We start from the raw sequence: 237,610 nt of genomic DNA on the forward strand, positions 1-237,610 counted from the left end.
AAATTCATCATTACCGTACAATCCAAAGTCCAATTGAATAAAAATCTGTCATTGTCAATCCAACGCAAAAGAAAAAAGAAGACATCAAATAATTTTTTGGCTTGGACCTAACACAAGAGCTAACGTTCCTCTTTTAACATGGCTTACTGAGAAAACCTGACAAGACCTTATTACGTAAAGATGTGACGAAAGATGATGAAGCAAATTGATCCTCTTGCATAAAGTCCGTTGGATCAAGCATTCTACTTTTGATGAACTATCGCAAGTTTACGTTAGTTACGTTCGACGGCACTATAGATATTACATCATTGTGATTGATGGATATGATGGTCCTAGCACGAAATCAAATGAGCATGAAACGAACAGGTGCTGGAAAACGATGCCTCAATGTTCATGTTGTCGGTTTTAACAAAGTACCTTTTAACCAAGAGAGCTTTCTCAGTAACAAAGATAAAAAAAACATGTTTCATCAGGCATATCAGCATAAAACTTTAGCAAGACGGGCAACCAGTGAAGGTTTGTTAAGGTGATTCTGATACAATAGTCGTCGCAACAGCACTAAAAGAAGCCGAAACAAACCAAAAAGCCGTTGTAGCAGTTGTCGATAATACAGATGTCGCAATGATGCTTTAATACCATTGGTAAGAACATAATGGAGATATTTACTTCTTTCAAGAGAGGTTAAATAATTCCTGAAACATGAAAGTTCTCTGTCAGAAATGGAATCCCATCCGAGAGCATATTCTTCTTGTACAAACGTATTGGGGTTGTGATGCAACATTTTGGAAAGGGAAAAAATAACTTGCTGTCATTGGTCACAAAGAACAAAACATTGCAGATTGTCTCAGACACAATAGGCGATGTTTGGGCAGATAACAGAGATGTCGAAGAATCTGCTATCAAAGTGTTTCAAATCGTTTATGGTGTTAACGACTTGACTAAATTATACAAACTTAGGTGAGTTTCTTACTATATATATATAATATAACATTTGTTAACAGTATAAAGAGGTTCTCTTCATTTAGTATAATCTCAAAGCATGAAAATAAGGTTTTGATCAGAGCAGACTTTGAATACAGACAGTACCACCAATATTTCCTTATCATATTGCAGATACCGAAAATATTGAAAAATTGGTCCTGAAAAAATACTTCTATTCTACACGGTGTTCGAGTTCATCTACAGATAATGAATTGACAGATATTAGAGGAAGAAGAAGTATAAATTTTTAATCACACAAGTGTCCAAGCAATGTCAGTTAAAGTAGCAATTTCTCAACAATCTTTTGACTTATAGCTCAAGCAAATTGATCTAAGCAAGTGATGCCAATAAAGACAGATGAACAAGTCGTCCCCATTTGATGCATCTTGATTTTACATATTTATATACTAATTTTTACTTTTTTATGATGAAAACTATTAAACCAGGACTTTAAAAATAATTATTTTGAAAGTTGGTGTGATAATACTTTTTGTTCTAAATTGACTGGTTTTCGAATTGACCAATTTTCGTTTTCTCGAAAATTTGGAAATCCACCATTTTTAAAAATGGCACATATCTCACTTTCTACAAATGCTATCGACGGGGCTTTTTTCTGGTAATCTACATATTTAAAGGAGTCAGTGTGCCAAATTTCAGTTCTATATAATTTTTTCCAGGTCAGTGTGCTCTTTTTCACTTGAACGACTGGACCGTTACGTCATTGATACAGATGGCGATTCCTCCGATTAATCTAATTGATTTTGATGAATGATAGGATGAAAGTGGTTGTTGAATAGTCATCCATGGTGTTCATGTGAACAGCTGATGTTGCGAAACCTCTGCAAGCACGGCCCAACACATGAAAACCATCAGCATCAAGGAGAAGATAGAACAGGGTATCATCAACTCATCCATCAATATTGACGTGTCAACTAATGTCGTAAAAGCAAGTCTACCTTTCACAGCTGATCAAACTTCAGGGCTATCCAACAGCAAATACAAAGCCTACAATTAGTAACTAAACAAACTCAACAACCCATGCAACCTGAAGGATAAAGAAAACATCATCAGATCAGAAGCCAAGTTACAACAGCTTAATTTTTTCGACTATTTTAGAAACCTTCCCCCTAATCTTCAATCAATGCTTCAAAAACAAATTGAACATTACATCCCATGGCGGGCAGTGTAGAAGGGAAATTCTGTGAGCGCTCGCTGTCGTATTGTGTTTGATGCATCCCACGCAACTGCTTCCGGTTTTAGTCTGAATGATCTACTTGCGAAGGGCAGAAACAACCTCAACAAACAGCAGAAATTGTCATTCGTTCGTTAATTAGATATGTTGCTCTTCACACTGACATTAAAAAGTTGTACAATACAATCAAACTTAAGGAAGAGGACTGGTGCTACCAACGATACTTGTGGCAAGAAGATTTAAACCCAAGCAATCAACAAGAAAAGAAGATCATCAAAACTCTAATATATGGAGTAAAATCATCAGGCAACCAAGCTGAACACGCACTTCGTCAAATTACCAACCTTTCAAGTGAAGAGTATCCGCAAGTTAATACAATTGTCAGGAAGGATGTTTACATAGACGATTGCATCTCCGGTGAAGCTAACAAAGAAGAAGCCCATCAACGTGCGGATCAACTGGAATTGGTTCTCAAACGCGGAGGCTTCCAACTGAAAGGATATTGGCATTCTCAGAAGAAAAACCACCAGACGCACTTAGTGATGACGAAAAAACCATACATGTTGCAGGGATGAAGTGGCATGTGGAGTCAGATGAACTATGACTAAACATCGGTGATGGTAACTTTGGCAAGAAGTCTCGGGGCAAAAAACCAACTCAGCTAATCAATGTTGTACCATCCAAATTGATAAGAAGACATTGGGCATCAAAGGTGGCTGAGATATTTGACCTTAATGGAAAAGTAGCTCCCATCGTTGCTTCGCTGAAAATTGACTTCCTAGACCTTGTTAAACACAAACTGGATTGTGACGATGCCATAGTTGACAAATTTTGAGATGGTGAAGGAGATTAAAAGTCTCAGATACAATCGTGCTGTCATCCCGGGAGACGCAGTGAACATGGATCTTAATACTATCGATTTCGGTGATGCCAATCATTCCATGATTTGTGTAACCATCTACGTCAGATTCCTAAGAAGAAATGGAATGTACTCAAGCCAACTCATGCTAGTAGGAACAAGAGTTGTTCCAAAGGACCTTAGTATGCCAAGAGCCGAACTTTATGCAGCCCTCTCATACTGGAGAAACTGTGCGTCGATCACTCATACAATGACACAAATTATCAATGAAGTTAACGGATAGCCAGATATTTCTTCACTGGGTCGACAACGAAGACAAGGCACTAAAGAAATGGGCTCGTAGTCGAGTAATTGAAATCAACCGATATCACCATCAAAAGCCAATGGTTTTACATTGACAATAGCAACATGCTTGCTGACGTTGGCACGAGAAGAGAAGCAACGTTAGAAGAAGTTAATGGCCAATCCAAGTGGATCAATGGACACGATTGGATGCAGCTTGACACATCTAAATTTCCAGCTAAAACCGCTCAGGAATTGAAACTCAACGAGTCAGAAGTTTCGGAATTCCAGAAGGAATGTGATTATCAAATTCACTACGTTACAACTAATATTCCTAGTGATGTTTAAGAAAGATATGACTTCTCCAAATTATTTGCTTTTTATTTGAATACATTTTTTCATTGGGAAATTTATTTATTGCAGACTATTTTTCTGCAAACTATATTTTTTCTCATAAATAGAACACACATTTTTGATTGAGGTCAGTCATGATTTGAATGTCAAAGAGCAAACATCAACATTAGCTCAAAACCTAACTTTTGTAACTTTCATTGCTCATTCATTACAATGTGTGTACTTCACCGTGGTTTCACTCACACCACTTGGTAGGGTTTGTTTCTTTCCTTTTGCTTTTGTTTGTCAGCCATTTTGTTTTAAGGTGTGTCCAAATCACTTAGCATAGATTTTGACTTAAACCTTTTAACTTGTATCAGTATTGTTTATATTTATTATTTAATAGTTCATCGGTTAAATTAGTTCCGTATATTTCATTTTTAGTTTGAACATACATCAATGTTACAATCAATTGTCTTATTGAGTCTCTAACCACCCTGTGCACAACCAAGTTTTCACTTTCGCCGATATAGATCACCTCCACTTCTGAAAATTGTATAATGTATATATGCCTTGTACTGTATTCTACTACTGTTGTTCACAAAATATAATTAACATAAAACTATGCATATATTTATTTGTCCTCTGTTTCTTCTTAACCCTAACCTTCTTCAACATTGCCACTCTCTGTATCATCAGGTCCCGCTAAAGATCCGTCAACAGAAATCTCTGTCACTTTTCCATCCTTATTATATTTCTTCATTTTCTTCATCAATATCCTAAATTTATATAAAAAATTGCGTTTACTGTCAAAACCTATTGTGTTTACTTTGTGAGCTCATGTGAAGAACAGAACGACATGGAAAACTATCAGAAAATAAAAAGTCAAATGAGACAGTGCTACACTCTGCATTTGTGTAGCACGTGACCAAACTTACCAATAATATTTTGCCACATTGATGCCATAGACTCCTGGGGTCTTTAACTAAGGATATCTGACCAATTTCGACCTAAAATACAAAACTATCCTTGTAAAACATACGGCGATAAAAAACGCGCATCTACAATCTACAATCTTTGATTATTTGAAAGAATTTTTTAACCGTTGCAAAGATTTTATACCTTGACTTGTTCTTTCGATTTAACGCCTGGACCTCCTCCAAGATACATTTGTCCAAATATATCCATATTGTCGAAAATATTTTCAACTAAAGTAGAGGCGTACACTTCTCCGCAGTCGATTTTAATTTTAATTTCGTCACCACTAAGATGTATAGCGAAAGTGTACCACATATCACTGGTGAAAGGATGCTGAAAGGAGTGCTCCCGTGGCAAGTTTACGGTTGATTCTGCCCTTTTACCCTGGATAAAGTTTATATCGTAGGGGGAAAGTTTTACGCCAAATATAAGATGATCATTTGCATTATAAACACTGTAAACATATTGGGGCTCCTTCACTGGTCCTTTAAATGAAACATGCAAAACCAAATCTTTTGGAGAACTGTCTTGAAATAACATGTGTGTAGGAACTTTTAATACCAAACGCTGCTCTATGTCATTTGCAAATTTCTCTCCTGGTAGTTTCCATGATAACATGTTTTCGTCCTGTCGATGTTCCAAGATGAAAGGTAGTATGTTTATCGTGTCTAAATGCAAAAGAAAAAAAAAGAAAAAAATTGCTGTGAAATCGTTTTTCAAAGATTTTTATCTTTTTCTATCTTTTTTTTGTTGTTGTTAAAAATATGCAAGATTGCTAAGAAGAAAAAAATTATTTTGGAATGTAATGTCAAATTAATGATGCTGACAACAACTTTAATGTCTAACAAAAAGCTAAGAATGGATAAGAATTATGGTAGCATAATTTCATTAGATTTATATCAATTATTTATTTTACACACCTGAGCAATCGAATGTATTACACTCTCTGGCTTGTTCACGCGGACCATGACTAGGTTCTTCTATGCTGCATTCTCTTGTTCTTCGTTGTGTACCAACACCACAAAATTTGTTACATTTCGACCAATTACTCCATTCCTCCCAGCCTAGCTTATAAAAGTTACAAATTTAAGTATAGCTAAACTACCTACTAGCCAGCTGAAAGAGCCGCCGTTGCTGGCAGCTACCATTTTGGCAGACAAACAGATGATAATCATTGGACAAGTAATGTTTATGTGCAGAAGGAGACGAATATTTTACTGATTTATTATTCCCAACCTATTACGTCAAAAATGGCGGGAAATCTGTTAGTGAAGACAGTTTTTAAATTAGTTTTTTAACACGTGAAAAAAACTTTGTGTTAAGGAATATGTTTCTGAAAATCGTCTTTTTTGACTTGTGTATCATATTTACACGCTTATGTTTGTACTAATCTTTCTGTTTCATGATGCGGAAATATTTTTATCATTGGATTATTACAAACTACAATATAATTATAGAATAAAGAAAAATACTAACAAAAAACTTTTGGCACCATCTAATTTATTGTAGCGTATTTCTCAAGGTCGTGTTAATACGCATTAAGTCTCATTTGCTTTCGTGTGGCGGGAATTTTATATTAACGAGATAAAAAGTATGCGTAAATTAATAAGGATAACATCTTCTGCAGAGATAAAGCACTTATCGAAGTTAATATAAACTAGATAAGAATAATAATAATTACGACAGTTAAGTCAAGAAGGATTTTCTTATATGTACAAAACGTTTATATTGATTTAGTATAAATATAACTGCCAATTAAAAACTATAAGTTAAATATAAAACATATTTATTTCATTGTGTTTACTTCTGTTTGAGATCGCTCTGGAATACACACAAAACTTTTCTACCCCCAAAATTAAATTTTTAATATTGCAATTCAGGCAACCAAAGTAAGTCTAGGGAAGTCGAATCTAACTGTCGGCACTTTTTTTCACTGATCCTAGCGATAACTTTTTATAAGAACAAGTGCATTAAAATCTATGTTGGTTCCTTTACTTTCTCTTTAAGAGACTCGAGTTTCTCCCCACAAAAGTCAACTGAGTATGTCTGGAAGATTTAAAAGATAGCCGATTTCATTGTTACTCCGGAAATTCTATAAGTCTGTTACTGATTATTCGTAGGATTTTACCTAAGCAAGACTTCGTTTCTCCACCTGATAACAGATTTGATATTTGTCTCCAAACCAGGAAATGAAGGATAATACGAAATTAAAAAGAAAACACCTCACAGTTGACAGTTTTGAAAATAAAAAATAAATCTGAACAATTTAGATTTAGGTTCTGTCCAAATATAAAAAAACCTTACAAGCCCTTGGTATGCTAACATAATTTGCACATATTTGTTTTTTTTCCTTTGTGTTAAACATTGACGCGCCATTTCCTTTTTTCTACATTTCAGCAGACAACTGTCGTCGCGATTCACGAACTAATCTAACAACGACTACAAAAATATATATTTAACAATCTTTGTCTTTGCCAACTTCTATCTTTCTTCCTTTAGCTGTATTGTTAACATTTATGTGTAGGCAGACAGCCAGCAGGGGTTGTTTTTCCACTGGATTAAGTTCTAATTATAGAGAAGAAAGCACTCTATTGTCGCACTAAACTATTGACTGTAATGTGATATGTTTATGTTTTGAAAGGACATTCAGAACATTAAGTAATGAAGTCGTGTACGTGTCTTACTCTTGTTTATAGTGTATTAGAGACTGTCTGTCCGGTTAGTACAATCTTATTAAACTATTTAAAACATGAGAATGTGATGGCTTATCTCTGTTTCCTTTAAAGGGTTGACAAATTAAACGTTGGCCCCAGACCACAGTGCAACCACACATTTTGACAAATCGCATTCCTCCCAACTGAGTGACATTATATTTCTTTAGCGGAAAGAAAAAAATTAGAATAGAGAAACATCAGAATGCTGAGAAAATGTATATGAGTACTTTAGAAAGATGGTTTTTCTAAAAAACGTTTGAACATAACTTGCCTTTAGCGCTTCTGTCACTTTCTTGATCTATCAGAGTTTAAAGGTGACAAAGGACTCCGGGAAGAGGTTGCGGGTCTTTGATAAGCCAGTAACAAACGCAGAAAACAGATTTTATTTTATTAATTTTGACATAGTTAAATGTTTTTTTCATTTGCGCCAACACTTCTTATCCACGAAAACTCTTTCTTACCCACAACCCCCTTTGTGCGACAAAAGTTATCATTCTACATGATAGATAAATTTACTCTGTGAAATATTTTTGTTAATTGCATAGATAGTAAGCGCGATTGACTTTGCGTAATTGGAATAGCTAACTTATGCGTAACAAAAGTTTTGTAGCAAACAATGTATTGTATACTTCCTTCTAGTTGCTACACAAATTAAAACTGCTTCCCTTTTAAAACAGCCCACCCAAGCTAAGCAACATTTTTGACATTTCCTACATGGTCGCACTCACTTTCCTACCTAATTATGTTAATTATCTTAATTATTCTAATCAAGTTGTTGCTACACCAATGCTTTTATATAATCTTTGTGTGGTGCTTTCTTACTGACTAACTCCTAAATCTTTTTCTTTCTTTATACCATCTGTTTTTCTTACATCATTATAAAAAATATTGATTCATTTTTTAAACAATAAAATTGTCTGGTGAAATGACAAATTAGTTTTCTTTATAAGAACCAAATGATAAGAACATATGGTTTAAATAGGGAAGGGGGGCTTAGAACGAGGACAAGCAGTGTCAACAGTATACGTAGAAGAAATCAACCCGCCTATATTATATTTTTTATCAGTATAGCTAATAACACAACGTATATCTTTGATGGCGGAGAATTTAGTACAAGTTATAACAAAAAGTATTTAAATTTTTATTTTTTATTTTTTATCTTAACTATCTCTAGTCATCCATTTTAATAGTCTTTTTAAAACTTGACAACATCAAAAGTGTTTTCTAATAATTTTTACACAACGTTTTAGCGTCATGGAACGGAATCACAAAAATTGCGTACAATGTGGTTATTTGTTTTGTGGTCGTATTTTAGGTAAAAATTTATCTCTACAGTAGACGTCCGTTAATTCGAATGCTGCTTAATTCGAAATTTCAGTTATTTCGAACAAATTGCTAAGTCCCTTGAGTTTGGTTTAATAAAGTCTTATATTTTGAGCTGCTTAATTCGAACTCCGCTAATTCGAACATTTCGCTAATTTGAAAGTCCCAAGGCTGCATTATGCTCGTTAATTCGAAATTTTGTGTATTGATTAATAAAATGTTATGGGAAAATAAAAAAAAAACGTTTTTATTTTTTTTATTGCATCAATTGTGGCAAAATTTCTTTCAATTCATCAATTAAATTAGCATTTCCAATAAAATGAAGTTTACAAGGAATTTGGAGGCCTTTTCATCGCCAAGCAAACCACGTTAAAAGATTTTTATAAAAAGTTGTAGTAAAGTTATAATAAAGTTATATTAGCATAACATCTTTAAACGTTTATTAAAATTCTTGTTTTTTCTGAACTTCAGATATTCCGAACATTCGTTAATTCGAACAAATAATTTAGTCCCTTGCGTGTTCGAATTAACGGATGCTACTGTATGTGTAAAACGGAAGTCGTTCCCGACATAAATTGGGAAGTATTTTTTAAAAATTTCTTTGCCCGCACGAACCCTTGACTTAATTTTTGTTTTTTCTTTAATGTTTAATTTTATTCTTCTCGTTGTAAAGATATATTTTCCTCCTTTCTTTATTTCTTACATTTTTTAGTGAGGCCATGTATAATTCGTTTACTTCCGTCTTTATGTTTGAAAAATTCGATTATTGATCCACGCTCTGAATATTGACAAAATAAAAAAGACATTGAATTTTTGAAACCCATTGCATAACGAGAATATATTCACCACGATGTGATCGTTTGGAGTCATTCGTTCAAAAGCATTCTCTGCATAGTTTAATATATGACGTCAAATAAAATATTTTGATTTAAAAATGGATTTTTGTTTTGACGATTATAGCTCCCTTGTTAGTTATATAGCACATTTATATTTCAAACCAAAGGTTGTAATTTTAGCTCAAGAATTTATTCAGCCATTTATTTACTCATTCAATCACTCGGCGGCTAATTGGCTCTTTTTTTATTTTTCCGTTTTTGCATTTGTTTGACATATTTATGTGGCTTTCAGTAGCTAAGGTAAACATCCCATTTTTACAACGAGACAATTTCGCATGACAGTTCGTTCATCATTAAACTAAAATCCCATTTCCTGGAACAATTTAAACTTGAATTTGAGAAGGGTATATTCACCATATTCATAATAATAAAAAAAGTTCTATCTGAAACTTCAGCTCGTATATTCAGTGTTTATAAATTTTAAAAACTTTAAATCCGTGTTAAGATAACGGTATCAACTACTCGTGCTCGCATTTTAAACTGAATATTTAATATGTATTATAATAATTATAATCGAATTAATTACAATATATAAGATAAATAAAAATAAGAAAATTAAATAAATAAGAAATTAAACACTTACCTAAAGATTGTAGTATGTTTCTTTCTGTATCCTCGTAAAGAAGTTCAGCAGCGCCAAAATAGTCATCATATCTTGCTACTAGCTCTGTAGTTTCTCTTTTATGTCCAAGAAGCAGTACATAGGATTCGTCCACTTCAACATAAGAATAACAGGATCGTCTACCAGCGAACCCTTTAGCAGATACAACGAGTTTTGAACCCATACTAACAATGGACAGACTTTTACGCTTATGTAAACACTTCAATAATTCCCAGCCTTTTAAGACGTTCATCACTTCAAAAGTTGCTGCGTGGAAGATATTTTGTCCAGGTATTGGAGTAGTGAATAAAATTCTAGCAGATAATACAACATTTGCGTGTTTCGTACGTTCCTCTAAAGACATGGGGTTCCATTTTCGATTTATCAAGTAAATGCATGCCAGATTGGTATGAAGTATGGTTGAAAACTGCAGTATGGTCAGTAGATTTGATAAAATTGTATTTCGGTACATTGTCTTTTATTGGTTCACTATAAAATTTGAAAATTAATGTAAAACCACACACGACTGTTCTGCGAAAGTTTATAAACAAATAAATAACAACGCTAGTAAACAATAACAACAACAACAACAACAACAACAACAACAACAACAACAACAGCAACAAACAGGTACAACAACAATCAATCAAAGAATTAATAATGACAACAACAACAAAAATCACCAGCAAAGACAACTGTAAGATAAGGAGACCGTTATTATAAATACTTTTTTCCAAAAGTCTTATTAACTCCGATTAAAATCGCAAAAATGAAAAAAATAGCATTCAATTCAACGTACAGTCATTTGTTTTTTTCTTTTTCGAATGATAACAGAAGATATATTTAAAATAGGAATTGCCTATAGAAAGAATATGACTTATCTCTTGATGTCATTTATTAGGTGATTGACTTTTTTTGCCAACGCAAAGCTATCAAGGCTGGATATTGACATCACCTTCCTTTAATTATTTGAGAACGTTCAATGATGGCGCTTTTGTTCAAAAAGCATTGCAATACATTTTCTTGGTGAATTTTCCAGATTATTTCCTTGAGTTATATTTTATTACCAACGGAAATTTTCACAGGGAACAACATATTTTTTAGTATAGTCAACTAGAGTTAGCCCGTGAAAACATCCACAGGATTCGCCTGTCACTATTTACAGCTAACACCTGACAGACGGAAAGTCGAGTATCATATCGTAGACTAGACGTTAGTCCGTTGCGTCCAACGCCAAAGATTCGCCCATCGAACATATCTACCATGTGCTATTTTTTACATAAGTATTTTGCATGTCTTTAGCATAGATACAGACGATCAAAATACAGGTATTTTTATGTTACTTTCATTTAGTTTCTTTGTTATGCACACTAAACTTTGTTACATCATGGGGTACCTACTACATTTTTCGTTGACGTGCAGAGTGGTCTTGAGTTTTTTATGCTTTAATAGCATATCTAGGTTTAGTTATTTAGGACCAGATAGTATCGTCAATAAATGTAAAAAAGGCTAAATGACGACCCATCCATATTGAACAGTATGACGAAACGATTTGTAAGCATAGGAATACATTTTGTATAATGTTAGGAAACTTGATGTCACATTTGAAAGACCAATTCTCTTTTTGGAAAAACGAATGTCCTCCCTCTTTCCTTATTACTGAAGGTAAAAACGCAGGTTTCACAATTCATATTTAGCTACTTCCCTGTGATCTTTATTGAGCGTGTTTATGTCTGAAATAAGCCTAGCTATGATCTTTGTTTACTCAACCCTCGCATTGCGTCAGTGTATTGAGAAGAAATTCATATCTGGACTATGCTTTGCATCATAGTTTATAAAAGACGCCGTTGAAACTCACTCAAAAATGATTAAAAAGTACAAAATGATTGTTGATGGAATACAAGTCAAGTACCAAAATAAATGCGTGTCGGTGAAGAAATACAGAAAAAAAAATGTGGAAATGGAAAGATATATAAATGTCATCTTTTGCAACTTGTGCGGTCAGCTCACCTAGCTATCATACAGTGTCACCGCAAATTGCAATTTCACTTTCTAGCGAACTGACTGTTTGACGGCTATGTTTCCGATGACAAATCGTAGTTCTTAGACAACAACAAACAAAGAAAAGAGAGGTGATTTAGTCTAAGATTATTTCTGTCTTTGCGCACAGCAGTTGGATAGTAATAAAAGGAAATTACAAAAAATAACCATCACTTGATAGTTTTGTTGAGTAATACACAAGCACTGTAAAAAATTATTGTGAAATAATATTTTGTCGCTGGCGTTTGAGTAGAATAAATCATTTTAAGATAACTCTACAATTACAAACGATTTTCACTAAGCAACACTAACCTTATTATCACTCTCAGGCTCAATTTAAACAATCTAAATCATTCGAAATATAGAAAATCAGTTTTTTCATTACATTGAAACAAAAAAACGTTTAGGGTCGGAGGATGAGTAGTATAGCTATTTACTTACCTTTATTTTAGAAAAAAGTACATATCTCAAATCGGCAAATTGGTTATATATAATTTTTTATATAAAATTTTAGGCTGAAATGTAACACATGTCTAGCTGTGATCTGAAATTATGAAAACGTTGGAATAATACCTTTCATGGGACCTTCCCACATTAAAAGCATGACACACTGCTTCACAGAATTAAAGGCAAGACAATCATTGCCAAAGGAGCAAATGCATCAAGAACTCTTGACTTTAAAACGGATAATAAAAAACCAAACAATCCCGCGAAATTAAGTTGTCATTAAGAAAATCGTGTTTTTGTTTATTTCCATGACATTACTGAATGTTATAGCTTGCTTTCATTGCGGGAGGTAATGCCTCCTGTCACTAGTTAAGTTAATATAGTGCTAACACAAGCCAAACTTTTTTTGCACGAGGCAGAGACACGTGGGTTCATTGTACCGCATCCAAGTTGCATTTTTGTTACACAAGTAGCTATTTTGCTGGAACTCTTTTAATACCTAGCAGCCCCAGTAAGTACAGATGAATCAGTATAACTAAATTTGTTTTCGTGACCTCGTTTTAAACAATAAAGATGATTAAGCGGTGACTGGTTTTCTCCACCACAAACGATTTCATGAAATGAAAAGGTTATATTCATGTATACAAATCTCCGGATAAAAAAGGTTATATTTTTGTATACAAACGTACGTAGCGTTACTTTTTAAAGATTTTACTGTTTGTGAAATTATAATTGATTTGTTTGATTTAATTTTAATAGAAAAATGATATCATTTCCGTCATAAAAGATGTTTCACGTGCGCAAAGCACAAAATATACTTACAAATCTTGCCTGGATCTTTCTATTCCTCAACGTATCGTACAAATACATGGCACAACTTTAATGTATCGCTTTATTCTTTACTGTTCAGCTTGATTGCACTCCTGTCATGTATAATTACTTACCGTGCACAAACATTTCGAGTCACAATTTAGAGCATCAATCAAGCTGAAGAAAAGTTGATAGGGGCAAAGTACAGTGGAATTTCTCTATCTCAACTACTCTCCATCTCACACTTCACTCTATCTCGAACTAAAGTCTCGGTCCCTTTAGAGATAGAGAAATGTTCGTTCTGGCACAGTCGACGTCGACCAAAGGGAAATTCCCAATAATGTTAGTAATCAACACAAAATAATATTAAATAATATTATTACATGATGTCATCTACCAATCACCAACACATAATAATATTAATCATTAAATACTAACACATAATAATATAAACGAAGTCATATGACGTCATGCGCAATAGTATATATTCATATTATACAGAATATGAGTAAAAATTATTATGACCGTGCCAGAAAAATTGCTGATTGAAAAAAATATATATAATAATGTCCAATAATGATTATCTCATAATACCTGATCGAATAGTCCGTGCTAATTCATGGACATTAATGCTAGTACCCGATCATTTAAAGACACAGGAAATGTGTGACCAAGCAGTTCGCGAATATCCTTATATCATCGAATATGTTCCGGATCGTTTCAGAGCCATGGTTAAAAAATAAAGCATGACGATTGAGTATTGTGATGAATGTAGAATTATTCTCGATAAATATGACAGATGCGAGAAGTGTGGACGGAGGCTAATTATTTATGGAAAAATGCTGTGTTGGCAACACTATATCATGTGGCTCACCTACAACGGAGGAATATGTCCTTGTAAAAAGCCCTAGTTGAACTCCAATTTCCATAAATAAATGTTCAAATTCGGTAATGAGAATGTTAACTCAAGAGACTTTTATGCCAAAGCGACTCCACTAAATATTGAAGATGTAAATATTGAAAATATCGTGCTAAGCGATCCTATTCCAGCAAAAAGGCAGAGATGAACGCTTCGTCATTGGTTATAAAAATAGTGACAACAAGCTATCACCTCTATTGATCAAAACACCCAAAAAGCTCTATTCCAATGGTGCCTCGCGTTATAATGAGGGCTGCTCTCTTACCATGTCATTCGATATAAATAACCATCCCGAGTGGCTAGAGAAGTATGAGAGTATCCTGACCAAGGTAGAGTCCTTGGAGGGTCATTGCTTCACCACCCCACCTGTGAAAAAAGGTAAATACTTCACTACTAAAGTGAAGGAGTGGGAGGGTAAAGTCAAAACCGATTTTTATTCCAAAAAAGTACCACTAAAACAAATCTGCGAGTGCAGCGCCATAATCAAGCTATCTGGCATCTACAGGCAAGGTTCAAATTACTACATGCAAACCTACTTGGAGGAGTGCAAGTATAAGGTTGTCGAGTTTTATGGCACCCGACATATTATCGATTCAGATGATGACGATGAAGAACCATTCATTGTGGTATAGTAAAAACTCGATAGATTTTGTATGCAATGTTGCATACAAAATAAACATGAACGAGCTTAAAAAAGAGGCAAAGAAACTAGGTATACGTGGATATTCAACTATGAAAAAGGGTGAAATTATAGCCGCAATTAACAAGATAAAATATAAAGATATTGCAACACAAACACTTGGGCCTTATTGCAAGCCATGCTTGGATATCGCGGCTATAAAAATACTCGATGAGTACATAAGAGGCCTCGAAGCGAGACAGAAACGAAATATCATCTATGACGGTGATTTTATGATCGATAAAGATCCCGGTGAAGTGCTTGGTGTAATTTAATGTTTTATACAAAATATTAAAATCATGAATACGCTGGCGGTTTGCGCAAACTGTAAGTTTTTTAACAATTCTACTCTCGCCTCATCGCGGCCTTTGGCTATTAATTGTTGCCTTTCTTGGTTATTAATCGTTTCCACGGTCTTTTTTGTACGTTGTCTTATTTGTTCTTTCAGCATAAGATATTTTTGCTTCTCTTGCATTATCAGGATAAATTCATAATCGCTTATCACTCCATTCTCAATAGCCCTTGATATAAGATCAACTATTGAATTCAGCTTCGTTTCCGCCAATAATCTTATGCTATCGTGTTTTTTGCGTTTGTAATTCAGCTTTTTACCCCCTTGTTTTAAGGCCGTCTGCCCCAATCCAACGGCAATGCTGACCCCACCCATTGCTACGGTGAGTGGTACACCGATTCCCGATAACATACTCGCAATACCAACACCGCTCGTGATCACACTTATTGCGAGTAATCCATGTAGTGTACCCAAGTCCCATGCATTCCAAATTTTTTCGACAGCTTTTCACGTTGTTTTACCTCATTTCGTAGAAACTGTTCTATTTCCTCTATTTTCTTTAATCGATACACATGCCCCTCATTTTCATGATCTGGAGCACTCGGTGGTAATGAAGGATATAGCTTCATAACATCATCATTTATTCTATGAGCAAGTGTATTGTAATTCCTACAAATGATACGTTCTTATCATGATGATAAGGAGTGTCAAAAGTCCATGTCAACATATCTCCCCATGTATTTTCTTTTGTTGGAAGTACGGCTAGAATTTTTGATTTTTTACCGTCCATCAGTCAGTCATTCTCATCTGGCTGAGGACAAACAAGCCTCAGTCGTTGATAAACATCAGTTTTGTAGAAAAAATCGTAATCACCGGCGGTGTAGTATTTTTTCGCAGGATCGTAGGGTAGACCCAAGAGCTCTTGCAGTTCTCTATGAATCACTACCGTATATCCATTACTGACACGGAGCCGACATAATCCATTTTTTATGACAAACAGCTTAATCTTGCCCTCTGCCTGACTGTTGACGATGGCCGCGATATCTTCAATCTTATACAGGCCGTTCATGATTTCAATTCTAGTAACCGTTTGATCAGGCCCTGCCTTACGGATAGTAAAATCGTAATTGCTATAGATGTTCAACCAAGTAAGTCGAATGCTGATGGATTTCAGGACTATCCTCGTGTCATGCCTAAGGTAGTCTTCTAAAATCGTAGGTTTCTCTATATCAGTAATATACAGTAGTCGCATCTTTCTTTAAGAAAGAATGAATATTTAAAGCTATAACCGAAAAGGCAAAGTACAAGTCCAATAGATGCGAACGGAATCTCGGTATAAATAACTTGGAGCATCAGGACCTTTACGTGTCTACGAATCAGCACATTTCTGTGGCATTCCCACAGTTTACCAAGTATCCCATCAAAGTTCCCACTAAACTGTTGAACAATCCCGTGAGTGTAAATTGGCTTGGTACCCCTCGTTAACTCGATCTTTAAATTTCACGTGTACTACCACATGAGACGTATTCTCGCGAGGATGAAAGTGCCAATGCCATACGAAGGAGAATTTTCTCAGTACGATAACCCATACTCTACCTCGGGGTACGCGCGAGTATGTCGCGAGTATGTCGCGGATCCCAACGCTTTGTACAAATTCAAAGGAATCATGTCGTCGTTAACAAACGGTCGCTGGTGGCCGCAGGTCGATGGTGATTGGGCCAAGTTTATCATCCCCACTAGCCAGGGTCTAACATCGGAAGGTATAACAAAGCTAAGTGAAAGTATCCGGGTTTACGTGGTCCTATTGCTAGAGTCTCAAGCGAATGCAAAGGCCTCGATTCTAGGCTCTAATGCCGATAACAATACAGCGAGGCAAATCTTATTGCAGAAATTCGAGGCTATGGTCCAACGTGAGGAAAATTTAGGTCAAGACATTGATGAGTATCAAAAGGTATTACAGTACGCACGGACTCCAGTAAACTTCGCCGTGATGTCCAGCGTGTACACGCTCCCCTCCAACATGGACCTCCGCATTGGAAAGATTGTGGGGTATAACAATAATGTTCTGATCGCATCCTCTGGCATAGGTGTAGGTGTGGAGCTAGAACTGAATACCAAAGCTGTCAAACATAAGGCATCCTTCACCACACCTCCTAGGCAACATATAAATTCGCCTGATACCAAGGAAGCTGCTGTTCACGAGGATACCAAAGCCACGCTGGTTACGGTAGGAGTAGGACTTATCCTCGCTTTCATTTGGATGAAGAAATAGGTCTAATGTGTTGAACAACATACTAGACTCTTCATCGACTCTTACGCCTCCTGTTACTTACATAAGCAACAACAATATCCACGGCGGCAGCCAAGGCCATAACAAGTGCTTTGTTGCGAATTCGACAACTCTCGCTGCAACTCTGAAAAAGAACGATACGATGGTACCGATGATCCCTGGAAGGACAGCTCCCGCTTTTCCAGCAAGGTACTTTAAAAATTTCCCTAGTCTCTCCAATTGTTTTTGCACACACCCTTTGCTACCACCACCTCCGCCCGCACTTGATGCTGCCCCACTACCTCCTGTGAGCGCTATGACCGGGGTTGATATCAGTAAGCCTGTTCTTTGAAGAGAATGGTTAGCTTCTCCCTTAGCGATGTGTCGTCCTCGGCTATCTTCATGAGTGTCTCTTTAATCGCCTTGAGCTGGGTATTGATTCCAGAGAGACCATGTTCTTCTATTATCGCCTTTTGATCATCTTTTAGCTTTTTTGATCTTCTTTTGCCTTATCGAGGTCCTTATCCCAATTTTTTGGCTGCTCCTCTGATACGTCGGACCCAGCCTTCTTCGCCTCAAGCCTGTTGATCTTGTCCTCTGCCTTGGAAACCTCGCTATCATAGTAGATCATCTTACTTTTCACGTTATTCAAGTCGTCCTGGAGCGTTTTAAAATAGAAATGAAGCTTTCTTCTTTCACGTTCGTCGAAGGTTTCAGTAAAGGAAGTATCTTCCATCAGACTCTTCGTTTCATCTAGAACATTCTCGAGCAATGGCAGCATCTCGATGTCATCAAGGTTGTCCTCGATAGTATCAATATTATTCAGGAGTTCCTGCGCCATCTTTTTACTACCCTTGTTGGGTGTAGTATAGTCTGTAAAGCCCAGAGCTCGCAACCTACCAACGCCTAGATCCCTCACTATCGCGGAAGCTTTCCTAATTTCACCATTTTGTTTCGTGAGCTCTACGGCATCATATAAAAGGCTGTTCCCATTCATTTCAAAATCATCATGATGTCTAGCGAGTGGTTGACCGAGCTCCTCACTAAGAGCTTCGTAGAGGCTATCAACCTTAGATATCAGTATTTCCCGCCTTACCGTATCAGTGAGGCTACCTCGTGTTGCGCATGTAGTGGGCGTAGTGCTTGTTCCTTAAATATCCTCGGGTCGAAGGATCTCACTCTCAGTGCTGAACTCCTCAGCCTCCTTTTGAATATCTTCCTTTGGCGTAAAGTCATCCTCATATCCTGGATTATCCATAGTTTATTTTAACTCTGCTATAAATAAACATGTCTAACATATTCGGAAATAAGCTAAATCCATACAAGGAAGTCTAAACTATGCTCGGCATGAAAGGGAAAGAACAAAGAGTCAAGATCTCTCACGTGCCATCAACGATTAATCAGAATGAGGATCTCTATGTGGAAATACCAAACATGGGACAGAATGATGTAATTTTCCCAGGCTCTCTCAAGCTCCTCTTTGACTTAGAATTGACTGGTACCAATACCAAATTCACCATCGTCAGCAACATCGGCAAGGCCCTGGTTCAAAACCTTCGCATCAACTTGAATGGTAATGAAATACAAAACATACAAGACTACAACGTGCTATCAGTGTATCGGGATCTGTGGATCCCAAAGTTCTCGCGTGGGAACAACCTGATTCTCGAAGGCATCAATTCCAACGACGGCACCATCAGAGCTCTGCAAGTAAAAGCCAGTGATTATGTAGGAAATAACGAGGAAAAAGCTAATGCTGAGGCCTACGGCAACACGTTCTGCATACCGATAGGCAAGATGTTCTCGTTGACACGAGACTTGCCTTTCCACCAACATGGCCTCCACGAAAGGCTACAGTTTGTGATCCATTTTGCATCAGATGCTGGGACCCCAGCCTCAGGGTCTACAGCGGCAAAGGCAGCTGATGCCGCGTACAAAATCACCAACATTTCGCTCGAATTTGATAAAATGATCAACGAAGAATTAGCGAGTGCCATGATATTGAGATATTCCCGTTTCGCGTTGCCCTATAGTAGAGAGAGTATTGAGGAGTAAAGTGGTGACTATGAAGAAAAGTGATACATCCTACAATCTCCAAGTCGATACCCTTGGTTGGCATATTACTATTATTCCAGGACCCCGCTGTCGTGAAACCCTATGCTGGTAATAACGTCGACGGAGAGGGAGAACTAAATGAATTGTATAGCCACGCGATGCTTCCCAAGGACCACCTAGAGCAAGTCGCTGGACTCATGGGATCCCACGATTCTATCGTAACGATAGGACAGTTTTTCACCGAGAGGTATGGATTATTCATAAGTTTCAGGGCAACACCTGGAGGGGACCTCCACGGTTCAGGTAGACATTTGCAGAGATTATCAGACGGGATCACCTTACATATGACAAAAACAGCTAACAGTACAGGAGACATCCGCTGCTACGTGTACTTGTTAATGGATGCTCAATTGAATATCCTAGGGAGTAGGTTTCATTCAGTCGAATATTAAGACCAAATATTCAGCATCACGCGTTATTATATGGTAATACTATAGAATAAACATGGCTAGTCTCGCGATTATGGCGGAGGAGCGTCAATTAACGCTCTAGCATTCTCAGGCTCAAACTACTTATTCTCAAAATTGAGTTTGCATAGCGACGCAGAACGTAAAACACACAATCTAGCGGTTAAAAAACTACAAGCTGCTCAAGCCCAATGGGTGCGCGATAGACAAGCAAAGATCGATTGGTAAAACCAGCAGCGAGAGCTTAAGCGCCAAGCTGGAGAGAGTTTGAGAGAGTTAGACGAAGACATGCGAGATTACTATATCGCGCCGATTGATAAGGCCCCGAAATTGTCAAACTACTATATACCCAGCAAACAGCAACAAGATTCTAGGCTCCTTGCCCCTCCTCGGTTTTGCGGTATATAAGTGGGCGTAATCGTTTTCGATATGTAATAAACATGTCGAAAACGAAGCGTATTGTTACTAAGGAAGAGGCTGAAAAGCTCATATTATATTACCAACCAGAACATCTATGGATCGGGAGAAAGGCCATTAAGATACTCGCTGAAAAATCTGATCTTTCCAAAAAGAAAGTCATACATTGGCTATCTCGTCAGTTGCATATCAAGACATATCAAGGGTCCGAAAAAGATCAATTACCCGCATTCCGCCATTACAAAGTCTAATCAAACGCACCGATTTGATCTCTTGTACATGCCTTATGACAAGCTGTATGGTAATACATACAAGTATATACTAACAGGTATCGATGTTGCTTCGCGGTATAAGGTGGCGAGGCCCCTGAGAACAAAAAAGGCTAGTGAAGTTGCGGATATGCTCAAGGATATTTATAAAGCCGGACCTCATGATATCCTCAGCTTTTCTCTTTGAAAACGGTTCTGAATTCAAGTCAAATGTCAACGGGCTACTGGAGGATAAGGGGGTTGAAATTAAGAGGGCCACCACCAAATACCATCATACATTCACGACTTTTGTTGAAAGCTACAACAAGGTTACTCGCGGAAAGATTGTTCAAGCCTCAAGATGCGCAAGAGCTACTAACTGATAAAACAAGCAGTACATGGGTTAAGCATCTATACACTATTGTGAAAACTATGAATAATACCAAGACTGTCATGATTGGTATGAAACCTTCGAAAGCCATAAAGCTCGATTACGTACCACTCGCGAAAAGCTAGGACTATCCCGATAAAAAGCCGTTACCCGACGACGGGCTCTACCTCTACCTCTTGCAACCTGGTGAGGAACATGGAGATGCAAGGAGACGTGCGACAGGCTCGACCGTATCGTGACAGGTACCTGTCTCCTATATTATCTTGATGGAGGTCCTGATCGATCTTTCGTATCAGAGGAATTGATGCTAATACCAGAGGATGTTCAGGTACCTCCGGAGCATGTGAAAAAATGGTAAATTTCTCGTTTTTGTGTGTTATGAACACACAAAAACTTATGCCTAATCTTCTAATGCTGGATCACCCAGGTCGTATAAGTCGTCGCGAGTAAGATCAATAAGCTTGAAGTGGCAAATGTAGCGCTCCATATGACCCTCTTCCTCGAATCGATTAAACGCATGCATGCCATTGGCGTTATCAATAACAACGATCTCTTCAGACTCAGGAAATTGAAGCCTGATCCATCGTCTTTTCTTTAAAATACCACGGCGTTGAAGGCGTGCACAATAGTACGGAAGATGATGATACTTATCATCTTCCGGTATTGTATGTTACCGAAAAATCATAATTACATTATCCTTCCCTGGATTATACGCATGTGGTACATATCTTTGACGGAGTCCCGCAATTTCCAATGTTCTGAGACAAGCTGGTGTTCTCTCTCCTGAAGATCTTCCTCAAGGTTTGCAATAATTACGTCCCTTTCCTGAAGATCATCGCTGAGTATTGCCAGGGCTTGATGATGCTCTTCGATGGCCTCCTCTAATTTTGAAATACTTTTAGAGCCAGCCATTTCATGACCTCAAATTCACTAATTTTTCCGGTTCTCAGAAGATAAATGACGTTTTGAATTTAACGGGGATATGGAATCAAATAATTTATCGATGGGTCTATTTTCCATAAATCTTACAAAGATAATGTTTAACGAAGTTAGGTGATCGAGTGTTTTGGCGCTCGGACGTCTTTTTCCCACCAGCACATCACACTTTCCTATGCGGAGAAATGTAAAACATGCTTTTTTAATGTTTTCAATCGTACTTCTTCGTAGCCATAGGTGATGAATTCCTGCGGATCCATCCTCAAATACTTTTGCACCTTCCCTTGCACGTCATTCGTTAGTCTTGGCACTACGATTTATTGCCTATCCAAAATTTCTTTTTTTTTATTGTAAAACTTCCCCTTTACAGCTGACGTGGTTGGTTTTGCTCTTTTTGCAGCAACGGCTTTTCGAAAAGCTTTAAAATCAGTCATTCTGAATATAAGAAGCATAAAAATTTTCATAATATAGTAGAAACCGGTGTTTTGAAAAAAGGGTTTCACACTCTACGCAACTCCCATGGGTGGTTTTTTCCGACATACACTAGACAATGGACAGGTTATTTGTGTCTCTATATAAAACAAGCAGATAGTAGAAAGATTAAAACCTGTAATAGCAGCTGAAAAGAACAATAGGAAGCAAGTTGTTATATTATAAAAGAACTCATTCATTTGTAGCGTCTTCTCTATAATAATAGCCGTCTTCTGTCTGTCTTTGCGCGGACTCCCCGCTGAGTTAGAAAATGATGTTACGGAAACACGCATGTCAAAGCGATATATTTTCATCCACTTTGTTGCGACGGGTAAATATAAAGGACAGGTAAACCCGTGGATTTTTCCACGGGCAACGACTCTTTAATAATAGCCGTATTTTGTCTGTCTGCTCGCGAAAACCGCGTCCTGTTACAGAAACACAAAATGCCATATATAGAGGACGGGCGACCCCGTAGATTTTTCCACGGGTTAACGGCTAGTCTCTTTAATAACAGCCGTCGTCTGTCTGTGTGTCCGCGAAAGCGGCGTCCCGTAACGGAAACAAGAAAATTTTAAAATGCGCACGAATATCAAATGCAATATATTTTTATCAACTTTGTTGAGACGTCTGTCTGTCTGTCTGTCTGTCTGTCTGTCTGTCTGTCTGTCTGTCTGTCTGTCTGTCTGTCTGTCTGTCTGTCTGTCTGTCTGTCTGTCTGTCTGTCTGTCTGTCTGTCTGTCTGTCTGTCTGTCTGTCTGTCTGTCTGTCTGTCTGTCTGTCTGTCTGTCTGTCTGTCTGTCTGTCTGTCTGTCTGTCTGTCTGTCTGTCTGTCTGTCTGTCTGTCTGTCTGTCTGTCTGTCTGTCTGTCTGTCTGTCTGTCTGTCTGTCTGTCTGTCTGTCTGTCTGTCTGTCTGTCTGTCTGTCTGTCTGTCTGTCTGTCTGTCTGTCTGTCTGTCTGTCTGTCTGTCTGTCTGTCTGTCTGTCTGTCTGTCTGTCTGTCTGTCTGTCTGTCTGTCTGTCTGTCTGTCTGTCTGTCTGTCTGTCTGTCTGTCTGTCTGTCTGTCTGTCTGTCTGTCTGTCTGTCTGTCTGTCTGTCTGTCTGTCTGTCTGTCTGTCTGTCTGTCTGTCTGTCTGTCTGTCTGTCTGTCTGTCTGTCTGTCTGTCTGTCTGTCTGTCTGTCTGTCTGTCTGTCTGTCTGTCTGTCTGTCTGTCTGTCTGTCTGTCTGTCTGTCTGTCTGTCTGTCTGTCTGTCTGTCTGTCTGTCTGTCTGTCTGTCTGTCTGTCTGTCTGTCTGTCTGTCTGTCTGTCTGTCTGTCTGTCTGTCTGTCTGTCTGTCTGTCTGTCTGTCTGTCTGTCTGTCTGTCTGTCTGTCTGTCTGTCTGTCTGTCTGTCTGTCTGTCTGTCTGTCTGTCTGCAAAGCTGCAACGGGCGAACCCGTGGATTTTCCACGGGCTAACGACTAGTCTTTATAATAATAGCCGTCGTCTGTCTGTCTCTGCGCGGACCCCCTCTGAGTTAGAAAATGATGTTACGGAAACACGAAGAGAAGAATTTGTAACATATTAGTATAAAAGTAGCTCACCAAAAACCAAATTTTCGTTTCAGTTCACATAAACAATGATTCGAATTTGTTTTGTGAACTTACAAAGTTTAAAATCGAACGATCTTGAATTCCAAAAGTATAAAATCGAAAATGCGTTTTATATTCCTTGGTAGCAAGTATAGCTTTGTTGTTTTCTGTTCACAAAGGAATATATATTTCTAGATAGGATACAGTCCGGTAATAAAACGGAAACTGACCGGTTTTAATGTTTTACTGTAAAACACAAAGCCCCTAGTCAAGGGCTTTGTGAAAAATACAAACCTCGCAAGCTCGGTTTGTATGTTTGAACTCGGGCTTTGTATTTTAAAGTACCACATCAAAACTGATCAGTATCCGTTTATTAATACACGTTTTTCAAGTTAAGGACATTTTGAGACTTCACATTGAAAAAGTTAAGAGCATTTTAAGGCTTTTTCAAGTTAAGTTTTCTTGTAAAGAAAGTGCAATTCATTGTTCTCGTTTTAAATGTTTGACCAATGAAATCCTTACATGTTCTAATGAAAAGGAGGAAATCTGAACCTTAATTCACCTGGTGCTTACCCAAACTACGCATTTCATGTACTGTCATAAAATAGATTTAACTTGGATTGTTTAAGGCTGGGGCAAACCATTGCAACATTTCATCCAACATCTTTTTCCTATGTTGGATAAAATGTTGGATGAAAAAATACATGTTGGATGAAGCAAAATTTTAGGTTTGTGGGACTGGTTTTAAAAACATTCGAACGATAAAGAGTTCATTCATTCCTGAAAAACAAAATGGTGGACGAAAGGAATTCTGCAGTGCTGCTTATGTTGCTGAACGAACTCGTCGATTCAGACGATGAAAAATCAACCCGCCGAAAATCAAAAGAGTGGATGAAGATAAGGGAATAAAATGAATATTTTAGTAATATCATTAAAGAATTGAAGTTATCGGATTTAGGCAAATGTTTTAGATGGATGTGGGCGATTTCGATTTCCTCCTTAATGAATTATCCCATCTGATATTAAACTAAAAACATTTTCTAAACTCGCGGGATTTTTATATGTTGGATGAAAAGTACCACCAAATCAATCCCACATGAAAATTCTCGTAACTTAGATAGAGAATTCCTTTGATCTTGCCGAAAATGTTGGATGAATTATTTGACGGCGATCAAACTTTAACCAACATTGTCCAGCAAGATTTTTTCCTTCTTTTTAAAAATTTCAAATTTTTTCAAAATTCTGAAGTGACTCAAACTGTTGGATGAAATGTTGGACTGGTTTGCCCCCGCCTTTATTCTTTTTGTTGCGTCTTGCTTCTTGAGTTACTATTTTGAATTAGCTTCTCCGTGCGCCCGTGTTGTAAACTTTACTACTGGACTGGTTTCTATCCCCTTTCAAAATTTTATCACTTAGCGCACGTGTTAATGTAAGCGAAATGCATTGTGGTATACTATGGGAGCTCTCGGCCAAGCGACAAATAGATTTTAAAGATAACAAGAAGCCCTGCTGCTTTAAGATTTCCGTCATTAGCCTAAAGGATTTTGAAATATAATGTAGACCTTGAAAACGGACAATTATGGGGTAAACAAATCACAAGTGTCACAATTCTCAACTATTTTTGTAACTAACCTGCAATGTTAAAATGCAACTCAATAAATAAAAAATAAAATTTTTTACATAGCTATATAAAGTATTCTAAAATAACAGTTCAAACTTTAACTGGATATTTTTAAAAGTGATCAGGAAAATTCTGGAAATTCCAGAATACAAATCTTGCTATGTAGAAACTTTCCGATTCGAATATAATAACTTCTAAACGAGCTCAATTTGAATGATGAAGTAGTTCATTGTTTATTAATTCAGTAATAAATGCATATTAGCATTTGATTATTTCAGTATTTAGGCCTTCAAAATTTACTCCTTGTTGAAAACTTTTTGAAAATGCCGATGGTACATGGTGTGATAACAGCTGATCTAAAAAACAAGTACGTTCAAAATAAGAAACAAGATTACAATTTTACCACACTGCATTAAAACCGGGTTGTTTAAATATTGTCTCTTTAACCTCTCTTTGCCTCTTTGATTTAAAAAGGGAATTTAATACAAAGATACAAATCCATGCGATGTGATGCACAGATATATTATATGTATAAATATGTATATAAATTTAATCAGGCTGGCTTTTGATATCTTTGTTAAACAAGGAACATATTAAGCAGGCGATGCATGATTTTGAAACCTGTGGACAATACAGGATTTATTTTGTTGAAATTGATTAATTGAATTTAACTGATTGTTCATTATTCTTTTTTGATTCATTTTTTTCCGAAAGGTATATTACAAAGAAATATTTCAGCAAGACTCATTCTGGAAGAAACATGACCAAGGCTGGAGAAGATAAAAATTCTAGATATATCTATATGTTCGAGTCTGTATATTACATACATGCCGGAAAAATAGCTATTTTTGTTTTTCGCCGCCTCCAGCTCGACTTTCGTGTAAGTCACTAAAGTCGGAAATCAACAGCCGTTCCGTAGCCCCTTTAAATACTCTAGGACTCCCTATCTAAGCTATGGCCTTTCCTGGAAATAATAAACAGGATTTGTAAGGCTTGCCATATAAAATATACGGACATTCTATTTATGCAGAATAATTACATATACGGTGTGTCTCTATAATAATAGCCGTCGTCTGTCTGTTCGTGCGTCAAAAGCGACTTGTGTTAACCACACACGAAATACAAAATACGCAGGGACGAGAAACCTGTCGGGCCCCCACCGGCTCAGGGACAATTGCCGCTAAAATAAAGGTCCAATCAGGAGCGGAGTTTTATATAAATGACCAATCAGAAACTAAAGCTCTTTATATTTCTTAGCAACGATTTTTACGTTATCGGTCCGAAATTTGGCAAGCAGATTGAACCAACTCATTGCTGGAGAAAGAAAAGTTTCTTAACTGTTTGCTTTAATTTTTCTTTCTGATACTTCTATTTGTATTCTAACAAGATTGCAGTTTCTTTTACTTTCCGGTATTTGCCCAATTTTCATTGGAAAGGACAGATAAGACGCCGACACAAGCACAAGCATCGACGCAAAGACACTATACAGAATCAATATAACAAATGCAGATTTTCATGTAATAAAAATAGTTTATTTATTTATTTATGCATTTACTTGTTTATGTATTTATTAGTTTTGTATTTATTTATATACTTAGTTTGTGTAAATATGTCTTTTTTACTCTCGGTGCAGGATAATATACAACCTGAGTATCCCCCCTTCACTTTCCTCCCCTTCAATTTCTTTTGTGCAATAAAAGTCTGAATGACTTATTTTTTTGTTGGTTATCCCATCCGTTTTGACTAATCATATTACATATGCCTTTTTTGTAAGAACAATTTTTTAAGAACACAATGCACCTAAAACTTTAAAGCCAAATAACTTAAAAACAAGGTGGTGACGTCAGTCTTTTTCACCGCGGGGGTGACTAGGGACCACCTGGGACCAATTTGGGTAAGTTTCTCAAACCTTGGTCCCCGAATCCGTCTCGGAATGGACCGGTTGATGACGTCATAAAAATTCTTTAATCCCTGGAACTATTTGTGAAAGATGCATGATCATATACATTTTCTTGATCAGCGTTTCAAGATCTATACGATGAAAGGCAATGGGTATGCAAATTTCTTAAATAAATTTTTTTGTAGTTTGGAGGTCCTTGCTGACGTTAGCAAAAATTAAAAACCCTTTTATGTCCTTATGCGTTCGTCGAAACATATGATTCTTTACATTATTTTGATCAGTGTGTTAATCTCTACACATTACAGGCAACAGACGAACTAAATTTCGACAATTTTTTTTGTATATGCATTGCTGACGTCAGCAAACCAAGTAACACAACCTATTTTCCATTGCCCTTCTGCCTAAGTGGATTATTCCATGGGCCCTATCGACTACCCTTACAATACTCTCTATGGTTACATAACAAATAATTACTTTTTCTGTAGAAAGGCCATAACCAACGTAACATCGCATAATATTGCATAATACCTTCATAATACTCTCTATCGTTACATAACAAATACATATTTTCTCTGTAGAAAAGCCATAGCCAACGTAATAGCGCCCAATATTGCATTTTTGTACCCGCAAAGCTCAAATTAGCGAAAGTTTCAGGGGCCCAGACCTCACTTGGGGGGGGGGGGGGCTTACAGCGCCCCCCAAGACTCCCAGTTGCTAAACGAAAAAGTCTGGATGCGCCATTGTTTTTTATGTTTGATATGGCATATCTGCAGATTAATACGGTATACGATGTTTTTTTGCAATTAACCTAGATTCCAATCAACCTTTGTAGATTTTTTATATTGCAAACTAACATAAATATGTCCGCAAACAAATTTTTTGAGATGCGTCTCTTATGACTTTGTGAGTTATGTAGCGATTATACTATTTCGTATACCGTATTTATGTGCAAATAAGCCAGAAACACAATAGCCTTATATACGCTGGCGGGCTATTACGCCAGGCGGGGAAACTGATAATACCGCATTAACAACTCCTTTGAAATCTCAACCAATTAATAAAGCAATTAAACGTCGAAACACTGAAGAACAACTGCACCATTGTTGTTAGGTTTGTTAAGTCAAAATAAGCGATAGCAAAAAATTCTAATCATAAACTATGAAGATGTTTTATTAAAAAACAAACTCGCACGATTTTTAAAGGGAAGTTTATTCCCCCAACGCTCTTTCTTTTTATCAGGGCGGAGTTGCTTGAGCCGAGGCTGTGATTGGGAGGGGAATAGTTCAAAGATATTTAAAAGTGTTATGTGGAAGCTGTTACATTGTGTTCAAGATAGTTGACATACAAAAAGGTATGAAATAATAGTAAATATACACAGCGGTAGGGAGGTGGTGTTTTCACGAAACAAGGACCAAAAAGATATAAGTTTGATTTGATTGCTAATAAAACCCGTATCTGTGTGTTCAAAATGGATTTTTCCACGGGTTAACAGCTAGTTTCGTTGCAAATACGTTACAGGATCCAGACTGAATAGTACACAGAGCTGAAATACTTATGGTCAATACAATACAATTTTTTAACTCGATATAGTATTCAACTAAATGAGGATACAAATAGTTAAATAAGCTCACTTGCGTTTTGCAAGGTTATCACCATGTCAAAATTAAGATGATTCGCTGTCCTGCATGAACAATCTCGTACCCAGGACTTTTAGTCTGTGATTAAAAAAGGATCAAAAATTAAGAAAATACGAATTTTCGAGAAGATATTAGTTTAGCTGCTTTGTCGAAATATGCGACGTAATTCGTAACATGGTTTCTTTCTACTGTCGCAAATCGTAAATGAGCAATACATTTGTTTTTGAAAAAAAAAACATTCTACGAAAATAAACAATATTGTTTTACAGAATATCTTAGCAATACGTTAGAAAATCTATTTTTCAAAATGCATGCGAAGTGCTAACAACAACAACAAAAAGGTCAAAAAAATTTAAAGAACTCCCAATTTTTAAAAATAGGAAAATTGAAATATTTATAGTTGATAGAAATATAAAAAATGGTTAGGTAAATAAATATATTCTTTACTTATTAATAATTAGTAATTAATAAGTGCTAATAATAACAATAATAACAATAATAGGTAAAATTAGCATTCAAAAATGATTGTTATAGTTACTCACAAATATCGATCCTGTTGATGTCTTTTATTGTTAACTAGAAGTAATTTGTTTAAACCACCCTAAGCATGAGGAATATTTAACCTCAGGTTGCAGGTAACAAAACAATCAGATTAGCTGCACAAAAATAGATTAGCGTCTTTTATCAATTCGCTTTCGTTTAAAATATTTCACTATATTTCACTCATAAAATACGAACTGGCTGTATTGACGTCAATGTACAAATTTTACGAAAAAAATCTTCAAGTTCTGATTGACTTGTCCGTGCAACAAGGGCTTCTTTTTCTTTATACGAATGGAAAAAATAATTTTCAGTGTCCACTCAATATTAACTCTTTATTTCACCCGTATTATTTGAAAAAGTGTGCAAAAATATACTACGAAATGAAAATAACAGAATAAACAAAACAATAAATATATATACTTAATAACAAAACGTGAGTGCAACAGAAACACAAAATTTGGCTACATGCACACCAGTCTGGTCAAAATGCCATTAGCAGAATCTCACTCCTTTTATATCGAAGTAACTTCTTTATGCATAGAGCTACTTATTGTCTTGTCGTTCGCAAATCAATATTACTCCTGCTTGATACATTACTGTGCGTTTTAGACTGTTTTGGTAATGTTTTAGAGAGTCCAAAGAGTTCGGATGGTTTTACATTACGTTCTTGCTCTTCAGACGATTGTGTCCGAATTACTTTTGTTTTTGGTTTGGTCTGAGGGGGTTCTTTAAATCCCTGCGTGCCAGTCCTCGCTCGGATTATTTCGCTCGGTCGTATAGTCACTTCGTCTTCGGAAATGTTGTAATCTCTTGGAGGAATGATTACGTTATTATTCAGTTCAGTTTGTTTTTCAGGCTGGACATGTTTGTGGTTTTTCGCGCGAACAATCTCGCTTGGTTTTATTGAGTAATCATTGGGTAGTGACTGTACGTCTCTCTGTTCTGGCACATGCGCAGTGGATATTTCATTGTCCACTGTGCTAGTCATATTTTTATTTTCCACCAACTTCTTAACAAAATGTGTTTCTTGTGAGCGTATCTCTGGTTGGCTCTCACGAACAAATCCCAATTTAAGCCCAGCCACAGTTTTCATAGTGGTAGTTTCCCTTGTCCCTGCTTCTTCAGAAACACTTCTAGTGTACGCTGAGTTATTAGCAGAAAAAGGCTTGGATTTACCTAAGGATAGACTCTCTTCTCTAAAGCTCTGTCTCTGCGGCTTCGGTTTTACGCCAGGTGCTTTGTCTCTTTCGTCGACAGACTGACTTTTCCTTAATGCAGATGCATCGTAAACATCTTTCTGAATTGGAACGCTTTTTCGAGGAGAAGGTAAGGTTTGAGTTTTTCTTGTGCCATTCTCATACGGTTTGTGTGACTGTATCGCCGCCTCGTTGGTTATTACAGGCGTGCCGTTTTCATTTATATTTCGAATGAGTCGATCCCTGGGAGATTCCATCAGTATATTATGTTTTGTAACGTTCTCAGTCTTTTCTGTGGTTGTAGTTTGTTTTACGACAGTGTTGGTTTTAGGCGGAGGCTGCCAGTTGATAACATTAGAGTGATTCTTGGGTGGTTCTCCTTTAACAGCCTTATTTTGGGAATTTTTGTTTACAATTTGTTGTTCTTTCGTAGGTTTCTTCGCTTCTAGATGCATAGTTTGCTCAAGTGGTGGCTTTTTCACAACTTTTGCATTCATAGAGAGCTCCTGTTTTTGCTTCTTTGGTTGTTCAACTTTAAATACATCATTGGAATGAGATTCTGGTCTATTTACAGTATTTTTAGAATTTTTTTCTGTCGTTTTGAGATTATATGGCAAAACTACCAATCCGTCTGGTTCAAATTTTCTTTGGTCTTTCTTTTTGTCAGACTCTGGTTTAATTTGCTTTTTCGATGGGATTTCTTTTTGGACAGTAACATATTTAACTTTATGGGAATTGTCAACTAAAGTGTCGGGATGATCTTTTAATTTCTTTGGTACAACAACCGATTCAATTGACGGCTCTATCGTAGGTGATCTGGATGAAGCAATAACAGAACTTGCACTGGCCCGAGAGGAAATCTGTTTGGTTCTTGAGTTGATAACTGAGTCCGATATTGGTACAGATGGTAAAACAGCGTCATTCGTTCTTGAAACACCACCAAAATTATTCTTACTTGATTTAATAGGAGCTACGGCTGACTCGATTAAATCTTTCCTAAACGGCTGGGATGGCACGATGTCCTTAGGTGGTTTGGATGATACAAGAACTGGCTCTAACTTTGACTTGTTTTCAACTGCTTTTGACGGTACATCGACTGATTTTGTATTTGGCATATCCACAATTAATTTCGATGGAGCAACCACTTGTTTCGAAGTTGATATGTCTCCAGTCGGTTTGGATGATACAACGACTGGCTCTGATATTAAAACGTCCTCAGTCGGCTTGGTTGATGCAGTGACAGAAATCGATTTCGACAAATCTTCAGTAGGCTTGGATAATACGACGACTTGGTCCGTTATTAAAATGTCCGCAGTAGGTTTGGGTGAGGCAGTTACAGGATTCGATTTTAAAATGTTACCTGTCGGTTTGGATGATACAACGACTGGCTCCGATATTAAAATTTCCCCAGTCGGTTTGGGTGATGCAGTGACAGGCTTCGACATTAAAATGCCCTCAGTCTGTTTGGATGATACAGTGGCAGGATCCGGTTTCGATATATCTTGAGCAGGTTTGGATGATACAACAGCTATGGCAGGCGAAGGCTGCTGCTTACTTGTTTTCGGAATTACAGAGATCGCTGGTATTGTTGCTTCAACATTATTTTTACAGGAAGTCTCCTCGAGCAATTCTGTGGTAAGGATCTCGACTTTTGGTTCAGATTTAGGCTCCAGCCTTTTCACTTCAGGAGACGTGGTGGCAAGTCTTGGTGTTGCCACACCTCCGGTTGAAGGTGTAATGTCATGGACAGTTGGTGTTACGTTTACTCGATCTACCACTGCAGAAATTTCGTTATCAGGTTTTTTATCACCATCCGTATGATCTGACAGTGGCGATTGTACACTTTGTTTTTTTAATGGTAATTCACTTGCCTTCGCAGTTGCTGCGTTTTGACTGGTTGATATACTACTGTTTGATGCAGTCTTAGCTTTCAGTTTAGCGTATAATCCACTTGGAGGTTTTTTCTGCGGAGTGGGATCTTTTGCAACTGCTGGTTTTGGTTTGGTAGGTGACCCGGTTGGTTTGTTTGCTGAGACGGAATCTTCTTTAGACGGAAGTTCTGAAGAGACTTTTGTTAGAGTGGTTTTCGGTACAGAGGGAGGCGAATAATCAGGTCTAGGCGGTATAACATCCAACAAAGGTGCTGAATGTACTACCGGAGTCGCGGCAGTCGTTACAGCAGGTGAAGCAGAAGCATTGGTATGAGCTGGCAGCAGATTCGCAGACGCTTGTGGTTGCATTGGAGGCGGTGTTGGCTGCACCATTGGATGAGGCGGTATAAATGTTGGATTTATTAGTTGCGTCGATGTATTTGATGATTGTAATGGATTAATATTTGTTCCAGGAACAGGTAAACCTAAGTGAAATAAAAGTACACTTGACATATAAAGACACAAGAGCTGGAAACAAGTTATTCCAAATTTATTTGCTATTTCCTTTGAAAAGACGCGCATCTTACAAAAAAACAACCTCGCCAAATTTTAAATGGGACAGAGTATGTATTTTTATGGTTCTGCAAAGTAGACGCCTAAAACCCTTACAAAATAGCAGATTCTCGTTCACCAAGTCACAAAGAAAAGGAGAAATCATATACCTGCTGCTGATAACATTTGCTGTTGTTGTAAGACTTGCATCTGCAACTGCAGTAGTTGTTGCAGTATTAATTGCTGTTGTTGGGAATTTTGAAGGCTTTCTGCTACCTCCAATCGTTTCTGAATGTCTACCAATTGCTCTGCAGGTGCGTTAACCACTTGTGGCGCATCTATCACTTGCGGTGCACTTTTGATTTCGACAGTCTTGGCTTTCGTCTCTGTTATCTCCTTTTTCGAATCATCCGTCAAATCCAACTTCTTTTTCTGTTTTTTCACTCGCTCAGCTTTTTGAGGAATTGGTGACGACTCCTTACTTTCCATTTTGACAACTTTATCTGCACTCTTTGTAACTACGGCTGACGCACTAGGTTTTTTGTCATCTGGTGCGTCATCTCTTTTGCTGTCATCATTATCTACCTCCTCATCATCCTTATCCTCCATACTTAACATTCTGTCCAAATCATCAAGAGCTAACTTCTCCTCGTTTTTTTCGATTTCTTTCGATAGTTGATCAATCTTCGTTTTATTAACAGAAGCGTACGCTATAAAAACGAGAAACACAAGTTACTTTATCGATACTACAACTTTATAGGTTTTAAACTAGACAACTACGTACCTGGTTCGGGAGATAGCGGGCCAACTGGTGACGAAGCGTCTTCTGGTGGCGGATCGTCCGGTGGGGGTGGAGGTACAAATATTGGGGGAGGTTTATCTTCTTTTCTCTTACCTACTGGAGATGATTTTATATTATCAGCAAAGTTTGGTACCAGTCCTGGTGCAGTTGGAGCTCTTCGCTTCCCGTTTGGAGAGGCAGTAACAGCGTTCTGAATTTCTTTGATGTCGGCGTATGCTGGTCCGCTATCATCAGCTTCCGAGATATTTGGTTTTGAACTACTAGGCGGTGGCGGAGCACGTCGCTTATTTTTCTTTCTCTCTAATGTAGATGTATCAGAGCTGGATGGAGAACCGATTAAGTTCTCCAATGACGTGGATCGAGTCATTTCAAAAGATGCAACCGGTGGTGCTTCCGGACTTGGGCTTATCATATGGACTTGACCAGCCAAAACATTTAAATCATCCGCTAGTTGAGGTGACATTTTTTGATCTATTAAGAAAAAAATTAACCGATAAAATTCTAATTACATGCTTACTTTAAACTAGTTGTTGGTCCGTGGATAAATCCTCCAGTTCGCCTGTTCCATATTTACCGCGGTTGCAATTTTGCGTGACAGACAGACGTACAGACGTATAATTGAAACTGTGGAGAAATATTTAATAACTCACCGTTGACTTGCCGAAGATAAGAATATCCTCCTCTCTCATAAACAAATGATTCGATAACTGAACACACGTGGGGATTAGCAAGCTCACTCTAATAACAGAGAATTCTAATAACTAAATGAGACACAAAGCAGACAACTTCTTTATATGCAAGTGGCAAACACCTAAGACAAAAATAATGTAGTTTTCAAACACAGAAAAATCCCAAGCACAGAATGGAAGCATATATTTCTCATACTGACCAGGTGTTTCAAACTTAGGCGACACCAGAGAAAACAGGAGACATGACTATGAAGACTAAATATTATACTTCTCTTTGTATAGAATACATTATTGATTCTCTTTAGAAATAACAAAACAATGTTTTGATGTTACCAAGGCAAGATAGAGTCGAAACATTTATGCTGATTTGTTGTGGGTAATTGTATAAGCAACTTCATTTTTCATTTCGGCCTCAGTTTCTGTTTTTGGGGGAAGGGAGGAAAATTTGATCCTGTGGGAGTGGAGGGGGATTTAATTCTGGGGGTGGAGGGTATATAATCCTGGGGGAGGGGGAGTATTCAATCCTGAGGGAAGGGGTATTTGATTCTGGGGGAGGGGTATTTAATCCTAGCGGAGAAAGATTTAATCCTGGGGGAAAAGAATTTAATCTTGGGGAAAGGGAGGAGGGGTCGACTGGATTTTATGCGCACGGTATTTTCGATATTGCTTACACAATAAACAATATCTCAAGTTGCGATTCGAAATATTTAAAATTTTACAAAATATCACGTTGACACTTTTTCACCACTTTTCAAATTTCAGCCTCAGATTTTAGCACCTATTTTGCTTATACGCACTTAGGGCGATAAAAACTAAATGTTGTTGTTCAAAAGTTCATTTTTACGGAAATATTTTTGATCTTCGATCAAGTAAAAGCTGTTAACTGTTTTAAAAGAAAAAAAGCGAGTCTCTTTTACTAGGTGAGGAAATACTACAAAGAAATTTAGCTACCATCAATCATTTAACATCTGATAAAGCCAATAGTTACGCAGCTCATAATTGTACGAAAAATATTTCTTTAGAGCGGTCTAAAATTCTGCACTTTCAAGGATATCAGATTTTTTTCTTAAAGTGTTGATATGAGCTGATTGTTGGTCTTTCAATCCTTTGAAACGTGCAAAACAAATTAACAAGTATATCTACAGTCAGTTATTGTTAAAAGCCGCACAAATTAAATTTAACAAAACTTGTTGGAAAGATTCCAATGAGCATAAGGATTGTGTTCATGAATTTTTATTTTTTGTAATGATAGCTTTCTTATCATGTAAAGTAATCGCTAGGAAATAAAAATCGGCTAGTCAAAATTGACGAATTTTGCACACCAAAGTTATCAACAACTTATAAATGGGATCAGCAAAATAATCCAATAAATGTGTAGGCTTCTAGGAATAATATATTTGAACTACATATTTCGTGAATACCATAGAACAAATCAATTCTTCGTTATGTTTACAATTTTTTTCACACAAATATATAAAACACTTACCACATGAAGGTTCGCTAGATCCAAAAATGCACGCCAAACAGGGTCATCGACCTGCGTGAAAAAAGCATACATAAAATCACTTTTCTGGACGTTCAAATAAACGCATTTCTTAACCGCCTTATTACCCACTCTTCCTCTTCCACTTCCTCTTAGCCTATAAGCATATTGCCACCCTTTTTGTTACATTTAGCAAAAGTAGCAGAGCAAAATAAATTATCATATAATTAGTCTTTTACATACATTAGGATAAGCTTTCATTATTATCTCATCCAGAAAACAAAGCCTCTATCATCTTGAAATTCCTTCATTAAAGTACCCAAATTTAAAAGTGTAAAATCTGGTTCTTACGACTCACATCGTCATAATAAAAAATGTTACCAAATTTAAAGAAGAAATAAATTACTCACATGAAGTCTAAGGTCTCCATTATCCTAAAAATAACGAATAAAAACTACAAGCAACAAATAATGAATAATATTAAAAGAAAAAAAGAAAACAACTAAATCCAACACTTTAGAATGAGAATGAGGAGTGCATTCCAATATTCACCCAAAAAGTTACATTAAAACTTACTTTAAAATTATCTACTGGTTTGACATCACTTTTACTTTTTGCAAACAGAGCGCTAAAACGACCCTTCTTCTCTGCCCTGTCAGGCTTTGAGGACGATTCGACACTTTTTTTACGGTCTGAAATATAAGATATGAGGAAATTTAACCAGGGAATACTTTTCCCTCAAAATAAGAGCGAAAATATAAATTGCCACAAGAAACAGCAATGATAACAAATCAAAATACTGAAAAAGACAAAAGCAAGGACAACACAAAGTAAAGAAAACATGATCGATAAAAATATTGAAGACGCAAAAACAAAAATAGGACAAAAACAAAGTATGTAAACCAAAAACAATAATATGATTTACAAAACGTGTATGTACCTTGAATCACTACCAACTTCAGATTCCTGCTTTTGAGTTCACCAACTGTCGTCGATAATGTGACTGATGAATCTTTTATGTCTGTGTACTGGAATATTCCACTATTAATTTCAAGTGCATGTATTTTGCATACTGCCTGTAGAACTTCTTTCAATGACATATCTGTAGTTGCTTTGAATTGTGTCGTATCTGTTGGTGAAATCTGAATGTTGATCACTGATACATCCTAAGAACAAACACATATATTACATATGATGATTCTGTTGAAATCAAAAAATTAACAGACAACCTCAGTGACATATGTATTTATTCATAAACACTTAGTGCTAATATAGTATTTCAATATGCAATTTTGAGGTTATTCTTGAGGAGTTCATCCTAGACAGGTAAGTAAAGCATTGCTCCAACTTTCTCAGCTACAATGGCTGGTTTAAATTCAGACTGACAGGCTGACAACGCTACAGTTATGCAGTTTGACAACACTACATTCAAGGTGTACCAGTGTGTAAATTTCCACATGCAAACATTTCATTACTAGCTACGACAAAACTACTTTAGTCAAAAACGTCACAGCTACTAGGTACTTGTAACGTTTCTTTCATAATATGCATAATACGCATAATTCAATTCATCTATTGATTTTAATATTACTTACTTAATACTTGCTCAAAATAACATAAAATATCCAAATATTCTCTTAAATAGCAACAAATTATCTATTTTGACATAAAAAAAATTTGATCGTGAATTTATATAAAATTTCCATTTTGGGTTGATCATTGAAAAAAAAGCACAAACCTTTTCAGCAGCTGGCAAACTGACAGCATCAACTGCTAGTCCTTGTTTTTCCCTTCCTTGTGAGTCCAATTCGGTCTGTTTCGTAAATGAAATCACATTAAAAAATGTTACACTAATAATAATATTCAGATTGATTGATTAATTTAATTGAGCATTTATTTTGAAAAAAATACATATTTGCATTAAAAGCCTCTATACTTTAAGAATTACTGATCAGCGTTTATGCTGTCTTGGTCAATATTAAGCCTGAGACAGAAAGGGTATTGTAATTTACAGTGAAACATCAAGTCAGGCTAGCTCCAATTTATTATCTAATGGCATCTGGTCAAGATATTACAATGGAAAATGTTATAAAGTCAATTTTTGTCTCTGTGTGCACTGTAAAAATCTTTTAGTAAAAAGTATAATGCAACGCCTTACTAACATGAGCTGTAACTATTTTAATTTTGGGATTTTTCATACCAACCTGCTTTTTAATAACCGAGTAAGGAATGACTATAAAAACAGAAAAATATTAAATTTTTTTGTAAGAAAATTACTTACCATTTTTTCTTTATTGACTTTAGCATATGGAGCAAGTTCTGTCACCAGATCTAACATTTGTTGGTTAAACTAAAATGTGTTTATAAAAGTCAACACCTGGTGATTATATGATCATATAAACTGTTCACTCTTACTTCTATACACATGTGATCTTTTATAATAAATAATTTAAAGAAGGTCAAAACATCTTTTAGAATTCACAATATAACTCTACAAATAGCTTAATATTTTTTTTCACAGTGTAGGATCTGCTGAAAAGTAAAATCTTATTTTTGATTATATTAATAAATTAAAATTCTCTTTAAACATAAACTTTATTTAATAATAAACTTTATACATATATAAGGTCTTATCCTAACCATCCTGTATTCCTTACTTGCATGAAGTTTGTGCTTTACTTTTTAGCATAACTGAACTGAACTGTTAATTATTAGTATCGCATGCAGACTTCTAAAATTTCTATTGACTTTGAAATACTAGTTACATATGGTTTTATTTTCTGTACAATTTTGTCACCTGCATGCTATCTTGTAGCTTTCAATATTTTACTAGAATATTTGTTTTAATATTAACTTAATCACCATACCTTGGATGCCATCTCTTGATTGGTGAATTTTGCTCCAATTGTTGCAAACTCATTATGCAATCTAACAAATGAATCTTTGCATTTTATTTTAGTTGATGATGACATTTTGTACTCCATGATCTAAAAATGCACAAAAGTCATTGCGATTAATGATTGGATTTGATTACAAGTTTTTTTCCAATTTTATAGAGGAGAAGATAAATAAGATCATGCTTTGCATGTGTCTTAACCCTATTCAATCCAGGGTGGGAGGGATTCTGCCCCCCCCCCCCCCCCCGCCCCCGACTTTTTATTCAATAACTCCCTGGGTCATAATTTGTCCAAAAAACCCTGGACCAAAAAGTCGTTAAACAAGTATAAGAAGAAAAAATGTCTAAAAACAGGCCTGATTTTTACACTAATTATACACTTTATTTAACTTTCATTCTCATCGCAAAAACTTCAATAATTTTTACCTATTCATATGATATTGACAAATAATATGTCAGGCACATATCAATTGGGTACTGACAAACTTCAAAACGATAGTTTTAAGGAAACTTCAGACTTTTTTGTTTGAAAATAGTACATTTACAATTACATGCAGCATGAACAACTGGACACATGTTAGCTAAATAATATAATCAAATTTGTGGCTTTTAAGAAGATGCATTGTTAGTGCAGTTTCTTATTTCAAATTAATTTTACTCTCTAGCTGTAATTATCAATGTTACAAAAATAGCTCAAATCATTTTTTAGATCAAGTAGTAGATCGAATAAAACATAATATATTACAAATCAAATTAAAGAAAGGCTATGCTCACCTAAAAAATGGTAAAAGTCAGCCTTTAACTATATAATGCACAGTTAGTTAATACTTACCTTTTTTCTTTGCCCAACAATGTCAACACTATATCTGTCCTTCAATTCCTCTCCATAATGATCAATAACAAAAATTGTCACATAGTTATTTAGCACTGGCTGCCATTTCTTGGTATTGTCCATGTTGTAAACAATGGCATTGTATGTAGAAAGAGTTTTCTGATCATTACAATCAATTTCATATGTGACACCATTTTGAATAGAACCTGGTGGTGGGGGTGCCGGTGCCTTCATATTCATAGTCTAAACGTTTAAAATAACTAAATTTACATGTTCAACTTACTTAATAATACTGTTTATAAAATAAATAAAAAGATACCACATGTTTGAAAATATTATTGTATTTGTAAGAGTAAGTTTTGTAAATAATGCGAAAAAACATGTGAGCTTTTGACATATTTAATTCTTAAGGTAAACATTAGTTGACAAGCAGTTAAAAAGATAACTAAAGCAAATAAAATGTCACATTCTACAAGAAAATATATATACATATAATTATGATAAGAAATATCAATTTAAATTATATATTTTACCTTTTAGTGCTTTAAAAACATAATGAAGTGACAAGTATAGCTAAATCTTTTTTTTCTTTACAAAACTAGCGTTAGAAAAAATATTTTGCTTCGCAAGTCCTTTATTTTTGTTATCTTTTGGTATAAAGCACAAGTATTTTCAAATCAAGCAAGCCATTCATTTGTTATTATGACTAATTGTACAGAAGCATCCACAATAACAAATTACAAGATTATATACTTTTGACAATCCCAAAAGACAATTTAATAGTGTTCAAGTAGCTGCACCCACAAAAAATAGCTGAAACTTTTCACATTATATATTTTAAACAAAATATTATTTGTTAAATGAACATAGTTTAAACATACCACATTATGACAATAATAATTCTTTCTGACATTAAAACTTTTGTGCTTTTATTCAAAAAGACATAAAACTAAAACTAAGTCAAAACACTTAATTATAAAACTTTGAATGATGCTATAGAACATAATCATTCAACTTGAACACTGGATAAGTAAGCTCATAGATTACAATGATAAAGAAATCTTCACATAAGCTAGATTTAAAAATAAAAAGTAGGTAATAACATGATGAAATAATGGAAATAAAACTATATGTCAATTTTTTTTTATACACAGGTATATATATTATACAATAACTATATACAAGATCCAGAAATCTGTCCCATAACTTATTTATGTTAGGCAAGTTTTTAAGATAGTAGGTTAGTAACAATGCAACCACAGAATGTTGAGATAACCATAACAACAATATTTAAATGAACAATCTAACTCTACACATAAACAAAGAAACAGTCAACTAAAAGCTTGATCGTTTGCAAATACTGTGTATCAAAAAAGTTTAATGTACACAAGCTACCCTGCTTGCAAAACAACTTAATAGAGCCATGGGTGCTCTATTTTCATACAGTTGGCAATTTATTTAAAACCTTTAAAAGTATTAAATTACAGGACATATTATTTAAGTGTTAATTACCTTAATGATAATCGACCAGCAGACTATCCTTTCGAGTATTCACTTCGTGATTTATTATTTCTAGAACAACAGTTACAGGATACCGCACGTGCAAAAAAGATAAATTGGATCTTCATTTTACAAAATTTAAAGTAAGCAACCAAACAATTTGCTTGCTAACTTTTTTTATGCCAATATGGCTAGCTACAGTATTGAGAGTTGAATGAAATCATTAGACATCTGCTTATATATTAAATTATAATTAAGATAGCGGCTAATTAAGTGTGGTTATGAATCGTTAATTTCATGATAGGCAGGCTAATTACTGTTTATCACAGAAATCACATATTAAAATGATATATATATATTAAAATTAAACATGATTGCAAACAGTATTTTTGCAAAGCCCTATGGAAACATTTACATGTTTCTTAATTTTACTTATCTCTTTTAAAGACCACAATAATCTGTCATCTCAATAGCTAGGTAAGAAAGAAGTGTACAAACATGTGGGGCCATATAAAATCACTGTAATAAGATCCTACTGAACCTTAGACCTCATGTAGGAATTTATTCCACAACCTTATGAACATGAATAGATGGTCAAGAGCTCTGCTTGTAGCCATGCATATGTAATTCTTAATTAGTTAGCTTTTTCATGTTTTTGTATTCCAAAATTATATAAAGCTGGTACATTACTATAATATGCTAGGTAATTGTTATTCTAGCATTCTTAACCATGCATAATACTAGATTTTACTCTCTCAGCTAAAACTTAGCAAGAAGCTTGCTAGCTAGCTATAATCAAAAGTAAAAAATAATTTCAGGATTTTTTCACTATAAAATAAAAATGTATATAAAACTCGTGTCGTTTCTCCTATAGAACAGTTCAACGCGCTGTGTGATCAATAATAAATATACTTAACAAGATTGCCACGTACTTTTAATTGTAGGTATAGCTAGTACGCTAAATGTTCGTTATACGCTCCCCACATTCATTTCTGATCCTCATTAAACTAGTCTAGCTATGTTCGGCTGTTGTCATAACCAATACATCAGCTATATTTTATAAACATGTTCACTTCTTTCAAATCAATATTTTTACATAAAATATTAAAAGCTTTTATGTTAAATATATATAAAAAATAAATGAGCTGGATTATTGCACACATTACAAAATTCCAAATCCCTTTGCGCCCAGAAGACAAATCATTTGTTGTATAAAAACAAAATACGGAATGAGGCGCGATCATCACAATATATACAAATACTTTTAAGGTCCTTGTACACTAGCCTCTCCATAAACCAACTTGCTTCCCCACGTTTTATTGCATGCACACCCTCGAGAGAAAGAGGCGTTTTACACCGTTATAAATGGAACCTCGTCTCCCGGGATGATGACCTTAAAAAAGCTTTGTGAGGATAGGGCTGTTTAAAAAAAGGAAAAGTCACTACTTCTGGTGCCTGGCGGTGCCGAAGATAGAAAAAGATAAGTTACCTTATCGGTGAATTTTTACTTGGTGACGAATATTTTTCACTGACGAATCTTTTTTATCGAAGAATAATTTTAACTGACAAATACTTTTAACCGAAGAATTAGTATTTTTTTTATCATCGATCCCTTTGATAGTGTTTCAAAGCTTTTTAGAACGCTATTTTCAATTATTTTGTCTAGGATGTTAACTGTGTTTGAATCCCTTAAATCAAATTTTCCAGGTGAAACATACGACAGGAGAGTTTTATTCAGATTCAACACAAGTTCCGGGTTTTAAACTGAATAATTATTTAGTTTGGACAAAAATTGACATTAAATCAAACCTTCATCCCAGGACCTGTAGCGTTCCATTCTTATATCATGTCAAAAAACACTAAGGGCCCTGGAATCAAGGTTGCATTAAATCGGATAATTACTGGTTAACACTGCTAATTTTTAGTTTTTAAGCAACCATTAAGCAACTTTACTATCAAATTCAAAGCAAAACTTTTAGCAACTCAAGTATTAAAGTTCAAAGTTAAATTTACTTACAAAAAAATGAGTACATTAAAATTATAGAAAAAACAACCTCGTTTTTAGGACATTTAACATTTACAATTATCTAGACGGCAACAAATTACGTTGGCCGATTCGTGATAACGACTCAGACAATAGATCCTGGAAACGAGAATGTGCAAAAAAGTGTAAATTTACTTTCTCTATTTCTCCTGCTTTTTTTCATCATTTCAACTTTCGTGCGTGTGTCGTTTTTCCTTACCCTTTCCCTATAAAGAAATAGAGAAGAATTTTCACTTTGGATTGCAAATTAAAAATGGAATCCATAGCCCCTACAACATCCACAGAACACCCATTAACCTTTCTTACTAGACTGAGAAATTTGAGGGCTCTCACTAATTTTTTTTGTGTCGCATGAACTAACCTTACAAAGCATGTTCAGACAGTGGAAGTCCACTTTATAATAATTTAAGTAAGTTAGTAAGTAACGGGAAGTTTCAACGTCCTTAGGAATTCCATCCTAATGGTTGGCTCTTCCTCCCCTCCGATTGTAACTATATTACAATACAATCAGAGATACGTATAACATTGCTTGCCTGCCACACAAGTAGGCTAGCGAACAGTAGATTGCACCAAAAGGGCTGACAACACTACATTTAAAGTGCACCGGAGTGAGGACTTCAACCTGAAACCTTATGATTACAAGCCGAATGCGCTACCACTACACCATATCTCTAATTTATAGACATTGTTTATTAAGAAAATTGCAACAGGCTTTCAGGCCAGCCGACGTTTTATTAATCTAATGACAAATCCGAAGACGGATTACTAAGTATTAACAATTAACAAAGCGTGACAAACTCTGAAGCATTCTCTTTCCTCAAGATTTATCTAAAAGAGATCTGGGGTCAAGAATGGATCGGAAGCCCTTTCGAAGAAAAACATGTTACATAATACATTTGTTCCATCTACTGACTGCTAATCGGCTTGTGTTGCAGGCAAGCACGTTAGAGCAATGCTATACGTACCTCTAGCTGTAATGTAACATAGTTCCAGTCGGAGGGAGAGGGCCTTACCTATTTACTTACTTACTCAAATTTCTTACTAAGCATAAAGGTATTGTCGAGGTATTTTTTTTTAAACACAGATAAAAGTTTAGAATAAGAAGAGACAATTTCACAAAACTGTTTATCTGATTGACAAACAACAATAACCGAACAGTTTTTGACAAATTTACTGCTTCAGATTTTAAAAGTATTCTTGCATTCTGGATGACGTTAAAAATAATAATCCCAACTTCCTGAAAAAAAAATGGACACATTTTTCGCCAATGTATTCATTAGCTAATTCAACCTCTTTTCTATGGCATTAGTTTTCTTTTTTAACATCAGGACGGCGATACGAGCATGTTCCTCTAACCGTCCTGATAAAAAAGAGATAACAGGCGCTTGGACTGAAGTTGGAGCTCATTGACAACTTACTTTTTTCACTTTTGTTATCCAACAAAATTGCATTATATATCACTTAGTATGCTATATTTAACACGCATAATTCTATCTCTATTCACAGATTTTAACTTGAACACTTAGGTGGCAGTCTGTATTGTACAACAAAATCGTATTGCGTGGGCACGTAAAAATCGAACCGTGGGGCCATGGCCTTAAGTGCTTAGGAGAAGTGTGGACAAGATATTTTAAGTTTGTCCTCATTACTGCGAGAGCTGCACAAATTGTTTTGGAATAGTCTTGAACGAAATGTTTAACTTTAGGCGTAGTATAGCTGCGACTTTAGGTGTTTTGTTTTATTTAGCTAACAGTTATTTTTAAATTCACTAAAAAATTGCTTCCACTATTATCTTTCTTTAATGTTCCAAGGTAACCGTGACTTGCAATTACTTCCATAATTGCGTTCACTACTTTTTTACTTGATGTTGTAGATCAGAGTAGATCTGAGCAAGATATTTGGAATTCCTGACTATAAACCTCGTTCATAAAACATTTTACCTTCTTGATGAAGTTTGATTATTGGCTACTTTGTAATAACTGCTCCGGGGTCACAAGACAAGGTTGCCTGTTTATTATAATTACCAAAATATTCTTATCAGTTAGAAGCGGTATTAGCATTTCTGCATAAGGTAGTTGCCATGGAGCTTATACAGGTGTTTGTGGCATAAGCTAGGTCGACAAAGTCGTTCCCAGCGCTTCTTGGGCTTTTTTCATTGGCACAAAACATATAAAGCGAGTTATTGAAGTTTCCGTATCTTCTTTGCCAACCTTTCATGAAAGATTTGGGTACTAGGTGACAAGACTACCACAGTCTTCTTCTTACTTCTTCTTTTTAAAAGGATTTCGCATTAAAAAAGATGTTTTTGTATGTTTAAGAGGATGAAAAGTTGTTTCTCAAGTCTTTTAAAATTTCAAAAAATATTTTTTTCTTCTTGAGATATTTAGCTTCGAAGATTCCCATCTGACCTTATGACATCATCTATTCATGATGTAGTAAGCATAAATTAATAATTTAAATATCTTGCAAACTTACAAAATATCCAAACTTTTTAGCCCTGTGAACCTATAAAACCTCGATCCCAGGGCTTTTTTCCTCTTTTAATATAAGGGACATCAAAATGAAAAAGAAAGCCCTGGGATCGAGGTTGTGAACTTATGCTCTTGATGATCTGAAGTTTTGTAACTTAAAAGTTTTCTCATCTTTAATTAAATGTAGAAATGTAACGTCAGCATTTTTTAGAATTTTTTTATGACATTTTTTATGACATCATAAGTTCTCAGATTTTAAATATTTAAATCTTGAATAACGAACGAAAAAACATTTTTAAAAAATTCCAAAGAACTTGATAAATATCTTTTTATCCTCTATAATATAAAATATCATTTTCAATACAGGAATCTCTTTAACTATGCTAGCTGCACCTAAGGTTATACAATCTCATATTTTCTAACTGCTTCTCAATTTTAAAAGAACTGACATGGTCCTCTGTGTAATCAACTCTTTGGCTCTTTAACGGTTTTGTGTAGTGAACTCCTGAAATATATTCGGTGGATTTCCTATCGTAGTTTAAAATTTAAATAAACCGTAAAAAATACCTATTGTTCAAGCGTGTAGCGGGAGCATAAATGTGCAACGAAGTTTTGTCAGTCAGGCTGGTGCGCCAATTGAAATCAAACTTTTAATCATGTTTGTCATCGCATGAAACTTACTAGAGTTTTATAACAAGGAAAGTCTTTATGACATTATAAACTGGTGTAAAAGAAGGTAAGAGTGTTCCGCCAATTAAAAAGAAAATTGTAAACTTCAAACTCGTCCACAGCGCCTTGTGTCTTTTCGCCTCGCCCTTCAGTAAAAAAAAGAGACAAAGGGCGCTGGGGATGGGCTTGAGTAAACTTATCATTTGTATGATATATGAAATGATTACAAAATGCGGTAGTTTTGGGATTATAAAGTGCCACAAAACAGGTTTAAAATTACGATAGGATTACAAAGTACGCAAAATCGGATTGCAAATTGCAATTGGATTACGAAGTGACGCATTACATACACACTTACCAATGAGTGTCTGCTTTTTGCGCGCTAGAGGTCTGAACACCATTGAGTCCGATAGGGTGTTCCGAATCCCGAAAAGTCTCCGTAGTTTTTCTATATGCGGCCCGGGTCGCAGTAACGCCGCAAAATCAAGAAATTCGCCATCTTTTTTTACCTGCATGGGTTTAGGAAAATCACCAAAAGTATTTGAAAACCTAAATAATACAGTTTAAAAAATGACGGGTAAATAACTTTATTTTAATTTCTTAAACGCGTTTATTTAATGTGTGTTAGACATGAAACTTGATTATATATAATATTTATGGTCAATTATATTTTAGACATTGAAACACAAATAAAGGAACTTCAAAACCTCAGAAAAGCAGAAAATGGAAATGACAAAGAAAATAATGACGAAGAGTCTACTGCGAAAGGAGTAAGTGATGTTTCAATAGATATTATGTTTGCAAGTATCCCATTTGTGACAATTCAGAATGATACCAAGTTGCAACACAAACGTCATTTGCATGTTATTTTTAAAACTCCTCTCTCCCACACAAAATCTGCTGTGGAACAAGTCTAAGGCAACATGTCTGAATAATGGGATAATTGATTAAAAATATATAAATACATAATTCTTGCAACTTTGACAAAACAAGAGAACTTCTAAGAACAGGTTCACACTTTCCTTGGTCAACCCGGAATTTGGCAAAAAAGCCTTTCCCTTTATTGCTGCAAAAGTGTGGAATAATCTTCCAGACCAAATGACCTGTAATAGAAGTGCGTTTCTTTTAAGTCTTCATCTCTATTGTATATAACAAATTCTAATAGAGATCACTATTTAGTTTCTGTTTTTGATTATTTTCTTTTTAATTTTCACAGATTATAAAATATGTTACTATATTTGATTGAGCTGAGGCAGTCTAAGGTTTATCATTTTTTTTCTTTGTTTTAGTGCCAGTGGAAACAATCCACTAACACTAATAGGTTTTGTGATTTTCTGGGCTAGCCAATTAAATATTTATTGTAAATATTTATTGTTTTTCCAATCTACCTTGGGTGACACAAGCCCATGTCGAGGTGCAGTAGTTGAAATATGGCATGACACGTGCTTTAATTAAAAGGTTTTTTGTGTGAGGTGTTAAACAGGAATTGTATATTGTATTAAAAGAAGTCCAGAAGTTCTGTCTCCCACACAACAGCAGGCAAAAGTCAGCCCTGCCCTCGGTTTTTCAAGAAGAGATGTTCTGCAAGACTCTAAAAATTGAGTCTCCTGTACAGTTTTGCTTATGCCCTAACTTAATAAGTTCATCTTGTAACATAAAAATACGGTTGGCAAGAACAGATGCCTTCTCTCGTCAAAGTGAAACAAAAGTTCTCTGCAAACGATTATTTTTTTAAAAAAAATTAAAATAATTCTGCATCTGTTCTCACATAGCTGAGCAATCGAATAAAAAATAAAATGTGCATGATTTTTATTTCAAAGGACTTTTATTTGAGACGAAAGTTTTTCATGATTTTTATTTCAAACGCAGGCAGTGAAATTACTGATTATTCAACATGCCACACACTTGTGTATGATTTTTTATTTCAAAAGCATATATTTTGGAAGGCAAATAAAAGTAACAAAATATAAAGGTGTAACTATAAAGCCATAAAAAGTGATGGGAAAATTTGAAGAGGGAAGGGAGAGGGGGCTCCTTCACCCCTCCCCTCTAACACGAATAGGATTAAGGGTGGTGAGACGGCACTCGGCATTTGCCGATGTAGTTAACGACATATTTTCAAAACATATACCTCAATGCCAGCAATTATTTGCTGTGGTGAAATCGCACATAAGAAGTCCCTAGGTCTTGTGCGATCAGACATGTGAAAAAAAAGCTGCAGATATAACAACGGAAAAAAGTATTTGTTTTTCCAGAGCATAGTTCAGTTGCCTCCTAAATTTACCCCCACAAGCTCTAAATCGCTCACGTAAATTAATCTGCATAGGTTACAAAAGCTCGTGCAAATTAGTTTGCATGAGTGGCCAATAAAACAAAAATTTACGAAATGCACATGTTTGTTCTGTAAAAAAAAATATAAAATAATCCAGCCGTCGCCGATCAAAAATATCAACAAACATACTAATTTGATAGCCTTTAAAATTAGTTTTTTTTACGTCGGCAATAAAACAACTTGAGATTCATTTCAACTGATTTGCTTCGGCATTGTGTCAGCAATATTTTTTTGTATTGAAATTGTTCAGTTTGCAATGTATTTTTGTCATTAACCTTTTATTAGAGCTAGGCGTCTCATATACTCAGTGTACTGATGGATGGCGAACTTTGTTTAGGTTAATAGTTCACTGCCAACTGGCTTTTAATGTTTCTAAATGAACCTATTAGGTTAGGGCATCATTAGGTTGTATATTGCAGAAGTCGCTAGTAACATGCTTCGAAAATGCTTGTCACAGTTTAACATGAAGCAAAACTGTACAGGAGACTTATTGCCTGCTGTGTTGTGTGGAGAAAGAACTTCTGGACTTCTTTTTAATACAATGTATACATTTTTTTATTAGTAGTATGAATCAAATAGCATCACAGTATTTCTGTAGCCTGAATTATTTTAGTTAGTGATAAGGCTGAATTTAAAGTATTTGTGGTTGCCTTCGCCTGAATGTGTCAGTAACATAGCGCGGGTTGAAATTATTTTTTTTAGGTCACTGTTACAATTTTTTTTCTTTTTGCAGATGCAGGAATGCCAGCCTTAAAACTAAACCCAAAAAAATGAATTTTGTATAACGTAAACCACAAGTGCAAAGTTGAACGTGATGATGAGTTGGCAGATTTGATATATTTTTAAAACTTTATTAAAAATGTTTTTTCTTTGGTATTACGTCACGGCACCTAACCTCTCCAATGTTCTGGTTATATTTAACTTGCATGGGTACGCACTCTTTGCGCAGTATTCTCTGTGACGATGAAGATCGGACTGACTTGTGGCAAAGTTCCAAATGGTCTTCCGTCTTTCATTCGAGTCTCAGTGTAATGCACCAGCCGAGCATGAGAGTGTCAGCATGAAGGAAAGGTGCCGACCTTAATGTTCTCTTTACCTTATGTTCTTCATAATAACACGGTCGTTCTTCATAAGCTTTGTGTTTTTGGTGGCGCTCATTTAGTAGATTCTCTTAAGATGTAAGAAAAATATCTCGTAGGATCTCTAGAAAATGCTGATAAACAGTCTCTTACGTGAGCAATAAATCGCTCCCAAAAATTTTTTGCGCATGCTGACCAGGCCTGGCAATGCACGAACAATAAACTTTTAGTGAAAATCAGTTAACACATTTTTTGCATTTCAACTGCATCATTAAAAACAGTTTGTCACCACGTGTGGTTTGATTAAATCATTGCAGAAAAGGCTAAAATATATTTAGCAAAAAATGCTGTTTTTTTCTGTGTTAACTTTAATTGCGCATTTAACTATTATTATTTTATTTTTATTTTTTTTTTCGGGTAAGAATTTTTTTTTTTTTTTAAAGGTACAGAAATTAATGAAATTGTATTAAATTAAGCCCCTTTCAGCACTCTATGCCAACAAACATTCTCAACTAAGTGTGTTTGTGATATCATTGCAGTGTATTTGCCATAATGTTGTTAGTCAGAGATATATGTAAGACTTTTGGCAATGTTTTCAATTAAAAGAAGTCTGGTGTGCGACACTACCCACGCCCGCAATTGTTTCTATGGTGTCCAGGCCTGTAATTTTAATTCTTAAAGTAATGTGTCCACAATAAAGGAGGGTATTGTGGCGAGCATATTTTTCCTTAAATTTTTGGGTTTAGCAATGCAGTTAATGTTTTTTTTGCTTTGAAAAAAAAAATTATCTGGGCAAAAAAATGTTTGGATAAGTTTGTTCTCTTATTTTGTGATTGATTTATGCAAGAAATTAACTATTTAATAGAATTAATTTTCACAGAAATTAATTTTCACACATTTTGAGTTTTTGACAATTTCACAAAAAAATTTTTCTGCAAAAGATATTGGAGAACTTGTTATTCCCGAAATAAGTGAAAGTTTATTTCCATGAAATATTTTTTTTGTGAGGCAAGTTCTCAGTTGATGTAAAAATTATTTGCTTTCATATATCCAGGAACTTTACTGTAATACAAACACCTGATTAGTAGGAGTCAGAATTTTTTTGGTTATTAGGTTGGTAATTTTACAATTGATGATGTGAGTGTGAATAACCACTATATATTAAAAAAGAAATTGATGGGCCTGAAAAAGCTAACCACTATAATGCAATCAATATTACTTTTATAGGTACCAATAAATAGTTCTATTGTCCTATATCTTATAAAATATTTTTAGATTGCTTTTGGCACAGCAGTTGAGGCTGAACTTTATGGAAATGGAGACAAGTAAGTTATGTTTTGAATATGTTGCTATATCAGTTATTAGTTTTAGCTTCCAATATTTTTAAAGAAAAAAGACACCCTTTTCCTTAGAAAGTGTGTTGTTTGCATTAGTAGTTGTTTAGCTCTAAAAACAACATAACAATTTTTACTTATTCTTACTTATTTTCTAGATACGCAGGTTATGACATGTCTATTGCAACTAATGATCAAGAAGATGTAAGCGATTTCTAATTCATGTTAGATTACTTGGTTTTTCAAAAATTGACTTTCTTAATTTATAATGTTTACCATCTCTTTTTAGGATGAGGATGACTATTCGGCAGCCTCTCTTGGAACCTCAAAACTATCATCATTTACTGCGCCTCAAGCAGTGTTAAATGATTTGGCTAAAAATGGTAGCAATGTCGATCCATTTGCTGATCACAAAAGACCAACTATTGCAGACCGACAAAACGAGTATCAACAAAGAATGCGCAATTTGCTTATATCACCTGCTCGAACTGATCCATTTGCTGATGGTAAGTTTATTTATTGTGTGTATTTTTTATGCAATTTCCGTTGTGCTGTGGCAGGGTTAGAAATAAGGCTATTTACTTTGTTGATTTGATTAAAAACAGTTTGCAAATTTGAATTTTTCAAACTATAATGCTGTCTATGAAAGTCATTTTGCACACAAAAGCATTAAATTTTCCAATTTTTAAAATGCCTATTAAGTTTGAAGTTTCTTTTGAAGTGAATAAGGTACATAGTAATGTGCAGTCAGTTAGTCTTGTATCTTGGAATAAAAAGTCGAGTTCTTTAAATTTAGTTGCTACAGTTACAGAAATAAAACTTGAAGTGACATATAGCATCAGTGAAATTAATCCAACTTTTATAGATATACTTTTCCTGTAGAGTTATGAATGAGGAAATAAGTGCTGTATATAAGTGCTTTATATTGAATGTGCATATTAGAGCAGGGTTCCTTTAGTTAAATTAATCTGCAAACCTTTTTTTTTTTGCCCATAAAGTTACATTTGAGCAAAGTTCGACGTTGTTTAAGCTGCATTCGATCAAGTTTTATGATTTTAGAAGAAAATAATGCATTTTTTAAGTTTCATCCAATCGCGTTTTGATAATTTTAGAACAAAATACTGTGTTGTTTAAGTTCTATTTGATCAAGTTTTCTTAGTTTTTAGAACAAAATATTCTGTTGTATCAATCTCGTTTTGATGTGACAAAACGAACCTTGTTCCTATTTTTTTAATGAAGATTTGTGATGTGATGTTTTTTTAAGATATTAAGTTTTGATCTGCGTATTTGATATGCAAAAGAAAAATGTCTTGCAAATCGCGATTTGCGATCCATTTATTCCAATGCTGAAGCGTTCAAAGTATTATGACGTATTAGCCACTTTGCTATTTACTCATTGTTTTTTTAGTTTTGTAACAGTTAGAATTTTATGTTAGTTAAAGTCAAGAAAAGATCAAGGAAATGTTGGCATATCCACGATGCATAAATTTAATTTACTTTGTGTTGCAATATTTCTAACCCTGCCTTTTAGCCAGCACTTATGGTCACACTGTCAAACCTAATTAGTCAGTGAAGTAATTCATTGTTAACACTACCCTTTGTTTCTTTCAGGTAGACGATATTCATACAAAAGCTGTATTTTATGTTGTCTGTGTTTTCTGTCATCAGTGTCTTGTTAGTCATAAACATAAAAATTGTGCCCCTTGCATTACTGATTAAGTCCATAAGTTTTTATGATGCAGGTAGGTTCAGAGTCAAAAATCAAAAACAACAAAACACAAAAGCTTTTACTAAACACTTAAGATGATAAAACTATCATCAAAACCCAATTGTTTTATAATAGGTTGAAATCAACAGAACTCAAGAACGGAAGATTTCATCAACGCCATAGGTGCTTAAAACGTTCAGTTTGTCATTTGTCAATAAAATTGAGTCACAGCCATTGATGCAGATTGACATTAAATTGCATATTTCTTCTTGTGTGACAATCTTATTGCAACAAACTGTTCCTTGGATGTACGAAAAATACATCTTTTTAAAAGTGTAAGCCAGCTCACCACTTGATTTTATTTGTAGCCATGTCAACACACATGAGCTGTTTCTTGTGTTAGAATCTTGTGGGAGCTAGGCTTTTTGTGCTGTATGTGAATTGTTCAGTGACATGCAATACTTTTTTTAATAGGTGGGAAAACACCTGATCCAAAGTTAAGATCATACACAGATGTTATTAAAGAACAAAGATTGATAAAGGAACAGGTATGTTGAAAGATCTTTTATGGTTTATTATTTTTTTTAAATTTGTTAACAACTAGAAGTTTGTTTTAAAGGGAACTGGAAGTATAAAGTGTTATACCTCGGGTTTGTTGGACTTATATTATAGAGCTTAAAAAGTTGATTGACAAGTCCTTTTAAATTTTTTTGAAAAAATTCTTTTGTTCTCAAGATATTCACACATACGCTCTATAATATAAGGCCGATCTTATTTTATACCTTGGGTTCCCTTTTATGCTTTTATAGTTATTTTTCAATGAAATTGAACAATTTTGGTTCTTTGTGTAAATAACATAATTCCTAATTAAACACCTCTTTCGAAAAATGCACCTGCCTGTTGGAGGTGTAATTTTCTAAGCATTAACTCTCTCTTAAATGGAGGCTTACCCTCCAATTTTAGTTAAATTGAATTTCAACATATTGATTTTCTGTTTTTATTTGCTTTTTGTTTGAATAACCTTGGGTATATGTTTTCGGATATCTTACTGTTGTGCAATAAGTTTAATAGGACCCCACTTTGATTCTCAGCTTGCTTTCAGAGTTGAAAAAAAATCCAGGGTGCTTAATTTATTATGGTATGTAATACTTATTTTGCTTCTATGTCATAACAGGGCTGAGTCTAAGGTCTTTCTTTCGCTGTTTGAAGAAGTTGTTTCCCTTGTGAGGTTATATCAGTAATTTGTTTTTTAAGGCTGCTGTTGTGAAGAAAATTCAAGAGAAAGCTAAAGCTGGGGAGCTTACTGTACAACCAGAAGGTAATATGTCTGTGTTTATATTAATTTGCTATTGCAAAAGAATTACCTACTCTAGAACAGCAAATTGTCCTTGAGCAATTGCCCCTTTGCACAGTAGAATTTGTGTAAGTAATTTTATTCTTTGCAAGTATTTCACAAGTCTTTCACTGAAACAACTTTTAAGTCTACCTTTAACTGTTGCAACGTGGATCCATATCATCATTTTTTAAAAATGTTCCATGGGCATGTACATATGACATAGATAGCTTACTTGTGTGTAATGGAAGTATTGGTAGCGTAGGTTTAAAGGAAAATGATAATGCTCAGACGACAAACATTCACTTGAGTTCTGTGCAATCACCAGCTATTCAAAGCAGGACATGGTAGTGCTCATTGTTGTGAATGATTGGCTGTTCCTTAATTAATCTTCATTCATTCATCTTTAATGTTTAGTTAAAAAGAAAAGACGACGTTGGGATCAAACAACAGGTGACGAAGTTCCAGCAAAGAAAAAGTGGGATCAGGCTGAAACTCCTTCAAATAGTAGATGGGATGAAACCCCAGGGAGAACCAAACCTACTGGAGCAGAAACACCTTCATTTGTTGGAAATGAAACACCTGGAACACTAAGAGGTGAAGAAACTCCTGGTCGCACTCCTGGAGCCACACCCAGTGCTAGGATGTGGGAAGCCACCCCAAGTTACATTCCATCTGGATCGGCAACACCTGGAGCTGCCACACCTGGTGGCACCACCCCATCTGGCCAAAGTAAGTGATTTGCCCTAGCATCAACTGAATACAGCTGATTGCATGTTGTATAGTATTTAAAGCATATAGAGCGAATGTCAAGAAAAAGGATCATAATATTATCTAGTAAATAAGGAATAAAAAATAGCATAGGATTTTATTTCTTACCATCTTACCAAAGACTGCCAATTAGCCTCAACTTCTGAATACAACAAAGCTGCAAGTCTACTTTTGCAGAATGCGTAAGTCATTTGAACAGTCTTTCAAACATCACAATTATCACATTTCTTTTATAAAATTCTCTTTTTGGGCCTGTGGAGCCATTGAAGTTTGCTAAAGGATTTATGTTGACATGTAAGCATCTGTCTGTTGTAAACATTAGTAAACATTAAACATTAACAGTTTTATTGGAATCTAATAAGAGCATTTTACACACAAAATTCCTTCTCGAATTATTTTTGTTGGTCCGAAAATGAGCCATCAATAAAGTGGACACACTTGCTATGTCAGTTTAATGACATATTTCATTATATATGTCTACAGGTTCGCGCAGGAAGAGATGGGATGAAACTCCTGGTCGCGCAACTGAAACACCTGGTCGAACACCAGGTTGGGCAGAGACACCTAAAACAGATAGAACTGGTGCTGAAACACCAGGCATGACACCCACCCCTGGTGGAAAAAGGCGTTCACGTTGGGATGAGACTCCTCAAGTGGGATCTACTCCAAGTTCAGCTACTCCTAGTTCTGCAACACCATTGGGCATGGGAACACCTGCAGGGACACCATCCATGATTACAGGTACTCCAGGTGTTACACCAGGAGGTACAGTCGCCATGCATATGCAAACACCAACACCAGGTCACCTTATATCAATGACTCCAGAGCAGATGCAAGCCTATCGCTGGGAAAAAGAAATAGATGAAAGAAACAGACCTATGACAGATGATGAGCTAAATGCTTTGATGCCTTTTGATGGATACAAGGTTAGTACTGGTGTGTTTTTTGTTAAACTTAATGTATTTTTGGTACTGATTTATGCCCCATAATTTACAATAGGTATTGCAACCTCCTGCTAACTATCAACCAATTCGTACTCCTGCTCGAAAGCTTGCTGCTACACCAACACCTCTTAATATGGGCACAGGCTTCCGTATGCAAACTGATGAACGTGGAAATGTGAAAGGTGTTATCGAGGAACAGCCACCTGGTAACTTACCAAGCTTAAAACCTGATGACTACCAATATTTTGACAAACTCTTGGTTGATGTGGACGAAACGAAACTCAGTGCTGAGGAACAGAGAGAACGAAAGATTATGAAATTGCTTTTAAAAATTAAAAATGGTACCCCACCTATGAGAAAGGTAAGTGTTTTTCATCACAATACTTGGGCCCTGCCACAATGTTTAATCAGCTGCCAGTTCTTTTAAATTTAAGTCAAAGAAAGCAAATTTTTTTTTTTAGATTTTATGGCAGTTTAGGTAAAAATTGCTGAAATTTAATCTTTTTTTTCAGCTTGTTCTTCCTAACATTCCTTTTTTTAGGCTGCCCTTAGACAAGTAACTGATAAGGCAAGAGAATTTGGAGCTGGGCCATTATTCAATCAAATTTTACCGCTACTCATGTCACCGACTTTAGAAGATCAGGAACGTCACTTGCTTGTTAAAGTTATTGATCGTATTTTGTACAAGTTGGATGATCTTGTACGACCATATGTCCACAAGGTGCGTTGTTATCAAAATTAATATTTTAGTTCTTTTATGCTGCTTAAATTTTTTTATTAACATGTCTTTCATTGTATATTCTTGTGTATTTTTCCCGAACCTTTCAATGTGGGTAAACTGATAATAATTCTGTGACATATTTGTCTACCAATTTACTCTAACTCTTCATCAATGCTATACAAACGTTAAAATACTCTAAACACACTAAGGTTTTACCCCTCCCCCCCCTCCCCCCTCTGCGCATGTTGTCTTGTCTGTGAGGTACGTGAAGTAAAGTCAAAGAATTCCCACTGTATAATGCTTAATTATTATATCTGTTGTTATTTAGATCTTGGTCGTTATTGAGCCTCTGTTAATTGATGAAGATTATTATGCACGTGTAGAAGGACGAGAAATCATTTCGAATCTTGCCAAGGCTGCCGGTCTTGCTACTATGATTTCCACAATGAGACCTGATATTGATAACATTGACGAGTATGTTCGTAACACAACCGCTCGTGCTTTCGCCGTCGTTGCGTCTGCTCTTGGTATACCTTCACTTCTGCCATTTTTAAAGGCTGTTTGTAAGAGTAAAAAATCTTGGCAAGCTCGTCATACGGGTATTAAAATCGTGCAGCAGATTGCCATTCTGATGGGATGTGCTATACTGCCGCATCTGAGAAACTTGGTGGAAATCATTGAACACGGTAATTTATTTTTGTTAGTACGTTTTCTAGAGCTATTATTGGTTGAAAGAGGCGACTTTTGATAGGCTGTTCAAATAGTATGTCATTAAAAGAACAAAATGGCAGCAGTAATATTTTCTTGTGTCACCAGTATTCCAAGCAGCCTCTAAAGCTTTAAATTTACCTAAAATACCACTATCTGGTTAAAATTTAATTTCTTTAGTTCTAGAACGAATTTTTACATTCTGTTTAAAATTTCTGGTAGCCAAATAAAAGTTAATTGACATATTTCTCGAAAATATTTTCCGGTCTTTTTTCGCGTGCTTATTTTTAGAAATATTTTTGCTAGAATCGTTTTTTTAGTTGTTTAATTTTTTGACTTGAGGTTTGGTTGATGAACAACAAAAAGTACGAACTATCACAGCTTTGGCTATTGCTGCCTTGGCTGAAGCCGCTACTCCATATGGTATTGAATCATTTGACAGTGTGTTGAAACCTTTATGGAAGGGTATTAAACAACACAGAGGAAAGGTAAATATTGCACTAGTGTTTGGGTGGTGATGAATGAGTTTAAACGTGTGTTTATAATTTTAAATGTGATTCTCTTGTGTGTAGGGTTTAGCAGCGTTCTTGAAAGCTATTGGTTACTTGATTCCACTTATGGATGCTGAGTATGCGTATCATTACACAAGAGAAGTGATGATTATCCTGATTCGTGAGTTTCAGTCTCCTGATGAAGAAATGAAAAAGATTGTGTTAAAGGTATATTTATTTTCTTCCCATGGGTTAAAAGAAGGGAATTTTAGAAATTGAATGAGTACTGTAAAAGAAGATGCTGGGTATGTAGATGCTTTGTTTGTAGATGCTTTGTTTGTAGATGCTTTGTTTGCAGAAGTTGTAAGGAAAATAAGTTTATATTGTAACGCGTTTTCATGTACTTTAAAAATGTATTGATTCTATAAGTGAAACTTCAAAATATCTTTTTTTATTCTTTTTTATTTTTTTTTTCCTTATTTTAACACGATTTTTACGAAAGGTGGTTAAACAATGTTGTGCTACTGACGGTGTCGAAGCGAATTACATCAAAGAAGAAATCCTTCCCGAGTTCTTTAAACATTTCTGGACGCATCGTATGGCGTTAGATAGACGTAACTACAGACAGCTCGTCGATACTACAGTCGAAGTGGCGAATAAAGTGGGCGCGGCGCATATCATCGGTCGCGTTGTGGACGATTTAAAAGACGAAAATGAGCAGTACAGAAAGATGGTGCTGGAAACCATCGAAAAAGTAATGGCTAACCTTGGCGCTTCGGAAGTTGATTCTCGACTTGAGGAACAGTTGATCGACGGCATCTTGTATGCGTTTCAAGAACAGACCAACGAGGTATCGAATTTATACACTACGTTTCCCATGTTTTGTTTTTGTATAAAATACCAAGTTTCTACTGAATGGGGTTTTTATAGGAATGCTAAACAAGGAAGAGAGAAACAAAATAAGGGTTAAATTTTGCTACTACACCATGTTATATTTTATCACGATTTAAAAAAGTTAATAATTCAATAAATAAATAATTCACTGGTTTTACTACGTCCTTTCTTCTACAGGATGTTGTGATGTTAAACGGATTTGGCACTGTAATCAATGCGTTTGGTCCTCGTACAAAGCCATACTTACCGCAGATATGTGGTACAATTTTATGGCGTCTAAATAACAAGTCGGCAAAAGTTCGTCAACAGGCAGCAGATTTAATTGCAAGAATTTCCTATGTTATGAAGACATGTGGAGAGGTAGGTATACACTAAACCCGAGTACCTTTTTTAGTTGTTTTAGTTATTTTTTCAAGCTGTAACAATCTGAGCACTGGATTTTAGTGTTGTATGATTTTGTTTCTCTTTCTAGGAAAAACTTATGGGTCATCTTGGCGTAGTATTGTATGAGTATCTCGGTGAAGAGTATCCTGAAGTGTTAGGAAGTATCCTTGGAGCGTTGAAGGTGAGTTGATACCTGTATCATATGCATGTATCATATGAGCACTTCCCAAATGAAATGTTTGTTTAGACAGTGTAGCAATTTCCTTTTCGGTCACATTAATTATTTAACTTATTGTGTTTCAGTTTGAGTCAATTTGAGGTCGGGTGGGACACAAATAAACTGTTGTAATAGTCTATTTATTTAAGATTTTTAGTCTATCAAAAATTTTGTGATACTTTCGGGTATTCTAACTATTCTTCGTGAAAATCTTTGAAAAAGCTGCAACACATCATCGAAAGAAATTATTAGAAAAATTTCAGCGGTCTTATTTCTGAATGCGTTGTCTTCATTTTTTTTAGTCCATCGTAAATGTTATTGGAATGAATAAAATGACTCCTCCTATCAAAGATCTGTTACCTCGTTTGACACCAATCTTGAAAAACAGGTACCTTCAATTTTGTTTGCTCGCAGGAAGTTAACCTTTCAATCCTCCTAATTGTGAACGAAAGTATGTCTCATTTCTGCCTTATAAAGTCAGATAAATTACCTCTTTGTTAACTCTTAGACACGAGAAAGTACAAGAAAATTGTATTGATCTTGTTGGAAGGATCGCTGATCGAGGTGCAGAACATGTAAGCGCGCGTGAATGGATGAGAATATGTTTCGAGCTGTTGGAGTTATTAAAAGCTCACAAGAAAGCTATTCGTCGTGCCACTGTTAATACGTTTGGTTATATTGCTAAAGCAATCGGGTAAGAAGGATCAGTTATGTCAGGGACTGTACATACACAGTATTTCTAAAAAAACAGATTTACATTTGGATAAAACCTTTCCATGTTATGGAGCATCATAAAGGTATAGTTTATTGCTAGTTACATTAGCTACTTGTAACTCCAGCTTCCGTTTACTATTTTAGGCCACAGGATGTCCTTGCAACCTTACTTAACAACCTCAAAGTACAAGAACGTCAAAATCGTGTCTGTACAACGGTTGCCATTGCTATTGTGGCTGAAACATGCTCGCCTTTCACAGTGCTGCCGGCTTTAATGAACGAATACAGAGTACCTGAACTGAACGTGCAAAACGGTGTGTTAAAGTCTCTCTCCTTTTTATTTGAGTATATTGGAGAGATGGGGAAAGATTACATTTACGCAGTCACGCCACTGTTAGAGGACGCGCTCATGGATCGGGACTTGGTGCATCGTCAAACAGCCTGCGCAGCCATCAAACACATGGCGATTGGAGTTTTTGGATTTGACTGTGAAGACTCACTTACACATCTTGTAAATTACATTTGGCCTAACATATTTGAGACGTCGCCTCACGTTATTAATGCTGTCATCGAAGCTATAGAAGGACTACGTGTTGGACTGGGTCCTCTTAAACTAATACAATACATCCTACAGGTGAGGCACTTCGAAGTATACGAAGTAGGGATTTACTAGTAACAAGTTTGCTAAATATTTTTTCCATTTTGTTTTTTAAAGGGACTGTTTCATCCAGCCCGAAAAGTGAGAGATGTGTATTGGAAGATTTACAACGGACTTTATATAGCATCCCAGGTGAGTTTAAAGTATTTTAAATTTCTTGAGTGCAGTGCGTTTTTTGAATTTTTTATTGAACAGTTTACATTGAGCTATTGAAACACGAGGCACTAGACTTTTGTTAAAAATATATTTATTTTACATGCAGGATGCTTTAGTTGCCGGCTATCCATCAGTTCCAAACGAGAAGGAAAACACTTACCTACGAAACGAACTGCATTATTTTCTCTAACTGCGAACAATCTAAAGTTTCAACCACAAACAATCCGAACTGAATATCTGTTTTTTGTAAATTTAGTGAAAAGAAAGTCTTTTACGTTATTTGTATTCTATTCGCCTGGCTTTGCATCAAATAAAAGTAGCCTAGATACGAAGCTGCTGCAATATGTATGAATTATCCCTCAGGATGCCAATTGACGTCTTAGCAAGGCCTTAACTCGTGATCACTCAATTTTGAGAGGCCTAAATGGATGAGAATTAAATATCTCATCCGGCAGGTTTACGAACGTTTAAACAAAATAATTTTGAAGTTTACAGCATAAAATTTTTCTTTCCTCCATTACATGAAACAATTCTGTTATAGTGGCAACCATAATATAAGCAGAGAAAAAATAGCTAATTATTATTAAACTTTTGTAATAGTTTCAATCTTGTCAGGGTAAGAAAACGCCATTAAAACTACTACAGAGCCTAGAATACTCAATGAAATTCAAAATCTTCCCAACTTTAAATTTTATTTTTTCGTAATAAGGAATGTAGGAGTTTACTTTTTAGTTAGTAAAAAGAAAATGGACTGGCCATTTAAACTGTTTATTTGGGCGCCATATTTACTGTTCAGAATGATAGTACTGTTCAGAGTGATAATCATAGTCAAGTGCGGCTGTAACTAGTTTGTTCAACACCATTGTTGAACAAAAAATCTTTTTCTTAAAAAAATTTGTAAATATCGACCATTGTAAATGTTGATTCAATAGTTTTGACATATCGCTTTCACAAGCATTAAAAAACAAAGTGAGGAACTATTTTCGTTACCCACTGGTGATTTTTAAACTTTCGTCACATAGGTGTAAAAAGCAACCTCGATCTTAGGCCTTTGCAAAATGAAAGAAAATTATGTCGTGTTTGCTGGATATAAGAAATTGCTTTGTTTAGCAAGGATGTACACCTTTTTATAAACAATTAATTTTTGCACTTCGCCTCATTTCTCGTCCCCAGACCTTTTGAGTTTAAAACCTCAAGGTTTATCTCAAAGAGCTCTGGGGTCCAGAATGACTTTGCCCAAAACTTTGTTTAGTCATTGTTTACCTGAGTAAGTTTTTTAGGTAAATTATTTATTGTTTAACAATTGTTTAAAATTTGACATTTTTTATGAATAAAAGAAGTGTGGTAGAAAAAAATATATATAACTGAGCACGGAGATTATAACCAGGGCGTAGGTCTACTTTTGAGATGTTCCTAAGGAGTAGCTATGATGACATTTTGACTCGACAAACACTTTTTAAAATTATTTTTTCTCAGAAAATCAGAATCCACATTAACTTGAAGTGAAGCTACTATGCACATCACAAACATACTACACTAACAACTTACAGGTAGTTGGGTTCGATCCACGGTCCCCAGAACTAAAAGCCACACACGAACTCACCACACCGCGCGCAACAATATGTTAACGATGTAGATTGAGATTTTTCATGCATGTTCGGGAAGCCTTGTTCCGAGGACATTTTGTCTTACAAAAGTGTTTCCAAAATTAATTCCGCTAAGGTATCCCTTAATAGTTCTGCTCTTTCACATAGCAAATGTACGGAAATTTTTTATCTGAAACCTTTTTTTCCCCATAAATTGGATTTGAAATCTAAACAATGAACTATCTAAATTGAGAAACAAAAGTTCTATTCAGGGAGTACTTGCTGGCTAAATTACACTATGTTAAAGTATTATGTAACTTGCAGACAAAAACAGCACAACTTCTTTTTCAACCTTTAAAGACGTTTATTGCAGTGTTACCAAGATAATTAATTTTTTTCTGTATTTTTCACTCGTGAGACAATACAATTGTCAGAGTATACATTTTCTGTTGCTGGAATATAAATTTTCTAACTACAAAAGTTCCGCCATTTTTGGCCACAGATATATTGGCCAAAAATGACTCAACGGTTGGGTGGAGAATAACCTTATCTTCATCAAAAGATTTTTCAAAAGATTTTGTCCCCTTTTTACGCTCTCGTATGTTCGTATTTCTTCTTCAACATGTTCGAATTGTTAATATTTTTGTATTTGTTTTTACTTTGCCAACAATATTTCCGACATACACCTTTCCCGAATTTATTTTTTTTTATGTGTCGCAGCTCTTTCTCAACTTTTTTAAAGAAAATGAATGTAATTTTCGAAGTCCTCACATAAAAGTTAATAAATCGTGAAATTTTCATATTCATACATCAAACAAACAACCTGCTACAACAGTTTTTTTTAATTTTGTATAACCTTTGCTCGAAGATGAGGCTTAATAGTACAAGTCGAAAATTAAGAAGGCTTTGACCGTAACAATGATGCCACCAAAACAGCACTTTCCAATGTCGGATTAAGTTGAAAATTTATACAATTTACTGATGCTGAAAATGATGTTAAGGTTAAAACATAAAAATTCCAAAATTTTAAAAAACATGTAATTCGGGAAACGTGTGTGAAAATGTTTTTCGAGAATGTTCGGCTTCCGTCATTACTCAAGTCAGGGTCAGCGCGTGCGCATATCAAATTGTCGCATCCTTCAGCTGCGTACTCTCTTTAGACGCCAAGCCAAAATGGTTGTTGCAGCTTGATAATACTAGGAAACATCTTCCAATATCACCCATTTACAAAGAAAATATATCCTGTCCAGTGAAATTATATAAAAGTAAGTAGGTGTAAAAACCGTTTCGAGATGTTATTTTTTAGTGACAGTTATTATGACCATGATGTATAATTTCAGATGACTGCTGAAGTTGAACAACCACAAACATTAACATCTCCAACTGAGGAAACAAAAAAAGAAGACCCAGGTAAACTTTTTATATCATGCTGGACTGCTTAACTACACTAACCTGTAATGATCTTGCTAGCAAGGTATTGTAAAACTAGGATTTTAAAACAACAGTCATGTCATATCAGAAATTAAGACTTAGTAGAAATGTCCATGTACAGTTATCATATGGCGGGCATAAAAGACAGTTGCAATCTGAAGTTAACTTTGCTTTGGGTAAAATAGTAAAACTTTGTGTTCACACTTTGCATTTTACAGTATATATGTCACCTTTCCAAAAACACACAACATAATTATCCTAGCTGCACAATTGTGCAACCAAGCAGCAAGAACTCATAATAAAGCAGATTTATTCAAAATACATTCAAAACGGAACCAACTCACTTCTGTAATTAAAAGTAACATTAACCAAACATATTTCTGAGGGTAGAGTTTGGTTTTTTTATAAATTAATGTATTTGTTTCCAGAAAAGAAATTATAGCCACTTGCGAATCAAGGTAAGAGTGGAAGATGTTAATCTTACTTTTTAGGGTGGTTTTGCTGGCAATGTTCTGTCCGGATTATGAATGCTGCCCGGATTATGTATGGCAGCTTGCCATGATTTTAAACAGGGCAGAAAATACATAATCAGGCATTATAATAAACTGGTTTGTATAAAAAACAGTTAAAAAATATATAAATGCAGTTACAAAACGAACTGGGGCAGGTCGGCTTATGTACAAAACTTATATCATTTCTCACTTATAGAACGAACCTAATCTGGGCAGGCCGGCTTATGTACAACAATAATATTATTTCCCACTTATAGAACGAACATTATCGGGGTAGGCTGGTTTATGTACAACACTTTATTATTTCTAACTTATAGAACAGAAACTTTCAAGAACAGTATGTGATTGGAAAAGTAATGCAAGTGATTTTCCAAAATAGAAATATAAAAGGGGCAAGTTGTATACTAAGTATGCATTAAATCGAGGAAACATTCATTTTTAAAGTTTTGTTCACTTGTTAGCTTCCCCTAGCAAGGTTTTTACCCAATCGAAAAAAACAGACTGGGTTACCAGAATACAAAAGCACCATAGCACTCAACACTGTAAGACTTTTAGTTATTTTCCACAAATATTTTAGCTGCTGTGACAGCAACCTCAGGAACAGAAAGTGACAGTGATGATGAAGATGTTCCAGAATTAGAGGAGGCCGATGACACCCCTGCACACCCAGCAGATGCATTTGCTGCAGCAGGAATACAAGAAGAACCTGTCAGTAAAGCTCGCCAAAGTAGAAGCGAAAAAAAATCGAGGAAGGCTATGTCACGTTTAGGGCTAAAAGCTATATCCGGTGTGACTAGAGTGACAATTCGAAAATCAAAAAATATATTATTTGTTATAAATAAACCAGATGTATATAAAAGTCCTGCTGGCGATACACACATAGTGTTCGGGGAAGCTAAAGTAAGTAAAACCAACCTAGTCATCTTTAATTTTAATAATGGCCTTATGATGTAAACTGACCCATTGAGCTATCAAGAGCTGTGTTTGTCTTATTCTTAATCCTGACACTATAGCGGTCTTTTGTACTTCTTCCTTTTTTTCTAGCATCTAATTTTATTATTTTGCTTTATTTCTTCCATAATAAGACAACACAGCTTGTGCTGTGATCACTAGATTATGAGAGCTGAAGGCCTATTGCCACTACCATGTAATTTTTCCCTGCATTGGAACAATTTAATTATTTGCATTTATAACATCATTTCAGATTGAAGATCTCAGTCAACAAGCACAAGTGCAGGTATATAAATTTAGTTTATACTCATTCTGGTTCTGGATAATGCTTCTTAAAATTGCTATTTTTTTCTGTTTGTTTATATTTAAATTCGCTTAAGTGTTACCCCTTTTAAAATCTTTGATCAACAATAAAAACCCATGTGATTTTGAATCGATCCAGAGTTGGTTAACGATTATTACCCAAAACCCTTAACAATAAGGATGATTGATGTAAAGGAGATTTTTTCTATCTTGTAAAAAAAATTACAAAATTAAAATTTGCAAGAATTAACTATACTTTCAGCCTGTTTCAATATAGTTTGAATGAATAAACTAATAAGATTAAACCTAAATATTTATATTGATTAATTTTCCACAAAAAATAACATAATTCTGCGATTGTGATTGTTTGTAGAATAAACTTAAAGTGCTATTTTTTTGTAGGCTGCTGAGAAATTTCGAGCACCTGAACCTGTACATCAATCAACTATATCTGAATCAAAGGCTGAACCTGCAGAAGCAGAAGAAGACGACGATGAGGAAGTAAGCCACCTAAATAGAATAACTTTAAGCTAAGTTTAATCTTTATATCATTAGTTAATTTAAATAACATGATCGGTTTCGCACATTAACTAAGACAAAAATGATTCTAGATAAATATTTGGTATTTCAAGGTTATTTTTGAGTTTAGTCTATATTGGGTACTGGAAGAGATAGTTTTATTCCCGTAGTGACGTTTCCTCAAAGAGGAAATGGCAGCTATGATAAATCGTTTTGACTAGTTAAGTTAAAATGATAATCCATACGGAATAGCTTTACTACAACTGTTAGGTACCTATTGATAGTAACTTTACAATCAAGTGTTACTATCATAATGTTACTATCATTACCTTTTTTGCAAACCAAATTTTTGTAAACAATGATGTATCATGTTTCTGTAAGATTTAAAGAGGTAACACAGTAGGATCCTTCCCCTTGATTTGACAAATATCCAGGCTTAATGTCACATTTTACCTAAAAAGCGAATCAATATCAAATTTATTTTCTAGGTTGACTCCACAGGAATTGAAGACAAAGATATTGAACTCGTTTGTCAACAGACTAGCGTTTCGAAAAAGCGAGCGATCAAGGCACTTCGTGCAAACGATAATGACATTGTCAATGCTATTATGGTGAGTTAGTTTGTGTCAAATGCATAGTATCTTATTAGATTTCTATACTGTTGGTGCTACAACCAGTCTTCCAAAAGTGGGTGATGTGTGCAGCCAATATTTGGCTTATTCGTCGAACCAACATTTGACAAGTTGCATAAAAACCCTGGGGTATATTGAATTCGACAAAATGGATCGTTTTTCATCTGCAACTTTTAAACCCAAGTTTTTTATTCAAGAAATAAAATACGACAAGATATATCTTCGTTGCCCACTTATTAAAGTAATTAAAATTATATTGGTATTTGCATTAAAGCAGGATCGTGATCTCGCCTGTTTGTTTTTGTGTTTTTTTTATATTAAAAACAAGCAGTTTTCTGGGAGTCATGTACTAATTTTAACCTTGCCTTTTCATTTTTAGGAATTGACTATGTAAATATTGGAGAAAAGAAAACATCCATCGTTTTGGGGCAAGTGGCTAGCTGCACATCTTGCTTTTTAATTCATTTTTGTATTTATTTTATACAATTCAAAACTGATCAGTCCATCTTGTTTGGTGTCTTTCTTGAAAAGCTTGCTCCTGAGGCGCCGGGATTGTACGATATGTAGTATTGGCGTTTCGATATAAATAGATTTCTTATTTGTAAATGTGGTTTATTTCCTTGTTTCATGTGCGAATAAAAGGGTGTCTAGAAAGTCAGAAATTACTACGAAAAATTTTGATTATCAGAAGTCCAAATTTAAAATCTAAATGTCAATTTTAAACAATTGCTAAATAATTCGTTTGGGCCGAATAAGTGATAATGAAAGTAAAACGAAAAAAATATTTTTAAAATACACAATTTTGCTAATAAACTTATCCAGGCAAACAATAAATAAACAAATTTTGGGCGTGTTTTTTCTCAAGTAACTAACAACGTTTTTGGCGAAGTGCAAAAATCAATTGTTCATACTGAAGTGTATAGTTTTCAGTGTTGTTTGTCATGCTGTCTTTCATGGCAGTATGTGATGTCTTTTCAACAGATAACATCTGGGCAGCTTTCATAATTCGGGCAGAACATTATAAAAGTGTTGCACGTAAGCTGGCCTGCCCCGATTATCTTTATAGTGCCAAATAATAATTTTTAACTGTCGTACCAAAAGCGGGCCAGTCCCGATTATTTGCAAAGTAAAAAATTCTCTTATGAGCACCCACACAACATGAATCAGGATCGATTTCTACCGGGTGACAATGTTCAATTTTGAAGATATAGATGAGGGAAGTTATTTGACAACCCGGAAAAAAGCCTTCGGGACTTTTTATATGAGACCGGGAAACTCGGTCCACCGAGATATCCCGCATGACCGAGATCTTAGATACTTCGAAAGAACGCTGAAAATTGAAATCGTGTTTATATGGTGCATATTCATCTCGCCCCGGTTACAACGTGAAACTCGGTCAACCGAGATCCCGGGCAAGTGAGCCGGGATCCCGGTCAAACGGGATGGATATTTGTTCATGTAAACAGAAAAACCCGCTGGCAAAGTACGGAAAAAGTGGAGGAGCAAATAATTATCATTATTAATGCATATCAATGGACATATTTGTTTTTGTATCATAGTGTATTTGTAATAAAAGACAACAAAACCATGAAACATGCTGAAAACACCAGGTTTCACTAAAATTACAATTGAGAATGATGTAAGATTAACTTTCAATCCTGTTTCAAGCGTGTGGGAGATGTTAATGAATAATATTTAAATTGGTCAGAAATGATGGAATAACTAAAATTTTTCTAAAAATTTGAGAAATAATTAATAGTGATAACAAAGTTGTTTCAAGCATCAACAGTATCGCTATCTTCTTTTTTCTGTTGTTGGAAGCCATATTTGCTTACATATTCACCCCGCCACTTTTAGTTTCCCGCTAATTTTTACTCATATAAAACTGGGATGGGAAATAACAAATTTACATATAAACCCGAGTTGATATTAGCCCGCTCTACCGGGAAACTCGATGGGCCAGTTTCCCGGTTCTCATATAAAAAGGCCCTTATTCATCTCATACAGCCACCCTTATTCCTTGAGATATTTACTGTTTTGGTGCAAGAGAAGACTTTTCGTTGAGTAATACTCGTTAATATTCCATTGCTATTTGTTTTGTCCTATAAAGGACAAGACAAATAGCAGGTGGATGTGCTTTATTCCTAATTCGAAGTTTGAAAGAAACGATTGGCTACCAATACTGAAAAGCTTCCAACTCATGGCCTGTTGCATATTTGTGATTTGTTAACGTTTTTCTTTTTATATAAAAAACTCCACAGAGCCTGGTTTTCGATATGTTAAATTGCTTTTAAGGCACGTTTTCTCGCAATACAGAGGACCACATATAATATAATTCTGTGCAACCAAGGACCAAGAGTAGCGGAAACAAACAGTCCAAATCAGAGAAATCTGTTTGAAAAAGTTTTCCATCTTAACATAATTTATTATAGATCAAATAAATTACGGCAATGTCAAGATACATTCATATTGTTTCGTCATTTTGACACATGGTAAAATCTTTGTTTCGTCTCTTCAGTAACGCACCAACCTCGTCCCCAGGGTATCTTTGATCTTTTTCTAACATTGGACGAGATATCGCTGGTTATAGAAAAGAGAAAATAGGCGCTGGCAACGAGGTTGGTAACGCACGTATTTTTATTTGTTTGTGGGCTAAACACGATATATGAGTAGCGCAAAAGAATCCACGGGCTCTCACTGAGTTTGTAGATTGTGCTCCGCTTATGACTTTGTGAGTCATGTAATCATTCTATTTTATGTATGTCCAGAAAAAATATTATATCCATTTTTTATTCCGGAATGATTTTTTCCTCCGTGTGCTGGATGTTTTTTTGCACTACAGGATTCGCGGCATTGCGAACGCCATCAAAATATAAAGCAATGTCTCACATTACTTTTACTAGCTGCTATCATTTACATTAAAATATATACTAAGGAACAAAGCATTTTTAAAAAAGTTACGAGGACACAATTTTACGTTAACTTACGTCAGTTATGACGGCCATTTCACTGGTCCCATGGTAACCGAACAAAGCTACATTTGACGTCAATTAACATAAAGTGTACAAACTGACTTTTTTTAAGTTTTGAACTGTCAAGATGTTTTTGTTAGTTGCGAAGATAGTTTTGACGTGTTTACTTACTTTTAACTCAGTGAGTAATAAAAAGACTGAAAAACAAGGTAAGGTGATTCTCCTGCTGTTCTACAAGGTCTAATAATAATGTTTGAGGACTCCTTTTAGAGGCCAATATTCTAGTTAAAAGAAACTGAAAACAAGCCGGTTTAGAAGGACAGGAACAAAAAAACGTACCTGTAATTTATCACACCTCTTATTCAACATCTGTGAATTAAATAAACTGTTGGTTTTTAGCTGTTAGCAACCCATGTAACCTGTACATTGTATAACAATGTTTTGATGCATGTTTACTGGTAATATGGATGAACAATGTTCATAAAATATATTGACATGTGAGATTCACATATTTACGTTTAGATTCATGTTGTGGAATCAATGACCTGCACCTTTTAAATGTAACTCAATCTTCGAGTTACAATGTAAATGTGTTGGATGCTGAAAATATTTACAATTCTTCAAAGAATGTCATCAACTTTGACAACTCAACTGTTCAGTTGAATATTTCAGAATCATCAGAAAATCAACCTGTGAAGAACTTGACTGAGAATCAGCAGATACATGACAGCCAGCCAGTTAGTACATCATGGCAACATGCAAAGGACAGAGCATCGTATTTTATTGATTGGATGTCAGAAGTTTCATTACTTGGTTTGTTTAACTCTCATTGTGTAATTGAAACTTACAAAAATATGAAGAACGCGGTTGTCAGATACTCCATGCTTTTCTACCAATATTTGAAAGATTGTGGAAAAGAGATATTTTACAAGGTCTCAAAGTGCTCCTTAAACATTTGTTTAACTTTTCAAAAGTTATTGGAAAAATCTTTACTTTTTTGCCGTGCAATATTAGAATTAACAACAGTTCTCTTCGATGCGTGGTGTGAATGCATGTTTGGTAATTCTGATAAAAAGATGAATCTTGCTGCGGATATTTTGGAAAGTTATTTGTTGAGTTTTCAAGAAGAAAAACAGAAGTTGAAGATAGTGATGGAAGATTATAAAGATTGTCTTGTTAGTTTTGTAAATCATTATTTCGACATCGTATCGACTGCAAATTTGGAAAAGCGTTTTGAAGAAATGAATGCATCATTGAATGAAATCCAAACGCAGATTAAAATAAATTTCGACAATTGGTATGAAAAACTCTTTGATTATTTATATACCAAGATGAATTTGGCGAAAAAAAGTTTAGGAAACATTGCTTTGACCATCTCTGAATTGTGGAAAGAGATGATGCAAAAATTGAAGGAAAAAGTTGATGATTTGCAAGAAAAGATACAGCAATACTCCAATGGTGATTTGCAGCTATGTGTCACTAGGGTAGTACGTATGATTACTGAATTAAAGGCTACTTGGAGAATCAAAGTTGCATACTTGAAGATTGTATCCAACACTTGGTATGAGAAGATTGTTGAATATGCCAATGATGATTATAATCTTGGGTTAATGGATGATATGAAAAATCTGATATCGACCTTGGATATATCATGGAAGGATCTGGCAATTATCTTCCTTTGTTGCTTGTTGTGCTACCATAATCAACAGGTTAGTTAAGATTTAATAATGGTCTTCAAGGTGTCTCAACTTTATGCAAGAAAAATGACCCTATACATCTACTGCTACTAAACAGGATTGCCCTTACTTCAACCGATGTTTAAATTGTTTGATCAAAGTGATTATAGATAATTTCCAACTCCATTTTTGATGCATTCTTTGTTTACGTTGACTTTTTGTTATTATTTTAGAACACAAAAAAACAAATCCACGTTTTGAAGGATACATATGGTACGAGTTCACCTTAATATACTTTTACCATCAAATATGACTATCAAATAACCATTCATTCATTCCTGAAAATCTCTATTTTTTAGGAAATGCAATTGGACGATTGCAAAAAAATATTTTAGTGAAGAATAAACAACTTGATATTCTTATGCGCGCTTATGAAGAACTTAAACTTCATAATATTAGGTAAGTAAAACGGACTAGTTTAAATTAAATTAATTTACTAACAGGGTTGCCTTCCAAAATCTCCTTATTTCTCCTCAATTTTGAAAATTCTCCTCAAAACTCCTTAAAACTCATCTAAAAGTAGATTTTTGAATGTATAGAAATGCTGCATTTGTACAGCAATAATTTTGTTCTTTACTCATGGCGTCACTTTTAAAATCTAATCCAATCTCCTCAATTTTTTTTATTATTTACCGTCAGCTTCTCGAAAATTCTGATCAAAAGTCCTCAAATCTCCTTAAATTTCACTCTATATAAGTTTTATGCAATAAAACCGCAGTTAATAGACTTTAAATTGGGTCTAAATAGAGTAGCTATGGGAAACAAGTTAAATTTAGATCCTTCCAACATGAACAAAATTTGCTAAGTGCTACGCAGCTATTTTTAAAACCTGAAATATTGTTTCACACTGCCACACTGGTGTATTTTGATTGGTTTTTTCACCATTATATTTCCATATTTTGGAATCTAATATATCATTTCTATTTTAGCTCCAATCAAAATATGTTTGGAGAATTAAGAGAAGTTGAGAAAGTAATGATTTCTACGCTGGAAGAAATGTAAGTCAACCCTTTCTTCTGACGCCAACAAGATGTTTTTGTTCGTCTTGTTCTCATTGTTAAATATAGATTTTGCATTGGATTGGCATATTGGGCTTTTTTGTTTTTTTATTTTGAATTTTTTTTTACTTTTATAGAAACAGAGGAGTTCCGCCACAGATTAAACAAAATTCTCAAAAACTAGACCGCTTATCAAACATGGCGGACTTAAATCGTGAGTATAAATATTGCTATGCTTTTTATTATTATTTGGTCAAAAAATGTTAACACGCTCTGTTCCCCAAATCACGACAGCTCGCAAGTAGAATGGTAACCTAACTGCTTTGTTTTTAACACATCACACGTGTTTACATCCTATGAGAGTCTCCAGGTATTCTAGCTACCAGACTCTTTCGATCCAGACCGCCATCTAAGAATAAATAAGGACTGAAAACAAATAAAGATATTTTTAAAATTTTATTTTTAACTAATAATGTTGCTCAATTTTTCTTTTCTAGGAAACACATCATCGGAAAATGTTCCAGTATCGCAAATTATTAAAATTGATGACTCAGCACTAGAAAGTGTTGATGTCTGAAAATACATTACAAATAAATTGAGCTTGTTTTTAATTATGGACTGTCTTTAACCTTTTTCTGAAATTATATACCCAGTAACTCATAACGTTTCCCTTTTAACTATTTTCAGGCTGCAACGTTCGGAACCAAATAATGACGTTATTTCTATCATGTTCTGGCGGCGCTTTTTGTTCGGAGATTAAAATTACGACGTATGAATTTGCCACCCTTTTTTAGGCGACCTAGAATAGACGTTTTCTTAATGTACGTCTCCATTTAACGAACCTAATTTTCAACTTTTTCTTTCTTTATTCTTTATGTGTAATTTTTATACAATTTAAAAAAGATTTATGTATCGCGCATTGCATTGTTTTTATGCGAAAGTTATTACTAAGCATTGTCATTTTCGACTTTATGTAAGTTTCCCATGCTAGCATGGTTTGGGTGAGGGGATATAAATGCCCTTTAACTTGATCTAGACTGTGTTCGATCTAAACTCGCAAGACTGTCATTCTTGGTCTTTGCCCAAGGAACTATTAAGTCTCTACACTTTACCTAATTCCACTTCTGAAGACATCAGTTCAACCCTTTTTTGATTACGTAATCTCGGTCGCATGAGACCTGCAATTTAACTTGAGACGACAAATATAAGCATCAGATATTCAACGATTAAAAAGTATAATTAAGATGGATTATGACTTAATAGAAAAAAATAAAAGTAGAAGAACTTAAGGATTACTTAAAAGAGTTAGAAAGATGTTTTTAAATGAAAGGAAAAAGGAACTTGTAGCACGAGTGTTTTCGACTATGAAGAATAACATACAGCCTATAAAAACTGCAGCAGAAATAGAGCATCAGCTTATTAATGAATACAAGACGAAATTAAAAATTGACGGCTTAACTATTCCTGATCCCTATAAAGTCCCACATGGGTGGTTAAATGAAGATGAAGGGATGTCATTTTGGCCAATGCTTATGTACCCAGATATTTTTCATTATCTTATGTTTTACCCAACAGAATTAGGAGGAAAAGATTTGAATGATTATAAAAATTCCAAAACATACACCTTTACAAGGGTGGTTGGCTAAAACCTTTATTATACCATGAGCTATCAGGACGCAAGTTTTGTTAATTCAAAGGAGAACGTCGCAAATCTCAGCCGATCCATGATCCTTATCATGCATTGTGGTTGGTGATTAAGAAAAAATGTCAAAATCAGAGCCTATGACTAGGACTTTTCACGTGAATACTTTGCACAACGGGGTAAGCAAAAAACGCCACTGGTGCACACAACTTAAGAAAAGTATAACCCTCTTGCCTAAACCCATATAAAGCAATTAACTTTAAATGATATTGCTGCCGCTATTGAAGATGTTGTACCAGAGAGTATTTTCCTAAACCCGAAGTTGAATTTTTTCCTGGGTCTTGTAAATACTAGCATTTTAGGTAACTTTACACTCTATTTCAAGATTCTTCTGTGAAATTTCTGCAACATTTTCTAGTTCTTAAAGTTTTGTCAGACCATGTACTAACTTTCGTCATTAGAAAAAAAGTCCACAAATTTGGGTAGAATGTAGTAATCCGGACAATGACACATTTTGTGACCACGCATACGCCAAAAAAAAACCGCAAATAATTTGTCAATTGCGCCTATCGGGAAAGTGATAAAAAGGGGTGTCTAATATTCTAGAAACCAAAAAAGTTATAAGCCATTTAACCTATAAAATATCTGATATTTGAAGAAAGTTGCTGATATTCATGACTTTTTTCTGATAGAGCAGACATCCATGTACTAAAAATGGACATATGATTCCACGATTGTAAAGGTTGCATTTTGAGGTGACACTAGAGAAAATATTTATAAAATGGCAACCATGTGCATTGAAATACGACAAAAAATAATATATCAACAGAACGTCATTTGTGTATTTCGTGATTAAATTTTGTTAAATGCGGCGATATCCATGGATTGTACGTAATCTTCGAATTTCGTGATCTCTTCTTCCAGAAAGTCTGTGCTAATCTATAACGACAAATAAACTCTTCACCAGAAACAAAATTTAATTAAGGAGTGAAAATCTATTGATTTGGTAGGAATGCTTTTTGTGTTCTTACATAGCGCTGGGGTTTTAAACTTGTTAAACAAAATTTGTCACAAAAATCCTCGAACAGAGGCATCAATTTTACATAGATTATTAGACGAAAAATGTCGGACAGAAGACAATTTTTGTATGACCAATAATTTTGGCCCTCGAATTGCGCATTGGAATGATCGCCCGAAAATTATAGTGAGTTGTTTTAAGTGTTTTCTACGTAGAAACTGAAACAACCATAAACAAATTTTCTTTAGGAATGGCTAAAAGTGACGAAATTTTCATTGGTGACGAAAACCTTGTCCGACATTTTGTTGAACATACATCGAAATTTTGTTACCTTGTCGTCTTCGATTACACAGTTGATTTGCAACTTTTTAATACCATACGCAATGGGAATATATTTAGCTGCAATAAGATAAAAATAAATAAATAAAAAAAACAATAAAGCGTAATTTTCCGCTTAAAAATCTCGCTAACAGTTAATTTCTTGTTGTACCACTGGATAGAGCTCAAAGGTGAGGATGCGTGTTTCATATTTCTCGAGAGGATGCAAAAATGGGATTATATATGTCCAATAAAATTGTAGCCTTACTAAGATTATGCATTAAGCACTGAAAACTAGTCTATAATTGACATTATGATGCTGATCTTATCATTTGATAAAGAGATGAACACCTGCTAAAAACACGGTATAGTTTTTTGTTTTATGATTTGGCGAATATGTAGAAAAACAAAGTCTGACCAATGCATTAAAAACAACTTCAACTCTGTTAAAGTATCACACACTTACCCTGTCCCCAAAGAAGTCCATCAGCTTTAATGGATCGAACACATTCTTCCATTTTCTTAACATCTAGAAAATAAATATGAAACATTGTAAAACTATGGGCTTAATGAACTACATCGTGAAGCCACGCCGACTATGCTTCCACTTTCTCCACACCAGGGGTAAACAGTTTGCAAATTATTCTCCAGTACATCATAAGCATGTTTTGTTCTTTGTGAGCTTTTCTCTTTACATTTCGAATTTTGCAAGACAACACAATATGAAAAAAATCCACTAAAATGGTAAGATAAATATATCTCAAAGCTCACCAGTTTCATCATCCCACGGTTTGACGTCAAGAAGGAGAGATGATTTTGCAACTACGGTAGGTTCTATAAAAATAAGAACGTACCAGTTAGCTGGTTACCCTGTAAAAAAATCGTTATGCCTTTACTTTATTAATGACTGCACTCTTTGTACGCAATGGTTGCACGCAACTTTTTTTTGTACCCCCACTGCTTTATGCTAGGAATACACATGCACAACTTTGTATAATTAAACCCGTATTTTGTCTGTTTGTGGCCCAAAACCATACATAAAATATCCAAACTACAAATAACAAATGCGATATATTTTTATTGAGTTTGTTGCGACAGACGAATTTCTTTTAATTTTCTATGCGTTAACATCTGTACTCATTCAAAATGGTGCCAAATCAATACCTTAAACTTTTTACTAGGAACACACGAAACAACAAAATGCAAAATATGTTTGATAGGTGAATTTGGTGCATTTTTCACTGCGTAACAATTATTCTTATTATCTTTTATGTGAAAGAAGCTCTGTGCAATGCTGAGCTATTATAAAATCAGAAAAGCCTGATACAATTCAAATTTGGACTACATATTTAGCATACATGACCTACTTTTCGATTTTTTAGCGTAATAAGCAGCCAGTCGTTCTTCCTTAACTTTCTTTTGTTCCTCGGTCTAAAAAATAAAGATCATTATCCTCGAAATCAAAAAAATTAAGTGTTGGTCCAATTTGGCGAAACGCTGAAATGGGACATTTAGATTTAAGTTATGCATCACCTTTTTTGATAAAATTTGGCAGGGGTAAAATGATAAAAAAAATAATTAAAAAAACAAAATGTAGCACAATCCTAACCATATATACAATATTCACCAATTTCACGAGATATCCAAATGTAGTCACATGACATTTGCTACTATTGATGCTTTACATATGCATCAAACATAAAAGGGACATAATAGTTCACATTCAGGTGAAAAGATTACCTCCTCTTCCTCTTCATCATCATCGTCATCATCGAACAAATCAAAATCATCATCAGCTTTTCCAGCTTGTTCGTTGCCTCTAGGACCATATTCAGTAATTGCCTTCTTTTGACCTTTAAATCTAGAAAAAACTTGTTTACTTAATTTTTTATTAAACCACAAAAAATCTAACATGTTGTTGTTTGTATTGTCAAAAAAATTCTCTTATATATAAAGAGTGCCAATGACTTTAATACAAATCTTACCCATCCCGATCTTGAGTTGAATATGACTGAAGATGTTTGTACCATCTTAAAATGTGTGCATGTGATGAGTCTGGAGCAGAAGACAGTGCTTGAAAAACTACAGCATCAGCTTGTGAGGGAGTAAATCTGAAATAAAAAAATATATTTTTATGAAAACCCGTGAAATCAGTATAGTGTCCACTTTTTGCTTACAACTTATAACATTATCTACCCCTTGGACCACTGAATGAGATCAAAGGTTAAACTATTCTTAAACAGCTCTCCGAATTTACTATTTTGTACCAAGTTTTGCAGCAATAAATTTTTACTAAGGCACATACAGCAAAATACCATAAACATTTTGCCAACTAATCTCCATAGACCAAGAAAGGTTGAAAAGGAAAATGACTTCGTGTGTGGTGAGTTGCAAGTATGATCTTTCCTACTTGAGTATGCCTACTTAGTTACTTTGGTGCCACGACTTTGACCAGCATTGACGTCCAGGTTTTTTGCTAAATTATCTGCATTATGAATATGCACAGGCTTTTTAATATACTGTGCACAAATATATTCTGTAACATGAAATGTTTATTAATGACGTTAACACCAGCCTAAACTATCCCATCTAAATCGTATGACTTCGGTCCCATTAATTGTGGCGCAGTGTGGGACAACAGGATTTTATTCCCCTTGGTGATGATTCAATATGGGCGAGTGAATGACCCAAGCCATGTGAGGAGAATTGGGAAGATAGCACACTGTGTTTGTTACATTTACATCTATCAATGTCTACACTGTGAACGTCTGTCGTCCGTCCGCCTTAATGTGGTAGCCTCACGTGACGTCCCGTACCCTATATTATATATATTCAAAAACTGTAAATAAATACAGAGTCGAACTCCTTGATGGACATGATTAAAAGCGCCGGAATTAATGATTTGGGTGGAAAAACAAACTCAAGTAAGTAATAAAAATACAGTCTTCTTGCAAATCATGACTCGTAAACACAACAGTGTTGGTCGTTTGAATGTTGAAGAGAGTAGTCTGGTGAAGCGCAGACCCTTTGTACAGTTAACACTGGATTTTGTGTTATATATGTTTACTATATGTTTGTTTGTGTTTAAGAATATGCATGTGTGTTTCATTGTCTTTTATGGTGCATTACGTAATTAACTTGTGTTTTATTGGAATAATTTGTTAATGTGTCTCAAGTGTGCTGTTTTTAAAAATAAAATTTCTTTATGTAGTTTTTTCAGGCATTTATCACAGATTTATTTTCGCTCAAGAAAGTTTAAAATCAAATTTAAAAAAAAAAGCTAAAAAAGTGTTTATTATCAAGTTACAAATAATTTGAAGACAATTTACAGAACTCAACAATTTTATTTTCAATTTAGGCGTTGTGTTTTTCTTCATATTTTCATATTTTCTATGTATTTATTTTAGCTTGAACTTGTTCAATGAAGTTACCTTTTCTCTCAGAGTTTTTTGTCACCCCAAGAAAACTAAAAATTCAAACAACTAAACACCCAAACCTTTCAAAATTCAGGAGTACCAGTCTAAACCAGAATTGATTACAAACTTTTGCACAATACAGGTAAAAAAAACCTAAGACGAATTAATAACAAACTTTTACTTTTACTTTAAAACATTAGTGTTGGATGATTCAAATTATGGCAAATAGGGCGAAATAGTACTTCTGATGCTAAAAATTAGGTCTCTGTAGCTTAAAACGAGCATTAAATACTCTAGGACTGCTCATCGAAGACATGGTCCTCCCAATTTTAAAACATTTGTTTACACAATCACGGAATTAGGGTGGCATACGCTCTCGCTAGCTATGTCGAGTACACAACTGTTGCTAGCTAGCTTTATACAATTTGTTAATCAAACAAACTAATATGTCATACCCATCTATATAACTTTTATCTGCAAGAAAGGAATTTAAGGATTTTAATCCAGCATCAGTTTTAAGATCACCAAAACCCATTTTTAGAGCCACATAAAACAGAAGCGGCGTGTAGCTTGACACAGTTAAATTTTATAGAGATAGAACTTGATCGCTGACGCACACATGTAGGCACCGCATGAGGTGCCGTTCTAACCTTTAGTGCTTTCAAATCCCAGACCTTCGGACCTTTTCCATCGACCCTTGGTAATTTTTGTCTCGTGAAACAAAGTTCTGGCCCTTCTTACAATTTTTATTCACTCACTCAAAAACTTTTCGCTTTTAAGTAAACATCATTATACATAAGATATATTTCGCAAATAAAGATAAAAATTAAAAAATTAGTTTCCTACGACATAAGATAAATCAACCTTGTCCCGCTCCAGCGCTCTTTTTACTCTTTTGACAATCTCTCGGAAAACTGTTACGAGAATTAAAATTAATTAACCTGTATATATCATCGCAAATAAGAACGTTGCTTTTTATTGGCATGGTAGAGTAGTCGACAATGAAGCGAGAATGACCATCAATGGCAATGACATGTGTAGCCCCATACATAACAAGCTTTTCATTTTGATCATAATGAATTTTATGGCTAAAGAAATCGACCCGATAAGGTATTGGGTTAACCATTCGTGCGGTGTCAGTGCGTCTTCTCTGATGGTTTTAGGGTGCAGCTTATGCTAAAGCTCTTATAACTCTATTATGGCTAACACGTATATTGTCTCAATTAGCAATATACTTGGTCATCATTTTCCTCCCATACGTTGGACTAACCTTAAATAAATAAATAAAGTTGGTCAATGTTGGTGTGATAAAATAGTGAATAACAGAGTTCGTTTAAAAAGACGCTGTTTTATTCAAAGAAATGAAAATTATATATTTTTTTCAAGAAAAAATATTTCAGCAAGAGAAAAAAATATTAATTAAGGAAAAAAGTTTTAACCTTTGTTTCTGGTATTTTTAATATACTCCAGTAAAACAAGCAAGTTCAGGAAGCAAAATTTGTAGCGCTTTCTTTAAAAAATATTTTTCTCAAGGAAGCACGCAACAAAATTTACAGCTGTTTTCTCTGCTTTACTTATATCTTAGAAGATGAGGTGGTAAATCGAGAAGAAAAGTTGCAATATAAATGTGTCATGTAGAGAAATGTAAAAATAAAAAAATCTTAGAAAAACATATTTTTCTAACGAAATGCCAAATTAGCTATTAAAAAATAACTGAAGTAAATGTAATAATGTCTTACTTCTTGAACTGCCGTTGCCACAGTCTGTTCTAAATGGGCTTGTGAAACCCTTGGCGACAATCCATTTTATTTACAATACCGTTTTATTGACTTTACGGAATAACCTCTTTCTAACCTCTTTCTCCTGGATACCGCAACTGCAAGATATTGAAAAGAAAGAAAGAATTTCTTCAGTAAAAATTTTATTCATGTCTGGTAAGACAAACAACATTTAACTGAATCCTACGAATGTTAAACAATACTTTACACTTCACGTCAATTGATCTGAAATCATTTTGAAATGAAAATTGAATGTCCCTTTTAGGTCACGGATTTATAACAATTAAGTTGAAATTTTCTTTTTGTATTGAATTAAAAAAGAAAAATTGATAAAAAAATTGAAATTTGTTTTTATTTTAAAATGAAAATTGAATGTCCCTTTTAGGTCACGGATTGTTTTGTTTTATTGTTTACTTTTGTTGTTTTCTTTTCTATTTTTTTCTAAGTGCTTCGAAATCATCTCGAAATATTTACATGTTTTAGTATGAAAATATCGTCGAGATAATGTCGGGTGTTTTCGAATACAAGATATTTAAAATAGAAAACTCACAATTTTATTGTTTAAACCTGCCACGAAGTTATTTGAATTATTGCGCGGCTAACAACATCAAGATCCTTTTTTATCAGAAATAAAACTTTTAAGAAAGGCATGTTGCGAATAATAAAAGAAAAAGCAGCAGTGTTAAACAATGCTCAACTAATAAACTCTATTCTTTTTATCCAACGAAGCGTTACATAAAACAGCGGGAAATATTTTGTTTACACGTGTAGTTCTTACAAATACATATTTTCGGAACAAATATACCAACATCTATATGTTCTAGATGGTTTTTAATTATATTTACACATCCGTGAATACATTGTAAACACAAGAAAAAAAAAAGAAAAACAACAGATTTAAATTAAAACAAACGGAGCCGCGGAGAGTTTGTGGAAACACGTTTTTAATATCGAGAAAATAAACTTGTTTTTAAACCTCACTTCACCACAAAGTAGACTCAAAAGAGAGAAATGAAAAGTTTAGCGAGAAGCAAACCTTATCGCCAGAGGTAAAAAAGTTTTGAAGAATCACAGTGGAGAAAGTAAGGTTGGTATTCTTTTATATTTATTTTTAATCTTACAAAAGTTTAAATATATTACGCTTCACAACAACATGGGAAAGAGATATTAAAAAAACCCATTTCAAAAGTTTACAAAACTTTGCGGATTTTTGTATACACGCAAACATAAAAAAGTAGAACAATATAGACTAGCAGGACCAAATGGGGATAGAATGGCTATGATTCAAAATCACACAAGATCCAAAAGGGACTGAAATTAATTTTTTAATTGTCTTTTTTTTAAAAAGAAGTTTCACCAATTCTAAGCGAATATTTCATTTTTAAACAGATTTATTTGACTTTCACGGTCTATTGTTTATATTTCTACCAACAGGAATTAATGCGCATGTTCATTGTTCTCAACGCAAAATCAAAACATTACGCGAAAGAAGGCAACCTTGACCCCAGGTCTTTTTTTTTACTTTTTGATATTAAGATAGCGTTTAAGAAAATATCATATCGTAAAAAAAGAGCCATATTGACAAGAATGCAAGGAGTGGTCTCAAAAACTCAAAAACGTTAGTTATCGTGAAGTTTAAATGATACTGAAAAGCAGGCGTAAAAATGGGGACAGCGTAGACTTAATATGGGCGTAAAAAGTTCATGAGACGTTTATCAGCATTTTGGACTTCATTCGCAACTTACAAATAAATAAATAAAAACCTTTGACGCGATGGAATTTATACCGCTGTTCCTCACCCCGACATAAACATTAAAAAGGCTGTGCACGAAGTTGTACATAAAATTAAAATGGAATCTTTTTTTAAGTATAATCAACCCTCCCAAAAAGTCCTTTTTAAGAGTGACAATATATTTTATGCGGCGCTAATACCATCTGCGTTTGAGAGCACATTTCAAAACATTGAAAGTGAGACAAATAAATAATGCTGCGTTCACACTAGTGCTCAACCTTGTTCCCAGGGCATTTTGCCTTGTTGATGAAGTTTGTAATAATGGCTCAGGGTCCACAAGACCCTGGGGACGAGGTTGATTAGTGCTATATATCTATAATATATAGCCCTAATGTGAAGAGGTTATTTTTTGCACATTTTAAAGCAAATGTCGGCAAGCATCACAGAAATAAAGCAGCTTGCTATGGGAGCGTAAAACTCACGTTCAAGATGCCCATGACAAAGATCAAACTTCTGTTATGATAAGTTTTAACATGTTAAGAAAACAAGAAGCCAAAAGGAAAAAAGGTTCTGGAAAGTGAAACCAAATAAAGCATAGACATACTGTTATGCTACTTGTAATGTCCAGTACTTCAAGCTTATTGCATCAAAATGTTAACTAAATTTGCCAGATTGAACAAAAGGAAAGCTGATTTGAAAGTATTTGGGAGGATCGCCAACAAACCGATCGACCACTGTAATGGAAAGTCGATTTCCGTATGTCATCGGATGTGTTTGAATAGCTGATGACAATCTTTACACCTCGGTTTAAAAAGCAAGACATGCGCTTTCGTACAGCAATTCCAGTACGTGTTGCTATTGCCGTATGGAGGCTTGTCACTAAAAATTTGTATCGTGCATGGAAATTTGCTATGTTGCTATGGTGACGACATTATAGAACTTTAAAATGCGACCGCACCATAAAAGATAAAGATTTTAAGCACTAAGTGTTAAAAACAAAGTGACTTATATAAAGAGTTAAATTCTCTTAAAATTGTTTTAAAAAAAAAGACACGGTAAAAAAAATATTTTTAGATAAAGATTATGTGTCTGTGTTTTAGTTGCGAGAAATGGTGGACGGATAGGATTTGGAAATCAAATTATTTCCTCTAACAGAGCGCGCGAAACAAGAAAGCCATAGCCCAGAAGCATAATTGCACAGTCTAATAAGCTTAATTTGACATTGTGTCGACCTCGTTTTGAATTCCTTTGTATATTTTGTTTTATCAGGACGGTGATACGGCAAGGGGCCTGGGTATGACGTTGATGTTATCAATAATGTGCAATTAAGAAGTTTTGGTATAGTGCATGCTGTTTTTTTTATTTCGACAGAAGTTGAACTGAATTTAACTTTTTTCTGTGATGAAAAAATAACAAAAATTAAAAACAATAAAAAATATAAATATATAAAAAATATAAAATGTCGAAATACAACCTAAAACGTGAGACTATACAATATGATCTAGAACTCCGTTAGTACTTGTTGGGAACCTATCTTGGTTCGCCATGGCAACCAACGTAGTCACTGTGCGGGTCAGCTGCACAGGTGGTTTAAGACAGGACTTTTTTGTTTGTTTGTTTTTCAATATTATTTCAGAATACTTTAACTTTAAAGTGGGAAGAAAGGGTTTTCAGCAGGCACGTTCGTGCTGACGGTGAAAGAAGAGACCACGTATTTAAAAGATTTTAATTCACCGTACATGTTTCGAGCATCTCTATTTAATATATCCATAGCACAAAGTATAGTGACTCAGCTACTATTTAGAAATTGAAGAATAGCTTAATGGTTCGGCGTTGAACGCGACGTTAAACGTGTGTGTAGGTAAACCGTTGCGCATATTGGAGTGTACCGCTTAGTACAGGTGTGTCGTATATACATATTAAAAGTAAGGTATGTTTCGCCGTTAAATTAAGAATACAAGTGCTATTAAAAGTTAAAAAGTACATTTGATGGAGCAAGTAGAAGACGCAAATCGTCTTATCATCAAGCCCTTCATACTAATATACGGATAAGTTGTCCCCAAACACACTAGCGAGCTAGAGAGCACGATTTTAAAGATTATATTTTCTTAGACACTTTTTGAAATATGTTCAAATCAAAAGAAAATTTGTTTTGACAAAATATATGTTCTTAAAAAAGGAACCTGGAATAAAAAAGTACATTATAAAATGCAGCTTAGCAAATTAAACTCACCATGTTCCCTTTTTTTGGATTTTTGATAAGAGTGCATAAAAAAGGGCAATAGCGAAGGCAGGGAATATATTTTTCTATATAAAAAGATGCATTTTATTTGCTGTAAAAAACGTGTTTTTTATTAGAATCTAGTGATTCCTATATTATTTTGACCAAAATTAAAAACAGAAGGAACATGCGAAAACCTCCTAAATTCTACTAAAACTAGTCGGTGGCCCGTGGACAAATCCACGGGTTCGCCCGTCCTTTATTTACCGCATTTCGTGGGTCTTGCTAATTTGCGTGGCAGGCAGGGGCAGATATAGATATCATGTCATATTTGATGAGGTGCTTTTTTGTCAAAAAATATATTTACAATGTAAAAACGTCTAAATTTTGGATAAGCTCAGTTTTTAATAAAATTGAGAAAAAATTTGATTTTTACGCTCCTTAACTGAACAAAATTTAAAATCGTAAAAAAATCTTAAAATAAACTTTCTAAAAGCAATTCACAGATTTTCTTTTCAAATGCAGCAAAGGGAATAGTGCTAATTATTGTTGCAAGTGGATTTATTAGAAATGGTGTAAGACAGTCCGTTGATAAACATTGCATAACAATATTTTCCACGGGGACTCTACTAAGAAAAAAGGGAAGCTTTGAATAGTTTTTAAAAACACTTAATTTAAAGAGGACATAATAAGAACAATATAATTAAATTCAGTTTCAAAATATGATAACATTCATTCATAAAAAAAAATTAAAATAGAAAAGAAAATGTACACTCTTTTACATTTTTATACATACATTTTCTTTTCTCTTATAAAATCACTTGGTCGAGTCTTCCCCTTAACTACGCCGCTGACAAATGACATCACCAAAATAAAAACGATTCATTTGAAAATTATCAAAAAACGTCACTGGCTATACGAGATGTTTTCTGTAGCGTTGAAAGTAATTTAATAAAAGCGAGATATCGCATAAAACACGTTGTGAAATAGACAAAGAAATATATTTATTGATAAAACAGAATATGTATTAAAATACACTATGGTTTCTCCTCACAATAAGGAAAAAATAATTATCACCAGTGACCACTTTCTGACAACATGTAGACCACGTTTTAAGGATACAAAAAGTCCGTGCGTGCTTTATTTTGAAATAGTCATAACACGCGCTTTTAATTTATAGTTTTAATTAGGGTAATTAGCACAATCTATTTAGTAACTTCTTCTAAAGATATATTTTAAACTTTTTTTACTGTTGAAACATCAGTGACCTGAGATGTAGGTAGTTATCGTTACATATTTCTTGTAATGTATATTTCTTATATTATATATATATACACAAAATTTTTAATCATTTTTATTATTATTAAATAAATATTAATATTGGTTTAACTTGATTAAAAACGGAAAATATCAGAAGTAAGTTTTTAATATTTTTTAATTTTAAATGCCGAATAAATTCGAACATAAGAGAATGAATGGCGTCAGAAAAAACGAACGATAACCAAAGGCTTTAACATTCAATATGATGTTCTTTTGGAGTGCCATTCTGGAGTACCAAATACCCCCAACCCACTATATTTTCGATATTTTTAACCCTTGCGTTTATTCCACTCCCCCCACCTCTCTCCTCCTCCTCCCCCCCCCCCCCCCTCATTCACCAGTTCGTTTAGATCAGCAGTTTATTGATTTAAGCGTGAAGTGACTAAAAAAATAAAAATAGAGAAAAAAAGCATTTATTTTTTCCTTCTAAAAGATTTACGATTACGATAGGAGCACCAGTCTAGCTAAGTAACACGTAAATTTGAGATTCTTAAGTAGACAGTCAACAAGCAAAGAGTAAATAACATCTATGCCAGTGAAATACAGAAATTTATGCAGCATTAAACCGCTGCCAAAATTTTGTGTTGCTTATAAAAAAGCTGTATGCCACCTAGGAAAATACACTTTTACATTCCTTGATCGGATTTAAGATTACTGCGTATTTTAAGTCAACCGTTCTGAAATTATACATTTCATATCTCTTGGATATTTTTCGCTTTAAATAGGACATGAGAATCTTTTTAAAAGAAAATAACATTTGGTCACGTCTATTTTATTATTAGCACTGCTTATCAGCCCCGTAAAAAATAACTTTTATTTTGAAACCGCGCAGTTGGTCAGTGATAAAAATAAATAATAGCGGTGAGGAAGTTTCCTGAAAAATTCTTTCACCATTATTCAAATTTTTGTTCAGAACAAATCGAAAACTGTTTTATAAGCTTCTGTTAAAGTAAAAAACAAATCAATTTTTCGCAAACTGAAACATCCGTTTTAATGCCAGCATGGATTGCACGACGTATATTAATCCAAATACCCCTAAATCGACCTCTAGGTTTTGTCCCACGAACTATTAAGTTTAAATATTTTCTTACCCAATTATCTTCCTCCATTTTTTGTAAATGTCCAAATCAACTCGATTCTCTTATCTGATTAACATTTCTAATTCTCCGTGTTGGCAAATGTCACGTTTTCCTTGCTAGCATGAGTTGTATAGGGTATATTAATGACCTTTTCCCAATCTGATCTACCTCAGTGTACCTAGATTTTATCCCAGAAACTGTCAAGTCTCTACACCTTTTTACACAAATTATTTTTTTCTATTCTTTCCAAATATCTCAACCAACTTATATTAATTTTCTTCAGAAGGATAACATTTACTCATTCATTATTTCTAAAGGTAACAAATCAATTCGCAATTCTGCTCGCACATCCGTTCTATTTTTTAGGATGTACCTCTTGATTTTGCATCTGGCAGACATAGTAAAAAAAATATTTAACCAACTTGCCTGCCATACACGCAAGTTCGTAGTCCGTCGCTGGCTGCAAAAAACATTACCGCTATTGAGTCGCTTATTATAAGTAAAAATTTAAGTGTGAAAAAATATTGAAACATTCAACACGATGGTTGTAATTTTAATAGAATAAATATTAACCGTGTTTGTTTATTCTTTTAGGTTTTAGAGTTAAAGATGGAAAATATGGAAGATTTTACGAATGTGAATTTTATGATAATGAACGTTTCAGTTTCTGCACTAGTGTTTATGAGCGCTTATTATGCCGATTTTTTTATCCGAGGATCACGAGAAGTAAAACTAAAAAACGTCATCCATGTTCCTGATTCGGTGTTACCGTCACACGAAAACAACGAAAACATTCCTTGTGATAAAACAATATTTGGTTGCCTAAAACAAAGAAGATATTTATCTTATTTTGCATGTAACATTATCTACTTTATTTTGATGTTCTACAGCGTTGTAGGAATGAAGAAATATCCTGTCGTTATGGTGATAATTCAACATATAGCTATTGTGAGCATTATATCGTTATACTTTTTACAGTTTGTTAGGCCAACCATTGCTGTACCTATATCCATTGCATATGCCGCGGTTTGGTTTCTTTCAGCTCATACGCAATACCGCTGGTTGGTCAATAACACTATCGTGATTATGTCGGTCCTACTCACAGGGTATATTCAATTTAAGAATTTCATGTACTTGCAAATATTCATGTGGCTGGCTTTTGTTTATGACGTCTACTTATTGGCTGGCTTGAAATTCTTCGGGGCTGGTTCGGAGTTATTTAGCATTGATCAGAAACTGGGCGTTGATACTCAGGGTGTAACGACGACATGTCAAACTCTACTTTGTTCTTTGTTTAATCATAACAGCAATTACGAGTTACCCACGGTTTTTTCTATCCAATTCGGGCGTTCTGAGAATTTTGTATACATCGGTACTGGAGATATCATAATTGGAGCGTTTGCAGCCAACTTTACGCTTCTGTTTTTTAAAAACATCAAACATGTTGTTTTCACTGTAGCCACGTTTGGGCTTTCTATTGCCTTGCTATCTCAAGTTACGGAAACACCGTTCCCGGCTTTATTATCTATTGTTCCGCTATGTACTGTCGGGTTATTGCTGTCTGGGTTAGCGAGCAAAAGATCGGTTGAGATGCTTTTAGATAATTGTTCAAGTTCGAAGGACAAAATCATACACCCAAGTGTCCATCAGCTTGTGTAAAAAATTCTCATGAGAAAAAACTGAAAAAAGTAATAATGGAAAAGCCGTATTGGATACTTATAAAAGTCACACTAAAATTATTAAAAGTAATTGTTTTTATGTATATACCATAAAATGGAGAAAAAAAATTTATTATTTATTTCTGTCGATATTTTTAAATGTAAAATAGATTTTTTTACATTATTTTACGATGTGTCAACCAGCTACTATATTATCTTTATATATAAGATATCTATATATATATATAAGATGGAGGAGCAGTGATTTAACTCCTTCGTATAAAGTAAAGGCGAAATTCCACTTCGATCATTTTGCTGGGTGTTTTTTTAATAACCTTTAGTGAAATTTATAGTTGTAAAATTTTATATATAATATATACAGACTTAAAGTTGTTACTTTTTATAGAATAATATTCTCAAAACTCTAGTAACTCTCTCTATTAACATCGACGGGGCATAGAGTGCCTGCTTTGTCTAAAATGTTTGCTAAGTATCCAATTTAGAGCTGAAATAAGACTTTTCTTAGCATTTAGTGGGACTTCCTAATTTTCTTTACGGCGGACATATAATGTATGTTGGTGACCAGGTGGTTACCATTGTGACGATAAGAAGATAAATTGGGTGATAGATAAGAATAAAATACAGACCGGATTGAGGATTTGTATTTGCATTAAATCTATTTTAACAGCGCTCCACTGGAAAAAAATATTTGAATAGGCTTGGTTTCTAGTATAGATAATTTAGTTCAGGCTGTGAGGTCAGCCATGCAGTATGTTAAAATTGCAACAGTTTTGTTTGCATATGACGCACAACGTGGGCATGTAATTATGCATGTCCATTTCACAATCCTGATTGGTTTATAAGTAATTTTAAGCTATTTAAGTAAAATAAGTTGAAAACTTACCTCTTCCGGGGAAGTTTGGCTTGAATGATCAGTATTAAATGCTAACGGATTCGAGAGGATATGATTTTAGAATTGGAATAAAAAGTAAAAAGTAGTATCGCATTATAGTTTACGAAGTAAGTCAATCTTGTCGCGCGATCTAGAAAAAATATAATTACTTTTCACGCGGATAAAAATAATTACCACGAGGGTGTCAAAAGCAAACTAGGTCGGAGTTTTTGCTTCTTTAAATAACGCCACCTTTTCTAATCTCAAAAAACAAAAATCCCTGGAAACAAGGGTGAGCAGATTTTTTCAAGGTTTGCTAAAAATGTTTTTGAATCTTTACCGAAAGCCTGTTACAATCTGGTTATTTTGTTTGTCTATATACAAGATGTATTGATTTATACCACATTTTTAGTTTGTTGCATCTATAATTAGCCCGGGAGGTTGGGGCGGGCAAGGAAGTGGGTTTCTTTTGATTTTAGTTGCTTTAACATACAAGCCTACATTGTCTGTTGAAAAAAACTCGGTATAAAGAGACCAGATGTTTCTGTACAAAATGACTTAAATTTTGTTGGAGTGACTAATACTATTAGCTACGAAAAAATTTTTCTGATCTTTTTTACCGGAGGTACAGTTGAATTTTTTAAAAACGTAATTGTACTGTTGCTGTTCTTGTATTATGTATGTAAATATATATTTGTATTAAAATTTTGTTGAAAATTAATTTTTAGCACTGAAGAAAAACTGGCCGAAAAATATTCCAAAAAAACCTATTTGTCATATGTCATCGCAAATGTACACAAAGAAAGAAAAAATCTTTTTAATTTACAATGTTTTTTTCAATCTTCATACATATAACTTGTTATAATAAAACTGTACAACAATATGTACAAATGATTCCACATATACACAAAGACGAATTCAATATTGTATACAAAATTATAAATTAACCAAATGTCCTATCAAATGACTATATATGTTCTGCTTATGACATCCTGCTAAATTTGAATTTGAAAAAGCGGATACGTATTCTGTTGAATAATACAAGAGAACATGTCTGTACCTTTTAAATTAAAGCATGCCACGAATTATTATCATATACTTGTTTAAAGGTTGAACATCTTTTTTGGTATTCCTGAAAAGTTGTCTTGTTGTGTTACAACCTCATTGTTGCTTGTGTAGAAAAATTTGATTTCACCCGTTTGAACTTGCACAACTGAAACTGACGAATGCTGGTGTCGTAACTAGTTTATTTTTTTCCTAAACCAACCCGTGACAATCAATCCACAAAAGCTGATGCGGATTGGTGTGGTTTACCTTTTTCTGATTTAAACTTAATTTAGGGCCAACATTTGAAGTAACCGTAGAGGTATCAGCTAACTCTGTATTCGTTGATTGAAGGGCGCGTTTGAGAATGGAGTAGCAACCATAATGGTGTCGCAGTTATTTAGATCCTACACACTCGTGTTTGCGTTAACCAGTTTTCGCCATTTATACTCGTTGAAGCCTCCCACATCTTCTTCATCTTCACTATCATTCACGTTACTTGGTGCATACGAAAGTGTCGTACCCAAACTTGCTCTGTCTGCGTTGTCCCTACCTGACGGTAATACACCTTCGTTACTTGAACTACCATTTACACTGGAAGATAAATTTTGTAAGGCTATTTCTTCAACTTGTTCGTTTTCGTTGTAAACAGAGAAAGCAATAGTTTCTATGTCAGGTTCTCTATTTCTTCGTTGTCGTTTTATGCAGGTGTATATACTAAGCGTGACGATAATAAAAAATGTAATGCATAGAAAGGGTACCATTATTAAAATTACTAGTGGAATGCGGTTTGGATTACTCTGACGAACGATATCGACATTGCTATCATTAGCTGAAAAAAAAAACACAGGAACTCTCAAACACTACAAAATGATTTTCTAATTCATCCTTTTTCTAATTTTTCCTCTGCGCTCTTTAATTTCCAACATAAAAACGACTGACTTATCGCTGCGCTAAAGATAGCAGCAGACAGCAGATCTAATTCCTATAACATTATTCCAATTGCGAAAAATATCAGTACGGGTACATTCTTAAACTCACCGTAGCAATGGCCGTTAATGTACCTCAATCCATACATGCAACCACATTTGTATGAGCCTAACGTGTCTTCACATGTTAGATTTGGTCCCGCACAATGTTTCTTTCTGTCCAAACATTCATTCACTTCTGTTTAAAACAAGAGAAATAAAATGAGATGTTAGGCGGATTTTTACTTCAACGAAATGTGCAATAGTAGGATTGTTTCCTACTTTCTGTCGATCGATTCGACCATTTTTATTCAAGTGAAAACGCGCCTTAACAGATAAAATGTCAACAACATTGCGCGTAATAAAATGTCAACAAAGAAAAAAATTAAAACCAAAAGATTTATGTGGTCAGTCCTGTAGTTGCTTATCAAAAAACCTTTTAATCCAAGATCGGATAAGCTATAATTACATTTTTGTTATTACCTTCAACAACTACATAAGTAATTTTAGACACAGGCCCAACATTGTCTGTCAGTGCCTGACATTGATAGTATCCATGTTTGGCTTGATTCATATGAAGAACACTGGATGTGTGAGTTCGGAGTAGCTATAAAATATATACTTCAGTTATAAGTATTCAAAGCTGATGTAAGCCGTGCCTTAACTATGGGATGATAGACAATCACTTCAAAGATTACAGTATTCGCTCTTAAAATTAACGTTCAGCGCGATCTAATTAAAATAGCAAGATAGTAAAGCTCTGGGAAGGAGGGTTGTAATGTTCGTTTCTTAACCGTGTCCTTAGAAATTGACACTTACCTCATTATTCCGAAACCATTTATAAGATTTCTCTCCTTCTCCAACAGCGTTGCACTCCAACGTAGCGGACATATCTGGTGCCAGTTGGGTCACGCTACTGTGCATTAAACCACTTGTGATGGAGGGTGTGAATACATCATCATTGCTATCAAGATTCTCTAATAATGAAGAAATTCATATAGTATGAGGTTGACTGCTGGAAGTATGTTCCCTTATCTCTTCTCTTTAATAATAGCCGTATTTTGTCTGTCTGTCTGCGAGAATAACGTCGTATTACGGAAACACGAAATGCGTGATATAAAGGACGGGCGACCCCGTGGATTTTTCCACGGGTAACCGGCTAGTCTCTATAATAATAGCCGTCGTCTGTCTGTCTGTTCAATTCAAAAGGGTTACTGATATTCCTTTGATCTTTCCGCGAATTTTTAGAAAACAGGGGGTTGTTTAATGGAAAACTTTATAATTAATTGAACTAAACTCAAGAAATTAATTTATTACCTTAATTAATTTAATTACTTTAATTTATTGCCATAAGTAAGAAAAGTAAATTTAGTGATAAAAATGAATGCATTATTTTAATACGCCATTTTTAATAATAATTACCCCCGTGACCTCAATCGCCGTTTTCGCTCAGAAGCTACAGAAAACAAATGGGACAGTTTACTGATAGTTTTACTGACTTTGTTTTCACCGCTCGCACATAATACACCAATCAAAACACTTGATCCAAGACTTTCGCGGCCTGGGCATGCCAACGAAGAAACATGAGGACCGAAACATGATGGCCATTTTTGTTTTTAAAGTAATGGTGGGTCAGTGCTGTTTGTAAGTCTGTTTCAATTTTTGTGTACTATAAGCTTTTTATTTTCGTAATATTGTTTTTTTGTATGTTCTAAAATGTTAAGATAAATACATTGTCACGTTTTTAGTCACGTACAGATCTTAAACGCGCCAGTTTTGGATTTTTGGCTAGGAACGAAGATTTTGGAGGCTAGCTAGCTAGAACCTTACTTATTACTATTCTGTATGGTATAACAGCTTTTATCCTACCCAACATTTATTTTTGTGTTGAGACTGTAGCCATTTAGCTAGCTCCTATCTTTGGCTAAAAAGTGAGAGTATAAAAATGCAGTTTGGCTACAACAATATTCTTAAACAAAAAGTGTTATGCTAAGTGCAGTTAGCTAGGTACCTACATCTGTTTTTATTTTTTCCTGAAAACTTTTTGTGCAAATAAAATGACTGACAGATTATTTTTGCTGAACCGGTAATGACAGGCTGTTCCCTGTGTTTTCATTAAAACCGATGTTGCAATGAAGTTTTTTTGGAAAGGGGTATTACGCGTATACGCCTGTTCAACTCTGTTTTACTATACTAAGCGGTTAGCCCAGTGTTAACAACATACTGTTGTTTTTGGTAAAGGCTGTTACGCCTATACGCATGTACAACGTGGTTTTCCTGTACTAAGGGGTCAACCCAATGTGACAATTCATTTTTAAACTTTCTCGGTAATCACGTCTGTACGGATGTGCAACAATGTTTACTTGGACTAACCGCTCAGCCCTGTTGTGTTTTTTTAAACAGAGTCTGTGAAAGTTTTTTCCAAAGGCGTATTATTCCTATACGCCTGTGCAACACGGTTTAACTGTAGTAAGCGCTTAGCCCAGTGTCACGATAAATTTTTTAACTTTCACAAAAACTTATTCCGCAAAATAAAAAAATATTGACTTATTGTTTTTGCTATGATGGGGTACCGACTGTTGTTTGCAAACTGTGTTTTTATTTCAGCTATCGTTGCGGGAAATGTTTTTTGAAAAATATGTTACAGTCGCAAGACTATAATGGTGTATGCGCTTCACTTAATTTACGACATACTGTATACCTGTACTAAAGTTTACACAGCACAGTTTACGGCTCTTATTAAGCGCTCCACAGAGTGTTCAACGTCAGGTCACACCTTGACTTTGGCCTACCCCGGCGTTTTGACACCGGGGTAAGCCAAATGCGAGACGCGTTTAAGTGGTATAAAAAGGATGGGCGGACCCGTGGATTTTTCCACGGGCCATCGACTAGTATAATAATACGCTAAGTGTGTCTGTCTGTCACTTTTGCAAAGTGGATAAAATTTCTTTGATAAAGTCTATAAAACATCGCCTATAAATTTGTTCTTTAAATTAGCAAACTTTGACGTTAAAGCAATATTGACGTCAAAGGAAAGTATATTAAGATTAGTGAAGCCATTGCATTGCACTTTTAAATTTAAGGCTTAATAACTTGGAAACGGGTGGAAATAACTGACGTCATCCCCTGCGTGGGTAACTAGGGACCACCTAGGACCAATTTGGGTAAGTTTCCCAAACCTGGGTCCCCAAATCCGTTTCGGAATGGGTGGGTTGATGACGTCATCAAAAAACCTTTAAACCCTAATATCTCTGCAACCGTTTGTCAAAAGTACATAATCCTATACATTTTCTTGATCAGCGTTTCAAGATCTATACGATGAAGGCAACAGGCATACACATTTCTGAAAAAAAAAGTTTTGTGTTCTGACATGTCTCTGCTGACGTCATCAAAATTTAAATGACGGTTATTTTTCTCTGTTATCCTGCCTAAGTGGATTTTTCCACGGGCCTTATCGACTAGTCTATATAATAATACGCCAGTTCCGTGTCTCTGTGACAGGCAAAGTTGATATCGCCATTTTCCTTTGATGTTGCCGAAATTCTCTTTGAAGTCGCCGAAAAAAATTATGTCTTCTTTGTCGTGAAAAGCTGCGAGTTTTATGTGGTTTGTTAAATGAAGTTCTAGCACAAAGTAACGGAAATTGTGTTTGCAAAAAAGATGGCTGTTCTTTTTAAGCAATTTCTACTCTTTCCTTCAAAATAAATCTTTACAAAAGCATTTAAAAAGGGGCATGGTATATAAATGAAGTATAGAAAGGTTTCTGTAAGGTTTGTTTATGTTTTTTTCAGTTTTGATGATATTATTGATGCGAGACATGTTTGTTAGCTAGCATCATAAAACCAACCACACCAACAACAACCTAATAGCTAGCTAGCTCGGACTTTATAAATATGTAGCCATGTTCTTTATACCTAGCAAAGTCTCCAGTTTATATTTAAGTGACCAGCTATTAGCTGCTGTAGCTACCTTATTTTAGCTTCAGTTTTATGTTGCTTTTTACATGTAAGCTAATCTTAGTGGTCTTTGCTAAGAATGTGACTGTAACTTATTTTAATTGACATTTTAAGCTTAAATTAACAAGCCACAACAACTTTTAAAAAAGTATTACATAATATTTAAGAAGAGTTTAAGGACTGTTTTTAAGCAAATAATGTATTTTTCACAATTTGTGTATGCAAATAATGTATTTTTCACATTTTGTGTAACTAAACTTATATACATTGGTTACATGCAATATGACGAAACGATTTTTATTTAACATGTAGTAATTCTGGTACCTTAAGTGTAGTGATTTTTGTTGTTCTAGATTTTCTGACTAAAATGTTTTTGTTTATGACATTTTGTCTTATTAAGAAAAGTTTCAGCTTTTTTGAGGGAGTACAACACCGAAAAGACTTGTGTTTTTTTTATATTTTGTATAAATTCTTACCGGGCAGGACAACATACCGAAATGACTGATCCCTCTCTATTTATAAATTTGATGCGTTCCAAATCGCAGTTTTTTGAAATTTTGAGTAATATTTAATGAGTACAAGATACAAATACTGATTTTTGTTGAATCAGAAGTATTTCCTAGAACCATTCTTTTTTTACACTTTTGTGGAGAAAAAGTGTATGCAATATCATCAGAATAACTGATTTTGTTGCAAACTGTTTTTCTTTTCCACATTTTGGATTGAAATATTGTTATAAAGGGCATATATCAATAGACATATATATACCAAAATAATTAAATTCTGCAAACTTTGATTTTGTCGTTCACCTCTCATCTTTTATATTTTGATTAAACTTTTGAGGAAAATCATAGGAATTATTTAGAATATGTATTTTGTGTTGGAAATTTAGTGCAAAAATTGACGTAAAATGAACTGTTAAATTGATTGTTGTTGTTTTAACATGAATTATGACTCAAACTTAGTTTTTGCATTTCTAATTTGACTAATTAGCCTAAAAATTTGCCAATTGGTTTTACACTCTGTTCTTTTTTATATATATTTTATGTAAACATAGAAGTACACAAGTAAAGTTAGAAGCCACAAGAAGTTAATTCAAAAGTGAAGAGTGGAGCTAGAAGTAGTAAAGAAAAGTTAGAAGTAGAAAATGAAAGCTTGGGTTTAAAGTAGATTTGGATTCACAAATAGTAAGAACTTTTTAGATATTTTTAGACGTTATGTTTTTATGTCGCTAGAGTTACGTGTCAGGCAGACTTGCATTTGCCAGGAAAAAGTCACTTAAGAGCTTCAAATTCTTTATATTTTACCGCGTTTTTTTTTACACTTTTTTGCATAATTAATGTTATCAAACAAATGTGCTAGCGAAACTTTTGGTTTGTTGAACTTATTGCAAATGTCATAATTTTTATATTGCCATTGTTTCTCTTTATATGTGTTTTACTAAGCATAAATAGCTAGCTGGCGTCTTCCCAGTTTAACTATATTTAACTGGGTATCTGTCTTATCTAATGTTACCTTCAAGCTCCATATCTAAACCTAGCTAACTGATGTTTATATCCACCTTAGTAGTCAAACTTAGGGATCTTATTTGAGCACGAATTATGATGTAACAAGCCACAAAATCTTTCAAAGACTTATTGAACTTTTAGGGTAGTGTGAGGAAAAATTTTACTTTAAGAGGAATGATTTTGTAAAACTAAAGTGTGTGCGTTAATTGGAGTAAGTTTTATTGTTTTGTTGTTGACATCCTGTTAAACTTCTGTAAGCTCGCATGTAAATTACAAGGTTATATATTTTTACAAGGGTAGTGGTTGATATTTTTACAAAGTTTGTTGACATTTTTTGGGAAATTTACCTGGGTTTTTTACATTTGTGGTTAAAATTTCTCAGCAGAGAATAGTATGGTTGCCGATTATATTGTTTGTGTTGCAAACTGCTGTTTTTTAAATGTTGTGTAAACTTTTGTGGAAAAAGACCACATGCAAAATACTGAAAGAACAATTTTTGTACAATTAGACTGTGAGCTGAAGTTGGATTTTTTTTATATTTTGTTTTATAAACTTTTTTTAAGCTTTAAACTAACTGTAAGTAATGTAATTACGGGAATAAATATTTGGTGATGATAAAAAATTACTGAATGTTCAGACTGAAACTGTTTAACTTTTGTGAGGGAGGACCATATGCAAGTATATATACTAAAAATAATAATTTGATATTTTACACTTTCCAAGTTGTATTTTTGTATGCACTTAAATGACTGCTTTTTCTGAGTTGAATTTGATGGGTTTCATATCAATTTTGTGGAAGATTAATTTTATGGGTGAAAACAATATAAAACATGCCAATTGAACTGATTTTTGTTCATATTTTGATTTGCTCCTCATAAACCTTTGTGTTCTACATTTATTGTAAACTTTTGTGAGGAAGGACCATATATATATATACAATGTTTTCAAAATAATGATTTTTGTTGATTTGAAATTTACTCCTTGCTCATTGCTTTTTCGACATTTCAATTTAAAATGTTTGGTAAAGTCAGTACGGATCACGAGACAAAAAAATTGTTTTGTTAACTGGTTAATTTTTACATTTTGTACATATTTTTGCGGGAGAGGATGGTATGCAATTGAATAAATGATTTTTCAAAGTTTAACTTTTTGTTTTTTGGTGTTTTGGGTTTGTTTAAGTTTGGCTTTTTTATGTTGTTCAGGTTGTATTGTTGTATAAGCATTTAGGGAAAAGACAATGTTTAAAATGCATAAAGAACTTATTTCATAGATCTATGCTTACTGTTGCAAGCCTTTCTTTTCGACATTTTAAAGATTAAAATATTGAAGGTTTTCAACATAATCACATAATAAGATGTATACATATTTGAGATGTGTTATTTCTGACATTATTATTATTGTTGTCGTAACTGTCTGGGTTGTGACTGTCAATGTTGTAACTTTCTACTAACTAGATTTTACACCTTGCACGCCGTTGTTTTTTCATATTTTGTCTGACGTTTTGTTGGGAGGATTTCATGCGATTTGACATTTGATATTTTGTTTTAGATTTTAAGAACTTTTTTGTTAAATTATGACTTATATACTTTCTTTTTATGCATTTTCAGATTTTTTTTAGTAAAAGGCATATTCAATATACCGAAAAATGCATGTCTAATATGTTAAATTTCTGACGTTACGGCGCGAGGTCAATAACACTACTTTAACGTCAATATCCTATATATATTAAATTAATGAAGCCGTTACAGTGCACTTAAAATTTTGAGGCCAAATAACTTGGAAACGAGGTGCTGACGTCAATGATTTTTCACCGCGTGGGTAACTAGGGACCACCTAGGATCAATTTGGGATATTTTCCCAAACCTGGGTCCCCGAATTTGTTTTGGACTGGACGGGTTGATGACGTCATCAAAAAACCTTCAAACCCCAATATCTCTGCAACCGTTTATCAAAAGTACATGATCCTATACATTTTCTTGATCAGCGTTTCAAGATCTATACGATGAAGGCAACAGGTATAGAAATTTCTAAATAAAAATTTTTGGGTTTTGACGGGCCATTGCTGACGTCAGCGAAATTTTTAAACGTTATATCTCCTTAGGCGTTTGTCGAAAACATATGATCCTACACATTATTTTGATCAGCGTTTTAACCTTTAAACATTACAGGCAACGAATAAACTAAACTTCACCAAATTTTTTTGTATCTGCACTGCTGACGTCATCAAAAAACATCTAAAACAACCTATTTTCCATTGTCCTTCTGACTAAGTGGATTTCTCCACGGGCCTTATCGACTAGTATTTTAATAATATGTACATATAATTTGTGCACTCAAGTCAGTTTCTCTTCTAGCAGATCTTTTTTGCTTTCTCATATGTGGCCAGCGCGCGAAAATGTAGCTCTAGGTTCGAAACTAAAATGAGTTATGGACGCCAATTATGTTAAAATTATATTAAAATTAACATGATTCAACTATATAAACACTAGTACGGTAACATAGCGGAACGACCGCCAAACAACTGTTCCTTTTTTTATATAGGATGAGTTGATTTTTAAAATGAATAGAAACCTACGCGTGTGTACCTCCTACACTGTGGTACTTTCTCCAATACAAACTAGCAACCAGCTTCAAGAACTCGTCCCTACGTAATGACTAATAGAGATATTCAAGTCAAACATACAGGCTCCCTCGTTCAAAGGGTACTGTTGTTTTTGCCCGCGAAAACAATAAATAAAATGGCACTGAAGCTGCGCACAAGAATTTACCTCCATACAAAAAAACCGAAAATTATTGGTGAAAAATATTGCGCCCTAACCGACTAATAGCGAGCTGTCTTCGGGCGGTTAGTAGATTACCGCAGAATACTATGTTGCGCTTTTTATTAATAAAATACATCTTACGCTTTCGTGACACAATCAATCTTCGTAACGTTTTTAGCCAAGTCAAATAACCCTACAAGAAAAGAGGTTTAGGTGTGGCTCGATTTTTAGGGCAAATTGTACTCACCTACTAGTGTGGTGCTAAATGTACTTCCACTTTGAATTTGAAATCTGTGTGCAGAATTGCTCATGACTTTTAAAGCCAAAACTGCTCCTTTTCGGAAGTAAGCTGTGTGTGCGATTGAAATGGTGAAGACGGAAGAAGCAAATTTTGAAGCAGATATAACCAATTGGTCGTTCAGAAAAACGCCAAACGAATAAAGCGAACTAAAAAAGAATAAAGAATCAATGATTCTATTTTCTCACTTTGCAATTTATTTCCAAGTTTTATTTCCACAAAATTTTCCCACCAGAAGGAAAACCGGTGACTTAATTTGATCCCCCTTTTATGTTTTTCTGCGTTACTGAACGTAATTTGGTGGCATTTGCTATTTCCAACATTTTCGCGGCTAAACTTTAGTCAAGAGACAGAAAAATGCTAGGCTAAATTTTGTTACTGTGTTTAGTAACAAGTGGTTCCAGCACCAATATTTCAGACGAAATAATCTAACTCAAGCCCTTTTACTGCCCTTTTACCGCCCTTTACAACCCTTCTACCGCCCTTTTACCACCCTTAGCTAATACAATACGCTTATTAATAATATCGCCATACCTGCGTCGTGAAGTAAAAATCAAATTAGCTGAAATGAAGAAGACTCCTGATAATTTGGTGATAATGACACTATTTCGATGATAGAAATTCTTTTTTGTGCGTTCTTCAAATGCTGTGATTAACATCCATCTGTTTGTACGTTCGCCGTACCACTTAGACCGTACAACTTCCATTACAAAGACAGGATACAATGATATATCATCTCCTAAAAATGCTACAGATACTGATGATTTCGGCAAAACTGAAGCCATCCCACCGGAGTTGATATAATATGAGACAATTGCAGTTGATTTAAAGATAACCACTCCACTTAGCAGTAATGTAAATACTTCGTTGGTTTTGGAAGAATAATTACTTGTGTACAGCTTTCCTCTTCCACTCACATTCATATCTAAACTTATCTCATTAATCGCTGATGATATTACAAAGTTAGCTGTAATAATGTATACACCTCTCTTAGCAATGCTGATGTCATCATTGGTTGCCATGGTAGCACCGACTTGCTTCCACTTTGTGATTTTCACATTTTTAGCAGAGTTTACATTTAAGGATTTTATTTTTGTGAATCTCTGATTTAATGTGTCAAATAGAGTTGGTAAATGCACATAAGTGAATGATGTTTTGTGACTTATCACTTCTCCTGGTCCAAATGTAGTAATACTGGAAATAGCTTTTGCATTTCTTGGTAAAAACAATACGCCAGTTAATGAAAGTTCGCTTGATACTTTGCTTCTAAACATAAAAGGAAATCATAAATATCTTGTGGGCACTTAGATTGGGGCTTAAATTATATTAACATCTACAACATCACGCTATGCTATGAAGAAATAATGGTCAGCATGCCATCAATTTGAGCAACATTTTATCATTTTTTTACTCAAGGAAAATTAATTGTAATCTGTAAGTGCCGGTACTAGATAAGGCAGGGGTGGGTGAGTGGAGGGTATGGAGTAAACTTCGAAATAAATGCCCAGAACGTCGATCGCTGCCATTATACCCGCATTGTTGTTGGCTTTTGATCACCCTGCGTCAGGATCATTAGTCAGTGTTGGTTAATATTTTTACTTTTTGACAAACTGTTAAAAATAGCATTGTTAGCCAAAATGTTAGTCAGATTCAAGTACATGGTTAAAAACATTAGAAGCACAATGTATAAATACATCAATAAATAACTAATTATGTTGGGGCTACTTCGGTGATGGAAAGCAGATAATAGTACTACCTCGCGACTGCAAAACTCTGTATATCTTCTGTTTCTTCTTTGTCTTCTGAACTAAGGATTATTGTGACGTTACCAAAAGGTATTTTGTAAACAACTTGTAATGAAACCATGTACCAACCGGCTGTTTTTGCAGTGAGGGTACCATCTTTAGCGTTAAAGCTGTTACTACCAGGTGAAGAAATGAGTTGGTTCCTATACCAAGGCGATAATCGTTTTGTACCTTCACTTAAATCGATGTTATCCTGCAAGAAAATGCGCACGTTATAATGAGAATGCCTTATTCGTACTAATGTTCAGCAGCGAAATAAAGTTTTTTCGCGCGTGTTAATTTTCGCGCAACGAATGCAAATTTAAATTCCCAACAAGTAAACATAAGAAAATAGTAAAATTCAGGGTTATAGACAAAATATAATCTTTCTTGGAAACCTTTTACGTGTAATTTCTGTACTAAATTTTGCGTAAAAAATGAATTTTACTGCGCGAATGTGCTAAAATTAGAACGCACAATTAGTACAATTTTATTCATACAATTTAGTACGAATAAAGTATGTATTTCTCATTACTCCTCCTGTCCCTACAAAAGGTAATTCTTTTAGGCTAACATTTTAATAAGAATAATAATTACTCTTGGGCCGTATTTTCTTGCGCCTATTGTTAACCTTTTTATTTTCGCTAATAATAAAAAAATTGGAACTTATTATTACTTTCCAATAACAACGGTATAAAGTATTAAATGTGAAACTTATCTCGCAATAAAACTTCTAAAAGCTACTGTATAAAATTAAGCTTTGAACGATTATCGTGTCTGGAACTTCGCCCTTTGAATTGGCAATGAACGAGAATTATCGAGTCACTTCAGCCTTAACCCTTATAGGACGGGTCCTAAAAATATAGGTCAAAATCGGGCAAAAACGCGTCACAGTTGGACCAGTTTTCTCATGGAATTTATTTGCATGTTTTAGAAAGAGATTATTACCAGGTATGAGCCGCCTAGGTCATGTTGTGTCTACCAAAAATAGATTCTTTTTATAAAAACTTAAGGTTTAAAGACAACGTTAAAACAAACTTATTTTTTAGCATTCGACTCCATCGACGGCATACATAAAATTTAGGATAAAACTGGCCTTTACCTTTATATGGTAACCTCCTGCTTCGTATTCCAATGGTTGATTTAGCAAAACAGCTGAAAGAAATGCTACATGTAACTTTTCCTGATGAAAATTATACAGATTGCTGCGTTCTATACCATCTGAACTGTAAAGTTTGAATATATACTTGCGGTTCTTCTCACACTTCATGATAAGAAAGCACGAAATTGACGTGATTTTAAATGGATCAGCTAATTCATCACATGTCTCGAGAAGCTCTAAATGACTTTCATCTTCAACAAATAAACCAATTTGAAAGTGTTTCTGCTTTATATTCTGCTTCAAATGGATATGAAATATCAGAATGTATAAACCAGTTGTATGAATCATAATTTTTTCATTGGCAACAAGCTCTGGGCTTTTTAAAGACGTGCCGTCAAATCTTCCATCTGTAGGATTACCCGTGGACCAGCCGAGTATTCTTGCCCATTTATCTTTTGTGTTTATGTTAAAACTAACAGATCGATGTGCTACAAAGCCATTCGCAAATTGCAGAGAACTTAACAAAACAACAGAGAAACTAGTAGCCTTATCGATTGTCCAATCATAATCTGTACGAGAAAATATTTTTAAGATCAACTCATCTGAACTTTGAAGTTTCATCGGTGCTGTTATACAAAAACTCATTGATGCTTTCCGATCAGCAGCCGCATGATTTATTTTTTCCAATCTCTTTGATAATAAAACAGAGTTTGGATGATTTTTGTAATAAAGTACAACAGTGAAGAAGGAATCGTCCGCCATTGCGTTTGCATTGCGAATGACCACATTAACTGACACAAGATATATACCTGCCATTGGAGCGGTGAAGACACCTGTTTTGAAATTAAAATTCTTTCCTGTGTTATAATAAAATTTTCTGGAAAGTTTTACTCGACTTGGATCGTAATAACCGTCCGCTGTAGAATATCCAGCTGATTTCTTTAGATCTTGTTGTAAATTGCTTTGAAATCCAATAACATTTGAAATATAACCTAGATACATTAATGATACGCTGCATTTGGCTTGAAATTCAAAACTAACTGGTACTCGAAGATAAAATCCAAATGGTTGATCAGTATCGATACGGATTGAACTTGCCAACTTAAGGGTAAATATTTGATTTATTGAGGTCTCTGTTGCAGATAGCGCTTCTTTCTTTTTGATGCTGTTGTCCTTATCAAAAATCATAGCTAGAGACAATCGGTTTTGTTTATACCCCAAAACTGTGACATAAAATGACATAAAATAAATCCCACTTTGCATAACCTTTATGACACCATTTTTAAAGTTTACCTGCCTCTCATTGTTTATCTTACAACTTTTCAAAATATTCCACGACAACGATTCACCTTGAAACTTGTGTATTTTTGCAACATTATGTTCAACATTAGATTTAACATATACGAGACTAATGCTGGAATTTTTAACTAGAATCCACGTCTCACTTGTTGGGAAATAGATATTAAATATAAGGAAATCGTGAGCTTTTACGACCATCAGAGAAGATATAGTAATCATGGCACGATAAATAGACAAGCCTGATGATGTTGATTGGACATGTGGTGTATCCTTAAGTCCAAATTGTGGCCTTCCGTTGCGTGTGATCATTACCTTTAAACCAGTCGAATTTAATGGAGCTTTGAAGTAAAATATACCAGTGACTAAAATAGTACCATCTGTCTTTATCAACAAATGATCCGACTGAATTTCATGACCTTCACTAATGTATCCCCCGGGAGAGTTCTTTTCAAAGACATTTAGTTGCATTAGCGTCCATCCCTGTGTGTGAAGGTAAGAGGAGAACTTTTCTGATTGCAATGAGTAACTTTGTTTTGAAGTTAGATATGTGAGTGAATATGTTGAATGTTTCAAAATGTCGGTGTAGAAACAAGAGGATAAGATTTGTAACCAAACGCGTCTCCCTTTTTGCAAATAAAACGACCTTGCAAAATTGATAGTGAATATTTTATGTGCGCTGAATGTTGCTTTTGTTGCCATAACAATAGAGTTTGTTAATTTGTCGATGTACATATACACGTGGTGTGTGCATTTCTCTATGAATCTATTTCGCATCATAAAATTACCCGAGACATAATATAAACCATTTGATTCTGTCACTAGGTAGCCTTCTGAAATCGTAAATAAGTTTGTATCAATAAAGTTACCAAATGATTTCAAGCTGGTCCATTTTAATCTAGAGATAGCTTTTTTGATTGCAACATCGTGAAGTAACCTTAAGGAAAATCCTTGATGATTTAAAACAGATGACAGTAATACCAAAGAAATCCTGCTTGATTTTTTTAACACATGTCCTGAGCTGTTTGATATCAAATATACCACAATAGAAGCACCACTGCTGCATTTTAATAAACCATGTACTTGAATGGTAGTTGTACCAGGAATGTCATCGTATATAGATTGTAAACTGCTGTCGGAAATCAACTCATTGTTTACATTCACCGCTAATGTTATCTTATCATCTGTCTTGACTTCAGTTATAACAGAAGTGGAGACGTGATATACACCTCCTGTTGAAATATGGAATCCACCATCAATCCCTAAAAGAAAAATCAAAGGTGAAGTGAAGGTATTGTTAATATGTGGCAATTATCGTTGATGTAAACGACATACGTTGAAGATATTATCACGTGATATAGTCTGAGCATTATTTTATCAGGAGCTTTTAAATTAAGCAGCCATATATCTATATAAATGAAATCATATACATAGAAACATATACTGAAGTTTTATTTTACCTGAGTTTTGTATGGTCTTAAAGTTTTTTAGCCTGTTTACCCTAGATAAAGTTTGATCTTCTTTTAGCATACCAATATAAATGACATCGCTGCTTCCTGGAAGAAAGTGTAATACAATAAGTGCAGAAATACATTTTTTAAAAGAACTCTGCAAAAAATATACTCTGAGTGTTAAATGAATATAACATCGAAAACACAAAAACAGGTGCTTCTATGCCAAACACACACTTCAGAAAGAAAACAAATTCATATCGCTTGGAATCTTATATGAGTATCCGTGACTGTCCTTTTTGTTATGTTGTATGATGCTTCTAAATTCACGTGTTTTGAATAGACTAAAATGTGATCCAGCCCGAGTTTTCATTAAAAATTTTTTTTCAAAATTATCTGTTTATTTGCTACATCAAATATTTGGCAAAACTATATATAAAGCAAATAAAACTGTTAGCATTAGTGATACAGAAAAGATTCTTATGGAAAAAATGCTGAAAACAAATAGAATGTATTATACAGTACCAACTGGTGTATCAGATTCTTTGACAAGCAGTGCTGATAATATAGTTGAGCATTGAATGAAAACTGATCACGCATATTCTGCATTGTCATAGTAGCAACTCTTATAAAAATGAATGAACACTTTTTTCAGTAAGACTGCATAACATTGTAAATCTGAATGAACACTTTTTTCAGTACTACACAACTTTATAAATCTTGCAGAGTTCACTGAAAAACCCACGAAAATCGTCGAACGTCAAATAAGTCTAATTGTTATAAAGTACAAAAAGCTGTAAAAATTACCTATGTGATATCAGAATTTCTTCAGAATAATGAAGAATTTTATCTCTGTGTGTACAAGCCTCAAGTGGCAACCAATATTTGATTTTTAAAAGAAGAAGAAGAAGATTAAAATAAACTAGATATCATTTTTACCTTCGACTCGTTGGAAATCATACAAAACTGAGATCACAATAAACCATAAAATCATTCTTAAAATTCTTCTTCTTCTTCACATATTAGCATTATCTCAACGTGTGCATTTCTTTTTAAAAACCATCATTAAATTTTACGTTCATAAATCTTCCGTCAAGAAGTGGCTGAATGACACTGCTTTGTTTGTTAGTCAGTGGCCACAAACATTACATTCAAGAACATTTTCTGCTTCATGTTATTTCTCAATCTTTTCTATCCTTTAACGTTGATTTATAAAGTCTTTATGAACGACGCGTGTATGCAGATTTTTCAATGTAACTCATAGATTCCTTATTGATCCATTTACCAATGTTTTAAATGATGTATGATGATACACTTTAATTCAGTAGTTATATTCATTCTTTAGCTATATTAAACAGAAACATGTATTCTATGAAAGATAAATTTAGTGTGAAGTTCTTCCTGTTCCTTTTAGCTCTGTAAAGTAAATTCAGTTATATTTTCTGTCTTCTTCTCCTTTTTTTTCTTTTTCTTCTTCTTCTATTTCTTCTCTTTCTTCGTCTTTTTTCTTTTCTTTTTTCTTCTTCTTCTTTCTTCTTTTTAAACATCAAATAATGCGCAATAGCTTAAGAGTCAGTATATTTCAATCTTCTAACATAACAGCACTCGATTAATGCAAGCGTGAAGTTTTTAAAAGTGAGAATTTCTTCACTTTCACTAGCAGTGAGAGTTATTTCAAAAGAGGGCAGGATTTTCATTCAGTAAAAGCTGTGACAGAAAAATGTATAATATTAGAAGTGTAACATTACAACACGTGCAAAAACCATATCTTCTTCTTCTTCTTCTTCTTCTTCTTCTTCTTCTTCTTCTTCTTCTTCTTCTTCTTCTTCTTCTTCTTCTTCTTCTTCTTCTTCTTCTTCTTCTTCTTCTTCTTCTTTTCTTCTTCTTCTTCTTCTTCTTCTTCTTCTTCTTCTTCTTCTTCTTCTTCTTCTTCTTCTTCTTCTTCTTCTTCTTCTTCTTCTTCTTCTTCTTCTTCTTCTTCTTCTTCTTCTTCTTCTTCTTCTTCTTCTTCTTCTTCTTCTTCTTCTTCTTCTTCTTCTTCTTCTTCTTCTTCTTCTTCTTCTTCTTCTTCTTCTTCTTCTTCTTCTTCTTCTTCTTCTTCTTCTTCTTCTTCTTCTTCTTCTTCTTCTTCTTCTTCTTCTTCTTCTTCTTCTTCTTCTTCTTCTTCTTCTTCTTCTTCTTCTTCTTCTTCTTCTTCTTCTTCTTCTTCTTCTTCTTCTTCTTCTTCTTCTTCTTCTTCTTCTTCTTCTTCTTCTTCTTCTTCTTCTTCTTCTTCTTCTTCTTCTTCTTCTTCTTCTTCTTCTTCTTCTTCTTCTTCTTCTTCTTCTTCTTCTTCTTCTTCTTCTTCTTCTTCTTCTTCTTCTTCTTCTTCTTCTTCTTCTTCTTCTTCTTTTGGTTTCTCGTTTCCCCAGTAAATACAATTTTTGCGATTCTATAAACAAACAAATAAACGATTGCGATTCAATAAACAAATTTTATTGAATCGCAACATCAACTAAAAAGATAAAATAAAAATTTAAAAAATTTATTCTTTAAAATTTTTTTAAAGTTGATTAGAAGTGACTTAAGCTTAAATGGAATTAGTTATATGCGCAGTCTAAAACAAGAGACCGAAAATGAACCCTCTTCGCATCCTGAATTCTGATATCGAAAGAAACCCGTCCGGTATTATGAACAAAGATGAAGATGAAGTTATAGATGGGGAATTCTAGTGCCTGTTGGAAAAAAAATTACGATTATGACGACACGAATGCTGTTTTCATATCCCCAGCAAAAATTTTAAATTTTTACAAACGACACCTCCTTCTAATAAGCGTCTCTTGCAATAGGCGCCGGCTAAATTTTGGGAAACCTTAATACGCGCCCGTGAGCTTTATAGAAAATATTTTATTTTTAACGGATTTATGACTTAGAATATTTGGCTATATTTAAACTCTTAAGCCGTACTATTTTTATCGATATTGTTGACACGTTAGAAAATTAAATGTTGCTTAGCAAATCTATGAATATGTAGAAGTTCCAATTGGCAGCTTCGCAGTTTCGTATTATTGGCGAGTTAATGCTCGGTACCAACATCGAAATGCAAAAAAGTTAAAGAAAGTGGTTCGGGTATCTTACCCTATATCAAGATGATGACTTTAACATCTACATTAAAGTCTAGATTTAAACATCATCCTTTACATCTAGAAAGTGGTTTAAATATCGTGTCCTTTAACAAGATGATGGTTTGAACATCGTGTTTATATGAGGATAATGGTTTGAACATTGTTCTCTACTTCAAGATGGTGATTTGAACATCGTGTTCTACATCAAGATGGTGATTTGAACATCGTGTTCTACATCAAGATGGTGGTTTGAACATCGTTTTCTACATCAAAGTGTTGGTTCAAACGTCATGCCTTACATCAAGATGGTGGTTTGAACATCGGGTTTGCTTATATAAAAAGAAATGTGCAGGCTAGCATATCATAAACACTTTATTTATGAGGCTTGTTATCATTCTTAAAAATATTATCCAGGCGACCTGATGTTGCACGCCGGGTTTACAGCCACCGGTAAATTGTACTATGGACTTCGTGTGTGTCCTTTTTAAGTTTTCACTAAATGGCCAAATACAATTAAGACGATGAATTGGACATCGCGTTTTACATCAGGGTGGTTTGGGCATCATGTGTTACGTCAAGGTCCATTGAATCAAGGAAAAAGATATTAAATATACGAGTAAATTTAGTACGGGTAAAGCCTCTTTGAAATAAGTTTTTAGAATTTTGGGGTAAAACTTGGAATATGAACAAACATGAAATACTCTTTACCCAAAGCAATGTTTTTCGTGCTGTTCCTTAAATTACACATTACATCAACCACGAGAAAAATACCTATTTTGTTTACTTGACGACTGTGTTTGTTGTTATTAGCAACGGGATACAGGCATGTAAACTTCAAGACGATTAAGATGTAAAACTAAAACAAACTTAATCTGATTTTACGAGAAACAAATTTCATTTCCATGTGAGACTATCATGTTATTGTACTCAGTTCAAAAGACATTTTTAACGAAGCCATGGTAATGAGGTATAAATTAGTAAAAAAAAAGATAAACATTAAAATCGCAGTCTGAGTCACATAAAGAAAGAGCTTAATAACAATATTTTATATTGTGCAGTCATCCTCGTCCCCAGCGTCTCTTGGTCCCGAGCTGTTTTTACTGATCAGAAGGAGAAATGCTCTGGGATCGAGGTTGTTGGACAATCTCTCTTTTAGATAAAAACTAGCCTGAGCCTGAATTTGTTCTTATTTTGTTCTTATTTTTCGGCAAATCTGAGGCTTATAAATTTCTTAAAAAATTGTTCTTATAAAGAAAGCGCGCTGTTGAAAGTGAATGTGATTTAGCTTGATATGCATTATAATCTTGATTAGGTTATAAAACACGAAAACGAGGCTGCAACGTAACTTGTAAACCAGAAATCCTGTTAAATGGGTCTTAACTCTAGACTTTTTGTGGTCCCATAACTTAAGAATACTATACACGCACGTAAAAACTCATAATTGGATTTAAATCACAATAAAGATCATATCTATGCAACCTCGTTTTAAGTGGCTTTTGCCTTTTTTGACATTGAGGCCGGCGTGAAGCAAACGCTAGCAGCTTTGACATAGGCAGCAAACCCTGGGAACGAGGTTGCATGTCTATAAATTTAAAAAATATTGACCAACAAATTAGTTGTATTGTAACCGCACAAAAACAGTAGTTATCTTCTTAACTTAGTATTTTGGAAGAATTGCTAATAGATAGCGTTTTTATAGAACTTGTTACCAACTTTGTTTAGGCCGATTTGCTTGTTAGCGGTGTCTTTTAATAAAACTAGCGAAAAAAAACATATTACGACGAACTTCTCCGTCAACTTTATTCTCACGAAGGGAATCCTAAAAAGATTTCAGAATAAAATACATAGCGAGGCAACGAGAAACCCAACAGAAACAAAGTTTAGGTTGTTGGTCTCCATTTGGACGATAAAGTACTGCATACATGTCGCCATAGAAGAATCATGTTTTTATTTTTTTACTTAATTTTACAATCAATAAATTAATTACAGGCGTTGAATAGCGGATTTTATTGAATTAAAATGACTTTTTTAGACTGTTATTATCAAAATGCTTATTCAGCATTTTCTTTTGTTGAATTTGTGTTTGATGAGCGAGTCGAAAGAAAATGTTGGAAACCGAAAGTGCGATAGGCCATCTTTAATCCAAGATGGCATACGTTTGAGGAACAAAAACAGAAAGTTACAATATTTGTCTGATATGGGAATTTTATGTCATAGGGAGATCCATAGGGCAAATGTCAATTAAATTTGGCCTTTACATGGAAACTATACTTTAAGTACTACTAATGACTGATATGCACTTTCGACATCAGCTTTCGGCGTATTTGTTATGTCATAAAAAATACATCTATGGAGGATATTTTTTTTGCTTTGATAGTCTCGTCACATTTCAGTAATGCCGCTATAGCAAAATTGGCGCCCTAAATAAAGCACAAAAATATAGTGGTGGTTTTTTTATTATTACAAAAGTTCTGGAACAGCAACAAATTCTTGTTGAACTGTTGAATTTAAACGAAAAGATTTTTTTAAGCTGAGTAAACCACTATTATTGACGATAAGACCAATTGAAGCCCATTTTCAAAATCCAAGCTTCAAAGTGGTTCGAACGGTAAAATTGCGAGTCAAGATATGCAGCATTTTCGACCCCAGAGCTCCTTGAGATAAACCTCAACTTAAAGAGCTCTGGAGTCGAGAATGAATATGCAGCATACGTGAGTTTATTTAAAACTTACTTTGGAGCATTTTAGTCCGTTGTGTGTGTTGACAGGCAATCCTCACCTGATGGTATAAAGAAGCTGTAGATTGCGCCCTTGTCATAAAGTTTAAGCCTTTGCATCAAGTTAAAGTGGTGGTCTTTGGTCTACGCTTACATTAAAAAAAACCGGGATTGAGCCTTGTAGTGGATTAAATTTATAAAAATTGAACGGCTTTAGACCATTTTTTTTATTTACTATTGCATAAGAAAGAATTATTTCTACAATGAACGTCCATCAAATTATATAATATTTTATTTATTGCACCCTCCTTCCTCCCTTCAGAATATGTTCGCTTATTGAACTTTAATGCATTTTTGTTGAAAGCAATGAGAGAGTCGCTTAAATGATGTTCGGCGCTAATCCAAATCATTACGGCATTCCAGGTTTCATCTAAAGTGTAAAATCGCCGAAAATATTCATAACAACCATATCACCACTTTCTTGAAAATTAAGATAAATATAATTTCAATAAATTTTACCGATAAATGTACTTTTTTAAAATTTCGTGGATGTGATGTGATTTAATAATCGAAACATTATTTTTACGCTAGCTAAAAACTTTAGGTCAAATTATTTTCCAGTTCAAAAAATTTTGTGCCAGTGAGTCATATTTAGCCGAAATTTTTTTTATATAAATGAATATTCCAATCAATATGTCGACTAGTAATTTTTAAACTGAACTAATAAAATGTCACAAGATACGGAACTAATTCTGTTCTTTTGAACTTTTGCGTACAAATACTGACTAACAGCTTGTCAAATAATAGAAAAATAAGTCTTTCCGTCTATTTATGTTTCGAATTAATTTCATATTTTCAAAAACATAAAACGGGAAAAAAATTACGTATGATGAATGAAATACTAAAGCGCATTTATTGTTAGCTTATATTCCGTTTTCTGCTTCGGTTTCGGCGCAGTTTACCGTCTTATGCGTCATTACAGAGTCTTATACCGCACAGGTCTGGGCACTAGCGAAGCGCTTGTAGAGACAAATTTTGATAACCCCAAAGAGCACTGTAAAAGTTAATAATTCAAGTTTCCTTCGATTCCAACATCTTATCCATCCCAATATACCACAACGAGGGTTGGCAACACAATTTTAAACTTGTTATCAAAAAGTAAAGCGTCAGTTAAAAGCAAATATTAATTGAAGAAACATCAGGTAGGATTGTGCATTTCTTCCTCTTTTCGCAACACTAACCAGAATAGCTATGAAAAACTGACCATAAAATCTATTTAAGCTCTCGAGACAAAAGAAAATAAGCCAAAAATTTATCCCTACATACAAAGCGCTTCGCTAGTGCCCAGACCCGAGAAGTATGAAACTCAGTAATAGGCTGGAAAGAAGGTCAACCTTTTTCTTTCCATCTCTGATAGTAACATGAATAGGTACCTTTGGGGTGGAACGTTTTATTAGTATTAATAAAGAAAAATCATTGTAGTCTTTGCCTTGCCTACCCAACATATGGTGGACAAAATTATAATACCATCATTTAACCCTGGGTTTCTTCCTATTTAGTTTAATAAAACCGCGGGGAATTTGTTGTGAAAGGAAAAGCTATAATTAAAACAAAGGCATGGGGTATTATTGCTTGAAAATATTGTGCTTTATTCTTACAAAAGCATGACAAGTACCCCCTGGTTTCTTTGTGGTGGCATATCATTTTAAGGGGGAGAAGATAGAAAAAAATAATTTCGAAAGATAACTTGAGGCTTATCTTTGAAAAGAAAAGAAAATCATCAGATAGTTGGCATTTATATTACGAAAAATTGAGAGATAAAATTGTTATGTTTTGATAAACACCCAATATTTCAACACCAGAAACACAATTCAATGTTTATACATATAGCCTGGATGACATTATGTGTGTATACATAGGAATGCTATGCTTATAAAACCAAACGTGTTTAACGAGCAGAAGAAAAGAGCATTGTCGATGGATAACTAGCAGTTTATTGTTGAAGATTATACATTTACTTTTTATGCACTTTAAGACTTTCAAGAAACAGTGCCGTGCAGAGGAAATAAAACAATATTTTGTTAAAGAAAAAACGCATCAAGATTTTGTTAAGCGGTATGTTAATTAGGAAAGATAAATCGGATGCTAACTGTCCTGTGTTTTTTTATTAGAACGGTATAAACAGTTATCTCAATAATAACAAGGCTTTTAATGAACAGATCTATACGATTAATGCTCGTGAGAAAATAAGGTTTTTTAAAGACACAGTTTGTGAGAAGTTCACAAAAAAGTTGCTTCATCTTGATGCAACATATAAACATTATATAAACATCTACATTTTATAGATACTTCTTTTTTGCTGGTGATTGTTCTGGCGTATATTAGTTTTGATTTTTTTGGCAGTACATGTGTTTATTGCTTTTGTTAGAGTTTTGTAAATCTTTTAAATTTGATTGGTTTGTTAAATACCGGAAAGGATAATTTACAACCCAAATACGAACAAATTAAACAAATTTGCCTAGTTTGTTTCGAAATAAAAACAAAGAACGTTGGAGAGCACAGTAAAAACTTTAAAGAAGTTACGATGTTAAATACAGGAGTATTGATGTTAACTGTGTTATTGTCGCTGTCAAAAATATACACATGTCGAAGAAATGATGTTTATACCACAGCTGTCCCAAGATGCACGCCAAAGATTATGGAAGTTGAGTTAAAATACGAAGGCTGTAAGGATACAACTGTGAAACTTTACGGCTGTGGTGGAGCTTGTCAATCGGACACTACAATGAGGCTACATTCTAAAATGTTGCAGGTGAAATGCAACTGTTGTAAGCCTTCGAGGTATGCCGCACATAAAGCATTCGCTGTCGGAATACAATGCGGGGACAAAGAAAAAGTGGTGAATTTAATGTCTGCTGTTAAATGTTCCTGTCAGTCGTGTGGGAAATATCTTATAGATGCGTTTGTTAATTAAAATAAAAAGGGAAAGAATCAAAACAAAAAAAGTCGAAAATTATCGTCACTGTGTGCTGTTGGTTGACTCAAGTGCAATGGTCAATCTCAACAACTCTTGCCCACCTATGGGGTTTAAAGCTTGGTGGTAATAAATCCAAGGGACTTGCATTGTAAAAAACTTCAATAAACTCTAATTAGTACAAATGATGGCATTAGGAAATTATGATCGTTTATATGTACTAGGTTGTGTAAAACAAACTTGTACGATGTAAATAAGCTCCTTATTGAAGCATTTTTTTTAAATGTATATTAATAGATTATAAAAGAAAACATATTAAAACTATTTTAAGCAAAGGTTTCTATTTCTGTTTTAAAATTGTTTGGCAAGTAAGGAAAATTTTCTCAGGATCAAAAGGGGATAGGCATGGTTTTAATATAGCTAGGTTTTAATTTAGATTTCTAAAACTGCGAGTAATAGTTTTTTTCTTATCTAAACAATTTAATGTTAATTTAGAAGTCAAACATGTAATTCTCCTTACATTTTGGAAGAAGTTTAGATCTGAATTAGATTCAGCTACAAAACCATGCCAACCGAACAACGAGAACAATAACAAAGTGCGTTTAACAATAAAGATGGAGACTAATCTATCAATTAGAGAGGCACTTATGTATATTAAATGTCTGGTTTTGACATATCTGTTAAATCAACAAAAGTTTACAGTGACTTATTGCTCATTCGTTGGCCATATCAAGTAGTCTTGCATCATTTCCGGAGCGATTATTGGAATGAAAGTTCGAGTGAAAAGTCACGCTTCTTAGAATATAGGTTTGAAAAGCTAGCTTTTTATTAAAAACAGCTTTTTTCAAAACGTCCTTCTACACTATCAAATAACATTTCTTAAAAGTTTCATATTTATGTAGTAATATATAATTAAGTAACAAAAACTATAGGGAATGTTTTTAAACCCTGATAACCGTAGTAAATACTCAAATTGGGATAGTCAAGTTAATAATATAACTCCAACAAAGTTGAGGCTGGAGTGTTTTCCGAAAATTTGGAGATTTTAACCTCATAAGTTGGCTTTTTTCATCTATATTTTTTAATATTGCATTAAAAGTATCAAATTTAATAAAATAATCCAACAAAGGGAATGTAACAAAATATCTTCAGTTCAGGTGAAAGTGATTGGTTTTGAAATGTGAGAAAAAGTGTCAATATGTATGTGTGTACACGAGCCAGTAAGTGAGAGCGACTGACTTCTTGAATTTAGTAAAATGTTTTGTAATTTTTGAACGAGTTTAAATCCGTTTGGATTTTACAAGTTGGTTTCCAGAGGGTGGAAAAGTTGACTATTTAACTATTCATAAATCAATTGACTTATATAAGTAAAATTTAGGTCTTTATAACGATGTGAGGTCACAAGAAATTATGATAAACATTATATGAAGCCTGTTATCTGATCAATACGTAAAAAAAGCCTACGTCAACCGAATCAAACACTCAGCTAGTCATCATAAAAACTAGACAAAGGCGCAAGTGACATTTCACGAGGTCACAGTATTTCAGGATGATTGTCAACAATGTGGCTATGGCAGCAGTGTGACGTATTCGTTGATTGAATTTCGATTTTTCTTTGTCTCTTAATCCTTAAAGTCTTAATCTCGCCCCCAGGGCTTTTTTGCGTTGCATTACAGTTAACGCATTAATAAAACAATAAACCCTAAGGATCGGAGTTTGCTAAAGCTTAATCATTCCTCAGAGATACTAGTGGAAAAACGTGACAGTTGAATAAACTCCAACTGTTTTTTGTAATTGAAGTTTACAGGCAACGATTCACCAGAATGCAAAACAATTTTTTTTTATTTTTTTTTAAATTATCACACAAAACAGTTTTGTTTGATAAATGAGATTTTAAAAATGTTCATGGCATGAAAGGTTAACACAAAAGAAGACTGTGTTTCTAGTATACAATGGAATACGCATTTTTCATAGAAAGTTTAAGAGAACATTAATACTGAGATTTGAGTTAATATGAGTCTGAAATTACAAAGAAAAAATTTATAAACATCATCTGTTTTTATTATGTGTGTTTTACCTTAGAGGAAAGAATGCTTTTCCCATAAGATAACTTTAACTCCATCTGTTTCTTCCAATCTTATAAAAACTTGATCCTCATCTTAAAATTTGGAGTGAAAAATTTGGAGTGAAAAATGGTAAAACAATAAGCACATCCACATTCACCTAAAATTTAAGACATCCTTATAAAAAAATATAAGCAGTTCTCAATGAGAAAATACCAAAGTCAATTAACTTTTTGTTTGAACTTGACCAACGGTTGTATGTAAATTAAAGCCTGCTCATTTATCAAAGATAAAATGTATAACGATTCTAGAAATATTGGAGCAAAGCTGTTTATGTTTTCCAAGATAATTCCTTACTAATGTAATGTCAACTCTTCAAAGCAGAAACCTAAATATGACAAAAGACAAAAATGACAGATCACAGCAGAACAAATTATACAAAAAACAGACAGGTAAATTTATTCCGTGATTTTAGAGAGTAAAATTGGATATATTTTTTAAAAAAAGTTGAAATAGCAAAAGATAATTTCGAAAAAGTGCGAACTATAAACAAAACATGTGCCAGTTTGAAAATAACTGGGATGTGTGCAAAGATGCAGTTTAAAATTCATGAATAGATGTTAAATCTTGATGATGTGTGATGTTGGCTAAGTAACTAAAAAGATGAAGATTAAGATTGGAACTAAAGGAGAATTTATTTTTTATCAATACGTCTTCCTTCTTTAACGTTTCTTTTAAAACAATCTCAACATCGTTTTTTGCCAGCTAACCAGTTATGTTGATGAAAATTTTCATCAATAATTGAGTACTTACGCTGAGTCTGGCCAGGATCTAATTATTATAGGCAAGAGTGTATGAAACAGCCTAAATACACTTTTCCAACAGAATTATATGTCACTTGAACTCCAAAACATTAGACTATAGAACAGATCCATGTTGGTTTACGGAACGCCTCTATTCCTGTTAAAAAAATAGAAAGAAAAATAAAATTCAGGCAACTACTCATGGCTTTTAATTGATGCATTTACGGATTAAAAAACGACTCTGTTAAAAACTAAGTTTTAAAATGGTGGCTGTTGCTGTCTTTTGGAGCTAAAAAATTAAAAATAAATATTGAAAAAAAGAATTATTTTTGTAAAAACTGTGTTCTTGATACAATTACATAATAAAATCGGTATGACAAAAAAAACAACCAAATAAAGCACGACAGAATATTTTTTTAACAAAAAATGTCATTAACTATTGGCCACCTATAGGGTTTAAAACTTTGTGGTACTAAATCACAGGAACTTGTATTGTAAAAAACTTCAACAAACTCTAATTAGTACAAGTGATGGCATTAGGAAATTATGATCGTTTATATGTACTAGGTTGTGTAAAACGAACTTGTACGATGCAAATAAGCTCTTTATTGAAGCATTTTTTTTAAATGTATATTAATAGATTATAAAAGAAAACATATTAAAATTATTTTAAGCAAAGGTTTCTATTTCTGTTTTAAAATTGGTTTCCAAGCATGGACGAGTTTCTCAAAATAAATAACTCATGAAATGAGACAACACAATGTGTTGTTATATCAGGTTGAAAAAAAAGTATGTAGGCTAGTTTAGAAAAATGACGGATATTTTGGGCAAGTTTTGGACGTGGCCAACGGTTTCTAAAGTTCAGAATTTTGTTTACGATGTCAATAGCACACCTTAGTCATTCCTCGTGAATTTGAACTTCTTCGCCCAGTATTATGAAATAAGTTTCACACTGGTGAAAAACAAAAGTTAATTTAATAATGCAAGTGCCCTAAAACTTATAAACACATTTTAAAGAGTTTTATTAGAAAAGAAACTCTACACGCTTTAACTCAACTCAAAAAAAATAGTCATGGCCGCAATTAGGGATACTTTCTGAAAAATTAAAGTAAAAAAAAGTTGAAAAATGAAAATATCATGTAACTATGAACACATAAAAATTTATAGAGAGAGCACGAATAGGGTAAAGACAAATTAAGCGACAAAAATGTTTTCTTGTTCAAGAAGTCTAAAAGAAACGCCAGGTTTAAGGCTTTTTTTTGCTCCTAGCTCCATTGAGGAGAGACCTGTTAAATTAAAGGCTCCGCGAAGGAAACATTTTTTAATGCATTTTCAGAATCTTCATTTTTTGAATTAGCATGTCATATTGTTATCAAGATGATCTATAAAACATATGCTTTAGATGCTATCTCTAAATATTGTTATTAAGGTTCAATATGAAGATCAGATCGCGTAAAAATAACAAACGCATTTGTGATTTCTAATGGAAGAAGAGTTCATTTATATTGCCAGCTATAGCTGCAAGTGTATCCTTCATTTTTACCTCCAAGCATTACTCAAGCAGATTACTTGGCGTCTTCTTAGATGAATTTGTCTTAAAAAGAACTATAGAAATGCCATTATGAAATATTAGATAATGAACATTAAAATGAAGTGTAAGATCTTTTTTTATTACATTCAAATTATTTTCTTTTCTGAGTTCAATTGGTAAACCATTATATAGTTTTGCTTTCTCAAAAATGAAACTCTTCCACTGAATTTAAGTTTAACTTCCGATGTACGCACTAGCAGACCATTATTTCGGGTGTTGTCGACGTGGTTTATTACCTCGAAATATCCTGTGTAATTTGAGCAACCTTCGTTCAACAACACTCGTTTGACAACTGTGCAACTAACTTGGACGGTTGTCAAACATTGATCGTAGCCGGTATTGATTGAGAATAAGCAATTCTAGAATGTTTAGAAGACTTTTTATACTTTTCAACTGAGTTGCAGTAAAACATAACATAACTGAGTACTGGAAGAATCATACATTTGTAAATTCTTTTCCACACAACAGGATGGATGTGGTCCCACAGTTTTTGCAGCAGCGCTACTCTTATACTAGCTTTCTTCATAGTTTTTGCAAAGTTCTCAGCCATCAATTAAGTCTGATTCAGAATTACTCCCACATATTTGAATAAAGTGGTTTCGTGGATTTTGTGATCATGATATGTAACATCAATCTGATTTGAACATTTTTTTTGCTGGTTCCAAACAACATCACCTCATTTTCCCACCAAAATTAATAATTAATTTATTTTCTTGTAAATATTTATCGATAGCATTAAGATCATCAATACTTTTTTTAATATCCTCAGTTCTTTTAGAGTTAGCATAAATTGCGGTATCATTGGAATATTTTAAGATGCGTGAGTTTTGAATATGATCAAACAATATTTTTGAAAAAGATTATGGATGGTCACGGCCATAAAACCTCCACAAATTGGTCTTTTAATGTCCTTAATATTATAAAGTTTAACAACTTATGTTCTTTCAAATAAGTAATTTGCGAACCAATCGATATTTTCTACACCATAGGATTTCAATGTAGATAGCTAATAACTGGCTGTGGCTTATAGTATTAAACGCCCTGCTCAAGTCTTTCATAGATACTCCCACAAAATTTCCACGACTGACTTTAAATCTTATATCATCAACCAATAGTGTTGAGGCATTAACTGTAGATCGATTCTGCCTATAACCGAGCTGTTTCTTATTTTAAAGACTGTTTGCCTCCAAAAAATCAAGTAATTGCGAACATACAGCTTTTTCGAGAATTTTTAGAAGTTTGGTGTTGTCCTCCATACAGTTAGGTTGCCAAGGGTACCACATTAAAATTAGATCCATCTTTCATAATCTTACACTGGTTACACCCTTGTGATTCTCATCTTCACAATAAAAATAGGAGACATCGCTGGAAGGCGCTTGCAGAATATCGCTTGAGTAGCAGGAGAATCTTGTTTGTCTGTTGTTATCAAATCTTGTTTGACTGTCTTACAATCATGTTCTGGTGTGTTGATGCTTTTAATGCACCGAACTTCCAGCCTCATCTGTTTTCTGTCATCTTCATCACAAACACTGTGTGTCTCACGGGTTTTGCTTCCTTTATCATTTTAACGGCATATTCTTAGTATTATAACGGTTCGATTTTCTCTCACGAATCAATTGGAATAAAAGAATGTATATTGTTTTGAGTTGGCATTTTTAAACAAAAAACAAGCTTGCGCTAAGGGGCTGTTTATATGAAAAACGGGACAGGACGTTTGTCAAAAACCCTTTATGTTTATATGGAAAATTTTTGTCACGAAACAATCTTGTTCCGTCCTGACTAAGCGGGATCTCGCTCGAGCTAAGTGAGATCCTGTCTTAAGCGAAGCGTTTTTTTCATATAAACACACCATCCCGTAAGGAACGGGACTGTCTGCATATTCCAATTGAAAGAAAAAAAGCATGCCGACAAACTTTTTTCCATATAAAGGCGTGACAAAATCATCTCAGCAAATGTTCCGTTTTGGCGCTTAGTCGAACTACGAGTTGTTAAATATCCAAATAATTTAAACTATTTTCCCTGCCCTCTTGTTCTCTTTCTTCTTGGTTTTCTTCGCGTTTGAATATTCTTTGTTTTGTGAATTCATTTGAACCAGCTCAAATAAATTCGCCATCTAAAGCATTTTAAACCAATAGACTGACGTAAAACGCCATTAAATTCAGAATTTAATGGAAATTTAGTTTATACCTTCTGTTTCTTCTTCTTTTATTTTGATTATTCAAGTGGTATTTTCTCGCATGTATAATAGCTTCATTTAATGTTTTTAAGTAACATATTCTTTTTACATTATTACGTGTAAAGCGTAAAGGTTAGTTCCCGCCAAAATAAAGTTAATTGCACATGAAAGAACTTGAAAGATTGTCTAGGAATTTGAATCCTTTTTTTTTAAATTCTTGATTGGTTCTTTAGAACTTGGACTAAAAAGGTTCACTAATTATGCATGATTTCATGAGGAGTTGGCTCTGAGAGGGTGTTATATTTAACATTTTTGACAAGTCATATAATGTTTTCTGGCTATTCACTTTGATACGTTTTGAACATTTTGCATAAATTTCAATATTTAGTTACCATATTTATGCTCAATGCTAACCCGTGACGTCATAGCGCAACTTTTAAGACAAATATCTCGAAAATGGTTAAAGATTTTTCAAAAAAATAAAAAGATTTCTGGAGAACTTTCGAAGGTGTTTCATATGTGCTCAATTTGATTTTTCGCAGGGGGTGAGTTTTAAGAGAATATACGAAGGTTAACAGGTGTGAACGTTATTCTTTGTGAATATTCTCGCGTAATGAGGCCTCAAAGAATAATGGTAAAGAATGTAAAACTAGTACGTAGGGAAAAAATTTTCCCCGGCAATTTTTTTCAACGAGGGCCGACGAATTGTTCGGTGCTTTGTTTATACGAAGTATCTGCGACTTAATTATTTTTAGCAACTCTGATATTTTCCCCAGCAAATAAATGTTTGTTTATATTTTCCCATTTTTCATCTTTGATATCAAAATCGAAAATGTTCTTTCTGTGTAAACGTAATATCTTTGCTTATTTTCACAGGAACAAGTAAATTATTGTGGAATAAACAACCATAAAAGAAACGAAAAAGATTTTTCAATCACAGACAGTGCGGCTGGGTAGTCAACAATAAGACGAGTAAGACTTAGTAAATTTAATATATGTTAATGATATATATTATATAATAACTTGCCGTATACATAGCCGGCTGTTGCAAGTAAATTAATGTTTAGCTATTTAGCTAAACTCTAGCTAACTTTAATCTTCGCAAAATTCTGTGAAGTTGAAATCTAGGCAGGGTGCAAGGCATAGCTAGGGTCAGAAAAAGCAGGACCACATAGAAAAAAATTGGCTAATTACCCTAATTTGCGCCATAATTTTTTTTAGCTATTCTCCTTATTTCCAAAAAAATGCAATGGTTTTGGCATAAAGTTCTTTTGTTTCACTAAGTTTCTTATATAACGGTTGTCTGTTGTTTATATTTTCTACCATTGTGCATGCGCACACTTGTACTTGTTGGATTTTAGAAGAAAAATAAGAACAACAAAATCTATATATATCTTTCAGCAAGCCTTCGCCAACGTCCATGTTGGCATGTTCACACTGTTTCTAAATTTTTACATGTTAGAGAAAAAATACTAAACATAATAGGATATAATAGAAAGAAAATAGAGCTATTATAATAAAGGTATAGATTTTACTGTTTCATTTAAAATGGGACGGTCATGCTCAATTAATAAGCTCTCCATCAGAGTAAGTTTAAAATCATTATACTTTTCTGCAAGTACTGAGAAGTTTTGAAACAATGCTGGGGAGTGATTACAAAACATCAAATGTTCGAGAACAGCACTGGCCCAGGGACCAAATTTAATGTGTTTACCTCTAAGTACAGAATACCTAAATGCTCAGACATATGAACTTTAAAATGGCGTTTTATTTTGCCATAATAGTGGCGTTGCAGTCACTACACTTAGAGCAGTAAACGAGCATAGAGCGTAACGATTCGGGCATTCTGTCTTTAAAGGCAAAGCAGCTAAGTAGCCTCCTCTTGGAAAAAAATATAAGTTTAACATCACAATGTGCCAATTTCTGCTTAAACAAACGGTGCAAACGTGTTCTAATTTGTAAGGAAATCTTTCCTAGAAAAGGTAAAACAAGGACTAACTCTTTCTTAGGAGCAAGGAACACTGGTTTCTTTGGTTCATAACTTCTGCTCTTCAAAGTTCTGAGACAGAATTCAAAAACCTTTGGAGGGTATCCAATCATTTCATGAATAGTCTTCAACTAAGATACTTCTACATGAAATTTATTAAGATCTGAACACAGATGGTAACAACGATTAAGTAAAGAAAAAATCAAGCTGTGTTTATATTCCATTGAAACTAGAAAATGAAACGTATGAAACTAGAAAAGTTGGTATATACTCCACTAAATGTTGGTTTCCTATATACGTTGGTGACAAAAGAATCACCTTCACGCATGACGCAAACGTCCAAGAATGGTAAAAACATTCTTCCTCAAACGTGAATGTAATATTCTGATGCCTAGAATTATTATATTCATAAAATTTTTGAACATGCTCACGTGATTTTATTAAAACAAAAATATCATCAACATATCACCTATATTAGATCAGGTTAAATTCAGACGGACAATTTTTAAACCAAGCGTTTTCATAATGACACATAAAAATTTTGGGCAGTGTAGGCCCTAACAGAGACCTCATGGCCACACCGTTGATTTGTTTATAGTATACGCTGTTAAAGATAAAAATAGATTCGATAGTCGCTGGAGTAAGATGTTTCAGATCTTTCTTAGGAATACCATTTATATAATTGGATTTATGTCATTGATAATAATATCAATCGTTCCATCTAATGGAATATTCGGAAAAACTAGCCATAACAGTTAGGATTCTGCTGTACAATTTCAGACGCAAAACTGAAGTCTTTTACGGTATAGTCATTGGTAGTGAGACTTACAAGCTTAGGCACAAGAAACTTTGCAAGTCTGTATGTGGGAGTACCAATAGCTGAAAGAATGGGACGAAACTTAGGTACGCCATTAACACAAGGTTTATGTATCTTGGCTAGACCATACAAAACACCAGGATTGGACCCACTGGGACAAAGTTTTTTGTACGTAGTTTCATCGATATGATTATTGTTTAATAAAAATCTATAGCAATTCCTCTGTTGTATGAGTAATAAGATGAAAAGGCAGTATATTTTAGTCTTGTTTTTATGTAGTTTTTGTCTTCGGTAGTCAGGTCGTCTTTGTTAATATCTCTCATCAAAAGTTTAAAAGGTACAAGATAGGTTGCATATTCCAACTTCTTTGGGGGGTAGTGAAATTTAGTCCCTTACAAAGCAACGATTTTTCTGGTAAATATAACTTTGTTTGGATTGTGTCCTACTTTCACATGTTCAGTTTCATTAATTCCCAACTTATGTAACTTCTTCTGTTGCGTGCCATTCTCGATCATTTGATGTTTTGTAATAACTCTCCAGCATCGTTTCACAACTTCTCAGTACTTCCAGAAGAGTCTAATGATTTTAAACTTACTCTGATGGAGAGCTTATTAATGGAGCGTGACCGTCTCATTTTAAATAACACGGTAAAATCTATGCCTTTAGAATTATTATAATAGTTCTATTTTCTTTCTATTATATCATATTATGTTTAGTATTTTATCTCTAGCATGTAAAAATTTAGAATCAGTGTGAACATGCCAACCTGGACGTTGGCAAAGGCTTGCTGAAAGATATATTTTGGATGTGTCGTAGATTTTGTCGTTCTTATTTTTTTAATATCTTAAAAACTGCTTTACCAACTTAATACTTCAAAACCTGATTATAAGAAGCATATTAAACAACGCTGTATTTTGTTCCTAAAATCATCAAAATGCTATCGTAAACGGTGTGTTTTATTCTAAAACCATCAAAACAGAAACTGAAAAAAAGTTATCTTAATTTCCCATATTACTTTTAGTTTAAACCCGGAAAAACATGTGCGTTGATCCACAACGTGACCAAATGTCAAAGCGTTATAATTATTTTTGCATTCGCAAAACTAAAGTTTGTCGTAAACTAGCAAATCATTTCCGTTTTCAACAGGAAATCCATGTATTTTGTTATAAAAAATAGAGCAATTGAAACTCTTTTTTAAATCAGATTAAAAAAGTATTGGAAGTATGTGTAAAATACCAAAAACAATATTTATAGTTCAGTATACATTTTTATAAAAATATTAAATTCCGATCTGCAAATTTTATGTTTGGTAGGTAAGTTTAATATGTGAAAAAATTAATGACTTGTTAATTTGAATGCTGGTTTTCATATTTTATGGCATTTTTCTGACCAGGTTATGGTATAACCTGGTCAGAAAATAAAAAACTATCAATGAACTTTGTAACAGTAATATGTTTTTACTGAATTTACTTGTTTTTACTGAAGAGTCTTTATTAGATCTTTTATTAGTCCTGGCGCCCTGCTTTTTTTTTTTTCAAAGTTCCCTAGAGGTGCAACAAAGTAACTTTTGACACACATTGATAATCTTGCTGTGGAATGCTAAAATGAATATATATTATATATCTCTCCATTGATATAATAAGGAGTTGATTGTTATTTTTTTGGAATTCAGCAAATTCCTATATTGTTGTTATATCATGGATCGTTTAATCCATGTTGTACATAAAAAAAACATTTTGTGAGAAAATTACAAGCTGTGAGAAAGGACAAAAACTTTGAGTTTCATTTAACTCATGAGAGCTTTCCCTTTTTTAATAAAAGAGAACTTCACTGAAGAGATTCAAAGATAATAACTAGATAGTCTTGATTCAGATTTCACTTCTTGAAATTGACTAGATTTATGATTTTGAACCATTTGTATCTTTATAATAATAGCCGTCGTCTTTCTGTTTGTGCGTTAGTTTGTCTTGGATGGGGGACCCCATGGGTTTTTTCACGGGTTACTATCTAGTCTGCTGATAAAGGAAGTCGTGGCTTGGAGATCTACAATAAAATATTTAGAAGTTTTGGGTGAAGGGTCTCCTTAAGAGACAAGAGAGGAGTTGAACGTCCTCCACCATACCTTAGTTTAAAGGACCGATTGTAGAAGTCCCATGAAATGCCACATAGTGATGGTGTCACTTTAAAAAACACCCAGTCCGGTCTGTGAACGGTTGGCGCTGTAAAACAATGCCAAAACTCTTTATTAATGGCCGTAAGAATAGTTGATCAGACAAACTGCGTAAACTGGGCTGGAACTCTAAGGAGTGAAGGTGTCGCGCACGGTAGGACAGATGTCAGGTGTAAGCATCGTCAGACCGTTACCCAGCTATCACATCAGAAGGTAGATAACACTAGGTTGAGGATGGCTAGTGTAAATGTTGGTACTCTGAGAGGTAGAGCAGGTGAAGTAGTTGAAATGTTAGAACGTAGATCTGTTGATATGTGTTGTGTTCAGGAAGTCAGGTGGAGAGGAGCTTCAGTGAGATTTGTGGAAGGTAGGAGGGCAAGGTATAAGCTTTTTTGGATTGGTAATAGTGATGGATATGGAGGAGTTGGCATATTCGTTGCAGAGAAGTGGGTAGAAAAAGTAATAGATGTTATGCGTGTTAATAGTCGTATTATAGTGATAAAGTTTTTGATAGGTAATAGGATTGTCACTTTTCTGTCAGTTTATGCTCCACAGTGTCAGTGAGGAAGATAAAGATAAGTTTTATGATGAGTTAATAGCAGTCACATCAAAGTTTGGAGACACTGAACTTGTCATGGTGGGCGGCGACTTTAATGGTCATGTTGGTCCTCTGAAGGTTATAGAGGTGTGCATGGAGGCTATGGATTTGGGAGCAGAAATAAGGAAGGGGAGAGATTGCTTGAGTTTGGAATGGCAACGGACATGGTGGTTTGCAACACATCATTCAGTAAGAGACAGAGTAGGCTGATAACATATGAGTCAGGTGGTTGTAAGACACAGATAGATTACTTCCTGGTTAGAAAGTCAGACAAGAAAGTGGTGAAGAACGTGAAAGTTATATCGGGGGAAGAGTCTGTTTCCCAGCATAGGTTGCTGGTTTGTGATATTATCTTGAAGAGTGTTAAAGAAGCCAATGGAAAGTACAGGCCCCGTCGAAAAGTCTTGAAGCTGAAGGAAGAGATTGTAGCAAGACAATTTAGTACAAAAGTTCGGCAGTTAGCCTACAATAGTCAATGTGATAGTGACAATGTTGAAAGTACTTGGACTACTTTGAAGAATTGTCTTCTAGAAGCTTCTGATGATACCTGTGGGTGGACGAAAGGACCAGCTAGACATAGACAGACCTGGTGGTGGAATAATGAGGTTGACCAGTGTATAAAGAAAAAGAGGAAACTTTGGAAAGAGTGGAAGTCAGGTGGTAGTAAAAATATTTACTTAGAAGCTAAGCGTCGCGCTCGTACAGCAGTGTATAAGGCAAAATCAGAAGCAGGGAGAAACAGATTTGCAGATGTGTTAAGAAGGGAAGACCAGCGCAATGAGGTATTCAAGATAGCAAAGCAAATGAAGAAGACTAATCAAGATATTGTAGGTGAGAAGTGTATACGTAATGATGAAGGTGTTTTGGCTAGCACAGAGGAGGAGAAAAGGGTAGCTTGGAAGAATCATTATCAGAGGTTGCTTAACACTGAGTTTGATTGGGACGAGGATAATTTGTCTGATGATGATGTTGTAGAAGGGCCAGCTATGCAGATTAAGACAGAATGGGTAGTGGAGGCTATTAGGAAATTAAAGATTGGCAAGGCTGCAGGAGTATCAGGTATTGTTGCAGAGATGGTAAAAGCAGCTGGATATATTGGAGTTGAGCTTATTACAAGTCTTGCTAACCAGATTATAAAGGATGGTGCTATTCCGAGTGAGTGGCAGTCGAGTGTAATAGTGAATTGTTTCAAGGGCAAGGGTGATGCATTAGAAAGGGGTAACTATAGAGGTTTGAAGTTGGTTGATCAAGTAATGAAAGTTATTGAAAGAGTGATTGATAAGTTATTTAGAGAAAGAATTGATATAGATAAGATGCAATTTGGTTTTGTTCCAGGGCGTGGCACTACAGATGCAATATTTTTACTCAGACAGCTTCAGGAAAAGTATTTAAGAAAGAGAAAGAATCTATATTTTTCCTTTGTAGATTTACAGAAAGCTTTTGATAGAGTGCCACGTAAAGTTATTTGGTGGGCTATGAGAAAATTAGGTGTGGATGAGTGGCTAGTTACGATGGCACAGTCTATGTACAGCAATGCTAGAAGTTGTGTCAGGATTAATGATTCACTTAGTGATGAATTTAGTGTAAATGTTGGTGTACATCAGGGTTCTGTACTTAGTCCTTTGTTGTTTATTCTAGTCTTAGAAGCGCTGTCAATGGAGTTCAGAACAGGTTGTCCATGGGAGTTATTATATGCAGATGATTTGGTTCTCGTAGCAGAGTCGATGGAAGAATTAGTTAAAAAGTTTAAAAAGTGGAAGAAAGGACTAGAAGAGAAAGGGCCATCTCGTTAGAGATAGTTGAGAACTTCTGTTACTTAGGTGATATGTTGGGCAGTGAAGGGGGTGTTGGAAGAAGTGTTACTTGCAGGATAGGTTCTGCTTGGAAAAAGTTCAGAGAGTTACTTCCTTTGTTGACTAGCAGAGTCCTGTCAATTGAGGTAAAAGGTAGGTTGTATGAGGCCTGTGTAAGAAGTGTTATGTTGTACGGTAGTGAGACATGGGCAGTGAAGCAGGAAGATCTTGACCGTTTAGAAAGGAATGATATGAGAATGGTTAGGTGGATGTGTAACGCCAGTCTGAGAGACAGAAAGAGTTCAAATGAGCTAAGAAGCAGGCTAAGTCTCCGTAGAATTAAAGATGTTATTAAGATAAGAAGATTGAACTGGCTGGGGCACTTGGAAAGAATGGAGGAGGATAATTGGGTAAGAAAGTGTAGAGACTTGATAGTTCCTGGGGCAAAGCCCAGAGGCAGACCGAGAAAGACTTGGCAGGAGGTTATAAGGACAGACTTGATACAGAGGAAGTTGAGTTTAGATCTAACACAGTCTAGATCAGATTGGAAGAAGGTCATTAATATACCCCGTCCAACCCATGCTAGCATGGAAAACGGACGTTATGCCGAGAATGAAGTTGTTTATAACATACATCTCCTCATACACTCCTCATACATATTTTCTCATTTCCTATTAGCTACATATACCTTTTTATTATAAAAGTTATTTAATTAAGCTTTTCTTGCTTCTTTCCTTCTTTTTTAACTCACTAGTTTATTAAAGTTTATACCACTTGTAATAATTTCATCCCCATGTGTTTTTATGCAGAGTAGAAAAAAATACTTTAGTCAGAGATAAAAGTCAGGAGTTCATGCAATTAATGAGGGGGAATATGTCAATATATACTTTTTGCCATAAGGATTGACATTTTATTGGTCAGCTTTATTAAAATTGTTTAATCTATATTATATATAATACCTGTGTATGTCAGTCACGCAAAATGACTGCAAGTAACTAGACTCACAGATTTTTTTTCACTGTACAGGGTAACAACAGGGTGTTACTTGTATTTCTTTTTAAACCTAAGTTGTGATTAAGGTTTTTGAAAAATGGTATTACGCCTATACTCATGGTGCAACACCGTTTACCTGTACTGAGTGCTCCCCTCGGTGCCACGATTAATTTTTAAGCTTTCGCAGAAACTTATTTCATAAAATAAAAATTGTAAAATGTGTTTTTATTTTAGCAAAAGTTGCAGTAAAGTTATTTTTTTTAAATAATATGTTACACCCGAACACTATAACACTTCATCAACAACATAGTGCATACCTTTACTAAGGTACTCCACCTGAATGTGTGACACAGTTTGTGGCTCTTATTAAGAGCTGCAGTTGGCGTTCAACTGCAGGTTGCACAGTTACACAGTTACGCCACAAGAGTTACGGCAGGTTTTGTCACGTGATCAGAAGGTTTCCTATGGAGTTCAGAAACTATTAAACACTATTAAGTATGAAAAGCTTAAAATGGAAAAATAATTTACGCCATCGCATATCTATTTCAAAATTAACAAGAAAGCTTATAGAAGCTTTAACAGTCAAATTATATCTAAAACTTACCCAATACTCTAATTTCATTAGGTCAATTTAAAACCTCCAATCTAAGGCAACAGCATCTAATTTGACTTTGTTCCAGGGTGTGGCACTATAAATGCAATATTTTTACTCAGACAGCTTCAGGAAGTATTAATAGGAAGGAGAATAAATATCTTTTTTGCCTGTAGATTCGGAGACCGATTTGGCAGAGTGCATCTAATCTACATCTATTCTTTCTTGAAGTAACTTATCAATAACACTTTCAAAAACTTACATTACTTGATCCAAAGTCACATTACTCCGAATTATTTATAGTACTATATGCGTAACTTATCTTTTCGACATGAAAATTCAAACTTTCACACATACTTTTTAAAAACACTTCCCTACGGAGAATTTATTAAACTTAACACAACAGCTAGGAAGAATTGACTACATTAAAGTTGGGCATAAGAGGGGCAAAATTGGATCTGATCATCAAAAATTATTTGGTGGGCTATATAATAAGAAAATCAGGTGTAGTTAAGTCGCTAGTGTTGATGGTACAGTCTGTGTGAAGCAGTATTAGAAGTCAAGCTAGAAATACAATTCACTTGGTGATGAATTTTGTGTAAATGTAAAAACGAGTAGCAGAAAAATGAAACAATGTATCCTTTCTATAGTGTTAGAAGTGCTGTCAATAAAATACAGAACAGGGTATCCACGGATTTACTGTGTGCAAATAAATTCTCGTGACAGAGTCACTTAAAGATTTGTTTGAAATTTTTCAGAAGTGGAAGAAAGAACTAGAAGAAAAACAGTTAAAAGAGAAAGTAGCAAAATCTAAAATCATTATTAGTAGCATTGTAGCAAAGTGTGATTTTGAGTTAAAAAGTAGCCTTCTGCGAGTTGTAGAAAATGGGTTGGTAGTATCTCAATTTTTGTAGTATTTCCAGCTTTAATAATATACAACAGTGGCTTGTAATAAGTAGTTGAGAACTTCTGTTACTTATAGGTGATATGTTGGGTAGTGGGGGGAAGAAGTGTTTCTTTTAGGATAGGTTCTACTTGAAGAAAGTCTATAGGTGCATTGAGGTAATAAGTACAGACTTGATGCATAGAAGTTTAGAATTAATACAGTGTAGATCATAATGGCAGAAGGTCAAAAAGGTCACCCCATCTAATCCATGCTAGCATGAAAAACGAATGTTAAGCCAAGAAGAATAATAAAAAAGTGTACAAAATTTTATTTTGCTGTATTATGTTTATATAAAACTGTATTACACAAAGATGTCTTTTTTAAGAACAGACCTTAAAGTGCAAAAAATACATCTTTATTCGTGTGCTAGGTCATACAGAGATTTGGAGGTTTTATGACTATGTCATGAACCTGTCAGTGCCAAAACTGATGGGTTGTACCAGCTATATATTAAACTAACTCATTTTTGGTGGTTCCTAGTTGTTAAAGAGATATATAGGATATAACCTGTTAGTGTTTATATCTTTGCTTCCCCTTTTGGTATAGAATACACCTCCACAATGTTCTATTGTCTTGAGTACTATAATAACAAAGAGAATCACAATATTAAGCATTAACATTGGCTCTGTCTTCTACAACTCAACTTTTGGTTCATCCTTTCCGGCCCTCAAAATATTAACACAATCTCTAGAACCACCTGTTCTTTTTGGTTGCCTTAATAAACTCTTGCCTGACCACCACGACCATCGCTCAGCATATAACGAATGTTATTTTCTGGCTTAGGTTTACTGTGATTGGAGTATATAATTTGAGACACGTCGCTCTTCCTCGCAAATCTAGTAGTTTTATCTCTTTCTTTTGTAACAGTGCCATCTAGCTTCTCAGCATCACCTTCACCAAGTACCTCTCTAGCACCACTTGCTACCACTTCTTCAACTTCATCATCCACATAACTTATTGTTTCACCAGAATTATCAGCATCTTTGCCTTCAATATTATTATCAACTACTTTCTCTGCTTCGTCATCATCATCAGATTCACTAACATCACTAGATTCCTTCTCATCTTTCTCTACCCTTTCCGCATTGCTATCACTATGTCTTAGAGCACGCCGAATGGTGTTACTTGATTCTGCCTTAATAAAATTTTCACGAGCTGAATGAAGAGCATTAAGATTTCGTCTCACAATTTCACTGGAAGTAGCTGATTTTAAAGCAGGAGGTAAGTCAGATTTTACCAAACGTAAATTCACGTTAGTGCCGAAAAAAAGCTGGTTTGGAGAAAATACTCCCTGATTTTGAACCGTGCATTTAACATCTTCTTTGGTTTTCATCATCATTTCATTCTCTACAATGCCGTTACTAAAAGGTGATTCACCTGGTGTTGTGCTAATCTCAACGCCTAACTTCTCACTCATCTCCATAACTGCATTACAAAATTCCCTTCCACAATCGTTATGAAACTTTCTAGGTGCTCCAAAATAAGCTATCCATAATTGAAAAATCTTGCATACCACAACTTCTTTCTTCTTTGTATTAATCAAACATGCAGCTATGTATCGAGTACCCGCATCAACAAGATGAAGGAACCACAACTTTCCTTTTTCCAGCTCTTTCAAATCCATACAGACAAAATCGTTAAATTTATCAGACACTGGCAGTCCAACAACAGGCTTAGAGTAAGGTTTTTTGTAAAGCTCACAGAACTTCAGGAAGAACAACAATCATCAATCAAACGAAAAAATTCTTTGTCATTGCACCCACTTTTCTTCAACAAGCCAACCAATTTTTCTTTTGACGCTAACATAATTGACAATGAAGTTTTATTGCCTTCTTCTTTTTGTTTTCTTTGGGTAAGGTCAACAGGTTTTCTGTATGAAAAACAACTTTGCAGTTTTCATGAGCTAACTCTCTCAATAACAAAAAGTAATGTCCTGATGAGCTACACTGAAGATCAAGCTTTTTACCATCAATCATTGCACAATCGTTTTCAAAATCAATTTTCATACACAAGGACTTCATCGCAGGTTTACTTATAAGCAATGGAATCTCATTACTCACAACATCAACTTTCAAAATTTTCCGCTTTTTACCACCAAAATTTACTGGAATCTTCACACATTTGAAGCTACGACCCTCCACAGCATCACCGAAACGAAACAGCGACTCACTTGAAACAGTACTTTGATGAATCTTTTGTCGATCTTTTTGACTCAACATGTTAACAAACTCATCAATCCACACCGATCCAGCCACACTCTTTGTGCACGCACTGTCAAGGATACCTTTTCCCAGCATTTCTAACACCATACTTCCACTACCTTTCCCAGTCACCAGTGTAATATGAACAGTCATATTACTTTCTTCCACCACTTTCTCACGATGAGGACAACTTCCAACAAAATGTTTTATCGACTCACAATGATGACATCGTAAAACATTGCCTTCAGAATCAACTGGGTTATCAGATGTATTTGCTGTGCTCCTTTTCTTTGACTTCCAGGAACTGCTTCCACGGGAAAAATTTATCCCGCCTCGTTTTCCATTACCATACTTGTCCTTGTCATAGGTATAGTAAGATTCTTCTTGCTCCACAGGAACAACCTCAGAGCTGTCTTTAAACGAGTCACCAAATACTTTCTGTAGCTTGTCTTTCATATCCATGTACTCTAACTTGGCAGTAGCTCTCGTCAGTTTCTCTAAATCAGTAGATAAATTTGCAGCTTGCAGTAAGAAAAACGCTTGCACACCCGACAGTAATTATAGCTTGTACCGCTTCACTTCTCTGTATCGTTTTTCATATTGCACAATAAAAGTTGAAAAATTCTCTCCACTACTCCTCCTATACTCTACAAACTCTTTCAATGCATGATATGCATGAGTTGTCTCGTCACTTTGAAAGACTTCATCAAGTTTTTGTAGAATCACTTGGACACCATCATCTCATTTCAAGTCATTAACTGATATGGCACGAACTGCTTCCCTAGCTTTGCCTTTCAATGACAGATATACAGCAGGTCCTTGACATTTAGGTTCTTCCTTTGTGAAGCATTGCAAAACTTCAACATTATTCTTCTATGATGCATAATCGTCGTCTTCTTCAGGCTCCAAGACTGGAGGTGATTTTATGCTACTCATTGTACACGTTTGAAGCAAGAGTCAATATAAATACTTCAGCATTCCAATTACACTTAGCCAGTGGATAACTTTGCCAGTTCTGCTATCATTTTTAAAGAGATATATAGGATATTACCTGTTGGTGTTTATTACCTGTTGGTGTTTATATCTTTGCTTCTCCTTTTGGTATAGAATACACCTCCACGATGTTCTATTGTCTTGAGTACTATAATAACAAAGAGAATCACAATATTAAGCATTAACACCAGTGATTCGTGCATCAATAATATAATTATGGTTAAGTTTTAATGTGAACCGATATTTTCATTTCTGCATTTCTGCGGCACACCATCGTTAATAACGTTTGGTGCAGCTTACTATTATTCATTATCGGCAAGGGATGATTCAAATTTTTTGTCAGACTGCGGTCTGACAAGAATTTTTACAGTTTACAATTATTTTCTGTGAGGGCAAGCTCCTCACCATCCTCTCATCCTTTTGTATCAAATTTGTATTTGTCAAGTAATTGATTTTGAGGACACATCTTAGAGAAAATATTTTTTTTATGGAAACTCATTTTTATGAAATTGATGAAAAACTTAGAACCTCATGAAAATTCATTCTCTTCATGTACTTTTAGTTTTATATCAACATTAATTACTAATTCTTTGGAGTATTATTCACTCTATTGTTGTTATTCCCCTACAGAACATAAGACCTTTATGTACTAAGGCTGATAACATTCCAACCTGAGCTTTTTCTATAAGGACATATTTTTACTGGCACTTCTCTTCCCTCCACTCTCGCAATGTGGAGAGAGAAGTGTAGGCGACAAGGTGTACTATTGCTTTTTTTACATCTAAAGAGACACATGAACATTGATCAACTTGATCATTTACTAAACCTTTCTTACTGCTATGATGAAATCTTTCAATATTTTACGAATAACAAATTGTAATGGATATTTTATTTTAACAGAAACTTCAATTTTCAATAAAATTTTTGCTATATGAATTTTATCATAATTTAGTGCTGTAAAAGCAATTTTTTTGGCGTTAAGTTAGTGTTTCCAGAAGGGCAAACAAAGGTTGTACTTGAGGGTAAGATTTTGAAAATAAGTACCTTTAGATTGCTGGAAAACACGTTGAAATTCAACAACATTGTTTTCAAGTCACCTATTTACTTTTTTTTTACTAAAGTTATTACAATATGATAAGTAAAGAAACGGCTGAATATTTGTTTGGGTACTCACATCTCAGGGATTACTGTTCTTCTGCATGTCATTTGCTCTTAGCATCTCGTTACTATTTCCTACAAAAATGTTGACATTGGAAATTATATGTAAATAATTCGTCGCAAAAACAAATTTTTTTTATCGTTGCTATGTAGTAAAAAAGCAGCAAATTCGGTGCAAATGGTTGTTATAAGAGTGGAAAAGGAAGCTATATCTTTATTTTATATTTTTTATGGCACTGCAATATTGTTATTTTGTACATATAACATCTTCAAAAAGGAAAAAACCTTTTTTGTTAATGTTTCAAGTTTAAGAATTTCAAGAAAAAATAAGAGTTTACACGACTAAAGGCTGATCATTCTTTAGTTTTCGGTAAAACAGTCAAAATTAGGAAAGAAACAATGATCTCTAACAGTACTTTGTCCACACTATAAAATGAATATATGCCAGTTTTGATAGACAACTGTTAAATTTTGGTCAAAAGTCAAAATTGTTTAATTATTTGAAAGATGTCTATGCAATATTTTTTAGAGATGACATTAGAGTGATCTGTTTGAGGCAAAGTAGACATTATTTAGTCATTGGGTTATTTGTTATGCGATATTTGGATTTGTGGTGTTTGAGGAGAATGTTAAGTTCTTTTGCTTTTAAACTTAGACAGTATTCTAGTTTTTGAAATGCTTCCTTATTGTTATTCATTGTTTGGTGTTCTTATGTATTCCTGTGGTACAGAAAAACACTTATGTAATATTTTTTACTGTTTTATTTGTATTCATGTATCCATGTTACTTTATGTAGTTTATGTTACTTCATCTGATATATTCACTTCTGTCTAAAAAATGCTGAATTTCTCATCTCTTTTCCTGTGTCTGCTCTGTAAAATGGCGAAGGAAGCATCCAAATATTGGATAGCAGCCTCCTGATTATTATTTTTTTTACGCCGGTAATGTTAATTGTCTGGCTGACATCATCAGTTTCCGAGTACCAAGGTGAATTAGGTACAGTAGATCTGAAACGATAGTCTTGCCGGTGCATTGAGTTAATGTTTCTTCTATACGTCTCTGCCGGTGCATCGAGTTAATGTTTCTTCTATACGTCTCTGGTAGAAGCACTATTCTCTCTTCTATTTTTTCTGAAAGTTGTAACCGGTAGATACTTTGATTTAAAAAATTTATTTCCTGCTAAAAGTGTCAAAAATTATTTCTAAAAAGTTTCTTCTTTACGTAATCTTTTTTTTTGTTCTGTTTGCAATTTCAATCAAATCGTTCTCATATTTTTGGCCAGTCTAATCAAACCTCCCACACATATTGTAACATAATTATATAGTTAGCAAAATTGACAAGAAGTTGTTTGTCATGCATATTTGAAGGGTTATTTGTATTATGATATTTTTGATGTTTTTTTCATGTCTGTTCTGTATTTAAAATAATTATTTTATTGTTTCATATATTTTTCATACATTCATAAATTTTTCATATATTTCTTTTGTTTTGTTTAATATTTTTATTATAATTCTGGAGAAGGAGGCGTCTCCTCATAGCGATGTATTTATTTCAGAAGAATTGATAGACTTTACACTTGCAATGTGGGTGGTTGTCGATCCGAACGCAGTTATGATAGTAACAATAAAAAACATTCCCTTCTGACTGACTGTTAGTTTGAAAATAGGTTTGTGTCATCAATTCCTGCAACGTAAATAGGGAAGTTTTACGTACGCCTTTTATCAACTACTGATTGTAGAAGGGAGTGACGAGGTTATTCTAGTGAACCCTATTTGAAGTTTTAAAAACTTGAGCTTCAAGGATACAATACGACTTTTTTTAACAATTGAACAATTGGTAGTAGAAACTGAAAAACTTATTCTTGTAAACGGTTAAACGTGCGTGCGGCGATCATTGCTAAATCATCATGCCGAAAGTGACTTATTAGGATTTCATGTTTATGTTTACATTCTTCGTCTTAAAAATAATTTTTGTTTGTTTAAGCATTTCTTGAACAAGAGCTTTTTAACTTTCATTAACGCCTGCTTCTAATTTTATTCACTCTTTCAGGTTTTAATATTTTCAGCGCATAGCAACATAACTATTTAACAACAAATCGTCGCCATTGTTTAGCAATTCTTTACAATGGCTTTAACGACGTATATTTCCAGTGTATAATACGCAATTATATGATGCTATTTAGCAGTCGACATTAATAAACGATAGAGAACATTTTTAAGTACCATTAAAGCGATTCGATATCGCTTCTTACAGGATCTGCTTTGGCTGTTAACATATGCTCATTGTCCAAAATATTTTTTCCGTTTAGAACTAGATCCTTGTATCACTTTTTTAGTATATTATTTGATTATTTTTCTGTTACTTTAGCCAAACTGGATCCGAGCACTACCGAGAATGTCGCAGGTTTGGAGGTTACGTCAAAAATGCCGGCACCGGTGGCAGAAAATTGGTGTTACACACACGTGAAAGTGATCAAGTTCTCTTACATGTGGACGATCAACAATTTTAGTTATTGTCGTGAAGAGATGGGTGAAACACTTAAAAGTTCCACTTTTTCTGCTGGTGCCAACGACAAGTTAAAATGGTAGATTTTTTACTCTCAACTAATCTTCTTATATTCTCTTTCTGTATACTTTGAAATCTTTCAGTTACGGGCAACGCTGGTTGATGGCGAGTGAACCAGTGAAAGGACAACGTCTCAAAAATCGATCCAGTGAAATACGAGTATCAGCAGCCATTTTGAATTTACTTTTGTCACATCGCAATACTATATCGTATTTCTTGTCTGTTACAGCTTAACCTTCTAGTATTGTCCATGACCCCGCTTTCCAGTAATAACAAAACTGAACTTCAGTACATCTGTTTTTTATATTTTCTTTTAGGTGTTTGCGAATAAACCCAAAGGGTTTGGATGAAGAAAGTAAAGATTATTTGTCGTTATATTTGTTGTTGTTAGCTTGTAATAAAAGTGAAGTTCGTGCCAAGTTTAAGTTTTCTATATTAAACGCCAAACGAGAAGAAACTAAAGCTATGGGTAAGTAGAATGATTGCGAGTTCTATTAATAAGTCTTTTTTGACTCAGGCGCGCCCTGTACGTATTACCTCACAACTCCATTTTTTGTTTCAGCTTTAGTTGCTTAAGTAAAAAAATTATTTCAGCCTAAATGTTTCTATGGAATTATTATGTTTAATATTAAATTTTTACAGTTCCTTGCTAAAAAACCCGTGTTGTTCAACTCTTTTCATTGTTTTTTTCACCATGATAGAAAATTTGGTGCGATATAGCATGGGTTTCTTTAGGTCAGCAACCAATGGGAATCAATTAGTTGCTTTTAAATGTTTAAGACGGTTACATGAATTCACAAACATCTTCAAGGAGACTGCGATTAATTTTTCATGTGCCCAACCTTTTTTGTGCAATAATAGCTATACTCGTAGGTGTTAGTGAGTGCAACTAAAATACAATGCTGCTTTTCCACTATTCCAATCAATCGACTTCTGTAAGCCACTATTATAATCGACAAAATTCCAGATTTGTGTAAGCCACTAATATCGGTATTTAACAGGTGGTTTCGTAGTACCGGTAAAAAAATTATTTTCCACAAATTTTCAGTGCGCATTGTGCGTTTTTGACGATCACTTGAGGGCGCTCACTTCAGCATTTACGGTCTAACAATATGCATAAACAGTACGCTGTGTACGTGACTATATTCTTTATTTTTTCAGAAAGTCAAAGAGCTTATAGGTTTGTTCAAGGGAAGGACTGGGGATTTAAAAAATTTATACGTAGAGATTTTCTAATGGATGAAGCAAATGGACTGTTACCAGAAGATAAGTTAACGATGTTTTGCGAGGTAAAAATTGTTAGATGAATTCGAGCATTTTATTGGTTTGATAAGAAGTGTTGAAATTATTCGTCCAGATCTATTACACAAACTGAGAAGTCTTAATGATATTAATATAAATTCTTATACGTTTTGTTTAATTTACTGATACAGATGTTGCAGCGATATGCTGCAACAATTTTAAAGTTAGAACTATTGATTTCTGTTTTTGACATAAAACACTTTTTAGAATGTAGTGTTCCTTTTATAAATTGTTCGATCCTTAATGACATGCTTTGTTATGAGGACGTCCTCATTTTCGACATTAGTTTATGCCAGAACTATGGTATATTTTATTCCGGTTTCGGACATCTAGATATGTTGCTATGCAACCACTTTGATGCCTTAAAAGAAGTCAGAACATGTTATTCTGAAAGGATTTAGAGATAAAAAATCAAAACTTTGACTTTTTAAGAGAGTCTTTTTAAAAACTATAATTCGAATGTTGCTTATTTTTCATTCTGTAAAGTCTTCTAACCAAAAAAACGTTTTAAATTTGTTCCGGTGATTTTCTTCATTTTCTCAAATTAGAAACCCCAGTAACATTGGGAACCTTTTTAGGTGAGTGTAGTAGCGGATTCCGTGAATGTATCTGGACAATCTCTGATGTCGAGTTTAAAAGTACCGGAATCGCAACTAGCAGAAAACATGACAAATTTATTAGACACTGGACAATTCTCAGACATGGCGTTAAAAATCGGAGACACTAAAATACCTGTACATAAAGCGATATTAGCCGCGCGCTCGCCTGTCTTCTCCGCCATGTTTCAACACGATCTGGAAGAAAACAAACAAGGCTTTGTCACGATAACTGATCTCGAACTAGACGTTTTAAACGAGATGCTGAAATTTATATATACTGGCAAAGTAACGCAGTTAGGAACAATGGCTGACACGTTGCTGGCTGCTGCAGATAAGGTAGTTGACTGTTTCTTTCACTTTGTCATCTTCTACTTAATACCTTTGCTACTTCTTTGTACTAATTTTCGCGCGTACTGATTCGCGCATATGGAACCAAAAGTATAAATTCGCGCGTATCTATATTTGAGCATTTAACTAGTGGAAATAAATCGAAAATTTCGAATTTCGGCTTCTTAATTTGAGATGAAATCCCTTTGAAAGCAATGACGCACTGTTTGCGAATTTTTTTTTTTAGATTTTTACGCAAATATGCAGAAATTTGTAGGCCTTAAATTACGAAAAAGGTCTAAAATTTGTACTAATCCTTCTCAATTTTTTTGTCTTCTTTCTACATACCACTCCGACTAAAATTGTTTTTCTCTTTATTTAGTATGCTTTGGAGCGCCTAAAAGTGATGTGCGAGGAAGCGTTAGCGTCAAACTTGAACATCGATAATGTTTGTGACGTGCTTATACTTGCTGATCTTCACAACGCACAGCAACTTAAATCTGTTGCCATAGATTTCACAAACAGGTAACTCTTGTTATGTCCATTACACTTCTGTTGAAATAATAAGTACCCTAAGGTCGCGCGGTCTCGTTGCTATTGAGACTAGGTTAGGTCAGCTTTTGGTTCTGTGGCAATGTAAATTAAACGATACTACTCAGATAATGTCGCGTGCACGACACGTTCCTATTAAGAATTGGTGAGGTCAACTTCTGATTCTGCGGCAATGTATATTAACCGGTACTACCCAGAAGAGAAGAGGAGGAAATTAAAAATTAGGGAGCGGTAGAATGGTTGTCTTTCTTGATAACTTCCATAGTGCTTTCAACACATTGTGATAAGGAATCTCTTTGCAAATCTCTTTGAATTTCATTATAAACAATGCGTTGATAGCAGTGCTAATAGGAGCTGGTACGTTATCTAGACAATATAATCATAATGACACGATTTCATAACTTGCTTAATCATCAATTCATGCATTCTAGTGCTGTGTTGATTCATGCACGCTCCCAGATCTCTTTAATATAAACCTCAGATGAGTATCAGATATGTGTGGAACGGATATAAATTTACTTTGCATATAATGCAATGTTCCAGTTCACTTTCATCAGATGCGCTGAATTATTTGTTCTTTTATTTCTCTTTTAGTCATGCACAAGAAGTGATGGACCATTCTTCATGGCAGAGACTTATAAAAAACCATGCTAATATAGTAGCTGAAGCATTTCGTGCGTTGGCTAGTGTACAAAGTTTTTCATGTTCACCGCCTCGGAAGCGTCAAAAAACTGCGCGAATAGAACCCTGTGTTTAAATATATTTTATTATATGTACTTCTTTTACCTAATCTGTGCCAGATTACATTTGCCACAAAATATTGCAGCCAATCAGGAATATGCGGCGTAATTCTTGAAGGTAGTATTGCAAGGATTTGGTTCCCAATGGGTTTCCTATTGGGAGTAAATTTTCGCGAAACGAACCAGAAAAGTCACGATTTTCTGAATTGTGAGTTGTTAGTGAAATATGCTAAAACGAAATGTATAAGGCGGGTTTCCACCCAAACAAAAAAATAGTTAATCGATCGACCAAAAAAAATACAATCTTACTTTAGAAATGTAAACATAGTAAAATTTTCTCACTGTCTATCCTTTCAGTATGAATATGAACAATGTATAAGGCAACCAACTGCCGCTACCCTTGTTTATACTGTTACTCATGTTTATAGTGGATAGAAGGTGGTGAAATAGGTATCGCCTTCTGGTTTCACTATATAATCTTTTTATATATTACCTTAAGACATCGCATATCGCGGATTATAGGAATCATCACTCCCTTCTAACAAGGCTTCTTCAAAAAAACTTTTAATTGAAAAGTTTCCCGGTACAATTCAAATAAATTTGATAGTAGCAAAAAAAGCAATTCGTGGATATTTGGGAAACCGATATCGTAGCAGAGTTTAGTTTGTTTTTTATAAAAGTTATGACTGTGTCAGGAGGTGTCTTCAGTTAGCTTTTCTTGTTTGAGTTGGCTCTTTGATAAATCTGTTTCTTCTTTTTTTTTGAGAAGGGTTGTTACTTTTTGTTTTCTATGGCGTTTAGCAACGGGGGGAACCCAAGAGATCAAAATATACTAAATATGAGAACTCAAGTGAAGTAGCTAAATTAAAACACCCAAATATTAAGGAGTGTTTAAATTTGACAGATTTACCACCCCAATTAAGGATTTGTCGTACGCTTTAAGATGAGGGGGTTGTCCATGCTACTATGCGGAAAAAGAACGAAGAGCGAAAGTTATTTCCAGTTTTTTTTTTTGATGTGATACTGTGATGTGGCGCAGAATTAATGATTACCTTATTAACATGATCGAAAAAAGCACAGAATCAGTCTCGAAGACTTCTTTAAAGTACAAAATTTCAAACCTTTTTCTTTAAATCCCCAAACTGATGTGAAAGCCCTAGACTAACTTAATATTGCATAAGAGACTAAAAATCAATTTATTATGCAGGCGTGACATACAGATGTTTGTTTTTAGCGACATTCTGAAAAAGTTGTATTTGTACATAATAAAGATGTTTGTACAAGAGATGTTATACAGACCAACTGTTGTTATATACTGCTGAGGCTAGATATCTCACCTTGTTCCTGGGGTAAAAGAAAAAAGGCGCCTATTAGGACGAGGTTGTTTAGAAATTGTTGATGAAATCAAGGTGCTTTATTACACAAGGTATGTATGTTTTTCAATCATCGGTGTAAATCTTATAAAAACGACTGGAATAAATTAAGTAATCAACTTGCGGCCAATGCACTGAACATACTAGGAACTTTGATACAGTAAAGCACGAAGGCAAAGCAAGAAAGCATGTGGACATTCCACAAATTTAAAAAAACGCGCTCATAAGTGATAAAAAAATTGATTGTTTCGAAAATAAACAAAAAAAGTTGAAAAATACCTTTTTCAGGCGTATAGAGTTATTGTCGAAACCAGTTCACTTCCATATTTAAATGAGCTTATCAAATTTAATTCCATTACTATTTAGTCTTGGGGCGGACTGTATCCCTGTCACGTTTTGTTTGACTAAATTTTCGTCCAAATATAATGATAGGATGAGATTGAAATGCCTAAGTAGAAATAACAAACCTGTTTGCATAAGCGTTTTTTCCAGCAGGTAAAAATTAGGGTCTGGCTGTGCACTTATTCTCAATTAATTTTTACGCTAGATAATTCCCCTGTGTAAATCTTAATTGAAACGTGATTTTAAAATCAACTTTGGTCCAGTTATATTTTATGTTATAAATCGTAGGCCGAATAAAGTTTTGTTAAAAATTGTAAAATTAAAGGTTTTTCTTAAACTAATATTGTGGCAGAAGAGAAAAGACCTTTAGGACTTTTTTCTTATGCGGAAGGTAAAAAAAAATTTAAGTTGACACCCTATTTTAGTGGAAATCCAAACGTTAAAATTTTTGCTTTAAAAACCTAACTTTAGGTACCAAGAATTTTTTTTGACATGTAGATAGATTTTTTGACATGTAGATGTAACAAAATGGAGAGAAAAAATTTAAAATTAAAGCTAAGAAGGAATTTTCAGCTTTTTTTTAAACTTTCTGTTTTTCGATCGTTGCGGTCTGTTGTTTATATATAATCGCCAGCATAATCGGTATCAGTTACTAAAGTCGACTATCGAATTCATACTTCGTTCATTTTTTTAACCATATTCAGGAGTTTTTATGATAATTAGTTAAAAGTCGTAGGCGCTCTTTCCGACGTTCTGCGATAAGTCGGGAACGAAATTTCTTTTTGGATTCTGCACTACAATGTAACCCGACTTTTCGGGTTAGGCGCATGCGCATGAGCATAGTATAAATGCACGTGTTGTATCCTCGGCCAAGCCTCAGTCTTTAGTCGCGTGGAAAGCATCGCAAACTTTAAACAGCATGTCGAATCCTGAAGAACTCGATACACGTATCCAACAGCTGGTGGAAGATACACTTCAACGACACCAAGAGCAAACATTGGCAGCTGCTACCTCTGTTGCTGAAGTAATTGCTTCACGTTTCTTAGACAGCAACAAGTTACTCCAATACTGTTGTTTTTTCTGTTCTAATTTTTATTAGGAAGATGTGAAAAGAATGGGAATTTTTACAACTCAGTGCATCTTTGTCCCCAGGATCTCTACCCCTGAGCCGTTACACGGAGCCATCATCCTGACCCATTACTGTTATTGTGGAAAATATGCTTCAGAATTAAAATAATGACAATAGAAAAGAAATACGTTATCATCTACGTAGTTGGTGTCTGTGCGTTGATTTTTATATTACAAATATCATTCAAGCGAACGATTGGCTAAAACAGGTCTACAATTGTGGAATGAATGTAATGAAACACTCCAAACAAAGCGGCACATGCTATACAACCCAAGACGGCAATAAAAAGTCGGGAAAGGGGGATTTGGGCAGGCGTTTTATTTTTTCCGCGATTTTGAAAAATAATATTCTTTTTAAACGGCATAAATTTTTTAATTTCCACACTATAATTTTTATCTGTTATTATTGTAACTTTGTATAAATTGAAATCAAAAAGAGTGTAATAAGTTGGCATGTTGGCAATAGTGGCATGTTTTTTTCCAAACGCAACAAATGAAAGTCAATAAAACGCACCCTTATATAGTCAAGTCATGAATGATTGACATGACTTCTCTCTATAGAGTGGAATGTGCCACACCCAAATAGGCGCGACACACCTACGTAGTTGCTTCACAACGAGTAAATATAGTACACTCAAAACAAAATATTTCATATATGGTAAAAACATTTTTACTGTGAAATGGGATACATTCTTTCATTTCTCTTTTATTTTACAAAGATTCAATATAATTATATTGCCAAAAAATAGACATATAAAAATAGATAACATGAATATACAAGAAAGAAAAAATTGTATCCTTTACATGACATACATAATGACCCAGTTATTATATCGCAGAAAAAAACCCTTTCCTTCAATATATTTTAAATTACGGATTGAAAACTAATAAAAATAATAATAATAATAACAGTAACGAAAAAAAAAAATAAAGATATAAAAGCTGAATCTCGAGTCCTTTTTTCATGACATCACGCCTCGAACAAACTCTAAAAGTAAAAACAGGGTTTGTGTTAACAGCATTGCAGATCGACATCCAAATTATATTTCCGCGTCGAGATTTTATTTTCGCGTTTATGTAAAGCTTGGTTTCTTTTAGTTGTTGTGCAACTGACGCAGAGATAACATTTGTTGTGTAACATCTCTTACAACAAGTGTTTCCAATAAGTTGTAACAGTGACTGTCGAACAATAATTGATGGACAATTTTTTTAGAAAATTATGTTGATGAATCTTGATTCATTCGCCTTTCATTTTATGGGCATCCAATTATCAAAATGTTTTGTAAATCAGACATTCAAGAAAAAGTGAATTTCGAAACGAGGCTTAAAGTAAATGTGAATTTAAAAGACCATAAAATTTCACGTGGAGTAAAAATCCGACATTTATTTTAATTCGCTTTATTTAATTCAACCTCCAGGGTCACAGAAAATCTTTCATAATTTTGTGACTTAAAAACGTTTGTTACTACGAAATCTGAGGACAACAGTATGAAGCCCTCTCCTACTATGCTTCTTTACACGTGGTCGAAGAATAGCAAGGGAAGGGTTTCCTGGCTACTAAAAATCTGGTTCATTAAAAGTATTAAGTAATTTACCTTCATAATTGACCATGCCAGAGTTATCTTCCATGCCCTGTACCAATACATCTACATCTTCAGATGACAACTTCTCACCCAGACTTGTTAATAGATGCCTTACTTCAGCCACGCTTACCATACCATTGTTTTCACGATCGAAGATGCGGAAAGCTTCAGCGAAGGCTTCCATTGAACCACCGTTTTTCTTTTTACTTTGAGCATGATATAACGGAATGAATTCCTCAAACGTGATTCGCTTTTGTCCTAGTTTTCAATACAAAATGTGGGATTTTAAATTTTTGAAAAAATTGCACTTTCAGACAAATTTTTCTTTTAATCTGCGACACACTGATTACTGGTACAAAAGAAAATATTTTAACACAAAGCCGAGCTGAGTAAAAAACGCAGCTGCAACATTAAATTGTGCGATGAAACATAATGAAATCTGAATATAAATACTCAACTAGTACAACAAAAAATTGAACTAAAAAAGCTTAAAAATTTCTTCGTTTTTTGGTTTTAAATTCCATAACAATGTCTAGGCCGGAGATAGTACGCCACATTTATACAATTGAATTATTAAAAGTGTAACTTCGAATCACAAGAAACAAGGATGCCATAGAAATTGAAAACTAATTGGACTGATGCAGAATATAAATATTTTGGACTTTGACAAATAGATGCTCCTAAAAAATCCCTAAAGATTTTTATGAGTTTTTTTAAAATATAAGGTAATTTTAGGATTTTATTAGAAGGTATGGGAACACTATCATATGTCTGACCAACACACATTTCTCACACTTGTCTCTTTGGCAGCATGAAAAAGAATTAAAGAGACTGAAATGGACTTGCCATAGCATCAAAAGTACCTAAATAAAAAATCATTTTACACGTTCATTGGTTAAAAATGTTTTGGTTGGAATAGTAAAAATAGCTTTTCACCTCTCTTGAAAAAGTATATATATACAACTATAAACTATAACATAACCTAACATCTTTTCACAGGGTAATCAGAAAAAATAAATTAAACACAGCCTTAAATTGACCATATCGCAAACACGTACATATAGAGTTGTAGTTAAAAGATCAAGACATATTTTTGTGATTATTTTTATCAGGGAGTTGAATAATGACTTTTAATACCTACCAGTTGGATCAATTTCTGCAACGATTTTTTTAACTTCAGCTTCTGTTGGGTTTAGTCCGAGTGCTCTTAACATTTCACCAAGGCTACTACATTCCACTTTTCCATCTCCTTGTTTGTCGAAAAGTGAAAAGGTGTCGCGGTATTCTAAAACAAAGACAAAAAAGTTGACTTATATACATAGTTCAAAGCGAACTGATTTTTTAATTTCTTTAATGGACAACTTTTTGTGTAAAGGAATGTCTTGATTTTACCTTGAAGACAGTGCATGTGCTTGCATTTGGGTGGGTATAAAAATAATAACAGTAATCAAAGAAATTCAAAAAACAGAAATATTTTCCTAAATAAGAAGAGGAATACATTTGCAAGAATCAATGAATTTTGCCAATACCCATTTGTGCACACTTGTCTAAGTTATTTTTTCTAGGCCATCTCTATATAAATGTTCGTTCATTATATATCAATTTATAGCTTCAAACAGCAATGCAAAATGCAGTGGACTAGTAGGTGTTTTGAAAATAGTTATTAAAGTATCAAAACATTTTGTATTTGGCTAGATTTATGTTGCTTCAACTTGATTGTATGGCATATTTTTCTCATAAATCAGCATTCTTATTTTAATTGACGAACAAACGTAGCCTGCATCACAAAAGGAGCCAATAGAATTTCATTTTAGCAAACCCTGCAATATCACTGACTAAAACTTAACTGCAACATTCGAAGATAAACAAAGATAGCCCTTTCCTAAGCTGTTTCCAGACTTATTGGTTATGAATTTTTGATTGAATGTATTGTACATACAATTTGTCGAGTAAGAAAACTACTTGATGTAACAACACAAAACTGTATTACTAGCTGTCTAAGAGAGAGATTTTCCTGATTTTTAGCTATATATATTCTAAGAAAACTATGTGATATAAACCTTGCCAATTAACACAAATGACAAACATATTTGAATTCAGCATCAAAATTTTGGAAACATGCAAATTTTCAAGTTTCAACTCTAGACAACTCATTAGTCTCCATTAGTAGTCAAACTTCTGATATTTTATAAAGAAATGACCACGCAAATAAAATGCAGTAAAAATGTTTTACTACAATTGAATACAACGGTTAAATTTAAATTACACAAGTCCTGTTCTAATACTCATATGGTATTCAAAATACCCTATCCTATATAATTTTTGCTGATAAATCGAAATATGCTACTCATTTTCCTCAAAAGTTTTTTTTTCTCTTTTTTTGGTTTTATTTATTTTAAAAACATATAGTGTATATATATATATACACAGCCAGTTAGGGTCAAGTTAAAGAAATGAAAATTATTTCTATATATATATATATATATGGAATTTTTTTTAAATGTAGAAATTATCAGATTTTTCAATCAGGATAATTTTCTGTTTTTATTAAACTTGTTTTGATTTAACAGAAAAAGGTATATATTTTAAGATTTTAAGTAAAGAGAAATAATTAAGGTTTCTAGAAATGATTATTTTACATTATTTTTCTCCAGAAAATTAAAAACTAAACTGAAATTCTTGTGTTGACAGTTACATATGAACCAGTAAGGCGGACGTCACAAATATTTGGTGTTAGAGTCCCCGAACCGACCTTAATTTTTGATCAAAATTTTTGATATACTGAGTCGGAAAAACTAGAATGACAAAAAATATTATATGCTTGTTGTCTCCACACAGCCACCAATATTGTTGTGCTTGGCTTTAAAATGCGAAAAGGGTTCTGAGAACTAGTTGAAAATGGCACGCGGAAACTCTATTTAAATAAGGTGCCAAATTTATCATTAAATATCGGTGATTTAATGGCGTGCGTTGATGGCTGGGTGGTTGGATACAACTCTACGAATTTTTGAGTTATCATTTGCCGACCGACTGACCGGCTGACTCTATTTTCGGTGCTCAAATGACTCTTAACACAACATATTTATGACGTCCGCCTAATCAGAATTTAAAATGCCTTGACAATTTTTTTTAATTTTTTTCCCTTTAGCTGTAATTTGAAATTGTTGGAGCCCTGATAGCACTGTGGAAAAAGATCAGGAATAATTTCCCCATTTAAGAATTCTGAAAATGGTTGTAGAAATAGTTTCAGTTTTTGTAACTTTATATATCTGAACTGACAATATATATCTGTATGGCATTACTTAAAATCCACAGAAATAATATAAAAAAGAAAAAAGCTTTTTGCTATTTAAAGTCTAAATTCTTTTTATAAGTGATGATAATTGCTAGATTTATAACAATACGAAAGTATTAAAAAATGACAATGCTTTGATTACATAAAGAAATCTAAACATTTTATATGCTTACCAATCATTTGATCTTCTGAAGACTATCCTCATAAAAAAGATAAAACAAAAAACAATAAATAAATTACACAATTTGTTTAGCTAAATCTTCTTTCTTTAAAAACAAACAAACTTTAAACAAAAATTTGGCTACCATTTTTAATATTTGAAATTTTACTGAGAAGACAACTCCCAACTTTGTTGTATCACTGTAAGTAGCAAGCTAGCTTTTAACAATCCAAGCTTCTTCTTGTTAATAACTACAGCTATAAAAATTAACTAGTTAGCTACACTGTGTAAAGCTATTCCTCACTGTCTTCCTACTGATTTTACTCAGATAAAAAACAAAACATAACCAATAGGGACAAGACGGTTAAGGCTAAAATATTTTCTCATAGAAAACGACTGAGTAGAAAAATAAAAACTGTTTCAAAACATATCTATAGCTATATAGTTTGCCCAGCTAATGTCCTTTTTTTAATCCTGGCACAGAGCGAATAAAGTTAGCTTAATGGCTACGCTTAATGTTTCTGTCCAGTGACTAAAGATTATACATGGTTTAAATGCATGGTTTAAATTAATTGGACCCTTACTGAGTTTCAAAATATTAAATTTGTTTACCTTCATTATCGTCGTAGGATGGCATTTTGAAATCTTTTTTTGTTGTTGTTGAGTCGACGAACCTTTTCACTTGCAACAAAATCTTATGGGAAAGTAGCGTAGTTTCGTGTCGCGGTATACGACACACTTCACTCCCCTTTCAAAGTAAAAAGCTATGAGTGTCTTTTTTTATCAACACAATAAAAACGGTAAACATTGATTGTATTTTAACAACCTTTTAATACAAAAACAAAAGAAATAGCCATAACATTATTAACAGACCGAATCTTTGTTTGAGTGTCCTCCATCGCAGATACTTTCATTCAAGAAAAACAACCTTTTAAAAGACTTTTAATTTAACTAAAAAACATATTACATAAATACACGTTAAAAAAATAATGTAATAATTTGCATATTAAAATAGGAAAAACTTTTTCCTTGAATACAATAAAATACATTTAAAAATTATAAGGAGGAGGACAAATATTTAAAGGGGAAAACGAAAAACAATCGTTACATGATTAAAAGTTCAAAGTAAAGAAACTTCCTTATATGGATATAAAGGATGTCCTTAATGATCGACAACTTCCGTATTTAAACATTCTCGTAAAAAGCTAATAATGTAATACCATATTTCCTCCAATCAGTATTTCCTCTTGGCGTTGCCTTTTAAAACATGCATTGGAGTCAAAAATTTATGGCAATAAAAACGCCACTCAGCCGAGTTTTTGCTTGTACACGAGGCTTGCACATTGAGAATTAATGTTTTTTCTACATCCTTTTGTAAAATACACTTTTTTAAAAGAACCAGTAAATTTTGGTCCTAGACTGACTATTATTATTTTTCGAGTAGCCGGACTTGTTTTATTTTGTTCTTAATATTAAGAATTTTTATTGTTTTCCACTCAAATTTCTCCAAAATGTGATGTTCATACGAATAATATGGGTGTTTGTTGCTACTTAAGCTCTATATAATTGTGTTGAACAATCAAGTCAGCGAAAAAATCGAAAAGAATTTACATCCTTAATTTTTTTTTCAGACTTAGAACACAAGATATAGGCATAAAGCATTTTTTTTAGAAAAACATAAGGTAATGTTATAAAATCGTTCTTATAAAAAAACATGTGTATTACTTCTCTACATCAAAATATGTCTTCATCACATAGAACGCCGTGGAAATTTATGGAAGAAATAGGTTGCGTAAAATTTTTATATATAAACTATATTATTTGAATATTTATTTAAAAAAAGCTTGTTCAGCCTACGATAATAACATATATTAATACTATAACAAAATAAACTAATTTATTATAAAAATAATAAACAATAATAAATAAAATAGAAAATATATGAAATAAATGAAATAAAAATATATTTATGTACTGCGTAGCGGTCAACGCGAGGTAAGAGATTTTTAGACAAGCCTGTAAATTTGGAAAAACAAGCTCTAAATAATACAAAATAACTATTAAAAAATTATAAGATGTATAAACATTAAATTGCATAAAAATTCTAAAGACCACATATTCTTACGTTCATTAAAAACCTAAAACTCAAATTTGTCGTCCTTAAGGTTTTCTTACTCCGACAAATGTGCGAATGTTTTCTCGGTCCCGTACATTTAGTAACCGTTCTTGCTTTTTCCAATTAACGATTTATCCGTTTCCTTCTTTTTATATGTACTTGATGAAGTTCTCTTTCGTTTAAAGAAACCAACCTGGAAAAGATTTATTTAAGACACGAGAGTTAAAATTTAATGTAAAAAGTTCACTTTATTACACAGTATTACAGTATATAAAAAAAAGAATTGACTAATGTTGTCACAGTTTAAAAAACTCAAATGCTCAATACTCGAACATTTTAGTTGGTCTTTAATCGGTTTTCTTTAGTCTTGAGCGATAAAAAAAACATTTGAAAATTCGAATCACAAAATACGAATATCTTAACAAGTTGAACAAGTTTTTCTAAACCTTTTTCTCTTGATAACTGAAACTTTGATTTTTTATTTTTTGGAAGTTTGGATATGGCTTCATTATTTAATCTTAATAAGGATGAAATTCAGACTTAGAGCATAAGTATAAGCTTAAATCGAGTGAAAATTCTACACAATGTGTTTCAAATAAATACAAATTCCGTACCTTATACAAAGCAAATATTAACAAGGCTAACAGTAAACAACCAGCAACTGCTGCCAAAGCTATTTGCCATTGCTTGATTCCACTATCTTTTCCTTTAGCAGCAAAGACTGGATTGATCACAGTGTAAAGCTGAAAACAAAAAGTCAACAATGAAATAAATAATCGATCGGTTATCAAACTGAATAAATGAGTGAGTGAGTGAGTGAATGTATGAATAAACGAATGAATAAATAAATGAATAAATGAATGAATGAATGAATAAGTGAATGAATGAATAAATGGAGGAGTGAGTAACGAATGAATACATAGTCGAATGAATGAATGAATGAATGAATGAATGAATGAATGAATGAATGAATAAATGAATAAATAAATGCATGAATGCACGAATAAGATATTGAATGAATACATGAACGAACGAACGCTCGAATGAAATTATTACTTACTTCGTTCTCATTATTATCTAAGTTAGGATCACTGATATAAGATACATTTGTTCCTAACTCCACCATACCATGCGATACGATAGTAAGCACATCTCCATAATAATCCTACAAAAGTAAATTAACTTTATCTCCGTTATTTCCAGAACGTCCCTAAGATAACGTCCGGTTATCGAGGCCGTCCCTTATTGGCGGCGAAATTCATGGAAGAACATAGAGATAAAAGAATTATTACATCAACCAATGCTTAAACATGACAAAAATCTCAAATTTTTTCACTTTACTTGAAAAATTCAGCAGTTGCTGAGTAAAAAGATTGATAGATCAGTAAACTTCAATTTCTTACCAAAAGTAACGAAGCTTCCCATAGTCTCGACTTAACAGTTATCGATGACGTATCTCCACTCTTCAAATTTTCTACTGTACACGTGATAGAGACACACTTAGCTTTCCCACTAGTACAATCCTGAAATATATGGTAAGATGCATCAGGTTTATTTAGAACATTTCTGCTAGACTTTTTATAAAGGCAAATAATGTCATAATGGCATTTTTTGCAAAATTTGATGAAAGAACACAGCTTCGAAAAGACTCGTTTAGTACAAAAAATTCAAACGATAGCGCCTTTACCAGGGCGTTTATTCGAGCGGGCGTTTAAATGAAGGGGCGTTCTTTACAAAAATGAAAGTCATTAAAAGATGTAAAAAACAAAAGAAACATAATTTATTTCCTTTATTATCCATATATATCTAACAAATACCTTTCACAAGATACAAATAAATTTATCGATAAAAAACATTTCCTTCTTACCAAAGTTATCCCGTCTTTCTTTCTTTCCAATACTTTGTTTTCTGAAACAACCGTGGGTGTTTCGGTAGGCACTGATGTATTGGACACATCTCTGCGCTGTCTGCTCTTTAAAAACTTTCCTTTTGCTTGTAAAAACACCGTGTTTGATTCTACTGCCTAAAGGAGATGATTAATTATATTACGTGGTTTTCTTTACATTACCCCTACTATTGGTGACCTAATTGTGCGAGTGTGGAGGGAGTTGACTTGAGTGTAGGGGGTGATGGGGCTTGAGGGTTTATATTTCCTTCTAATGAGGGTGATATTAATAACTTGAAGTAGGTGTTGAAGCAGGTGCCTTTTCACATATAGGTCTGTAAAAGAAAGCAATTAAAAATGTGTAATCAGATCTCTTTTTAAAAACAATGGGTGGTAAAATTGCTCGAAATTTCATGTTGTCTCCCTATTTTTAATTACGCTACCACGAGTAATATACCTGTGATTAGTATTAAAGAATTCTGATATATACTAATTTTAAGTTTATAGAAAATTCCTGTTTCTATATTTTACCCTGGCGATGGTTTAAATATTTTTTTCATTGCGACTCTGAGATAAAGAAGAATAAAACAAATTATTTTATGATTCACTTCGTTCTAATAAATGTAATTTGGAGAGAGATTCCTATCCCTGCAACAAGATCAATTTAAAATTCTTTTAACATAAGGAGATACACAGCGCTAACTCGAACACACAGGGGAGCAGGAAATTTGTTTAAAAACAGAGTATGATAAGGCATAGTAAGACTGGGCATTTTTTGTGGTTCAAATGACGTAATACTTACATTTGCTATCAGTTTAGAGGGTGTCGTTCTGTTTTTGCTCTAAAAATAACATAGACAGTTAACCACAAGTTTGTAGATGAAGGATTTTGGAATAATAAACTCTATCATCTTTATATGTGGGACATGTTGTATGAATAAGTGTTTTGATCTCACCTTCAAATGCAACACGTTCGTAAATTCTGGTAAAACACATTTCACGTTCGAACTTGACTAAATAATAAGAAAAACAACAATAAGAATTCAAATAAAAGGTTGGAAAGGATGAATGCCATTTTAGGGTGACCACAAGAAAAAGATGAGATTTTGAACTGATTTAGAAGTTTTATTCGCAAAAATGAAAATTTTGAAGAAAAATAGAGAATTTTAGAAGATCAATTTTCGATGTGAAGAGGAAAGTATTACTTTCAGGATAAATGATTTAAAAACGATTGAAATTAAGCTTTTGATAAAGGACGTATTGCTAACATGAAGTATAGAACTAACAGTTTATACCACTATAAAAAAAGTAAAATCTCTGTAACATAATAGTGGAACTTGTCAGTGTAACTAGAGAAGTTAAAGGGGGGATTTGGCACATTTTAACTCTTTAGAGGAAAATAGAGGACTATGGAGAAGGTTTTTCAAAAAGAAGATTTTAGAGGAGGCATGTCCGCCCAGCATTTAGTGCAAAATTATCGCTATATCGCTTAACTGTACAAAGAGTTTTTGTTTTTAGTTCCAACAAATTTCTTAAATTTTTGGTCTTCAACGGGTTTAAGTCGCAGTAACACGTTGCACTGTTGATACTTACCAAGATTGTTGATAGTATTGGCTGTTTACATTTTATCAATATAAAAAAATTCCAATATCAATTCGAACAACGTTTTTTTAATACATGATTTTGTTAAAATTTTTGTTCCACACTTGTTATCATTAGTCAATGTCGGCACACGTTGGATACCTTAAGCGAGAAATCTTCGCGGGAACTTAATTTCGTGAATTAATATTCTTCTGGCGAAAATTTCTCCCCTTAGGTGTGTTCTATTCTTTATTTTATTCTTAGTTGTCTTTTATTCTTTAGTTTTATCCCACATTCTTACATAAGTCACTCCCACCAGATACAGAAGATGCTTCCCACTTAATGTTTCAATTGGCCAGTACAATGTGACATTAGCTTTCGGCAAAATATCCGGACCATTATTTAAAACCTAAAATATGAATTTAAATTATTTAAAATGCTGAATGATGTAAATCAGACGCAACGACAATAACTACAACAAAAACAATAACAACAACAACGACGACAACGGCAACAACAACAACAACAATAACGACTACGACGACGACAACAAAAACAAAAACAACAAGAAAAGTAAACACGTACGGCATATTTATGTTCAATAGCTTGTCCAGCATCTTGCAATGATGTCATCGCATTTTCACCTTTAACTGTCCCTTCATATAGGACCTGTTGTGTTGAAATAGCCCTGTAAATATAAATAGGCATAGTAAGGCATAAAGGTTAGATAATTTTGAATAAAAAACAAATTAGAAGGAATCAACTTACGCTAAAAGTTGGATGTCAGCCACAACTTTGATATCGAAGGAGATGTCAATCTTGTTATCGAATGTTGTGTTTTTGGCTTCATCGTTGACACTAAAACATGAAGACACACATGCACACGTAAAATCTCGTTATGATCCCTATTGTTGGTGCACAATTCTTATGTTGGTAGTTGATGAACCAAATATATTCACCTTGTCACGTAAACTGAGATGTTGTTTGCGCTGTTTGGACCAAAGCTTCTTGTGTTTAAAACAACCCCAAGTTGTGTCTGTTGTTGAAAACAGAAAAAAACCGTACAAGAACACTGCAAAGAACGAACAAACAAACAGAATAAATAAATTTAAAGTAACTCACCACTTGATTCGTTTTAAATTTGTTAAATATGTTTTGACAAGCGTCTTTCTCGCATAAAACTTCGTCCTAAAGAGATGAAATGGAAATGATAAATAACCGCAAATACGCGCCCAATACTCAAATAAGCGCCCCACCCTTGCCAATATGTCAGGTACCCACCCAAAAAGTTGAAACCAGTAACAAACTCCCGGGTGCTAAAATTGGTCAGTAAGGTGAATCAACTTTTGTATATAAGAAAAAAAAGTAACGGCCAGGGAACTGACACTACAGCTTAGAATTGTGGCTAATGCAATTCCAATTGCAATATTATATTGGCTTGTTTAAACGCCCTGCGGAAAAAAGCACACGCATCAATCAAATACTCCCTAGCCACCTAAAATAGTAACAAACTAAAAATTTAAATTTAGGATGAGTTTAAATTATTTATTTAAAAAAAAAACGAACGCACAACGACCACTCCTTACGCTCAAAGAAAACATTTTCTCCAGACTTTAAGATGACAATGGCACCCATTTCAATTAAAAAAATACTAGGAAATTCTTAACAAGTCCACCAAACAACTTCAACTCACTTCATTTTCGTCAAGAACATGGCTAAGTTCTAACTTTGGTGGAAAGCTGAATTTCAGTCCAACAGAAAAGGCCGGATCTGTTCCTTTATTTTTTATAGTTACGTTAAAACGGAAGGTCTTTTCTCTGAGACGGAGGGTGCTAAACAAAAGATAATGATGTTAGAAAATTATAAAATGTTTAATGGTATCGGTTGCCACAACAACGACGGCGACGGTATTAAATTCTCGGCGACGAAAAAAATAAATTACTTACTAATTTGACGCTTTTGAATGAATTGACAGATCAGAAATGCATGTGGTACATTCTCTTTTAAACTTTAGCTACAAATAACAAAAATAAATAAATAAATAAAAGTACTACGAAACAGGCTGTATAATAATATAAACGTTTATGTCATGCTGCCAATCTTCGATTTCAGTGACTCACATAAACGTCAATTAAGTTAACGGAAACGTTCGTTCGCGTAAATTAGATAATCCACACATGGACACTGATAGCACCATGTATAGGTATTGTTTACCTTAACTTCCAGCCTGTGTTTGGACGAGGCTGAACCATCATGGAAATGTTTTGTAAGTATGGGATATTCATCCAAAGAAGGAATATATTCGCTACTGCGATTGGGTTTTGGTATTTCGTTCAGGCCATCACCATATGGAAGTTCGTGTTTCACTACAAATGTTAAATCGGGATACTCAGCAATTCCACCATCCTAAATATTGGTTAGATTTTCATATAAACATACTTTAGAGAAAAATTTTTTAAAAAATTCAAGTTTTTGTGGGATTTATTTTTATGATTTTGCATCCTAAACGCAAAATTAAGTTACGCAAAATTTCATTTTAAGGAGCAAATCGAAAAATTTCAGCAAAAAGTGGGCAAACGTTGATCAATCGTTAATTTATTATAAAAATATACAAAATTCCTAAAAACGATGAGTAAAATGAACATGTTTAAGGAATATATTTTCTTGATAATTGATTTCGATACTTTGATAAATTTTAAGTTGATTAAAAATATTTTTCCTTGCCATCATGCCAACTGCAAACTTTATTTCTGCATATTTTTTTTTCGAATCACAAAAAAATTTCTGCAATTTGCATAAAAAATGCTGTAAAATGAAAAATTTATTCCACAAAAAAATTACTTTTGGGCCTAACAAACGTTCTGCAGAGATTCTTCTCTTAAGGTAATAAAAATACCTACAAAATGATACCGTTTTATTTTGTACTGTAAAATTTACAAAAAAATATGCTTTGTATGGTGGCTTATTAGCTTTTCCATATTTCAGCCTTGACAGGTTAACTTTCAAAATTTTCATAGAGATTGGAAAATTTATTTAATAAATCCTTAAAAATTTTACCAATTGTGAGACTTTTTCTTTTAAACTTTTTCGTTCACTTTATCACTGGAAATCTGATTCTTATTTAAAACCAGTTTATTTTACTGATGCAAACAATCAACTTTGTAACAGCCGACATTACAAAAACATACCTCATTGAAGATGAGATGCATCCTCTCGATATCTTTGCATTTTGTTTGAACTGAACTTTTCACATAGAAAGAATACACGTTGTTGAATGTTTCAGCAAAATTTACTCTTGGCTTACGGATAGGATCAGCAATAATCGTGTACTTCACAGCTGAAAAAATGAATTCAACGAAGACGCATTCACTATCTTTTTAAAAGAAAACATAACAAATTACTTCGAAGATAAAGGCTAATGTATTTACTTACAGACATTTTTTTGTTTGCTATCCAAAACAAGCGATAAGTCAGAAAAATTGTAACAAAATCGTAGCTTGAAGCTATAAAAAACGTGTAAAAATCATTATTAGAAAAAGTCCTTTTCATTATATACAGGAGTATTGTGCGCATGCGTAGTGAACATTGCTGCTAACGAAATAGAAACCAGGGCCAATTTTTTAAAATTGAAATACATCCAGTACCTTCCCTACATTTTGGATTTAATTCAAGTTGATTTATGTTCGTGAAGTTTGATATGACAGGATATTACAAATGTTATATACTGGTTACATGCAAAAGGTCAAAATGAAAGGCGCTCTGCAAACAAAAGCAATGCACAGAAGCTATTGGAAAGTATATTTCCTTGATAAAGTTTATTATTTTTTTTGTTTAATGACTTTAAAAATATTTTTAACCTCAAAGCAACTGGTAGCCTTGTGGTAGAACGTTCGTTTCTGGTGCAGGAGTTCTTAGGTTTAAACCATGCTGAGACATGCCAGAGACTATAAAAGTGTAAATCTATCCTTTCTGCTTATCGTTAAGCATCAGAAAAGGATTGATATCTTAGGTGGTTTTCTAGTTAAGCAATTGCTGTGCTTGCACGATTTTCGTAGCTCGAATGGGAGTTTAAAATGCACTAGGACCTTCTATGAACACCCTCGTTGATAGTAATTCCAATAGCACTAATACAAACTGAAGAGGCTATCCTTGGTAAACTTTTCGAATAAATAAATAAATAGGGCGGCTTTGATATTGGAAGGTTGCATATAACACTTACCAGTTGGTGTACTTATTATTTACAAAACAATCTTTATCCGTGATGTTGACCTCTGTGGGACTAAATTCCATACTTGATGCAGTTCGAATTACTGGTCGAGACCTACCAATAACAGCATATATAATAGCTTCAGTAAGTTCTATCAATTACAGTTACATTAAGTATAAATTATAACTGTTTGAAATAGTTTGGAATTTCAATGCAAAACAGGACTTTGAATCAACAGAAAAAAACAGACATTTAAGCTGTTAACTGAAAAAAATTGCTTTAGTTTTCGTGTTGGCGAAACTAGGTGAATGTTAACACCACGATCAAGAGCGAGAATAAGATGCCTTAAATAGCAAAGAAAACTATCCAGGGCTTTTACAACATACTGGAGTATTATGACATGATAATGGTCCTTAATGAAACAAAAATTTTACATAATAAAAATGATTTTAGAACAAGAAAAGAGCTAGTGCATAAAAAATAAGATGAAATGTTTAGTATAGGAAATAAAGTATTAATTTGCTGTGTGTTTAATTTTAATCTCAATTCTCAACCAATTTAATCTAATATTAAAATATATAGAAAGGAAATTATACAAAAACTTTAAAATACAAATACATTTCTCAATTAATAAGAATTTTTACCATTTCTGCTTAACCACATTTTGATACATACATTTTGAGTCAAAAACTTCCATATTTTTATTCAGTCCCTTTTATTCACATTATAACAAACAAACCTTAAGAGAACAACTTGATTTGACATGAAAGCACCAACAAGCACATCTAAACAGAAGTTTACTATCGTATTCTTCTATCATATAATTTAGGGATCAAAAAAAAGCCCTTGATAAATCTTCCATTAGTTAGGTTTATGTATTATTAAGATATATAATATCTATTAATATATTTATGTAGACGTAAAAAAATCTGCCGGAATTGGAACAAAAAATCTCAAGTAATATGTGAAGATTGTTGTACCATTAAATCCATTGTTGTCCAAATCAAGACCACCAGCTAATGAACGACCAAAGCCTTTTAATCCAATGTTGTTCGTTAACCCACTATGAATAGTTGAAGCTGGGATATGCTGGAAAAGAGGTTTTTAATAGAAAATATACTAAAATAACATGGCATTTTTTTAAAGCTACTGCCAGAATTAGTAAATTCTGCTGTGTCAAGTGAAAATATTTTCCACATGCAACAAAAATATTATTGAAACCTCCCACTTTAACAAACACATCCCTCCTGATAAGTGAATCTACTTTCACTCAGGTAACAGGCTCACGTTATGCAATGAACATTACCCATTTTAACTTTATTTTTGATTTAGGTTCACAACTCCATGACTGGAGCCAATTCACTGATTTTTTTCAAGTTCTCCCTGGGTAATCAGAGTTACCTAAATTTACTGCATATTTGTTGAGCCATAAGCATCAATATTACGAAGTTCCTGCCCTTAATCATATGACTAAACTTCTAAACTTTAAAACTACATGTAGAGCCTACCTGCGATTTTTCAGTAAGAAGCCCAAGGTTAGATCCTTGAAAAACATAAACAGCACCAGCATTTCCATTCTCACGAGGTGCACCCACTACAAGATCTAAAGAGAAAAACAGAAGCATAATAGTGAAAGCATTTCGCAGTCACAAAATCTAATCATACAAAATTTTTTTGGAATAAAAAAATGTTATAAATGTTTATCTCCAAAACATACCATTGTAACCATCACGATTAAGGTCACCGGCATTTGCAACAGCATAACCAAACTGGGAATATTTTTTCTCACCAATAATTTTCTTATGTAAAACTAATTTATCCTAGAAACCAAAGAAAGTTACCAAAAAATAACCCTTTATTATCAATCCAAATCCTTTTTATCCCATCATCACATTTAAACACACGTTATGTTGATATAACAACAACAAAATCACACCTGTCCTTCTGGTTGGTGATATATGTAAACGATACCATTATCTGGACGATCTTTACTTCCTTTTGGTGCATAGAAAGGTGCTCCAATAACCAACTCGTCAACCCTAAGTAGATTTAAAGACAACTCATTTGTATTTTTAATCTGCAACACAGTAAATTGTCCGCTAGCCATGAAATAACATTAATCTTTTTTGTGTGATTTCATGTCGATTTGTTAAATAATTGTACTCGCTAATCTTTAATATTTAGGGGTACAATTGACTATTTTTGTATCAAAATACATAAACTCCAACATCGTTTTGATTTGTTGCTTTCTATGTAGGTGTATGATACACACAAAAACATTTTTGAATAACTTAAGTTCAAATTTTCAAATGCTTTGAGTGAAGTGCTCAAAACATTTGTTATATAGACTGAAAACTTATTCAGCGAGCTTACCCATCACTATTGGAATCTACAGCACACAAAGATATTCCAAATCCTGACGCTATCTGCATCTGTAGAGAACAAAACAATATTAGTTCACACAAGTGGTATAAGCTTTAGTTTATTAAGCTCTTAGTGAGTTAATATCTTAGTGATGTGAACCATAGTTTTTTAAATATATACCTAATAAGATAAAACTTGACATTCATTTAATCTATTTAGATTTATTATCTCGGTGAACATTAACTTCTTACATCAACAGATGTTTCAAAAAAAGTTGTGTGAAGTTTTTATCCACTAGTGTGAACCATAACAAACGTATAAGAAGTGTTATAAAAAAATAAATAATAATGTAAACTATGCTAACCTCTCCCCTTGAATTTTTTTCAGGTAATTGTTGGTAAAAGCCCTTTGCATTACTTCTATGAACAATAACCTACAAAGAAAGAGTTTATACTATGACTAACAACATGGATAGTTTTTGTATAATGTGATCTTTAAACGAAAATATGATGCGAAGCTTGTTATTAATTAAAATTCAAAGTTTACCGTGCCATAACTTTCATGTCTTGGTCCACCAGATGCAATATCTGAAATAAGGAAAAGTTTTCTTAAAATTGTTAGCTTTAGCAATTATAGTACATATTAAAAATTTAAATTTTGTATTTTATAAAAACAACAAGTCAGTTGCTACCTGATTTACTAGACGAAGAGTAAAATTTTCCTAATGCAACACTATATCCTAAATAAAAAGTAATATGAATATATCATATATAGTTCTTTTTTAAGATGCAATATATACAAGACATTACTTTTTCACATTTGAACAGTGCAATCAAGAAACATACCAAAATAACTATCTTGGTAATATTTATCCTCTGGTAAAGGAGTTTCATTCTGCTTTCCATCACTGTCAGCTTGAAAAAGTCGGCCTAAATTAGCAACACAGTTATATTAAATCTTTTTTTTAACATTTCATCAAGTGCCCAGGTAGCTTATTTAAAAATCCTGCCTGGGTAGCCTAATTATGTTCTTACATTATTTTCAAATCAAAGTAAGATAATATACAGAGAATCCACACCTTGCAGTTAAGTTTCCCTTATATTACACATGCAGGGTAAAATCAAGTACTTAGGTTACTTGGTATTTAAAATAGTTTCTGGTGCATTGGTTATTTTTTAATTGTTTAAGGCTAACTATTAAAACTCAGATTTTACCTGTCCAATCTTTTGCACCAACAGACCCCAAAATGACTTTAATATTACCATCGCTGTCGTACTAAAAATAGAAAACATGTTTGCCATATTAACCTGGCTAAAACGCGACTCTTTAATTAGATCCAAGATTGTTAGGCTGACAGTTAAGATAGATCAACCATACTAGTCAACACGCTGTTATCATTTTATGAAAGTTCAGAATGACATACCTTGGGATTCATGCTAAAACCAATGCCAGTTTGGCATTGACCATAACGTTCATGTCCAGGCGTGGAGGATCGATCTGTTGCAAGAATACAAAAAAACATACAACAGATGAGTATATGTTAAAGCATAAAAATAAAATTGATACTTACCATTGTTGTATGAACGACAAGGGTTGTAATAAGTTTCTTCGTATGACAAAGTTGCATCCACTTGATAGCATTGACCTTCCAGTAAACGAAACTGCCGCGATTTACCGTAATATTCATATCTATGTGCACAACTCTACAATAAAATATGTAAACAGACCTTGTCTAAAGTGCAAATTAAATATGTTTCATGATTTGATTTATACAGAGAATGTACAAAGAAGATTGCACTTCTAAAAAAGAACCAAAAAGTGCTTGCTAAAATATTTTCTTAACATAGTTTTCTCTTAGAGAGTTATATTCTTCCTCAATTGATTTCGTTATTTTTTTCATTATTTTTGTTGTTGTTGCTGTTTTCATAAAAATGCATTTTTTTAATAAAAAAGAGGGAATTTAATACTTTCCTTTGACCAAAGAAAATTCCATGTTTTAAATGGCATATACATATTTTGAGAACAGCCTGTTTCAATCAAATTTTATTATTCTTTAAAATTATATGTTAAAGCTTACTTCTTGTGACAAAAAAGTTTATGTAAATCAATTTAGATTATTGTGATGATTAAGAAAAAAACATTTATTTTGCTTACAACCTACAACTTTACCAGAACAATCCCCTTAAAGTTGTGAAATTGAGCAGCCCTACTTGTTTACAATATCGACTTGCAGAAAATGAGTTCATGCAAGTAACATAGTGGAATAATTTGTAGAAGCTTGAAGAAGTTTCTAACATGTGTTAAGAAGATTTTTTATCCCCATCAATAAAATTAAGCCATAATTAATACTTATACCATGATTTGATAATTCTGACCAATATTAGGTTATTGTTAAGACATTGATCAGAAATATTTTATCAGAACTAAGAAAAAGCAATTTTATGATTTTTGGTATAAGCACATTGGAAGATTTTGAAATGGTACAAAAAACTTTGCTGGACAAAGTTTACAAAGATCTCTATATAATAGTTTTTTCAAAAAAAAAAAAAAAAACACGAAATGGGTTTTTAGTGAGACGCATGCAGTTGCTTTCAATATTTCTACGGAGTCTCGCGTCTAAGGAGTCATACTTATTTAGTGTCTACCACAGAGGCACTTCGAATTTTGTATTGAATTTTAAAAGATCATTTTTAAATGATCAAGCCCTATTTACATGGTACTTCACAAACTTAACAACAACAAACTGCTCACCATAACACTTTTATCCCTTCCTTGACTTTCCAATGACACCCCAAGCCACTCATTAGTTTTTGATTCTGAAGATGTAGAAGCTAAAAATAAAAAATCAGAGAAAAATTAGAAACAATTGGTTTAAGGTTTGGAAATTGCAATTTTTCTCACACATGATCATTAGAATGGGGCAATAATATGGCAGGGTAAAAAATCACAAAAAATCACAAAAACCTTTTACAGCTTGGCACACTTTTGCAAAGGATATATTCCAAAAATAAAAATTAAAAATATTTTCTGGTCAACGTTTTTTCATTATCCAACTGCTGGATTATGTTTTTTGGCTTCCAAAGTAGATCTTATTTTGGTAAATGATTGACATACATGTGATAATTTTAGGGGAAAATAAGAAGTAACACAATTTTTTATGTAACCATTTATTACTATGCTATTTAAAACAGAAAAGATTAAAATTTTAGACATGTGTGCATTGTGTAAAAATTTGTTATTGTTTCTAAAAAAATGAGAGACACATTATATCATTAATAAGATAATGTTGTTCTTTAATGGTAACTTGTTTGAGAAGTATTGCATAGATAATTTATTCTTCTCATATGGAACCTCCAAATTGCGGTACGTTTATCTTTTTATGTAAACATGCAACCCACAGATGCAAGTTTAAATGCCGCACTTTCATGGTCATATATATAAATAAAAAACGGCCCTTTAAGAAACAATTTATTAAAATCAGCTTACGATTGCTATCAAACATGATTTCTTCTGTGCAGTTAAAAGATGGTTCTGAGGCATTGCATTTGAACACAGTCCCAGATGTGTTATCTTTACTCCATGAAACTTGCAGATACTTATTGACTGCTTTTGGTGCACCTGCAATAATCCTAAAAAAATCCAATGTAACCTTTTACTGAAAAAAAAATATTTAAAGTATTGGTCGCAATTACAGGTGACAAAAACAGACACATATACTTTTAAACATTGCAGTACAACTGATATAAGAAATTGATGATTAGTGATTTGGTAAAAGTCATGCTGAATGTAAAGGTGAAATCTAAATGTTTTTAATTAAATATTTGCTTAGATTTAATTTTTTGTCAAATTCTTAAAAGTTAGTTCCAACAAATTTTTTTGACAATTTCCAGGAAATTTGAATTCTTTTTCTTTTTGAAAAATGGTTAAACTATTTTTTCCTTTAAATTTAAGCATTATGTTTTAAATTGGCAAACAATCTGTCAAGAAAAAAATATATTGTAAAATTTTAGGACTTCTGTAAAAATTAGTTCCTTTAACCTTATTTTTACTGGTGGGTGAATACTACCCCCAACTCACCAACTTTTTTATTACAACTACAAGAAAAAACTGGTCCAACATGGCTAACACTTTTTGACATTTAATACTCTTCGTTTTATTTGGTAACTTTCCATTATGGAAGTTCCCATGGCAACCACATCACTATATATGGTCTCAGAAAAAATTTTCTGATTTTAACATTGTTTACTCACCTTCTGTATTGCTGAAAAAGGTATTTAATGAAGGGTAATAACATAGCAAATCATTTAACGAAAAATTTGTGTGCAAACCAATCCAATTGACTAATAATAGTCAGCATTGAAAACATGTGTTTTCAGAAAAATGATTAAGTCATAGAAAAATAGCTGATGCTCAGATTTTTTAATCCTACCAATCAATTTCTTTTATGCTATCTTGTCTTGTACTGTATTTTGTACTTTGTACTGTATTTTCAGTTTAATCAAGAACCATTAAAATTTTTTTTCAGCTGGTTAAATCCCCCAGTGTATTTTATTCCAAAATAGGCCAAAATTTAAAAATTATATATATAAATAAAAAGAATATAAAAATATGGTTTTTATTAAAGATGTATATACATTGTCAAAACTGTTCATTATTAAAAAACGGTATTATCATATCTTGAGGATACTGGAGGAGATTTTATCATTCATAAATTTCTGAATGAGAAAACTCTGCTTGTCGTGGCTCGAATTTTTAGCTATATGACGCTTTATGCAATTATGCAATTTGATTAAAAATGTGATTGATTGCATTGTATAGTTTTGTTGTACTTCCCTTTATAGAATATTGAGATCAACTTAAATCCTTGTATTCATGATTTATTCATGACATACTTTTTGGTTGTAGTAGAGCACCGTTGTTGTATCTTGGAACCCTGTTGAAATTTACTAAGTCAAAAATCAATTTATGTAAAAATTACTTTTTTATGAACAAGAATAGTGTGGGATAGACATGCATTCTCAGTGGCAGGAGCGTAGGCAGACATACAGTATCATGATCAAACCTTTATGAAACTGTTGTTGGTGTAGAGTTCTCAGTGAGTTTGTATTAGATACAATTTGCTTGCTAAATATAGTTAGCAAAGTCACACGATTCCATATACTTTTTCAATTGTCTTTTGTGTGCTAACAGAGTTAATGCACTGTTTTGTATGTCATGAATAATTTGGTCAAGTTCAGAAAAGTGCAAGAGTTATTGGCAGAAAACTATAAATTTAACTTAACAGGTCACCCAAGCTTGTCCTTACATATGTGGCATTTTCAGGGAGATAGCATCCTTATTCTATATTGTGTAAAAAATATAGGGCTAATAAGAATTGTTCATCATTTAGAGGTACATCATGATATCCTCAAGTCAGTACTATACTAATCAAATTTGTCAGTTCACCTCCCATAAAATTATCAAACCACAATTATAGTTAAAAATTAGGATTAATTAGGATATTATCAGAGTTAATTTGCCCTATTATTGTCTGGAAAATTAAAACAATTGATAGCTAAAATTGCTTCTTTTAAGTACCATTGATTTCACCTTAATGCATGCTTTAATTAATTACCATATTTAATTACATTAATTCATCAAATAAATAATTTGATGATTACTGCTTTCATTATCATACTAGCTAGCTAGCCAGGTCGAACTCACCAGTTGTTACTTCTCTCTTGATGTTCAGCTACAGAAAAACCAAATAAACTGCCTTCTGGTCCAGTCTTTAAAACAGAATATTCATAGTCCAAATTAAAGGAAAATACAAGATTTGCAAATGCAATAAAGCTTGAAAAATGCAAAGTATTGCCGATCATGTCTTTATTGCAATGTCAACTTGATCGTCCCTTTCCTCCAAGGATTGTTCTTATCGTCGTCTCGGCCTTGACTGTTTTGGTTTCAAAAAAAAGATATGTTTGTTCTGTAAAATATATAAAACAATACAAAGGAAATTAAAGGGGTAAACCACGGGCGCTGATTAGCTAACCTTGCTTTCTGTCAATTGTGGACAATAAGAACCAAACGTACGGAGAAAAAAGATAACTTGCCGAACCACACCGCCCGTATATGAGAAACAAGACTGCAAGGGCGATGTTGTAAGCTCATCAACATTTTTTGCTGATAAATTTGATAAAAGTAAAAAACTTAAAAAAGGAATTTAAAGCTCCTCAAAATGTTTTATTTTTCTCCAGATGATGTTGGGTATAATGCATTTTAGGTTCTAAATTATTTTAGTAAACAGAAAATTGCTTGTGCTATACAAGACTTTATTTTTCCGGAAACCTGGCGCACGCGCAGTAAAAACAAAACAAATCGTTTAGGAAAAGCAAATGCTGTTCGATCAGTTCAGTGTTTTTCTTCAAGCACATAAACTCAGTGTCGCACAATTATTCAAATAACATTCCCAGACTCCGAAATCATTAAATCATGGTGGGAAAATGGTGTTGGGCATATGCAACGTAAAGTATGCAGCTTCATATTTCTATTTATTACAACTCGCATTAGCAATTTGACCTCTTTTATGTTTTTTAGGAAGAAATTTTCTTTCTTTTCACATCTTCCTTATAAAAACACAAAATAAAAACACTTAGATTGATTAAATTAGTATTTCACCGGACTGTGCGTGGCATACTAGCCGGACTCTGCATTGCATTAAAAAAATATCACATATGTAGCTAGTTGTTCAAAAAAACTCATGCAACTATTATTCCAAAACTATATAGCATACAATAATACTCTTTTTTTTCTATTTTTATACACATATAAATGACAGAATTGTTATTTTTGCTTCTTGTTCTTTTTTTATAGTAGGCGTGCTGAGCCTTCTTTTCTTCTCTTTTTAGTTTCTTTCTCTCTCTGTCTCTCTTGTCATATCCTTTTAACTTAGTAGCCACATTTTTTAGTTTATCTATTAGTGGTTTATGTGGCTCCCTAACGGAAATTTAAGATATATAACTTATGTATTTATATGTTTATTTTATATTTTATTATGCTTTGTAAGAGTTGTTAGCATGAAATAAACTTTATTAATTGACTGATACTACAAAAAATATCTTCAGTTCATTTTATGACATCTATTTATGTATATTCCATTTTGCATTGTTATCATTACCCCCCTCGACCTGATACTTTTAATATCTCAACCCAAACAGGAGTGTCTTTTTCTGAAGATGGATGGATGAGGATAAGAGTTTTTATTTCTATATATTTAAATTTTTGCGATAACATTCTAAAGTTTACTAGCCTGACAGTTTTTATTCCATTTTTCAAAATTTATTTCCTATCAATAGGCTAAAGGAATTGGTTTAGCTTTACCTCAGTTTCCACAGAAGTATCATGCAGAAAATTTGTACTATTCATTATATATTATTTTACCTCCACACCCTTGGGGGATGCTTCTCATACTCATGCTACCATGCAAAACGCTCTTTGGAGGTTATTTTAAAAATCCCTGCCCCATTGCATAATGTCTACTATAACACACAAGTCAAATAAGCTATTTTTTATAGTGATTGATTACAACAATGTGATAATTCAAGCTGTAACCACCTCCTTCTTGTGATCACTGCAAATGCACCAATTTCTCTGTTTAGGTGCCTCATTGAGCAAAGTAAAGAAACAAGCAAGGCCATACTGGAGGGTTGCACCTGGAACTAATGTAGAGTATTCGGTGATTCCGTTCAGCTTTGTTGCCATAGTGATGATTTACATTTTGCTTAATTGACGAATGGCATTTGTGCTACATCCACCATTTTTAAAATTTAGCTGGGTGAAAACAAACCTATTGTGTAGGGGCAAGAATGCTAAAAAAATGTGGAAATAGAAGAATAATTAGCTAACGAAAGGTAACCACAATAAAAAACTGTCTGGAAATGATGCTTATCTATCTAGATTTTGCTCCAAAAAATTATCTTCACTCAAACTTCCTAACATTGTTCTTAAAACTCCAAAATGTGTTTAGCTCTGCATTTTCTTCACCTAAAATACAGAAAACTTTTCACCTCCAAAAAAATTAGTATGAAGTCAAACCGAATCGCCGAATATATATGCAATGGGAACGAGGTTGCAGCTGCGAAAAGAATAAACAGAAAATGTTGGTGCTGGGGTGCATGTGCAAAACATTTCAGAAAGTGTTTTAGATATTCTTTAGGTGATTTTTCTCAGACCTTTCTTTTTTGAAAGAAAAGTTTAGGACAATACTGCAATTTGTTAAGTAAACTGAGGTACACAGCTTCCATTGGCCTTATTGCAGTAATCACCACATAAAATAGAAAAGTATAAATGACAAGTAAATGTGTATAAATGATAATTTAAAAGTTTGCAACGCCACATCAGAAATGGTGAAAGAGGCTTGTGTGATACAACATAGAACATTTATACTAATTGTTTAATAAATCCATTAAAAAAAAACAAAAAATTTGCTTAAAAGAGAGTTTTTTAAACAAGAGAATTTATATATATGCAATAAGTAAAGTTTATCTGAAACAATTCAATATATCTTTGTTTGATTTTTTCATCGTCAACGTTCGTTTTCCATGCTAGTATGGGTTTAACGTAGTATATTAATAACTCACTTCCAAGTTAGATCTAAACTCAAACTCCTCTAGATAGATGTGCATATTTACATGGCTAGCCTCACAAATGCTGAGGGATATACCCTGTGTAATATTTCCAGGGAGGGGCCATGGCTTAGATGGAGAGTCCTAGAGTATTTAATGCTCATTTTGAGCTACGCAGACCTAATTAGAGCCCAGGCTCTACTAGACAACTCCAAGCAACATCCAACGGCTCACACAGTGTGCCATCTCCCCAATTTCTTGGCTTGGGTTAACCCGGGGCTATGGTAACATTCGCTCACCCATGTTGGATTGCCATCAAGAAGAATCTACCCCCGGTCTCCCGCACAGAGTACGAAAGCTATAACCGCTAATCTACGGCCTGCCACTGCATCAAGTCTGTCCTTATTACCTACTGCTAAGTCTTTTTGGTCTGCCGTGGGCTTTCCTCAAGAAACTATCAATTCTCTGCACTTTCTTACTCAATTATTTTTCTCCATTCCTTCCATTTGTCCCAACCAACTCCTTCTTATCTGGATAACATTTTTAAATGCTACGGATACCTTGCCCACTTCTTAGCTCATTTGAACTCTTTCTGTGTCTCAGACTGACATTACATATCCACCTAGTTATTATAATATCATTCTTTTTTAAACAGTCAAGATCGTCACTGTCCATGTCTCACTGCCATATAACATAACACTTCTTACACAGGCCTCATACAACCTACCTTTCACCTCAATAAACAAGACTCTGCTAGTCAACCAAGGCAGTAACTCGCTGAACTTTTTCAAAGTAGATCTAATCCTACAAATAACACTTCTTTCAACACCCCCTTTACTACCCAACATAAAACCTAAGTAACAAAAGCTCTAACCTATCTCTAACTAACCACTGTTGTGCATCATTAAAGCTGAAAATAATTCATTGTCTGTAATCTCATCTTTGCAATGCTTGCATACAAACTGAATTTCAGCTCTTAACCCTACCAATACCAGTACAAATCTTATGTACCCAATGCTAAGTCTGACAAAATATGAGTTACTACCAATCCCTTTCCTGTGAAGTTAATGATTTAACAATATGTAACTGTATTTATATATGCATAATTAGCACTTATACTCAAGATATAAGTTAAAGTTTGTCTGTTTCTTGTTTGCTTTGTATAGGTGTTTATATTTGCTGTGTATAAACGACGTAGTAAGGTTATTACGTGCCAACCAAACAAACTGTCCTCTTTCAACCCTCTTAGATTTTGCTTAAACTTTGTTTATTTGATAAGATAGTATGACAATATCTTATTTTGTTCCAGATATTTTGCTGTTAAAACTTATTCTGCCAACAACAAATTCTAAACTTGGTGGTTCAAGAAGAAAATTTTCAGAAATGATTCTAGAGTAGTTTTAAAGATATAATATCCTAAATTATGGATTATCCAAAATTTAGTATATTATATCTTTAAAACTACTCTAGAATCATTTCTGAAAGTTTTCAAAGTGAAAGTACGCCTTTGGTTAACTTCAAAATACAAAAAAATTGCATCTTTGGAAAAACATATCCTTAAAAGTGGCTTATTTTCAGAATCATATTTATAACCTAAAGGGACGGTTTTGGAGCCAGTTTTTAAAGCAGTTTTAAAGATGGCCAAAACCATCAACTCACTAAAGCTCTCTAGCTTGAGGGCTGTAGAGGTGTTACTTCTCTTGATGTGTATGGATGCTAAACAGCGTTTAGATTGTGTAGTTGCACTTGCAAACGTATGCCATAGTTGCTGATACAAGGTCATGCTGATGTCAGCAATAAGTGTTTGGATTAAACCAGATAACCTATGTTACAACTCCACTGTGAACATTGATTTTTGACAAGTTCAAATTCTGTAAATCTAATATAGTACTAGCAAAGATAACTACTAGTGGCAAAAGACTTGGGTGCATGTGGCAACTTCATATTTTCTCTTAATCTTTTAATGCAGAAAAACATTTGAAAAGAAAATATTCTAAAACATTGTAATGACATCATTAATAACCCGAAATCTGAAATGTGTATAACTTCTGTTGTATAAGCCTTTCTTCAGCTTTTATTTTGTTGATACTTACTTACTTTTAATAGTTTTTGAAGCGATGCTTTAAGATTATCATTAAAAATGATTGTCTTCATTGACCATGTATGCGACCCTATAAAACGACAAAAGGCACAAGTCTCACCCAGTCATGTTCGTTGCCTTAAAGTACAGGTTTTTGAAAATCAACAATTTTGTAGAATTTTTAACTCCATCTGTTTATTTCTGAAGGCAGCCATATTCAACTAAAACTAAAAAAGTTAGAAAAAGCCTTAACTCTGATTCACATTCTTTTTTTACCATAGACTAAGAGGTCTATCTCAATTTAAAGGTTTTTTCATAGGTTAAAGGTTTTTTGTGTAGAAAATACGTTTTTGTAATTATCTCAAAATGACACAAATATAGTTGTGTCCTTTATACTTTAAGGGAACAAATGTAAAAGTGAATTTAAATTGGCCCTTCTATTTGCAGTTAGCCTTATTATTAGGAGCTTATCTGGAATTTTAGACAGAACAATGTAAGAATCGTGCTGTTGATGAACAGTGTGTAGGTCTTATAAACAAGGCTTTATGTTAATTGTCCTGTGTCAACTTTTTTATTGATCGTATTATGTATTCTTTCCAACTTTCAATGGTTTTCCTTTTTCCCTTTGTTTCCTATTGCAGATTAATTTATATTGTGAACTAACTTTTTATAACTTTAAATTTTGAAATGCAAGTTGATAGCAACATTTGAAAGGTCTTGGACATTTACTGTCATGGCTGAACATGGCTTGATATCATAGAGTAACAAAAACATTTTTGGAAGAATTTGAGGAATTTGTATGTCATTTAAATTAGTACCTAGAATATTTTCAAAATTAGGAGTTTTAATTAGCTTTTAAGTCTTACGCAAAGTGTCTAGTGATTTACAAAAAGGGGATTTGATAATATTAGCTACTGATCTAGTATAGGAGAGTGGAATGCTGAGATATAAAATAGATTTATATCTTTAATGAACAGCCCAAGATTTTCGTAATCTATACCTTAACGAAACAAATTATTTGTGAAAGTAAAAAACAAGAAATTTAAGTTCATGAACAGAACGTAATCTTAAATTTCAATTCATTCAGAAACGATGGTGTATAACAAATACTTGTTCTTTTCTATCACTGTGTTTCTTTTGTTTTTCAAGTCATGTTTGAAGAATTTGAATCGTGAATATTTTCATTCTACCTTCCACTAGTTGCTTAGTTTTTAGTCAATATCTTGATCAAAAGTTCCTTAATGGTTTAACTAATTTTAACATTTATGTAAGAAGGGAAAAGAAGAAGTCTTATTTTTTTGGAAAAAGCAAGTTGTTAAAATAAATTGAAGTGTTCAATTAAGAGTTTTTCTAGTTTTTTTTTCTTGGAGTTTGATGTCTTGTGTTTTAAAAGCAGATGCTGTATCACCTGTCAACCACAATTGATTCTAATCATAATCAATATTAACATTTTTTTATCTCTGCAAGCGTGGTGTATCTCATTATATATATATAAATCAGGTCTCATAAGGTTGTTTTGTTATACCTGCATTTAAACAGCCAAACCAGAGTGCAGTTGTCCAATAATTGATCTTGGACTATTCTACATGTATTATTCTACCCTAAATTGTTATGTTAATGACTGTTTGAAATTTTTATTATGTTATATTACCAACTTCAGTTGATTAAATTTTTTTCTATCTATTGTCTTTAAGTATTGTTAATTCTTAAATGACTTTTTTTGTTCTGGTAAATTACTCTTACATAATATCCTATCATGTTTTATGGTCATGTTTATTATGCACTATTTCAATGTATTCGCAAGATTATCACTTAGAAATAGATTTGTTTAGATTGTTACAAATATATTTTAATTTAACTGTTACTTCAGGTAATACTGGTCTATATTCCTAATAACCTTATTATTGACTTTTCTATTAGTGCTAGATTAACAGGATCCAACAAATATAATAACATTGTGTATGGATTTAAAGTTTGATTTTAAGCCTATGCTATAGACAGGTTTCTGTGACATTTATTACTTTTTAAGATAAAAACTTATCTTCATTTATAGGTCGTAATTACATGTACTTTAAAAATTTTATGGATATAATAGGAGGGAACACGTTTCATGTAAGCCTCTACCATACCAAATAATTGGTTAATATATTAATTTGTTTGCACTGTTTTTGGTAACAACTGCCAACTTTCTTCTTTGCTATTTAATAAAATATGTGTAACATTTGTGAAAATATGAGAAAAATTTTCTTTTAATAATTATTTTATAATCTTTAATGTTGATTCCTGTAAAAAAGGATAAAAGTGTAATTAAAATGCATTATAAACCTTCGATACAAACTACAAAGAATTTTTAAAAAATTTTTAACAGAACTCAAAATTATCTAATCAAAATATTATAATATAATGTTTTTGTTTTTCAGGTGATCAATGCATCGTTTTTATAGTCTTGTTTTGCGTGATTGATTCTTCATTGTTGTCATTGTCAATTCCATGTCGTCAAGCTATCCAGTCAGAGTTTACACTGGCAGTGCTGGAAGCAAAAGTAGATTCAAGTTTAATGTAAGTATCTTTACCTTGGTTACTTGTTTATAACTTGATTCTAAACTCCTTACTTCCATATACTTTCTTTTGTGTTATTAAACTATTCAATGTTATAATTTTACAATTATATACCTATACAAAAGTGTAAGTCAGAAATATATTGGCAAACTATAGATATTCAGTCCCACATAGGATTCACCTTTAAAAAGTCTTCTTTTACTCAAGCAAAATCCACAAAATTGGTCCTGTGCTTTTAGCTTAAATTTAGTTTGCTAAATTTTTAAACCTTGATTATTTCAAAATTTTGAACCTATACTCATACACATCTTATATTTCTGCACATGTACTGGCATTACTCATAACACTTTAAGATTAAAAAGAATCAATTATGATTCAGAATTATTTCTCGTGCTTTGAGAGAGATATTATCATCACAATCCACTATGGGCTTACTTCCTTGAATCAATTAAAGAGACATGCCAATATTAAACTATTTATTCAAAGTTTATTCTGTTGGGCAAGCTGGATACTGAAATGATAACATCTGTTTTGAAGCTATTTCTTTCTTTTTAACATTTTTGATTTAAAAAGACTCAACATTGATTTACTGATAGATATAGACATTTTCTTACAAGTTTTTTTTGTGATTTTTTATATTTTTAGTCTAATTTGATGTAAAAAGTTTATTTTATTAAGGTTAATAGAGAAGGTGTCAAGTCGATGAATTCTATCTTATCAATATTTAATCACAAACATGCTTTTATTCTTTCCGTGGTTAGAATATACAAGGTGTTAAATTTTGAAGTCGTTTTTCTGACTATACAAGAACCTGTTTATTAGCAGATAAAGGATTCATGTGTTTTTTGATGAGTTTTTTTGCTTATATTCATTTTACACATTTTTAACAACCTTGTACTTATTATTAGCAAGAATATGTAATTAAAATGTTTCTAAACTTCAATGATTTTTCAAAAAGTTGTTTGACAAACACAGAGTACAGTTTAAAGTCATTTGTTGTGGAACTGAAGCATGTCATTTATTCATCAAATAAAAGAGAAAAAGTAGTTAGGTTAAGACTCCATGCGACTAAGGTTTGTAGTGAGTTAATTTATCCATATATCTATTTCTGTAATTTTATCTAGATATAATTTTACATGATCCTTTCCTTCGAAAAAAGGTTTTTACCACTACCCTGCTTGCATTAATGAAATAATTTCTTGCTGTTACTGACATTGTTTTTATTGTTTTTGTTGTCGTTGTCATTGTCGTTGTCACTGTTGTTGTTGTTGTTGAACTAATTAAGACAGTATGTTTATTGCATGATTGGAGAAGTGACACTCAGTATTTACCAAACATCAATGCTACTATCATTCATATTATCTATCAACATTGTCTAAAAAAGAAAATAGTAGCTACATCATATTAATTTAGTTCAAAACCTTAAAAATTGTGTTTTTAGCCTCAATGCTCTCTGTTAAACGTATAGCATATTGCGCAGGAAAGAAGGTGTAGCATTAAATATTTATCAGTTGTTGCTTTGGACATTTTTAAACTGTTTTTAGCTCTTTATTTATTACTTTATTTGTTTAATTGCTATAACAAAATCTTATCCCTGGCTAGTACACATATTGGTAATGTTATGATATGACTTTATTTAGGGTTTTCTGGAGGAATCAGTAACAGGTCTAATAAACAAGAAATTACCCAAAGAGTTGCTGTTAAGGTATTTTCCAAATTTTCTTTAACAGTGATTTATTCTGACCTGGGGCTAAACTTGCACTTTAGGGCAAATTTTATTAGACACAAGTCAAGATTAAACTTTACTGATAGCCTATTAAATATGATTTTTTATATGTTGATGATGACATGTTATGTCAATGAAGATGACATGTGTCAATTGTGGTAGACACATGTGCTTCCACCAGTATGGCAGATGCAAAAGATTTAATAATTTTGGTGGCAGTAATTTTAGTAGAAGCAAAATCAGTATACTGCCTAATATAGTTTTCAAAAATATTTCAAAAGGTATTTTTTAAAAGCATGTCATACAAGACACAATTTTCATACTCACTTTTGGATAATAAATTTTTTAAATTTTAGTGGAGTTGTCCACAAAAAAATCTGCAAAAAATGTCATTATTTTCCTATCTTTCATAATTTAGGAGTATAAGCTGATTGTGATACTAATACATTTTAAAATTATGACATTTAACATTATAATATCTTTTCTTTTTAGAGTATTTTCATATTTGGACATTGTCAGCTTATGTAGATGTGCTCAAGCCTCCCGGGTAAGTAAAGTGATACTGTCTCTTTGAACTGCTATGATACAAAAGATGGAATATTTTAAGAAACTTTTAATAAGATTTTCGTGCGCTGTTTACATTCGCCAATTCATTAATTACTCATATTTTCAGGTTATTATGCTTACATTTATTTGAAACGATTTATTTTTTATTACCAATGAAAGCACATGCATTTTAAAGTTCCCAAACAGTAAAAATCATTAATTTTAAAAGCAATTTCATTGGTGCTGTTTTTAAGACAAGATTTGAAATATTGAGAATTTGAAATTAGTACTTAAATATGAAGTAAGTGTCATAAGTGAGGATAAAAAATATCAGATGGCAGCTACTGCTAAAAATCATTAGTCAGCTGAAATTTTTGTTTGCCCCACAAATGCCCCTTTCCTCGTTGCAGGACCCTTATTGGTTTGCAGCACCTTTATTGACCCTCGACGTTTTTTTTATGGACCTTAGAGAGATCACGAAAAGAATAGTTGGCCTAACTGATAAAACTTGAATGTTAAACGACATTTTCAAAATCTAAATTGTTTGAACATTATAACCAATTTTAAAATTATCTACAAAATTAAAGCTTGACTTAAGCTTAGCAAAGGGTGCAATTCTTTAACTGTCATAGTTTCAAACCAGCGCCAAAATATCACAATGTGTTCGGGCCAAAAATAACGAAAAATATACAGCATATCACATTATTGTTTCGTAATTTTTCAATACATTCTTATTAGGCATGGAATATACTGGCATTGGATGGTAGCAACTGGCAACATGTGAATTTATTTGACTTCCAAAAAGATGTCAAGGTATGTATAACGATATGTCAAAACCTTCTCACAACTACTCTGTAAGTGTTGCTACTCTTCATGTTGTAAATGAACATTCATGTTTGAAGGTGGTCAAGGTGTGTATAGAAACAAAGATCCATCAAGCACAACGCTACTCTATTGTACTAATGTTTTTCATTTTAGACACATGTCATTCAAAGCTTGTCATGCAGGTGTGGTGGATTTCTCAAATACTTAAATGTTCAAGGTTGTCAAGGAATAGAGGACGTTGCATTAAAGTAAGTATCAGTTCTTATTGTGTCATATTATAGCATGTGACAATGTGTGGCATAATAATTATCATCACCAAACAATTATCTACTTAATTAACTGTATTTTCTGCACTGTATTGTTTATAGGTTTATCCTTTTATTTTTTATAAAACGATAAGCAACTTCCCTTTATTTACCACTCCTTCTGGTTACACACTTTCGTTAGAAAAAAGACTTCTATTAGAGTAAAACCTACTTAATTTTAATTCTCAAATTTCATTTCTTTAGAACGTTTTCGGATCAATGTCGGAATATTGAAACGCTGATACTTCGAGATTGCAACAAAATAACCAATAAAACATGTGATAGTTTGAGTAGCACCGCTAATCGACTCGTTCATCTAGATTTAGAATCTTGCGTTGAAATCAATGATCATGGGCTAATGAAAATTGGGTACGAATTTTTTTGGTATTGTAGTTTTCTTTAATAATTTTTTCTGCAGGTATAACCTTTTCGCAAAGGCGTAAATGCTTTACTTGTTCACATAGATACGTTTAGGCACAAAACAGCACTGGTGGATACATTGTATCCTTAATTTAACGCCCTACGCTGCTTATTTATGGGGATACCAGAATTCCTTCTACCTGTAAACATCATTGTTTTGAAAGAACCATTTATAATACGTACAAATATTTTAGTGTTTTTTATGTTATGTTCTTGAGGTCATTTGTGTGGTCTCCTATATCCGGGTCTCGATGATTAATTTTACTGTTCTTTAAAGGAGGAAATAGGATATTGTAATTACAAAAGCTGCATTAAATACCTAGAACTAACATTAAAAAAAATATTTTAGAACATATTTAAGCGATTTTGATGTATTAATACTAATTAAAATCAATCCAGCTGCCACAATAAGTTGATGTAAGGGATGAGTATGCTTTGTTTAGCAAAGGATGCAACAAATTAGAACACTTGAGCATATCCTGGTGTCGCAATGTAACATCAACTGGAGTAACGGCTATCAGCCGAGGTTGTCCTTCGCTGAAATGCTTTCTTGCTAGAGGATGTGTCAATGTAAGTCGCTTTTAAAAGCTTGATTAAAACGAAAACAATCGGTCGGTACAACGTTCCGTCATCGGTCGCTCCAATAGAAGGTCTGTCGGTCGTTTTCGTCTTAATGTTCGTCAATCATATGGAAAAGGTTACAAAGGTATAGAAGTTCGCGCTTTTCTTTTTTAAGCGTAAATATTTTCTATTCTTTATATAGTTACGGGATGAAGGTATTCAATCGCTTGCAAGCAAGTGTGTTCATTTACAAAAACTTGTTCTGCAAAGTTGCGTGGTAAGTGGTTGCTTAACGTTGTTTCGTTATCATGTGGTTCAACTACATTTGAATTGTTTAGATTTCCCTTTTTATGTAAGCATATCCCAGTACTGGTTTAAAAGTAGGTAATCCCCCTTATCTTCGCTTTGTCGACGGTTGCCTGTTATTTTAAACATTGTTTTAATGTTGTTACTCACACGGAGTTCTGTTTTGCGTAATTAAAAAATTCTTTTGACGTAGCAGTATGTCGATAAAAATGACCATTAGTGCCAATTAGGCTTCCTTTGAGAAAAATATTCCATTTGCATCATAAACTGGTCAGTTCATAGAGTGTTTTCACTAAGAAGTATCCTTACGGATTAAATATTTCATTGCAGGCGCTGACTGACAATTGTATCAAGTTGGTTGGTGACCACTGTAAGCAGCTGACATTTTTAAATGTGTCAGATGTGGAAGCCTTGACAGATCAAACATTAAAGTATATTGGAGATGGTTGTCATGAACTCAAGTATGCCTCTTGTTGCAACTTGTTTGGTAGTTCTCCATTTTGCCCAAAATTGAACCAATACATTCGTAAATGATTCGTTCTATTTTAAGTAGAATAAGGTTCTGCCAATGCTCCACTAAGTGTAACTTTTAAGGCCTTACCTAAATTTAATCATCATTGAATCTTTTTTTGCATGGCCCAATGCAAAAATTGAAATACAGTACACGGGGGAGTGGGACACTTAAGAGACTGTTAAAATTTTTCCCACTTAGCGAATGTCTCACTTAACTGAATCTCCCTGTAACTGAGACTTTTTTTAAAAAACGTTTAAAATGTCCCACTTATCGAGATTTTTTGAACTTCTTTTAAATATTTTGTATTTTTTGATAATTAGTTTAAAAAATATTTTCGTTTTTTGCCAACTTCTGACAAGGGATGGTAGAAAAGGGTCCCACTTAACGAAAGCCCCTCAGTTAAGTAACTGAGGTCTCGTTTACATTCATATGACTAACTAACTCATAATATAGACTGCGCTTTTGTTTTGAAACATGTTTACATCGTAGATTTTCGGGATATTAAAAAAGCCATGTTTTACCTTTCTTCTCTCTTCGTATAGAACTCTTGAAGCTGCACGTTGTTCACAGTTTACTGATGTCGGATTCTCCACGTTGGCTCGTGGATGTCACGAACTACAAAGACTGGACTTGGAAGAATGCATATTAGTAAGAACATATACGTCACCTGTCACGTTTCATTGGCTGATTGTTTCCTCAACTTAACGCTTGATTGGCTATCTCATTCAGCCCTGTTGGCTATGATACTGTTGTTTTATTTTAGATATCTGACAATACACTCCATTCACTTTCGTATAACTGCCCAAGGATTGTAAACTTGGTATGTTCCGTAAAAGTTATGCTTGAATAATTCTTAATAACACTGAGCGTGTATTTTAGATGATTCATGGAGGTAGAAATAAAGATTCTATTTCTAGCTTCATGGTTGATTAAATGTCTGTTAAAATGATATGTAATGATATTTCTTGTTAGAAGTTTTTGCTATTTTTTGTATGTCCCGTGCTAGGCTCCTTCCTTACCATAAATGACTTCTCTCGTTTTTACTGAGACCAAAAAAAACGTACAAGAAAAATTTATAATTACTACAGCTTATGTGTGCATGTTTTTATATTTATTAGTGCTTACCGCTTACAAAATGTTTTTTTGTTCTATTTAGACTTTATCCCACTGCGAGCAAATCACTGACGAAGGTATTCGACACATAGCTGGAGGACCATGTGCGATAGAACATTTACAAATTATAGAATTGGACAATTGTCCCTCCATCAGTGATACTTCATTAGATCATTTAATGTGAGTTTTTTGTGTTAGCGTGTTGACGGAGCAGCTCTATAACACCGATTTTATTCCACTGTTTCTTTTTTTTTTGTTATTCTTTATTTTTTTGCACAGGCATTGTCAAGCGCTACAAAGAATTGAACTGTATGATTGTCACCTGATAACCAGAAGTGGCATTAGAAGGCTGAAGGTATTGGTTTGTCCAATGTGTTTTCATTTATAACAATAAAGGGTGGTCAGCGGCTTGAAAAAGTCAGAAATTCTAAATTGATTAAAAAAATCATTTTTTTGTATATATTTCAAACTAAGTTTTACCTTGAAAATGCTTTCAACTATTTTTATTGTTTAATTGTTTTTATACAAACGAAGTTTGCTACGCAAATGTTAGGTTGCAAAATGTTATAAGCATGTTCTTCTGCGTTCTTTTGTGTAGAGTCGCCTACCTAATGTACGCGTGCAAGCGTACTTTGCTCCTGTCACTCCGCCACCAACTACGGTGACAAGCAGACGTAGAAGTTGCCGCTGTTGTTTAATTCTGTGAATCTTCGAAAGCATAAAACTTTTGATCGTTTTTTAACACATGTCAGTGTGGAATACCATAAGTGTTAACAGCCAAAAGAGATTGACGATCGCGCTAACGATTTCGTATTGTATGAAATATGCCGGAAATGTGACATGCCAGGGAGACTTTGTTGCGCTATTCGTTCTCAAGCCAAAGTGATGCTTGGAGTTTCATCGAATAATGGAAGAGAAGATATTCATTCGTTGTTATGCAAATTTATGACGAGCTTCGACGTATCCTGTGAAGCTATTGGTGCACGTGTGACTTAAATCTAAACCTGTTTTGTGGGGATTGTTTTGTGTGTGTGTATGAAGAGGCGAATCAGAAAAAACTTTATAATTGAGTCAATACCTTGTTTCGTCCCGATTAAAATAACATATGATTGGCAACAAATTCTATTAAAATTCAATTATAGTTCAAAGTCTATAGAAAAAATCGCTTATGTAATTCTAAATTTCTGAAGCATTTCTTTCTGTACATCAGTAAAAGACACAAAGTGTTGTATAAATATAAACTGTTTGTTTTTTGTTTGTTTGATTTTTTTTTAATCATCTTTTTATACATGGTTTTGTAGATAAGTATTTTCACGGCTTTTTCTCTTACCGCCATTATGGCATTGCTGATAAAAAAAACAGTTTTTTTGTGTGACCATAGATATACGGTGCGAGAAAAATCTGTTTCTGTTTTCGTTCGGACGCATCACTCGATGACGTAGATCCTGAGCACAGCTGCCATTATATTTTATGGATTAACTTTCTATTTTTTTTCCTTATACTACAGCATATGACTTTTAGTTTTTATTAACAGAATAATATAATTTTGTAAATATATGATACAGAGAGAGGGAGGGAAATAGGTGACTTGTAGTTTATTTAAATCAACGGCGCATTGTATGTATATACGCGATAAGTAAACATATGGATAGTTTGAGCTCACTAGTCACACTGTCCTTATTTATACACGCGGGCAGAACAAAAAATTCCCCACTATTTTCTTTTCCGGCTGATATTTTGCTGATATTATTTCGTGATGATTTTATATCAAGCTAAAGTGAATTCTGATGACGCTAAATTCGTTTTATGACCGCATATAACAGGATTTAACCGGATTTTATGAAGTAACAGAACCACTTAATTATGTTAAATGAAAAATTGAGTCTAAATTTTCTTGGAAATATATAAGGCAGAATGAATGTTCAGGCTGGCTTGAATATTCAAATATTGTCTTTTAATTTAATCTAAATTTTGTTCTGTCCATCAAACTTTATATGTATATAATATAACTGAGTAATCGAGTCTGAATACTCTTTAAAAATCGTATAAAAATTTATGTAGTATGTTAAATATACTTTATTTCGATTATTTGTTTTTCTTCATTTTGTAAGAAATTCAAGACCAGGGTCCTCTCCCCAACATTTTTTATCACCTTTTCTCTACATTTTGTGGCCGTTTTATAAAAAACAGACTTCTTGATTAAGTTTTTTTCGCACAATATTATGCAATGTGTTCCGGTTTTTTTACTCTTCCAAATTTCACAACCAAAACCCTGCCGAGGAGATCGACAATTTCTAACACCGTGAGGATGCTTGCGCCAAGAAATAGACCAATTTGTCCTCCAATATCACCTACAAAACAAATTTAAACTTCCATTAAATTTTGACAACCTCGACCCCGGGGTTTTTTTCATTACGAAGTGCCCTGAGATATGGGTTGGAGGTTTGCTGTAGGCAAACTGACCAATATAAGCAAATGCAAGTTTAAATTTACTAAGAAACTACAACCTCCTTTCCAGGGCTTATTTTCAAAAAATGTTGAGAAAGCAACCTTGATCCCAGGACCTGTTGTCTTTTTGCATATCGGACGGCAAGACGTCAGACCTATCAATAAGCGCAGCGCCGATGAAAGACAAAAAGCCTTTGGTAAAAGGTTGTTGAGACAGCCCTTGTGACAAGGTAAAAGCATTCTGACGTACCGAACAGACTTTCTTCATCGTATGAAGGAACTTGCTGGATAACTTGTGTACTCATCTCTTCGTAATATAAATCTAATTCCAACAAATTGTCTCTAAAATATACCTCAATGAGTGAAATAAACAAAAACAAACAATGTAATGATAAATAATAAGTTAAAATTACAACTTTTTAAGTTTTGCGATGGTTTAAGAAGTCTAATCAATTTTTGACTTGCTCTGAAATCTATGTCAGATGGTTTATTTTTTGTCTATCATACAAACTTTGTGTTTCTGATGATGGTTTCAAGAATTTCGTTGTGAAGTCCTTCTGTGAGGTTTTAATACGAAAATCAAGGGTACTTTAGTATCACCCGCCCTCCTTAATCTTAACGCCGTTTTGTGCACAACTCCATAAAAAGGAAGAGATAAGTTTTGCGATTATTATCATTTATTTATTTATTTATTTATTTATTTATTTATTATTTTTTATTACCGGTATTTAAATGTAATTGGATTGTAAAAGCTTCTGAATGTTGATGTTGTGCTAAAACACTGCTCTGGTAACAAACAGAATCAATTGCCAATGTCTTTCGCTAAGACTCTTTGGTACTACACTGTGCGTTCAAAGATATGAAGTCCGTACCGTGTAAGAATTATTGCAGGCACCTTACACTGTCAAATACACATACATAGGCCAACATTGTTCAATTGTTTCTAAGATTTTTCCATCTTGAAAAGACGCTTGAAAAGTGTGCATAAGAGGCTGTGAGATGTACATACATATTTGGTACAATAAGTAAGATTAACCCACCTAACAGAATGGAAAAAATAGTCTCATTCACTCAAAGAAATTATATGAAAACAGAAATTTTGCAAATACCTGAGAAAATGTCTCATTCTATCTTTGTCAATATGTTTCAGTTTAGCTAAAGCTTCACTGTAATGTTTGGCTGGCATTTGTGCGTATGAAAGTTGTGGTTGATATCGTATCTTTTCGCAAGGTACAGGACATTCACAATGATCAGATTCGTTCATAAACGTAGCTGAGAAAAAAACAGATAGAAATTTCTTACTTTGTATCTTTTTGAAAGAGTATAATTTTGTTATGTTTTTCTTCTGCAAGTAAGCATATAAAACTTATATCTTGTCTTACGTAAATAAAGAATGCGAACTAAACTAACCAATCGCTGTGAACAAACAAACGATATGCAAACTAAACTCGCCAATCGCTGGTCTCACACAATCTCCTATTTCGCGTGGTAAACACACCATCAATATAGTAACTAAACTCACCAATCTCTGGTCTCACGCAATCTTTTTTTTACTTTGTGAACAAACAAATGATATGCGAACTAAACTCACCAATCGCTGTTCTCACACAATCAGTTATTTCATGTGATAATTATAACGAAGATATGCTAAGGAAACTCACCAATCGCTGGCCTCACGCAATCTCTTATTTCATGTGGTAAACAAACAGGAGCAGAACCTTCGTGTTGAAAAGATCGGCAGTTGCAAATTCCAACTATAAATTCTGCCCTACATTTCATTAAACAGGCTGACTTTGTATATTTACGTTGATCTTCAGTCTTTTTATCTTCACACGCTGTCTCCCACGGTGCAGGCAGGTTGAAGATCTGTAAAAAAGTTTTTAGTCAGGTATGGGTCAAGATTCAAGAAAACGAAAGATGTCAGAAAAGCGAGATCTTTTTGCCGCCATTACGGCAACGCTTAATTAGTGCGGATAATAGATTTACCGTTGAAATTTTCGTGCCAAGGAATTGTTTTTTATTCTTTTAATGGTTTGCTACTAACGAGAGACAACTTCGACCCAGGGCGTCGTTTTCTCTTTTTGATATCGGAACGGCGAGAAAGAGAAAAATGCCTCGGGGTCGAAGTTAAAGGGAGTATGCTAGCGGACATTTACGATAAATTTTATCATGTGAATATAATGCCGCGTTAATGTTATAACGCTGCCATTTAGACCTGCATTTCGATTGTAAGCTGATTGCGCGCATACGATATCGTATTAGTTTTTTTGACTTTTCGTTATTTATGTCGTACAATAGGAATGAAGTTAACCAGGTAATGAAGCCAAATGGTCAATCTACGAAACACTGCTTTAAATTTCTTGCTATTTTTTACTAATTTACAGGAATCAGTTGCAAATGAGGCAGAGAAAATGTATGACATTATTCTGCATTTATATAAATTGGTGCAAAAACATGTGACTGGGAAGTTCATTAGTTATCTAAACATTTGAATATCAGATTTGAGAGTTTGAGTCTTAAGCAAGCTCTTTTCTTTAAAGTTGTGAGAGCTACTAAGTACATGGCTATGCACAAATTGGTTGTGTGCAACAATAAGAAATCCTGATAAATTAACCAATACCTTTGTTTTTCTAATTCCACAAAAAGTGTGCATGCCGGGATGGATAGCAAAACCAAGCTCGTTAATTAATGGCGGTTCATCTTGATCATGTATCATCACTTTAAATCCAGATGAATCTCTTAAGATTCCATAATATTGATCTTGCTGTACATTGAGCTGCAAACGCAATCCAAAATCCACACCAGCTCTGTGAACCTTCAATAGCGGATGGTCAGGGGTGCCAGGGTTAAATGTGTAACAAAGCCCGAAATCAGTTAAAACAGAGGTGAAATTTTCTGGTCCGCATTTTTGTGCTTTCCAATGGCATTTTTTGACCATGTGGTCAATCTTATGGCCATGTTTTTTAACGAAATCGGCAAAGTCGAAATTATGATCAAAATACAGATCTTCATGTTTATCTTTGCTATCTTCTTTCTTTGCAATTTTTTTTCTTTTCCATTTTAATTTCGTAAAAATCGATCTATAGTCTCTTATGTTAGCTGTGTACGGCCCCTGCTGACTTATAATCTCTTGATGCGTGCGGTTAAAGTTTTCTAAAGGCGCTAATATTGACACAACCTATAAACAAACAAATGAATTCCATTATAGTATATAGTTTTTAGCAGGCTATTTCTTGGCGTTTGGGACTGTAACATTTAGGGTGATCAGGTTGAACCCTGTAGAAACTTGAAAAACCCCAGGTGGGTCACGGAAGTATTTAGGACATGTTACTGGCATAGGAATATTCAATTGCCACTATTATTACTATTAATGACCGATTTAGCATGTGGTCAATCTATAAAGCAAAGATAATGGCCGGCTTAGGGCGAAGTAGGAATGGGCAACTTTTTGGTTATGTTGTTGTTTTTTCTGTTCACAACAAACACCACTTACCTTTTCTCCTATTGTTCCGTTAATAAGATAATGTGGAAAAAAGTTGAAGTTGCATAAAGTAACTGCAGGAAATATAATTTCATCTCTATATACCATATTTACTGTAGTAGTGATTGGACGGGTGAAATATTTTGCTAAACTTTTCTTCGCCGACACACAAACTACGAATATAGCACTTAATAAAATAATTAGCCACACCACCCGTCGGATGGTCCCCTTCTCAAAAATATGACGAAAACCATTTAAAGTGAAAGCTTGTAGGAAATTCTGCCACATTAAGTTAATTTCTTTTCTCTTGATTTCATCTTCTTCTTCTCTTTCTGCTTTTATTTTCGAGTCCGTTTCCCTACATTGACTGCTTTTATTGTTAGATAAATCTTTGAGATGTTTTAGAATTGTTAATTTTAAAACAAAGTCCATTAGTTTTTCAGATTTACGCAGTTTTTCTTGATTCTTTCCCTTTTCTTTGTTGTTCTCAAAATTAGTTGAAGAAAATTCGTTAGTAGCAACTGCATCTTCTTCTTCTCTTCCCTCAGCGGAGAAATAAAACTCCTCATGGTTATATATTCCTTGATTTCCATCAATTTTTGCAATGGTAATGGTTTCGCAGCAAAGTTTTTATTATTTGTGATTTTATTTATTTTGCAAACACACTTGTGCTGGTGTCGAACGACGCTGTTCTCTTGTTCACAGTTGAAATGTATTCCAGCTTTCATTTCCACTTGAGTGAACATAACTTTAATGCATGATTAGATACGCTTGACATGTTTTAAGAATTTCTAAAAAATTCGAAACAACATGGCCGATGAAAAAAATAACCAGATTTTATTTAGTAATCTGGTTACATACTTTTTTTACAAGAATATGCTTTATAAGACTATCAGGTTATGATTTCAGATTAAAAACAATAGGTCTATTGTTTAGAACAATAGAGAAATAAAAATAATGACCAGTCCGGGTTGTAGGTGAATCAAAAATACATTCAACGTGCGTTTTTAATAACTTGTGTAAGAAAGATATTGAGTCAACCTTAGATTTTTTGAATTTTTTTAAAATTAATAAATCTGGCAAATAATTTAGCTCATTCGCGCTATGATAAGAAAGGGCTGAAGAATAAGTGTGGATTTAAAAGCACTGTATCCTTTTATCGTTCATTAGTAGTCACGCGACTGTTTAATGAATGAAAGGATAAGATAGTGTCATTTTCATGAAAACTAAGGCTCAATTTAATGGTTCAAAAAGGGGCCAAAAATCATCCTCGATCCCAGGACCTGTTGTTTTTTTGCATATCAGACCTCAGATAAATTATAAGCGCAGCGTCAATGAGAGACAAAAAGCCCTAAGGACGACGTTGGCCAAAAATAGTAATTTGCCAGGCGAAAATCTTAAGATAAAATGTGTCAAAATTCTAACCGTTCATTGCACGAGCCGTTAACGCTATAACGTGGGAGTGTGTTAAACATTTCCACATACGTCTTTACCGTTTCTTTCCACGCAATCTTAGACAGGGAAACGAGAAACACGCATTTAAATGTTTTTTGTTGGATTTTATGAGTTGTGAAACGACTGGGAGGTGTCTGATGTCGCGAATTTGATTTATTTTGTAATTTTAGTATTTTATACATATAGAATCTTCGGCTAAGTAAATAAGAGCGCCACGGTAATATCATGTGTATAGAGAGGCGTAAAGTAGATCACTTTGCGAAAACTTAGTCACTTTGACCAGCTTCACTACATGCTGATTTTGATGTGCCAACAACTGAGATTTTTATGAAGTGTTCCCTGCTGATCCAACAAGTGAAAAAAAGCCATAGGAACGAGGTTGTTTGATAATTGCAAATACTCAAAACTATAAAACAGATCAGAGATGTGGATAGAGCAAAAACACCTCAGTTTGAATCCATATTTCCTTTGGATTTGATATAAAAAAACAAAGTGTGGATATAATATACGGCTTGTAAAAATGGGCGGAGATATGCGACTGAGGACGAAGTGCGTAATTTGTAGCCCCGTGTCCACTTTGGACTTTGTGACAGTATCTCCTTTGTTACCTCAAATTGCTCATTCAACATCAAGATCACAAATGGCATTCATAATGGTAGCCAAACCCAGATGGAACATGAAAATCGCGACTTTTGCTTTTTTTAATTTGCTTGGTTTTGTCTTACTTCTTAACTATCAAAGCAGGAATTTGAAAGAAAGGTTTGAAATGACAGATTACCTTCTTCTCAAATATAAGGGATGGAGAACTTGTATCCAATTTAGCTAGCTATAAGATTAAAAGCAACAGACACACATTGCACTATAGTAGCTACACACACAACCACACCGCATATCACCAAAGCAGACATGGCGCTATTGTAGAAAGGCACTTTTCCTAAAACAGAGATTATCTATGACAGTTTAGGCTCAACCTACAAACCAGGGATCTTGTGATCCAGGCATTTTTCCTTTTCTTAAAAAACTACAAGAGAGAGGAGAGAGGCACAATCATCATGTGCTATGTGTTATGTCTAGTCAGGAAGAACTGAACTGGTCAACACGGAATTTGGCAAAAAAGCCTTCCCATTTAGAGCTGCAAAAGAATAATCTTCCAGACCAAGTGACCTGTGATGGAAGTCTGCTTTCGTTTAAGACTTCCATCTCTAATGTATTTGGCAAATTCTAATGGAGATCACTTTTTAACTTTTTAATTTTTGTTTTTTATTCTTTTTCTTTTCAATTTTCACAGATTAAAAATGTTACTATGTTTGATTGAGCTGATGCAGTCTAAGGCTTATCATTTTTTTGTTTCTTTTTTGTTCTAGTGGCCCTCAGTGGAAACAATCCACTAACTATAGGTTTTTGTGATTTTCTGGGCTAGCCACTTTAAATATTTATTATTATTATTATTATTATTATTATTACTGATAGCTTTTACGTGGTGGTTAGCCATATAATTAGCTGCTCATACTGTTGCAATTTTTTTGCAAGCCTACCTAAAATGTGACAAAATGGCCTGATTTGATTGTGCACAATTGTTTCTTGTTCTTGTTTTTATGGTTTTCATCGAAGCAGAATATGTGGAACTATATAATCACATCATATCATATAATTATCCTACATTGCTAACTGATACACGCTAGATGTGTGAGATGTGTGATATCATATATTTTTTAGATATTAGGTTTCGATCTGTAAAATTTGTTTCATCATTCTCGGCTTAACGTTCGTTTTCCATGCTAGCATGAAAAGAGGGTGCCGATAAGCCGCAAACGCCCACATATATACAAGCGAGTTCAGGCGACTTCCCAAATAAAATTGGTGGCTGACCTCCGAAACCGCCCGCACTTTCCCGAGCTCGCCCAGAACATTCCCAAAATGTAATTCCTTGTAACAAACCATGCGAACGATAGTTGGGAAAAAGGCGCTTGAAGAGAAAGGAGTTAATAAAGTTTATATATAAGTTATTTATAAAGTAAACTTTATCAAAAACCATCAAACACATTTCTTTTAACAACTTCGCTACCACATAGTAAGTTATTTTGATTTTTATAGTGTTTTTTTTTAATCATATTATTGTTTGTTTGTTTTTTTCGGGCATTGTCCAGGCCTATGCAGGTTTTTTCAGGTGAATACTTGATTTTTTTTCAAAATGCAGAACTCGCTTGATAACGCCCGCACTTTTTACGGCGTATGTGGCTTATCAGCACCCTTGTAGCATGGGTTGGACAGGGGATATATTAATGACCCTCTTCCAATCTGATCTACACTGTGTTAGATCTAAACTCAACTTCCTCTGTATCAAGTCTGTCCGTATAACCTCTTGCCAAGTCTTTCTCTGTCTGCCTCTGGGCTTTGCCCCAGGAACTATCAAGTCATTACACTTTCTTACCCAATTATCCTCCTCCATTCTTTCCAAGTGCCCTGGCCAATTCAATCTTCCAACACCCCCTTCACTGCCCAACATATCACCTAAGTAACAGAAGCTCTCAATTATCTCTAACGAGCCACTGTTGTACATCATTAAAACTGGAAATACTTCATTCTCTATAATCTCACCTTTGCAACACTTGCATACAAACTGTATGTCAGCTCTTAACCTTCCAATAATACTACTGCACTTCTTATGTACCCAATGCTTGCAAGTCTGACAAAAAATTGAGTTACTACCAACCCCTTTCCTGCAAACTCCCCAAGGCCACTTTCCAACTACAAGGTCACACTTGGCTGCAATGCTATTAATCATGACTTTAGACTTTGCTGTGTTTACCTTTAGCACTTTCTCTTCTAGTCCTTTCTTCCACTTCTGGACAACCTGTTCTGAACTCCATCGACAGCGCTTCTAAGACTAGAATAAACAACAAAGGACTAAGTACAGAACCCTGATGTACACCAACATCAACTAAGTGAATCGTTAATCCTGACACGACTTCTAGCATTGCTGTACATAAACTGTACCATCGTAACTAGCCACTCATCCACACCTAATTTTCTCATAGCCCACCAAATAACTTTACGTGGCACTCTATCAAAAGCTTTCTCTAAATTTTACAAAGGCAAAATAGAGATTCTTTTTCTTTCATAAATACTTTTCCTGAAGCTGTCTGAGTAAAAATATTGCATCTGTAGTGCCACACCCTGGAACAAAACCAAATTGCATCTTATCTATATCAATTCTTTCTCTAAGTAACTTATCAATCACTCTTTCAATAACTTTCATTACTTGATCAACCAACTTCAAACCTCTATAGTTACCCCTTTCTAATGCATCACCCTTGCCCTTGAAACAATTCACTATTACACTCGACTGCCACTCACTCGGAATAGCACCATCCTTTATAATCTGGTTAGCAAGACTTGTAATAAGCTCAACTCCAATATACCCAGATGCTTTTACCATCTCTGCAACAAAAAATTCCTGTACCCCTTACACCGCCCAGGGGGGTTTGTTTTGGCATTGGGAACATGCGAAGAGCAAGTTCCAACAAAGTTTACAGCCAAGAATTTGAACATTGGTACAAAAAATTGTGAGTAAAGTCATTAATTAAACCTTGTAACTACTTGTGAGACAAACAATATTTAATGTAAATTAAATTACGGAAAGTTGAAGTGTAGCTAATAACGATATTTAACATTTCAATGCTAAAAATAGATCATGAAGTTCCTTACTATCATTTCGTTACTATCAAAGATTTTTTTTATTTTTTACTTATTTTTTGTTAAGTATTTTGAACTTTATTTCTTCGAAAGACGATTATAAATATATAAAGCTTGAATTATAAAATCACAAAAACGCTACTGATCGGAACATATAAATATTTGCCGTTTTTCTTTAACAAATGACACAGATAACACAAATTTAAAGTTTTTTTAAAAAAGCCAATACTTATGACCCTTCTTTTTTCTCTAATACACCATTCTGGAGATCAATTTTTCTTTTGTGTTGACTGTTATTCTAATCTATTTATATCTTTGCAATCACATTGAACACATTGAAATGATTTGTTTCTGGTAATGGAGTAGTATGGCTGATATCATTTTTAGGTGTACATGTATTTCACTAATTAGTGCACAGGACTAAATTGATAAATGCTGTTAAAAGAAAATTTAACAATGTAAAAATTTAGTTTGATGGACAGGGATGACTGAGGGTCGGGGTCCACAGGATGTTCTTGTGTTTAATTTAGCTCATTGGATGATTGTTCTATGTATGTGCAGTGCATGTTGGCTTGTTGACTAGCTATAATACGTTTATATGTTTTTTTTTTGAAGATAATTTTATTTTTCAGGGTTCCCATGTCTTCTAAAAATCCTAAAAAAATAAAATCCTTCTAAATAATGCTAGAATATCCTAAAATTTCCTGATTTTTTGCAAATACTTCTAAAAATCTCCAAATTTTTAGAGAAGAACTATTTATAAAACTGTATTTGTATAATGGATTTTTTTTATGGAATTATAAGTCAATATTTATATTCTGCGTCAGTTATTCTATATCATTTTCTCCTAAGATCTCCTAAATTTTTTAATGTCCTTTCCCCAGTTATGAACTTTTTTTTATGTGGGGGAACTAGGGGAACTATCAGTGATGATGGCTTGGTAATAGAACATCCAAAAATACAATAATAAATGTGTAATATTGACTTGTTCTCTTCCGTCAAAGCTATGTTAAATTGAACTGCTTGAAAATGTATAAGAATATAAAATTATTTTCTCCTGGACCTGTGAGACAGGCCTGGAAATTTGGCGGAAACGATAGTTATGTTTCCACGACGTTTCCGTAAATTAATAAAGACAGTAACGATAAATCGTTTTCCTTAGGCAATATTTGGTTCTCCACTTATTTACCGGTTTAAAACTAATTGTTACCGTCGTGAATGTATCATTTCTGCAAGGTCTACTTCGTGGAAATGAAAAAACGTTTTGATTGTTTCTGTCAGCTTCAAATCACGGTAACAATGGATCCAAATTTCCAGGCCTGTGAGAGAATTTTCATTAAATTCCCAATTTGGATCTCATAGTCACTATTTCAAATCTTTGAATTGCACTCTGTTCCATTTCCACCTTGACAAAGACAAACATCTCTTCAGATCTCAAATCTTTTAGTAAAGGAGGGGAGGGGTCTTCACAATTCTGTCACAAATTATTGTTTACAAACATGCACTTTTACATAAGTTAAATTTGATATACATAATCTGTGTTTTTTAAAATGCAGCACCCTTCTTTTTGCTTTTGTTTTCTTGACACCATGACACAATTTCTGCAAATACTTATCTCATCATCAATGAGAGTATATGTGTAATTCAGAGCTGAAACCATCAACTCAACATGTGTCTTTGTTATTCATTTGTTAATTTTAAATCAGTGCTCTATACAGATTTGTTATTTAGGAGCTGACATAAACTTTCTTTACTTTGTAGATAAAATATGGCAGAAATCGAAGAATTGTACAAAAATTTCGGAATTTTAGCTGATGCTGGTGAGAAAGCTGGTGATCATGTTGAGTTGTATCAAGCAATCTTGAATGCTACCAAAGGAAGTTTGCCTCAAAAAAAGTTGGCATGTCAATTCATTCCACGTTTCTTTAAATATTTTCCTGCGTTAGCTGAAAGTGCTATTGATGCACAGTTGGACCTCTGCGAAGAAGAGGAGACTCCGGTTCGAAGAATGGCTATAAAATCTCTACCTGACTTCTGTAAAACTGCTACTGAACACATTCCTAGAATTACAGATATTCTGACACAGCTCTTGCAACAAGAAGATGCATCTGAGCTTGCCATTGTGCGAAGTGGATTGGAAGCATTGATTGTAAAAGATCCAGAAGCTGCACTTGGTGGCATATTCACACAAATTTGTGTGGGTGACGACTTAGTTCGGGAGAAAGCAATTAGTTTTTTGACGCAAGCAGCTCCTGGTAATTATTACTAATAATAACTTACAATTTTAGATTTTAAAGTTTTCTTTTACTCACACTTTTAAAAGGACTTCACCTAAACAAATTTCACATTATCCATTGATTTTTTACTGTTGTATAAAATGGTGTAACTTATACCATTAATATCCTCAGGGTGTGTTAGCCTCTGTGACCTAGTTTAAAAAATATATTTTCGAAAGTATCGTAAGTAAAATTGGTGTTATTTCTTTCCAGGAAAAACATTTGCATCTGATGAGAAAGCTGGCCAGTTCCTGTTATTGGAAGTTCGAAAAGTGTTAAGTGATGTTACTGGTGACGAATTTACTGGTTTTGTGTCCATGTTGACAAAAGTCAAATCGATTGCATCAAACCCACAAAACCTTGCCGACTTGATTACTGAACAAGCCAACCTTGATAAGCAGTTTGAACCATCCGAACCAGAAAGTTTGGATCGACTCATAACGTGTACACGTCAAGCATCACCATTTTTTCTAAGGGGAGCCTCACCGGCTAAATACCTTGAATATCTGTTTAAAAATGTGTTGCCTGTTCTAGATCAAATAGTCAGCACAGATGCAGGTGATTACAAGTATGAAGTTTTGAAGCTGATTGCTGAATTGAGTGGAAATGCTACTGCAGAGAACGCCAAGGAACACATCCTTGCAGTGTACACTAAATTGCTAGAGTACATGCCCCTTCCGTCTGAAGGTAGTATCGAGGAAAGTGAAGAGGATGCCATTCAAAAATTAAACTTTTCTTTTGTTGAATGTCTTTTGTATGCTGTACATAAATTAGGTGCCAAAAATGTCGAATTCTTTACTGCTGAAGAGTCAGCAGAACGTTTAAAAGATTTTCGACAGAGGCTGCAATACTTCGGGAGGATGGTACAAGCTTACATTAAGCAGTTAAGAACTGTACTACAGGGGAAGCCTAAGGCTGAATTAGAGCAAGCAGAAAACAAAATAAAAGTAATGGCTTTGACGATATGTAACAATGCTAACAATATGATTAAGGACTTTCTTCACAACCCACCATCTTATAAAAGCCATGCAGTGTTGTCATGGAAATCGAAAACAACACCTGTGCAACCGGCTGACGAAAGTGTTGCAGAGAAAAGAAAACGTGCTGGTATCACGCCCATCAGTTTGGATAATCTACCAACAAAAAAAGATAAAAGTGGTGGTAAGGGTGGAGTTTATTCTCTGCCAACGCAAAGAAAAGGTGTGCAGATGGATGATAATTATGTTGGTAGAAGGAAGTCATGGGGTAATAATAGCAATAATAGAGGCCGATTTAATCGACGTGGCAGAGGCTCCTATCGTGGTAACCGTGGCGGTGGTGGTAGAGAAAAACATGAAAACTTCTTGTTAAGATCATAGACTTGAAATTTGCAACAAAGAAATGGCATGTGTACTGAACTTTTCTAGGCATCCTAAACTAAGACTCAACTATGTGTTCTTTGTTAATTTTTATTGTTGCTCGCCTGTGTGAACTTCCATCATTTTAAAGTTAAATATCTGTGCATATTGTAGACTAATATCCTGGAATGGATGTTTCTTTAACTTTTTATTTGTTCTATTTTAAAGAAAATAAAATGTTTTAATTTGATGTGAATTTTTTTTTCCAGGTTCGATTTTCATGTATTATTTTATTTTGATTTTAAAACGTGTTTTCTGCGACCTATATTGTTGTTTTTTCCTTTGTTTCTCCAGATGTTTTGAGAGGGTTTTTTAAGTAACAAGTGTAATATTTGCATTAAGAATACTTTATTTGAACTAATTTTCGCGTATTAGCAATATGTGCATATTCCAATAATTTTAGTGCAAGTTCAAACCCCTTCACATATATGAAGAAAAAAAGTAGAATTTAGGCTTTAGAAAAAATATCAATTTACTGCTTTTACAAAGACCTATCCTGTTTTTTGCACAAATCGCGAAAATAAGTATGGATAAACCAACCACTGTAAGAAACTTAAACATTCTTGGCTCCCTAGAAAATTTAATCTGTACCAAGAATTTTATAAATCTTGAATTAGTTCAAAAATATATTTTTTCTCTTTATCGGTAATGCTTTATTTAATTGTTTTTGGTTCATTTGCTGCTTTTTAATGTGTACCAAAGTTCTGCTTTATGCTTAAGTAAAACCGTTTCTTTTGTTTAACAAATTCTTCATCATATGTAGAAAGATAAAAAAATGACAGAGAAAGGTGAAACTAATAAATATGAAGCACTACAACAAAGCATAGAAGAGTTCATTGAAACATCTAGACAGATAGGAATCATGGTATCAGATTTTCAACCAGGTTGCCAAAACAACCTGAACACAAAAATAAATTCGTTAATTGAAAACATGCAAGAAATTGAGAAATTCAAAAGCTTTGTTGCAGATGTCGAGGTACCACCAGAAATATTTCAGTATGTTGATCAGGGGCGTAACCCGCAACTTTATACCAAGGATTGTTTACAAAAGGTAGTGACGAAAAATGAAGAGGTTAAAGGCAAAGTGGATGCATATAAGTCTTTTAAGACTGTACTAGAAGAAGAACTCACAAAAGAATTACCACAAATGATGGACAGACATGGACAGTTTAAAAGACAACAATATACACCTTAATGAACATTTTTGTTTTATAAATTTATTGTTTTTTAAACTTTTTTCCTTCCTATCCAGGATAAATATCTCTAGAGCTTTTTTTGGAGGTCTAAAAAAACCGAAATATCTGGAATTAATCAGACCACGAGCAAAGAGATGGAGCTCAAGTGGAGACATGTGAAAGTGTCTTTTTTCCGGGTTTTCTTTGTTGGGTATCTTCGAAAAAGAATATTCATGTATTACTTAAACTCCCTAAAGCAAATAAAAATTCAATATCTCTGTTTTCTAGAGACGAGTTTCTATTGTGTTTTCAAACTCAAATTTTAAATCTATGTTATTTCAAAGTCTTCTTATTATCTAACCAATTCTTGCAGCAAATACCAAGCCAAATATTTTTGGATTTTTTTTAAATAAAATCTAGGACAGTATAGAACTTTGTTAACTGTTATTTAAGTACTGGGAGTTGTATATATTTATTGATAGTAATGTTTTCATATACCTTTCCAAAATATATTTATTTATTTGGTATATCTGGAAAGTAATAATTCCGAAGAAATTATTTAGTTTTTTTGCTAGTAAAAACAACGGAAGTTAAGTCGAGAATGGTGATGATTTTTACTGTCCATCAGATGATGAATTATTAGAGTTCTAATACGCAACCGTTGCTTGTGATAATTTGTGATTGTGATTCTTTTTATTGTTGTTGTATACATGTGTTTTTTTTTGAAATTCAAAAACTATATTGATGCTATTTTTATTCTCTTGTTATGAGGTTTTAGAAATTTTATTTTGCAACTCTCAAAGGCTTCTATTAACTGGAATAAGTGAGTCTGTGTCGTATATGATGACCTCATCTTCATATATACATGGAAAACTTTAACATTCAATAGAAAATGTTGTCTCACATTGATTATGAGCTAGCTGAGTCTAGCTCATAATCAATGCTAGCTCTGAGTCTTTAACATTAAATTGTTTAGAATTTCATACATGGCATTTGATGATTTTGTAAAAAGGCAAACCATTGAAATAGCGCATATACAGTAATGCAAATGCTCGTGTTATGATTATAAAGCAGGCTAATACTTAATGTAATTCATTTTCATGATGTAAAGGGTGAGGAAAAGTAATATTGACAACTATTAAGAAATTTTACAATTGAAGGCGTATACTGTATGGCACAATAGTGTAACAAACTTGAGCATTCTTCATTTTTAAGGTAGCATAAGATGTCTGCAGGTGCGTGGAAAAGTGCCAAGAATATCAACCGAAAACTGTTTCCACAATTTGAAAGTTTAAGACAAGGACGCCTGGCAAAAGTTTTCGATTTATACAGAGACTACAAACAAGCTTTTGTTGATATATACAAACATGTGAAAGAAAAGCCAGTCAAAGTTGGACTTCAACTGTCAATGTTAGGCTTTGCAACTTATTGCCACTTACACAACCCAGACTTAGAGTCATACAAAGAACGACTACTTGCGGCATCAAACGACCACTCTTTATTGAGCGATCTAATACGAAATAAAAATTCCATATCAAGCCTAAAGACGTTGATGAAATACTACTCGGAAGATCGGTTTAAAAGAGTAAACTTCGGTGTGGCGTCAGTCATTATGTTACAACCTCATTCTCATTATTATGACAGTTATGAAAAACATTGCCCTGATACGCAGGCACGTTGGATTTATGTTCATGACTGGAAGTCGCGTATTTTGGATATAGGTGTTTTAAACAGATGGCTTTTCTTAGATAACATAATGGTAGACTACGATGTTAATCAAGAAGAGTTTGAATGATTCAATTTTTATTTCAGTCAAATTTTTAGTTATTTTATATTCACAGTTGAATTTTGTTTATCGCAGTATATATTCTTCCATTAACCTCGCTCTTAAATTTGTTATTTTTGTAATTAATCGTAACTATACAAGAACGATGATATAAACCTTTTTAAGATGGGGTGGGGGAGGGACTTTAAATCTCTCTTCATCAAATTTTTATTTTGGACATGCCTTCTTTAGGGCAAAACAGAGACCTAAAAAATTTACATGACTTAGATATACGAAGGACTTGAAACTACTGTCGATACGATGATATATGTTTTGTTGTTTATCGCGTCCTCTAAGGGTTAAAAAGTACAATGCATGCTGTATGATTGATACTGAAACGTGTTTATGTTAAATATTTTTTATCATTTCGTAGAACAATGGAGAAAGCAAAAGAAGAATTCCTTACTTTGGTACAATCCATCAACAATTTAGATGAGAAAAAATCATTTTTGAAATGGGTTGAAGATTATTCACGTGACAGCTACGAAAGCAATTGTTTTCATGAGAAAGAAGTGAAATTTGATAGGACCAAAGCGGATGTGTTGTTGTCTTGCATAAAAGCAACACTGAAAAAAAAACTCCCGTTTGACGCTGTTGTACGGAGTGAGAAAATTTCTTTTCCTACCTGCGGAGAAGATGCGAATTTGAATGCAACTAACTGCGTGCATGTAGACGCTTTCCTGTATGAAGAGGGAGAAGTTGACAAATTGGTTGATGAAGGGAAGCTTTCGAACAGTTACTGCAGAGACTGCCAGTCGAAAAATATAGCTGATATAACTTTCATAACTCACTCAGCATCAAAGAAATGTTTGGAGTTCATATTTCGGAATGCTTTGCCGAATTTGAAAGAAAAAACTGTTCTTGATGTTGGTTCTAGACTCGGTGTTGTGTTATACGCAGCTCACGTGTACTCAGAAGCTCGGGAAATAATAGGTGTTGAAATTAACAAGGAGTTTTGCGATTTGCAGAGAGAAATTTTGCAAAAATTTAAATTGAACGATCGATGCAAACTACTCGAAGGTGATATTAAGAATATGCCCAATGTTGTGAAAAAAGCTGATGTCATCATTTTGAATAATGTATTTGAATGGTTTCTATCTCCTGTAGAGCAAACGAGTGTATGGCGGTTTCTATATAAAAATATTAAAAAGGGCTGCATAATAGTGGCAGGTCCACCATTACCTTCTTCTTTGGAGCTGTTAGATACTGGAATTGATGTCGATAAGTGGGTGGAAGAGATTTGTTTTAATGATTTAAATCACGAAGAATTTATTGAAGAAATCGAGTTGAAATTTTACACAGTGTTGTAACTGATTTTCTTTTGTGAAAAGAATATTAATGTTATTTTTTTCGTTTCATTTTTTCTTACTTTTCCAGTACCATTTTTCTTTTCACTTGAATTGAGGTTTGTTTTATTCGTCCGTCATAAATTATCGGTATTGAAATTAGGCGTCAAAATAATTAAGATGAATAAGTCATTTTTCACTGTGGTACCAATCCTAGCCTGTAACGCGCGCTAAGGAAATTGACAGTAAAATTTTGTAGCATACGCCTTTCAATTTTAAAAATTTCTTATAATTTGATATTACTTTTCTTTACCGTTTACATCATAATCATATTTACCACGCCAAAGTTCACAATTATTTTACTCGCGCCCCCACGGTCAATCGTGTCGCCATTAAAAGCGCTGGAACCTAGTAATATCTTCCGATATTACTAGGTTCCGTTAGGTGCCGTTGAAGAATTTAAAGTTTTTCGTAAAAATAAGATACGAATCTTAAGCTTTTATAACGTAAATCTAGAAATATGATTGTATATGCTAAAAACGTTAGCTAAAGTGGTTAAAAAATAGCAGGAGCAAAAAAAGGCTACATAGAATATAAAGGTAAGCATTGAAGCTAAGATAATAAGGAGTTGTGTTAGATGTGTTGTACCTTGTAACTGTCCTGTGTTGTAAAAAAATAAAGATTGTCAGTGGTTAATAGTTGAATTTCCGCGCCTGAAGGCGTAGGTAATTCTTAAAACCGTCGTTTTTTTCTTTTGGAGCATTTTTTGAGAAAAAATCGACCCTGGGATTTCACGTTCCTCTGAGAGGAGGATTTGTTTTCGACAAAATTTGGCACAGTTAACAAAAAAAGTATGCTGAACATAATGGTGACATCAAAATTTTGATTTTTGTCACCTTCATTTTAGGCCAAAATTTGTCCAAAAATTAAAAGTACTTTATTTTCGACAAAAATTGGCACAATTAATAAAAAAAGTATGCTGAACATGATGGTCACATCAAAATTTTAATTTTTTGTCAACTAAATGCCGTTTAAGACCATAAACGTTTCAATGGCAAGACTTTCAACCATGAATGATAGGCTGTATTTTTTGTTAGCAATTTCTTTTAAAATGTGAGTTTATTAAGACACGTTTCGTTTTGTTTGCGTTTGTTGTAAGATATAATGTCAACTTGTGTGCTCTATCTTCAGAGCTTCATGCACCAAACCTCTTCGAATATTTGTCACGATAACACAACGAATTAGCAGGTTGTCATCAAATATTTTGGTAGCGAGCGGAAATTCTTAGAGCCAGAGCTTCTTGTTTATGTTTGAATTTGTTAGGTGATGCAATAGTTTTCATGTCGTTATCAAGAAATGTATTCCACAATTTAAGTCCTCTGCTAGTTATAGAGAACTTTGTCATTGTATAATTAATCCTAGGTTAAAAAAACGGTTAAATGAAAATCTGGATGGATATTTATGCTGTATCTTCCGAAACATGTTTTAAATACTCTTGGTAACATATTGTGCTCAAGCTTAAACATAAAAATAAAAGCTTGATAAAGTTTAGTTGGTATGCATTTAGTACATTGAGCTTTTTTAATAACTCTCTTGAGTGAGTGTATTTGTCAACATTTAAAATAATTCTGATTGCATGTTTTTGTTTATTTTGTAATTTTGTCAATTTTGTAGCGTTGTTGCTGCACCACGCAATATTTGCATAATTTAGATAGCAGTGAATGAAAGAAGAATATATGTTTCTTAAACAATCCTGATCTAGTACAAATTTTGCTTTAAAAAAGATGCTAATATTCTTTGCGACTTTTTCTTCTAAAATACTTATATGTTCTCTCCAAGTAAGATTTTCATCAAGAATAATTCCTAAAAATTTCATGGATTGTGCTCTTTTTATACTTATATTATTTATAGATAAATCAGGAAGTTTCAATGGTATATCATCTTTTTTATTTTGCCTGTGAAAAAAAGTGATGTGTACTTTGTTTTAGAAATATTAAGGGATAGTCTGTTTGCCCAACCTCGTCCTCAGGGTCTTGTGGCCTCTGAGCCGTTATTACGGAGTGGCGACAAGGCAAAATACCCTGGGAACGAGGTTGTCTGTTTGCCTTAAACCATTCTGTCAGCTTGAGAGTTTATTATTGACCGTGCGAAATAATTTTTATATATTTGGGTGCATGACACAAATTAGTATCATCTACAAATGAAATTGAATGTAAAATATTTAAAGCTTTGTTTAAATCATTTACATATGTAAGGAATAAGTGTGGTCCTAATATTGAACCTTGTGGAAGCTGCAGCGAATTTCTTTTTGAAAATTGTCACCCTAAATTTAAGTAAAATATTTTTAACTTTAAGATAAATGCAGGCTTGGCGAAGGGTACGTATGTACGTCATGTCAGATTTTTTTTATATGTGATCTGTGGGAAATCAACCTCGTCCCAGGATTTTTTTATTTCTTTTATTAATGCTCCTTTTTCGCTTGTTTTATAAAGCAGACTAGTAGCAGTGTATGGCTGTAAGGTGCAAATTCATTAGGGTCTTGTAGCCATTCTCATCCCCTGAAAATCTTTCTTCACACAAAGAATTCGAGGGATGAGGTTGCATATTGTAGTAGAGAAATGTCGTCTCCAGCAGTAGCTTCTCTTTTGTTTTTTAGCATGCGTACGCCAGTAGCTGGACACAACAAAAAAGCAAAAAAAGATGCTCTGGGGAGGAGATTGGCAATAGCTTGATAATATGGCAGGAGAGCGACCACATGCGATCCCAATTTGTAACAATTCATAAGCGTTTTCACTGACTATGTCAGCATATCTTTCCTTTGTGGGTCCCTATGTACTAGTCATGCAAATAGAACATTCTCGTCCCCAACGCTCTTTGGGATAAAACCTCGGTTTAGCTGAAAGAGGTCTGGGGACATTCTGCATTATATACTTTAATGTTCTGTATTATATTAACGCGCTCCCACGCAGGGTTTTTGAATAAAATAACCTGTTATGGTTTCAGATCGTGGAAATGCCGGAAGTAAAACAAACGTAGCTATGTGTTAAAGAATAAATTTAGTCTGTCTGTGACAGAGATGAGGTAAATTGTTAAACAACAATTATCTAACATAATTTAATACACTTAGGCGGAGCAGATTAGCTAAAAAATAAAGGTCATGGTATGGATGAGCTGCAAATGTTTACAATGTTTCCAGTGGCGCGCACTGCCAAATAAGTAAAATTAAATTATTATAGATTTAGCTAAAGGAATCGTTTTACCCTGTTAAACAAGGGGTGCCAATTTACCCCTTGTTTAACAGCTTTTCAGTATGGCACTAACTTAATAGGTTAAATCTAGGTGTGTGACCTTATTTAGAGTGTAGTAAGGTAAACTGGGGCTGCAGTAACTAATGCTAATTACTTGTGATCAGGTAATAGTAGGCTATTGAGGTGAAGGCAGAATTACTCGATCAGGTAATTAAAATTAAGGGATGTTGCACGACTCAATCGTGTAGCATACCGCTTTAGGCAAGTTCAGCATTTTAATTTTGTTTTTGTACAAATGCTGTATCTTTAAACCTTATGGAAACTTGATAAGGTGGATAAACCCTTCTTTGTTTATCAACAAAAACTAGCTCATTATTTATGTTGCCACACATAACATCGAATCGAAGTTGTTGTTATCATAACATTGACCTGTGGCAATCTAATTATGGTTTCAATTTTTACATATTGACGAGATTCTTGGGCATCTGATGTAACAAATCTGAGAATCGCAGACGTTGGGTAAAGAAAGTTAAATTATGGTTCAAAACTTCTTTGCTTTAGTTAGTAGCATTTTTTACTGTTAACCAGCCTCAACATATCCAAAACTGACAATCTCCCCTCTGGGCTGTTTATTCGCCTATGGTTTGTATTTTCAAAAAAAAATTAATTTATTTATATTGCCACAGAATAACGTTGTGGCAACACTAATATGAACATGACCCGTAAACTGCATGGGCTCAACAGAAAAATTAATTTGATTAATAGTCAGCATTAACCCTTGCATTACAATATTCCTGCACATAACTTTAACTCAAATCATAATTGCATATATAATGCTGTCAAAGGTACCAGGTTCTTTGAAAAAGAATTCCCTGAGAAACTATTTGATACAATTAACTCAATAGTTACAGTAGTTATCAACTATTCACAGATAGTTAATCAACTAACTGAAGTCACACAACTCTTGCTTAAAGTGTGTTGTCTGTTCTACAGCAAAGTCAATAAAGTGTGAGAGTTTTGAAAGACAGGCTTTTTAGGAGGGTGCTAAAAAGTCACTGTATGTATAAATATGATCGCTGGTTCAAATCCCGCTCGGTCCAAGTTTTCACTCTCGCCGATAGAGATCCCCTCCACTTCTGAAAAATGTATAATTTGTATATGCCTTGTACTGTATTCTACTACTGTTCTATAAATTGTATGATATGTTCTACTACTGTTCTATAAATTGTATAATGTATATTACTGTACCCAGAATAAATAAGTATATATATAATAATATAATTATAGTAATACTACTGTTCTATAAAATGTATAATGTATAATACTGTACCCAGAATACATAAATATATATGGGCTAATGAAGGTATTGTACCGAAACACGCGGCTTGGTAGGTGGCCGTGATTGGCGGAAGTGAAGTCTTGTCCTGGTGGGCTCGAACCACCAATGGGGCTCGATCCTGTAGTGAGAGAAAAGGCAATTGGAAACTTATCTCACTATTGGACCGATAGCTCAGTTGGCAGTTCAGATCACCTCCACTTCTGAATATTATTATAAGGGTATATATAAGTTTGAGTGACTTTTTGGCTTTTCCTCAAACTTTCCCATATTATCTTGAGATTACCCAAATTATTTCCCAACTACAAAACAGCGCCCTTCAATTCAATTGACCAGGCTACAAACCTCAACCCTTGAAGTAAACAGAGTTGTGTTATTTCATTTACTGTATAGTTATGGGAAAATTGTATCAAATATGTCTGCCATCGTGTTTTTCGCCAGAGAACTTTTACCACTAGGAAAGTCATATTTGGTTGGCGAGTTCAAGATTTTACTAGTCAAGTATACAACTCTATCATGTTAAAAGGAAAAATGTAAACTTTGCTCTTGCAATTAAATATCTTTTATGGTTTTGTATATATTTTATATATACATTTTTTACATATACATATTACATACACATCTGAGACTATAAATAACTATAAGATTTCATCAGTTAAGTGAGGCGCAAACCGGCCAACATGTTGGCCAACTTTTACAACCAACATTTCGGCCAATATGTTGGTACGTTTTACGTTGGCGTATATTTTTTAAAAAAACAAGTAGCCAACATTACGAAATGTTCATTCATTTATTTTTGACTTCCAATGAAGAAGGATGTTAGGGTCTGAACCTGCTGCTTGTTTGGCACTTGTCCTCTTGTTTGATGGCGACGACAAAAAAAGACGTGGTCCTACAGGAAAATGGGTTCGAAGAAGAAACAGCGAAGGGCTGTATACAAACTTACAGGAATTACTGGCTGAAGACACAAAAAGTTACAGGGAAATGATGAGAATGACCTATGAATCGTTTAAATAGATTCTTGCTTTCATCGAACCATACATAACACCAAAACAATCAGGTGTAATGGGAGCTCATCAAACAATCTCAGTGGCTCAAAGATTAGTGCTCGACATTCCGTTCCTTATGACAGGAGAAACTTATAAGTCTTATAAGTTTAACTTATAAGTTTCCAATTCAGAGTATCTGAAAGAACATTATCTTATATTGTTGATGAGGTTACTAAAGCGATCACAGAGTACATTGGAAAAGAGTATATTAAGATACCTTTAAGTGTATATGATTAGAACAAGATATCTGAGAAGTTTGCAACAAGATTTTTCTTCTTCTTGAGCATGTTGGCGCTTAACGCAAACAGGCCAACATTGTTGGCCAACATCTTGGTCTGTCGATGTTGGTCAAAATGTTGGCCAGCGCCCCCTTTAGGATTATATTATTAAATTCACAAAAGTGAATCAATAAGATTAGTTTTGTAACATCTACATAGCACTGATGATGGTTTTTTACCAAAAACTTTTGCTTAGCATGTATATTTTTTTAAAACTGTTGTTATCATTTCAAAATTAGTTTTATTTATTCATTTTGTTTTATACATCTCAATACATTTAAGTGTCAATTTTTATTATTTTTTGTGGACCCCCACTTATTTTCTAGATGATAATTTTTTTTAAATATATAAGTATATATATATATCTTTCAAGTATGATAAAGAAGCTGTTTTAGGGTTTTGCAATCTTTTAATTTAAGTTTAAAAATCTAATCTGACTGGTCAGTAAAAATTTTAGGTATCTGAAAAAAGTATTGCTTATTGGTTACAACAACCGATTTTCATATGTTTTAATGGAAATTACAACCTATTCCCATTAAAGTGTCTGTCTTCCAAAGAACATCTAAAGGTAGACTCTAAATAGTGAATTTGGCAACAAATTAACTGTGAAAAACTTTTTTTAATTTCTACAAGAAACAAAATAAAGTGGCAAATTTAAAATGCTGAATGTAAACGCTTATAAGTATTAAAAAACTATGCTACTGTAGAGTTGATCAGCTTGCTTTCATGTGCTACTCTTTCTAATGAAAAATGCTTTAATTTATTTGATACGAATCTCAGTCAAGGCTTCACTTGTCCTATTATTAGCTTCTTCAACATGTGCCACTGCAGGCTGCATGCAAATGTGTATGTTTTTAAAAAATCCTTTTGAAAACAACGTTTTGAATTAAACCACAAGTATGGGAAAGATAGGTGCAGTGACAAAATAATAAAAAATTTAGAATTTTCTGCAATAGCTGGTAGCAGTTATAATATATCTTTCTTGCAAAGCCGTTTTGTTTTTATTCTCCTATTGGCGCAAACATACTACAGAAAATTGTTTATATATATATATACAAAATATTTATAGGGACAGTTTGGGTACTATCTGTTCCTGTTATATACAAAAAAAGATGTAAAATTTTGACTTACTATATAGATGGCTATAGGGGAGACCACATAGGTGTGTAAAATTCACCACTAAACGGGAAAACCAATTTTTTAGAATTATGTATATATAAAATATATTTTTAAGAATTAATTATATTTAACACAGAAAGTTCTTTACAATATTTTCAGCTGTTTTAGAATTAAGAACAAAATGATAAAATGATTTGCAATATATCATATATTATATTAATTGTATTAATGTATATTTCATTTGAAAAAAAACAGGAGCCTAAAACATTGTAACAAAAGTAGAGAAAACATATTTCACAGGTCGGTAAAGTTTTTTAACTTAAATATGTATTTTGGAGAATCCTTTTTTCAGTTGTTTAAATGTCTGTAATGCAGTTCGCTCTGGTTTTAAAAGAATTGATTACCTGTTTAGCTAGGGTTATAATTTGTTTGCTTGCTTGTTCGATCGTTTGTTTGTTTCATTTTTTGATTTGTGGCATAAAAAAAATTATTTCAAAAACATTGTACCGGGAATCAGCTGAAGCATTTCGCATGATTGGGGAAAAAACATCTTCCTTTTAAGTACAATCTTGATTTGTCACCATTAATCATACTGCAAAAGCAATAAATACGTTCAGGTATACTTATATTGTACTTAAATAGATATTACTACCGTAAAACTTCTAATTTAACACGCGAGTAAAAATAATTATTTTGACGTGCATGGGTAGAAATAACAACATGTGCGGAATATTTGATGTTTTTTAATATTTAATTTTCTTTTAGAGAACAGTAACTTACATATAAATAACCCTTTTAAATGTAGATCGTAAAAAGTAAAAATGGAGTCAAGAAATTACTATGAAACTGTTTTGGTCAATTCATACTAATCCTCTCATTACTAAAAAAAATTCATAACCACAAATTAAATTCCTAATTTTTTAATATTGGTAATTTTATTAAAAAGACTTCAGACCCGTCACGGTGAATTAAAATTAGCATATCCAAATCGCATTATTTTATCAAATGACTTTTTCTCCCAATTAAAAATATACACAAAAGATTTATAAAATACAGAATAAAAGGTCTTAGGCGTCGTTAATTTATCGCATCACACAGACAGTATACGGCTATTATTAAAGAGATTTTTACCATTTAGCTAGTGTTAACGAAATCTTAAATATTGATTATTGTTATCTTAAACCAGCTAACTTACCACATTTCTCTATAATATATTTCTATCACCATATAGGTGGGAAAAAAAAGATTTTAAATGAAGTTAGCTTTCAGTTCTAGATGCTCTAGAATCACTTCACACTGAGTCACAGTCATCATTTATGAATTAGTTGCAACTGTATATCATATATGTGTAGTTTTCATGATGTATATTTTTTTATAGCATGGTGTAAACAAGGATTAAAGTTACGCTTAAACACACTCCAGAAGATGTTCGCGTGGAATAACATCCGAAAAAATCGGTTTAGTATTACGGTATTCTTTGTGCTTTCGTTGCTAACTTTCATTTTTATCAAACAAAAACAATACGAAAATGAAGAAATGATCTCCCGCATAGAGGGTGCCAAAAGTACTGTTCCACCACTGATATTCAAAAGCATAAGACTCTTAAAAGAAAAATTAATGTCATTAGAATTTGAAAACAATGTACGGACGCAGGAGCTGTTGACCTTAAGAAGAAAATTAAAGGATAGATTTGCAGATAATATGACTGAAGGGAGTTCGTTATCTCTTCCTAGTATATACAACGTGTTACCGCATTTGTTAGGACATAAAGATGCGCTATCACCAACTACGCACTTATCAAAAGGTAGGAAAAACATTACCTTGGCGTTTGGGATACCCACGGTTCGCAGACAGAAAAAATCGTATCTCCATCAAACTTTACAGTCGCTAATCAGCGGTTTGAATGAAGAGGAGAGAAAAGACGTACTACTTATTGTTTTTATCGGAGAACAGAATCCAGAATACATTCAAGAAATAGTATCCGACGTTAAGAGTAAGTTCTCTGCTGCTCTCCAGAGCGGTTTGCTGGAGGTGGTTGCGCCACCCAGAAATTATTATCCAAGCATGGATAATTTACCGAGTACCTTTAACGACCCTAAGGAGAGGGTGAAGTGGCGTGCTAAACAAAATTTAGACTATGCTTTTTTGATGATGTACGCTCAAAGCCGGTCGATATTTTATATACAAATGGAAGATGACGTCATAGCAACACCATCCTATGCCAGCACGATTAAATCGTTCGCCATGCAGCAAGCAAGCAATAATTGGTTCATGTTGGAATTCTCAGCTTTAGGCTTTATTGGTAAATTATTTCATGCGTATGACTTAAGTATTTTAGTGGACTTCTTTTTGTTGTTTTACAAAGAAAAGCCGAACGATTGGCTGCTCGATCATGTATTATGGGTAAAAGTATGCAACCCTGAGAAAGATCTAAAACATTGCAATCGCGAGAAAGCGAAACTTCGGATTAAATTCAAACCTTCACTCTTTCAACATGTTGGCAAAGAGTCCTCCCTGAAGGGAAAGAAACAAAATTTAATCGATAAAGATTTTAAGAAATTAGCGTTGTTTCAAGCGCACTTAAATCCAGCAGCAACTATCAAAACAAACTTCGAAGAATACCAAACGTTTACCGCCCGTCGTGGTTATCTAGGTCATTCGTTTTTCTGGGCGCTAGCGCCACACAAAGGCTCCGTTCTTCGCATAATATTCGATCGTCCGCAGAAATTAAAAAGGTTTTTGTTTCGGAGTGGAAATGTGGAACATCCTGGTGATAAATTAATAAACGCATCCATTGAGATACTGACACAAAACACGCAAAACCTCAGAGAAATATCTGCAACCCACGGGGAGGGTTTTAGTGCGCCATTTTTAGATCAGGATTATTTAAGGATAGGTCATTTCGACCATACTGGTTTAGGGCAAGGCATAGTTTCCGAAAACGTGGGAACTGTAACAGAGCTGCGTATTAGAGTTCTTTATGACATTAAAGACAATTGGGTCATTCTTAGTGAATTTTTTATTGAAACTCGGAAATCGGGTACAAAAACATAATATTTTATAGATTTTTTTGTTTGTTTGAGATATTTATGTCATATTTTATGAAAAAAGATTTCATCTTGCTTGCCTCCTCAGGCTGATTTTTGCCGCTTACCATGTCGAATCTGAAACATTTGTTACCTTAAAGATGTTAAGCTTCAGCTTTATTATTTCTTTAGGTTTTCATAAGATATAATTATAGAGTAGAAACGGTGGAATCTGTAATTTTTTGTGCGTGGTATGTTACCATTAGCAGTGCCGTAACCACAATTTTTAATATATTCCTTCCTTTCTTTCTTTTTTTAGTAGGAAAATTGTTTGGGGGGGGGGGGGGCGGCGGTTACGGCACTGATAAGGGGAGAAATTTTATGGCCTTAAATAAGAAATTTTTCGTGGAAAATGCGAAAAATGCGGAATTAACATTTGCGATTAGAACTTTTTATAGTATATTTTTTTTTGAAGATTAACAACAAGAAAAGGTGTTTCTGCACAACAACAACAAAAAAGTGAAAGAAATTATTTTAAGATCATCATCTTTGGTATTCGCCGTAAGAATTTCAAGTGTATTTTCGATACAATTATTTTATATTTTATGATTTTGCGATTTGCTCTAAAAATTGTAATTTTTCGCAATAATTTCTTCTTGCAGAATTTTAAGACAAATGTATTTAACAAAATATAAAATTTTGTTTGAATATATATAATGTCCAATGATGAATACCTTTATAGTTCGTTTTTATGAGACTTGAAGTGAACCTTGAGTGAACTCAAACTGGTTTGAGTTTTTCGCTTTACGATGAATCTCATAGCATTGTTTACATGGATTTCCGTCACTTCTAGTGAAGTGAAACTTACTTCGGGCAGCATTTCAATTTTGTCAAATTTACCATAGTGAAATTTTTGTGCAGACACTCTGACCCGGAGTGAAGTCCGCAAGTTTCGACCAGGGCGCTTAATCCGTCATTTACAGTAACTCGTTCGAACCCCATTCAGCGCATCGTGACATCATCAATCCCAAGGTGTGAAAACAGAATAATGTTTTAAGGAGGCGTTGTAGCCCTAAACTCCCAGGGCTTTTTTCTCTTTCCAATAAAGTGGCAGCTCACTATCCTTAATATTAAAAAGAGAAAAGAAGCCCTGGGATCGAGGTTGCTGACCCCCTCCTTATGTTTACATGTCTCTTTGTGAAGAAAGTCGTTCACCGCTAGAGAATTGGGTACAATTGCCTAATAAGTCATTTATTTGAAGTCTTCCGGCAAACACTGTCATTGTTATAATTATATTTTTTGTGTGTTTTTTCGAAACTAGTTTCTTAAAACTTTTAGTCCAGTATTTATTTTCTTATAAACGGTTTCTTATAACACAACTTACAAGGATGATTCTATTTCAGCGTTAATGCTATGCTTTGAGTAAAAAATAATTTTAACATCAGAGCTATTGGTTGAACTTTTCCGATCACTTTTCCGATAAAATACCTACAGGCTATAATTTACGCAGGTACATAATTTTGCAGGTCGTGGCGAATACTTTGCGGATACTTAATTCGCGATTTTGTCCAAAAAGCTTAGGTTAAGGAAATTTTTCGGAAAGGAAAATAATTAGAAATGTTAATGACTCTTTATTGTGATAATCAAAAAATCAATACAACATAAAAAATCAATCAATCCTAAGTAATAAAGTGTAGGAAATATTAAACTCACAATGTTATTGCTGTCACAAAAAAAACCTATTACATGATTATGCATAATATACAAACTCTATCTCTATTACGTTGGTGTTTAACATTTAGTGATGTTTCTTGAGGTGTGTTTTACCTTTTTTGGTCGTCTTGGATTTCTTGCAACACTTCTTTGGACAACTTTTGACACAGAACTTTTTGCACATGCCACAGCTTGGTTGGGCATTACCGACGCTTTGTCCACACCCAGGTGGAAGAGGTGAGCAACCAGAAGGTAGCTGAGGTACACATGCTGGTCCGCCGCTCAAACCAGAGCAGCCGCTTGGCATCACAGGTGCACATCCTGGCGCAGGTTGACATGAAGGATTTTGAGGCTGTTGAGCCCCACAACTGGGTGGTAGTGGTGCACATCCAGCTGGCATTTGTGGTACACATGAAGATCCACTGCAGCCCTTAGGAATCGTAAGGGTACATCCAGGCGGTGGTTGGCACAGAGAATTTGCTTGGGGTAATGGTGGAGAACCGCAACCAGCAGGTAAGGGAGAGCAACCAGAAGGAATCTGTGGGGTGCAAGACGATCCTGAACATCCGCTTGGCATCGCTGGTGCACATCCAGGTGCAGGCTGACATGAAGGATTAGCTTGAGGCTGTTGGGACATGCAACCAGGTGGAAGTGGTGCACATCCAGCTGGCATTTGTGGAGCACAAGACGCCTCTCCAGCACAACCAGGAGGAGGCACTGGTGCACAACCTGGTGCAGGTTGACATTCTTGTGCCATTGGATTTAATGGCATCATACCCTGTCCACACGCATCTCCCTGCTGACAATCCATCTGTGCTTGCGACTCACATGGAGATGCTCCGCAGTCAGATTGTGGACAGGGTGGGTTACATGGTGCTTTAAATGGAGCTTGCGTTGGTGGCTTTGAGCCATCACTAATAGGCGGTAGAAGACCTGAAAATAAATTAGTTGTAAACTTAAGGTTTTGTCAAAGTTTGTTATCTATTTATTTGAAATAATGTTGATGTTCTTACTCTTTAGTTTGTCTGTCTGTTCGTCTCTTGGTGTCTTTTTTAAAATTTGTTTTAAGCTTAAACATGACTTGAGAATCTCTCTCTAAATGATCTTGAACATAGGAGCAAGATTTTCTGAGAAACATTTCTTCCAAGTAGGTTTGGGTTAGGTTTTTACTAGTTCTTTTGAAATTGAAAGTTGTTAGACAGAATAGAACAATAGTTGACAATGGTTGTCCATTTTAACACAATCGAGTAAGTCGATAAAAGTGAATTAAATAAACTCCAAGTTAAGTTCATTTGCAATTAAACCATTAAAGTATATTGGTAAAGACAGAACCTTATTCTAAATAATTTTGCGGAATTTAGCTTTGCGGAAGGAAAATTTATGAGTTTCTAACGAGATTTTTATTTTGCTAGTAGAAATCTTTCCTTTAGAAACATTCATACAAGTTTCATCCGTATAAGAAATACCGTTAAAAAAACACAATACGTTGCGCTATTTTCTTAAACAGGGTTTCATCAACAAACTCAGAAAACTTCTTACGAAGTTTAAAATTTTTGGTAAATTTTCCATTCCAGTTTTCAATCTTTTCTTTTTTTAATTTGCAGATATTTTCAAGCTACTCCAACAAAAAAGTCAAGTCCTAGTATGTTTTAATAATATATTTTACACAAAAGTATAATGTTTAGAAGTAGAATACTTGCACATTATCAAGTCATATTTCTAGAAGATAAATATTTATGGAGGAGTGACAATTATTTATTTATATATAAAAAGTTCGTACTCTAAATGTTTGTGCGAATTTAAAATAAATTTTGTAGGCGCTTAAATTGCAAGGCGTGTACTATTTTATCTACTGCTTGTGATGTTTTTTGCTTTTCTTGTTAGTCCTGGATTTCTTGCAGCATTTCTTTGGGCATCCCTTTGAACAGTATCTTTTACACATTCCACATGGTGGGGGTGGTGGTGGAGCTGGAGCTGGAGGCATACACATTGGAGGAGGTGGTGGAGGAGGTGGGCATGGAGCTGGTGGTGGTGGACATGGTGGTGGTGGTGGTGGGCATGGTGGCGGTGGTGGTGGTGGCGGTGGTGGTGGTGGTGGTGGTGGAGGGGGTGGAGGGGGTGGTGGTGGAGGGGGTGGTGGTGGTGGTGGTGGTGGTGGTGGTGGTGGAGGTGGTGGCGGCAAGGGAGCCATACACATTGGTGGTGGTGGCGGTGGTGGTGGACAAGGTGCTGGTGGTGGGGGACACATTGGTGGAGGTGGACAAACTGGTGGCGGTGGTGGTGGTGGTGGGCAAGGTGGAGGACATTCCATTGGGGGTGGAGGTGGTGGTGGGCAAGGTGCAGGAGGTGGTGGACATGGTGGTGGTGGTCCACATCCAGGAGGAGGTGGAGCACATGGTGGCTGCTGAGGTGGTGGTGGTTTAGATCCATCACTGATTGGTGGCATTAATCCTACGCAAAAGAATGATATATTTTTAATATAATTTAGAAGAGTCAATAAATCAGGAAAATCAACATCAAAAAACATTGTCGTAAGCTGTGTTGAATGTATTGAATGGATGTTGTGATGTGTATGGGTTTTTATAACAATACTGGGCTTAAACTTTCTTCAAAAGTTTAAATTACACCTTGGATTTTTTTGCTTTTTTGCTTGCGTGATGTTTCTTAATTTCATGTTTCTTTTGAGGCAAGGATGCAAAAGCTTTAACTGGAACTCCTTTTTGTGTAGAATTTGTCACATTTTCAACATTTTGACTTTCATTTCCTTTTCTATTGTTATCAGTCACTGTTGCATTATTCATGCTTAATATGTTTTGTAAACCTGCCTCGGTGCTTGAGGCACCAATTTGATTCATTTTCACTGTATCGTTTGCGTTTTTATTTTCAACAGGCGCAGTTGTGTTGGTAACTTCTGTCTTTTTAGCAGCGCATGGTAACGGAGAACATGCATCTCCCGGCCCCAAGTAATTCATAGGATATTGCAGTGGCCCTGGTGTGGGTGGCATAGCTGGTTGCGGAGCATTGGTGACAGGCATCATCATTATTTGCATTGATGGTGTTGGTGCAGCAACAGATGGGTAACAGCACCAGTCATAACAAGCTGGTGCGCATGTTTGTGGACAAGGTGCGTCACAGTAACGCGGTTGAGGATTTAAATTTGGTTCTGCTGTAGGACCTGGTCTCATATGACCTCCCAAAAGCACTGGTAGACTACCTTGCGGTACTTTTGCTGGTTCTATGATGAAGAGAGCAGAAAAATGTTGCATTCTCAGTCTTTTGTTTAAATTTATGAAAGGAAAAGACGTCCAGCTAAGGGCTTCCAGAATTTTTTTAAAGGTATTCTAGAGACTTGTCGAATGCAATAACAGGAAGCCTTTTTCAGGTCTGGTTTTCTGCTCCCTTCATAACGAAGTAATAACAATGATTTTAACAATAACTAATGAAACAGAGTAGGTATATGCATTTTATGTGCAAAATTTTACATAATGGAATGCATAATGAATGGAGATTAGTTGATAAATGTGATGCAAAAAAAAAAGTTTGAAGTGTAAAGTATGGTGGTATATATTAATTGTACAAATACATGTTACGTATAAAATTACGTTAATTATATAACTAGTGATGATGCTTTTTGCCCTTCTTTGATGTCTTTGATTTCTTGCAGCATTTCTTTGGGCATCCTTTTGTGCAGAACTTCTTGCACGAGCCACAAGAGGGTGTAGCGGCGGGTTGAGGCATAGGTTGGGCGCAGCCAGGTGGTAGTGGAGCACAGCCAGCAGGTAGTTGACCCATTGGTTGTATGGGTGCACATCCGGGTTGTGGTTGACAAGAAGGAGGTGGGGGCGCTTGCATACCACAGCTAGGTGGAAGCGGAGCGCATCCAACTGGCATTTGAGGAGCACATCCCGCACCTACCCCTGGTGTACATCCCGGTGGAGGTACTGGTTGGCATCCAGGAGGAGGTTGACAACTTGGTGCCATTGGAGGTACTTGAGGCATGGCGGGGGCACATGGATCTCCTTGTTGACAGTCCATTGGAGCTTGAGGGGCAGCACAAGGTGGCTCGGCGCACGGTGGTGGAGGTGGTGGGCAAGGAGGATCGCATGGTGGTTTTGGTGGCGGTGTTTGTGGTTTTGGTGGTGGTGGTGGTGGCATTGCACCTAAAACGGTTATGGTTATAAAAGCTTAAACTAACTAAACTATACACGTAGAAATGGTAAGAAATTAATGTTTTTCTTTTTTGCTTTTTTTGTGAGTTTTAACTTTGGCCTTTTTTGAACAGCAATGTTTGCTGCACTTAGAACTGCAAACACGCTTGCAACTAGCTGGACATGCGGGTTTTTGAGAAGATTGGGACGGACATTGTGCACCTGCCGGACACGGAGAAGATGAAGCACACTTAGAGCCAGTGCATGGAGGAGTTTGTTGTGTTACTTGTTGAGCACATGTACTTCCTGTGCACCCTTGAACTTGCGGAGCCTGTTGGGCACACATTGAACCTTGGCATGGTTGTTGTTGAGGCATACAAGAAGAGCCTGTGCATGGTTGCTGTTGGGGCATGCAAGAAGAGCCTGTGCATGGTTGCTGTTGGGGCATGCAAGAAGAGCCTGTGCATGGTTGTGGTTGAGTATTACATTGAGAGGGTGGTTGACATTGTATTACTTCTACGTCAATAGGCTTGGGTTTTTCAGTGGGCTCTGGAAGATCCTCAGGCAAACAACTACCTGGCGGTAAACACTGAACGGGAGGGGGTGGTGGTGTACAACCTGGTTGTGGTTGACATCCAGGTGGGGTTATTGGTTGCGCTGGTACACACCTTACTAGCCCACTGGCACATGTTGCGGGAGCTGGAGGAGGTGTGCAAGCTGGTTGAGGAGTACACATGGGCGGGAGTGGAGGCGGTGCTACTTGCTGACTACATGGTGGTTGAGCACAAGAAGGAACTGGTGGTGCAGGCGGGGAGCAGGGAGGTTGAGCGCAGGGAGATGCCATTGACTGTGCAGGTTGTGGGCAAGGTGGTTGCGCACATGGAGATGCTACTTGAGGGGCAGGTTGAGGGCAAGGTGGCTGGGCACAGGAGGGAGCGGCAGATACAGGGGGAGCCATTGGTCCACCATTCGGTCTTCCACAGCAGGAAGGGGTATAGGATGGGGCACATGCTGGGTTGCAAGGTGTAGTTGGCATCTGTTGTTGTTCCTGATATCTTGCCATATCGGGATGGCCACTACAACAAAAATCATGGCAGGCAGGAGCACATTTTTGGTCACAATCTCCTGGACACAAACGTGGTAATGGTTTTGGGAGTTCAACGTCAACTGGTGGTGCGCCTAGCAAAGTGAAAGGAAAATTTCATCAAACGACAAAAAAATTTTCCTTTTTTGGCTAATTTATAACACGCTGTTTTGTGTTTTTTTTTCGGAAAACGTTGATGTGTCTGAAATAAGCGGTGCGTGTAAATGTCGCCTGTGGAAGGTTTATTGTTATACACGTTAGTTGTACGCGTTAGGTGTGAACATACAAATTGTAGCAATAAAAGATAATGCGATTTGATAGAATTAGTAGCTAACACAGTAAAGCAGCCGATGGGCGCACCTAGTGTACCAGGGACTGCTTCACTTGTCATTTAGTCTGTAAAAAATTCCATCTATAACTTCTTTTTGAAAAACAATTGGGATATCTACAAAATGAACTTGTTCCAATGAAGGTTTTGATTCTACCCAGTTTAAAAGCGCTGGTGCAATCCCTTTGTATAAAAATCGCATTATCTTATCGTTATTGTTAAAGTATAAATGTATTAAAGAACTTAGCTTACCGCTGGCGCTTCCTTCCTCTTCTTCTGGTCCTGGAGCTGGAGGTGCTTGCTGTTGTTGTTGAAGTCTGTCATCAATTCCATCGCCGTTGGCGTCGTTATTTTGTTGTTGTTCTAATTGATCATCAACACCATTGCCGTTAGCATCGTTGTTGGGTTGAGGAGCAGCATTTGGAGCAGCATCATCCTCACCAGCATCGTCAGAACTGGGTGATGGGGCTGGTGCATCTCCTGCATTATCGTCACCGCCAGCTGCGTCGTCAGTGTTGGCGTCAGCAGGAGTATCAGCGGGAGCAGGAGCATCAGCAGGAGCGGGAGCGTCACCTGCTCCACCAGGAGCGGCGGCATCATCAGGAGCTGTAATAAGATAAAAATAATTAATTAATTTTTGTGCTCGTTAAAGAACGATTTTCATTATAGGAAATAAATATTCCATTAATTTTTCTTGAAATATTTCTATCATCAGATAAAGACGTAGACTTACTGTCCGCTTTTTTCGCGTGTTTCACATGGTGTTTTTTGCCATGTTTCTTGTGTTTGCCAAGAGATTTGGCATCGATTAAAGTAACTGCGATGCACGCCACAAGGGCTAACACCAATAAACCACGAATGTTCATCTAAATAACAGACGTGGAATATTATTTCAAATTGGAGAACTTTTTAAAATTATCAGAGTTGTGGATGAATTGCTTCGTCTTTGAACTATATGATGAATTTATTACTATTATTACCATTACTATTTATGGGTTTATTTATTTAATTCTTTATTCACAGCGTTGATCAACGAGATACATGTTGTTCCTTGCAATACCATTATTTTAAAATTTAAAAGGAAAGAGCTACCGCTTCACACAAATCGATAGTTATTGTTTGTTGGTAAGGGACTTAGACCGTTTCTGTTTTTTTGAAAATAGTAGTTACAAAAGGAATTCATTTTGTAGAAAATTGTACATAGAACATAAATAAAATGTAGTTACATATTTTTACTGCGAATTTATTGTAGGATTTCAGATACATGCCTAATTAGAATCCTATTTTAATATTAAAATTTAAGTCAATATAGAAAGATATAAAAAAATGGAATAAAAAAAACAATCTTACCTCTCTAGCTTTAGTGCTCGTATCCTCAGTGGGAGTTAAATCTTTAAATTTGCACTACTGCTTGCCCAGTGACCATGGAAAGATCACTGATTAGGTAATACCTTTTTCGAATCAATTTCAAACAAAACTACGGGGGTAGATTTTATAATATAAATGTCTAAGAAAAAATTTTCAGACTTCTATTTTTTATGTCTGTTATGTAGAATTTTTATGGCGGTTCATTGATTGCCATTGCATGAATTTTTAATTTTTAATACGAGTATTTGATGCGAAATTAAATTATTCTTTTGCGTTATCTTCACTACAAAATCCTTTTTGCCCCCGTTTTTTTATTTCAGTCGATCAAACGATCAGTTTTGCATGATTAAGCAAGCGCACGCGTGAGTACCTTTTAAAAATAGCATGAATGGGTAATGCTTTTTTAAACATCTCATTTGATGAATATTTTTATGAATATGAAGAATTCTTACCCATCTTCTGTTTATAAACATTTTAAAAAAATTTTAAGTACCAACTGTGGCTATAGTTAGAAACTATTCTCAACAGTGAGAATTTTTTATGTTTTTTTATTTACGATGTCGCCGACAGATTCGAGATTCGAGGTCTGAGGTCCCGGACCCTTAGTATCTCCTACAATTTTCTTTTAAATCGATCTTGTCAGCATTTCATGGAAAAGTTTTTGAAAAAAGGTTACATACATTCTCGTTCATCGACCATATTTCTAGAAGAATTTTTGGCGCCATTTTTATATGGAGCTTTTCTGATAGGAAATCCTTTATAAGAAATATGGTGGTTATATTTTTTTCCTATAAGAGGAATAGAATTTTGTAGAAATTTATTTTTTCTGGGTAAGAGATGCAATATCCAGGTGTTGACAAAAATAGCTGCTGAATTGCAATGATAAACAATTAATCAATGATAAACTACGCGATTATAAAAACACGTTTCCATATTTGAAGGCGTTATAGAAAGCATGCCAGGGCCGAATAATAAATTAAGTGACTTTGTACTTTAGAGCTTCAAAATATTCTTTTTAGATTTATGACAAAACTTTTTTAAAATATTTATTTCTGTTAATGTTTTACCTTTTTTTCTAAATGGATTATTAAGAAAAAAATTTCTTCCCGCGAGAATTACTCCCCTTAGGTACTATTATTTGTCACCTTGGGTACCAATTTATCCTACAAAGCGATGTGATCGTGTGGTAGCCATAACAACAACATCAGCAATTTCGTACCCAACCTATTAATCTTGGTTCTCAAGCGCATGACGCGCTAAGACCTTAGCCCATAGTGTGAACGTAAAAGTACCTTCTTAGCTCACAGCTGAGCTCTTTGTTAGCTCATCGTTAGCCGATTTTTTGAAATCCAAATTTTTTAATATTTTTTTTTCCGGCTAACAGTGAGATAAGCTCACTTCAGCGATCTTCAAAAGAAGCCGACATGAATCGTGCTCAAAGCGATTTATTTTTGTTAAAAATAGTAGTACGTTTTGTTGGGAAAGGCTATTTTGAAACTAAAATGACTGACAAATCGTCCACTGTCGATTTTACTGAAAAAATTATTCACATTGCCCCCCCCCCCCCCCCCAAAAAAAAAAAAAAAAAAAAAATTAGTGAATATTTAGCACCACAATCTCTATTAAATTAAATTATTATATTAAACTGGATAAAATTATGTTATTGATATAAACAAGAAAATTTTACAAGACTTTGTTACTCGATTTTTTTCGTTTTCCTCTATTTCCCTGACAAATAATAACTAACTGGTCAAGATATAAGCAGCAATTTAGCTTCCAGAAACTTGGAATAGAATTGAAAATCAGGGCTTTAAACTTTGACTATCTATCTAATAATAATCAACGCGAAATGTCAACCTTTAACAATAATTGCAAAACTGCAGTAAGAAATCAACATTGTTATAATAAATATTTATTCTAACTAAAAGTTACAAATTATTCTACCTCCATCATAAATTAGCTTCCCTTTGCTTGCTTTGTTTTTCTTTGTTTTACGTGTTCGGCTAAATGTTTAAATCTGGCGATACATTGCTCCTACAAAAAAATAAATGTATCAGCTGAAAAGATGGAACAAGTAGGACATTGAAGGTATTATTTCGCTTTTGTCTGTTCAGTATTCAAATTGCTTATTAAGGTTTATCATTTCTTAAACATGATAGTTTAGTAGACGACATTTCAGGAGATCCTTCTTCCATCATCGGGCAAAGTAAAATGATGTTAAGCATCTATTTTTAAATTGCAAAGGATCAAAATTATAAAAAAGAGAAAGCTGATGATTGATAGAGACATTTGATCAAACAATTTTTTTCATTTTTTTATTATTACGAAGAACTGGTACATTAAAAAAGAAGACAAAAAATATGGAAGAACACCCTGCTTCATTATGAAAGCAAATCTAGCTAGACCGCTTAGAAGGCACAGCGGCCTTTTAAGCGGTCATGATATGGCTACACTTTCCTAGAGAAAAACCGCAAAAGTGCGTCACGTCACGAAATTTAGCCAACACAACAAGGTCTAAAGCTAGAACTGGTTCAATCCCTTCAACGAATAAACTTGATGTAACATTTCATGAAGCAAGAATTCACAAAACACGCAAGACATGAATATCCTGTCAGAGTTAAATTCCATTCTATTTTAGGCCTTCTTAAAGTTAAATGACGTTAGTGACATTACAGTTAATGGTACTAACTTTGGCGGATGGAAAATTTCGCTGGATTTATTTTCGCAAATGACTCAAAAATGTTATCAATATTTTTAAACACCTCTTTTACATGTACAATTTTATCACTTCTTTAAAATTTTAGAATCGGCGTTCCACTTTTTTCATCGTGGAATAATATTGAGCTACTTTTTATTTTGAGGTAAAGTTTCATGAATCACTTATAAAAAATAACATTTAGTATGTTGAATACTATTTCAGGGGTACATAATTTCGCGAATTAACTAAAATCTTGCAACAGTTAGTACGATTAAAGAAAGTGATATGATGGTTTTAGAGAAATGCAAAAAATTAGCCACTACTCACTGAATTTACCAGAATTAAATATGGTAGCGTAGAGGTTGTATTGCTTACCTTTGTTTTTTCAGGAACTGCTCTTGCTATACACGACCAGCGATCACTGGTCGATTTCGGAAATTGCGCTATGGCAGCCTCCAAGCATTTTTGTTGCACTTGAGACCACGTATCGATTTCTTTAGTTTCTATTTTACTCTGTTCATTGTTGTCGTTTTCGCTCTCCTTTTCTTCTTTATTCTCCTCCGCAGGTCTGGTCTTCACCTTCTTTTTCGTTACAATGGTATAGTCAATTTCTGGTTCCTCAGTACATGACACTCCTTCGTCGTAATCATCCGGAATATCATATTGAGATTGATATAAATCCGAATCGGAAATAATAGTAGTTTTATTTAATTCGTTGTCGATTGCTTTCGTTACCAGACTATCGCTTAAATTAACGGCTAGTTTTTTCTTTGTTACGACCGTATCGCCACCTGTATAAGTTAAAAAAGAAAAAAACATAGTAAGGGTTTTGTAGATCGTTTGTAAGGGTGTTTTAGGGCGTTTGTAAGGGTTTTTAAGGCGTTTGTAATGGCCTTACCTGATTTGACTGTTATATTTGAAGCCAGTGATTCCTTCATACTTTTTACCTTCTTCGTCACCTGTTTAACAAAAAAACAAATTTAAAAAGGATTAACACATTTGATTACAACAGGGTTGACCAAAAATTTCATTTAAAAGTTCTAGCCTTTAATTTAAAAAATTGATGGTATACGTTCTTTAGTCCTGCTTGCACAAAATGCATTTGAATCACAGTTGTAAGCATTAAAAGTGGAAAACCCGAAGTTAATATAATTCATTGTTGAAAAAAACAAAGCACAGTTTGTTAGTTTTATTTTTACAAACAAAACAAGATTTTTCATTTACATATTCAATTCAGCAACCAAAGTAAAATAGTTTTATACCTCCTCCGGACTTCTGCCTAGCTCGTGTGCTATGCGGTCCCAACGACCAGGAGTACCACCTGGAAATTTTGCCATTGCTTTTGCCAAAGCTGCATAATCTTCTTCGAGCCATTCTTTGTTCTGAAATGTAGAAAAAAAGAAGTAAAAACGGCTGCACAAATCCGCCAAAAATATTGGTCAAAAAAAAATTAAAAAAATGCTGATATGTGTAAACGTCTAAGTTTTGAAAACAGCTTATTCTCTCGGGTTAACAAAACCTGAAAGAACTAAAATACGGCGCTCACTAGCAAAACCAAGCGCAAATTAAACAAATTTAACGCATATGGAAAATATGCGTTAAATTTGTTTAATTTAAAGTATCAATTCCCCATTAAAAAAATACCGACCTCTAAACATATTTTCTTTACCTTACTTAAAGTTGATTAAAGGAAGTTTACTTATACCTAGTCCGGTAGAAAACAACATTTCTAACCAACCAAAGCTTTAATTTCTGGTTCAGTGGGTTTGACCCACCTACCCGTGTCCTTGATTTTTGAAATCTTATGAATCATACATACCTTATTATTTGGTTTTCCGGTGCCAGCAACATCACTGGTATCTTCGCTACGCCAACTAGGTACAAACGAGTCTTCATTCTCAAACTCAGATGCGTCACGAAGGGTAACCTGCTGTTTGACTTTTTTCGGACGAACGATTTTAGCTACAATGCAAAACTATTGTAAGTCATTAAAAAAACCCTAAAAACACTGGGTCATTAACGAGTGAGTAACTAACAAACAGGGAAGTTTGACATTCTAACGGCTGACTCTTCCTTCCCTCCGTGTAAGACTGTGTTAGAGATAAGTAAAGCAGCTTGCTTGCTTGCCATACAAGTCGATTCACTGTCAGTAGATTGATCTAAACTGACTGACAACACTAAATTCAAAGTGCGCCAAAGCGAAGACTCAAACCCATAATCTTGGCCTACAAGACAAATGTGCTACCACAGCTACCACCTTCTTCACTAGTAAAATTTATAGTTATAGAGACGATTGCATTTATATAAGATTGTAAAAAAGATTCACGTCCATCGAATCGTTGAAAAAGTTACGGTAATGTGTAGCTATAGTTTAACCTACCCTTCAATGAGGTAGCTAGTTTAACCTACCCTTCAATGAGGTAGCTAGTTTAACCTACCCTTCAATGAGGTAGCTAGTTTAACGTACCCTTCAATGAGGTAGCTAGTTTAACCTATACCCTTCAATGAGGTAGCTCATTCAACCTATACCCTTAAATGAGGTAGCTAGTTTAACCTACCCTTCAATGACGTAGCTAGTTTAACCTACCCTTCAATGACGTAGCTAGTCTAACCTATACCCTTCTAGTTTAACCTATACCCTTCAATGAGGTAGCTAGTTTAACCTACCCTTCAATGACGTAGCTAGTTTAACCTACCCTTCAATGACGTAGCTAGTCTAACCTATACCCTTCTAGTTTAACCTATACCCTTCAATGAGGTAGCTAGTTTAACCTACCCTTCAATGAGGTAGCTAGTTTAACCTATACCCTACATTTATTAAAAATGACACAAGCTAAATGATAACAATAATATCTTCTATTTTCATCATGCAGTGTTAAGTGAAAAAAAATTAATAAGACTGAAGCTATGAAGAACAAACTTTAAAAGCAAGTGTGCAAAAAAAAACTCAAGCAATCCATTTCGTTAAAAATTTAAAATAAATTAACATGTTTCAACCTGCTTCAGCAGCCTCTTTTAATTCTTCTTCTTCCCTCAGCTTACGTTCCTTCTCAGCTTTGTAGCTTTCCACTGCTTCTTTAATACTTGTAGGGATACTCTTTATAAATCCTACGATTAATCTGTACAGTACAAAGGGAAGAAAATCCCAACAGGTTGGACGTCGATAGCCAAGTTCTTTCGCTGGAAAAAAATGAGTTTAACGTGACAAAAATGATTGAATTGTCATCTAATTAAGTTTTAGTCAAGGACAGATTAAAAAAGTACAAAACCGTATGCAGGGTTATCGTTTTCAAAGCTTGTCAAAAAGAAACACTTTATGAATAGAATTTATTTTAAATATGTGTTGCACTGGGTTGAGCTAAAATTCCTCGTTTAGCATATCCTAACAAGACTTTCGTAGCATTCGAAAGGAACGCAAAAAAATTGAGTATGAAGATTGCACCTAGTACTTCCTCTGTAGTCATGTCATCTTCCTCAGAAAGTTTTCCTTTTGCTTTTTTCCTTTCTCTCCGCTTTCGCATCGGTTTTAATATCTCTTCCTAAAAATATGAAAGTATTTTCTCCCAAATAATGCCAGATGGTGGAAAAATATATTTTGTTGTGCAAGCTTATTTCTACCAGGTGGAAGGTTTTTTTTGTGTTAAAACATTTTGATGATGCTTGGGTTATTCCATAAAATAATCAACCGCATGGATTTGGGCTTTTGCTCTTTTTCATAATACAGTACCTTGCAGCAAAGGCTTAATAACAACATACGGAACTGGTTTTATTATATATTGGAACTCTTTCATGGTCTAATTTCATAAAAAATTAAACACAAAACACACTACTATAAAATATAAATCCAAATTAGAAACAAACCATTTCAAACTTCTTTTCCAAGTAGGCAACCCACCAAGTCAAGTAGTGACCAATGGTGGCGATGATACCAACTAAAAGTGATATTTCAAGATTACCCATCTTTCTATATTTACGGTAATAGTATAACGGTTGTCTCCAATCAGGTAGACCATTTTTGAGTACTTCTTCATACCTAGAAAACATCAAAACATAAGCACAGTATATTCTTTGTGTGACTTAAAAGAATTACCTGTGTAAAAAAAATAATTTTAAGTATTCCCTTACTTTTCCCTCTTGCCAGAATCTTTCAAGATTTCATAAACTGCAACGAGCTAAGAAAACCCATAGAAATTGTACAAAAAATAAAACAAGTTATGTAAAAAAAAAACATTTATTACCTGTCGAAATTTTTCTTCAGCATCCTCAGCTTTATTTTTATCTGGATGCAATATAAGAGATAATTTTCTGTATGCTCTACGTATTTCACTGGTTGTAGCATCCTGTGAAGAAGAAAAAATTGGAAACAGATATTGTATAAGATGGAATCGGATATCAGAAATTATTTAAGCTTATCATAAAAGCTAGACTGGAGTATTTTGATATCCAATTTCACCAAATTGAATTTCTGTTTTATCCTCCACTTCAACATAGAATAGTTTAACAAATTATGAATAGAACTAGTTCCATATTAAATTTATAACACAAAATTTTTAACAATTTAACAAATTTGAAAACATGTAATTACTTCACTTATTACAAATCAACAAAAACTATTATTGCAAATCTTTCTGCATTTCTCCATCTTTTATTGAAACAACAAATAAAAGATGTTTTCTTTGTAACTTTTTTTACGACAGCCAAGAATGAAATGTTTTATAGCATTTTTTCCACCATTCTCTCCATCAAAATTATTCAAACAATAGAGCACTTTCTCAAACGAAAAAGGGGATAAATGACAAAATAATTCCAATATAATCTCTAAAATTATTTGATATCTGAAATAGGTGTACACTATCTTACTTAAAACACTTTGGCTAACATGGTCCTTTGGTAAGTCTCTTTATTAGCTTTGGCCAAAACAATGTAAATATATATAATCATACCTGTGTAACATTCAGCAATTCATAAAAAGTTCCATTAATTTCTTCATATAAATCATATATTTCCATTTCAACACTATCCCAAGAGGATGCAGAACATGTTGTGAAGACACAAGCCAAGATAATCAAAGTGTTTTGCATTTTTTTTTTGCTTTAATCATAATATAAAAAACAAATTAAAAATACAGTTTGTGTGTACTAATGACTCCCAGTACCTAATAATAAGTTTTATTAAAGATATTTTTGTCTGTTAAGATGAAATTTAAAAAATGACACAAATAATTAAAATTTTCAAAATTTTAATTATTTATCTAATATATAATGTGTAAAAGTTTTAGTTTTGTTTTAGGATAAACCATGTGTCAGTCATTTTTATAATTTTCTTCAACCACCACAGAATCATTCTCCAATCCAAGTGTTGTTATTTAGTGATGAGCATAATGAAAGACAAGTCCCGGGACAAAGTTAAGCACTTTGTACTTAGGGTCATTCCATGCCTAATGAACCAAAATCAATGAAGTTTCTATATCCATCATCTTATATTATCTTGGTTTCTATACAAAAATTCTACAATTTTTAATTTCCTAGCTCAAGTGGTTTAGGATATAATCTTTAGAGTTTTTCCCTATTCTGGTCATTTCTCAATATTGACAAAAAAGTCGGACTTATGACTGTGGATTTTGGGTTGTTTGGTTGGATCCAGAATTTTCTAATGTAAAATCTCTGTTTAGTGGCAGACTTTTTTCATGCGAGCAATTGATCACTCAAGAGACCTTTTATTTATGGCAGGGAATGATCATAGTAATCCATTCATATCTTTTAAAACTGATATCAGAAAATTCTGTATCAGAAAATCCTTAAAAATGAGATGTTTTTTTAGTATTTTGACATGCCAATAACCCAAAATATCAGGGTAGGATATGGTCCATACTTATTTTTTTCTTTAAAAACAAATATACAAATCACATCATTCAGACTAAACTTAATCATTATATTTTGATAGGGTTTCAAAATATGATCTTACAGAGAACCGCCTACACAAAATTTCCAAAATTTTTACAAAATTTGAGGCGTAAAAAGGCAGTGCAGGAAAACATTTAAAGCCTTGAAAATTTTGGCAGATAATCTTTAAACTATCAATAAGGACAAAAAAACCTTGGGACACTGTGTGCTTGTGTACATAACATGGCTGGCTTTCGAAAAAAATGCCTGCAAGTAAATTTTTTTAATGCCTCGGTAATCCAAATATCAAGGTGTGATAAGGTCCATACTTATTTTATTTTAAAACAAATACTTTCCCATCATGTAATCAAAATCCAAACATTTAGTTTTGATGGGGTTTGAAAATATAATCTTACAAAGTATTGGACACACAGAATTTTCACATAATTTGAGAGAAAAGAAAGTACTGCAGGTAATTATTTTTCATCATCATCATCATCATCATTCTCGGCTTAACGTCCGTTTTCCATGCTAGCATGGGTTGGACGGGGTATATTAATGACCCTCTTCCAATCTGATCTAGACTGTGTTAGATCTAAACTCAACTTCCTCTCTATCAAGTCCTCAAATTGGCGCCATAGATTAGTGGTTATAGCTTTCGTACTCTGTGCGGGAGACCGGGGTTCGATTCCTCTTGACGGCGATTCAACATGGGCGAGTGAATGTTACCATAGCCCCGGGTTAACCCAAGCCATGTGAGGGAAATTGGGGAGATGGCACACTGTGTGGGCCGTTGGATGTTGCCGGGAGTTGTCTAGTAGAGCGTGGGCCCTACTAATTGGGTCTGCGTAGCTCAAAATGAGCATTAAATACTCTAGGACTCTCCATCTAAGCCATGGCCCCTCCTGGAAATAATAGACAGGGTATATCCCTCGATATTTGTGAGGCTAGCCATGTAAAATATGCACATCTATCTATCTATCTATCTATCCTTATAACCTCCTGCCAAGTCTTTCTCGGTCTGCCTCTGGGCTTTGCCCCAGGAACTATCAAGTCTCTACACTTTCTTACCCAATTATCCTCCTCCATTCTTTCCAAGTGCCCCAGCCAATTCAATCTTCTTATCTGGATAACATCTTTAATTCTACAGAGACTTAGCCTGCTTCTTAGCTCATCTGAACTCTTTCTGTCTCTCAGACTGGCATTACACATCCACCTAACCATTCTCATATCATTCCTTTCTAAACGGTCAAGATCTTCCTGCTTCACTGCCCATGTCTCACTACCGTACAACATAACACTTCTTACACAGGCCTCATACAACCTACCTTTTACCACAATTGACAGGACTCTGCTAGTCAATAAAGGAAGTAACTCTCTAAACTTTTTCCAAGCAGAACCTATCCTGCAAGTAACACTTCTTCCAACACCCCCTTCACTGCCCAACATATCACCTAAGTAACAGAAGTTCTTAACTATCTCTAACGAGCCACTGTTGTACATCATTAAAGCTGGAAATACTTCATTCTTTATAATCTCACCTTTGCAACGCTTGCATACAAACTGTATGCCAGCTCTTAACCTTCCACTAATACTACTGCACTTCTTATGTACCCAATGCTTGCAAGTCTGACAAAAAATTGAGTTACTACCAACCCCTTTCCTGCAAACTCCACAAGGCCACTTTCCAACTACAAGGTCACACTTGGCTGCAATGCTACTTATCATGACTTTAGACTTTGCTGTGTTTACCTTCAGCCCTTTCTCTTCTTTATGTGGCGCTCTATCAAAAGCTTTCTCTAAATCTACAAAGGCAAAATAGAGATTCTTTCTCTTTCCTAAATACTTTTCCTGAAGCTGTCTGAGTAAAAATATTGCATCTGTAGTGCCACGCCCTGGAACAAAACCAAATTGCATCTTATCTATATCAATTCTTTCTCTAAGTAACTTATCAATCACTCTTTCAATAACTTTCATTACTTGATCAACCAACTTCAAACCTCTATAGTTACCCCTTTTTAATGCATCACCCTTGCCCTTGAAACAATTCACTATTACACTCGACTGCCACTCACTCGGAATAGCACCATCCTTTATAATCTGGTTAGCAAGACTTGTAATAAGCTCAACTCCAATATATCCAGATGCTTTTACCATCTCTGCAACAATACCTGATACTCCTGCAGCCTTGCCAATCTTCATTTTCCTAATAGCCTCCACTACCCATTCTGTCTTGATCTGCATGGCTGGCCCTTCTACATCATCATCATCAGACAAATTATCCTCGTCCCAATCAAACTCAGTGTTAAGCAACCTCTGATAATGATTCTTCCAAGCTACCCTTTTCTCCTCCTCTGTGCTAGCCAAAACACCTTCATCATTACGTATACACTTCTCACCTACAATATCTTGATTAGTCTTCTTCATTTGCTTTGCTATCTTGAATACCTCATTGCGCTGGTCTTCCCTTCTTAACACATCTGCAAATCTGTTTCTCTCTGCTTCTGATTTTGCCTTATACACTGCTGTACGAGCCCGACGCTTAGCTTCTAAGTAAATATTTTTACTACCACCTGACTTCCACTCTTTCCAAAGTTTCCTCTTTTCCTTTATACACTGGTCAACCTCATTATTCCACCACCAGGTCTGTCTATGTCTAGCTGGTCCTTTTGTCCACCCACAGGTATCATCAGAAGCTTCTAGAAGACAATTCTTCAAAGTAGTCCAAGTACTTTCAACATTGTCACTATCACATTGACTATTGTAGGCTAACTGCTGAACTTTTGCACTAAATTGTCTTGCTACAATCTCTTCCTTCAGCTTCCAGACTTTTCGACGGGGCCTGTACTTTCCCTTGGCTTCTCTGACACTCTTCAAGATAATATCACAAACCAGCAACCTATGCTGGGAAACACACTCTTCCCCCGATATAACTTTCACGTCCTTCGCCACTCTCTTGTCTGACTTTCTAACCAAAAAGTAATCTATCTGTGTCTTACAACCACCTGACTCATATGTTATCAGCCTACTCTGTCTCTTACTGAATGATGTGTTGCAAACCACCATGTCCGTTGCCATTCCAAACTCAAGCAATCTCTCCCCTTCCTTATTTCTGCTCCCAAATCCATAGCCTCCATGCACACCTCTATAACCTTCAGATGACTTCCCAACATGACCATTAAAGTCGCCGCCCACCATGACAAGTTCAGTGTCTCCAAACTTTGATGTGACTGCTATTAACTCATCATAAAACTTATCTTTATCTTCCTCACTGAGTCCACACTGTGGAGCATAAACTGACAGAAAAGTGACAATCCTATTACCTATCAAAAACTTTATCACTATAATACGACTATTAACACGCATAACATCTATTACTTTTTCTACCCACTTCTCTGCAACGAATATGCCAACTCCTCCATATCCATCACTATTACCAATCCAAAAAAGCTTATACCTTGCCCTCCTACCTTCCACAAATCTCACTGAAGCTCCTCTCCACCTAACTTCCTGAACACAACACATATCAACAGATCTACGTTCTAACATTTCAACTACTTCACCTGCTCTACCTCTCAGAGTACCAACTTTTACACTAGCCATCCTCAACCTAGTGTTATCTACCTTAGCTTGGAAAATTCAAAAATCAGATAATTTCTATATCGTTAAGCACTGGAAAGGTGAAAAACTTGGGACCTTGTTTATTTTTATATATGTATATATATATATTTGTGTGTTTAAATACGGTTTGTTACAAAAATGACCGCATGCATTTTTTTTGGATTTCCATGCCTTAGTAACTGAAATTGTGATGATGAATGTTATGTTTATTTTTTGCTAGACCACAACCATTCTATATCAATGATCCTTAGTCATATGGAGCTGTTGAAACTTTGTGTTATGCGTTGTTTTAAGCTAACTGGATGATAGACAGGAAATAGACATGTATAATTATTCCTATCTGATTGCACAAATTTTGTTTGGAAAAATAACAAAGGAGTGTTTGGCATTACCAAAAAAAGAACTAAATCAAGTAAGATTTAAACTAACAGTGTGTAGGTAGTAGAAGGAAAAGGTTTTTATAGCTAGCTACATACATTTTATGAATTCCATGAATGAATAGCTTGAGATTGATTAAATAAGAAACACAAAAAATTTTAATATAGAGGACTTTCCAATACTTACAGAAATTTGGATATTTTTTTTGCACATGCGCAAGCATTTCTGTAAGTGGAAAATATAAACAACAGACCACAGTGATTAAAGAATTCCATCTATATACAAAAAGAAATATTCACATACCTAGGCTAGCTATAGTTAAATTTAATTCCAGTTCCTATAGTGTCTTACACTACCTAATACTACGTCGCTCAAATCAAGGAAAAGATGCGTAAAAAGGAGCTCTGTGATGTGCAAATGAAATTAGTTTGACAGCACATCTCGTTGTACAAAGAAAGAAGATGAGATCAAATAAAATAAAAGCTCATACAACTGATTATAACTACAGTAAAGATTTTTTTACTTAAATTTCCATTCCTTTGTTAAAATACCTCCTTCTTACACAGAGTTAAAGTACTTCCGGTAACAAAAAAATAAGATTTTCTATTGCAATTTCCCTGTACATAGCTAGCACGCCATTTTATTCTTATTTACTAGAAGTTATACTTTGAATGCATAAGTGACGTAGCTCAGTTGCGTGCACCGACACGATAGCAATTTGGCGCCGTAGATTAGTGGTTTTATCTCCTCGCACTTTGCAGGAGACCGGGGTTAGATTCCCCGTAGCGATACAATATGGGTGGTTAAATGTTACCATAGCCCAGGCCAGGTTAACCCCAGCCATGTGAGCGAAATGGGGGAGATAGCATGGCGCACAGTATGTCGGCCGGTTGGATGTTGCAGAAACTTGTCTAGTAGAGCACAACCTCGCCCCCGGGTTTTTTTGCCTTTTTGACATCTAGCCAGGCGGCGAAATTACTTGTTTAACAAGCGCTAAGCGGCCCTGGCATAGGCAACAAACCATGGGGATAAAGATGAGGTGGAGCATGGATCCTAATTGGGTTTGAGTAGCTCAAAATGAGCATTAAAGACTTCAGGACTTGCCCTTTAAAGTCATGGCTCATCCTGAAAATCATAGACGGGGTATTGCGAGGTTAGCCACATGTAAAATGTACACACTTATCTTTAAGCTCTGTAAAGGGTAACGAATCCTAGGTCTAGACCACAGGGACATAAACCGATATATTACATAAACGGTGATAAAAGCATCACCCGACGTAGCAACGACAGGCTATTACTATTAGGCCTCTCCCATTTTGACATATGCATGGGTCAGGTAAACAACGTTAGGAATGCCTTCTGTCGACACTATTACCATAATAAAATAATAAATCTGACAAGCAGAAGGTATTATGCATACGTTCAATGTGAAGTGCGTTTGACTTCTATAAACCAGCCTTCTCAATATGAATATACGCAGGTCGACTGGTACGGAAAACTTCAGAAACCTTTTACTGTTTGATATCGCGTTCTCATAAGGTAGTCGCTTCTTTATTATAAAAAAATAATACAATGGAAAGACAAATAATAGTCAGATAGTTTTTTTATTTCTTCACTATGCTTATCATTTATGAATCTTGATTTTTTATAGCTAAAGCTAAAAATGCGGAGTTAATCTTTGCTAATTTGCCTCTCTTTCTATCCTTGTTCTCATAGTTTTTTCCGCTTTGATATCATATGTCTTTTCATTCTCATCCCCAAGGTTCTTTGAGTTTATCTCAAAGAGCTCTAGGGTCGAGAATGACGTCTTTTCTCATATCAAAAAGGCAACAATCCTTGAGAACGAAGGTGACTCGTTTTCATAAACAAAAATTCTGTATTTCTGAAAGCAAGAACAAAAATCCGTTAAAATATAAAAAACAGTCAGTTCTGGAGACAAGGTGGTAGAAATAAGTAAATGGGATAAAAAAAACGTTTGTGAAAAAAATGTTTTGCTGAAACTGTTTATTATTGTGTTAACATTTCTCTATGATATATTTCTTTGTTATTTAAACCATATGTCTGAGTACCTTAGATGGGGCTTAGGAGAATAAAGGTACGCCTCAGAGATGGAGAAGCTAATAAACCTTTGCTTACGAACTTTATAAATAGTCTCGCAACGTTTCAAATTTTAATTCTGGAATGCAGTTCACTACAAACATAAAGATATAAATAAATCTAAATCTATTTCTATGCTTTCAATAAAATCAAAATAAAATCATGTTTATTTTACTGAGTTTCAGTCATTTTTCTACTAATTTCGAGGTCTTCGTCGCCTATGCTATTATTATCTAATTACTAGTCGTTACCCGTGGAAAAATCCATGGGTTCGCCCGTCCTTTTTATACCGCATTGCGTGCGTCTCGCTACTTGCGCAGCTAAGCTACCATTTTGCGTGACGGACAGACGTATACAAGTATTTTAATATAGATTTCCACAGCCCTTCTGTGCACTTTGCTAGAATATTTTGTTTACGCAGTAATAATTTGTCTCAGCCTCCGTGTTTTAGAATTATCAAGTTTTGTTGTAACAAATTAATTGTTGAATTTTTGACGAAATGTACAATCGTACTTTAGGGGCAGAAACTTTCGCGGGCATTAACTTTCGCGTTTTTCGCGTTTTTTAGTCATTTTCGCGAAAGTTTATGACTTTGGGAATTCTAAATCATCAAAACGCGAAAGTTTTTTCACGCAAAATCATGGATAACACTTATCCATGTTCCGTTTTTTCTTCTTTGGAGCGGCGAGCATTTCTCGGGTGTCCCAATTATTTGAAACAGTAGTGCTTGCGGATGCAGTCTTTTTCTTCCTTTTGGCGGGGGCTTGCGGTGTAACGACTGTAGGCGGCAACGTCATGACGAAATTGAACAGATTTCCAACCGCTATGTCTTCTGTTGGTTTTGTTCGGTTCAGGCAAAATGCCATCGATTGATCCTTTCCAAGATATAGATCCGATGCTGAGTAATGATGTTGAGCAATCTAATAATAGCCATCTCTTAGCAATTTGTGATTCAAGAAAGTGACGACGATACTGACTCAGAATGGGAAGAGGGAGATAATTAAATTTACTTAGTCTAATCTTGTATATTTTATACATTTTTGATTACGGTAAATACCCGAGTTGTGATTTAACGAATATTTTTTTTTCTTGGATTTTACCCATTCGCGAAAGTTTTTCACGCGAATATGAACCTTTTTTTGAATTCGCGAAAGTTTTTTCCGGACAATTTGTTTCGGAAATCGGCAAACGCAAAAGTTTTTGTCAAATATTTCGCGTTTTTTTTGACACGCGAAAGTTAATGCCCGCGAAAGTTTCTGCCTCTAAATTATATTCAAGAAAATCGTAGGTAAAAAGTAAGAAATTACTATAGCCCAATAAAAAAACATGATACCGGTTTGTGTTACACAACGCAAACATCTATAACCATACCATAAATACACTGTTGGGCTTATTAGATATTCGTTAGACCTTGTTAGATGCATTGCGTTGCATCTTAATGCAAAGAATTTTCCTTACTCCCTCTACTAACTTTCTCATTTACTCTACAATTTTATAAGTTCTTTACAGTTGTCATGTAAGTCATCGTATTTACCAATCATAGTCATCATAAGCACGACTTTTCACTGATTGTCCTAATTATTCTTGAAATTTGAGCAAATTCTCCTTGACGTGTGCATCAAAACATCCAATATCGTCTCTAAGGTTAGTTAGAGCGCTGTGAAAGCTTCGACAAAATTATTGAGATTTAGCACATCGGATTTATTAAAGTAAGCCCGGGACTAATTCGGCAGAAATTCTCTTTTAGAGTAGGGATTTATTCTAAGCGAGAGAGCTTAATTGAAGAAGAGCGGCTTAATCAAGTATTCAAATTAAAAGCAGTTACCTGCAATTTGATTGATGCTTGTTATGCATTCTAAAGTCCGCAAAATTATAAAAAGATCGATTATATAGCAATTTTGTTTACGTATTATTTTCACAGTCCCGCTTCAACGTGATGAAAAATTACATATTAAAACAGGGTAAAAAATAACTGAATCAGCTTGGTAAACGAAACCAGCTCACATCGTATAAACAGTTCATTGACAACTTCATTATTTGTTGTTTTTAGTTTATGCTTGCCAAATGACATTTTCTTTGCCAAGATTACTTGCTAATCGATATGCTATACTGAAGACAAACGATGTGTTTAACAGCTCGTTTAAAACACAGTTTCTTCATCATTGCAGTGATGACTCAACAAGAAGAAGATGAAGAAGATAATGTAACATGTATCGAATTTTCGAAGTTACTTAAATTTTACTTCAAAGATAAAAACAAGGAATTATCTAGCTATTGTCAATCTCTCCTTGATTTACAATTTGTTGGAGAAACCAGTAATCATTGTGGTAGCCTGGTAACTAAAGTTTTTAGTTTTGTATAACACAACGTGGCACTAAGTATTAAAATGTTTAGTTCTGTTACTCGCAATAAGTCATTTAACATATTTTCACCATTTTACGACTTAGGTAAACATTAATGAGACTTTTTTACATTTCAGTAGAGTTACAATTCTTAGATAAGTTCTATTCTTTCATAAAGTACACTGAGACTTTATTGTGTATATATACAAAATTATTTTAATAATCAAATAGGGGAAAAGCACAGTCTTGTTCCCAGGCCTTTTGTTTTGTTTTATATATGGCTAACACGCATATAAGAAAGTAAAAAGGAAAATTGGGGAACAAGATTGGGTCATATTACACTATTTCTGTCGATGTTTATAATGTTTATTTGATGCAATAAAAAAACATCTATACGATTGATGTAAAATTTCTAGTAACGTACTAGTAAATAGAGCTGAAAAGCTTTTAAAGTACTCAATGTATTTATCTATTACAAAAACAGATTACTGACACAAGCAACATAAAGAAAAGATACCATCTTGGCATCTTCTTACGATTGGTGAGCTCGTACTTGCAAACTTTTCCTACTGTCTACCATTTCACTGGAAAAGAAAACGTTTACGTGTTGCTGTTAAAATTGATATTTATGACGAGAAGTGCGAAGCAAAATCGAGCATTAAAGTTTATAAAATTCATACAAGATAACGAAAAGTTTGTTCAAATTTACCGGAACCGAGAAGGTGATATTCCTACTTTTTATTAGATGATTAGGTGGCTATAAAAGACTCATGCATAATGTTCATTTGACAGATAATTGTGTTTGACAGTCTGTCAAAATAAAAGTTTGTGTCAGTAAAAATCAAGATCGTTCCCAGTGGTTTTAGGGAGAAAGAGTAAATAAAATTTTGCAAAATGGGTTGTTTAGATGGTCAACCAATCCCTTTCTTTAGTGCAACTTGAACAAATAAGTCGCCTACAAAATCGCAGCATTATAGTCAATAAGAGTCAGGCAACCTTCACTCCGAAATTATAAAATACAAAAAAGGTCCACTTTTTCTTCCATTTTTCCTCTCACACTTAGATCACACCGTTGTTGCAAAGGTCAAAGAATGAGCAGCTTCAATCTTCTCACTTCTGTTTCATCTTCCTCCATGTCGCTAACAAAGTTTCATTGATGTTCATTCTTATTAAACCTTAGTTTTTTCACAACATTTGCATCATCATGATTACTGGGGTACAAGACAGCAGCTGAGAGCAGGAAAAGTTATTGCCGATTGGATTGATCCTTCTTATGGACCTCTAGATCCGATATTTGGT

General features: G+C 34.1%; 19 protein-coding genes across 30 annotated transcripts; 10 read left to right on the top strand and 9 right to left on the bottom strand.

Moving 5' to 3' along the window:
- Positions 1-3,390: 3,390 nt before the first annotated feature.
- LOC130621510 (uncharacterized) lies at positions 3,391-11,249 on the bottom strand. Of its 2 annotated transcripts, XM_057436811.1 has the most exons (5): positions 10,142-11,249; positions 5,546-5,689; positions 4,770-5,293; positions 4,586-4,657; positions 3,391-4,426 (listed from the first exon to the last, which is right to left on the bottom strand). In XM_057436811.1, the coding sequence occupies exons 1-5, from the start codon at positions 10,629-10,631 to the stop codon at positions 4,397-4,399; spliced, it is 1,260 nt and encodes a 419-aa protein (XP_057292794.1). In that variant the 5' UTR covers positions 10,632-11,249; the 3' UTR covers positions 3,391-4,396. The 2 variants fall into 2 exon arrangements, with proteins under 2 accessions (XP_057292794.1, XP_057292793.1); XM_057436810.1 differs by lacking the exon at positions 3,391-4,426 and having other exon boundaries at positions 4,441-4,657; positions 10,142-11,245.
- An 18,004-nt stretch (positions 11,250-29,253) lies between these two features.
- On the bottom strand, positions 29,254-41,732 carry LOC130621622 (titin-like). The gene is made up of 13 exons (XM_057436946.1): positions 41,708-41,732; positions 40,196-40,438; positions 39,335-39,454; positions 38,749-38,817; positions 38,206-38,280; positions 37,408-37,633; positions 37,044-37,159; positions 36,878-36,901; positions 36,471-36,521; positions 34,946-35,033; positions 34,278-34,766; positions 33,664-34,203; positions 29,254-33,426 (listed from the first exon to the last, which is right to left on the bottom strand). Exons 2-13 carry the CDS (start codon positions 40,433-40,435, stop codon positions 30,422-30,424), a joined length of 5,043 nt encoding a protein of 1,680 aa, XP_057292929.1. The 5' UTR covers positions 40,436-40,438; positions 41,708-41,732; the 3' UTR covers positions 29,254-30,421.
- Positions 41,733-47,303: 5,571 nt separating this feature from the next.
- Positions 47,304-61,602, top strand: LOC130621177 (splicing factor 3B subunit 1-like). The gene is made up of 22 exons (XM_057436496.1): positions 47,304-47,456; positions 47,555-47,649; positions 51,566-51,615; positions 51,783-51,828; positions 51,914-52,130; positions 53,807-53,880; positions 54,587-54,650; positions 55,083-55,397; positions 55,920-56,362; positions 56,436-56,741; positions 56,922-57,101; positions 57,430-57,787; positions 58,152-58,297; positions 58,382-58,528; positions 58,803-59,150; positions 59,372-59,554; positions 59,667-59,759; positions 60,098-60,183; positions 60,304-60,489; positions 60,654-61,143; positions 61,225-61,299; positions 61,430-61,602. The coding sequence occupies exons 1-22, from the start codon at positions 47,450-47,452 to the stop codon at positions 61,511-61,513; spliced, it is 3,993 nt and encodes a 1,330-aa protein (XP_057292479.1). The 5' UTR covers positions 47,304-47,449; the 3' UTR covers positions 61,514-61,602.
- A 2,408-nt stretch (positions 61,603-64,010) lies between these two features.
- Positions 64,011-67,863, top strand: LOC130621178 (nascent polypeptide-associated complex subunit alpha-like). Its single transcript, XM_057436497.1, has 7 exons — positions 64,011-64,174; positions 64,250-64,319; positions 65,430-65,752; positions 66,057-66,089; positions 66,509-66,607; positions 67,114-67,236; positions 67,637-67,863. Exons 2-7 carry the CDS (start codon positions 64,250-64,252, stop codon positions 67,649-67,651), a joined length of 663 nt encoding a protein of 220 aa, XP_057292480.1. The 5' UTR covers positions 64,011-64,174; the 3' UTR covers positions 67,652-67,863.
- A 7,564-nt stretch (positions 67,864-75,427) lies between these two features.
- LOC130622203 (elongation factor 1-beta-like) lies at positions 75,428-79,973 on the bottom strand. The gene is made up of 8 exons (XM_057437639.1): positions 79,813-79,973; positions 77,927-78,052; positions 77,682-77,802; positions 77,309-77,372; positions 76,713-76,775; positions 76,408-76,470; positions 75,955-76,022; positions 75,428-75,544 (listed from the first exon to the last, which is right to left on the bottom strand). The coding sequence occupies exons 1-8, from the start codon at positions 79,890-79,892 to the stop codon at positions 75,458-75,460; spliced, it is 672 nt and encodes a 223-aa protein (XP_057293622.1). The 5' UTR covers positions 79,893-79,973; the 3' UTR covers positions 75,428-75,457.
- A 1,660-nt stretch (positions 79,974-81,633) lies between these two features.
- On the top strand, positions 81,634-89,564 carry LOC130621939 (uncharacterized). Of its 3 annotated transcripts, none has more exons than XM_057437306.1 (2): positions 81,634-82,222; positions 88,082-89,562. In XM_057437306.1, exon 2 carries the CDS (start codon positions 88,097-88,099, stop codon positions 89,144-89,146), a length of 1,050 nt encoding a protein of 349 aa, XP_057293289.1. In that variant the 5' UTR covers positions 81,634-82,222; positions 88,082-88,096; the 3' UTR covers positions 89,147-89,562. The 3 variants fall into 3 exon arrangements, with proteins under 3 accessions (XP_057293289.1, XP_057293290.1, XP_057293291.1); XM_057437307.1 differs by lacking the exon at positions 81,634-82,222 and adding an exon at positions 85,846-86,504 and having other exon boundaries at positions 88,082-89,564; XM_057437308.1 differs by lacking the exon at positions 81,634-82,222 and adding an exon at positions 85,846-86,363 and having other exon boundaries at positions 88,082-89,564.
- Positions 89,565-90,851: 1,287 nt separating this feature from the next.
- Positions 90,852-106,005, bottom strand: LOC130621933 (uncharacterized). Its single transcript, XM_057437300.1, has 8 exons — positions 103,460-106,005; positions 102,330-102,571; positions 101,108-101,839; positions 100,523-100,722; positions 92,869-93,026; positions 92,533-92,656; positions 92,123-92,248; positions 90,852-91,913 (listed from the first exon to the last, which is right to left on the bottom strand). The coding sequence occupies exons 1-8, from the start codon at positions 105,533-105,535 to the stop codon at positions 91,489-91,491; spliced, it is 4,083 nt and encodes a 1,360-aa protein (XP_057293283.1). The 5' UTR covers positions 105,536-106,005; the 3' UTR covers positions 90,852-91,488.
- LOC130621938 (speckle-type POZ protein-like) lies at positions 97,046-143,268 on the top strand. 2 transcript variants are annotated; one of them, XM_057437305.1, is made up of 7 exons: positions 97,046-97,192; positions 138,249-138,465; positions 138,764-138,915; positions 139,608-139,735; positions 140,327-140,683; positions 141,057-141,199; positions 141,821-143,268. In XM_057437305.1, exons 2-7 carry the CDS (start codon positions 138,305-138,307, stop codon positions 141,981-141,983), a joined length of 1,104 nt encoding a protein of 367 aa, XP_057293288.1. In that variant the 5' UTR covers positions 97,046-97,192; positions 138,249-138,304; the 3' UTR covers positions 141,984-143,268. The 2 variants fall into 2 exon arrangements, with proteins under 2 accessions (XP_057293288.1, XP_057293287.1); XM_057437304.1 differs by lacking the exon at positions 97,046-97,192 and adding an exon at positions 122,446-122,605.
- A 2,188-nt stretch (positions 143,269-145,456) lies between these two features.
- Positions 145,457-150,621, bottom strand: LOC130621940 (myosin-2 essential light chain-like). 3 transcript variants are annotated; one of them, XM_057437309.1, is made up of 5 exons: positions 150,460-150,601; positions 149,861-149,882; positions 147,534-147,677; positions 146,405-146,650; positions 145,457-145,797 (listed from the first exon to the last, which is right to left on the bottom strand). In XM_057437309.1, exons 1-5 carry the CDS (start codon positions 150,463-150,465, stop codon positions 145,772-145,774), a joined length of 444 nt encoding a protein of 147 aa, XP_057293292.1. In that variant the 5' UTR covers positions 150,466-150,601; the 3' UTR covers positions 145,457-145,771. The 3 variants fall into 3 exon arrangements, with proteins under 3 accessions (XP_057293292.1, XP_057293294.1, XP_057293293.1); XM_057437311.1 differs by lacking the exon at positions 150,460-150,601 and adding an exon at positions 149,993-150,010; XM_057437310.1 differs by lacking the exon at positions 149,861-149,882 and having other exon boundaries at positions 150,460-150,621.
- Positions 150,622-150,776: 155 nt separating this feature from the next.
- Positions 150,777-167,948, bottom strand: LOC130621934 (integrin alpha-3-like). Its single transcript, XM_057437301.1, has 34 exons — positions 167,703-167,948; positions 165,486-165,628; positions 164,751-164,830; positions 163,570-163,702; positions 163,423-163,496; positions 163,214-163,274; positions 162,845-162,928; positions 162,691-162,738; positions 162,546-162,586; positions 162,364-162,432; positions 162,009-162,067; positions 161,572-161,674; positions 161,353-161,455; positions 161,144-161,238; positions 160,616-160,724; positions 160,375-160,420; positions 159,648-159,749; positions 158,861-158,931; positions 158,617-158,765; positions 157,643-157,834; positions 157,375-157,442; positions 157,122-157,260; positions 156,551-156,616; positions 156,388-156,464; positions 156,197-156,286; positions 156,014-156,116; positions 155,730-155,837; positions 154,804-154,860; positions 154,651-154,689; positions 153,831-153,986; positions 153,367-153,486; positions 153,024-153,128; positions 152,578-152,706; positions 150,777-152,156 (listed from the first exon to the last, which is right to left on the bottom strand). Exons 1-34 carry the CDS (start codon positions 167,858-167,860, stop codon positions 152,061-152,063), a joined length of 3,273 nt encoding a protein of 1,090 aa, XP_057293284.1. The 5' UTR covers positions 167,861-167,948; the 3' UTR covers positions 150,777-152,060.
- Positions 167,949-168,356: 408 nt separating this feature from the next.
- LOC130621935 (F-box/LRR-repeat protein 20-like) lies at positions 168,357-182,986 on the top strand. The gene is made up of 15 exons (XM_057437302.1): positions 168,357-168,507; positions 175,103-175,241; positions 176,882-176,946; positions 177,460-177,514; positions 178,252-178,326; positions 178,492-178,586; positions 178,848-179,012; positions 179,507-179,633; positions 179,827-179,901; positions 180,261-180,391; positions 180,987-181,092; positions 181,208-181,264; positions 181,601-181,737; positions 181,837-181,912; positions 182,156-182,986. Exons 2-15 carry the CDS (start codon positions 175,173-175,175, stop codon positions 182,261-182,263), a joined length of 1,341 nt encoding a protein of 446 aa, XP_057293285.1. The 5' UTR covers positions 168,357-168,507; positions 175,103-175,172; the 3' UTR covers positions 182,264-182,986.
- Positions 182,987-183,525: 539 nt separating this feature from the next.
- LOC130621937 (acid-sensing ion channel 2-like) lies at positions 183,526-188,100 on the bottom strand. Its single transcript, XM_057437303.1, has 6 exons — positions 187,499-188,100; positions 186,626-187,183; positions 185,667-185,871; positions 185,115-185,277; positions 184,256-184,347; positions 183,526-183,908 (listed from the first exon to the last, which is right to left on the bottom strand). The coding sequence occupies exons 1-6, from the start codon at positions 187,916-187,918 to the stop codon at positions 183,778-183,780; spliced, it is 1,569 nt and encodes a 522-aa protein (XP_057293286.1). The 5' UTR covers positions 187,919-188,100; the 3' UTR covers positions 183,526-183,777.
- A 6,277-nt stretch (positions 188,101-194,377) lies between these two features.
- On the top strand, positions 194,378-196,575 carry LOC130621725 (apoptosis inhibitor 5-like). Its single transcript, XM_057437063.1, has 2 exons — positions 194,378-194,892; positions 195,127-196,575. The coding sequence occupies exons 1-2, from the start codon at positions 194,406-194,408 to the stop codon at positions 196,269-196,271; spliced, it is 1,632 nt and encodes a 543-aa protein (XP_057293046.1). The 5' UTR covers positions 194,378-194,405; the 3' UTR covers positions 196,272-196,575.
- Positions 196,576-196,934: 359 nt separating this feature from the next.
- On the top strand, positions 196,935-198,235 carry LOC130621728 (mediator of RNA polymerase II transcription subunit 10-like). The gene has a single exon (XM_057437066.1). The coding sequence runs from the start codon at positions 197,086-197,088 to the stop codon at positions 197,503-197,505; it is 420 nt and encodes a 139-aa protein (XP_057293049.1). The 5' UTR covers positions 196,935-197,085; the 3' UTR covers positions 197,506-198,235.
- Positions 198,236-198,380: 145 nt separating this feature from the next.
- On the top strand, positions 198,381-199,377 carry LOC130621727 (mitochondrial import inner membrane translocase subunit Tim29-like). The gene has a single exon (XM_057437065.1). It carries the CDS (start codon positions 198,711-198,713, stop codon positions 199,278-199,280), a length of 570 nt encoding a protein of 189 aa, XP_057293048.1. The 5' UTR covers positions 198,381-198,710; the 3' UTR covers positions 199,281-199,377.
- Positions 199,378-199,522: 145 nt separating this feature from the next.
- LOC130621726 (uncharacterized) lies at positions 199,523-200,654 on the top strand. The gene has a single exon (XM_057437064.1). The coding sequence runs from the start codon at positions 199,688-199,690 to the stop codon at positions 200,618-200,620; it is 933 nt and encodes a 310-aa protein (XP_057293047.1). The 5' UTR covers positions 199,523-199,687; the 3' UTR covers positions 200,621-200,654.
- Positions 200,655-203,569: 2,915 nt separating this feature from the next.
- On the top strand, positions 203,570-210,760 carry LOC130621607 (alpha-1,3-mannosyl-glycoprotein 4-beta-N-acetylglucosaminyltransferase A-like). Of its 2 annotated transcripts, none has more exons than XM_057436921.1 (2): positions 203,570-203,677; positions 209,005-210,760. In XM_057436921.1, the coding sequence occupies exon 2, from the start codon at positions 209,052-209,054 to the stop codon at positions 210,678-210,680; it is 1,629 nt and encodes a 542-aa protein (XP_057292904.1). In that variant the 5' UTR covers positions 203,570-203,677; positions 209,005-209,051; the 3' UTR covers positions 210,681-210,760. The 2 variants fall into 2 exon arrangements, with proteins under 2 accessions (XP_057292904.1, XP_057292905.1); XM_057436922.1 differs by lacking the exon at positions 203,570-203,677 and adding an exon at positions 207,778-207,926.
- Positions 210,761-212,270: 1,510 nt separating this feature from the next.
- Positions 212,271-219,382, bottom strand: LOC130621608 (basic proline-rich protein-like). 5 transcript variants are annotated; one of them, XM_057436925.1, is made up of 5 exons: positions 219,276-219,381; positions 218,659-218,791; positions 218,178-218,531; positions 214,993-215,600; positions 214,667-214,816 (listed from the first exon to the last, which is right to left on the bottom strand). In XM_057436925.1, the coding sequence occupies exons 2-5, from the start codon at positions 218,789-218,791 to the stop codon at positions 214,811-214,813; spliced, it is 1,101 nt and encodes a 366-aa protein (XP_057292908.1). In that variant the 5' UTR covers positions 219,276-219,381; the 3' UTR covers positions 214,667-214,810. The 5 variants fall into 5 exon arrangements, with proteins under 5 accessions (XP_057292907.1, XP_057292909.1, XP_057292908.1 ...); XM_057436924.1 differs by lacking the exons at positions 214,667-214,816; positions 214,993-215,600 and adding an exon at positions 212,271-213,298 and having other exon boundaries at positions 219,276-219,382; XM_057436926.1 differs by lacking the exon at positions 214,993-215,600 and having other exon boundaries at positions 214,006-214,816; positions 219,276-219,379.
- Positions 219,383-221,189: 1,807 nt separating this feature from the next.
- On the bottom strand, positions 221,190-227,105 carry LOC130622232 (dnaJ homolog subfamily C member 1-like). Its single transcript, XM_057437671.1, has 11 exons — positions 226,935-227,105; positions 226,230-226,331; positions 226,117-226,163; positions 225,853-226,024; positions 225,434-225,530; positions 224,989-225,171; positions 223,811-223,953; positions 223,254-223,373; positions 222,890-222,950; positions 222,367-222,782; positions 221,190-221,327 (listed from the first exon to the last, which is right to left on the bottom strand). The coding sequence occupies exons 1-11, from the start codon at positions 227,070-227,072 to the stop codon at positions 221,250-221,252; spliced, it is 1,557 nt and encodes a 518-aa protein (XP_057293654.1). The 5' UTR covers positions 227,073-227,105; the 3' UTR covers positions 221,190-221,249.
- Positions 227,106-237,610: the final 10,505 nt, after the last annotated feature.

The sequence above is a fragment of the Hydractinia symbiolongicarpus genome, chromosome 12, assembly GCF_029227915.1.
Source record: "Hydractinia symbiolongicarpus strain clone_291-10 chromosome 12, HSymV2.1, whole genome shotgun sequence".
NCBI lineage: Eukaryota > Metazoa > Cnidaria > Hydrozoa > Anthoathecata > Hydractiniidae > Hydractinia > Hydractinia symbiolongicarpus.

What these genes read in the sequence shown, in the direction of transcription:
- LOC130621510 (XM_057436810.1), bottom strand. Translation starts at nt 10,631, where the DNA reads ATGTACCGAAATACAATTTTATCAAATCTACTGACCATACTGCAGTTT. An exon ending in TAATACATTCGATTGCTCAG is followed by an intron (nt 5,294 to 5,545) that starts GTGTGTAAAATA and finishes TTTTGCATTTAG; the next exon opens with ACACGATAAACATACTACCT. An exon ending in AATCGAAAGAACAAGTCAAG is followed by an intron (nt 4,658 to 4,769) that starts GTATAAAATCTT and finishes TTTGTATTTTAG; the next exon opens with GTCGAAATTGGTCAGATATC.
- LOC130621622 (XM_057436946.1), bottom strand. Translation starts at nt 40,435, where the DNA reads ATGAATATGAAGGCACCGGCACCCCCACCACCAGGTTCTATTCAAAAT. An exon ending in TTGTTGGGCAAAGAAAAAAG is followed by an intron (nt 39,455 to 40,195) that starts GTAAGTATTAAC and finishes GTGCATTTTTAG; the next exon opens with ATCATGGAGTACAAAATGTC. An exon ending in AACCAGTAGATAATTTTAAA is followed by an intron (nt 36,902 to 37,043) that starts GTAAGTTTTAAT and finishes CGTTATTTTTAG; the next exon opens with GATAATGGAGACCTTAGACT.
- LOC130621177 (XM_057436496.1), top strand. An exon ending in TTCAAGAACAGACCAACGAG is followed by an intron (nt 59,151 to 59,371) that starts GTATCGAATTTA and finishes TTTCTTCTACAG; the next exon opens with GATGTTGTGATGTTAAACGG. An exon ending in TAATACAATACATCCTACAG is followed by an intron (nt 61,144 to 61,224) that starts GTGAGGCACTTC and finishes TGTTTTTTAAAG; the next exon opens with GGACTGTTTCATCCAGCCCG.
- LOC130621178 (XM_057436497.1), top strand. Translation starts at nt 64,250, where the DNA reads ATGACTGCTGAAGTTGAACAACCACAAACATTAACATCTCCAACTGAG. An exon ending in AACAAAAAAAGAAGACCCAG is followed by an intron (nt 64,320 to 65,429) that starts GTAAACTTTTTA and finishes CAAATATTTTAG; the next exon opens with CTGCTGTGACAGCAACCTCA. An exon ending in TAGTGTTCGGGGAAGCTAAA is followed by an intron (nt 65,753 to 66,056) that starts GTAAGTAAAACC and finishes ACATCATTTCAG; the next exon opens with ATTGAAGATCTCAGTCAACA.
- LOC130622203 (XM_057437639.1), bottom strand. Translation starts at nt 79,892, where the DNA reads ATGGGTTTTGGTGATCTTAAAACTGATGCTGGATTAAAATCCTTAAAT. An exon ending in TCAACTCAAGATCGGGATGG is followed by an intron (nt 77,803 to 77,926) that starts GTAAGATTTGTA and finishes AGTTTTTTCTAG; the next exon opens with ATTTAAAGGTCAAAAGAAGG. An exon ending in ACCGTGGGATGATGAAACTG is followed by an intron (nt 76,471 to 76,712) that starts GTGAGCTTTGAG and finishes TTTATTTTCTAG; the next exon opens with ATGTTAAGAAAATGGAAGAA.
- LOC130621939 (XM_057437306.1), top strand. Translation starts at nt 88,097, where the DNA reads ATGGAAAATATGGAAGATTTTACGAATGTGAATTTTATGATAATGAAC.
- LOC130621933 (XM_057437300.1), bottom strand. Translation starts at nt 105,535, where the DNA reads ATGATGCGAAATAGATTCATAGAGAAATGCACACACCACGTGTATATG. An exon ending in ATTTAGCACCACACTAGTAG is followed by an intron (nt 93,027 to 100,522) that starts GTGAGTACAATT and finishes CTTCATTATTAG; the next exon opens with AGAATCTTGATAGCAATGAT. An exon ending in TACTTATGTAGTTGTTGAAG is followed by an intron (nt 92,249 to 92,532) that starts GTAATAACAAAA and finishes TGTTTTAAACAG; the next exon opens with AAGTGAATGAATGTTTGGAC.
- LOC130621938 (XM_057437305.1), top strand. Translation starts at nt 138,305, where the DNA reads ATGCCGGCACCGGTGGCAGAAAATTGGTGTTACACACACGTGAAAGTG. An exon ending in GCCAACGACAAGTTAAAATG is followed by an intron (nt 138,466 to 138,763) that starts GTAGATTTTTTA and finishes ATTTTCTTTTAG; the next exon opens with GTGTTTGCGAATAAACCCAA. An exon ending in TGCTGGCTGCTGCAGATAAG is followed by an intron (nt 140,684 to 141,056) that starts GTAGTTGACTGT and finishes CTCTTTATTTAG; the next exon opens with TATGCTTTGGAGCGCCTAAA.
- LOC130621940 (XM_057437309.1), bottom strand. An exon ending in TGCAGAAATTGATCCAACTG is followed by an intron (nt 146,651 to 147,533) that starts GTAGGTATTAAA and finishes ATTGAAAACTAG; the next exon opens with GACAAAAGCGAATCACGTTT. An exon ending in TGGCATGGTCAATTATGAAG is followed by an intron (nt 145,798 to 146,404) that starts GTAAATTACTTA and finishes TTTTACTTTTAG; the next exon opens with AGTTTGTTCGAGGCGTGATG.
- LOC130621934 (XM_057437301.1), bottom strand. Translation starts at nt 167,860, where the DNA reads ATGATCGGCAATACTTTGCATTTTTCAAGCTTTATTGCATTTGCAAAT. An exon ending in TGCATCTCATCTTCAATGAG is followed by an intron (nt 157,835 to 158,616) that starts GTATGTTTTTGT and finishes ACCAATATTTAG; the next exon opens with GATGGTGGAATTGCTGAGTA. An exon ending in CTATTGAACATAAATATGCC is followed by an intron (nt 155,838 to 156,013) that starts GTACGTGTTTAC and finishes TTCATATTTTAG; the next exon opens with GTTTTAAATAATGGTCCGGA.
- LOC130621935 (XM_057437302.1), top strand. Translation starts at nt 175,173, where the DNA reads ATGTCGTCAAGCTATCCAGTCAGAGTTTACACTGGCAGTGCTGGAAGC. An exon ending in ATAGAGGACGTTGCATTAAA is followed by an intron (nt 178,587 to 178,847) that starts GTAAGTATCAGT and finishes TCATTTCTTTAG; the next exon opens with AACGTTTTCGGATCAATGTC. An exon ending in GTGGCATTAGAAGGCTGAAG is followed by an intron (nt 181,913 to 182,155) that starts GTATTGGTTTGT and finishes TCTTTTGTGTAG; the next exon opens with AGTCGCCTACCTAATGTACG.
- LOC130621937 (XM_057437303.1), bottom strand. Translation starts at nt 187,918, where the DNA reads ATGGACTTTGTTTTAAAATTAACAATTCTAAAACATCTCAAAGATTTA. An exon ending in ACGGAACAATAGGAGAAAAG is followed by an intron (nt 187,184 to 187,498) that starts GTAAGTGGTGTT and finishes GTTTGTTTATAG; the next exon opens with GTTGTGTCAATATTAGCGCC. An exon ending in AGAATGAGACATTTTCTCAG is followed by an intron (nt 184,348 to 185,114) that starts GTATTTGCAAAA and finishes GGTATATTTTAG; the next exon opens with AGACAATTTGTTGGAATTAG.
- LOC130621725 (XM_057437063.1), top strand. Translation starts at nt 194,406, where the DNA reads ATGGCAGAAATCGAAGAATTGTACAAAAATTTCGGAATTTTAGCTGAT. An exon ending in TTTGACGCAAGCAGCTCCTG is followed by an intron (nt 194,893 to 195,126) that starts GTAATTATTACT and finishes ATTTCTTTCCAG; the next exon opens with GAAAAACATTTGCATCTGAT.
- LOC130621728 (XM_057437066.1), top strand. Translation starts at nt 197,086, where the DNA reads ATGACAGAGAAAGGTGAAACTAATAAATATGAAGCACTACAACAAAGC.
- LOC130621727 (XM_057437065.1), top strand. Translation starts at nt 198,711, where the DNA reads ATGTCTGCAGGTGCGTGGAAAAGTGCCAAGAATATCAACCGAAAACTG.
- LOC130621726 (XM_057437064.1), top strand. Translation starts at nt 199,688, where the DNA reads ATGGAGAAAGCAAAAGAAGAATTCCTTACTTTGGTACAATCCATCAAC.
- LOC130621607 (XM_057436921.1), top strand. Translation starts at nt 209,052, where the DNA reads ATGTTCGCGTGGAATAACATCCGAAAAAATCGGTTTAGTATTACGGTA.
- LOC130621608 (XM_057436923.1), bottom strand. Translation starts at nt 218,791, where the DNA reads ATGAACATTCGTGGTTTATTGGTGTTAGCCCTTGTGGCGTGCATCGCA. An exon ending in ACACGCGAAAAAAGCGGACA is followed by an intron (nt 218,532 to 218,658) that starts GTAAGTCTACGT and finishes ATCTTATTACAG; the next exon opens with CTCCTGATGATGCCGCCGCT. An exon ending in AGAGGAAGGAAGCGCCAGCG is followed by an intron (nt 217,693 to 218,177) that starts GTAAGCTAAGTT and finishes TCACTTTGCTAG; the next exon opens with GCGCACCACCAGTTGACGTT.
- LOC130622232 (XM_057437671.1), bottom strand. Translation starts at nt 227,072, where the DNA reads ATGCAAAACACTTTGATTATCTTGGCTTGTGTCTTCACAACATGTTCT. An exon ending in GATTCTGGCAAGAGGGAAAA is followed by an intron (nt 226,025 to 226,116) that starts GTAAGGGAATAC and finishes GATGTTTTCTAG; the next exon opens with GTATGAAGAAGTACTCAAAA. An exon ending in TAGGCAGAAGTCCGGAGGAG is followed by an intron (nt 222,951 to 223,253) that starts GTATAAAACTAT and finishes TTTGTTAAACAG; the next exon opens with GTGACGAAGAAGGTAAAAAG.